At 37.8% G+C, this 227,091-nt stretch overlaps 5 protein-coding genes and 2 long non-coding RNA genes across 18 annotated transcripts; 4 read left to right on the forward strand and 3 right to left on the reverse strand.

The window, feature by feature from the left end:
- The first annotated feature begins 3,113 nt into the window (after positions 1-3,113).
- On the forward strand, positions 3,114-53,022 carry CDKL1 (cyclin dependent kinase like 1). 4 transcript variants are annotated; one of them, XM_074327496.1, is made up of 10 exons: positions 3,114-3,455; positions 4,054-4,354; positions 27,159-27,280; positions 39,249-39,321; positions 41,987-42,077; positions 42,658-42,858; positions 44,938-45,020; positions 47,800-47,856; positions 49,003-49,158; positions 50,862-53,022. In XM_074327496.1, the coding sequence occupies exons 2-10, from the start codon at positions 4,187-4,189 to the stop codon at positions 50,964-50,966; spliced, it is 1,056 nt and encodes a 351-aa protein (XP_074183597.1). In that variant the 5' UTR covers positions 3,114-3,455; positions 4,054-4,186; the 3' UTR covers positions 50,967-53,022. The 4 variants fall into 4 exon arrangements, with proteins under 4 accessions (XP_074183597.1, XP_019581217.2, XP_019581218.2 ...); XM_019725658.2 differs by having other exon boundaries at positions 3,156-3,302; XM_019725659.2 differs by lacking the exon at positions 3,114-3,455 and adding an exon at positions 3,645-3,889.
- LOC141570558 (uncharacterized) lies at positions 43,017-46,555 on the reverse strand. Its single transcript, XR_012494681.1, has 2 exons — positions 46,139-46,555; positions 43,017-43,389 (listed from the first exon to the last, which is right to left on the reverse strand). It is a non-coding gene; the product is annotated as an uncharacterized LOC141570558 (long non-coding RNA).
- On the reverse strand, positions 53,023-63,887 carry DMAC2L (distal membrane arm assembly component 2 like). 3 transcript variants are annotated; one of them, XM_019725656.2, is made up of 6 exons: positions 63,787-63,858; positions 57,723-57,780; positions 57,491-57,602; positions 56,355-56,563; positions 55,591-55,762; positions 53,353-54,405 (listed from the first exon to the last, which is right to left on the reverse strand). In XM_019725656.2, the coding sequence occupies exons 3-6, from the start codon at positions 57,592-57,594 to the stop codon at positions 54,291-54,293; spliced, it is 600 nt and encodes a 199-aa protein (XP_019581215.1). In that variant the 5' UTR covers positions 57,595-57,602; positions 57,723-57,780; positions 63,787-63,858; the 3' UTR covers positions 53,353-54,290. The 3 variants fall into 3 exon arrangements, with proteins under 3 accessions (XP_019581214.1, XP_019581215.1, XP_074183598.1); XM_019725655.2 differs by lacking the exon at positions 57,723-57,780 and having other exon boundaries at positions 53,023-54,405; positions 63,787-63,868; XM_074327497.1 differs by lacking the exon at positions 57,491-57,602 and having other exon boundaries at positions 57,673-57,780; positions 63,787-63,887.
- Positions 63,888-63,919: 32 nt separating this feature from the next.
- On the forward strand, positions 63,920-102,372 carry L2HGDH (L-2-hydroxyglutarate dehydrogenase). 7 transcript variants are annotated; one of them, XM_074327491.1, is made up of 11 exons: positions 63,920-64,149; positions 66,945-67,060; positions 67,732-67,883; positions 73,680-73,811; positions 81,929-82,091; positions 84,140-84,174; positions 90,163-90,330; positions 91,263-91,420; positions 92,548-92,679; positions 100,305-100,410; positions 101,309-102,372. In XM_074327491.1, the coding sequence occupies exons 1-11, from the start codon at positions 64,010-64,012 to the stop codon at positions 101,345-101,347; spliced, it is 1,341 nt and encodes a 446-aa protein (XP_074183592.1). In that variant the 5' UTR covers positions 63,920-64,009; the 3' UTR covers positions 101,348-102,372. The 7 variants fall into 7 exon arrangements, with proteins under 7 accessions (XP_074183592.1, XP_074183591.1, XP_019581213.1 ...); XM_074327490.1 differs by having other exon boundaries at positions 63,921-64,149; positions 100,305-100,517; XM_019725654.2 differs by having other exon boundaries at positions 63,921-64,149; positions 100,305-100,517; positions 101,806-102,372.
- Positions 102,373-107,484: 5,112 nt separating this feature from the next.
- On the forward strand, positions 107,485-188,856 carry SOS2 (SOS Ras/Rho guanine nucleotide exchange factor 2). Its single transcript, XM_019725650.2, has 23 exons — positions 107,485-107,753; positions 125,200-125,325; positions 127,802-127,933; positions 128,818-128,982; positions 136,645-136,848; positions 139,479-139,622; positions 142,275-142,385; positions 146,971-147,069; positions 155,727-155,854; positions 156,412-157,067; positions 157,449-157,530; positions 159,101-159,223; positions 164,700-164,803; positions 166,446-166,668; positions 169,467-169,586; positions 169,749-169,911; positions 174,298-174,415; positions 175,423-175,595; positions 178,065-178,181; positions 179,843-180,104; positions 180,749-180,790; positions 186,833-186,942; positions 187,789-188,856. The coding sequence occupies exons 1-23, from the start codon at positions 107,667-107,669 to the stop codon at positions 188,296-188,298; spliced, it is 3,999 nt and encodes a 1,332-aa protein (XP_019581209.1). The 5' UTR covers positions 107,485-107,666; the 3' UTR covers positions 188,299-188,856.
- Positions 188,857-190,034: 1,178 nt separating this feature from the next.
- VCPKMT (valosin containing protein lysine methyltransferase) lies at positions 190,035-196,548 on the forward strand. The gene is made up of 6 exons (XM_019725651.2): positions 190,035-190,428; positions 190,516-190,626; positions 190,798-190,870; positions 191,599-191,718; positions 192,913-193,017; positions 195,565-196,548. The coding sequence occupies exons 1-6, from the start codon at positions 190,163-190,165 to the stop codon at positions 195,577-195,579; spliced, it is 690 nt and encodes a 229-aa protein (XP_019581210.2). The 5' UTR covers positions 190,035-190,162; the 3' UTR covers positions 195,580-196,548.
- Positions 196,549-197,836: 1,288 nt separating this feature from the next.
- LOC141570559 (uncharacterized) lies at positions 197,837-209,412 on the reverse strand. The gene is made up of 3 exons (XR_012494682.1): positions 209,277-209,412; positions 208,173-208,268; positions 197,837-197,942 (listed from the first exon to the last, which is right to left on the reverse strand). It is a non-coding gene; the product is annotated as an uncharacterized LOC141570559 (long non-coding RNA).
- Positions 209,413-227,091: the final 17,679 nt, after the last annotated feature.

The raw sequence follows: 227,091 nt of genomic DNA on the forward strand, positions 1-227,091 counted from the left end.
TTCCATCTTTAAAAAACAAGAAAAAGCAGCTAAAAACAAGGAAGCAGAAGGAAGAAAATAATAAAGAAATAAAATCAATGAAAGTGAAAGACAGAAAAACCAGAGGAAATCAACAAATCAAAAGCTGTTTCTTTTAAAAGATCAATAAAATTGATAAGCCTTAGTCAAACTGATCAACAAAAAGAAAGGAAAAAAATCACTAATATCAAGAATGACATAGAGAACACTACTACATATCCTACAGACATTAAAAGGATAATAATAAGGTAGTATTATTATATACGAACAACTTTATGCCCATAAATTCAAATATGTAGATAACAGACAAATTCCTTGAAAGACACAAACTACCAAAGCTCACGAGAAAAGAAACAGGCTGAATAGGCCTATATTTTATTAAAGAAACAGAATTGGTAAATCAAAAGATTTCAACAATGAAAACTTCAGACTCAGTTTGCTTTACTTGCAAATTCTACCAAACATTTAAGGAATAAGTAATACCAATTTAATGTAAACTCCAGACAATATAAAAGAAGGAAACACTTCCCAACTTATTTTATGAGATCAGCATTATCCTGATACCAAAATTAGACAAAGACATCACATGAAAATAAAAAAAAAACTATAGATCAATATATCTCAGTAACATTAATGTAAAAATCCCCAATAAAGTATTTTTGAGTATCCTCTACTCCAGCAATATATCAAAATGATAGAACATCATAACCAAGTTGGTTTTATCCCAGAAATGCAAAGTTGGTTCAACATTTTAAAATCAATGTAATTCACTATATCAACCGACTAAAGAAAAATCATATGATCATCTCAGTAGATGTCGAAAAGCGTTTGACAAAATTCAACATCAATTCATTATTTAAAAAAAAAAAAGCACCTCTCAGCCAATTGGAATTAAAAAGAACTTTCTCAACCTAATAAAGGGCTGCTGTATTAATTCTATTTGCTGCATAACAAATAACCCCAAAATATAAATATCAAACATTTATTACCTCACAGTTTCTGGAGGTTAGGGATCCAGGTATCACTTAGCTAAGTGCTTCTGGATCAAAGTCTGTGACAAGATTGAACATGTGTTTGTCAGCTGGGGCTACAGTCTCTTCTGAAGGCTCTTTGGGGTGGTGGTGCTGGGGGGTGGGGGCTGAGGGAAGATCTCCTTCCAAGCCCAATCATGGTTGTTGGCACAGAACGTTGGACTAAGTGCCTAAGTTCTTCTTGGCTGTTGGCTTCCTCAGTTCCTTGACATAGGGCAGCTCACAACATGGCCTCTCTATTCCCTCAGAGCAAGTAAGCGAGAGAGCACAAGAGAGGACCCGAGGTGGCAATCAGTCTCTCTGCAACCTATTCTTGCAGATGATATTACATTATTTTTGCCACATTCCATCCCTGAGAAGCAAGTCACTAAATGAAGCTTTCACTGAAGGGAAAAGGAGCACCAGGGCATGAATATCAGGAGGCAGGGATCATCTAGGGCCATTTTAGACACTGCCCTCTACAGCATCTACTGGGAAATCTAGCCAGCATCATACCTAGTGATGCAAGACTGATGCTTACCTCCTATGATCAGTCATAAGGATATCTGCTCTCACCACTCTTAGATCACACTGGAGGATCTACCAAGTGCAATAAAGCAAGAAAAAAACAAGACAAATGCAAAACTGTTCCTATTTACAGATGACATGATTGTCTACCTATTATAGAAAATCCCAAGGAATTTACAAAAGCTTTCTAGAACTTGTGAGAAAACACCCAGATGTCAAATAAGCATATGAAAAACTGTTCAACTAGTCATTTGGGAAATGCAAATTAAAGCCACAAGATACTAAGTGCTGACAAAGATGCAGAGTAATTGGAACATTGCTGGTAGGAATGTAAAATGGTAGTCTCTTTGGAAAACATTTTGGTATTTTGGTAGTTACTTACAATAACATATACTTACCATGTGACACAGCAGTAGTCCTCCTAAGTATTATTTTCCAAAGAGAAATGAAAACACATGGTCACACAAATGACCATGCATGAATGTTTATAGTGATGATTTATTTATTTATTTATTTATTTATTTATTTATTTATTTATTTATATTTTTATAATCTCCTGAACTGGAAACAGCTCAAATGTTCTTCAACTTGGAATGGATAAACAAGCTATGGTACCTCCATACAATGGACTACTCAGTAATAAAAAGGAATAAACTACTGATAAATGCAATAAGATAGATGAATATCAAATGCATTGTGTTAAGTGAAAGAAGCCTAGATTAAAAGGCTACAGAATGTATAATTCCCTTTATATGACCTTCTGGAAAAGCAAAACTATAGAGACAGAAAACACATCAAGTAGTTGCCCTTTGCAATTTCTGGGAGGTTCATAGACGACTTCTAGTCCACCGCTGGAGCCTGTCTATATGCTTCTCTGTTCTCAAAGAAGCTACCAGTCCCTCTCCTCCCAGCTCCAGCTCCCACCTGAACCCTATCCAGGTTTCCGTTTTGGGGCATGCTGCTTGGCATGGGATTGGTTGCTGTGTCAAAGACAGCACGTTCATTTTCTCTCCTCGGGTATTGCTTCCAGGGCAAACACCCACCTCAATGCTGGGAGGATGGAATGGGGTGGATGATAAAGTACTGAGGCAGTCTGCCCAGTGGCAAATTACCTTATTTCATGATTTCCACACGTTAATTAACTTCCCACCATTGTGCTCAGACCTGAGCGAATGAGAAGCCAGTTAGGGGAAGGAAGGGAATAAGGAACGTAAAACAAGGTAGGCTCAATAAGCCTCCATCTCCCACATCAGGCAGCCCCTTTGTAAAGGAAGTCAGTGGTCAAGAAGCACCCTCCCCCTCCAAGCCAGTGGAGGAAAGTGCTGACTTTAACCAATTTCATTAATACTTTCCTCTTCCTCTGTCTCTCATTCATTCATTCATTCATTCATTCATTCATTCATTCACTGGATGTTACTCAATGATCAGGACAGACACAGAAGCTGCCCTCAAGGCGTTTACAGTCTAGCAGAGGATACCGGGAGAAATCACAGGTGTTACATGGTGCGGGATCAGCTTTGCCTGTGAAATACAGACTGCATGGGCGTGGGGGGACTCCTAGCGCAGGCGTCTTCCCGGCAGGCTCTGCTACGGCTGCGTTTTCCCTGACCCACTGGAGTTTGCAATCTTGCAGACCTCCTCCACCGCAGACGGACGTGCGGGGCTCCAGGCCCATTGTCAGAACAGACCCTTCAGCGGCCAGGGACACCCACCAGGGCCCTTCCCCGCAGCCAGGCCCGCGGCCAGGTGCGGGAGGGAAGCCGGGGCGCCGCGGCCCCGCCCAGGCCGGCCCGCGGCGGGGGCCGGTTCCCATAGGGATCGCGGGCCCCGCCGGCTGCCAGCGGAGCCCGCAGGAGTTGGCGCGGCGGGAGCAAGGCCAGGCTGGGCAGCCGTGGCGCCGTGAGTCCCGGGCGGGGAAGGAGGCGCGGGCCGGGCTGGGCGGCCGGGGCCTCCACGTGGCGCCGCTCGAGGCTGCGCGCCGTGGGCCGAGCGCGGGTGGGAGGCCAGGGCCGCGCTGGCGGCGTTTTCCGGGGCCGCGAGTGAGCAGCCGGGCGGGAAGGGTGGGTCGGTGCGGCCGGCTCCCCGCCTGCGCCTCTGAGCCGGCGGCGGAGGCGCGGGGCGTGGGGGCGGCCGCCTCTCGGGGTCGGGTCTCGGCTCCGCCCCAGTCTTGCCGCCGCCCGCGCGAGGAGCCCGGAGGTGTCTTCTTGCTCCAAGGAAATCAGACCCGAAATTAGAACCGGGGAATCCCTTAGCCTTCGCCGTCCTCCAGCCAGCTCATATGTCTTAGATCGGATGAACTGTAACATTGAAAAGACAGGTTATCTTACAACTCGGTTGGTTTTAGGATGACAGGTTACATTTTAACTTGCAGGGTGTATAACCTTGGGTTACCGAAGGCAGCGAACTACTAGGCTGTCATCCTCGGTCGCGTTGCCATTGCTCAGGGGCTTTAAAGGCGGGGGTCGATTCCTAATTCTTAACAAGTGCTGTTGTTCAGTTCTAGGTCCTTCCTTGACAAAGACCCATCGTCGAGTGCAGCTCTAGTGCAGTTTGTCGTTCATGCCAGTATTTTATAAGCGACATTTTCAAGCTATGTGAAGATCCTTTTTAAGAAGATTTATTCCTCTGTGATGGAGAAGTATGAAAAAATTGGGAAAATTGGTGAAGGATCCTATGGAGTTGTTTTCAAATGCAGAAACCGGGACACGGGTCAGATTGTGGCCATCAAGAGGTTTCTGGAATCAGAAGATGACCCCGTCATAAAGAAAATCGCCCTCCGAGAAATCCGCATGCTCAAGGTAATGGATTCTTTCATGTGAATTTTCAGGGACTAAAACATTGAAGTGAATGGTATTATGTTAAATAAGTGCCTTGAGATATGGTTGCGTGTCCTTCCTCCATAGACGTTTGTCTTGTGGTACAAATGGGACATCTCTGAACAAGTCACCAATTATATAATGAGCTAGAAAGCAGAGATGTAAACGAGGGCAAGGTGGTTTTCACTTTCAGAGATGCTGTGGGATATTTTATTTTCCTTCCCAGTAGCTTCTCTTTCATGCCACCTGTAGATCTGGTTCTTCAGGAGCCATCAACTTTGATAGTCTAAGAACTTACCACAACTCAAGTTTGCTAGCACTCTTGATTTTTAAACTTTAAGGCTATCTTCTGTTGATGTTCTCAGTCCATTAAGAGAATTAATCATTCACCTGTTTTCAAACTGCTAGGATCCTGACAGGTTTTCATTACACCTCACATTTGTCTACCAGTGAGTATCATAATGTCCTGTCTTGAAAAGAAGGATTCTTCTCAAAGAAGTGAGATGATCACTTTTAAAATGTTTATTGTTTAACCCTAGAAGACCATAATAGCATAGCAGGGAAGGGAGGGTGGGAAGGGGGTGTTTATTACAGGCTATTTTTTGCCTCTTTTGGAAAGAGACTTCTTTTCTGAATTTCCGTGGAGATGAAACCCAAATTGCAAGGTACAATGTGACATATAATGAATGCAGTGGCGGCTAACTTAGTTTCAAATAGTTAGGGCCTCTGTTCTGACATGTGTAACTAACTATATGACAAGGAGAGAGCAACCTCGTGGGAGGTGAGTGGAATACTCAGGGGATTTTCTCTTATCCCTGCTTCTCCATTTTCTCTAGCCTTCTCTAAAAGTCTTCTTTCCTCCCATGAGTTGAGTAGGTGGGGTTACCTCTGGATAAGGATCCTGAATGGGAAGTAGCAGGCTTTGGATGAATTACAATGGATGGGTAATAAGAACACTTTCTCTATTTGGGTTTAGAATGTTCTTTACCTGCAGTTGTGATCTGTTCTGAGAAGACACTTCCAAACTATCACTTCCCCCTTCCCAAAGTGCTCCCCTAGGAAGGAGTAAGACCAGTAGTGTTTGGCCATCCTACTGCCCCTCCCCAGGGAGAGGTTCTCACCATTTCCCTTGGGCTGATGGACAGTTTTTCACTTTCTCAGGCTATTCCTAGAGGAGAAGGTGATCATTGTATTTCAAGGGTTCCTTTATTTTTTAAAAAAGAAAATCTGTTTCTGTTTCTTTCTGATTCTGAAGGTCACCGGTGAATGCCTGTCTGAAACCTCTCACTGCTCTTTAGCAATATGTGTTTACAGGTATAGCTCCCAGAATTAATTGAGTTCCTGCAGGATGGGAACCTCGCCTTTGTATCTCTGTATCAACTCTTGGCACATAGTAGGCTTCCAATAAATGTTATTGTTGGATAGGAAAGAATTGTTTAAAAAAATAAGCTCTTAGGAAGGGTAGGTGTTGCCAATAAATTAGGGAGTCATATGTGTTCTCTTGAATAACTGAATATTGATATGCTTTAAAGGATAGAGTTGTATGCACAGGAACCTGATTTCAAGGCACCCAGCACCCCACGCTCCACTTCAAGTGCACAGATGTAGATTGCCCTGATCTACGTGACATGATGGGACTAGATTTTGGTAGAATCTGTTGCTTTAAGCCCTAACTTTTCAGAATTCTGTGATATTCTTAACACATAAAGGATACTTATTTGCTGAATAAGTGAAATGAAGGTATATTAAATAAAGTCAGATTTTCTCCACTTACTTACTCAATAAATGCTTATTGAGCCCCATTGTGCCTAAAACAATGTTTGTATGAAGTTGTACAACCCTGTCTTTCAGATGCTTATCTCGTGGAAGGGAAGTAAGATGAATTTCCCCTCAGCTCTCGCTCCTGGTAGACTGGGTTCCTATTGGGCAGGTCCGGTGTCATTCACCTTATGTCCCCATGCCTGGCGAGAACCCTCTAAATGCTTGTTGAGAAATGAAAACGAAGTGTTTGTAGGCACATTTGAATTAGATTTTGAGATGTTAGGGAGGCATGAAATGAGAGAGAAGGAATTCAGGGCAAATAGTCTATCCTAGGAAAAGGTGCGTAAGTGGAAAGCAGTAAATATATTGAAGGAACACAGGTAATAACCCCAAAATCTTGGCCAAGATGCCTGATGGGTACTGACAGGCCAGAGAGAGAAGGGAAGGAAAGGAAGCCATGGTTCAGTGGGAGGAGGTGTGAGCAATTTCCTGGAATACAAGCCTGGCTCTGGGATGTGATGCACCCAGGTGGCTTTTGGGGTTTGGAGCCTGGCTCCATGAGACCCTTAGCCCCTGAGAACAGGAAGTCGGTGAGGTATAGGCAAGTGTTTTAGGGCCCCGTCTGACGGGGATTAAAGGTAGAGCTTCAGTGCCCATGGCAAGGAGGAATACCAAGCGTGAGCAAAGCATAGTTCTGTGGGCACAGGGGAAGGTTGCAGCTCAGTGACTCGGGGAATTTGAGTTCCTAGGGTTTTCCCTGCACATCCCTCACTGAACTGTGTGGCTTTTAATGACCCCTGCTAAGGTCAGGATCTAGGAGCCAGAAGGACTGAGGCTGAAAGTACCGCAATGACCTTAGCCAAAGCAGGTGAGGACAGGCAGGGGCTGACCCCCTGACTGGTCCCATTACAATAAGGAAAACTAGGAGACCAGATGTAGAAGGCATTGGATGCCAGGGTAAGGAGTTTGACTTTTTCCTGAAAAGAAGGGAAGCTAGCTAAGATTTTTTTTTTAATTAGAAAGTTATCATTTGCAGATTTTTGGATTTCATGGATTAATAAAATTTCAAAAAACTTTTTTTTTTATAGATTGGGATAGGGTTGTCAGCATTTTAAAAAACCACCTACTACTGTTACCATCAGTTCATAAAAAAGGGACATAATATTTTAAAAAAAACAACAACTAGGAAAGACACAATTTTAGGAAAGATCACAGTCTTCCCAAGAAAGAAAAGCTGACAACTATAAATAGCACCTACATACATATATTTCTCTGGTGTGTGTGAGAGTATGTATATAATTGTGTGTATGTATCATTGCCCTATCTCATTTCACTATCCATTGATGAAAAGAGTGACATCGTTTGTTTTGTGTAGTCTAAATCTCGTGCAAGTAAGCGCTCTGTCTAGGAACAAAAGGATTCCCCAGATCAGGTAGTGTCCTGCTTCGAAGGGTCTGTATCTGACACAACAGCATACTCGGATTACAAAAGAATGGCATGGTCCCTTCAATTATATAATAGAATTTAGCCTGTATCCATCCACAGAGAAGTCCTTGGATATGTTTTGTTAATCTGTTTATTTAACGATTTAAAGAAACTCCCAAATGTTGCTATGGACTCCTTTAAAAATTACATTTGTTTCCTCTTAAGCGGATATGATCATGGGAGTGAATTGTCCAGCAGTCAATTGTGTAATAAAGGCAGCACCTCTACAATGCTTTCCATTCTTGGTGTGACAGTATGTATGAAGATGCAGCCATCCGTTAGTAAATGCTTTGGAAGATGATAACTATTATCAAGACACCTATTTTGCTAATATTTTTAAAAGACATTTTTTTCTGAAAGTTGGAAACACTTTTAAAATAGCATTATTTCATGCCATTTGGGGGGGGGGAGCAAAAGCATGACATTTTAATGAGAAAAACTCAGCGTTTATACTAATGAATTACTCCCTAAATTAAATATAATTCACCCTTCACCAAGAAGTCCTCCTGTAGTTAGCCCTTTAATTTTTAATCTTGAGTCATAGTTTTTCTAGGTTACATAATTAGGCTTTTAAAAAAATAAACAACTGCTCCAGTTAAAATCAGCCAGATCTTACTCTACTTTAAGAACAAATTAAGTTCCATTCTAATGACAGTAATAAAATTTTACTGCAATAACTGAGCTAAAGCAACTATCCTACCCTTTCTCAAATTCGTTTTCCATTGTGGAAAAAAAGGGAACAATTCATTATTTTCAGTCAGTGTTTTGATAAGATACCTGTGCATAATATAGTTGGCATGTGTTCATTTGGCAAGTTTTTACAGAACTCCTGCCATGTGCCAGGAACTGTTCTGGGCTCCTGCCCTCACAGGTGAGGAGAGACTGAGAGTAAACAAACAATGATATGTCAAGTGGTGAGAAATAAAACAGGATAAGGAGCGAAAGAGTGGAGGGGCTTGCTTTTTTTATATAGGGTGGTTAGGAAAAGCCTTTCTGATGAATGACATTTGAGGAGAGACTAGAAGGAAATGTCTGAGCGATGACTCAGGCAGCTATCCAGGGCCAAGCATTGTAGGCAGAGGGAATAGTAAGTACAGAGGTCCCGAGGCAGGATCAAGTGATGTTCTCATGTGTTTTAGGAGGAGCGAGTAGATCAGTGTGTCTGCAGCACAGTAAGTAAGGGTGAGGGTCGTAAGAGATAAAGTGAGAGGTAAGAGGGTCAGACACGAGGGCCTTGGGGGCCACAGTAGGGACTGTGGGTTTTACTTTGAATGAGATGGGAGCCCTCAGAGGGTTTTGAGCAGAGGGATGCCTTGGCATGACTGATACCCTAGAAGGATTCCTCCAGCTGCTGGTTGCTTCAGCTCCACAAGCAGAAAGATCAGGTGAAGGACTGACTATTGGAGTAATCCAGGATGAAGGGATGGGGTTTGGGTCAGAGTAGTAGCAGTGGAGGTAATCAGATTCTAGATTTATTCTGAGAGAAGAGCACATAGGAATCTGATGGTTGGAAGAGAAATCAAGAATGACTCGAAAGTTCTTGATGTGAATAACTGGAAGAATGAAGAGATCATTGACCATGATAGGCAGACCCACGTGCACATTTGGGGAAAGGAAATCAAGAGTTTCATTTTAGGTATTTTGTTTGAGATGCAAATCCAAGGAGGCTGTAAAGGGGCAATTAAATATACAAGTCCGGCATTCAGGGAAAGGCCCAGGCTGCAGATGTAAAGTTGGGAGACGTCATCATAGCAATGGTGTTTAAAGGCATGAGACTGGGTTGCCATACGGAATGGAGAGACCAGCACCAAAGCCTGAATCTCGGCGCTCCAGCACCTGGAGGTCAGGAAGATGGGGAGGAATCAACAAGAGAGGCAAGACGCAGCATTTGACAAGGAACATCCCGAGAGCGGTGTTCTTCAAAGCTTAGTGAAGAAACTGTTTCAAGAATGAGGGGATGGTCCATGGTGTCGAAGGTCACCATTAGTACAGACTTAGAATTATCCATTGGCTTTGAAAATAGGAGGCTCATCTGAGATCTGGACAAGGGTTTTTGGGGTGAAGTAGTAGGAAGTAGTAGGAATCAGAGAGGGGTCAAGAGAATGAGAGGAGCAAAATGAAGATAGTGATACAGACAATTCTTTTTGAGGAATTCTGTTATAAAAGAAACCTGAGTCATGGGGCAGCAGGCACTTGGAAGGATGTGGGGGGGTCAAGAGAGTGTTTGTTGTTTTTAATATGGTATAAATAAGTATATCTGTATTAATCCACTAAAGGGGGAATGATGTTGGAAGGAAAGAATTGCTAAAGCCATGACCTTGAGTTACTAACTGGACTGTGACCAAAAATAGCCCTAACAGCATAATAAAAGACCAATTCATGGACCAGCTAGGAGATTAGGCGACCTCTTATGTTATTTGGAATGTTGTTAGGTTCTTTACAGACACTGTCCTTCATCTTTATGTAACAGGAACCACAGCTGTCTCCAAAGTGTGGGTGTAGCACTTCTTCCACCAGGATGTCTGAAATCTTCTGATTTGCATATGACCCATGAATGCTACTGGAAAGAATTCAACCCCTTTTCATAACTAGGGCTCAAGTATATAAAGATATTTTGAATGGGAGGTGGGGTGGTCGTGTCAGAAACCAGATTACAGAGAGAGACAAAGTCCCTGAAAGAAAATCTCCTTAAATCAAGAAGTCTAGCACAACAGGCTCAAGTTATCACAGGCCCTGTGAAGGGACGTGGACACTATTTCTGCATGAAGCAGGGACTGTACTTGAACCCAGCCTAGCCCCCTGGGGAATAACAACGTGTCCAACAAAAAAAGGCCTATGTGGTTCAAAACAGAGGCAAACCAACCAACCCAGAATAATTGTGTTACTGTTTCCAAGCCTCTGTGACATGGAACCTTCTCTCTGTGGAATGAAAATGGTAGAACAATTGGAAGAGGAAGCAAAGAATTCCAGTCGACAGTGGTGGAAAGAGTAGGTGATCCCAGAGGAGTTGAGGTGAAGGACAGGACTGTCCCTCTGAGGTACCTGGGCAGACCTTCTGCAGTGTGGCAGCTGGGGCAGGGACCTTCTGGTAGATCAGACTGATGTCAATCAAGGGCTGAAAGCGGTAGCTAAGTCATTGTCTATGACAACCCACCCTCCAGAGGACAAGAAAAATGAGAGGCAGCAGGAGAAGGAATCACACCCTGCCATTTGGTCACCCAGTAGACTTGGGCAGGTACCTTGTATTGTTACCCAGGATGCACAGATTACACTTATACAGCCTTAGAAGGTGCGGGATCGATTTGAGATGGTTAATGATTTGCCATGGCCTTGTGGTTAGTAAGCTGAAATGGAGACACAGTTCTGTTTGTCTCCAAGTCCATGCCCTGTGCTCCCACCCATCAGAACCATCACATTACACCGCACACCACACTCTGAAGTCTCCCAATGACGTTAACTGGTCCTCAGGGTTTATCCTGCCCTTGCTCCCGCGCCCTGCTTAGCTGTGGCACTCATGGCTTCCATGAAAGTCTGGGTGCAGATTCTTACTGAAATAACAGTTCTTACCAATTCTCATTCCACAACCCTGTAGATTATTTTAAAAGGCAAAAAATTACGGTTTGCCACCAACAAAGATGAGAATAAGCATGGGGGAAAATGCCCATTTAAAACTTTACTGTAAACATAACAGTAAAGCACAAGCATTCTAATAGAGAACAGTATTACTTAAGATATGCAGATGACACCCTCTTACTGGCAGAAAGTAGCAATGATTTGAACCGACTTCTGATGGAAGTGAAAGAAGAAAGTGGCAAAGCAGGACTGCATTTGCACATCAGGAAGACAAAAGTTGTGACTACAGAAGCAATTTACAATGAAGACATTAAAATTGTTAAAGGTTTTGGGTACCCTGGTTTGGTCAGCAATTCAAATGGAGACTGCAGCCAAGAAATCAAGAGAAGGCTGAAACTCAGAAGGGCAGCAAGGTGAGAATTAGGAGAGATCAGCAAGAACAAAGACGTGTCATTAGAGACCATGGCAGAGATCATCCACGCCCTCATATTCCCACTTACTATGTATGGATGTGAAAGTTGGACAGTGAAGAAGGCTGCTAGGAAAAAATGTGCTTCATTTGACATAATGTTAGAGGGTTCTGCGGTAGCTTGTACTGCCAGAAAAGATGAACAAGTGGGTCCTAGAGCAAATTAAGCCTGAAACATTGTTGGAGGAAAAAAATGACAAAACTGAAGCTGTCCGACTTCGGGCACATCATGAGAAGGCAGGGTTCTTTGGAAAAGACAATAATGGGAGAAACAGAAGGCAGCAGGGAAAGAGGAAGACCAAATATGAGATGGATTGACTCCGTAAAAGAAGCGCTAGGCATGAGTCCACAGGAGCAGAGCAGGGCTGTTGACAGGACATTGTGGACGTGACGCATTCACAGGGTCACCTGGACTCAGAGCTGACTCAAGGGCACGTAACACATGCATAAAGATGAAAATTGGTTCTTGGGTGTGAAGCAGAAAGTCTAACTTTTTTAGTGTCTAAAGCATAGATATACAAACAGTACATATAGAGATAGGCAGTTTATTTGTGGTATTAAAATTTAATTGGGAGGTGATTAGGAAAATAATGTGTAAAAAGACTCCTTTGGGGGACAAATATGACAAAAAGGCCCATATGGGAAGGTGAGAGTATGTATTCTCATCTTTGTTGGTGGCAAAGCATACATTTTTGCCTTCTGAAATAAACTATAGGGTTGTGGCATGAGAATTGGCAAAGAACTGTTATTCCAGTGAGACTGTTGAGTGTGTGCTTTGTGCCAGGAACGGGCTTTTATTTGACTTTAATTAGTCGTGAATAGGAACAACGCACCGAGTGTTCAGAGCGCCCCTTTTTCCTGCTGTCTCCTCACTTTCAGTAACCTTCCAGTGAGGCTTTGGGCTGTGTGACTGCACGGGGACGGGAGCCAGTTAGGAATTACTGTTTCTGATGTGGTTCATAGCGACTGGGTGACCTTGGGCAAGCTCCTGCTGGCACCTGAGCCATCTTATCACTATGATTTATGTCTCTGTTTGGCGTTGCTTTGCTGACTCTGCTGAAGGCAGCAGAGTGCTCTTAGGCCAAACATCCAATAGCTGTCAAACCACCTGAAGGATGCAAGGGCAGGAAAATAGAGGGTCAAAAAGAGCAGTAACGTAGGCAAGAGAAGCACACAGGTAGGAAGGCAAAAATGTGGGATTTAAACATGGTGCTAGGACCAGAGGGACGCTGACGGTGTCCCCAAGACTTCACCCGTCTCCCCAAGAAGTTCACTACTTTAGAATATCAGACCAGAAATACTACAAATTACCATCCTGGTGACGGTAATGAGCAATGGGAAGTATGACCGGCAGGGTTCCCTGTTATCTAAAAGCATTTATTAAGTGCTTAATTCCGTGTGCTCTTAGGGTCTCAGGGCCCCGTTCCACTAAACTAACAGAGTACCACGTAAATGCTCCCTTGCATTGAAATCTAAGTAGAGCTTTTATAATTTTAAACACTTCTGCTTTCCCCAATATTAGCTGAAGGAATATTTCCCCCATGTTAATCGAATAATATTCCCCAACTCAATAAAAGTCTCAATGGGAAATCTGATGACGTCTTTAAGGATTTAGTCCTGCTGTTGCTAATTGGTACTCATTTCTAGGTCCTGTCTCTTCAAATTGTTTAGTTGGCTTGTTGAAATGGATTGGTAACATGCTTCTATAAACTATTTTAGCCATGATCAGAATTCTGTGTTATGGTTTACGTGAGATTATAAATTCAAATGTCGGTGGGGAATCACACTGATACCATAAATGAGTAAATTTATGTGAGACATAAATATGAGACAAGGTGAAGAGGTGGAGCCTAGGGCGACTGGAGTCTCATGTAAAGTGGGGGGGGCCACTGCTCAGCTCCGCAGACTGCAAGCCCCGCATGCTGATTTTCAGCCTCTTTCTTTGAAAAGCCAGAAATCAGAATTGTAGGTAAAATCTCCTGGGTTCCCTCCACTACACACAAGTTTTTGTTTTGAAAAAAGTTTCAAAATATATAGACGTGGATATAGAATAATACAACGAATACCTGCATGTTCTTAACTAGGCTCATTAATCAGTTTTTGAAAGTCTTCATTTCCTTTCTGTCTCTGCCTCTGTTTCACACACACACACACACACACACACACACACACAACACAGACACACACTTTTTTGGCTGAAACACTAATGACCATACATTGCATTTAGTTGTTCTGTTTCTTTAGGACTCCTCTAATCTAAAACAGTTCCCCAACTTTGTAGTTCTTTTTCTTGGTCTTTGATGATACTGACATTTATGAAGTGTCTAGGCCACGTCTTTTGCAGAATGTGCCTCCACATACTGTAGGTTGTTTGGTTGTTTCCACATGATTTGATACAGGGTAAATTTTTCAGCAGGAACACTACATGAGTGAGGATATGTCCATCAGACTAGCTCTCATCAGGAAGTACATGATGTCTGTCTGTCCCGTAATTGGTGCTTTCAGTTTTACTCTCATGGTTAAGATGGGTTTGCCATATTTCTCAACTGTAAAGAAACACTTTCCCTTTTATAATTAATAAGTAATCTGTGGGGTTATAATTTGACACTTTGTGACTACCTTGTTCCCCAACAACTTTTACCCAATGATCCTTGCCTCAATCGATTATAATAAGAGTCATTGTAAAATGGTGATTTTCAACATCAATTATAACTTTTTCTGTAAAAAAAGTGCTCTCTTTCACCACCCCCCCCATACATATACTTTTTAGTATCACTGTGAATTCGTGGATCTTCTTCTTTCATTCAACATGTTATAGACCATCACTGTCATTCTTCTTCTTGATTCTCAAATTGCACACCTTTGGCCACTTGCGGCTCCTTGAATCTAGCACCTTTGTCATGACAGATGCCCGTCATTCCTTGAGTACTTCTTTACAATGTGCACAACAAAATGTCTCAGGCTCATCCTGCCTCATCGCTGGAATCAGCCATTTCTGCAACGAGCCCCAGTTCCCTTTTAGTGAGAATGAAATCTGACTTTAAAGCATTGATAAGTAATTTAAAAATTTTTAAACACCATTCACGCCAAACAAAACATATGTGTAGACCGTGTTTGGGCTGCAGGCTCCATTTTGGGCCCTTGGATTATACAGCTTTTCATTATGTGTAGATGTTCTCAGTGGACTGGCAGAGCTGGCCCCTCGCTGCCCATTACTAATATGCAGATAGATGTTGGGAGTTTATGGAAACTGGTCGTCAACAGCGTAGAAGACAAAGCAGAGCATTCCCTTGCCCACGGTGAGAGAAACCAAACAATCCCCTTATCATCATCTCTCGTTATTTGTTCAACAAGTGGAGACCTGTTTAATTTATTTTTACAAGATAACATACTAACTGCAAATAGTAACAGACTTTTTTGTTTGTTTATTGGAAGATTTTTTGCCTTAGCTCATAAGGTGTGTATCTAGAAAGATTGTATTCCTGCTGTGTAGTGAACACCTAAATAATAAAGCTGCTATGCAAATACTTCAAGAACAAAAGAAGCAGAAATCAACAAGCTGGTTCATTACCTTCTTAAAGACACCCAGTTTGTAAGAAGATTAAGCACATACCACTATTCAGTGCCCTAAATGCCCCTACACACGTCCTGACTCCTCTTAGACTCCAGAAGATAAAATATAGAGCAGGAGGAGGCAGAAAAAATGATTTTATAATGCACAGGAATAAAAAATAAATTTTGCTGTTGTTTTTTTTTCTTACTACTTAAATTATTTTTATTTCTAGCAAATAAAATGTATAGGTAGACAGCCTGTGTTGCATATAGTTATTATAGAACAGTCAAACCACACTAGAAAGTAGTACTTTTTATATGGAATGGAAATTTTAAAAAACGAGCCAGGCTTGAGTCTTTCACTTTAAATTTTTTTTTAGTGTTTTAATTTACCTTTTTATTTGGCAGGATTTATGTTTCAGGCCACAAATTTACTTTCAACAGGCATATTTTCTTGCTAATTATTAACATTCTTTATTATTTATTAACTTTAAAAGCACTATCATAAAAATGCTGTGGATAAAATTGCCAGGTTGAAAATCTTTGAACTTTATTCTTCTTTTTGTTAAAATAATGAAAGGTGAGTTTCTAAATCAACTGATGCTATCACCATACATAGAAACCAAACAGTTTTTTTTTTGAAGGGGAACAGGACTTTATTGGGGAACAGTGTGTACTTCCAAGACTTTTTTCCAAGTCAAGTTGTTGTCTTTTCAATCTTAGTTGTAGAGGGTGCTGTTCAGCTTCAAGTTGTTGCCCTTTCAGTCTTAGTTGTGGAGGGCATAGCTCAGCTCCAGGTCCAGTTGCCTGTTGTTAGTTGCAGGGGGCACAGCCCATCATCCCTTGCGGGACTCGAGGAGTTGAACCGACGACCTTGTGGTTGAGAGCCCACTGGCTCATGTGGGAATCAAACTGGCAGCCTTTGGAGTCAGAAGCACGGAGCTCAACCACCTGAGCCACCAGGCCGGCCCAGACAGTTTGTTTTGTAACTAACAGTACATTGCTGCGTTAATTTTTGGCTGTGTCATTGTTCATTTTCATTTTGATCACTTTTGTACGATTGCTTCTTTCCTGGTACTTTTCATATACTTTATTAATCACAATAAAACAGATCAAGCATCCACTGTGCACATCCTTAGCCTGTGCTGGGTTTAGAGAAGAATCTAGAAGAGATGACAGCCCAGGTCTCTGGCCAGAGAATAAAAAATAAATTCCTGTTCTGTCCATGCTATCTACAGCAAACCTAAAATAAATAAACTTCAGTAGCACCCAAAATTTCCACCCATAATTCCAGTTTTTTCAGTATTCCTCCACTCCATATGTCACACTCCTTCCTTCTCTACCTGTCCCTGAAACAAAACATTAGCCAGGGTACCTACCATTGGGGTTCTTAGCATTGGGAGGAAATACAGAATTGAGGCAGCTTTCCTTTACCAAAGCGAGTGTTAAAGAATGATTCCTCAGCTACCCCGTGATGGATGCAGACTATTCCCCTCTAGGCTGGAGACGGTGGTAATAATTAAACAGCTTTTTTAAATACTGAAAATAGCTGCCCCCAAGGCTGATGTATTAACTAGCTCTCTGACACTAACTTCAAAATATCTATCTTGGTTTTACAATATAGTGAAGAGACCATTTTAAAACCATGTAAAACCATTTGTATTTCTCCACTGCCGTGGTCCAGCACCTTCAAGATTCCAGCTGGTACATATGAAGCATGTCTTGTAATTCTTTGAGTACAGTTATTTCCTCCTGGAGCATGAACCATATTGCCTCAGGCACTGCTACAACCTCTGTGGGCCCTGGGAGGAGGTAAGGATAGAATCAGGAGGCACGTGCCTCAGTGAGGTATTTTCAGGTCTCCTGTGAGAGCAAGCATTTCATTTGGCAAACGGGCAGAGAGGCTGCTTCTCCCATCCTGGAGAGGTGAGGGAAATCTGAGGGTTTATGGTTCTCAGGCTCATCCCCATAAATGTCCCTATCCCAGACCTCTGGGTTCTTCTCTTTCCCATCGGAGCCCTGACTTGGACATAAGAGACCTGTTGTGGCTGTACATTGTTGTTGTTGTTTTAATCTCTGCCACTCTTAAAATTAAGTCCTGAGCCTGATTTTAGCACTCTGTCCAATGACTGCAGAAGATAAATGTCTCTGTAATTACTGCCATCAAGGCCTTCTGACTCCCACGGTTGACGGGTGAGTGGCTAACTCGAACCTATCATTACCTCTTTTCCTTTTTCAGTGAACTGGAGGTATTAAGTAAAGCCAGCTCATGCACTAATCCCCATAATTGCCATTGCCCCATGCTATTCGTGTGCCACTGCTATTGCATAGGCCAACCTGCACCTCATTCAAAACCGCCACGGATGAAAGTCTTGGTAATTGTGTTGCTGTGGCTCCGCGATGCTGCCTCTTGCCCACTTACCACCAGCAGTAGGGGCTTTGTTGCCATCTGCCTGGTGGTTGGTCCAGTTCCAGAATCCCATTCTGAAGATGTGCTAGTTAGGACCACTTCCGGTACCATCTGTCTTAGCCTGTGCACCACCAGAAAGTGAAGTCTGAGATAAGGGACTCTCTTAGTAGCTTATTTTGGGAAGTGAGACTAGGGAGCAGGAGTAGGGGACAAGAGAGAGGGAAGTAGGGAAGGAGGAAAAGCCACTGCCAGGGGAAACAGAGACTAATCCTGCCAGGTCTCTCCCGGGAACCTGCAGACCAGAGGAGGGGAGCATTTACCCACCACTCCCTGTCCCCCACTGGTCAAGGGTTCCCTGCATGGAGTGTGACCTCCTGCAGGTTAAAATCATCCCACCAGCATCCCACACCTCATCACCCCTGAAGCCCCAAAGATACAGTGTGCAGCTGAGATGAGGGGCTGCAGGTTACGCCTACACAAAGCTGGTTGCTGCAGCAATGGTTAAATTAAAAAAGATGTACTGAAAGTATGCAAAGCAAGACACAAGAAGTGGCTAAAACCCCAGCTTCCTTGCTGTTCTCAAACGTTCCAGTCAGGTCCTACACAAGAGCCTCGGGAATGGTAGTTCCCGAGTTCTACCTGGAACATTTTTCTGGAGAGCCTCATGACCCTCTCCTCTCCTTCTCCAGATCTTTTTTCATTTGTCACCTTTTCAATGAGGCTTTCTCTGATCATCCTGTTTGAAATTGCACTCTCCCACTATGCTATGCCCCCACCTACTTTCTTTCTTTCCCTAAGACTTATCACCATCTAGCGTGCTCAAATATGACCTCCCTGAGAGCAGAGATTTTTGTCAGCTTTGTTAAATATTGTAATCCAAAGCTTAGAATAATGTCCGGCACCGAGTAGGGATCAGCATATGTTTTAAATAATAATATACAATAAATGAATATGTGAAAATAGAATAATTTTGCATATATTCAATATACTTTCCATTTTCATATATTTTTATAAAATTACTCAGTAACTTGCTTTCTTCGCTCAACAATACGTCCTCTTCATTAGGTCAATAGACCTCTATTAATTTCATTATTTTTAATAGCTGCATATTATTTAATATTTCATGGTTTGACTGTATCACAATTTATTTAACCCATCCTCTTCTATCAAAGGACATTTGTTTGTGTTGTTTCCATTTTTTTTGCCTCCACAAACAATGCTGCAATAACTATCCTTGTACATATAATTTTATGCAAAAGTGCTTTTATTTATATAAGGTATATTCCCAAAAGTGATGTGCTGGATAAAGGGTGTATGTGTGTGTGTTTCAATAGATTTTATTTATAGAAAGGTTTAAATTTTAGAAAAATTGAGATGCTCATATAGAGTATTCACATACACCCTGTACCCAGTTTCACCTATTATTAGGTTGGTGCAAAAGTGCTTGCTGCTTTTGCAATTGTTTTTAACCTTCTAAACTGCAATTACTTTTGCACCAACCTAATAGCATCTTACATTAGTATGGCACATTAGTTATAATTAATGAACCAATATTGATACACTATATTAACTGAAGTTCAGACCTTATTCATATTTTCTTAATTTTTATCTAATGTCCTTTTTCTGTTCCAGAATCCCATCTAGGATACCAAATTGCATTTACTTGCCATATGTCCCTAGTCTTCTCTTGGCTATGACAGTTTTCGACTTTCCGTGTTTTTGATGGTCATGACAGCTTTGAGGAGTACTGGTCAGGTGTAGAATGCCCTTCTGTTGGAATTTGTCTGGTGTTTTTCTCCTGGTTAGACTGGGATGATGGGTTTGGGGAAAGAAGGCATCACCTGGCTGAGATAGTTTGTCAGGTTTTTCCACTATAAAGTTACTCTTTTTCTGTCTCTCCATGCTGTACTTTTTTGGAAGGAAGTCACTATGTGTAGCCCACACTGAAGCAGTGGGCAGTTAGGCTCTCCTCCTTGAAGGCAGATTAGCTATACAAAATTATTTAGAATTCTTCTACATAGGAGATTTATTTATTTTCCCTAATTAATTAATTAATTCAGTCAGTCATTCATATCGGTATGGATTCATGGATATTTGTGTCCCTTTGACATACCCCCATCAAAAACAATTGTTTTTGTTTTAGCACTTTGTTTTAGCATCTTGACACTACAAGATGCTCCAGGCTTATATTGTACTTTTCCTGCCCTCCCTAGAATTATCCATTTTCTCCAAGGAGCACTGGTTCCCTTTATTGGAGAATGATGTTAGAAACCAAGATCTGAGCACTAGGTGTACTTGTTGCTACTGCAGTGTGGTTGCTTCTAGGCCCTGACAGAGCAAGGTAATATACGTGTTTCCCCGAAAATAAGACGGCATCTTATATTAAGTTTTGCTCCAAAACACGCATTAGGGCTTACGTTCAGGGGATGTCATCCTGAAAAATCATGCTAGGACTTATTTTCCAGTTAGGTCTTATTTTTGGGGAAACATGGTTTATGTATATACCAACACATGTATAGAAACGTAGCTACAGTTATTTTATATGTAGTTGCCTGTACCTATATTAAGCTAAACATGAGTTCATACTGATGTCTCCAACTCAAACCAATGGGTTGATTAGATCATGGATTATACTAGTTTCCTCTCCTTGCTTATCTGTATACTCAGGGAGAACCCTGGCTCCCATTATCCGGCACTCATTTACTTCATTGTTGTTGCAGTGTACATATATAGCAGTATCAGAATTGTTCATCTATACCCCCATGGGAAACAAACTTATCAGTAAGAGTACAGGGCTTATGTGTAGTACCTTTAGTCTTACAGACTCTACCTATTTACAGAGTTACTTAGGTCAGCACATTTTCCCCTCTCCCCCTTTAGTGAGGTTGTTTCACACATTGTGATAGGTTCTTTTGTCAGAGTCTTGCATTCTATCCTATGATTCCCCAACCTCCTTAATGATTTTTTAAATTTGCGTATATTAAGATTCACTCTCTGTGCTTAAGGTTTTGATAAATTCATAATGTCACAAATCCATATCATAGAAAATAGTTTCACTGTCCTAAAAAACCCTGTGTTTCATCCATTCTATCCTCCCACATATCCTCTGAACCCCTGGCAACCACTGATCTTTTATTATCTCCATAGTTTTGCCTTTTCCAGAATGTTGTATAATTGGAATTATATAGTATGTAGCCGTTTGAGACTGGCATCTTTCACTTAACAATATGCATTTAAGTTTCATACATGTCTTTTTGTGGCTCAATAGCTCATTTCTTTTTATTACTGCATAATATTCCATTCCTTGGATGTATCACAATTTGTTTATCCATTTATTTATAGGAAGACAACTTGGTTGCTTCCAATTTTTAATGATTATAAATAAAGCTGTTATAATCACTTGTGTGCAGGTTTTTGTATGGACATAAATTTTCAAATCATTTGAGTAAACACTTAGGAGTGTGATTACTGGATAATATGGAACAACTATGTGTAGTTTTATAAGAAATTTCCAAACTGTCTTCCAAAGTGACTCTCCCATTTTGCATTCCCGCCAGCAATGAATGAGAGTTCCTGTAGCTCAGTATCATCACAAGCATTTGGTGTTGTCAGCTTTTTATGAATTTAAGCCATTCTAATACATGTGTAATAGTATCCCATTGAGATTATCTTTTCATATGTTTCTTGATTATTTGTATTTCCTCTTCTGTGTGTTACCTATTTATGTCTTTTGCCCATTTTCCCACAGGTTTGTCTTTTTCTTCATAACATATAAAGCTTCTTTTGATATTAGGGCTATAATCCTGTATTTGTCATAATTCTGACAAATATTTCCCAGCTATTTATTTATCTTTTGATATTGCTTGTAGTGCTTTTTTAAAAAAAACCAAACCAACATTATTTTATTTATTCTTTATTACACTAAAATATATATAAAATTGATCATTTTAACAATTTTATGTGTACAGTTCAGTGGCATTAAGTAACTCACATTGTTGTTAAAGCATCACCATCATTCATCTCCAGAACTTTTGTCATCTTCCTAACATTATTTTATTTTTTATGTAGCCAAACATACATGTCTCTTTTCTTTTTATTTTTTTAAAGAATTTATTTTTTTAATTTTATTGGAGAATATTGGGGAACCGTGTGTTTCTCCAGGGCCCATCAGCTCCAAGTTGTTGTCCTTCAATCTAGTTGTAGAGGGTGCAGCTCAGCTCCAAGAACCAGCAACCTTGTTGTTGAGAGCTCGCGCTCAACTGAGCCATCCGGCCGCCTCTCCGCAGCTCAGCGGCAGCTCATTGTCTTCAATCTAGTTGTGCAGTGCGCAGCTCACTGGCCCATGTGGGAATCGAACTGGCAACCCTGTTGTTCAGAGCTCGCGCTTTTTTTTTTCTTTTTTTTTTAAGATTTTATTGGGGGAAGGGGAACAGGACTTTATTGGGGAACAATGGTCAAATTGTTGTCCTTTCAGTCTTAGTTGTGGAGGGTTCTGTTCAGCTTCAAGTTGTTGTTCTTTCAGTCTTAGTTGTGGAGGGCGCAGCTCAGCCCCAGGTCCAGTCGCCGCTGCTAGTTACAGGGGGCACAGCCCACCATCCCTTGCGGGAGTCGAACAGGCAACCTTGTGGTTGAGAGGACACACTCCAACCAACTGAGCCATCCGGGAGCTCAGCGGCAGCTCAGCTCAAGGTACCGTGTTCAATTTTTAGTTGCAGGGGGCACTGCCCACCATCCCTTGCGGGAGTCGAGGAATTGAACTGGCAACCTTGTGGTTGAGAGCCCGCGCTCCAACCAACAACTGAGCCATCCGGGAGGCAGCTCAGCTCAAGGTGCCGTGTTCAATCTTAGTTGCAGGGGGCAGAGCCCACCATCCCTTGCGGGATTCGAGGAATTGAACTGGCAACCTTGTGGTTGAGAGCCCACTGGCCCATGTGGGAATCGAACCGGCAGCCTTCGGAGTTAGGAGCACGGAGCTCTAACCACCTGAGCAACCGGGCCGGCCCCAGAGCTCGCGCTTTAACTGAGCCATCCGGCCGTCCCTCTGTCTCTTTTCTTCTGGATTTCCGGTATTGTTTTTTAGGATGTTCTCTCCCATCCTAAGGTCATACAAAGGTTCTCCTACCCAGTATTTATATTATTTTATATTAGACATTTTAATATATCTGAAATTTATTTTTGTATATGGAAGGGTGTGATATGGTTCTAATTTTCCTAATGGAGAGCCTGTTTCCCAGAATTATTATTAAAGAAAGCACATACTTTTCAACTATATTGAAGTACCATCTTTGTCATATGTTAATTTTCCTTAAATACTTGAATCTGATTCTAGGTTCCATACTACTTCTGTTTGTTTATTTCTATGCCAATGGCCTGTTGGCCTTCCGATGAAGAGGATGAAGCTGAGGAGAAGGAGGATTACAGGCACTTTATTGAAAATTTTATCAACTGGTCAAGCAAGTTGCCCCCACTAGTTTTTTCAAACTTGGCGATTTTTAGACAGTTATAGTTCTGTATGAACCTGAAAGTCAGTTTATCTAATTCTAAGAAAGATCCCATGTGGATTCTGATTGGAATTTCATTACATCTACATATTATTTTTATAAGAATTGACCTTTTTGTGATATGAATTCTTCAGTGGTATCATTTTGTCGTGACCATACTTATACTTCCAAAGTCTTTAAATGGGGTAAAGGTGAACTTTAGAGCTTTCATTGTGAATCAAAAGCAAAATTTGGTACCGTTACTATTAACTCTTACAATGAGTTGCATGATTTAGTCGAGAACATTCATCCTGGTGAGAAAGAAGAATGAAAGGAAATATGAAGAACCTTGATTCTTTCTCTGCTTCTTAGTTTGAAGAAGGTCTCAACCTTGCTCAGTCTCAAGACCTTGAGAGTATTATAATATGCTGGTGTAGGAATATTTGGGAAGTACCCAGGATTAATTGTTATTATAAAGCAGGGAGGGGGGTACATTACTTTTCTCTATTCTGGGTGAATGTTAATTGACAAAAGACTCCTGCAAATATGTCTATGTAACTAAGACCTAGTTTCTTAGTTGATTTTTGAAATCAATTTGATTTTTGAAATCAATTTCAAAAATTATTTAAAAAAAATTAAAAACATTTTACTAAGATAGCTCCCATTTTCTAATTTAATCTCTGTTCTTTTCTTATTCAACCCAGTTGTGGGAGAAGGAGAATGATTTTGAAAGAAAACAGGATATGACCATTGAGAAAATGATCTGCTGTTTTTTGTCTAAAGCATAGATAGGATAAATATCCCCCATTCTCCCTACAAATAGACCAGAGAATCCTTGACTCTTGAATGATAGGAGAGACCACAGATGTAATGGTCTCTACGCTGGTCAATCTGGAAACATGTGACCACTGAAGACCCCCTTGAGTAGAGGTTACAGACCCAATACAGGGGCCAGGCAGGTGTGGGACAAATGATTCACTTCCACAAATGAATACACCTTTTCTCCCTAACTTTTTTGAAATATAACTGGCACATAACATTATGTAAGTTTATTGTGTGAAACGTGTTGACACCTTTATAAATTACTAAATGGTTACCACCATGGTATTGGCTACCACCTCCATCCTGTCACATAATTACCTTTTTTTGTGTGTGTGGTAAGAATATCTAAGATCTACTCTCTTAGCAACATTCAAATATATGATATAATATTAGTTATAATCATTAAGCTGTAATTAGATCCCCAAATTGTTAAACTTTTAACTGGGAATTTGTACCCTTTGAGCAGTATCTGCTCAGTTTCTTCACATACCTCAACCCCTGGTAACCACCATTCTACTGTTTTTTGTGTTTTTTTTCCAGTTTGTTCTTTTTAGGTTCTACCTATAAGTGATACGCAGTATTTGCTTTTTTCTGTCTGCTTATTTCACTTATCATAATGCTCTCAAGGTCCATCCAAGCTGTTACAAATGGCAGCATTTCCTTCTTTCTCGTGACTGAATTAATATTCCATTGATAATATACTTTCTCTTATTTGTCTTGAAATATGCAGTCATTTCTATTGCTTGTATGTTTTCGTACTTTTGATAGAAACATGGGTACATTGACTATCTCGCTTTTTACTCTAATATAAGAAAATTAATAATGCAAGAGTGATGATAAAGGGCAGCTGTCACTGGGCCTTCGTGTCCAGCAGTGGTAGGGACTGTGGTGAACTAAAGCATACAGGCTTTATCTAAAGTGAACAGCTGCTTCTCAGCCCCAGCTTGCTGATGCCACAGAGACTGCAGGCCTGGTAGTGCTAGATTTCTAGCATTTTCAAGAGAATCTTGATAACCAGGTTCTTAAAGTAACATTTTCTGGTCTGAAATGTTGCCAACTAGTACAAAAAATGCTGTGGGCTACACAGGCCAAACATTTAACCTTAAAAAGTGTAGGTAGGAGCCTGAGCTCATCACCATGGATGGGTGGGCAGGGAAGACATAGGGCTGATGTCTAGATGAAGGACGCTGTCCAAGAACACAGCATTCTCAGCTCTGCAGGGGAACCAAGTAGGGCTCAAGTTAAATTCAACTGGTAAAAAGGGAGTCCTTTTCTTAATATAGGACAAAATGCTTCACTTCACAGCATAACAGGAAATACCAGTATTTAAAACAGAGTAAAACTAAAAGGGAGACCAAAGTAAAACAGCAGCCGCAAAGGCGGAAACTTTATACATGAGAAACTACATCTGAGTTGAGCGGCCCCGGCTTCCAGATACAGCATAACTGAAGGATGTCGTGACTGGCCTGGTAACCACGGAGATGCTCCAGATTGGGCCAGCCCAATTCAGAATGCTGAGGAGTAGCAACAGGCCTGAGGCTTTGGCTTCACGTACTCATAAAGAGGAAGGCGGTATACTCCAATGAGCCCTGAACTGCATCTTTGTCGTATACATGGTAATTTAGTCTGTTCTATTAAGATTACCTGTATGCATAATAAACATATTGAGTAAGCTTGTGAACATCCGTCCTTCATGTTGCTTGGTTCTTCTAGTCTAATTCCTCTGTAGATCCCTAAAGAAGCCCATTCAGTATTGAAGTAGAAACCGCCAAACCCTCGTGAATGCAAACATTCACTATGTTGAAACTATGATTGAAACCTCCAGGCTGCTGATTGCAAACTGGTTTTAAGACCAGAGGTGTCCCTCTGAGTTCTGCCCCTGATGCCAGAGGAGTCAACAGAGAGAGAGACAGATAATGTGGTTTGAGATGCTGAATGCACAGGACCTCACCTCTTCCAGGGAGGTCACACACCCCTGCGTGGGGAAGCCCGCGACGCAGCTCTTGGCAGCATCCGCCCCTCTGACCACTTCCTTCTTCCATGATATGCCCATGGCCTCATGGCATCATGCTCTGTTGTCTTCTCTCTTATCTTGGGGGACCTTCTTCCTTTTCTCCTCATGCAATACACCTCTGGGTGCTGGGTTCCTTGGCCCTCTTCCCTTACTCACTCTTCTGGGCAGTCGCATGCATCTATCACTGCGCTTACACTCATGCTGACTCCCGGCTTTTACCTTCAGCTCACACTGCAGCCAACCTGACTACCCCCTTGGCTATCCGAGTGCTCACCAACCCAGTGTGCCAAAAGCAGTAGTTTCTTCCCCCTCAAACCTGCTCCTCGTCTCATTGATGGCCCCACCATCTGCCCCCTTATACAAACCTTTGGGCATTCCTGGCCCCTCCCTCTCCTTCACCCTTCACCTCCAGTCTGTCACTGCATCCCGACTACGCTAATAACAAAGTACATGTCCCAGCAGGACCTTTCTCACCACTCCCTCACCTTCACCAGGGCCCATGTTCCAGATACACACCTTCAGGCACAGCAGATTGGAGAGTCTTCCTCCTTTTTCTGCTTTAAAGTGTTTTATCCACGTAGGAAACATGATTTGCTCACTCATTCATAACTAATTATCAAATGCCTATGACGTATGAGGCCCCACGCTGGGGTCCAACACCATCATTCCGAGTGAACAAGAGAGCACAGACCCGGATGACATGGGTCTTACTTCTATTGAAAGTATCTATTATGTCTGTTGACAGTAGAGGACATTAAACAAGCAACTGAACAGCAATTACTAAGTGATCCTTCCTTTGTAATTCCAAAGGATCCTGAAGGACATACCCTTCGGGGAGGGGGGTTATGAGACATACAGGGGCACTGAACTAGTCTAGGGACATCAGGGAAGACCTCCATCAGAAGGGACATTTCCTCTGAGCCTTAAAGGATCAGTTTCTATTAACTAAAAATCCACCTCCCCCGCCCCCGCGCTTATTCTCCTTTCTTTCCCAGCCTTCTCATATCTCTCTTTGCCCTCACCAACCACCTGGGTTATAATCACTTCTCACTTACAAGCCACGAACAGCTCCTAGAAGTAAGACAATACTGTTTACAGCCTCCTTCAGACCGAGACAAGAAACTTCCTAAAGGACAAACAGCTTGCTTCCTATTGGATCAAAACTAGAGGAAACTGTCTTTCCCGACTCATATTTAGCATCTTCCTTTTCCTGTTTTCAGCAACTCAAGCATCCCAACCTCATCAACCTCATTGAGGTCTTCCGGAGGAAGCGGAAGCTTCACCTGGTGTTTGAGTACTGCGACCACACGGTTCTCCATGAGTTGGACAGATACCAAAGGGGGTGAGTGACCCATCCCTGACAGACAAAACACAACGAAACACACTGGGAAAATGGTAAGGGAAAATTAGCAATGACTCTTTCTCAGATTAGGTGAGAATAGCCAGTGTTTAGACAGCACACTCTGCTGCTGGGGTTGACAGAGAAGAAAGTACCAAAAATGTTGGGAAAGAGATCATAAGTAATCATTTTCATGAAGCAAGCAGCAGCAGCATTATTAGGTCGAACTTGATGTCTTTGGTACATTATCTCTGCATAGATGCTGACTCTCAAAGAAAGAAAAGGAAAGATACTAGTTATCTGTGCCTGACTAGGAAAGTGTAAGGACAGGAGGTTGAAAGGAAGAGTCCAAAGACCATGGCTAATAGGAAGTTTACAGCTAAAACGAACACGTTGTTTCATCTGAAGCAATCGGATGTCTGGTCTGCTGTATTGGTCAGGACTCTTTTGGTTACAAGTGACAAAAACCCAGCGAAGCAAGTGTGGGTGAAAAAGGAATGTTGTGGCTGTAACTAGGAAGGACGGAGGGAGACATTAAAGGCTCCGCTGAGCTTATCACACATCCCTCTCTAGCACAGGCAACTCTTTTGTGCATTAGAAGAAGGCTTAGTGAGCAGACAGAGCCTTTGTTTGAAAAAAAGGGGGAGTCGCTTCCTCTGGTTAAGAGTAGCCTCTTTTTGTAGCCAGAGTGAGCAGAATATAGGCTGGATTTTGGCTCCCACCCATGCTCAGGTGGTTGTCTTAGGTAGAGCACCATAGGTGGTGGCTGTTCTCTGTCTCTGTCTCTCTGTCTCTGTCTCTCTCTCGACTCTTCTTTGTGTTGGCTTCATTCTGCCTTGCAAATGAGTCTCTCTTATAAGGTAGATTTTGGAGGTGTGTGTGTGTGTGTGTGTGTGTGTGTGTGTGTGTGTGGTGTAGGATGGAAGGAGTTAGGAGAGGAAAAATATGATAGAAAGCATGGCTACAGGCTTTTATCAACCTACGTAGCCATTCTAGAAGAAAGGAAGTTCTAGAAGAAGGTAGCATCTACATATAAAGTCCAGTGCACACTCTGATTGGCTCAGCTCATATGATGCAACTATTCCTGGGACCAATCACTGTGATCAGAAGGAGAGGGTAGAATGATCAGCAGGCTCTGGGAGATATAATTCGAAGCAGGTCAATCAAGGAAGACTTCGTGGAGGAGGTGGCCTTTGAGTTGGGAGGTGAGGAGGTTTAAGAGAAGTTGATCAGGGTAGGATATCCCATCCTCTCCTTTTGCTCTGCTCCTGGGAACCCAACTTGGCTGGGGACAAAACGCTGAGTGCATTGTAGATCAGAATGGTAGAATGGCACCCCATCCTGGCTCACATTCACATTTAGTAGGTGGAGGCTGAGGCTCTTTCATCAGTGCTTGCAAGCCTGGGCTAAGAGCTTGCTCTGCCATGTAGTTATATATGATCTACTGTGACCTGCAGGCAAATGGGATTAAAGTGGCTCGAGGTTTGTTAGTGACCATGGCACAGGTTTTCATGTTAATTTACACAACCAGAGTCAAGAAACAGACACCTGCCTTCAGAAAGTTACTGATACAGAGAAATTATGTTTTCAAGAGAGAAATCTTTAGTATGTTGATATTTGCTATTTTGACAGCTTGCAAGTGACACTTCAATTAAACTTAATACTATAAGTTACTCATGGCTATGTGGTACAAGGGAGGTATTGCAGGGAGTTTGGTTAATCATGTTAGATTGAGTCATTTGGAAACACTGATAAGTTGGGGGTTGAAAGTAATTGGGAGTCAGTTCTTTTTTTAGCATGTAATTTGAACAGAAGAAAAAAGGGCAGGACGAGGAGTAGTTAGAGTTTTGAAAGCAGATTTTTTTTTAAACTCCACTGTCTAAAAATATGTTATCTATGTTCCAGGAAATAGACAATGCTTTAATATGGAGGTGGATTAAAGAAGGGAAAGATTAGAAGATATGTGTGGTTAAGCACAAGCAATTTTATTTCCAAATGACAACGTGCTGTGGTTTAAATATAAGATTGACTTAAGGAACACTAATAAATGAGCACGTTTGAAAAATAAGATTTATTCTAAGCCAGGTCATATCTGTTTGTTTTGAAGTCTAAGGATTTTGTTTGCTTGCTTGTTTTAAAGTAAAAGTTACTTTCCCTTATACTATTTGGCAATTCTTCAATCTATTTTAAATTCTATTTCAAATTTTTGCTTGTCATCATTGAAAAGTAAATGTCATTAAATTGTGTTAACCAAAGAAAACTTTTTTAAATTTTTATTTAGAGATCTCATACTATAAAACTTTGTAAGTACGCTGAAGGAAAAGTGGGTCATCATCATCTATATGAGCTTTGGCAAGTTGCCTACAGGTGTCCTCATCCGTAAAAATGAGAGTTTAGTACCAGATAAAGTGTAAGGGAACTTCCAACTCTATAATGCTATGAATTGATGATCTAATATCCTAGAAGTTAGAAGACTTTGGTTTTCCTTTAGTTTCATATTTGATCTGTTAGACAATATCAACAAAGGATAATGCTGTTGTTTTCCCTGCCTGGTGCTAGGGTGTGTCCTCCTTAGGTTTGCACACTTACTGTAAGAATGTCCTGTGATCACTCTATTACTAAGTACAAATTTCTAAAACTCAGACTGGATCATGCCACTTCCCTACATAAAATCCTTTACTAGCTCCCCAAAGCTTTACTAGTGTGATGAAAACCCTAGCATGGGATGCAACTTCTCACTCACTCTACAAGACACCCCTTTCCTACCTAAGTTTCCCACGCCATGGAATCATTTGCAGTCTAAAGCTTCAGTATTTGCTGTTTTCTCAGCCTGGGTTGCCCTACTTTGTCTACTCTGCCTAGCAAACTCCTGCTTCTCCTTCACATATAGCTCAAATATGACCTCTTGTGTGATAGTCAGGAGTTCCTTCCTCGAGTGTCTGTAACATCTTCTGGGATCATTTACATCACATACCCCATTTGTCCAGTAAACTATTAATATAAAATCTTCAGCAAGAGCTGTGCCTTCCTCACCTGTATATCCGCAGTATCTTCTAGCTTAATTCTTGACACTTGTTGTGGAATGACCGAGTTAGTAAACTAGTAAGTTGATACTTATAAAATGATTTTAAAGAAGAGGAATCATAACAAAGTTTTGATTATTTTTCATTTTAAGATAGTTACTTTAGTTTTTAAATGCTAAAACTTAAAATTGTCAAAGGATATTAATACAACTGCTGGAGCAACCTTTCCAGAGGGCAATTTGGCAACATGTATTAAAAACCTTAGAGACATAATCCACACCAAACAATTCTACTTCTAATAACTTAACAGAAGAAAATAATTGAGTATATATGTAAAGATTTTGTTATAGAAGTGCTTATTGTTAAAGTATTGTTTATGATGACAGAATTGTAAACAACAGAAATGTCCAATGATAGAGGATTGGTTAATTATGGCATATCTTTACAATGGAATACAGTGGAGCCATTAAAAATCCTGCTTATAGATAAAACATATATTGACATGGAAATATGTTCATGAGTGGTTGCAAAATGAAAAAATATTATGCTATAATAAAAACACATATTTCATTTTCACAGAACTTATATGTAGGTAGGAGAAAGAAAAATAAGTAATATACACATTTTTAAATGATTATCTCTGAGTTATGATTGTTATAGGTATTTTTCATTTTATTTGTTTTTTCCTATTTTCTCCATGTTCCATTTAGTATTATGGTAATATATTAATTATTTAAAAAAAAGTTCTTGCCAAATTGGGCTCAAAGACTTCTCTCTATTGTGAATCTGAAATGGACACTAATTCGTCTTCTTATTAACATGTTTGTAAGTTCTTGTACTCCTCTGGAAAGCTTTTGAAGAAGATTCAAATCCATGTTGATACTAACAAGCCAATTTATGCTACAAGATATGTATCCTGCTACAGTGATATAAACATGTCTGTCATGATTCCTGGTTCTGTGTTCATGTTCATATTTGCCCTCATACAAGCATATTACAATTCCTTATCTTCTGTAGGTGTTAATAAGCTTTGTAATTATTATTATATGAACTCTTTGTCTCTCCTCTCTCCAAGTTTTGTAAATGACTAGTTTTGGTGTTCTCTCCTCATTTTTCTGTCCCTCTATAAGTACAGCCAGACACAATACTTCACTGATTCTTTCCTGCACAGATACCATTACCACCAGTTCCTCCTCTGACTCTAATATAGTTTGTTCAAAGAACATTTGTTGGTTAAAGTTACTACAAGTTTTCAGTTTCTGACAGTGGAATTCCAGAACTTTTATAGAACCCTAAAAATCTTTTTCTTCAACTAAAAATGTTTTTTGTTGTTGTTGTTGTAAAACTGTTTCAGTCATCCCAGAAACATATAGAAAGAAATAAAATTAGCTTGAGAAATTGTTTTCTAAGTATTTTTCTATGCACATATATATGTTTACATAGATTGTACTCTATATACTGTTCTTTATTTTTAAAGAGTATTTGGGAGCGGTCTCCTTATTCATACATAGCTACTTCTATATTTTTAAAGTAGCTATATAGGTTTTCATTGTACAAACATGCCGTTGTTTCTTTATTCAATCCCCCATTGATAAATATTTAAATTGTTTCTAGTTTTCTACAGTGAACAAACATTTGCACAAATACGTAGTTCTATAGGATAAATTCCCAAGAACATATTATTTCTACAGGAGTTTGGCCAGTTCTCTCTTTTGTTGTAGCCTTTTATAGAAATCAAGCTTTGATGAATGTTGGTTGTTTGGCTTCTTGTAATGTCACAAATATTAGAAGAGCAGTAGTGGAAAGGACAGCTGCCGCATTGAGGATGCCGGAGAGATACATGTTCTTTCTTCATCATCACTCTTAAAATTTCTAAAATTTTAAAAAATCAGTTTGAGCTCTTCACTTTCACACAGCAGTTGTTTATGTTTCTCTCTGTTCATTTCAATTTTGTTATTAGGACATTAGGGTCACAGTCCATCCTGCCCCAGACACTTGGAGAAAGAGAACATTCCTTTCAGAGAGTTATGTTGTGAAACCAACACAATGCATCAGGGCAGAGATATGGAGAGCAAACTCACGGAGATAGAATGACTGCTGGGCTTGTTAGAGTTGACTGCATGTTTTATCTAATGACAAGACCCTCCTAATTTGGAAATGGGTGCAATTAAGCTATTACAGCCTAATGGCAAAAATCAGTCAAATTGCCTATTTTCCTTCATCTAGATTCTTTGCTTACCAAACACCATTCTGATTATAACTTGACTTTGTTTATGGAATTGCCTACAAAGAGAGCATGAGCTGGTACTCAGGATTTGAACATGGATGAATAAATTGGCATTCTGGTTTTATGTATCAGGCTAGAAAATGTATTTAATGTTCACCTGCCCCTTTGAAATGGGTACTGTCTTGATGTGCTGACAATATTAAGTGTCTGGGTCTGCAAGCTTGAAGACCATTGTAAAAGCAGCCAGCCTGCTGGCTGCTTGTCCAAGCAAAGCACCACTTTCTCCATGCTGCTGTGATGAGATGATCGTTTTCCCCTCAATTCTATTCTTCACTTAATAGTCTTTCATATGCATTTCTATGTATGTTGCAATATAATCTTTAGATCTATTATTAATAACTGTAAGATTATACATGTAGTTACATTACCATCTAACCATTTCTCCATTGTTGAATATTGAGGTTGGTTTTAGTGTTTGGTCTGATAAATGATTCTGCTATCAAACTCTCGCTACAATAGATTTCTTTTCTTTTGCGCTTTTCCCTTAGAAGTTCTCAGAATGGAATTATTGGGTTGTAGGGTTTGCCAAACTGAACCAATTTACCTTACCACCAATGTTGTGCATTTATATATTTTTTCCTGTTACTCATGTTGGTTTCTATTATTAAAATATTTGATTAATGAATTCCATCAAATATATAAGGAAGAAATAATAGCAATCCTATACAAACTCTTTCAGAAAATATAGGCAGAAGAAACATTTCCCAAATCATTTTATGAGGCTATTATACCCTGATACCAAAACCAGATGAGGACATTTCAAGAAAAGAAAATGACAGACAAATATGAACTTAGTTGCAAAAATCCTTAGCAAAATTATTAGCAAATCAAATCCAGCAAATATAATATAATATAATGTAATATAATTTAATGTAATATAATATAATATAATATAAAATATGTAATGTAATATAACATATCACATAATATAATGAGTGATGTACTGCTATTTCTTGATTTATCAATTTGGAGATGATCCATAGACTTCCTATTATGATAGATGAGAATTTTGCTTTCTTACACCATTATTCTACTCCCCTAAAATAGTTACATTAAAATTTTATTAATGCAATATTCATGGTTCCCATTATTATGCCTATGTAAACATTACTTATAGCTGAGTATTTTATTGTACTAGGGATTCCTTTTGTACTTTTTTACAAATTAATATTTGCCTTGCTTTCTAAATTTGCTTAATATTCTTTAATCCTATTGCTAACTTTTCTCACTTTTTTAATAGCATCTAAATATACTTTCCCACAGGATAATCACACCAGTTAATCCATTCATTGCTTCTTTTTTTCATTTTTTTTTTTTCACATCCTGCCTCCATCTGATGCCCCCCGTTCTCCATCTGATCTGATCTGCCTGGCTTGTTGGACTTGAAGCCCACTGTCCAGCTGTCTTCCTGCGACGTCCCTTTGCTGTCCTCCTTGGAATCCCCTCTGCATTGCTCTACAGTTGGATTTACTGCTTCCGGGATCTTCTGTCTTCCTCTTTCTAGGCTTACTTATTGTAGCCAAGTAGATACATCTCCAGTCATTCCCAAAGATGGTACAGTCACACAGAAATCTAGACTACAGACATTTCTAAAGACATCCCATCCCCCAATCCTCATCTCTCCTTGGAGTTAAACAGTTGGGAGCCCTTTATGTGCCTGGGGGTGAAACAAACTCCCAAAGTGCAGGAAGAATGCCGTGAGTTCACATTAGTGGAAGACTAAGGAGTGTTTTCCTCTTCCACCTCTTCCTACTAGTAGAAGAAGGGTTCCATTCCACCCTCCCTAGAAAGAGTGCCTCTGCTGAGCTGAGGGACAACACAGTGGGCTTCCGAGGAACAGTTGTAGCTCTCAATGAGGCAACTGAACTAACTGAAGACCCCAAAGCAGACTACCCAGGGAATGAAGACATACCTTGCTGAGCCCTTCCCTCCTTGGTTTGGGACAGAAAATAAAGCAAGTGTCCTTGCTCAATTTTCTCATACCCTGCCTAACCCACATTTCTAGGTCCAGAGAGCAGACATGTTTAGGAGTACAAATCCCACCAGACCTGCCCAGCTAGTTGGGAGTCCAAGAGGCCCAGGCTGGATTCTGTCTCACCCCTCTGGAGCATTATATGCTAGGAAAAGGAAATGGGGATGTGGTTTGTCCAAAGTTCAATAGCCTGATATCATCTGGAGGAGAACCAGGCCCAGGAGAAAAGCTCAAACACCACTTCCCTCACAGGTTAAGATTAAGTTTATACATGATTCTCTGAAGGAACAGCTTGTCTTTGAGCTAGAATCCCAATGGGGGCTCTTATAGGCAGTAAAGAATGGGAGAGAATTGGGTCCCTTCCCTTCCTCTCTGTTCCAGCCCTTCCCCACTCTGCCCCAGAGCTCAGCCATGACCATCGTTTGCCACCAGTTGGGAAACAAATACTATAAAGTAGAGTGAATTCCTTAGCCTTGCCAGCATACGAGTAAGTTGCAACTTTAAGAATGTCTGCTTTAGCCCAAAGGGTTTGGCCAGACACTCAGACTCTTTCAAAGCTTTTAAGTTTGTTTGTTAAATATTTTCATATTTATTTAAGATAGTATATAAGGCAGAGGCATGGTGATGACAACTGTCAACATGCCTGGCTCTGAGTCACACTGTTCCAATCTGGAAGGGTTGCTTTCTACGCCTGGAACGCAATTATCACCTTGTCATTTTCCTTCACCATCCTCCTAGGGGTTTCCATTGCTTCCCTCTGTGTCAGGTCTCCAGTTTTCTCTGTTTCATGTCATCTTCTTTGGAAGTTTACTCCTTTTTGGTAGAGTGCATCCTCCAGGGGTTACTGAGAAAAAGGGTATGAGAGGTTAAAAATATAGAGAGAAACAGGGAGGGAGAAAGAGAGAGATTGAGACCTTGCCCTTGCATGTTTATAATGTCTTCATTTTCTCTTCACATGTGATTTATAATTTTTGTTTGGGTATAGGTTTGTATGTTTGTTTTTGGTTGAAAATAATATTCCTTCAAAATTTTGAAGGCATCTTTTAAGTGCCTTCGATCTTCTAGTGCTCTTCAGAAGTCTGTTGTCACTCTATTTTCTGATCCTTTGTGAAGTCCTGTTTCTTTTTTGTTTCCAGAAGCTTGTAGAATCCTCTCTTTGCTCACAGCATTCTGAATTATGAAAATCATGAGACTTGCTTTTCATCCACTATGCTGGCATTTGGTGGACCCTTTCTGTCTGAGAAAAAAAATTTTGAATTGTTTTGTTACTGATTTCCTATCCTTTATTTTCTCTGCTTTTTCTTTTCCTGGACCTTCTATTATTTGGATTTTGGACTCTTTGGTCCTCTTGTCTTCTTATAGTGTCCTGTTCTTATTTCACAGATGCAGCATCTTTTTTGTTGCTATCTTGAGGATATTAATTTTTTTTTTTTAAATGTGCTCTTCACTTTCCATGGTTCCTGTATCTTTTAAGTTGTTTTCTGTATGTTTTGGTCTCTGACTTTCTTATTTGAGACTTTTCTTGGGCATCATATAATCTTGGCTATATGCCCATGGTTAAGAGTAGGGAACTATTGGAAGCTCTGAACTTCACTGTGGGGTTATCTAGCTGGGCCATTTGCTGGGGGAACCCCAATCTTCAGATCTTTCCTTCTGAGCTTTCTCCCAAAAAGTCTTCCAATATTTTGTATGGAGAGTTAAGTCTGGCTGTCAGCTTTCTTAGAACCTAGTGCGGGAGGAGGGCTGGGGCGTCTCAGTATTCAACACGTATGTACACAATCATTTAATCCCCTCTTTTGGAACAGTATGCACGTTCTGAACTGTACCAAATTTCTTCTGTTTTATCCTCCCCAGAAAACAGAACTCCAGCCTTCTGCTAGGTAGGGGAAGTGTTTCCTATTAGAAATGAACAGGAAGGGGATCTAAGGATTTAATTGTTTCCCAAACAGATTTTCCCCACTCTTCCTTCCCTCTCACCTACATAGCAATGTTGGCTGCTAGTTCTGAGCCTCCTGAGAATTCTTTGGGGTAAGCTGGTTGCTCTTCCACTGTTCCCTCTCCTGGCTTAGGTGTTAGCTTTCTAGGATCTGTCATTCATCCGACTGCTTTCCAAATTTCAAAATGTGTTGCTATTCTCTTCTCTCTGACCATGTGGGGTTTTGTCTTAAACAAACAAACAAACAAACAAAACCCCTCTTATTGTAGTTCCAGCAGGTTTGAGGAGAGAGTGAAATTAGATGGGTTTGTTCAATCCACCATCTTAATCAAGAAGCCCTTTGAAACATTTTCTTCAGTTGGCTTCAGTGGCATGTCCTCCTGAGTGTCGTCTTAGTTCATCCAATGCTCAGCCCCCTCCAATGCTGGGTCCCCCTCTTCTTTCTGACCTCTGCACGTTTCAGGGCCTCCGGGCTTCGAGTTCCTCTTCCTTTTCTGTATTCACTTAAGTGGCCTCCTCAAGTCCCAGGGCTCTACGCACCATTAATATGCTTTTGCTTCCCAGGTTTATGTTTCCAACTAGACCTTCCTGCTGAATTCAGAATTGCCTACTTAGAGTCTTCCCTTGGATGTCCAACGAGCATCTCGGTTTATCCACCCTCCCCTCCCCAAAACCAGCTCCTCCCCCTTCATTCTCCTCAGTAAAAGGTCCCACCGTGAACCAGCTACTTCTGGTAACCTTCGTGTCATTACTTGATTTCTCTCTTTTTCTAACATCGAATCGCTCAGAAACTCCTAAAGACTCTATTTTAAAAAATATAACCCACATCTTGCCACATCTCATCACTTAACCACTGTCTCAGATGTAGTTAAGCAGGGAAGCTTTCTGGAATATTCTATCTATATAAGATAGCATCCCTTCCAGCATAGCACCCTCTGTACGTATGTGTATATCCAGTTCCAGCCCAACACCACAGAACAGGCTCTATTTTTCTTTCTTACATATCTGTAACCCCCTTCTCCAAAAGTAAAAACGTGGCTCATCAGTTAATCATCAGTTAAAAAGGGTCTTAGAGCCTGAGGCTCTGGCATTTCAGAGAAGAAATAGAGTAATACCTACAGAAGTGAAGTGAGGGGCTAACCCAAGGTGACACTAGGAGATGTGTGCAGAGTTTTTACATTTGGGAATTGGGTAGTAATGTGCTCAGCCTTAGAGGAGTGTTAATGATATGCTATTATAATTTATTTTTAAATGCTCCTTTGAAATAATTTATTTTGGGAAATGTTCTTAGAGACGAAAGTTGCCTGGCACTGATAACCTTATATCAATACTTAATTTGTTAAATAATCAAAATATATTCCATTTTTTTTCTGGACAAAAAGTAAAGGCTGGGGTAAAGCATCTCCCCTGAGATGTTCCCTTCTTAGTTGTACTTTTTTAGACATGTGAGTTTTTCTAGCACCGTGCCTATATATGCCACTAGAATAAGGAAGAGAATTTTGGAGAGAAGGTACTTCAAGCCTAGGGACATAGTTCTGGTGCAGAAATGTCCCAGCTATTCTTCCTGAAAGTGGCCTCTTCATTTCTTGCACGTTGTCCCACTGTTTAAGCATCCTCTCATCTGTCTGAAAGGATTTCCTGAACATGTGGTCGGTGACCTTGGAGCCCCTCCTAGAGGCTTTTTTTGATCACCTTAACACAACTGTGCAAGAGTTTCCTCCCTGGTTTACTTTATTAGTTCTGGCTGAGGTCCACAACAACATTGTCAAATGTTTGATTCATAAAAACAGTAAGTCCAGCTGGTGTGTGGGTGGATGTCTCTGAAAATAAATGTACTTTTTCTGTAGTCCATTTCACTCATTGCCTAATTTACGTAGATAGATAGATAGATAGATAGATAAATAGATAGATAGATAGATAGATATAGATATACACTTAAAAATGCTCCCCAAGGAAGTGCCTTTTTCTGATATCCACAAAGGACCTGCTGGGGCTACTGGTTTCCTGGCCATGTAACCTTAGAGTCAGAGAAGTGCTGGGCACCGTGGCGTGCTGTTCAGATGCTATGATAAAGGACAGGCAGAAAGATGAGAGGGGGATGCCCCTAACTACCAGCAAGGAGCAGTGTGGGTGAAGAACCAGCATGCGATTGTGCGTTTTTATTTATTGTTAGTTTTTTGTTACATGGTGCATAATGTAAACCTCTTCCCTATCTTCAGTAAAATCTTCTTTGCCTTTAAAAAAAAAAAAAAATGTGGCCTAGGAAGCCTGGAGAAACCATGTGCCCACACATAGAAGATGAGTTCTGCTGCAAAGCCATTAGTTTGGAGCAACGTGAAAAAATAACCAGCATCTTTTATGCCACCTATTAACTAACTTTCCATCCACAAAAAGCTTCTTATAGGCACGGAGCTCAGGTCACCAGGCAGGTTCCCAATGGTGTCACAGGTGTTTGAGGTCGCTGGTCATCAATACTTGTTGAAATCCCTGTTGGGTCTTCATGGTCCCTCCCTGTAGAAGTAGCTAGTAGCACTGTTGTTAGCTTGCTGTTCCTACAGAGCAGCAGTGCGCGGATCCCGTGTCCTTTATACGTAGGGCCTTATGAAATGACATTTCCATGAGTTTGAGGACGCTATGTGCCACCCAGGAGTTTTCACTATTTAAGCCTGTCTTAATTTACTTTTGTCTTTTGTTAGCTGGATTCCATGGCTACACTAAAAAATGTGTTTGTGCTCCTTCTTTATTTTCATTAGGGTACCAGAACATCTCGTGAAGAGCATAACTTGGCAGACATTGCAAGCAGTTAATTTTTGCCATAAACACAATGTAAGTCCCATGATCTCCCTTGAAACATCAGAAGGCTGACCTTAAGCTGAGGTGGAGTTATATCATCTGCTCAAAGTTATATCATCCTTTTGTGGATGTAATTTTTCACCCAAATCTCCTTAAGCCTGGTTGGGGTAAATAGAGGCGAAAAATGCCAACCTAGCTATTCCTTCTTGTTCAGGTTACATAAAAGATGCATTTTTATGATTTTGAGCTAGTAGTTATAGACGCATACTGATCAGAAGCTGCTCAGATTTAAGGTAGCATCCCATTGACTTGGAGCCTGTAGGGGTCTGGTACTCTGAAAACGCTCGGAAATTGGGGAGACTCCCACACGACACATGCCTATTTGGTTGCTGTAGTTAGAGTCCCAGGCACGATACACAAGTGCTAGTGTCTGCTTTGGTGAGATATGAGTGCCAGGTCTGAAACAAAGCAGCCCAGTGGCAGCCTGTGACACTCAGGCCACAGCGAGGCCTGGCGGACGCACAGTGCTCCCACGTGGCGTGACTTCCCAGGTGCTGGGAAGCCTGCTGCCTCCCTGCACGCAGAAGCCACATCCCACTAGGAGAGCTTATTTTGGCCAAGGGCAGTTTGACTGCAATATGCCATCCTACCAAATGCCAGGGTCATTTTAGGTGGTGGGCCTGAATCCCCATCTCTGAGTTTTTCTAAATGATTTTTCCTGATGCCAACTTCCCAGGAGAAAATATGGGAGTAGCCAGCACTTCTCCCTACTGAGTCTCTGCCTTGCTGAAGGCTACGTTTGCATGTATAGCAAGGAGCATAGGCGCCTTATACCCAGTTTCCCCGAAAATAAGACCTAGCCGGACACTCAGCTCTAATGCGTCTTTTGGAGAAAAAATTAATGTAAAACTTGGTATTATATTATATATATATATATCATATCGTATCATATCATTATCATATCATATTAAAGACCCAGCCTTATATTATAGTAAAATAAGACCGGGTCTTATATTAATTTTTTCTCCAGAAGAAGCATTAGAGCTGATTGTCCGGCTAGGTCTTATTTTCGGGGAAACACAGTATTGCTGTTTACTGCAAGTGAAGGTCATTGCTTTCCTGGGAGCAGATTTTAGGATAGGGGCTCAAGACAGCTGGTATAAAGGCCCTGGTGGGGAAAATCAGAGACACTGAAGACAAATATAATTCATACTACAGTTCCCTGGAGAGCCCCTGACACTCTGTTTGGCCATATGTGTTGATGGGGGGAGGGTGTAGAAACTTGTAAAGAATTCCCAGCACAGAATAGGAGCACATTCTTGCTTACAAGTACTTCTGACCATCTGTCATCATGATATTCATGGGTGTACCCATAGTAATATATGAAGCCAGTGGTAAAAGACTGAAGATTTCGGGGCCATTAATTGCTGAGAACCACATAGATTGTAATAGAATAATTCAGAAATTGTCTCCCCAATTTTTTTTCCAGAGTAATTAGTACCCTTGGGGAAACACTGACACTGGTCTCTCACCCTGAAGGTCCTTTGAAATGAGTGCTAGGCCAGGCCCAAGAAGAACCTCTGTCCTCTCTCCAAATTCTAGAAGGTCAAGAATACCCCAGGGTTTCAGCTGCAAGCCAAAGAGGGTCTCTCATTGCAGAAGGATCCAACATTCTTCTCCAGAGAGGAAAATGCTTGGAAGAAGGGAAGATTATTAAGAACCCTGAAACAGTATTTGAACCCAACTTTTGTTTTTATGTAATTGTTAATTAGGTTGTTGATTTGTTCTTTTCCAAAAAATAATTTTAATAAGAAAATCATGTGAAGCTTTTTAAACATTCGTTTAACATCTCTCTGTTAAACAATGTCAGCTGTGGTTTGGAAACCACAGGTGATTTGAGTCTAAACCACGGAGTGGGGGCCTCATCCTGTGGGGTGGATGCAGCTCTCAGAATACTTGATGTGTGTGGAATGGAGCTGACATCTAGCGACTCTCTCCAGAGGGTGAACGCTGCCTACTCTTGTTTATCTTGTCAGGACAAATGTCAGAGCTTGAAGGGAAGTCTCTTGGCAAGCGCCTGGTTCCCACCCTTCTCTTCCCCAACTTATCTCAGCAGGCCCAGGGCTTGTCCTGTTTACCAGTCAGACTGTGTTCTTTTCTGTTAAACAACCGAATTATGAATTCTGCTTATGCACCAACTTGCACCAGTAGTCATGGTTCAGGCCTCGTCCAAGACCTTTTAACATTTTCCCTTTTACCTAGGGTTGCCAGATTAAATACAGGGTCCCCAGTTAATTTTGAATTTCAGATAAACATAACTTTTTGGTGTAAGTGTGCCCCAAATACTGCATGGGACATACTTATACTAAAAAATGTTATATAAAATTCAGATTTACCTGAGTGTCTTATATTTTTATTTGCTAAATCTGGCTACCCTTCTTTCATTTTTCCCTTCACCCTTGTTGGTGCTTTTGGGCCCTTCATGAATTTGGGATAATTCGGGCTATAATAGGTATGATACTAGATTTATTTTATGCTGCTATTTTGCAAACTGTGCTGCTATTTTCCGATTATCCAAAAGGCCAGTAAGAGGTTCAAACAATTTCTTAAATATTTGCTAAATATTCATGTGTTTTATTTATCCCATGTCTTATAGTTGCTCTTTAATAATCTGTTTTGGTTTGATTTTTGTGACTAGTGCATACATAGAGATGTGAAGCCAGAAAATATCCTCATCACAAAACACTCAGTGATTAAGCTTTGTGACTTTGGATTCGCTCGGCTTTTGAGTGAGTATTGAAGTTCTTCTGAAGTGTAAAGATGAAAGACTCTTTATATGATTCTGATCTAAATGCTATAGAAAGCTAGTTCTTGTAAATGTAGGGCATAGGCTTGATATAAATTACAATTCTGTAATTATTCAAAATATGTAGACACATTCAGTGGTTTAAATATGTATTCTATATATAAATTGTACCACAGTAAAGTGGTTACTAAACAGTATGTTACTCTCTCTCCTGGTTTCTACCATTTTTTTGCTAAAGTAGCACTTTTTCAGATTTACTATTTTAGAAGAGTGGTTTTCAACTTTGCAGATGAGAATCGCGTGGGGAACTATAAACTGTAACTATAAAAACTATACTGATCTCCCCCCAGGGATTGTGGTTTAATTGGATGGGGGTGGGGCCCAAGCATCAGTCATTTTAAAAATATCATATTCCAAGTGATTTTAATGTGCAGCCAGCATTAAGAACCACTGATTGAGAAAAGCTACAGATGGGGCCCAAGCTTGATGCCTTAGGTCCTCGCTGTCCTGGTTTTGATTCCATGCTTCCATCGCTTTGTTTTCCATGGCCCATCCCTGGTCAGCTGGACCAAGTGACTACTACACAGACTACGTGGCTACTAGGTGGTACCGCTCCCCAGAGCTGTTGGTGGGGGACACGCAGTACGGCCCCCCAGTAGATGTCTGGGCAATTGGCTGTGTCTTTGCTGAGCTGCTCTCAGGAGTGCCTCTGTGGCCAGGAAAATCAGATGTGGATCAGCTCTATCTGATCAGGAAAACCTTGGGTAAGTGATATCTGGTGTCTTCATCCCGCCTTTCGGGAAACTGGATAGATTTACCCTTGTCCATGTAGGGCACAGCCAAGTTCCTAGTCTCCTCTAATGCCCTTTACAGTTATGAAGGCAGGAAACTCTCAGCATCACATTTAAGTGACTCCATTAAAGGTGTCCGCATTTCTTCTAATAAAAAGAAAACACAATTTTGAGTATGTACTAATTGTCATAAAAGACACAAGATTCTCTCTTCGGCATAGTTTGGATCAAGTCAACTCTGAATAAGGATCGTAGCAACACTAAAAACATACATTTCTATAAGGGCTTCAAGTGTACAGAATGCTCATGCATTTTATTTCATTTCGGATGATGTGGTCATTCATTCTTTGGATGTCCTAGACTCCAGCCTGCCAGGCTAGTTTCAATTCTTTAGATGCTGTAGAGGAAGTTTCTGAACCTTCTAAGTGTCATGAAGAAAGTCTGGTTCTTCTGATGTCATTCTTCTTATCTTGCTTTCCCACCTCAAAGCCGTTTCTTTTCTTTCTACTCTTGAAGTGAAGGAGAGGAGGGGAGGAGAGAGGGGAGGAAAGAGACTGATGAAAAGACCTACAAGCAGTAATTGTCCTCTTCAAAAGTCAGGGAATTTAGCTACTACTCCCTGTGTATTCCAATTTAAAGTGAAATTTTCCTCCTCTGAACACTTGTAGCACCTGCTGTCACCATGCCTTCTCTTGTACTTTTATCTTCCCAAAGATACTGTAAGTTGCCTGAGGGTGAGATCATGTCTTATTTCTATCCTCCACCAACATCTGCACAAGCTAAGCAGTAAATATTTGCTGATGGCTTTTGTTGAGTGACATGTAAGCCACCGTGGAGCTCCTTCCAGGGACACTGAGCCTTCCTTTACTGTGTTTCCCCTTGTGATTTTAGGACACTCACTCTGTGTCCTCCCTCCCACCCACCCTTCAGCTCTCTGATGGAAGAAGGTTATTAAGGTACAAGCACTGCTCTCATGATATCTGGGGCAAGGCATTAGAGAGTATATTTTGGCTGTTCGTCCAAAATGGGGCAGGTCAGCAGCTTTTAGATTTGAGTGAGAGGTAAAGTTCCAAACCAAATCAGTAAAATTAGGGGTAGGAACTCCAGCCCAGTCCAACAGCAGCATTAGAGGTGTTTGTTGTTCACTCTGCTCTAGGAAATGGGAAGTGTGCCCCAGGGGCGCCCTTCGGAGTATCTCCCTATATTCTCTGAACAAAATTCCTCTTCAAGTGTAATATCCCTAGAAATGTACCCAAGGATGATTTTAGCTGATTTGGTTGAAACATGGGCAGAGTGAGCCTCACATAATCCCCAGAATATAGAAATGCTCTTTTTGTTTCATTGCTTCACATCATAAGTGCTTCTAAACAGTAGATAAAATTGGATTTTTAGGTGATCGCTACTTGGGGAATTAAGAAAAGATGGTTCCAATTTAGAAATGTAGTCTTTTTAGGTAGATCTTCCATGATTTCCCTCCTCCCCTTCTTCCCTCCCCCCTTCCTTCCTTCTTTCCTCTTCCCTTCCTCCTTTCCTTCCATCCATCTCCCTCCTGCTCTCCCCTCCTTCCTCAAATATTTATTGAGTGCTTGCTATGTGTCAGGCGCTGTTCTAAGTGTTAGGCCGATACACTTTTATCTTGACCAATCAGGATCCAGTTAACATGATTTTGATTTGTAGTTGTTGCACTTTTGCTATTTTTAAAAAGGGTGTTATCTGGTGTGTGTGTGTGTGTGTGTGTGTGTGTGTGTGTGTGTGCGCGCTTCTGAGTTGTTCGGTTTGGATTCCTTAAATACACTGTGAGCCTTGGGGGGCAAGAACCTGGTAGCTTTCCATTTCTGTGCGTGCCTCCTCTGTGCCTAACGTGGCACTTCACCCACTGTGGATCTGGTGCAGATTGTTGGGGGTTGTTAAATGCCTCTCCCTCAGACTGGAAGAGCAAACTGCAGCCTCTGTAGCTGAAGGCCAGATGGACGCAGCACCAAAGGAGGGACCCCACAGGTTAGTGCTTGCAAACCGATCTCATTTGACCTTCCTTTTTCTTCTTCTCTACAGGAAACCTCATTCCTAGGCACCAGCAAGTATTTAGCACAAATCAGTACTTCAGTGGGGTGAAAATTCCAGACCCTGAAGATAGGGTGAGTGACCCATTTTGGAAAGAATTCTGCATGTCAGGGCTAAGGTTACCAGAGTGTTTATGTGGTGATCGCTCTGTTTACCTGGGGAGTCGCGGGCTAAGTAGGTTTTGGTAGTTTCTCACCTATCTGAGCCCCATGGCCCACTCTGCACTGGAAGGTCAGTCTAAGGGTGAAAAAGAAAACCTGGGCAAGTCGGCTAGCAACACCCTGGCCTTCAGTGCTCACTTAGAGGTTGCTGATAGCAAAGGTTAGGGGCTCGCTGGACAGGAATGCAGAACGGCCTGCCATACCTCACCTGTTCTGCAGCACTTTCAGTAGTTGAAGCTAGGTAGCTCAGAGCCAGTCAACTTGCAGACAATGACTTGTCCAGGAAAATCCTGCATTGTCCCAATCTCCTAGTCTACTGTGCTCTCCCTCCCCAGACCATGGGGGCAAATGGTAATGAACTTGCATGGTCAGCCTCACTCTGGTGTGTGTCCTCTGTGGCCAATGCGGGGAACACACTCATTCTAAAAAAAACTGAAAAATTAAAAACCTGCATACCCTTAGCCCACTTTCAAGAATTTATTTCCAGGGAAATCATTAGACAAAGGCATAAAGATGTAGCATTCTTGAATAGAAATCATTTCCTTTAGTGTTCCATCAGTAGGGAAATAATTAAATAACTTAGGTATATCTTTATAATAGAAGCACATAGGCAGTAAATTCACCTGAAATTTACTTAGGCATGTATTCACCTGAAAAAAAGTCCATAATATATTGCTAAATGAAAAAAAAAGGTTATAGAACAGTATATATAATTTGACATAATTTTGATAAATATTTAATATACAATACATATATTTACATATATAAAGATAAAATAATACCACAACCCCTGGAATATCATGCAAAGGTTATCACATCTGTGAAGTAAATGGCTGCAAGGATATATACCAAAAGTGTTAACAGTGGATCTCTCTCTCTGGTGGGGTAATTTTTTTCTTTTTGTGTGGTTTTTAAATATTTTTTATGTCTCCTAAAGAGCTTTATTATAATCAGAAACATTTCAGAGCACAATTAAAGTTTGTGAAATCCTGAATTTCTACGAAGAAAGTCACTTTCAGATTGAAACTAACCTTCCTGTTGCTCAGTTTCCACCTGGAAGTTCTGTCAAGTTCCATTTGAGCTGTCTGTTCCCTCGGCTTCTGGCCTGTCCCACAGTGAAGGCTTCCGCTTCCACTTCCCCACTGGCCCCCTCTCCTGCAGCACTAGCAAGAGGAAAAGTAGGTCATGCTGGGAGCATGCTGGGCGGCAGAGGCAGGAATGACATCTGGCAGATGGGAGGTGACCTAACTGGCTCCCTTGTGACCTGGACATTCCCAGTACCACACTAAATATCCCTCAGCAATTTCCTGCTTGCTTCTCTACTGGGGAAGCCTCAGTAACAACCCAGGTTTCATAAATGTAAAAAGCTTCCCATGGTTTCCCAGAGGTTGTCCTGCAGGGGATTTCCTGTTGACAGAAACACAGGAAGAAACAGTGCGGGGGGGGGGGGGGGGGGGGGGGACCGGCTAAGCAGGCAAGATGGGCCCATCTTATCACAGCCAAGCAGGCCACCTCATCCCAGGCGTTGTTGCTGAGACAGCAGAGCGCAGTGACAGCAGTGTCATGTCAACCCCCAGCGGTGCTCACGTTCAACACACAGAAATAGCAAGAGAAATATTTAAGCTATGAGGGGGGAAAGGGCTACTTTCAAGGGCTAATACAAGTCTGCTTTAGGGTTGTTTTTTTTCCTGTTAGGGAACTCCAAAAGTGAAGCTCTTATCCTTACTCTTATCAGTGATTAATAAGTGCACACTCAGGAACTGGTTGTTGTTGGCTGGTTCCCTGTCCCAAATAACATTGTGCTCGCAGCACCAGGATTGTTGCATTCCGTGAGCCTGGCCAGCTGCTTCAGCCTCTAGCTCACACACTGCCATCTTTATACACTCAGTGCACTCTGGTCATTTCTTTTCCTCAGCTTGGCTGGCTCTTACTTTCTCAGCTCCCTTCTTTGATTAGCCTCTTTGTCAGTGGTGTATTTCTTTAACTGGCTTGCCTGTCTGACATTGGGCATTCCCCCCACTTTATCGTGTTTGTTATTCCTCACTGTCTCCAGCATGTGGCTGGGGCAAAATAGTCTTATATGGCCAAAGGGAGACTGAGGAATGTCTGCTTGGGTGACAGTAGGATTATCAGGGGAACAGCAGGCTCTTGTGGGTGAAGACAACAGTGTTTATTCCAGAAAACCAAGAAGTATCTGTTCACCTGGGTAGCAAAAAAAATATATATATATTTTGAAACTCCCTTTATGTTAATATCAATGAATGCAATAATTGGGGCCTCTTTATATAAATGCCAATGTAAGTGCCAAAAATTATTCTGAGGCCAGGCAAGTTATATAAATTGAGGCAGAAAAGAGGAAATAACAATTGCTTGATATGTTTTTTTTTTCTTTCATTAGTGTTCTTTCATAATTTGCTACCTATATCATTTCTTCAGGACATGAAAGGAGGGGTTAGGAAGAAAATTTGGAAAAGCGTTTTGGAGGTGGAGAGAGAAGAAGCTTGTGAAACAGGCGTAGAGAGGTTGTTTTAGGTGAGAGGTATGGTGGGCAGAGGGTAGAGGAGGAATGGAAGGTGCCATGAAGATACTCTCACTCAAAAGAAATGCAATCTGAGGTACCTTTTATTTGAATACATGGTGTCTGTAACCTCTTTCTTTTTCCTTTTCTTTCTTTTTTTTTTTTTTTAAACAGGAACCACTTGAATTAAAATTTCCAAACATCTCTTATCCTGCCCTGGGACTCTTAAAGGTAAAAATCATGATTTCCAGCCAATCAGAAAGTACGCAGGTGCTGTTATCATTGGGGAATCCATGGATTAAAGAGGGTTCCTTTCAGAATTCCTCTCCTCCTTTGAAAAGTATACATATTTTCAGTTTTTAAAATGGGTCACATTCTATTACAATGAAAACATCAGTGTTTTTTACTTTAAATAAACCTAACATTGTATTTGAAATCTAAATTTACACCAAATAGAAATTTCAGAGGAGTGGTGTTTGTTTTAAAAAAGGATCCTTTTCTTAAAAAAATGTTTAGCCATAGGATCCTTTTAAATAGCCAACTCCCTAGTATATTTGAAATAGGTTTTGATTTTAAAACTTGATTTATATATACATTTTCAGAAAGACATAGGTCTTATATAAATGAGGTACCAATTAAAATATTTGCAAGTTACTGTCAGTGTCCCACACATTTCAAAAAGTATTTAATATGTTTACTCATGCATTTATAATATATTAATAATAAAAAGAATGAGACAGTTCCTTGGGGTATATGGTCATGAGATTTAATCTATCCAAGTATGAGCCCTATGGCCCACTTACTGGAAAAGCAAATAGATGTAACATAAAGGGATGTATATTACATCTCTTCTCCCATTCAGACACATATATGCTTCTAATGCATAGTCTATTTCTGAAAGAATATACAAAAAAGCACTGATTTTAGAAAGGGGGAATGGAAGAACCATTCTAGACTGTGCTATATCTTGTATGTTTATTTTTACCATATGTAGGGATTATTTTTTAAATTAAAAAAACTAATTTTTATAAAGTATATGCAAGGGACCAACAGGCTAAGTGGATTATTCTAGTTGGACACAGAGGTGAACTCAAAAATTGTATCCTGCTCCCCTAGGCAGAGCACCAACTGCTTCAAGAACAGCATATGGTGGGGCAAATGATTTTTTGTTACTATTTCTAGAAACTATTTATTATGTGGCTATGGCTACCCATTTAGGAATGATAATAGAAGGAAATAAAATCATGATTGGGGTTTTTTTTTTCTGCTTTTCTCCTTCCTCTTGTTCCCAACTGAACAGTTTACTCTTACAAAGAAGAAAAAAATGACATTACTAAGTGAATACTATTTTAAAGATGGAATTTCCTGTTCTTTTAGGGCTGTCTTCACATGAATCCTGCTGAGAGACTGACATGTGAACAGCTGTTGAAGCACCCATATTTTGACAGCATCAGAGAAATAGGGGATTTGGCAAAAGATCATGGCAAGCCAACAAGGAAGACCCAAAGACAGAACCGAAAGCACCTGCCTGGGGTAAAACTGGGGCCCTGCTTTACAGAGGCATCCAAGATTGCAGCTTCAAGTGATTTCATACTTGCCATCTGGTGTAGAGTCTAAAGCTATAGTGAGATGGCAGGTGTGGCTTGCAGTTCGACCACCCTCATTCCAGCCCGAGAAGACAAGTCACATGATCTACTGACCAGGGCCCCTGAGACCACTGCCTCCTAAGGCCCCTTCTCCCTGAATCCTAAAGGTGTCCTTGCCTTGCAGTTCTCAGCTACCCCATAGGGATCAGGGCTTTGGGCGTTATGCATGAGCACAGGTCTCAGCCAGGTACACGGGGAGTCCAACTGAGCAAGCTACTTTTGCTTTGGAAAACGAAATCAGATGTATGCCAGGCAGCTCTCTGCCATCATGTTTACCTTCAGTATTAATTGACATTCCAGGTTTATCCTAGAAAGGAACTGTTTTCCTCCCTGATCCTTCCATCATCAGAGTTGGCTAGGGTCAATGCAATGATGCGTGCTTTCAGTGACAGCAGCGGAACAGTACATTTAACCAAAGAATAGCATCCCAACTGTACACTGGGAGCCTGGGAAGACCCATGATTGGTATAAAGTGGCAAAACAGCCTTACAGTTAGTGTCTTGTCATAAGCCAAAAGCTGTTATAATTTAGAACAGAACCACAAATGAGATGAGCAGGCTGCCCCTGCTCACTTCTGGATCTGCCTAGGTACCCCTTAGACCTAAGTGATCTTGCCTTAGTCATTCCCTTTGCAGCCTCCTCTGCACAGCATGCTACATGGTCTCTGGTGGTATGTGAGGTTTGGAGGAAGACAGTGGACAAGCCACTAGAACAGGTGCTGCATGAATCCCCGGGCCCTGAGATAGACCAGAGTTTAGAAATTAATGCTTTTATTTTATTATCTGTCATGTAAGACTCAGGTAACAAAACAGACCAGAAATAGACTTTCCCCCAGTTCCCCTTATCTTGCTGTTTCTTTGTATTTAAGAGTAAAAGATCTTGATGGAAATCTTTTTACTTGAATGAAAGAATAGGGGGACCTCACTTATGTGCGTATTGCTTGTATTAGGTTGGTGCAAAAGCAATTGCAGTTTTTGCAATTTTTAACCTGTTAAACCACAATTACTTTTGCACCAACCTAATAGGTACTGGAGGATTCAAGTATTTGATTTGAAAGTATTAAGAGGTACCCGCTTTTTGGATACCTAAGGCCATATAGTACGATACAAAAAATACGTGTTCTCTTTACTTTCATTTGACATTGACAAGAAATTTAAACATTTTCAGGCAGCATGAAGGGAGCAGTTTTGCCTGTTTAAGGCGTAAAGTGGGCAAACCGCCTAAGTGCTGCAGACAACAGCTGTTTTTGCTATAAAACAAGGCATTGGCTTAAATGATCCTACAGTCCCAGGAAGCTCTTAATGCTTGTGAATATATGCTTTTTTCCAATAATGTTAACATGTAGATTTTTCCTTTTTCATACTCTCTAAATGTTCTTTAATGTGCATATTTTGCATTGCTTTTTAATTTAAACCTTTAAAAGGAAAAGCAGAGACCAAATTTAAACGTTTTTCTTCTCTCAGGTTCTGGATTCTGTGCAGAAAAAGTATTTCTGTGCTGAAAAATTTACTTATTTATCTCTTTTTTGGTGTTATCAATAATGAAAAAAGTGCATGGCATTGAACCTCATTCTGTGTTTTGTATTTTCAGTTGCAGTACCTACCTCAGCTGACTAGCTGCAGTATCCTTCCAGCTTTGGATAATAAGTACTGCTATAATACCAAGAAACTTAACTACCGTTTTCCAAACATTTGAGGAGCTTGAGATTGATGATAAAAAGACTTGATCAATAATTCAAAGAAAATAAAATAATACATTTGATTGAAAACAATCACAGTTGTTGAGAGAACATAACTAACTGGAGGAGGCCACTTGGCAAGATCTGAAAGGAAATTCCAGAGGCTGTCTTCATGCTTGACGATGGTGTCCAGAACAGAAAGGAAACTCATTTGGATTTTCACTTTTGCTTTTGTTGTATCTAAGTGGCTGAGTTTATGGACAGATGTATAACCGGTATCGACTGCCCAGACTTTGGGCAAAATTAGAGATATAAAAAAGATTTATGCTTTAATTGTATCATACGCAACAAATGAAAAATAGATTACACAGTGCCCATATGTTTCCTTGGACTTCTGTTGCTTTCAGCGCTGTGTCCTGCCTTTTCAGTGTCTCAACATCATAAAGAGAGTGTTAGTACTTGACATCAAAATATTTAAAATTCCATTTCTTGCTTGCTCTATCTTGATTTTTATATTTTAAAACATTTTGTGGAATATTTAAGTTCAAAATATTTAATATCATATGGATTATCACAAAAAGACTAACTTATATGCTTATATATTTGTTTATAGATACTTCTTACATAAACTTTTGTCTTTACCTTTAGTAAAGGATGCATCTTAGTCCTTTTTTGCAGGCAAGATGGACTTACTATAGTCCATCTATATTTGTTCACCCAGTTCCCATTGCAAACACTCAATTCCCATTGCAAACATGAAGATTGGGAGCGGACCAAAGTGATCAAGGGGTAGAACAAGACCTAGAGGCTTGGCAGGAACTGAGCCTGCCATCCTGAAAATAATGAGTCCTTCAGTCTCTCCAGCTCTGCCTCAGACTTGGAGACCAATCTACAAGCAGGACTAGAGCAATCTGGGTTTTGGAAGAAACGGCTTGTGAGCTTTTCCTTGAGTCATGAAACACACTATGTTGTAAATTATTTCCCTGAAATATCTTTTTACACTATATGTATATATACAAGTATGTATATACATGTATATATGCATATAATACTATATATATATATATATATATATATATATATATATATATATAACTATGCTAACAACTAATAATAAAAACGTAGTCCAAAATGATATCGAGGATTCCTAGCTTTGCACAGTGATACTTAAAATGACATAAAATTAGCTTTGATTTGGCCTATTGCTCCTATTCAGAAAGCTTTTTCATCCTTGTCATGTGGACCCAAAGGCAATATAAAACTCCTATCAATTTCTTATAACTCAAAGCCATTTTTGGTTGATGTGCTTCTGTTGTTTTCTAGCAGGTCTCAGCTGCGGTTTTTGAAGTTATATTTTACTGTATCTTCACAACATTTCTTCTGCACTCTCAGTTTACTGCTATGTTAATTTTCTTCATGAGAACATTTGCCCGTATTCACTTACAGCTAAGTAATCCACCAAATTCTGGTAACTGTTTAATAATTTTGGCTATGCCAGCCAGATTAATGATATCCTAAGGCTTCCTGATGTATGTAGCTTCTTGCATACAGGAGATAGTGGGCTAAATACTAATCCCAGTATTATCTAATTCTTGTTATGCAGCCTTGATTCAAATGACAAGGAAGGACAACTAACTTCTGTAAGTAGTTTACATTTTGTGTTTTTTCATAACCCAAAACAATATATACTTGATGATGCAGATAACTATAACTGACTAATTCATCTAATAGTTTTATAGAAAACCATGCAGAATAGAAAATTAGCTCCAGACTAATTTGTGGTGAACCACTTGCCTCACCACATAGTAATCAGACAAACTCGAGACAGAAGTGCTTATTTTTTCCTAAGGAGTTCTATTATATGTATGCTTATGTTTAACTTACCCATATCTGCAATTCTTTCTTCAGCATGGAATCATCACTGTTTCTATATTCTTTGTTTTAAATTCAGTATTTTCTGATTTTTTAAGAATGACAGTGTCAATTATATTAGTAAATACTGTATCATTTATGGTCTGTGCTAGTTACATAAGCTGGGTTCTAAACATGATTAAAATTCATTTTTCTACCTAATGTTGCATCACAGAATGTATTTATTTTAAAATTATTTCTACTCAAGGTTATATTCAACAGCTTAATGTTCAAACTAAATATACAGAAATCCACAAACAAGTTGGCATGTAACTAATAATAATAGAATCAGGGCCATTTCAAGCAGATGAAAATAAAGATGTTTTTATCTGTTAACGATATTCTTTATCACTGCTTTCTAGATATAAATTGAATTTTATGCTTATACTTCTTTTTTATGTCCTTTGAGCTCACAGGAAGTAGCAGCCAACATATATAAGGGAATAAAACTTTGTTTCTAATTGACATGTTAAAATTTTCTGTTTAAAGCAATTTTTGTTAAAACTTTTTTATTGGGAATATTGGGGAAAAGTGTGTTTTTCCAGGACCCATCAGCTCCAAGTCGAGTCGTTGTTTTCAATCTAGCGGAAGGCGCAGCTCACTGGCCCATGTGGGAATCGAACCAGCAACCTTGGTGTTCTGAGCACTGCGCTCTAACCAACTAAGCCAATAGGCCGCCCCTAATGCAATTTTTCAATTTAAGCAAAAAGTAAGTACAACTCTACTGGTCTACGTGCCTGTTTCCTCTGTTCTATTGCAATCAGCAGAACTATTTGAAGTCAGCCAAGTATTTATGTCTACTTTTAATAAAATACCAGACTAAGCTTACTAAAAAGACACATTAGCCAGAAACTATTCATTTAGAGAAAGAGTGTATGTTATTAAAAACACAGGAATGCAGGATCATGAGAAAGGCATGCAAATCCTGGGAAGCAGTATGAATGCCTCAACAACTACTAACTACTTTCTATAATTGACTCCATCAATGAATCTGAAATTTGGCTTCCAATTTTTCATCATTGTACATTTATAGTAATATGCTTCAATAACTTTAAAGTAAAATGTAACATAAATTACTGTTAAAATACAGCAAAGAATATCTGTTGTACATTTAAATCACTTTAAAGACCTCTCAGTATCTACATCGAGGTATCTATATACATAGCTAGATAAAATGAGGAATATATTAGAATTAAAATGCTACCTGGTTTGCATTTTTCTTAAAATGATTTAATGTACATAAAACCCTCACTTCCAGTTTAGTAACTTTAGTGAGTCATATCTGAATATTTATTTTCTACATGATGGACTCTGCTTCTAAAATGTCATGATATCCCTATAGTTCTATTGTTGATTATATTTGTTGCTATTTAGGATCAACAATTTTAAATGATATTTTATATTGAATAAGGCACTTATTGATTATTATTTTACTTCAAGTCTAATTTTAGTTCCAGAGAAGGTAGTGCTGTCTTAAAGGCTTGGACAAGGTTCTCTTTATCTCTTATTCCAGGAAGATCACTTAACAACAGATACTTGAGTTTTCTGTAAAAAGAGAAAAAAAAAATTACTTCAATTTGGCCTTTACCCTTAGAACACTAAAAATAAACTCAATATATTGACTTTTAGAAAAAAATTACACAGAATGTGTATATGTCACCCTATACTTTCAAAATGACTTTTAGAACAGTAGTCTTGGAATACGACTTCAAATGAAATTCATGCTAGGAACTGGGCCAGACTTGGGAAAGTTTAGTTATTCTGAATTACATCAATAATTCTAGCTGAATCTTTCCAACTACTATATGTATATTATGGCACAGAACTACTTTGCATGTGAGATATAAAATATGAATCTTAACCTAGAAAGGGAAAACAGATAGGGAAGTTTTAAAGGAACTCAAGTGGCTATTAAAAGATGAAGCCTCAAAGCCTCAACTAATCTAAGAGACAAACAGTCTAGTACTTTTGGTTATAATGTTTAAAATTCCTCAAACTTCCTGTGATAGGTTATTGGCAGAATGTGGGGGAAATTGCTTTAAAAGATGGAGAGGAAGCAGACTAGCGAATGCTTATTGAGAGCTTACGATAGCAGGCACCACGCTAGCTGCTTTATGTAGATTAAATTTTTTAAAAAGATGTCCCCTAAAACACGCAATAGAATCTTGACATATTACAGTTGATAATTATAACTGTTCTAAAGTATTATAGATGAAAGTTAAGACATTTTCTTCAATTATATTTTTCAGAACTAAAATAAAATACCACCCCTCGACTGTTTTAAATTGTGATTATTCACAATACTGTGTGATCTCACTTATATGTAGAATCTAAAGAACAAAATAAGTGAACAAACAAAACAGAAACAGACTCATAGATACAGAGAACAAACTGATGGTTGCCAGATGAGGGCAGGAAGGTGGAGGGTAGGGGGACTGGGTGAAAGAAAGGGTTAAGGGATTAAGTACAAATTGGCAGTTACAACATAGTCACAGGGATGTAAAGTGCAGCATAGGGAACATAGTCAAATATTGTAGTAACTATGCATAGAGCCCCGTGGGTACTAGACTAATTGGGGGATCACTTGGTGAATTACATAAATGTCTAATCACTATGCTGTATACCTGAAATTAATATAAAAGTACTGAATGTCAACTGTAATTGAAAAAAAATTCTGATTATTCATCTTAACATCATTACTAAGTTTCCATTTTGGCAATGACTACCTACCTTAAATGATGTAAAGCAATGATGCCTCTGTCTGTGACGTTCCCACATGAAATTATTTCCATTTCCAACATGCTTTTTTGTAAATTTTCAAGTTGACCAAGTCTCTCCAAACAGTCATCCTCGATATAATGACACTTGCATAGCCTTATTTTTTCAACATGCTGTAGGCCCTCTGGGGGTAAAAATGTACAGTTTAAGAATCTGCTTTACCATTAAGATGACCAATTGTCCTATTTTGCCCGGGACTGTTCTGGTTTTAGGATTGAAAGTCCTATGTCCTGGGAAAGCTCTCAGGCCCAGGAAGGAAAACTTTAATGGTTAGTCACCTTACTGACTCTACAAGGTATTCATTAGACAGGTTGTACTGATGGACAGAACCATTTTGCAGTCAGACACCATGCATTGGAGGAAAGAAATGCCCACACAGGTAGAAGCTGTGTGGATACAATTATTCCTACATTACTGAGGATTTCTCAATGACACAACTTTGACAAAGACTATCTGACAAACAAGGCCTTGCATTTTAAATCAATAAACCACAGAAAAGTCATGTAGAGACAAGCTTAGTAAGGGGAGAAAGGACAGGAAGGTGTTGTAATCTCCAATTTAAAGATAAATATCCCACATAGGAAAAAACAAACTGGATTATACTGAAAAAACAAATGGGATTATACTGAAAAAGCAAAAAGGACACGCCTATGACTATAATATTCAATAGCAACAAAATGTCACTGTAAATCATAAGCAAATCATAGGGTAGTTACCCATGTGATCAAATCCAATGCTCATGATACAAGAGTCTGTGGCATCGATCGCCTGGATCTTGTATTTATTCAGAGGGCCTGTTGGGAGGTTGTTGTAGTCGTTCTGCCACCTCTCCTGGCCATGGTAGCGCACCATAGCCCCACAGCGCAGCAGCCACTCAGAGGCTGCCCTGTCGGGGCCGACATCCCTGATGCGGTCATAATCTACTCTGTTGGAAAGAGAACAAAAGCGGTTAGCTTTTACTACAATCACTAGATTCTTAACTATATTCACCAACATAAATACAGAATAGCAACAACTTTCATTTCAAATGACTGAGGAGGGAGATAAGTATATTAGTGAGATCCATGTAAAACACATACAATGGCTCTCTCCCTGTTACCTTTCCTGCTTTTATTTTTTCCAAGGGAACTCTGTCAAGGCATATTATTTTTATATGAGTTTATCAGGCAGACATGAGTCTTCATTGATTTGTTTGTAGCACAGTACTTGACACCAGGAGGTACTCAATAATTATGTATTGAATGAATGACACACTTGGTTATTGCTTTTATTGTTTTATTAATGATAAATGAGGGAATAATTTTGAACCTATGTTCAAATTAAATCTCATTAAGTGATACTTATTAATGTCTACATATGCTTTTTTCTCTAGTTAGTGGTGTTAATGCTATGTTAAGCAACAAGGGGATTAGTTTCATCAGTTTCAAAGTATTTCTAAGCACGCCACCCACTTTTTAAAAACTTGAGTTCCCTTGATAGTATTCAAAAGGATAACTACATCCCTTAAGAAGCCATAGAATAAAATATTCTAAAATTACATTTACTGAGCTTTTCTGATTATAAAAGTAATAAATATTCATTTTAGAAAGCTTGAAAGGCATGGAAAGGCCAAATAAGAAAAAAATCACTGAAATCCTGAAACCCAGGCACATTAATATTTTGTAATCTATTTTTATAGTCTTCATTCAATGCTTATGTATATGTTTGTTTTGAAACAAAATGAGGATCATACTGCACACACTGTACAAAAAAAAACAACATCTGAAATACAAGAGATAGTCAAATAGCTACTGGAAACTCATCTATCTTTAACAATTCCCCAAGTTTCTTCACTTTAATTAGAGTAACTTACTTATTAAATACTGCATTCAACCAGCCCCAGAAGTATCTGGAGTCATATGACCATGGGAGTTTCTTTAAGCCACACAACTGCCGGGAAATTTTTCCAAACAGCATGATTTGATCTAGACACACAAAACAGTATTCATATTAGGTCATCAGCCGGCAATCAGTCACACACATATAGTCACTTACTTCACAACTTCAAAGTCAGTGCTCTTGTGCCAATAAAGCTGATGACTCACTTGTCTCTCAATAGTTATTGGGCAAGTCACTCCAATCTCAGTTTCCTGGTTTCTTTTGCTGCAAAAAAACAGGCTCTTTGGTTTCTTCCAGCCTGGACTTAAGTCCCATCGTTCTAGCCTGCAGGTTGCCACCTGGTGTTCATTTAGGCAGTGCACCTACAAATTTATTGCCACCAGCTCCACTCCCAGTGTACATTTCCAGTATCAAAATGGCAAGCTAAAATCACCCAGGGAGCAATGTGTCGAAGTCAAGACACTTACATCCAGGAGGAAAGAGAAGACTTGGAAACATCTCGCTATGTTAAGGCTGCAAGTAGTGTCACCATGACAGTGCAAGAACGGTGGTAGAAGGGCAGCTGGAAAAGACTGGGCAAGTACGTAACTTCACTGCTCTGACCCTTGGTTTTCTCATTTATAAAATGAGATGATGTGCTCAGATGATTTCCAGCTGTAAAAATCTATCACCATGAGTTGAGAAAGTGATTTCTGAATTGGTTCTCAATCCAATTTATCTCAATTCAAGTTTCTCTAGTAGTGTGCCAGTTTAGGGGGGAGGAGGTCTGGGGGACAACGATACATGAAACTCAGTCTCTGCCTTTGGGGAGCTGACAACTTCAGGCAGGGTGGAGTGAGTTAAAACAAGCTACCAAGCAGTTAAAGCACAGAACCTGATAAATACCTCAAGAGTTAAAATAAGAACAGACCAGGATTTCAATAAAGATACCAGGGAAAGGCCTGTGAGTTGATTAGCTGAGGCAGGAACACTTAAGGCATGTCGTAGTTCAGTTTGGTTAGCACACTGGGGTAATAAGAAGAGGAGACAATGTACAGTCACAGCAGGAAGGGTGTGGCATGCTCAGCCAGGGAATGGACTGTCTTACGCAGGTAGTTGGGAGTCACTGAGGTTTGTGCACAGATGGATTGTGTCGATCTTAGTTTCCTGGTTGTGAGGTTGTACTATAGTTTTGCAAGATGTTCTCATTGGGGGAGACTGAATGCACAGAACACTGGCATTGTTAGAGGTGTGCTTCAGACAGCAGCATCAAGATTGAGTACAACAGAACAGGTCAGAGAGACAGCTAACAAGGGCTTCACCCACATGTGGCCATGGGAAAGGACCAAGTGGGGGAAGAAGGGGAATGACGTTGCAGAGTGGATTCCACCTGATTGAGTAAGTGAGATGTAGAGGCAGGGCTAGAGAAGTTGAAGAGGACACTAAGTTTTGGTCCTGAGTCACCGGTAAGATGATGATGCCATTATCAGAAATCAGTGTCAGGAGGACAGGGTTGTGGGTTCAGGTTTTTCCTCTCGATTTTTCATATTCTAAATATAAAGCGTTGGCAGAACTTCTAAGTGGAGAAGACCAACAAATCATTAGAATCGGAGTCACAAAATGGTAGAGCTGGAAGGAACTCAGATCATCTAGACTAAACCTCTAATTCAGAAATGAGGAAACCAAAGCCCTCATATTAAGTAACTTGTCGACACCCTAAATCCCTTCTGGAACAAGGCGGGGTTTTAATGCATGTGTTTAAAAGAACTTGCCCAATGTTTCATGGCTAATTGGTGGCAGTGCTTAAACTTGAACCTAGTGCTACCACCAGTCCAAGGCTCTTTCCTTAGCTATTGGATGGTTCTACAACTGGGGGGAGGAAGGGGAAGAGGGGAAAGAGGGGCGGCCAGATGGCTCAGTTGGTTAGAGCGTGAGCTCTCAACAAGGTTGCCGGTTCAATTCCCGCATGGCATAGTGGGATGTGGGATGTGCCCCCTGCAACTAAGATTGAAAACGGCGACTGGACTTAGAGCTGAGCTGCGCCCTCCACAACTAGATTGAAGGACAATGACTTGGAGCTGATGGGCCCTGGAGAAACACACTGCTCCCCAATATTCCCCAATAAAATTTAAAAACAAAACAACAGAGGACTAGAAGGAGGCCTGAGTGGCAGCCACCTTAGAACTGAGGAAGTGACTAAGGATACTGAGTTTGTGGAACAGTGAGAGGTCTGAGGACAGAACCTGGAATCACCACTTCCTCCCTTTTCCACCATCACTCTGCCTTCATTACTGCGAACCTTACTCCCTGCCATCATCACATCCTCAGCCCTCTTCAGCTTTTGGTTAAAGCTCTCCCCACCTGTGCCCCCTTCTGATTACTCCATTGACTGCCAGCTGCATCTGGGCTTTCCAGATTCTTCTACTCAGACTGTTCCCTCTATGTACCGTCCCTCCCCACCCACCCAATCTTGTCTGTGGAAATCGTACCCAACCTCAAGACCTTACTCAAAGGCCATCTTCATCCATCCATCTATTCGTTCACTCAATAAATATTTCTTGCATGCCTGCTCTACCTAGTGCAAGAGATACAACAGGAAGATCGAAAAATCAAACAAAACAAAGGCGAGACAGAAAGACCGGTTCCTATCCTCATAGAATGTATAGTCTAATGAAGGCAGAGGACATAAACATAAACAAATAACATGCAACATGGTGTCTTAGTAGAGGTATAAACACGTTCTGTCAGAGCCTGGAGGAATAAGGGGAAGGCTTCACACTAGAGTTTTCTTTTGAGATGGGTCTTAAAGGATGATGAAGAGTTTCTAGTTAGGCAGAAAAAAAAAGTATGCAGAGAAAAAGGAAAAGCAAGGTCACATCTTATTCATTTCCATTGTTCTTAATTTTGAACCTATATTCAAATTAAATCTTTGCACCTAGCACAGTACAGTGTTATAACCCTAATGGAAGTTCAATAAATATTTGCTAATTAAGTCTTCAATGGTTGATATATTTCCATGGATAAAGATAAAACCAGAGAAAGTGTTATTAGGCAGATAAGGTGGAGTGGTCTGTGAAAATTTAAGTACTTTCACTTGATTCATTTTGGCCTACCTTATAATTCAGCTTAAAGGCCAAATTTACTTCAGCTATGATCTCTAAAAATATTAGACATATTAAAGTAATTTAAACATGCAAACAAATTTTTATTTGGCAATAAAGGTAAAAAATAAATTGGTAGGTTTTTACATTCTCAACTACAACTTTGCTAATTGATTTTAGGAATTTCGGATGAATTCAAGCCGCTACCTCAGGGAATGCTTTCTATAGGGAAAGAGGAGACCTCTAGTGGTGAGTTGGTTAATTTAACTCTAATGAAAGAAACCAGTTAAAAGCAAGTTAAAAAATAACCATTACTAAATTACTGCTGCAATAAATCAGAAATCCAAATCATGAAAAAACAAACAAAACAAGTTCTTGCTATCATAACATGGCTTGAGCCTTAAGTTTTAGCAGATGTTTCTAAAAGTTGCGATACTGTTTGTGACTTAGAGAAAGCCAGACTTCCAATGTGACTCAAAATAGGATATATATAAAGTTTTTCTGAAAAAGTTTGATTGAGAGTCTTTGCATAAAATTTTTTTTTAAGTGGAAGTTCTGTTTTTACATATTAAATGCAATTACTTCAGTGGGCTATTTAAAGTGATGGCTAACTTAGCGGTCAAAAAGACTGAACAAGCCAATTAGTTCTTAAGGGTGGTAAAAATGTGGACAGAGGGTGGGGTGGTATCAGAATTGGAGAATTACAACCCCACCTTCTTGCAAATAACCTATTATTGATGCCAATTCTTATTCCAAAGATATGAAGAGTCTAGTGAAATATAACAGCAATTCATTAGGAATTGGAAGCAAAGTTCCCAAAAGCCATTTCTAGGCCAACAACATCACATGACATGCACTGAACTAACGTCTTACAGCTTCTGACATAAATGAAGACGAACATGAATTCTCAGCTGAGGAGGGTGGTGTCATCAGTATAAATGTCTCTAGCCAAAGACATTACAGGATGTATAACTGTATGGTGAGCTCTTGATTTGAAATTACTAATTGAAACAAATTCTAATGTACAGTCAAAAGGTTGAGAAGGTAAGCAAGAAAAAAAATTATAGAAAGAGCACATGTATTGTGAGTTCTTTCACCTTGCGAAGAAGCACATGCTCAAAATCATAGTAGGCCCATGAAAGTCTGGCCACAGACCAATTATACACTTATAGAAGTGTATAATTCTGTATTCAACCTAGTAACAAATCAACTACATCCTGTGCAAACTGAAAAATAACCATTTCCACAACATAGCTATCAGAATGGTTCAATTTTTTTAAAAAAGTGACACCACCAAACGCTGGTAATAATGGGAGAAACTGAATCACTTGAATATTGCTGGTGGGAATGTAAAAACTTACAGCCACTTCGGAAAAAGTCTGGCAGTTTCTTACAAAACTAAATGGATGCTAATCATATGACCCAGAAATTGGACTCTTGGGCATTTATCCCAGAGAAACAAAAGCAAATTTACACAAAAAAGCTGTACAATTATATTCAAAATAGCTAAAAACTGGAAACAACTCAGATGTCCTTCAATGCATGGTTAAACATACTGAGAAGCCATGAAATACTACTCGGCAATAAGAAGGAATGAATCATCGATATACACACCAATTTGGATGGATCTCAAGGGATTATGCTGAGTGAAAAAGGCCAACTCCAAAAAGATACATACTGTATAATTGTGTTTATATAAATTCTTGAAATGACAACATTTTAGAAAGGGAGAATAGACTGAGGAAGGGGTGCCCTGCAGGAGGGAAGTGTAGTTATAGAAGGGCAACCAGAGGGATTCTTGTGGTAAAGGAACTGCTATACTTGTAAGCTTGAATGTGATGGTGGACACAAGAACCTACACACGTGATAAAAATGATATAGAACTATATACATGCGTACATGTAAAACTGCGGAAATCTGAATAAGATCAATGGATTGTATGGATCTGTTTCCTGGTTGTGATGTTGTACTATAGTTTTGCAAGATGTTCTCATTGGGGGAGACTGAGTGAAGGGAACACAGGATCTCTACTGTTTCTCACAACTGCTTGGGAATCTATCATTATCTCAACATTTAAAAATTGAATTGAAAAAATAACCATCTCTTTTTCTTTTTAATTTGTGGAACAAGTACCGGTAGGTAACATTCTACATTGTTTTCACAAATAAAGCAAAATGCGTACAACTGTCCAAGAGGTAAAATCATTTGAGCATAAGAAAAGCAGCCATTTATCAAGTAATTCATTGTGCTAAAGACCTGATTAGCCTTATCTCATGTAATGCAAACAGCCCTATGAAGGAGACTGTCAGGCCTAGTTCACAGAAGAGGGTCTGAGGCATAGAGGTGAAATGACTTCCCCAAGTCACCTGACTAACGACTGGAACCAAATTCAAACAGGCAAGCAAAGTTCCTCCAGGAATCAAGTTGTATTCTATTTTTCTGGTCAGCTGTTCTGACCTTAAAAATTAAAAACTGCCATCAAGCTCAGAGAACGGGTGTTATACTGGCACAGTGACAGAATCACGTAATTTTACAGTTAAAAGGTCTTTTAGAGATTACACAGCCCACTTCCCTCATTTTACAGATAAGGGAACAAGTGAGATGTGACCTGTACAGGTGAGTCGCTGTTCCCAGGCCCGCACTGCATATTTAAACACTGTATCTCGGTCCAGTATTTAAGGAACGATGGCTAGGTGACGGCAGAGACCGAGCCGTCTGGTTCATCTAGGCGCTCAACATTTACAGGACCACCAGTGACCGAAAGAATGACACTGCCAGGAGCCCCACAAAAAGTCGGGAAAACTGCAGGCTATCAGGCGTTGACGTGACAGGGCGTTTCGGTCGCGAGCGAGGGCTGGACGGAGAGCGCCCCTTCAGCGGGCACTCCGCTAGGTGGGGGCCGGGTTGGAGACAGCAGGTGCCCAGCCATCCGCCTCGAGCCGACCCGGGACAAGGCCCGGACCGGCCCGAGCGGGAGACAGGCAGGCCGCTGGGCCCACCCAAACGAGTTTTCGCCGTAATCACGCCCCGACTTTCTCCCGCGGCCCGGAGACCGCTCGGCAGTGAAGCTGAAAAACGCGTGACTCGGCGGGACAAGTTTTCCGCAAGCCCAGCGAAGAACGGAGAGCAAGGGCAGAGCATAACCACCACCCTAGTCCCGCCCAACTCGGGGCCTAGCTCCTCTACTCACAGCGTGGACCGGAGGGAGCAAGTCAGCACCCCCGACGTCTGCGGCAGCGCCAGGCCTGCCCTTCGCCCTCCGCCGCGCGCGTCCATTGGTCACTTGCGTTGGGCGAAGGCGCACGCCTCATTGGTCGCTGCGCGGGAGGCGGGGCTAGAGAGTGCTGCCTGAGGCCCCTTCAGTGTCGGGCTCGTGGCCACCTCTGGCTGAGGCAGGTTAGGGGACGCAGGCAATGGTTCCCGCGCTGCGTTACCTGGGCAGTGCTTGCGGATGGGTCCGCGGGGGATTCCCCGGGGGCTTCTCCGCGGCGTGGGGCCCCGCGCCGGGGAGGCACAGGCCGCTGTGCCAGGGTGGCCGCAGAGCCAGCACTAGGTGAGTACAGCACAGTGGTCCCCGCTGCCTGCGTTGCATCGTGTCTCAGAGGTGCCTTGTGCTGGACCTATGCCCCTGCCCTACTTCCCTGTTCCAGGCTTGAGTGAAGGTCAGGATCTTGTGGAGTCCGGGCTCCTACCTTGGATCCTAGGAGCTACCTGCAGGATTTATTCGTTGTCTGTGAGCGGGAGGAAAAGAATAAGAGAGGAAGGTTGAGTAGAGGTCTAAAACAGTCTGTCTGAATACAACCCCTCCGCTTCCTATGTAACTCTGGGCGGGTTAACGTAAGCTCCTTAAAGGCTCAGTTGTGAATTGGAGCCTAGTCTCTCCCGCAGGTGGTCATTTTGAGCATGGAAAGACCTAACACACTGTAAGCAATTAAATACGCTGTTTATTAGCTGACCTCGCTGGTGTTACTTGGAAGATCTGAAACCAGTTTTAAGTCAGTTCCTGGCAGACACTGCATAGAGATACCTCTGTGAGAAGCAGCTCAGTTTCTTATCCAAGTCTGCAGAATTCAATGTCCTGTGATTTGAAGTTTGGAGGTCACAGTGGAAACCACTGTCTTTGCTTTCTGTAGAGGGGATGATTTACACGAAGGCTTTCAAGCTGAAAAGCCCTTGGCTGTTTCTAGAACTAGAAGGTAGGGAAGATGAGTGTGACTGGAGTTTGGCAGAACAGATGGTGTGGAATGACACTGGGAGAGGGGCTACATCACAGCAGGATTTTTATTTTATTTTAACTACACATTGAATTTTATTCTAAGCGCTGTGAGGCTTTTAAAGGGTTTTTAAGAAGAGGGAGTGATTAAATTGATATTTCAAAAGTTGACTCTGGCTGCTGTGTGTTAGTGGGTTGGAGGGGGATTACAGTAGAATAGGATTCATGATTCATCATGGGGTATGTAGGCAATTCTTTTGGGAAGCTCAACGGAAGAAAAGTAGAGTTAGTGAAGGTTTTGTTTATACTTTCTATTTTGAAATAATTACAGATTCATAAAAAGTTGCAACAAAACAGAGATCTCATGTACCCTTCATCCAATTTACCCCAATAATAACATCTTGCATAACTACAGTACAATATCAAAGCCAGGAAATTGACATTGACACAAAGCATAGACCTTGTTCAGATTTTATGTTTTACATGCACTCATTTGTGTGTGTGTGTGTGTGTTTCTGTGCAATTTAATCATCTGTGTTAATTTGTGTAACTACCACCACAAGAAACAGAAATGTTCCATCAACACAAAGATATCACTTGTGTCACCTGCTGTGTTATATTCACATCCCATCTCTACACCCTTCTTAACCTTTGGCAACTACTAATCTATTCCCCCAGCTCTACAATTTTGTCATTTCGAGAATGTTCTGTAAGTGGAATCACACAGTATGTAATCTGTTGAGATTGGCTTTTTTCACACAGCATGTCCTTGAGATCCATCCAAGGTGTTACCTATGTGGATAGTGGGTTCCTTTTAATTGTTGAGTAGCATTCCATGGCATGGACGTTTAACCACAAATGTTTAATCACAGTTTGTTTAACCATTCACCGGTTGAAGGATATCTGGGCTGTTTCCAGTTTGGGGCTATGAACGAAGCTGCTATAAACATTTATGTACAGGTCTTTGTATGAACATAACTTTCCATTTCTCTGGGATGAATGCAGTCACTAAGACATACAGTTAGTACATGTTTAGTTTTTTAAGAAACTGCCATGCTCTTTTTCCAGAGTGACTGTACTATTTTACATTCCTACCAGCAATATGTGAGTGATCCCAACGTGTTGGTTTTCTTCTCATGCTCTTAACAGGATCCTTTGCAGAGGAAAAGTTTTTAATTTTGATGAAGTCCAATTTATCAAATTTTTCTTTTATGGATCATGTTTTTGGTGTAAACTCTCTACCTAGCTCTACAGCCCAAGATTTTCTCTTGTGTTTTCCTTCTAAAAGATTTATAGTGAATATTTGATGATATAAAATATTTGTTGTTAATTTTATATAAGAATAATGATATTGTGTGTGTGTGTGTTTGAAGCAAGCTTTTAGAAATAACATACTGAAATAAAAATTTAAATAAAAGAAATAACATACAGAAATATTTACAGATGATGTTTTGGATTTACATCAGAATAATATAATGCAGGAGGGGGTGAAATAGGTGGGGTGCAGAAGAAGCAAGATTAGCCATGTTCCTATAAGACCGAGATTTGTTCACCGTAAGGTCAGTGCTAAAGGTAATCTTGTACTCTGCTCATTGCAGAGTTAGACTATACAAGCCCTTTCTAACTTTTGAAATGGTTTTGTAATCAGGGTTTGTCATGGCTAAAATTGTGGTTCTGAACCCATTTTGGACTCCTTATTTCTGTAAGGTTTGATGTTCTTACTGGCCGTTTCCTCCTCAACAGAAAAAAATGTACAAATTCTTGCACATTAAGACATTAAAGACTTAATGTGTTAGCTTATGCTCAGGAATACTGTACTTGAGTTTTAGAAGAATAGATGGTAGAGTGTGATGCTTAACACAGGATAATCACTGATGTAGCCAGCCCAGGCAGAGTACTGTGGAGGAGAGCAGCTTGAGCAACTAGCTACCATGCCTGCTCAATGTAGCTGACTATGTACTGACCAGCAATGCACGAAACTTTTAAAGGTTTTCTTCATGAGTATGAAGCCAAATAGCATAAAGCCAAATGAATATTTGCTTTTAATTATTACAAATTAATAGTTTAACTATCCCTGGTGATCAAAATTATGTGAAGCTTGATGAGGTCTACTGTAACCATGCATTACTTTAAAGCTCATTTGATGTAGTCATTATCGGTGGCGGAATTGTGGGGCTTGCCTCTGCCAGAGCACTCATCCTTCGACATCCAGCACTTTCCATTGGTGTTCTGGAAAAGGAGAAAGATTTAGGTATGTATGTTATCAGTGTTGCTCTTCTGGCTTAACCTGAACACCTGCTCATTTTGTCAGTTCTGCATCTGTCATGCTGAATGTCAATCAATGTTAGTACCCTGATTTGATTTCTCCATAAAGCAGAGCCTGGGACTAGGACTTGGGTGTAGATTATTTATTTGAGAGGTTACCTATGAGACAGGAGTAAGGGGGTGGGGAGAGTAAACAGGGAAGGTGGAAAAGCCACATGAGGTTACATTATCAAAGTTGCTCCTGTGAGCTTGATTCCACTGGGACCTCTGGGGAGCTACATAAACATTTGCCAGGATCGTGCTCATTTATCCATCAGCTCCTGCCCCTATTGGTTGAGGATTGCCCCTAGGGATATTGAGTCCTCCTCCCCATATTAAAAAAGGTCCTGGGGCAGAATGCAGAGAGTTATAGTGGGCCCTTAAAGTGGTTTGCTGGTAGTGATAGGTGAGTTTGTGCACCAAAGTTGTAACTGAAATCCGAGTTGAGCTGGAGGGAAGTGACACAGACACCAGGCACGTCTGCTAGTGGAAGTTACCAGTGCTCTAACTGTAAGATTCTTTAAATAATGTGGTCTCTGATAGCTTCAACTGTGTTTGTCCCCCTACTTCTTAGGTTTTATGTGAGTCATTACTTTCTCTTTTTCTTTTGTTTGGTAGCTATTCATCAGACTGGACATAACAGTGGTGTCATACATAGTGGAATTTATTATAAACCTGACTCTCTGAAAGCTAAATTATGTGTACAAGGCGCAGCCCTCCTCTATGAATATTGTAACCAAAAGGGAATTTCCTACAAGCAATGTGGCAAGGTATAGTATTTTATTAGGGCCTTATTTATAGCTAGCATTTTCTTATTGATGTTTAATGTTGAGTTAAAAAAAAACACCTGGCTTTTCTTTCTTTATATCAATGTAATTTGCAAAATCTTATACTAGGAAATAACTTTAAAAAAAGATGGTGTGACTAACTCCATGTAATTTCTAAAGTAATAGCTTTATTTGCATATAATTTATGTACCATACGATTCACCATTTTAAAGTGTATAATTTAGTTTTTATTGTATTCCCAGAATTGTGTGGCCAGCACTACTGTCTAATTTTAGAAACCTTATACCCATTAACAGTCATTACCCATGTCCCCCTATTTTCTACTCTCCTTCTCCCTAGCCCCTGGCAACCACTAATATACTTTATGCCTCTGTGGATTTGCTTATTCTGGGCATTTCACGTAAATGGAAGCATACAGTATGTTGTCTTTTAAGACTGGCTTCTTTCACTTAGCATAACGTCTTCAAGGTTCATTCATCTTGTCGCATGAATCAGTGTTTCATTCCTTTTTGTATTTTACTCACATATTGTATAGATATACCACATTTTGTTTATCCATTTATCAGTTGATAGACATTTGGGTTGTTTCCACTTTGGGGCTATTAGGAATAATGCTGCAATGGACATTCATGTATATGTTTTTGTATGGACCTATGTGTTCATTTTTCTTGGGTATATACTTAGGAGTAGAATTCCTGGGTCATATGGTAACTCCATGTTTAACATTTGAGGAACTGCCAAACTATTTACCAAAGTGCTGCACTATTTTACATTCCCATTGACAATTACTGAGGATTCTAACATCTCTGCATCCTTGCCAACACCTGTTGTTGCATGTCTCTTTTATTTCAGCCATCCTAGTGGATATGAAGAGGTATATCATTGTAGTTTCGATTTGCATTTCCCTAGTTATTATGATGTTGAGCATCTTTTCATTTATTCATTGAAGAAATGTCTATTCAAATCTTTTACCCATTTTAAAAATTGACTTGTCTTTTTATTGTTGAGTTGTATGTGTTCTTTATGTATTCTCGGTACAGTCCCTAATTAGTTATGACATATTAAAATATTTTTTTTATTTTAAAAATAATAGTAATAGGGGGCCTGCCCAGTGGCTCAGGCGGTTAGAGCTCTATGCTCCTATCTCTGAAGGCTGCTGGTTCGATTCCCATGTGGGTCAGTGGGCTCTCAACTGCAAGGTTGCTGGTTCGATTCCTCGAGTCCGGCAAGAGATGGTGGGCAACACCCCCTGCAACTAAGATTAAACATAGCACCTTGAGCTGAGCTGCCGGCTGAGCTCCTGGATGGCTTAGTTGGCTGGAGCGCGTCCTTTCAACCACAAGGTTCGACTCCCACAAGGGATGGTGGGCTGTGCCCCTTTCAACCACAAGGTTCGACTCCCGCAAGGGATGGTGGGCTGTGCCCCCCGCAATTAGCAATGACAACTGGACCTGGAGCTGAGCTGCACCCTCCACAACTAAGACTGAAAGGACAACAACTTGAAGCTGAATGGCACCCTCCACAACTAAGATTAAAAGGACAACTTGACTTGGAGAAAGTCCTGGAAGTACACACTGTTCCCCAATAAAGTCCTGTTAAAAAAATAAATAAATAACAGTAATAGTAATGGTAATAGTAATTTTTAAAATATTACTAAAAATTTCTCCCATTCTGTAGATATTCGTTTTTACTTTGTTGATGGTGTCCTTTGAAGCACAGAATTTTTAATTTTTATGAAGTCCAGTTTATCTCTTTTTCTTTTCTTGCTTATGTTTTTAGTGTCATATCTAAGAAATCATTGCCTAACCTTAGATCATGAAAAATTATTCATGTTTTCTTCGAAGAATTTTGTTATAGCCTTAGCTATGACATTTAGATTTTTCATCACTTTTTTTTCCTCCAAATAAGCTGGTTTAATTCCAGGTGATATAGAATCGGGATAGAACAAAGACTGAAGAACAGACTTCGGCAGGATTCTGGGCTGGGTTCTCCCTGACCTCACAGCTAAGGAAGAAATGGCTGAGTGAGAAGAACTAAAGGGAAAGTGAGCCACAGTATGATTTTTTTTTAAGTTTATTCTTAACTGTACAACAGGCTCTAAGACAACACTTCATTCTAGCTATAGGTGCCAACAGATGGTATGGCAAAGAATCCAGATATTTAAACAGGAATGGAATTAAGGATCACCATTGTCTCAGGCACAAGCTTATTTTTTGCCAGATTTCTGAATTCCAAATGTGGAATTTCCTTCCCTACAGCCTTCGCTTTTAGCTCCTTTATTTGTTCCTCTTTTTGTTTCTGCTCGAATGCCTTATGTTCCTGGTCCATTTCCTTGGCCTGCTTGTTGAGCTCCTTCAGGGCATCTTACCACCTTTGCAGCCAGCCTACCTTCCCCAGACCCTGCTGTCAGAAGCAGAGCTCCCTACCCCTTGCACCTGCACCTCCAGTGTATACTCACTTTTTAATTAATTTTGGTATATGGTGTGAGGAAGAAGGGGTCCAACTTCATTCTTTTGCATGTAAATATCCAGTTGTCTCAGACCATTTGTTGAAAAGACTACTCTTTCTACATTGTTTTGGCACCTTTATCAAAAATCAATTGAGCATAAATATAATAGGGTATATTTAGAATTCTCAATTCTGTTCAATTTATATACAAAGGTCAGATAATTTAGTTCGCGAACTCATCCTAGAAAAAGTGCTACATACCTCATTGCTGAATATCACTATGGTCACCTTCAAAGTACTCCCCTTGGGGGGCTATGCACCGACACCAGCGCCTAGTCTACCCTTCAAAGCAATTTGGGAACTCTTTTTCTGGAATGGCCATCAGAACTGTCATCGTATTACCCTTGATGTCCTGAATGTCATCAACATGTCTTCCTTTCAATATTTCCTTTAACTTCGGGTAAAGAAAGAAGTCAATGGGGGCCAGATCAGGTGAGTAGGGAGGGTGTTCCAATACAGTTATTTGTTTACTGGCTAAAAACTCCCTCAGACAGTGTCGTGGGAGCAGGTGCATTGTTGTGATGTAAGAGCCATGAATTGTTGGTGAAAAGTTCAGATCATTTTTCTCTAACTTTTTCACGCAGCTTTTTCAGCACTTCCAAATAGTCAACTTGGTTAACTGTTTGTCCAGTCGGTACAAATTCATAATGAATAATCCCTCTGATATCAAAAAAGGTTAGTAACATAGGTTCAACAAGTTCGTGAACTTAATTGTCAGACCGCGTATGTCTGCTCTTACGCCAGCACCACACTATCTTGATTACTGTAACTCTTTGTTGTATTTTGAAATTAGGAAGTATGAGTCCTCCAGCTTTGTTCTCTTTTTTTCAAGATTTGTTTTGGTTATTCTGGGAGCCTTGCATTTCCATGTGAGTTTTAGGGTCAGTTTCTCCAAAAAGACAGCTGGGATTTTGATGGAGATAGTGTTGAATCTATGGATCAATCTGGGGAGTATTCCCATCTTAACAATATTAAATCTTGCAAGCCATGAACATGGGATATCTTTCAATTTATTTAGATCTTCTTTAATTTCTTTCAACAATGTTTCATATTTTTCAGTGTGTAAGTATTGCATTTCTTTATATTCTGTTTGAAGCTTTTGTGAGGGTAATTGTTTTTTAATTTCATTTTGGATTATTCATTGTTAATGTATAGAATATGATTGATTTTTATATTGATCTTTTATCCTGCAACCTTGCTGAACTCATTTATTAGTCTAACAGTTTGGTTCTTTTTTTTGTTTGTTTTTGTTTTGCCATGTGGATTCCTTAGGATTTTATATGTGCAGGATCACGTCATCTGTAAATAAGATAGTTTTATTTCTTTTTCTATCTGGATGCTCTTTTTGTATTTTTTTCCTGCCTAATTTCCCTGGATAGAATCTCTAATACAGTGTTGAATAGAAGTGGTGAAAGTGGACATCCTTGTGTTTTTCCTGATCTTCCCTAAGGAGGAAGCATTAAAACTTTCACTTTTACTAAGTATGATACTAGTTGTGAGTTTTTTGTAGATAAGCTTTATCAGATTGAGGAAATTCCTTTCTATTCCTAGTTTGTTGAGTTTTTTTTTTTTTTTTAATCATGAAAGGATGTTGGATTGTCTCAAATGCCTTTTCTGCTTCTATTGAGGCAATCATGTAGTTTTTGTTCTTTATTCTAGTAATATGATATATTGCACTAGCTGACTTTTGGACATTAACTTAATCTTTCATTCCTGCAATAAATATACACTTGGTCATGGTATAGAATTCTTTTTTATGTTGCTGCATTCGATTTACTAATATTCAGGATTTTTTTGCATTAATATTCATAAGGGATATTGGTCTATAGTTTTATTTTCTTTTGATGTCACTGTCTGACTAATACTGGCCTCATTGAATTAGTTAGGAAGTATTGCCTCTGGTGTTTTTTGGAAGAGTTTATGAAGAATTGCTATTCTTCTTTAATCATGGTAGCATTCATGAGTAAAGTCCTTAGTTGTAAGATTTTCTTTGTGGGAAATTTTAAAGTTACTAATTCAATCTCTATTTGTTATAGGTCTATTCAGACTTTGTTTTTCTTCTTGAGTCACTTTCAGAAGTTTGTGTCTTTCTATGAGTTTGTCCATTTCAAATAGATTATTTAATTTGTTGGCATACGGTTATTCATAAAATCCCTTTATAAGTCTTCTCCATGTAATTTTTAAGAATAAAAATTCATTGTCGCCATCAAAGGTGCTATGAAGATTTTTTTTTTTTTAATAATGTGGGGAAATTGTCCTGACATGCTGTTAAGCGATAAAAAGCAAGATGTAAAACTGTATTTGCAGTTTTTATGATTGAGTTATAGGAGTTCTTTATATATTCTGTTTAGCTAGTATCTATGTGATTTGCAAATATTTTCTCCCATTCAGTGGCTTGTCTTTTTACTTTCTTGATAGTGTCTTTTAATTCCACTTCTATTTTTAAGGTTAATTATTTGTTAATTTAAATAACCTTTACACCTTGATTTAAAGTATCTTGCGAAATTCTGTTGACTCCTTGCTATGAAATAGTGATTTGTGAATTCTAATTTACCTGTGAATATACATCTGTGCTTTCCTTTGCTGGGAGCTTGTTAAAGTAAGGAAGAAACTACCTCAAACAGATATTTGCCCAGAAATAAATAGGAAAAGATTCTTCAGTAAAGTTAATAAACTTACCTCTTTTTTCTTTGCAACAGAATGCATTACTGAATACTTTGTAATGTACTTTATTCCCGGAAATAAAATGGATAGTTACGTGTTAGTGATATTCCATTATACTGAATACTGGCTGTCTTTCTAATGTGCTGGTGTTTTACATTCTCTTATAGAAGTAAGAAGGCCATTCTGTTTTTTGTTGTTCTGTTTTTTTTGTTTTCTTTTGTTTTGTTTTGTTTTTAATATAAAGACTAAACTACCTGTGCTTCTCTCCCTTCTGGAATTGAGGGAGTGGTAGTGATTAACAGTAGCTTATGACCAAGATGCATGTAGCAACTGATAATGGAAGAGGAAATTGAGGCTATATCTCACCTTTGGGGAAATTTTGTTTTAATGCAGTTTTCTTATGAGAACTTTTTTCAGAGAGGAAAATAAGGTCATGAAGAAAGGGAGAAGTCAATATATGAAGAAAAGAAACAACTTTAAAAAAAAAAAATCAACCCAATTTGAGTCATGCAATAATTTGCGATTTTCTATGGACTTTATCTTTCATTTTTGATGGCATATTTAACTCTATCCATATTCTTTATCTTTTTTTTTTTTTTTTTTAAGCTTATAGTAGCTGTTGAACAAGAAGAAGTTCCCAGACTTCAGGCCTTATATGAGAGAGGCCTGCAGAATGGTGTCCAGGGCCTGAGACTCATCCAGCAGGAGGATATAAAAAAGAAGGAGCCGTATTGTAGGGTGAGTGGTTCAGTGACGCCACACACATGCATGGGAGCATTTTCATTTAGGGCTCAGTGTTGTGCCACGGAAGCTGAGGGTGAATTTATAGGAGGCAGGAATCCTACTAGAAACAGATAATCCTGTCATAAAAGCAGTGAGGTGCCAAACACAAGAGGGCATTGCCACAAACTGGACACCTGTTTTCTCCTTTCCCTATGGAAAAACACCAGGTCTGAAGAACATAAGCAAAGGCAAGAGGAGGTCTGAGACCATATGACAGCTTGGAAAGCGTTCAGTGGTGAGGTGTGGTAGGATCATAGAGCGTGTAGAGAGAGATAAAATGTGACACTAGAAAGGCAGGATTAGGCCCGCATAAAGGGCCTAATATTAATGCTAATAACTTTGAAATTTATCCAGTAAATACAGGAGCCACTGAAAATTTTTGAGGAGAGTGGCTACAATATTGGATCTGTATTTCAGGAAGATTAGGCTGGCATGAGTATGAATGGTGGGTTGTAGAGTATCTTGCTTAAAACGTGGGGAAAAAACATCTTTTTATTCATGAAAGAGACATGAATAATAATAGTTATTGTGCATATCAAATTTCTGTGATAGGCTTTCAGAAGCTATCAGTCCAACCGCCAGTTCCACTTACTGTTGCAGTGAATGGCTGTATTTCCTATTCCCCCTCCCCCACTGTTTTATCGACAGTATGCATTAGTTGGACTCCAGGTACCTGTCTTAGAGAGTGTGACTTTGAACTCACTGCTAAGCAACGCTTATCAGAAACTTGGTTTAAAGAAATGCTATTTATGGGAGTTAGCCTGGAGGATATGTAGACCATTCCTGTACATCGTTCTAGATCATCAAAGTGGCACACCTACACCGCAGTGTTTTGCCCTCTTCATCCTTCTCCTTGACCCCAAATCACTCCTTTGAATTGTTCTTTAGTTTCATGGCATCAGCCTATGGAGAAGGTCATTGCGTCCCTGCGTTGTCTACTGTAAGAATATGATCTAGGACATAGGCTGTTCACTGTTACACAATGTCTCTCTCTGAGAATCCACAGGAGAAATTCCTCTCAGACCTCAGTTCTAACAATGATTTTGTTTTCCCTGAGCACCATTGGTTTGTTTTCATCCTATGAACACCATGAATCATTTAATTATTGTCCTGTTTGCCCTGGCTGCAAGGAAGCTTAGAGACACATTTGTGCTCTACTCTTGGCAGATATCTAGGGCCTTAAGGATACATTTTTATGTTTATGTATTAACTTCCCTCTTCATTTCATCTTATCTTTCCATCCTCATTTTCTATATACCCTGATACTTTGGAACTTTTTATTGAATCATCACATATAACAGAAATCATAAATATACAGCTTGATGAATTTTCATAAAGTGTGACCAACACCCAGATAACATTACCAGCCTCCCAGGAATCCCCTCATCACCCCTCCTAGTCACTACCTGTCCCTTAAGGGTAACCACAGTTCTGACTTTTTACAGCACAGGTTTTTGAATTTTATGTAAGTAAAATCATATAGTATGTGCTCATTTGTATCTGGACTTATTTTATTCAGTATTGTTTATGAAATTCATCCACATTATTGTATATAGTTGTAGTTTGTTGTCATTGCTGTATAATACTCCATTGTGTGAAGGTAGGGGTCAAGGTATATATTTTTTTCCATATATCTCCAGTTGACCCAGGACCATTTATTAAAAACACCATTATGTCTTTTTTTTTTTAATTAAATTTATTGGGATGACAATGGATAGTAAAATTACACAGGTTTCAAGTGTGCGTTTCTATAATACGTCATCTATACGTCACATTGTGTGCTCACCATCCAGAATCAGTTCTCCTTTCATCTCTATATATTTGACCCCCTTTACCCTCTTCTTCCATCCCTCCTCCCTCCTTACCCTCTGATAACCGTTGTGTGTCTATGAGTTTTTGTTTAAAAAGACCATTATTTCCCACTGCATTGCAGTGTTTCCTTTGTGATACCAGGTGACTGTATATGGGCATAGCATGATTCTATTGTTGATGGATATTTGGATAGTTTCCAGTTTTGAGCTATTTCAGATAGTGCTACTGTGAACATTCTAGCACATGTATTTTGGTGTACACATTTCTGTTGGGTATATATCTCAGAGGGAAGTTGCTAGGTTGTAATTATACATGTTGAGCTTTGGCAGGTATTGCCAAAGAGTTTAACAAAGTTTTTGTCCCACTTTATACTGTCATCAACAGTTTATGAGAGTTCCAGTTGCTCTGTATCCTCATCAACACATGGTATTGTTTGTTTCCATTTTAGACATTCTGGTGGGTATGTAGTAGTATAATATTACAGTTTTAATTTACATTTCCCTGATGATTCATAAAATTGTACACCTTTTCATATGTCTACTGCCCATTTTTTCTATTGTGGTCTTTCTTATCAATTATTAATTCTTTTTAATTTTTAGGCAATGTCCTTTTTTAAATTGAAGTATAATTAATCTATAACATTATATTAGTTTCAGGTGTACTATATAATGATCTGATATTTGTATATATTGCAAAATGATCACTACAATAAGTCTAGTTAGCCTCCGTCACCATACAGTTGCAATTTTTTTTCTTGTGATGAGAACTTTTAATATCTACACTCTTAACAACTTTCAAATATGTAGTATTATTAACTATAGTCACATGCTGTACATTACATCCCCATGACTTATTAATTTAATAAATAAGTTCTTTCTGGCTTTGGGCAATGTTGCTACATGGTCAGCAAACTACGACCTGTGGGCCAAATCCAGCCTGCCATCTATTTTTTATGACCTGTGAGCTAAGAATAGTTCTTACATTTTTTAAATGGTTGAAAAACATTAAAAGAAGAAGAATATTTTGTGACACGTGAAAATTATAGGAATTTTAAGTTTCAGTGTTCATCAATAAAAGTTTTACTGGACTGCAACCACCTTTTTTCATGTATGTATTGTCTATGACTGCTTTTGTGCCAAACAGCCAAGTTGAGTAGTTTCAATAGAGATCATAAGCCCCACATAGACAAAAATATACTGTCTGGCCCTTTATAGAAAAATTTGCCAACCCCTAATCTAAACAGTAGGGAGCCACTAAAGGATTTGGACAGAAGAACGACAATGTAAAATGTGCTAATTCAGGAAAGGTAATCAAGTCCTGGTACATAGGATAGAATTTGGACTGGGCATGGGAGACAGGGGAGCCTTGGAGTGGGAAGCCAAAGCCATTTGTAGTTATTTTTGAAAGGTAGCTATGCTCACCACTGTACCACCACTGCTACTTAATAGTTATTTTTGGAATATCTGATGCATATCTGGTATCTCTTGTACATCATAGGTTAGTAATTCCCAGACTTCAGGAAATTTTGACATATTATCCTCTATTTTTATCTCACTATTCACTCTTTCCCCCCCCATAAACTGGAATCTAACATAAGGTGAGGAGCATAATGTGGTGGTTGAGAAGTCAGATAGACATAGGTTCTGAGAATTGAATGAAATATTAGGTTGGTGCAAAAGTAATTGCAGTTTTTAACCTTTTAAACCGTAATTGCTTTTGCACCAACCTAATAACATGCATAAGGCATCCAGTGTATGTTAATCCTTAAGAGGTAGTAGATACTATTACATGCTTATTTAAGGAATTCTCGTGAATTCCCATTCGTTTTGCTTGAAGATTTGGGGATTTTTTGGGATATCTGTTAAGATAAGTAGGTATACTTAGTTAGATATGTTTTTCCCCTTGGTTTATATTTGCCCCTTTCTTGATGTTTTGGGTATAACTCATTATTTTATTCTGTTTATTTCCTTTAAGCCATGTCAATAATTTTGGAAAGTAATATAGACTATTTAAAAACATTGTGGAGAAATCCTAGAATATTGTAAAACCAGTTGAATAGTTGCAACAGAAATCATAAGCCAAATAAGAACTTGTCTTAGTTCAGGCTGCTATAACAAAATACTGTAGACTAGGTAGTTTATAAATTACAAAAATGTATTTCTCACCGTTCTGGAAGCTGGAAGTCCAAAATCAAGGCTCTGGCAGATTTGGTATCTGGTAAGAATCCACTTCCTGGTTCATAGGCAGCCATCTTCTAGCCGTGTACTCACATGGGAGAAGCGGTGAGGGATCTCTCCAGGGTCTCTTTTATAAAGACACTAATCCAATTTATGAGAGCTCCACCCTCATGATCTAATCACCTCCCAAAGGCCCCACCTCCAAATACCATCCCATTGGGGATTAGTTTCAACATGTGAATTTTAGGGGCACACAGTCATTTGTCTACAGCAGAGCTGGTTGTTTAGACTGAGGCCATACTTGAAGGAAAAAAAATGCTAGTATTAAAATTAAGAGATTAGGAGGTTGTACATATGTAGGGACAGAAAGTCTATGGGAAATCTCTGTACCTTGTGCTCAGTTTTGCTGTGAACCTAAAACTGCTCTAAAAAATAAAGTCTAAAAAAAATTAAACTCACTTTCTGTCCCTTATCTATACAGTACTTTACAAAAATTATTGAGTGCTTTCTAAACGTGTGCTGTTCCTGCTGCTGCTTTGTAGGTAGCTTTATGTGATTTTGTTGGAATTTGGTTGTGAAACTAAGATGTCAGAATCTCACTATTCTGTTTCTATCAAGTACTACCTTGCCTTTGAGACTAAAACAATTTATAACCTCCTTCATAAAAGCATGCTAATTTTAACATGTTTCTATTTTTATTTGCTAACGAAATGCTTTTTCAAACTTTAAAATTGGTACCCCCCAAAAAGGACATCTGAGCCCCTGACCCACTGTAGAGTGGGTCATGATGTAAAACAATATCGATTGTAGATTTTGAAAAACAAGATTACTGGTTTTGTTGTAATACTGAAATTTAGAGGATTTTTGAAGATTTCAGCTAATTAGCTGGAACAACAGTCATTGTCTGTCATGTATCTTTGTGAAGGGCTTTAAAGAGAGAAAAAATAGGAGCAAAAACCCATGATTCTTTATATCATGCTTTCCTGTTAAAAAACAAACAAACAAACAAAAACAACCAACAATAACTCCTCACCCATCATATAGGCTAAGGATGAGTATACATATTGTTCTGTGACCCTGACCATGATCCTCTCAGGTCTTGGAATGAGGTAGAAGTGGTATGTGTGCATAGGAAATCAAATTACCTATCTACACATCTTTTTGTGTCTTATAAATGAAAAAAACTGGTGAAGTTACTTTCCAAGGTTACACAGCTCTTAAAGAGTCCCCTACCCCCAGATCTGACTCAGAGCTGGTATTTTTTTCTGTTTAGCTTGAGCAATATTTTCTTCTTTACTATGTGCTAAACACTATGTTAGACACAGCAGATAAGATGAGTATGACCTGATAGTCACTTAAAGGAAGTTATAGTGTAGCAGAAGATATCATTTTCATGCAGTGATAAGTATGCTGATAGAACTGATAGTCTGACTTGTAGCAGTGTAAGGGAGAGCTTTGAGCTTAGTCCGAGAGTTTAGGAAAGCCTTCTTGGAGGGGAACCCCCACTTGAAAGATGAATAAGTAATAATAAAAATAAGTAGTATCACTTATAAGAGGTATGTCCTGCTTTTCTCACTACAGAAGTGATCTACTTCGATAACACCACGTTGTAATTATCAATGCCTATTTAAGGGTGGCAATATGTAGTGGAAAAATATAGTCTGGTTATTTCATAAAGGTGTCTCGAGTGAATTTCTGCCTTCTCCCCCAACCTCACCACCACGACCAAGAATGGTAGGCAAAATTTCTGTAGTACAGCGTTACTTCTCTTTCTTTCAGGCTCTCCGAAAAGAAAAAGTTTATTAGGGCAGCTCTAAATGGCTTCTTGGACTAGATCCCTTTAAGAAAGAGAAGGAGGGGGGGGGGAAGGGGAGAGGAGGGGAGGGGGAGGAGGAGGAGGGTTAGATGAAATACTCCCAGGGGAGCATCTTGGAAATTTTTAAACTGCCTCTGTAAACTTTGACTTCAGAGAATGACTCTGGACAGCTGTCTTTCTGGGCAAATCCTGTGCTTATTTTCACCCTAGCTATGCGGATCTGTCTTCTTTTGCTTTAATTGTTCAACCACACATTCATCTGTTTTTCTATCTTCCTGACTGACTTCTGACGCCCAGCTTTACCTGTCCTGCTTGCCTGGTTCTTTTCCAGCCTCCTGCCTTGCTGTGGCCTCAGATTTCAAGCTCTGACCTGCTAACCTGGACAGGGTATGCCCAGCTCCTGGCTGACGGCCCCCTGTCCACCAGCCCCGTCCCCAGCCAGGGCATTCAGTTGCTTGGCAGCAGTGACTCTCTCCGCCTTCCCCCAACATACACATGTAGGTGGGACACACCAACATCTCATGAGGAGGAGCAAAGCCAAGACTAGAAAAGGAAAGAAAAGAAGGGGGACCTTTTTGGGAAGTTCTAGAAGGGGGTGGGGGAAATCTTGTATATTTAAAGACCGCCCTCAAAAGTTCATTCATTCAGTAAATAAGTGCCTTCTGTGTGTCAGGCATTGTGCTGGGCAATAGGCATATAAGATGAATAAGGAGGATATTTGGGATTCCAAAAAACTGTTGATATGAAGCACTTTTACAGCACATTTTTATCCCTCTGTTATCATACTTGTCACATAGTTTTATGCTAGGTAAAGAAGATTTTGTGACTAAACTCTCAGTATTATCTTAGATTCCAAGGTTATTGTAACCAAAATACTATTTATAGGTTGAAATTGAATTGTAACTATTGACCTGTGAATTTAGGGATTGTCAGGCAGTATAAGGTCTATATAAAATCTTATGTGTATCTACTATATCGAAACAGAAGGGATGATTTCCTATACTTGGGCAAATGCTCTCATACTATAGAAGCAAAACTGCCAGGAAAATGATGTTTTCCAAATGTTGCTTTCAGTTTGTGAAAAGAGACTATTGGGTGTTTTGTGAGCCTTTACCCTTACGTACCACTGGTCAGGAATGGATGGTAAAGTTAAAAGCTTTTTAGGGATAAGCAGGTAAATGTATTGGGGGTAGGGATGAGGCACTGAATACAAGAATGAGGTGTTTTAAAGTAATGTTTGACAATATATTATTTAAAACTGCAACAGTTACAGTGCTGTGCTGGCCAAACAAGAGGACGGCAGCATTTACCAGTCACACTCAGCTTCTGGGCCTTAGATGTCCTGGGAACCAGGCTACCTTCTTAGGGGGAATTGATTGGGAAAACTGATATACTCAAACAATAAGGCAATAGAAAATGGTGCTATTACCAAAGAGTCCCCCAAATGTATTCAATACTTAGTGTGTGAAATTCTACTCTTATTCTTTTGTTCAGAATTAGAAAAGGCCAATGTGTAGTCAACATTTATTCCAAAAAATTAATTAAGTTTGGTTGTAGATCACTCATCTATAGAGTTTGAACATGTCTTGGCAAAAACAAACACACAAGCAAACAAACAAAAAACAACCCAGGCTATTAATTTCTCATAGTAACTGAAAAGAAAGTTTGAATTAACCATGTACAATCTCCATTCAATATTGCAGTCTTGAAAATAGAGTCTATAGCCAACCAAATCAATGCTCTGCAAACATATGAACAATTATGAGTTCTCACTGAGTGTGTATGACATATGATTCACTGCTTGGAAGATCTCAGTGGAGTTTATTTAAAACACAATTGGTTAGTGACACAGAATTTGACTCAGAATCAGATATGATGAGGAATGAATAAAGCTGAAAAACTCAGTGTAGCAGCTGGAAGAGCCTGGCAATATTAACTCGTTTAAGAAAGAGAATTATTTTCTAATTGTAAAGATTTTCTTACTTAGTATTATTTCTTATATCTGATATACATATATATGTATGTATGTATGTATGTATGTATGTATGTACGTATGTATGTATGTATTCAAGATCAAATTTAGGCACTGAACAGAGCAAGCTTTTATTTTTCTTTAAAACTATCAGGTTTTGCCAGGAAAGGATAATGTATGTTAATCCATCAAAATAGATAGTAAAAAACTTCAGCACAAAATAAAATTTATTAAACAACCTGTCCTCAGTGATTTTTTATTGTGTTGTCTTGACTTTTTCATAATCCTGTCACAGGGTCTAATGGCTATTGATTGCCCATATACTGGCATTGTGGACTATCGTCAGGTGGCTTTGTCATTTGCCCAGGATTTCCAAGAAGCAGGTGGCTCTGTCTTGACCAATTTTGAAGTAAAAGATATCGAAATGGCTAGAGAAAGTCCTTCAAGAAGTAAAGATGGTAAGCCATCCTTGTCTTTTCTTATGAATACTTGTATTGACTTCTAAACAAACTTGGGGCCGTTTTTTGCCTGGGGTAGTCCTGGCGGGAGGTCTTCCAGGAGCTGGGCTATGGTAGGGCCCAGACCTAGAGGCAGGTACAGAAGGAACAAGGGTGAGACTGGACGTGGGAGAACTGGGACTCAGAACTAGGCACTGATCGGACACTGATCAATCGGACTGGTGCTAAAACCTGAACTGCCATGGCTGTTTATATAAAATTAGCCCCCAGACAGGTCCTTACCCTGTAGGTTACAGTCAGAATCCCTCGGGGATGCTTATTAAAAATGCAAACTTTAGCATCACCCAGTCTTGACCAGTCATACTGTCTGGGATAGGGTATGACTCAGCCATTCTGAACTACCCCAATACCTTTCACCCACTCCCACCTACCCCTGCCACTGTAGACTGCACTTTGTTTCTTTTATTTTGCTTTGGGGACAATTTTTTTAAAAAATGAATTGGTTTGTAAGTTTTTAATTTGCTGTTGGGAAATTTGAAGGAGAAAAAAAGTAGTACTGAATTCATTCTTCCTTGACAGGTTTTTAAGGCGATCTGGGTCATCTGAATCATTCTCACAGTATCCTTCTAAATTCTAAGATGATGAGAAAAATTGTTAAATAATTAAGATTATTATAACTAGGTAGCATAATCAATCAAATTTATGATACAATTATTCTTTACGTGCTGTGTGTGTGCTTTATAAGACTTTGAGATCCCATGTATCTTATCGGGAGCTAATTTTATACATAGTTTATTATTGGAAATTTTTGTGTTGGGATAACTCATGCTTCTCTCCACAACCTACAATCTGCAAGGACTCAGGTAACCAACACTTGGACGACAAGTGTCATAGAATTAGTCCTGTGGGAAAATACGTACTGGTTTATAATGATCCATTTTATAGCATGGTTCCTAGGATTGTAGTTCAGAGAAAAGCTGGGACTGCCTGTGTTGAAGCTAAGGTGGGAAAAGGTTTATAAGCATAGATTTAATGAATTCTTATAAAATAATCACAAAAACAGGCCATAGTTATATATATTGTTAAATATGAGCTAGTTTAATCTTGTTACTGGTAAAAAGCTTCAGAATGAAATGTGGGGAGCACCAGTTAGAAAGGCTATCATCAACAAGACAAATAGTAACAAGTGTTGGAGGGGCTGTGGAGAAAAAGGAACCTCATACACTGTTGGTGCGAATGCAGATTGGTGCAGCCGCTATGGAAAGCAGTGTGGAGGCTCCTCAAAAAATTAAGAACAGAATTCTCATATGACCCAGCAATCCCTCTCCTGAGTATCTACCAAAAAAAACCTGAAAACACTTATCCATAAAGACATATGTATCCGATGTTCATTGCAGCTTTATTTACAGTGGACAAGACATAGAAACAACCAACGTGTCTTCCATAGATGATTTGATAAAGAAGATGTGGTATACATACACAATGGAATACTATTCTGCCATCAGAAAAGATGAAATAGTGCCATTTGTGACAACATGGATGGATCTTAAGATTATTGTGCCACGTGACATAAGTCAGACAGAAAAAGTCGAGAACCATATGATTTCACTGATATGTGGGATATAAAACTGAAAACAACAAAGGAACGAGACAAACAAATAAAGAAACAAAAACTCATAGACACAGACAATAGTTTAGTGTTTATCAGAGGGTAAGGGGGGAATGGGATGGTAGATGAGGGTAAATGGGATCAAATGTATGGTGATGGAAAGCGAACTGACTCTGGGTGGTGAACACACAATGTGATATATAGATGATGTAATACAGAATTGTACACCTAAAATCTATGTAACTTTACTAACCATTGTCACCCCAATAACTTTAATTTAAAAAAAATGTGGGGAACAATCATGGTTGTGACAGAAGAAAATTATTTAAAATAATATAGGCCTTCTTTTACTAAATTTAAGTTAATAAATTTATTTATTTCAAATAATATAGGCCTTCTTTTACTAAAAATAAATGTTTCACTAATTCTTTTTTTTCAGGGATGAAATATCCAGTTGTTATAAGGAACACAAAGGTAAAGATTCTTAAGCAAAACTACTTCCATCTATTTTATCTATTTTTATTCCCTCTCCTTTATTAAAAAGTTGAATTAACCACCATGCTGTATTTTATGTCATTAAATGAAATTTGTCTAATGTAAAGTTATTCTGAGAGAAATTCTTTGAGAGCAGTGTAGCGGCTTTCATTCTAAGAAGCGTTTCAGCTTGGAAATGTATTCATATAGTGATTGTACACAGCAAAGAATATTATTATAAGCACTTGGAGTGTTTAATTTTAAGGCAAATATGATAGATATTTTATTGTTTTACCTACTTATCTACATTAACTTATTAACTCTCTGCTATTGAGAAGACTTTGGCGGGGGGTGGGCCGGGGGGGCAGGTTGTACAGAGGGAGATGGACTGCTTTCCTTCATCTTCACATCGTCTAAAACAAGAACTACTGAATGGCATAGCAGTGTTGCATTCACTGTGTGTTTACTGAGTGATCAGAATTCAGTCAGGAAAGCAGAATCATTAATGAATGTGATAGGATTTATTATAGGAAATTAGGCCTTACACAATTATGAAAGGATCTGGGGAAGCAAAGCTTTCAGAAGGGGAGTTGGAAGATCAGAGGCATATCTAACCAGTCTGAGAAGCCAAGTGTGTCCAGCTCCTGAAGTGGAACTGCAAATGGAAAGCTCATGAGGATATCTGGGGAAGCTCTTGCCTCCATGTCTACACCCAAGTAGTGGGTTAGTGCAGCGGTTGGTCAGTAGGATCAGTAGTTTGGAAGCAGAGCTGGATGTGGAGCTGTAATTCACTTGGCCTTGGGTGTTTGTCACCACCTTGGACTAGAATGACCTTCAGAGAATAATGGCTGCTGCCTTGCTTTCTGTCTGCCAAATCATATGCAGTTCCTGTTTTGGTCAACTTGAAGTTGGAACCATACAAGGAAGGGGATTCTGTCAAGCATAGTGCCCAGCTTAACTGAATTGACACAATATAAACCCTGGCAGTCCATTGCTTTTCAACGTGGCATCCATTCACACCCCTTTATAACCACACTTAACTATCAAATTAAAATAGTAGTAAAGTCATGCTTCCACCTACAAGGTGCAACTATCTTTCATACAACTGAAGACAGGCTTACTCTCCAAAAAAGATATGAAATCTACATTATCCATATTTGGATGATAGTCATTTCTAGGTGAGTCACACTCCCCCTTTGAGATCCTATAACTTAAATACTGAAATAAAAAATTCACCACTATGAACATCTTATACTAGATCAGTAGTTCTCAACTGGAGATGATTTTGCCCCTCCAGAAGACATTTGGCTGTGTCTGGGGATAATTTGGATTGTCACAGCTGGCGGAGTGGGGCAGTGCTACTGGCGTTTAGTGGGTAGAGGCCAGAGTTGCTGCTAAACATCCTACAACATGAGGGACAGGTCCCCACAACAAAGAGGTATCTGGCCCCAAATGTCAATAGTACTGAAGCTGAGAAACTCTGTGTTAGAGAGGAAATGGCAGAGATGGGTGTATTAATCTTCTTGGGCCACTATAACAGAATACCAGAGATTGGGTGGCTTGATTAACAGACATTTATTTTTTCAGTTTTCTGGAGGTTTGAAATCTAAGATCAAGGTGCCATCAGAATTTGTTTCTGGTGAGAGCATTCTTGGCTTGTAGATGGCTGCCTTCTCACTGTGTCCTCACATGGTCTCTTCTCTTTGCGTGCACCTGTGCAAAGAGAGAGAGCACGCAAGAAAGAGAGCCATCTTTGGTGTCTCTTTCTCTTATAAGAACATCAGTCCTATCAGATTAGGGCTACACTCTCGTGACCTCATTTAACCTTAATTACCTCCGTAAAGGCTCTGTCTCCAAATACAGTCACATTGGGAGTTAAGGCTTTAACATACAGATTATTTTTTTTTTGAGGGGGGACACAATTCAGTTTATAACAATGAGGGAAAAGTAGAATTGGATAATTATAGACAAATACATGTATTTCAAAGTAAGGAAGAAATATTCATAACTACTGCATTCATAACTACCACATTTATGTCACCAATCATGTGGTCATATCTGGTATTGATAAATTCATTCTTCCACTATCCATTCCATATTCCCTTTGCCCTTGGCAAGCCTCTCAGCTGGTGATGGTTTCTTGTTTGGTGGGGTAACTCAAACTTTCAGTCCTGAAGTGTCTCTGCCATTAACAGCCCTGTGTGTTTTGGATTGTAGTGGTTTCCATTAACTTTTATAACAATTTATGGGGATACTGAGAGATACCCCAGGAACTGTATATCCCAGACATACTCCTCTTTATCATCCCAAGTCATCTGTGTGGTAGCAACTCTGTTTCTCCTTGAGAGTCCAGATCAGTTACCCCATTCAGTACAGTAAACCTCTCTGCCTGTTGATTCACTGGCACAGGATCCCAAAAGGGCCAGGTGTGGCAGTATCAACTTGTAGCATAATGGAATCTTTGCACATTTTCTAATGGAAGCATTTATCCCTTGGGAACTAAGACTTCCAAGATATTGGAGTCCAAAGTTGTGGGGATAGGAAGCAGAAATTTAGATTAGGAGCAGAAACTAGTGGATTATTGTTAAGGAGCTACTATGCTCCTGTTTCTACCTCTTGATTTCCAGACTTGTGAATCCTGGCTATGGAAGAAACAATACCATATATTAGTCTCTGATTTAGAGCGTCCTGGAAGACATTGCCCCAGCCCTACAAGGTGTTGCCAGCCAGCTAGTGCTGTTACTGAATCTTCAAAAGACATTCCATTTTGTCACCCAGCAGCTTCAGGATGATGGGGAAAATGATAAAATCAGTGAATTCCCCAAGTATGAGTCTATTGTTCTATTTACTGTAAAATAAGCTCACTGATCAGAAGTAATGCTTGTGGGTAAAATACCATAATGTTGAATAAGGCATCCTGTAAGTTCACAGATGGTAATTTCTGCAGAAGCATTGTAGGCAGAGAAGACACATGTTTATCCAGGGCAAGTGTCTATTCCAGTCAGGACTAAGTGCTGCCTCTTTTTTTTTTTTTTTTTGATTGAAGTGGTTCAGGGCTCATATCAGTGGCTCTGTGGCTCTCTGCTGTTGGCAGATTGAGCATTCAGCAGTGGCTGTAGACACATCAGCTTTGGTGGGTAAGTCCGTGTTGCTGAGGCCACACATCACCTCCATCCTTACTGCCATAAGCATTTAGTTTCTGAAGCCATTCGGTAAGAACAGGGGTGACTGGGAAAGAGGCTAAGACATCCACAGAGCAGGTCATCTTGTCCATTGATGATTAAATCTTCCTCTTCCACGGTTACTCTTCAGTGAGCATTGATGTGCAACTTAAATATCTTTACCTTCTGAACCTGTTTGGAGAGATCCATTCACATACCTTTTCTCCAGAGCTCCTTTTCCTGACCATCCAGCCAAACCATTAGTTATTGCACATGAAACAATGTAGGTCCATCCTTCTAGCCATCTCTCCTACTAGTATGATAAACAACCAGGTATAGTGTTCAAAGTTGTGCCCACTGGGAGGATTTCTCTTCACCACAGTCTTTCAGGGCTACTCCTAAGTGGGGCTCTGGTGCTGTCGCTGTTCACTTTCAAGTGGTGCCAGAATGTTGTGCAGAACGATTTGTAAACCAGGCCTCTCTTTCTCTTCCTTGGTCAGCTGATCATAGAGAACTTCCTAAGGGGTCCCAGTTGAGAAGGAGGAGGTAGTTTAGCAGGAATAGGGGTCGTGGAAATTTGAGCCACTTGCCTCTGCAACTTATTTGTGCCTACAGGACCTATATGATCGTATGTATTCTACTTCCTCTTGATGACAGACTGCTGCTGTACACACCTAATTTTGTGGCTCGGTGAGTCAGACAATACCCTGTTAATAATGGGTAGTTCACATGGTAACTTGGTGACCTGTGGTCAAGTGTTGAGTCAAAGCCAGAAGCAGTTTCCCAAAAGGAGGATAGTTATCTGCAGAGGATGGTATAACTTTCCATCAAAATCCTAAAGTTCTGTGCTCTGATTCACCTACAGGACCCTACAGTCTCCATACACCATCACACTCTGCCACAGACACTTTGATTACCATCAAATTTGCCAGGTCATGTGGCCCAAGTGGCAAAGCAACCCGAATCTCCATTCAAAGAAGAATTAAAAGTCTGCTTTTACCCCTGACCTAACGGACATTTTTCAACAGTGTGGCGTCATGTGATGGAGGATATGTAGGGGCCTATGGGAACCAGTGAATATCTATTTCACCCACAGTTATTATAGTAGTTGCCTGTTATTTTGGCATTTTTCTTTAGTATAGTTAAATAATATAATTAAAAATTTTGAGTCAGCTTATCAGATTGAACATCTGTGCTTCTATAAGTTTATTAAAAAAAGGATTTTAAAAAGAAACTTCTCGGGAGAGGATTTGCAAACTAAAGATTTATAGACTGCATATAGGGAAAAAGACTCACTTGTGAAATAGCAATAGAGATGCAATGTTTTTAAAGAAATGTATGTTTGAACTAATGTATCATTCAATGCTTACCTAAATTTCCATTTTGGATGTGAAATTAGTGTGTTACTGAATTTAACTATTGTTTCATATATACCATAAAAAGATTTCAGAGACCTATGACAGTTGTTAATCATTTTTCTTTGGAACTGTTTCATGAGTTTTTTAAAGAGAACATCTAGATTATTTGCATGCTGATACTATTCTACACATTCTCTTATCTTTACATTTGTCATATGGCTTATCTCCGTTTTATGTTCTAAGAACAAAAGAACTGCTGACTTTTCAGAGTAGGAACTAGTAGATTTATACCACATAAAAATATTTCTTGTACTTCTGGTATATAACTATAGATGAACAGGAAAGATATGTTAACCTATTTAGAAGAAGGCATTTTTGTTTTTGTTTCCATAGCCATTTAATTTCAAGGGTCTTAAAATTATCATGGTTTAGTCTAACTCACTTGAATTCACAACAAAGAGGTTTCATCCGATTTTTGTCAGAAGTGTAACTTATATATCTCTTGAAAGAGGCTTATCTTTGTAGGTAAGCAAAAATAGCGTGCATGCACAGCTAGAATAAAGATGAATCAGTGAAGGTTGCAAAGAAAGAGAATGTTGAGATAGGTGAGAACTTGGAGGCTTCAGAAACAGGTCATTTGGGGAGGAAAATCTAAGAACAAGAAATTACCTCGAGTAAGGAGGTGCTAGTTGTTTAAGAGATGGGTATTAGAGTGTGGTGATGAATTGTGGTTTAATGAAATCATTTAGGAAATAAGGTGGCACATTGACTAACCCCAGCAGGGTAAATCTGAAAATAGGCAGATGATAATTACAAAATAAAATTTATGAGAAAATACAACAGCCTAAGATTAGCAGTCTTTTAGCTGTTACAGCAAACCTTAACTGTAATGTGTTCTCAGTGAATGTGGATTGAATGAATGAGATTTTGAAAGTAGTCTCAGTTTACAAAGTAAATATTGATCAGGAAGGAGAATTGGTTGGTAATGGGTTACGGTTGGAGTGTGAAGCAACCTGAGAGAAACAGGATAATTACTCATAGATAAGGCAGGAGAAGCTGTCTGAAATACGGAAGAGGCCAAATTGGTGGGACCATCTAAATGAAGTTTGCTTCTTCATGTAACAAATAGTTAAGAAGTTCCATGCTAGATCTTAGTAAAATAAGTGTGTGTGTGTGTTGTTACGTGTCTTCACTAGGTCAACCATTATATCCCTAATTCAATTTAAAGTACAAAATTTAAGATGACAACCTCTTGTATGCTACTACTCTAAGGTTCTAGCTGCCACCTAAATGCTGAAGAATTTATTTTGCTGATACTTGTATTTAATGTCCTGTTTTAATAAGAATAAAAAGAAAAAAAAATCCATTCCTGTACCCTTAGTATCTTTTCTATAATCTGTGTTTCTGCCCTTGACATATTCTTCTCCTCTCAGTGTCCCACAAATCACTGTTCTTTTCTTTTGCACTAGGGAGAGGAAGTTCAATGTCAGTATGTTGTGACCTGTGCAGGACTTTACTCAGACCGTATTTCTGAGTTGAGTGGCTGCAATCCCGATCCTCAAATTGTACCATTCCGGGGAGATTACCTGCTCTTGAAGCCAGAAAAATGCTATCTTGTAAAAGGAAATATTTATCCGGTAGGTAATGATGCTTCTGCCTTCTCACCCTTTTCGAGATGACTGTGGGCAAAAAGGCAAAGAAACGAAAACTTTTATCTGGGTCAGAAGTAAGAGATATTTTGAAGGACTTTTTTTTGCAAGCATTCCACCTGTTTCTCTTATGTTAAATCCCTAAGTCTTTAATCTGATATCATAGTCATTAAACTATACTTAATTGCCCACAAGTACATGTCTGCGGAAAGCAGGAGTGCACCATGAGAAGGGCTAGCAAGAAAGGACCTGATTCTTCTTCCTCTCTGCTGGAAGGAGCACTCATAAGAGAACTTTCCCTTTTTTTGTGCCCAGATACCCAACCCTCTTTCTCAGTTCACTACCTATAGGTGCAGAAAAGGGGATGTGACCTCTGTGGTTTCATGGTGTAGAAGACAGAGCCCTTAAATAAAGAGTTCATTCTTCCATCTGGAACTACTAGGTTGAACCAGCTGAAATTACCAATATTCAGCTACTTAATATTTTTGACCTTGCCAAAACGTCCATTTCATCTGCCTCAACCTGATACATTCCAGCTTTATAAAAACCTGTGCTATGAATGTGTGTGTTTTTCTGGCAGCTCTGATTTTACTTGCCAGCCATATATATCCCTAGTTGGGAGGTGGAGGAGGCAGGGGGAGGGCAGGGAATAACCTGAAATAGAACAGTTATTTTTTCTTTACCCAGAAAGAGAAATAGATGGGACAGTGTGTATTAGTCTCAATAGCATCAATGATTCCTGGGTGGCATTTCTAGGCAGAAGCATGTAAGTAGAAAGGTATATCTGAGTAAAGAAGAAAGTAATGTGAGTTAAATGGATGGGAAGCAAGTTATTTATATTACCAGTTGAATGTTTGCATGCATACCAAAATGCAATATGAAGTAGGGCTAACAGTATCTTTGCTATGTTAAATCGGTAGGTCCCAGATAGCCGGTTTCCTTTCCTAGGAGTTCACTTCACACCAAGGATGGATGGCAGTATTTGGCTAGGGCCTAATGCAGTTCTTGCCTTTAAACGAGAGGGTTACAAACCCTTTGACTTCAGTGCCAGAGATAGTATGGATATAATTACCAAGAGGTAACATTATTTACTTAACAAATGATTTTATGTGCTTATATTTGTAATGTGAGACATTTTGTCTTTCTTGATATTCTGTTTATTGGATAAATCCTCATATTTGTGATTGGTGTATTGATTCTTTTTATTAATCCAAATTAAGAGTTTTGTGGAATAAGCATAATATTTTAACTACTTCAAGAAAATGCTGACGATTCAGGGTGTTGTTGTCTTGGTTAAAAAGAGCAAGACCAGGAGCCCGTCACACATCTGACAATCCACATCTTGTTTTGCTAACCTTCTAGTTGAGTTTGCAAAAAAAAAAAAAAAAAGAAAGAAATTTCTCTCAAAATCAGTAGATGGCTTACTTTGATGAGATCATTTCAAGCCAGTCACCATCATTTTGAAAACCACTGGAGAAATTACTGATAATTAAAGTTTTTTCCTTTTGTAGAAAACTAACAATACTATTATGTTGACCTGGGATGCAGATTCTTTACTCTTGTAAGAACTCAGTGAGGTATTTTTGGGTGTCCTTTTAGCAGTGTTTCTCTCCAGTGGGTTTCACATCAAAATTACTAGAAAGCTTTTTAAGATGTACTTGAGTTTCACCTCCCACAGATTCTGAAACAGAAGGTTTAGGATGGGGTTTCCCCAGTATGTGTGCTAGTAAACACACACACACACACACATACACACTCAGACTCATCAGAGCCTCACGTGACAATCACTAGTAGAGTATCTTACCTCCAGTTGACTAAAGAAAAGTAGGGTAAATGTCTCACTTCTTTAATGCCCAGGTTTAAATATCTGTTAATGCCTTTTAGGTGTGTTTTGAAAGCATGTAACGTTTGTATTAGAAAACCTTGCTGTGTTGGCAGGCTTTATAAAATCCTATTTGAAACCAGCATTCCCCGGGAATTTGAGTTTGAAAGGTGTTTACCTTTGGAGTTTGGAAGGTAGTCCTTTGATGAAATTTCCTTCTTATATTGGCCAAAAGTTGATTTTCTTTTGATTTGTGGTTTTCCTGACTTTGCCTAGATTTCTGTAATGCCCCCCTCCCCACCCAACTCTAATAGTTGTAAAGGTGTTTTACAGTAATAAAGAATTTCGTTTTCTCATAGAGATTTTATTTTCTTTGTTTTCAGTGGTTTGACTAAACTGGTGTTCCAGAATTTGTCCTATGGAGTCAATGAAATGTATAAAGCCTGTTTTCTCAGTGTAACAGTGAAGTACCTTCAAAAGTTTATCCCTGAAATTACCATCAGTGATATAATGAGGTAAGGAAAAGCCATAGGATTGTCCATATAGTCATGACCTAGGTGAACTTGCAAGGTGGGTCTGACTTGGTGATTCTTCAGCACATTTTCAGTCAGTGTGTCCACTGAATCTTTGTGTGCTCTCTTTCCAACAAGTTGATACGTTCCCTTTGCAGTGCATGTATTGGGCCTTGACGCATCATGGCTCTTAGTGCTTGAATTAGGTCCATTTCTAATTATCTAGACTACCTTACAAACTACCTTGCTGAAATCTCCATCGTAGCCCTATTGTGATGCCTCCTTTGCTTTTGTGTCTAGCTATCACTCATGATAAATACAACTTGCTCGACATTTTAAAAATCTCCCTGGCCTCTGCCCCCTGTGATTCCAAAACCTTTTGACTTTAATTCTATATAAGATCAGTGATCACCTTGTCAACTAATTAGGTAATAAACACATTAAAACATTCTATTTTGGTTGATTCTTAAAACCATTTAGAAACACACATCCTATACCTGACATCTTCACTTGCTTCTTCTCTACCACTCTTGTTCTTTCTTGGGTCTTACTCCACTCAGGGACTTCACTTGCAAGACAGAAGTGGCAAGTAGTGTGGTAACCATCAGTCTGAGTCCTTATTACTGGAATAACAAGGAAGTGGGGCAAAGGAAGTATTACTTAAAACAATTCTTTTTCTTATTAAAAGGCTTTCTAGACTTGATCTAAGTACTACCCAAGCCTATTTCCTTTTCTCCTTGGTGATATTTTTAGGGTGTTCACCTTTTTCCCTGAACAAGCTATGATATTTGTTAGACCTAATCAGCAGTGTACTTTGAGGTATTCCCCCTCCATGAATCCGTCTCATGAATCTCTAGAGAACTAAGCATTGCCTCAGTAATAGCTGCTGAACTTGCTTTGTGTAAAATGTCAGCAGTTTGACTCTGCATCTGGGAAGAGAGCAATAATCATGTCAGCTGTCTTCCTTGGGGGCACATCCTGGTCTAAATCTGACTCTAATGTATCATTCTTAGACCAGCTTTTTTGAATCCTTAGAAGAACTATTAAAACCCAGCTAATGTCTTTACTCTGATCTCTCTCATTCGTCTACTTACCTTCTGAAGTGGAAGGGATAAAAATATCTAGGCTTTATTTTTTTTCACTCAATCAATCAATAAAGGCTTTTAGGTTTCCAGTGGTCTGCTCTAGCAGACTAGTTATGTTTTCTGTCTGAAAATAGGTTGGTCAAATCTGGTGTCTGTTACTGCTATTAGTATTCCTTGGAAAACACAATAGGTAGGGATAGTGAATTCTGTGTATAAATAGTTGCAGTGAATTCACTACCCATATTCAATTACCACCCATTCTAGGAGCCTGAGGAACACTGTAGACCAGTGGATTTCATATGGTAGAACTGGACTTGGGGCTTGTGAGTTTTGGTGAACACTTCCTATGTCTCTCAGTGTAAGGGTGTGCATTTCAGTTACCAGTTTCATTAGCGTGTAGTAGAGAAAGGTACACAGCACTGTAGGCAGGTGCATTTGGGGACAAATTAAATCCAATTACAAATGAGTTCCGCTTTGGAGACAGAGAAGCTGAACACATTTAGCAATTCTATTTACTCCTTCCCTTTTACACCATTCCTGCAGCTATTATATGCAGGAAATTATCACTAATAGAAAAGAGGTTATAGAAGATATGTTTGATACGATTTATATAAGTTTAAACAATACCATATATTATTTATGGATTGCATATGTAATGTGAAAATTAAAACAAGTATAGTAATAAACACCTAATTCAGGAGAGTATTTACCTCTGGGGAGAGAAGGGAATGGGATTCAGAGTTCCACAGGGGGCTATTATCATATCTATAATGCTTTATTTCTTAAGCTGTTTGGTAAGAAAATAGGTGTTCATTATGTTGTTCTCTGTACTTTATTATATGCCTGAAATATTACATAATAATAATAATAATGAAAAGATCAATAGACTTTCCCACATTTTGAAGTCCAAGACTTGGTGATCTTGCAACCCACTATAGTAAAAGCATAAATACTCTATCATTAATATTGAGGCAGAAGCTCATTAAGCAGTTCTAGATAGTAAAAGAGAATCAAACCATAACTTTTAGTGGGATATTTAACTCAGGATGGTGTCCTTGAATCGCAGTAACCACAAAGCGCATCCAGCTTGACTTTTCATTGCCTAGCCAGGGCGTCTTGGGCAATAACTTCCTGGTGAACATTAGATTGGAATGTAAAGTTATAATTGTCAAATATATGCATTAGGTGTACAAACTTCCCATTGTTAAATCATGATCTCGAAGGTTCTTAATTTTAGCTCTAAAGTCCTTCAGTTCTGTGATTAATTTTGGCATGGTAATCTAACAGCAGTTTCTTTCTGTTAACATTGTAAAGATATAAAAGATGAAGACATATGTGCCAAGATCCCCCCTTTTCCCACTCTTCACTTTGAAAATTTCTTATTTGGGGAATTCTAGGGTAAATTTTTAGGCAAGATGTTTTCATCATGAGTGATAGCTAAAGACTATTCTCTGTCATTGTGAAATGCAAAGGTGAAAGCCAAATATTCCTACAGTCAAGGTGACCTAGATCACAGTTTTTCAGTCTTCGTACTGTTGACATTTGGGGCCAAATAATTCATTGTTGTGGGAGACTGTCCAGTTCATTGTAGTATACCTAGCAGCATCCCTGGCCTCTACTGACTAGGTGCCAGCAGTACTTCCCTAGTTATGACAAACACAAGTGTCCAGACATTGCCACATGTCCTCTAGGGGGCAAAATCTCCCTTGGTCAAGAACCACTGGTCCAGAGAATTTAGTAACCCTCACACTACGAAATACTGAGAGAGCCTGGAGAAGAGATAATAAAAATCCCTTGAAATGCATATAGCTGAGAGTGCAGGAAAGTAAGGGGCATCCCAGGAGCAAAAAAACGAGGAGGAAATTGAAAAGCTAGGTACTAAGAGGAATTGATGCTAATGCTGTCCTGGGGGGATAGGAAAGATTTGTTGGTTTTGATGTAAATGTAACTGAGTTCTATTTTTAAGTGATAAGTGATTTATGCGCAATTAAACAATGCAAATTAAGTACTACCCACCACACAAAACAAGATATAAAAGGGTCTTTTATTTTGGTTTTCACTCAAGTGCTGGAAAGGAGGCCTTAGGTCTGCACAAGGTAAAAAGTTGGAACTGAGACCCCTGTGTAAAGCCAGGGATTCTTGATGGGCTATACTCTCAGTGAAAAGGGAGTCTTGGGGAAAAAATTCCCCTTGGCACCAGGAAATGTTAAGGAATTTTGTTTGTCCTGGTCCTGAGGGAAGGGGGATGGAAGCTCCTAAAAATCTAGAACCCTGGGCCTGTTCTCACAAGTGCTTCAAGTGTGAATTTATACCACCAGCTTGATCTAGGAACCTTAAGCTAAGAAATTAATTTAAAAAGTAGTTCCAGACTTGTTACTATCTTGCTTCAAACTAACCACTTCTCCCTCACTCACTTTAAACAGATTAGAGAAAGAGAAAGTGAAAATCAGAGTAATTTGACCACAGACTGAATATTATTGATATTAAGCAATTATTGGTTTTGTATTATTAGTATTTTGAAGAATCTTTTTTAAAGAAGTATACATTGAAGTGAAATGATATGCCATCTGGGATTTGCTCTAAAATAATCCAGTGGAGAGAGGTGGACAGTGAGTGGGTATTTAGATGAAACAAGATTGGATGTGTGTTGCTTATTATTGAAGCTTGGTAATACATACATGGGAGTTTGTTATACTATTCGTTTTATTTTTGTACATGTTAAAAAATTCCATTAAAAAAAAAAGTATTCCCAAAATGGTAATACCCCTGGAGCACCTGATAGAAGCAAATGTAAAACCTCTGTGTGGAGGAACAAAACCTCAACCCAATCCTTGCAGTATTCCCTGCTGAACAGAAACTCACCATCAAAAGTTGCAGAGCAGCGTAAGTGAGAGTAAGCAGATAAAATAAATACCAGAATTAGACCCCTCACAATTTTGGGTAAGAGTAATTTTAGAAACCGTAAAGTAAATATACTCTAGTGAATTGAAAACAAACAGGAGTGGAAAACATGAAAAAGAATAAGGCAAAGAAAAAAACAACCCTAGGCAAATTTGGAAACACACTAATTAGAATTTCTAAAAATGAATAACATAGTTCTTAAATTTTAAAACTCAAATGACTAAGTTAGCTGCTTAGACCTTAAGAGAAAATCAGTAAATTGAAAGTTAAATCTGAAGAATTTAGAGAACAATGTCATAAGATAAAGATGCATTATGTGGAAATTAAAAGACATGGACTAAAAAATTAGAAGATTCCAGCCTACATCTCATGGAAGTTTCAGAGGAAAAAAGACATAAAATTCAGGATGAGTCCCATCTGAATAAATAAAACTAAATACAAGAATGGAAGCATTGTATAACTTCTAAATCAGGTAAAGGAGGAAAGAAGAATATATTAATAGAAAAGACAGTAAGTCAGGAAAGGAGGTGGGAAAACCCCCCAAAAATCAAGTTAAATAGCATACAATGACATGGTAGAAGTCAAACATATCAATAATTACAATAAATGTAAATGTACTTAATGGTTAAGATGGAGATTGTCAGATTAAATTTAAAAAATCCATTTATGTGCTAGGCAGATGCTTATTAAAAGAAAGATGAGAACTGGATTCATTTCAGATAAAATACACCCTAAGGGAAAAATTATTATTAGAAATAAAGAGGGTCACCATAAACTTGTTGCATATAATACGAAATACAGAGAACAAAAACTGATATAACTGCTAGCAGAAATCAATAAATCCATAATTGTGGTGGGTGATTTTAAGACATGACTATTGATAGAAGAGATCAAGCAGACAAAATATCTAACATTTGAATAGCACTTGATTTATTGGATTTATAGAACTTCTCCACCCCATTACAGGATACTTGTGTTATTCAAGCCCTTAGAAAACATTTACAAAAGCTGACAATGTCCTAAACCCTAAACCAAATTCTCAACAAAATTCAAAAATTGAATATAGAAAAATCTTGTCAAAATCCAATTAAGTTGAAGATTAGTAGCCAAAATACCCTTCCTTATTGTTTGGATATAAGATGATTTGTTTACTTTCCCCTTCCACCATTCCCAATTTAAATATGCTCATGTGAACTTCTACTTTTAGATTAACAGTAGATCCCATGGTGAGTTTTATAAAATACCAAATTGACCTGTTTGGACCTGGCCAAAGGTGTCAGGTATAGCGGGTCATAGCTGTTTCCCAGCCCACAGGATAATGCCTGCCGCAGAACAGTAAAATAATAAATAAAAATGCTTCTCAAATGAATTAATGCCATTAGTTAGATATTCAGCTGTTGTTTCTGGACATACTTAAGGGTCTAGGATGTACATTCCCATTAAATTTAGCTACAAATATAGTAAAATACATTGGCTACAAATAACACTAAACAATTAAATGTAGCTGACTTATAAATATCAAATTTGCTGAATCATTTGTTCTTTTGACTATTAAAATGGAATTTTTAAAAATTAAAAGTTAAAAAATTAAAAGTATCTGTCCTTACTATGTACAAGGCACAAATCTAGACATGGAGGTGAAGGAGGGGTGTTGTACAAGATGCTGTCCTGGCCCGCAAGACATTTATGGTTAATCTTACCTGAAATTTCAAATGATAATACTCATCTCAAACTGAGGTATTCTGAGGGGGGATGCCTATATGTAAAAATGCAAAGAAAAACCCTGAATTTGCATTAAGTGCTGAGTAGGGAATATGAAGAGTTTGATAGTTTAAACATTTCATATTAAATAGTTACTTTAGTTTGAACTAAAGTGAGATCCTTAGAAAAAATTAACATTGTATATTGTTATTTTACAATTTGGATTATAGGTCTGGAGCACTTTGGCAGGAATATAGGGAAATTGAGAACATAATTGGTGTTTGTAAGCAAAATAAATAGACACATTTTAACTGTAGTTAATCAGTATTAGCTTCTATTTGTTTTAGGAGTAAGGGGAATGTGCTAACTAAACCTCTGTAGAAAGAGTAGTTTTACTTTGAACACTCAATGTCAGTGGATGGTCAAGCCACTGTGTGTCCTCTATATGTTGGCCTTCAGCCAGATAAGAGAGGGATAAGAAACCCATAGAGATGCTCTCAACAGAAGCAGCGCATTGTACAAGAAAAAGGGAGAAATGCTGTTTTGATGAATTGAGATAAGCTACAAATACAGAATGTACAAAATGGACCACACACTGACTGATACACTGTTAATGTATCCTTACTCTAAGAAAGTTCAGCTTCCGTCCCATTCTATCTTGTGTTCTAAGTGTTATATCTGATCTTACTCAGAAATCCTTACAGCCCAAAAATCTCTTGTCCAAATTCCCTGCATGAGTCTGTAGAGCAGATTACTCAGCTTTCTCATAGAACCTTTCACCCTTCTTGTAATCCTTATTTACCTTTCTACAAATGAAGAGTATTGCTGTGTAACTTCAGGCAAGTTACTTAATCACTCTGTGTTTCTTTGCTGTTAATTATAAACTGTATCAGCCACTTAGAGTTGTGAGGATTAAATGAGAGAATGCCTAGCACAGAATAAGCAGTTGGCAAATAATACCTATTATATCATTATCTCTTCTCAGCCAGACTGAAGTCTTAGAGGGCCGTGCTCTCATATTGTTCTTTGTATCTTCCTCAAGTGTGTATCTGCACTGGCCCAGAATCAATAAAAATATTTAATATTGTTGCCTGATTTCTTGAGTGCCAGTGGTGTGTATAAGGCAGCTATTTTCAAATTGGGTTTTCTTGAACAGTTTCAATGAAGGTGCTTTTGGAAACCAAAAATATTTTATTCAAATTTCATCTGTAAAATTTTAAACTATTTAAAAAATTTTTTTAAATCTCATTTGTACACTCAAGTGTTATAAAACATAACTTTTAATAGTAAAGGCTCTTACGTATTAACATGCTGCCAAGTTAATTCATTTTTATGCTTTTCCTGTCATCTCTTTAGTTAATTGAAAGTTATCCTGATATTCAAGGCTAAACTATTAAAAATAAAAACAAACTACAAAACATGAACTTGCTGCCATTTGAAAATATTTTTCTCCATAAATTTTATTAGTGTGTTATCAAAACAAAACACACACACACATACACACACACAAATACAATTCTGTAACATGAAAATCCTGCTTTCATTGCTTTGTATTAACCAGAAGAGCTTTATTATTCCCATTGATTTTATAATAAATTCATTTTATAAATTTAAATAAAAAATACATCTATTCTAATTAAATACAAATTTATCTGTTACTTTGGGAAAGAGCAGATATTTACACCTAGCTTACCCATTTGTGTATTCATTTGATAAGCATTTATTGGCACTGCTATGTGGCAGGTATTACACTCTAGGTTGAGGATATAAGTTTTACTGGCTACAACTGACAGCCTTTGGCTAAACACAAACCTGTTGGATTTCCACATGACTGGGCATTCAGAAGAATAAAGACTTTATTGCTTTAAGAATACTTTGAGACTACTGACTTGTAAAGTGTCCTATCTTCCAGTCAGTTGACTGCCACTCTTGGTTTTGCAGAGGTCCAGCTGGAGTAAGAGCCCAAGCCCTGGATAGAGATGGAAATCTGGTGGAAGATTTTGTATTTGATGGAGGAGTTGGAGTAATTGGAAATCGCATTCTTCATGTGAGAAATGCACCTTCCCCTGCTGCTACGTCTTCCCTTGCAATTTCGGGAATGATTGCAGATGAAGTGCAACAAAGATTTAAATTGTAAATAGTGAAAGGAGCTAGGTATGCATTTTAATCTCCACATTCAGCAACATGAAGCATTCTTTAATTTTAAGAAAAATAGGCTTGAAAATATCATTTTTAGAGATCTCATTTAGATAACCACTGAATTGTTAAAATGGTGCAACATAGAAATAATAATATTTTTAAAGTCCATGTTCTTATACTTTGTGAATAAAGGGGAAAGGTACAGTTGTATCTGTCCTGAATCCCTGACTTTGTTAATGACCTGGTCTCACCAGCCATGGTCTAGAGATTTGACTCTTTTACAGTTTGGGGGAATGATGGCATAAAAAATTGCTTATTCCCTTAACTTTTTGGCTTTATAATATCTAAGCTTTTTTGTCTCTCGTAGACAAGAAAATATACTGTAAATTGCAAACCTTTTAGTTTCGAAGAATCATAGAAAAGCTCACATTATTTAGAGCAACAGTATTTGTATTTGGGAATTTAAAATTCTTCATTAAAAAATACTTGAAGTTTCACATTTTTAAGTAGTTTGAATAAAATTCTATCTTAGCTATAATATTTTTAAGAATTAACTTTGCAGAGAAACTCAAAGCCTTTTTTATTCACAATCTCTTTATATACAGACTTGGTGTGGTATTGTCGCTAAATCTAAACAGCAGTACACTATGAATGGTTGTTGCCAACTCGTCAGTTTTCTGTGGTTAAGAAAATAAAAGAACTTAGAATTGACAGGTTTTTATGAGAGCAATTTTAGAATCCTGGTACTGATATACAGAACTCTATAATTTAAAAAATTATTTACCTCTTATGTCTCTGTTCTTTAGTTACACCAAGTTTCTCAAATGTTGGCCAAGATTACTTAATGATTCATGCCTACGTGGTTTTTCAGGGATCCTACAAACTGTTATGAGGATATTTCTTCACTTTTGGAAAATACCTAACTTTGAGGCGTTCACTGTAACCGCAAAAGTGCCTTACATTCATGTGTACTTCATGAGTATTTGAAATTGCTGGCCAGTGCCATACTGTATATAAGTGTATGGTATCTGTTGAAAATATTCTTGCGATTCAGAAAGTTGGAAAATAGAAATATAAATGAAAATATGGCAGCCTACTGATAGGGGAAACTTTTATTACAGAACCACTATTTAGATGAGACATTTTCATCCATTCCCTCATGTATACTCTGTCAGAATTAATCTTCCACTCTTCATTTTTTCTTTCCTCTTATCACTCCAAGGCTGTGTGATGGATGAGTTAGAAGGATATGCATTTTGGTTGATAGGAAACATTTTTCTGTTTTCTTCCTTTTCACTTCAAGCCTCGGTGATTACATTGAGTGAGCTACCTCATCCACTAATTGGAAAGGCAACACATCATCAGCTCATGTTCAAGAAGTAACATATCCCAAGTAAATAGACTAGGCAATTATTCAAAACTTGGGTGAGCATTCTGAAAGCCTTCAGAAACCATTCACAGAAGAAACAAGCCCTAATGGTTCTTCATAACAGCTGATTCCTCCAAGAAATGTGACACAGGATATTTTTCTGTTCCATTACAAGATTACTAAGAGACGGAAAATATTACAATTCTCTATTTCGTCAACAGTAAGATTGTATATACACTAAGCTGTGAAAGACTGAAATTACAAAAATAATTGTCTTAATTAAAGCAACCCTCATTCTATGTGGGTCTGTACTATACCCCCAAAACATACAAGTGAAAAAATTATTGAAAGTGTTTTGAATGTGTAGGTTACTCTGTTTGTGTAAAACATTTTGTATTTATGTCAGTAGGGTTTTGTTGTGTGATACTGATACAATTTTTTAAAGTTTTGTGTATTTCTGAGAGAAGAAAATGTATATTACTATTAAAAATATTTTGATGAGCCTTGGTGTTGTGAACATAATTTTTAGTTTCATAAAAACTGATTCAAATAAAGTTTTGGGATGTAAAACTTGAACTATCAAGGCTTTAGATAGCAGCCAATCTTTAAAAAAAATCTGTATTTGTGTATAAAAATGACATAGAATAATTTGAGATTTTGGGTGAAAAATGGAGCTCTTCCCCACTTACAAAAATGGCTTTCCATCTGGTAGTGGTGGCAATATCTGGCTGACCTCAGTGTTGTCATCATACCCCAGAGCACCAAGGAACATTATTTCTGTTCTGTAGCATAAGGTATATACCATATAAACACACTGCTTTTCAGGGTGAGAGGAGTCTAATAAATAAATCTTTTGGAATTTCTTTAAAAATTACAGTTCTAGGGAAAACATTTTTGGTATGCTATCTTTTACAGGGGGTCTGTCATCTGGGCATGAGCCTCCTATTACAGGGCAAATTATCTGAGTACCTGCCCCAACTTCTTTCTGGTAGGTGGACTATAAGAAGCAAAGTTAGCTACATCAACGAACCATGAAAGTGAGTGACAACAACATTTATTGTTTCCTGTGGTGTTGCTTTGGTTTGCTACTGACTGGCAGCACTTGTAGCTTTAAATAAATTGAGGAAGTAGAGAGTAAATGGGAGAAATGTTGAGTAAGTCCTTCTCCAGAATGTTTTCAGTGGGAGAATAGCGGTAAAATTTCAACTGCCTTTTAAAATTTGAGATGTGTTTGGGTCATTCAAGTTATCTCCCAAAAGACATTCTAAATTCTAAAAAGACAAAATTACTATCAAAGTATTACTATGATAGTGTGGGGACAGAGCCCCAGGAGTAGTTTACAGGCTCTCAGCCTCACGTGAAGGGGTGCTGGCTCGGGTGGTGAATGGCCTTCGGCTGTGGCTGATTGGCCGTCGGCTGTGGCCGGTTAGCCAATTGGCCACTGGTATAACTGCTGCGACTGCCGAGGATTGCCCAGGAGCCGAGCAGAGCCGGAGAGAGCGGAAGAGGAGAGCCAAGAGAGAGGAACAGAGGAGAGAGTGGAGAAGAGTTGTTGGTCGGTCGGTTGGCGGAAAAGCGGACGGCAGGTCGACGTCCGCTGGGCCCAGCCTCCAGTGAGACCGTGGTGGTATGACTCCCCTACCTATGGCTCCGTGGGTGTTCCTTGTTGGCCTCACCGTATCCTGCATTCTTATGTGGGGAGCGGGACCAGAGACCCCGCAGGCCGCCCCGCATGACAAATGGCGCAGCGAGCAGGGTCTCCCGCACAACAGATAGCATATTAATTTTAACTCAAATTTGATTGAGCCTTTTGTTATATAGCATAGGCCCTTCCTCTTACAGTATCATTGTGTTTAATATTTCCATTTTTAACACTTGAAGCAGGTGCTTATAATGAGGTTAGAAATTTTTCATTTAAAAAATGACTTTTAATGTTCAGAATAAGTACAACATTCATATGGTTTAAAATTTAAATGTCACAAAAAGGTACAACCAACCATCCCTGAGGCAACAAGAATTGTCACTACCTTCTGCAGCTTTGCAGAGATACTATATTTATATGTAACAAAATACTGCCTTCCTTTTTTTTTTTTTTTACACAAGTGGTAGAATACTCTAAATAGTATATTATACATCCTGCTCTTTTCACTTTGTAGTGTATCTTTGAGAATGTTCAAGTTCAAGAGACCTGAACACAACATGGTGGCCTGGTTCTCTTTAAGTGACTTTATAGGTCCATTCTATGGATTTACTATTATTTGTTGAGCCAGTCCCTTATTCCTACTGATGATTATTTAAGTTGTTTATTTCTAGGGTATTTTTGTTTTGTTTTTGCTATAACAAACTACTGCAATAAATAACCTTGTGCTAAGTCATTTCACATTTGAGCAAGTATACCTAGGACATATTCCTAGAATTTACTGGATCAAAGGGAATGTGCCTTTACAACTTTCATATATATTGTCAAGTTGTTCTTGATAGAGGTTGAACCAATTTACGCTCTCACCAATAATATATTGGAGTACCTGTTTCTCTATACTCTCACCAACATAGTGTATAATCCAACTTTTTGATGTGTATGATTCAAATAGTTGAAAATGATAACAGTATAATTTAAATTTGCATTTTGCATAACACGAGTGAAGTTGAGCATATTTAATGTGTTTAAGAGAGATTTCCTTTTTCTGTGACTGTCTTTTCATATCCTTTATCCTTTTTTTGTGAGTCTTACTCTTATTAATTTGTAGGAACTCTTAAGATATTAGGGATATTAACTCTTTAGGAGATGAGTGGCAAATAATTTTTTTCCAGTTGTCATTTGCCTTTGGCTTAGCTTGTGATGTTTTTTGTTTTTGCCATATTTTTTTTATTAAAGATTTTATTGGGTAGGGGGAACCAGACTTTATGGAGAAACAGTGTGTACTTCCAGGACTTTTTCCCAAATCAAGTTGTTGTCCTTTCAGTCTTAGTTGTGGAGGGCGCAGCTCAGCTCCAGGTCCAGTTGCCATTGCTAGTTGCAGGGGGCGCAGCCCACCATCCCTTGCAGGAGTTGAACCTGCAACCTTGTGGTTGAGAGTACTTGCTCCAATCAACTGAGCCATCTGGGAGCTCAGGGGCAGCTCAGCTCAAGGTGCTATGTTCAATCTTAGGTGCAGGGGGCAGAGCGCACCATCCCTTGCAGGACTCGAGGAGTTGAACTGGCAGCCTTGTGGTTGAGAGCCCACTGGCCCATGTGGGAATTGAACCGGCAGCCTTTGGAGTTAGGAGCACAGAGCTCCAACCGCCTGAGCCACCGGGCCGGCCCTTGCCATATATTTTTAAAAATAGAATGTATCAATCTTCTAGATTTTATATCCTAGTAGAAAGGTATTTTGTACTCAAGTTATAAACAAATTATTCTATAGTTTTTTTTTAACATTTAAATCTTTGACATCTGGAATTTATCCTAATGTAGTGTGTGGAAGGTATGGATCCAACAGTTTTTTCTAGATGACCCATTTGTCTGTTTGGAAACTTTTTACTGGTGTCATTCTTGGATTATCCTCCACAAGCATGTGGATCACATTTCTGTTTGCCTAGCCCAGAGATCACAACTCAGATGCCTGTAGAGACTAGGCAGGTTACATAAAAGGGTGAAGAGTGCCAGGTGGGGAATATAGCCAACTGGAAATGGGATGGCATACTTTTCTAAAGAGGGCAGCCTCTACCCACCGCCTGCTGATTATTCCCTTGTAGGAATGCAGCAGGGCCCAGTGTTGCCAGATCTTTGTCAAGAGAAGCTGGAAATACAGATATGTGAAATCTCTTGATTTTAAAATGTTAACAATTTAAAAAGTTTAAATACAGCCTTGGCTAAACAAAATGTGTCTTCAAGCCAGAGTTGGCCTAGAAAAGGCTTCCAATATCTTTGGCCAAGAATGAAACTTCCCACCAACAATTTTATTCTCCTATAAGAAAATACAATCACAGTCTAGTAGTTGGACACCTTAGTAGTTTATGGTTGGAGTTCAGAAACAGGAGAGAAAAGTAAAGATTATCTAAACCAAAGTCGTTGCCCTCACTTATTGAAAGATTAATTGGAGAAATACAAGCATTTCACTATCCTACTTTTTATCCCTAGTGTATGGGAATGTGGATGTTGCCATTAGGAGACATTCTTGATTCACTAGACACTTGGATTAGAAAAATGATCTCTTAAATTTTCCAACTCTAACTCTGTCATTCTGATCTTGTCCAAATGACAAAATGGTGCTTGTTATAGGGGAGGGAATTGCTCAGCTACTGATCCTGGAACTGAAGTGAGGCACATTTTTTTGCACTGTATTCTCCCTTTCCTTTCCTCACTGCTGGTAGCCTCACGCTATTGTAATTTATGTGCTCAGCATCTTTGGTGGGATAAAATTTATGCTAATGATAAAGTTTTCAGAGTCTATGTCTTCAACTCAGAAAAGCTTCCAGCCTGGAGATCTTTTTTCGGTGGCTGTTGAATATGGCTGGGCCCCAAGTGTGGATTCAGGCTTTTGGGGACCTGACGCCTACACAATTTGAAGGACAGCATTAAGAAAACAATTCAAAAATACCTTTCGAAAGACTTACAAAAACGATGTGATTTTGTAAACACATAGGGGACCGTGCAAGTGAAGGACCTTTAAATTCAAGCTTTATTAACGTGATTGTCACCTTCCTTTTCTGACCCTACTGTGTGGTAAGGGCTTTCCACTCCTCACCTCCTTCTGTCCACACACCACTCTATGAAATAGTTACTATCTCCTATTTATAGTATAGCCACGTAGAACACAAACACGTTAAATATCGTGTCAAGCCCGAATGCCCCTTTCTCGCCACATCCCTATACAGCTTCCCACGACTTAAGTCCTGGCGCTCGAGGAGTGGCACCGAGTCAGGATTGTCTTGGGAAGATGGAGAGAAGGGAGAGTCTGTGTAAAACGCAGTAAATTAGGTAGTCTGTCTGGAACGAGCTCCCAGCAAGCGCCCGGGAGAGAGACTCCCACGGCTGGGCCCCCGCGTCTCCGCGCCCCCGCGCCGGGCCGGCGCCTGTGCCGGCTTCGCAGCACGCATGCTCGGTGTTGGGCTTCTCCCGCGACCCGGGATAATGAGCGCTGGGCCGAGAGGGCGGGCCGAGCCGCGACTGTTGGGACCCAGAGCTCGGCGGCGGCCCTGGGGAGCTGTGAGCGGTTGCTGAAGGGGCGGCGACGGTCGCCAGCACTGTGTGCGCCAGAGTGTGGCTTGCTCGCCCAACGCACACGCCCGGTCGGTCCCCAGGGTCCTCTGGAGGTGACTCGGGCAGGCCGGGCCGGGCGGCGTTGCTGTTGGGAGGGCGGGGATGAGGCGATGAGGAGAAGAGCCGCCGCCGCCGCTCTCCGCCCGCCGCCGCCGTAGCGGGAGTCAGGGCGAGGGCGAGGCCAGCCGTACCCGCGAGGGGCTGCGAACCCAGACAAAGGAGGAGGAGCCGCCTGAGAAGCAGGCAACGCCGCCGGGAAAGGAGGCCGCCGCCTCGGTAGCAGCTGGGAGGTGTCTCCCGGACTCAGGGGCCGCCGCGCTTCCTCTGCGGACGCTGCGCGAGGCAAGGCCACCCGGGCCGAGGAAGCCGCCCCCGGAGCCCCCTCCCGCCCGCCGGCGCCGCCTCCGAGCCGCCTCGGCCGTAGCTGCGGCCCAGGCGGGAGGCGGCGGCGGCTGGCGAGGCAAGCCGGCCCTCGCCCTGCCTGTCAGGCCACCCGAGCGGCCCGGCTCGGCCCGCGGACAGCCCCCGATGCGGAGGAGCTGCCGCCGGGGCCATGCAGCAGGCGCCGCAGCCGTACGAGTTCTTCAGCGAAGAGAACAGTCCGAAATGGCGGGGACTGTTGGTCTCGGCCCTGAGGAAGGTCAGTGCTGATGCCTGGGCGGCCGTGGGGGCCGAGGGAGGTGCAGGAGCGGCCAGGAGGCAGGCGGGCGGGGTACCCGGCCCGCGGCCCCTCCGAGATTCTAACGGGGAGCTGCATGTCCTCCCCGGTCTCGGGTCCTTCGAGCCGAGGGCCGAGCTGTTTCTCCCTGGTTGGTGACGGGGCGGGGTGGGGTGGGGGGCTCATAATTGCCTGTTGCATCCAAAAGGACTTTTTCTCAAGTTTTTTTTTTGGCCTGGCCCCGGAAGGAAGGTTTTGTTATGATCATAAAACTGGATTTCATGTTGCAGTCATTTCGTCAGGCAACTTCCGCCGTTGACCAATTTGTTGTCCTCAGGCTGGATTGGGGCAAGAGAAAGTCCCCTGGTATTTAGACAGTTTCTAAAACAAAAGCGCATTTCCAGGCCGGGTAATTATTTCTAATTAAGTTCTTTGGGGGTTTTTCCTTAGGCAATTTGCTTGTGCAGGGTGGCCACTCAAGAGGTAGTGCTTTTTTGTAACATGAGTGTTTTACATGTGTGAAATGTCAGTGAGCCATACGGTTCCATATACAATTTTTGAGGTAACATTAAAGTGCTTCCTCACTTCCTGCAAAAGGTGTTCTACCTGTTTACAAGAGATTTCCCCTATAAAATTTGGCCAGTTTCTTCACTGAGTGCAATTCAGAACTTGGAATCATTTTAAGAGGACAAAACATGTGTAGCTCATTAAAAAAAAAAATCAATCTTTTTTTTAAGTTTGGGTTCATCGCTAGGGTGTATCTCTCCTGTAGATGATGTGACTCTTCATCTGTGAATTTAGGTAATAATCATATTATCGTTTTTATAATAAACCCTTTTGTAAGGTCAAGATAAATTTAACGACTGTAAGTGAGTGCAAGGTTCAGATACGCCTGCTGAACTTTGGCTTTCCTTGCAGTTGACACAAACTTAGTCTCTCCTGCCTTTTGTGCAAAATAACCAAGAATAAATTTTTAAAATAATAAAGAAAAAATAAACATTGATTTAAAAGATTGCACTGGAAATTAAATCTACACACATTAAATTTCTGTAAATGAAAGGAAGTAGTATATTTTGAAGGTAAAAACATTTACTCATGCATTCATAATTTTCAGATATTCTATTATTTTCATAATTCTTACAAGGAGATATTGCCTCCTTGGGCCAAGTTGTATCTTTTTAAAGAACTTGATATAATTGAATAGGGCAGCTAGACAGTTACCATTTCACTGGTATAATACCAGGTTTCCCTGAAAATAAGACCGGGTCTTATATTAAGTTTTGCTCCAAAGGACGCATTAGGGCTTATGTTCAGGGGATGCCATCCTGAAAAATCACGCTAGGGCATATTTTCCGGTTAGGTCTTATTTTCGGGGAAACATGGTAGGTGTTAAAGTATTAAATTGACCTTCCTTGCGTGAGCAGCTGGATTCTATTATAAGGAGAGGGAAAGAAATGGAAAGTGTGCTGAGTGGTGATAATGAACTCTGGCCAGAGTTAAAAGCAAAGGAAGAAATGCTTAGATAGTAATTGACCCTTCTACCACACAGAAGTAGGAGTGCAGTTGTCAGGTAGGCCTGTATTGTTGGCAGTGTGATGTAGGTATCTACCTATTAGTACTTTCTGATAGCAAATAGCATTTGAGTATATGTTGCATAACTTATTCAATAGGTAGCTTTGACCCTAATATTCCTTCATGCACAGATACAGATTTATTTCTTCAGGTTAGGCTGGTAACAACGCCAGAACTAGCATCCAATCCTAGTCAATTGCTTTGAGACTTAATTTTGCTGTTACATGTTGTGCTCATTTTCCTAGCACTCAGGTGCTTTGTAGGTCTGCATTGTCTTATTCTACAGTTCTTGTATATCTTTTGCTTATGGAATAAATACATCTAAGAAAGTTTGGTCTTTTGAGGTGAATTCAGAAACCAATTTCTATTTAACTTATTAGTTTACTATTATACAATTGAGGTATATTCCCACAGAAGACCCATTTTTAAAATATTTTTGGGAAATTTTTGGTGTTAGTAATTTGGATTATGTCTATTTTTATGGTATTTGGGTATTTTTGGTATTGCAACATGTAGGTTTGTAGTGCCTGCTACGAGTTGTAGCTCTTGAGCTCAAGGTTCACTCTTCACAGGATGTGTTAAATTCTGCTATGTACTCATGTCTTTGCAGAATGAGAATTCCCTGCCATTTCTGGGGAGGCTCTGTCTTCACGTTCAAAGCATCTAGAATTTGGCTTCCTTCCTCCAGCAGACCAGATAGTTACAAAGATTACTACCATTAGTAGTAGAAGGAGCAATAGAGATTAATAGGATTTTTCTCTTCCAGTTGGTGTTGCTATTGAACATGTGGTATACTCTAGCTTCATTTAACGTTTGTTGAACACATTTTAGGTACTTGGCACCATACTGGATCCTAAGAATACAAAGATGAGTAAAAGCAAAGGCCCTGCTTGAAAGGAGTTTATCATCTAGACCGAAATTCTGAACTTTGAGGTTTTGGTTTATATAAGCGAGAGCAATTATGAACTCAGAGTTCTGGAAGGAATATCTTTGTGTGTGTGTGTGTGTGTGTGTGTGTGTGTGTGTAAGAAGCAATGTAGTCTAGTTGGCTCTGTCAGGGTAGTCCACCTGGGCATCTTGGTGGAACCTCCAAAACCGAAAATATAATTTTCAGAAAGGTGAAATCATGACACTGACCAAATATAAATGAACATGTGTCGATGATTTTGATTCAACTCATTACAGAATGAGGGAATTCAAAACATGTTAAAGCCATTTCATATGAAACTTTGAAGAGGTCAGTATTTGTAGGCAATTTAATAAAGAACTATTAAGGTAAGATTGTCAGGTTAGATACAAAATTAGTTAATATCCTACAGGAACGTAAACAGTAAGTTTTGGGTTATCTTTTTCACTGATTAGAATTTGCGTCTGTACCAGACAAAAATCTCAAATTAATCTTATAAATTTGTAAAATAGTCTAGTCAGTAGAGAGCAATCAAAGGTTCCAGCACAGCACTGCACTCATGAACACCTAGTAAACTCTCTTGCTTATTTTCCAGTTTTGGCTAATTTTTATGAAAACCAAATTGTGTGTGTGTGTGTGTGTGTGTGTTTGGCAAAGTCATCATTGTTGACTTTGAAAATGCAAGAGGTTTTTTTAAACCAACATTAAATATTCATTTCACTACGTACAAACATGAACATTGAAAAATAGATTTATGGAAAAATAATTTTGGAAGTGGAAATATGTTCTTTAACTTTCTGTTTTTTTTTTTTTTTTTTAACTTTGAAAACAAAACTTCACCTTGGGCATTTAAATACATACAGAATTACAAAGGGTAAAGCACCACAAAATGATACTAACTACTAATGGATAATACATGCATTGTTAACATTATTACTAAATTATGTATCTTACCTAAAAGAGCCAGAATCATAAATGCCTTCACCACTATTCCCCAAGAATGTTGAAGCAACAGTATTGCTTGGGAGAAACAAGAGCATGGGATATATTTATAAATGCAGCTTATTACCTGTGTTTTTGAAATGCCTTTGGTACTTTGTGCATGTGCTATTTGTATGCTGAGAAAAGTCAGTGTAAGCATTCTGCATATGGGAAACATGCCTTAATATCATTTTAGGAGGTTTTTTTAGTCCCTGATGTCTGTCTGTAAGGTGTTCTTCACTAGGCTAGTCATGGAAAAGAAAATACCTGTTATCTTATTATCTATAGTTACAAATGTCGTTGAGAGCTCAAAAGAATTGATTGAATTGACTTGTTCCTCAATCTAATTTGATTCAGGTTAAATATCTACTCCCCACCCCAACCATTACAATTTGTTCTTAGATATCGCTCTAAAATTCAAGAGGTGTGAGAGAATGTCTGAGTTAATTAATAGCAGGCAAGGAAAGAGGATGGTGGTAGTGGTGGGGTTGTTTCAGAAATGCTTCTGTGAAATCTGAAAGATTCTAGTGTTTCTGCCTTTGTACTGATGTCGCTTGGAACTATTTTTAGAAGTTTGCACTTTATCTTTCCTGGGGCCTAGGAGAAAAATGTAGGGTGCTTTGAGAAAATAAAATTGATGTCAATGACCTGAGAATGTCAAGGAAGTAACGTTGTGCTGAGTTCTGGAGGACGTATTCAAATATTTATTGGGTACCTCTTATGTGCCAGGCACTACTCTTTTTTTTTTTTTTTTTAGCTTTTATTTATTTTAAGTGTGTTTTTCCATCAGCTCCAAGTCAAGCAGTTGTTTCAATCTAGTTGTGGAGGGCGCAGCTCACAGTGGCCCATGTGGGGCTCAAACCGGCAACCTTGCTGTTAAGAGTATTGCACTCTAACCAACTGAGCTAACTGGCTGCCCCAAACAGGCACTATTCTTGATTCTGAGGTTATAGCAAGACCCCTGCTCTCATAAAGCTTCCTTTATGATGGCTGAGGGAGAGACGCTTGGGAGAGACAGAAAATAAATAGTTATTTGAAAGGTCAATAGGAATTAACAAAACAAAGGCAGAGTGAGAAAGGATTTGTGGCCAAGAGAAAGGCAGAAACATGACTTGCTTTAAAGAACGAAGACTAAGTCAAAAGAAGGAGATGAGTAGTTGGGAGACAAGGGTAGACCAGGTTAAGAAAGTCCTATGCGGTTATTTATGTAACAAACAAAAGATCACTTTGAAAAGATCACTCCAACTGAAAGCTAGAAACCAGTAGGAGATCCTATGATTTTTTTGTGAGATAAGGCCTCTTCTGGATTTCCTGAAGCCACTGAATATAACAGAACTCCAGGGAATCATTTGGAATTACTCCAAACTAATAATGACCCCAGCTGACCCAAGGGGTTCAGCCAGAACTGGATGAGCATTAAGAATGTATTTTAACTTGCTGCATTTAGCTCCCTGTCAGCCATGATTTAGTTGTCGTCTTCAATTTTCAGTTTAATTTTGGTGTGGTATATTTGGAGCAATACTATTCCATTAAAGTATTTTATGCTGAGTATGCAGAGCATTACCTGTGTTACCACTTGACATAAATCAAGTATATGTCTTTTATATTAACCATGGCCTCTCTTTCAAGGGAACAGTAGTTTGATTATATCCTCTGTTAGCCTGCATATTTGAATCAGGAAGGAATTTTAATGGAACTAATGGATTTAGCATTATCTCATGTAGTCACATTAAAAATTAACAACCTAAAATTCTTTTTTTACATAGGAACATATGATAGTTAAGTAGAAAGCTTTTGAAATGTATAAAGTGTTCTACACTTTACATTTAATGTGTAGAGACAACGCAACACAAAATAACATCAAGATCTGCATGTGAGCACTAATACGTATTATCTTCCAAATAAAGTTTTCAGTACCCCAATTTTCTTGTTAAATCAATTTATTAAATTCAAATACTACCTCTTACTTTCATATCACTTCGTAATTCTTTCTTACCTGACCCATTATCAGTATTTGACAATTGTTCTCTTCTTCCTTGAAATCCTTCCCTCGTTTGGTTTCCAGGACACCAAACTGCTGTCTTTCTCCCTCTCTGGCTAGTCCTTCCAGGTCTTCTCCTTTGTTGATTCCTCCTCATTTCCCCGACATCATCCTGACCTCCCAGAACTTAATTTTTGGACTTCTATTTCTATTTACAGTCTATTTCTTGGAGCTCCCACTCAGTCTCATTGCTTCATATATCATCCGTATCTGATGATTTCCAGTTTATGTTCTGGCTCAGACGTCTTCTGAACTTGGGTATTCAACTTCTTTCTTGATATGTCCACATCGATGTATGATAGGTATCTCAACCGATACTGAACTCCTTCTCTTCCCCCCCAAACTTGCTCCTTTTGTAATGTTTCCCCTATCAGTAAATGGCTGCTCCATCGTCCTACTAGTTGCTCAAGATAAAAATCTTGAGTTATTCTTGAATCCTGTCTTTCATAACCTCTACCCAAGCTATCAGCAAATCCTTTTAACTCTGCATCACACTATAGGTATATTCAGTTACCATTTCTTCACTTTTCTCCTTCTACCTAGGACCAAGTCACCATTACCAATCTCCTGAAGTGTTAAGATAGCTTTTTAACTGATTCCCTTGCTTCTACCTTTGCCCCATTCAATCTTTTCTCTACACAACAGAGATAAGTGAGATCCTATAATTCCTTTGTTCAAAACTTTCTCCCTCCTTCTCAGAATAAAAGTTAGGGTCCTCTCAGTGGCCTGCTAGGCCCTCTGTAGTATGCCTCCGTCCCCCTTTTATCTCACTGACCTCATTTATTACTGTCCTTTTTTTCCCTCTACTCCTGCCCCACACTAGCTTCTTTGTACCTACAACACAGATATGTTCTAGTCTAAGGACTTTTGTATTTGCTGTTTCTCTTGCCTAGAACCACCATCCTGCGGATAAAAACATGAGTGGCCCTTTTACCTCCCCTAAGTCTTCAGGCAAGCATCATCTTCTTGAAGAGGCCTTCCCTTGCAATCTAAAACTGCTACATCCCCTACTTCCTGGGCATTCCTATGTAGATGTTCACAGCATAACCCCCCAATGCAGGCTTATATCATCTTCCATAAACTACATCTCCAGTATTACGTGACATGCTCAGTTCTCTAGTCAGAAATCTTGTCTCATCCTTCTCTTCCCTCTTATACCAGGCTCACAACTAGTCAACACTGAGTCTTGATTCTTTCTCCGAAAAGGAGTTTTTCTAACTTTTTTGCTTTTTTTTTTTTTAAATTTTAAATTAAAGTTTCTATTGGGGTGACAATTGTTAGTAAAGTTACATAGATTTCAGGTGTACAATTCTGTAATACATCATCTGTATATCATATTGTGTGTTCACCACCCAGAGTCAGTTCTCTTTCCGTGCTATTTATCCCCAAAATAATTTTGAAAAATTCACACATTTTGTGTTGACATCTAAAAATTTTCATCTTTGAGTTCAAATAATTGCAGAGGGAATAATTTTTTATGAATTCTAAATATTGATGTTTTAAAATAAAACGGTTCCATCAGTCTGTATCTAATGAAATCTTAAGACCATAACAATTTGGTACTCACCATTCACCCTTTTAAAATATAGGTATGTGAAAAAGTGATTTTTTTTAACAGTTGGAAATTTTGCATTACAATGTTTATACTTGTCTCTTTGTTTAGTGCCCTAGAATTTATTATTTTATTGTACACCGGGGCAACACACCATAGTGAGATTCAGGATAAGTAAGAGATCTGCTTTTCTTCAGTAAAGTGGGAGGAGGGCAGTTGTGAAAGAGAGGTGGGAAAGGGGAATCTGCATTATACTCCTTGAGTGCAGACAGCTTGTCAGGCAAATCTTTAAGAAAGAGTACACGTGATAGTTTGGTAGTATGCTAAAGGATTTGGGTGTTTGGCCCAAGGAGTCTTAAACTTTGATTGAATAAAATGTATTTAGTAACAGTGATCTGTTTCCAGTTCACAGGAAAAGAGGCCAACATTAATTTTTTTTTTCAATTTTTTTTTTTTTCTTTCATAAGCTTTTCTTAAGTCGGTGTTGCCTGCTGCAGTTTACCTACCATACTAGTGAGTAGTGGAACATTGTAAAATACATGAATAAGAGATACAGAGGTTTTACAGGGAAAACAGCTTATGGCATTTTTTTGTTTTCTCTTACCAATATGTGCCTATCGTTTTAAATTTTATAGTAATTTATACTAACATTATCCCTGCTTACTCTGATAAAATACAAGTATCTTAATATTTCATGTTCTGCTGAGAGTACTGTGACTTCCAAATGCTCTGCCACTGGAACTTAGGAACCATTGATCTAGCCTGTTCTATCTTGGCTTCACAGGCTAATGGCCTGCCTGCCTATATGGGAAGGTGCTTACAGATCATATACCATTTGATGGCAGTCAAGGAAAATTTTAATGACAAAAAATGTTAGCTTCAGTTAACAGTGTTTTCTACATGTTTTGATTATTTTATGGTAAGCCCTCACCTAATATTAAGCTAAACAGAATGAGATTCCTGACCTGTAGTTATCTGCATTTTAAATAAACTTACATTGAAAACCTGTCAAGAAAGTACCTAAATCAGAGCACTGAATCTAAGTGAGAAGTGAATTTCTTTTTGACCAGAAGTCCCTTTTTATTTTTCAATTACAGTTGACATACAATATTATGTTAGTTTCAGGTGTACAATGTAGTGATTAGACATTTATATAACTTACGAAGTGATCATCACAATAAGTCTAGTACCCATGTGACACCATACATAGTTACTGCAATATTATTGACTATATTCCTTATGCTGTACTTCACATCCCTGTGACTGTTTTTGTGACTGGCAATTTGTACATCTTAATCCTTTCACCTTTTTACACATGCCCCCCAAGCCTTCTCCCATCTGGCAACCACCAAAATGCTCTCTGGAGAAGTGAGTATTAATAGACAGTGGGAACAGAGGAATGTTGAGTGGGAATCTCCTCATGTACAATGTTATATGGTATAACTAATTCTCCAGCTACATATCCAGTGAAATAAAAACAAATGTTATGGCATTCTCAGTTTTTCTTAGTCTCCAGATTTCAGCATGCCAAGAAATCTGTTTGCTACCAGGAATTTTATTAGCTTGGTACAAAAGTAATTGTGTTTTTTGCAATTATTTTTAACCTTTTAAACCGCAGTTACTTTTGCACCAACCTAATATTTATTTATCGACTGTTCATTTATCCATTTACCTGTTGATGTACTTTTGATTTTCAGATCTTGGCTGTTACAGATAAAGCTGCTGTAAACATTTGTGTGCAAGTGTTTGGTGGCCACATATTTCCTTTTCTCTTGGATAATTACCACAGAGTAGCTGGCTCAGATAGTTGGTGTATGTTTAACTTTTTAAGTAACTATCAAACTATTTTCCATTCAAACTGTTGTACGGTTTTATATTCTCACCAGCAATATATGAGAATTCTAGTTCTACCAACACTTGGTATTTAATTTAATTTTAGCCATTCTAATAGGTGTGGACTGGTATCTTGTGGTTTTGATTTGCATTTCCCTGATTAATGATGTTTAGCATCTTTCATGTTCGTATTTGCCATCCATATATTGTCTTTGGTGAAGTGTTCAGATCTTTTGCCTATTTTTGTTGAGTTGTTTGTTTTCTTAGTTGAGTTTTGAGAGTTTTTTATATGTCCGACTACAAATCCTTTATCAGATATATACAAGGATTTTCTTATAGTCTATAGCTCGTCTTTTTATTCTCTTAACATTATTATTATTTTTTTTTAATTAAAGTTTATTGCGGTGACATTAGTAAAGTTACATAGATTTCAGGTGTACAATTCTGTAATACATCATCCATATATATGTCACATTGTGTGTTCACCACCCAGAGTCAGTTCTCTTTCCATCAACGTATATTTGATAATATTTTTTGAAGAGCAAAAGCTTTAAATTTTTATGAAGTCCAGTTTATCCATTTGCTTTTGTAGAGACTGTGCCTTTAGTGTAACATCTAAGAAATCTTTAGTTAACCCTGGGTTACAAAATTTTTCTTCTGTTTTTTTCTTCTAGAAGTTTTGTAGTTCTAGGTTTTACATGTAGATCTATCATCTATTTGAGGTAATTTTTATATTTGATGAGAATTTTGTATATGTTATGTTTGTTTGTTTTTGCCTATGGATATCTGGTTGTTCTGCCACCACTTATTAAAGAAGCTGTCCTTTATCCTTTCCTAAAGGCCTTTGTGCTTTTATCAAAAATCATTTGTATATATGTGTATGGTTTTATTTCTGGATTCTCTGTTCCATTGATCTTTCTGCCTATCGTTTTACATCAGTACCACCCTGTTTCGATTATTGTAGCTTTATAAAAATTCTTCAGATCAGGCAGTTTGAGCTCTTCAACTTTGTTCTTTTTCAGATTTGTTTTGGTCATTCTATGACTTTTTTATTTCCATAAGAATTTTGAAATCTGCATAGCAATTTCCAAAAAATACCTGCTGGAATTTTGATTGGGATTGTGTGGAATTTATAGATCATTTGAGAGGAATTGACATCTTAACCATATTGAGTCTTGCAACCCATAATGTAAATCTTTACATTTATGTAGGTCTTTTAAAATTTCTATCAGCAATGTTTTGTATTTGTTAGCATATCTCTTTAGAATGGCATTTGTTGTTTTTTTTGAATTTTTTTTCTTTCTCAAGATTGCTTTGGCTAATCTAGGTTCTTTATATTTCTCTACAAATTTTAGAATCAGCTTGTCAATTTCTATTAATAGAACCCCTTGTTTTTCTTTTCAAAATGAATTTTAAGTAATAACAAACAAAACTTCCAGTATTCTTAATATTTGCATCCTTGGCAATGGAATGAAGAAATTGTGGCAATGGAATAAAGAATTTGGTATAAATAAATGTCAGTCAGGCTGTATAGCCAAAGGAATTTATTTCTACATTGTACCAGAAACTCAAATGTTAGTTGATTGAAGAAATACACTAGCAGGAATTTTTATTTGATTATGAATATGGAGAACTGAAAAATATAAATTAGGAAATAACATTCTGAAACTTGTGAAATCTAGTGTTTATCAGTGTAAAAAATAAAGTTTAATGCTTTTATATATGTCTATGCCTGGATATATAGTATGACTATTCTGTTTACAGTGTATGTATAAGGAAATACCTTCTGGCAATTTGAAAATATGATGTAACTAAAATACAGGTCTGACTTGTTAGTCTACTGTTGAAGACTGAAAATTATTTTAATTGCTCTTTTTCTGACTAGTCTTTCAGAAAAATATGCTGGTGACTTTGTTCTGATGTGGTAATTTTACATTTATTGTCTCTTAGGGTGCTGAGATAGTAAATACTGTCGAAGTGCAAAGAATTGTTATTTTTCATTGTCATCTTGATGTCCTATTAGTATTTATGTGTGGGATTTTAACATTATATGTTTGTTTTTATGATTTTGAAGTTTGCAATTACTTCAAGAAGTTTGGCATAAGAAATTTTGATGCTCAATGTTGAAGTTGCTTGGCAGGTTATTTACTAAAATTATAATCATAGGAAGAAAAAACTTTATCCAAATTAGACATAATCTTAATTTTGATGCACATTTTCATAGAGTAGGGTCTTTGGCTTTTATGCAAGAATGTTATAGAAAACAGCCTTATGAACTCCATTGCTGAACTTCCAATATAAATGTTTGTTTTATATAAAAAAAGAAAGTCTTTTTTTATTATATTAATCTAATGAAAACATAGTAAAATGTAAAGTTTCCTCTTGTCATATTAAAGTGCAAGATATAAAAGGAAATACTTATTTCTCCCAAATCTATTTTGAATTTATAAAAATGATAAAGCCTGGCTTTTTGGATGTTGGTCCTATATGAATTTTCAACTGCCTTACTTAAACTCTTCTTACCCAAACTTCTTCAAAAAATTGTCTTTACTTATTGTCTCCAGTTTCATGTGTCCTTCCTCCTTTCCCACTTCAGATTATGTTTCTTTATAAATTAATTTGTATTGTGTCAAAATTATTCATGCAAACAAAACAATAACTAGTTCTGTAAGACTTGTTATGGAAAAATAGCAGTACCTTGTCTCTATTTACAAAAGTTTCTGCTTCGTAGGGACAATCACTTTTATTTTTCAAAGTGATTCATTTCAGTATTCCATATCTCTAAGAAAAAAAGGGCTTATATTGCTACTTCTTGATTTTTCTCTTTTGGATATTATCTGTTGACTTCCCAGCATGGATGGTAAGGATTTACTATTCTTTAATACACATATACATTTCTTCTTACAACCATATATACCTTACCACACAAACATACTTCTTGCCTTCCCACCAACCCCATGGTTATATCTTAATTTTGGTTGGATCAGTATTAAAAGTTTACGTTATGACTTTAGATGCTATTTGATAGTTAAACCACTTTTTCTTTTCTACATAACCGTTTACTTTTATTGGAATTAATGTTTTCTTGTTTATGTAGTTTTCTGTGTAATTAATTCAAGCTCAAAATATCTAGCAGTTGTTTAAATATCCTTTCAAGATTTTAGATCCATTAAATAACTCTATCAATTTCATCTTCTTGGCATTTTCTCCCAGAGCTTCTGATTGGCTCCAGTTTGGATTGGTGACTTATATGCCTGTTGTACAGCTCTCATCTTATAATTTGTCTTCATTTCATCCTGGGCGTTCCTTTGGTCTTCTGTATTGGTTCTTTCATTTCCCTTAACCTATATTTTTCTCTGGATTTATATTCTTGTTTTGGTGTGGTACAAAATGTAGAAGCTTAATGAGAAAGGGTATGTGGGGGATAAAATGTTTGACCTTGTTTTGCCTGAGCATGTCTTCATTTTACTGTGACATTTGATCGATTGTTTGTTTGTTAGGATCTTATTCTAGGTTGGAAATCATTGCCTTCTAGCTTCTAGTATTACTGTTGACGTCTGGAGCTAGTCTAATGTCTACTTGTTTGTATGTAACATGTAGGATATTCTCTTTGTCTCCAGTGTTCTGACATTTTACATTTTATTTGCATTCATTGAGGTGGGGACTAGGAGAGCCCTTTTGACTTATTAATAATATCTCCCCTCGATTTTCTGTTTGCTAGAGGATTCTCTAACTTTTAAAAACCGTATCTATGGTGAAGGGTATAACACACAACTAGAAAATGAATAAAACATGAATATACAATTTAATCATCACCCAGGTTAGAAACAGCTCATTGTTAGCACTTTTCTCAATAGAGGTCTCTGAAAGATAACCACTTCTATGGCAATAACTACCTTGCTTTTCTTTGTCGTATTACCATTTAAACATGTGTTCCTAAACACTACAGTTTAATTTTCTTCTCATCTTGAACTCGTGAATGGAATCCCATTGTATCTATTCTTTATATCTGGCTTTCTGTCAACATTATTTTGAAGGTATATCCACATTTTATATAGCTATAGCTATTCTCTGTGTGTGTATGTGTGTGTGTGTACACGCAAACTGTATCTATATTCCATTGTATGAATATGCCATAATTTATCTCTTCGACTCTAGATAGATATTTGAGTTTCTTTCTAGTTTGAGGGTATTACTAATGTTACTTATGAGCCTTCTTACACAGGTCTTCTGGTAAACGTGTATGCTTATTTACGCAGTGCTGTTTAACAGAAATATAATGTAAGCCACACATGTAATTTAAATTTTTCCTCATAGCCACATTTAAAAAGGAAGAAGAAACAGATGAGACTGATTTTAGTATATTTTATTTAACCAAATAAATTTAATCATTTCAGCATGTAATCAGTTTAAAAATTATTGAGATACTTGATATTCTTTTTTTTTATACTAAATCTTTAACATCTGATATGTATTGTGCTATTATAGCCCATCTTAGTTCAGTGGAGCTGCATTTCAGGTTCTCAATAGCCACGTGTGATTAGTGTCTATTATATTGGACTGTGTAACTCTAAAGGATATATACAGGGGATGCCAAAAAAATGTATACACATTTTAAGAAAGGAAAACTGTATTAAAATTGTAATAATATATGACAATAACAAAAGATGAATATAAGTCATGTTTAACTTCTGCATTTACAAGAGGTTCTCAAAGTGGTTGTTACCATCAGCTTCCAGACACTTCTGATTACGGCAAACTACTGCTTGAGCAATGCTGACCAAAGTCTCCACTTGTATACATTTTTTCTGGCACCCCTGGTATATATATATCCAGTAGTGGAATTGCTGGGTATTAGAGTATGCATATATTGAACTTTAGTAGATTGTGGCAAAGTTTTCTAAAGCCATAAACTTTGCTGTAAACTGATGGAGCCATTTTGTACTCCAGTGGCAGTGTGTGAGAGTTCCCATTGTTCCACATAATCACCGGTATTTGGTATTATCAGACTCACTAATTTAGTCGTCTGGTGAGTGGATAAGATTCATTGTGGCTTAACTTGCATTTCCCTGATTACTAAAGAGCTAGAACACCTTTTTACGGTTTTGGCCATTTGAATTTCTTTTGTGAATTGCTAGTTTATAAGTGTTTTTGCCCATTTTTTTAAATTGGGATTTTTATCATTTTTTTCCTTTTGAATATTTAGGAGTTCTTTATATATTCTAGATATGAGCCCTTTTGTTTTATGTGGTAACATAGATCTATTCCCAACTCTGTAACTTGCCTTTTTAATTCCTTAAAGGTATCTTTTGATGAATATGATTTTAAAATTTTAATGCAGTTAAGTTTATCTATCTACTTAAGGGTAGTAATTTTTGTGTCCTCTTTAAGAAATCCTTTCTTGTGAAGTCATGAAGATACCTTGTTTTACATGCTTAGAACTCAATTTAATAGGTCTAAAAATCCAACTAGAATCGATTTTTGTGTAAAGTATAAATAGTTGTTTTATTCTTCTCCATATGGGTATTCAGTTGTTCACTATTAATTTATTTCCCCTGCCTTCCCACAACACTTCCCCCCAACCATGCTCTATAGTATCACCTTTGTTGTAAAATCTGTGGAGTTGTTTCTGTATTCTCTTCTGTTCCATTCTATCATTATACCAATATCACATTCTTATTAGTGTAACTTTGTAATAAATCCCAATAACAATTGGAGAAAGTATATATACTTGTTTAAGAGTATGCGACTGATTTTCTTAGCTTTTTGCATTGCTACATAAGTTTTGAAATTATCTTGTCAATTTCAGCATAACAACCTGTTTGGTTTTGACTGTGGTTTTATTAACTCCCTGGATCAGTTTGAGGAGAATTTACATATTTACAATATTAAGTCTGATAATTCATGAAAATGGTAGTATAATTCATTTATTTGCATCTCTAATTTTTCCACAGTTTATAGTTTTCTCCTTTGAGATCTTATGCTTTTGTAAGATTTATTCCAAGGTATATGATATGGTTTTTATTCTGTTGTAGATGATATTTTTAAATTTTGTTTTCTAACTTTGATGCTGTTACATAGAATAAAATTGTATTTTTTATGAATTCAAATAATTTGTACAATATTTTGATTTTCCTTCATGGATGTATTAGTCTGGGGTCTCCAGAGAAACACACACACACACACTCATACTCAGAAACACTCTCACACACACACATTCACACTCACACTCATGTAAGCCCAGAAATCCCAGATCTGCAGTCAATAAGCGGAAGACCCAGGAGAGCTGCAGGTATAGTTCTAGTCCAAGTCCTAGTCCAAAGGCAGGAGAAGACTGAAGTCCCAGGTCAAAGACCTGGACAAAGAGAAAAAATTCTTAGCTGTTATTTTGTTTAGCTCTTCAATAGATTGCATGAAGTCCACCCACATTGGGGAGGGCAATCTGCTTTATTCAGTCTACTGATTCAAATGTTAATCTCATCCGGAAACACCCTCCCGACACACTCAGAAAAACTGTCTAACCAGCTATCTGGGTACCCTGTGGCCCAGAAGTTGACACATAAAATTAACTATTATAATGGGCAATCAAATCATCTACAAATTTGTTTCTTCCTTTCTAATTCTTATAATTTTATTTGTTTTTCTTGCTGTAGTGCAGTAGCTAGGACGTCCAGTACAATGTGGAATAGAAATGATAAAATTATCCTTGCCTTTTTCCTGATCTCAAAAGGAAAGCTTTCGGTGTTTAACCATTAACTATGATATTTATTGTAGCTTTTTTAAATAGATATACTTTATCAAATTGAGGAAGTTCATTAAGAGATTTCACTATGAATGAATGTTGAATATTTTTCGATACTTTTTCTACATCTGTTGAGATGATCGTATTGTTTTTCCCTTTTAATCTGTTAACATGGTGAATTACTTTACTTGGTATTCCAACATTAAACCAACTTTGCATTCCTGGGATAAACTCAGCTTAGTTATGTTGTATAATTTGCATCTTTCTTTTTGAGTTTTTATATCAAGTCTACTCTCAAAATAAGTTGGGAAGTCTCTCTTGTTCTTTTTCTGGGAAAGTTTGCTTAAGATTGTTGCATTTCTTCCTTAAATGTTGGAGAGTTTGTCAGTGAAGCCATCTAGACCCAACAAATTTCAGAAAATTGAAATCATAGAAAGTTTGTTTTCTGACCACAATGTGTGATTATACATGAAAAACAATAACTTTAAGAAATTCCCTATGTTTAGAAATTGAGAAACATATTTCTAAGTTCTAAAGATCAAAGAAGATACATAGTGGAAATTAGAAGCAATTTTGAAATGGGTGACTACAAAAATATTTCATATCAGAATCTGTGGGATTTTTACAAAAGTAGTTCTTAGAGAAAATATACATATTACAAAAGAATAGAGATTGAAAAATAATGACCAAGTATACATCTCAAGAAGTTAGAAAAAAGAACTAAAAAAAAAGCAGAAGAAAAAATGAAGATGAAACTGATATAAATGAAACATACAACAAACATAAAACAGGATTAACAAAGCCAAAAGTTGGTTCTTGAAAAGATTAATAAAATTGATAAACCTCTGAGAGACTTCTCAAGAAAAATAATAAACACACAAATAATTAATATTGTAAATGAAAGAAGGGATGTCACCCAAAGACTTTATGGACTTAAAAGTTGCAGGAGGCTATAATGACAATTTTATGCTAAATTTTGAGACGTTAGATGAAGTGGTCAACTTCACCCTGTTTTCTTTGCGGGAAGGTTTTTAATTACTGAATCAATTTTTCAAAATAACTGATTATTTAAAATTTCCATTTTTTTATGTCAATGGTGCTTACATGCTCCTAATACCATGGCATAAAGTTACAATAGTAGAAATCATTCTTTCAACAAATATTTACATGATACCTGCTATATGGTAGGTACTATCTTTTACCTTATTATTACTCTTATTCAGTTTGACTAGATAATTTTTTAGGACAGATGACTAGGTTCTGACTTTAAGAAATTTAACAACAAAAATGGCTCAGTACAGCTATGTGGCGATAATTAGGAGCCTGTACCACTGTAAAAGAAAGCTGACTGGCATCTACTTCTTCATAGAGCAGGCCTATAATTTGTGAAGTAGAATGGTTATTCAGATGCCTCTGTTGCTGGGATTCATGACCTAGTGTTCATAGATTTTTAGTAGATATATTAGTTAATTTCAGGTCATATATATATGTATGAATATATATATATATATGATTTCTCTGAAATTATATAGAACATTTTCTGTGTATATGCTTTTTGAGTGGTAAGGAGGAAAGGGGCCAAAAGATTTTCATAGGATCCAAAGAAGTTTAAGAACCACTGCACTGTGGGTTATAAAAGTTTACAGAGACCAATAAATACAGGTGCTTTTTTTATTTATGTTTTATGTCTGTATTTGAATAACCATTTTAGTAAAATATTAATTATATATAAGATTCTCTGACATTTGTTCAATAAATACTATTTGGCCTGTATGTTAATTGAGAACTTTATTTTTAAAGGTTCAGGAGCAAGTACACCCCAATCTCTCAGCTACTGAAGAGTCTCTCTATTATATTGAAGAGTTGATTTTTCAGCTGCTTAATAAATTATGCATGGCACAACCAAGGACTGTTCAAGATGTGGAGGTAAAAACTATTTTGTTATTTCAAAAAGTCACTGAACCACTGTACAAATTAATTTTTGAACCTAAATATATATTATTCTACATTATTCTGGAATCTAAAACCATTGAAATCATATGGGATATATACATGTAGTCAGTTCATTTTCGATAAGGATATCAAGGCAATTCAGTGGGGAAAGGAAAGTTTTTCAGCAAAAAAAAATGCTAGAACAACTGGATAAATTTATGGGGCAGAAAACCCTTAAACCTGTTTCACACAAAAATTAATTCAAGATGGATCATGGTCTTAAGCATAAAAGCTGAAACTATAAAATTTTTGGAAGAAAATGCAGAAGAATATATTCATAACCTGGGGTTAAGCAAATTTTTTTTACTGAGGACTCAAATGCAGTAAATATTAACGAATAAAATTAATGAGAAAAAAAGGTATAAGTTATAGACTAGGAGAGAATGTTTGCAATATGTTTTCCTTACAAAGGTCTTATATCCAGAATATGTTAAAAACTCCTACAAATTGGTAATAAAAAAAACAACAACACCCTGCTCAGCCAAATGGGCACATCATAAGGGAAGATCTGCTGATGGCCAATAAATACATGAAAAGGTGCTCAAGTTCATAAGTCATCAGAGAAATAGCATTAAAACCACAATGAGATACCATTTCACATTCACCCAATGGAATAAAATTAAAGACTGATAACACCAATTGCTGATGAGATAAGAGCACCTAGAGCTCTTTACTAGAGGAAGTGTAAAATTGTATAACCATTTTGGAAAATTGTTTGCCAGTTTCTTATAAAGTTAAATATATATCTAGCCTATGTCCCAGCAGTTTTACTCCTAGGTATTATTTAACCGTAGAAAAATAAAAATATATGTTCAGAAAAAGACTTATCCAAACAGTTTTATTCATAATAGCCAAAAATTGGAAACAACTCAAATTTAAGTCAACAAGAAAATGGGTAAACAAATTTTAGTTGATTCATAAGATGGACTACTACCCAGCAATAATATAAAAGAACAAACTATTAATACATGTAGTAACATAGCGACAATACACAGACAATATATAGAGCAAAAAAAGCCAGACCCCAGAGAGTATGTATTGTGTGTTACCACTTAGATGAAATTCAGAAACAGCTAAAATTAATGGTGATAGACGTCAGGATGGTGGGTGGCTGCCTGTAGGGGGTGGAGATTGAGATGATAGAAGTATCCTATATCTTGATTAGGGTGATGGTTACACACATGTAAGCATTTTTCTCAAACTCATTGAATTGTACACTTCAGATATATGCATTTTACTGCATGTGAATATTACCTCGATAAAGGATTAGTATAAATCTTAAGGATATTGATTGATTGATTACTACACACACACACACACACACACACACAAATAAATACATACACACCCCTCTAAAAGATCATGTTTTGGCTTGCTTACATGAGAGTATCTTTAGATTTTTAGAAATATCTGTCAGTATAGCTTTCATAAATTTTGCGCTATACGTTTACATCACGTTACTGTTTACATCACATTTCTTTTGAAAATTGTTTCTATAATAAGGCAACAACTTTCAGTATGAAAGAAAATCTTAATTTGGAATAATTGAGCAGTTAAGCTTTTAGTAATTCTGGGAATTAAAACATATTTCCCTCTTTTCTGCTGTAAGAATTAGGCATTAAGTAAATATAATAAAAGCACACTTCTCAGTAGATAAGTGTGCTTAAAGCTGAGAATATAATTTTAAAAATAGGAAATTCTAAATTGGTGTTTGATTCCATTGTTATTACTTCTCATTATTCATGCCAGTCACTAAGATTAGATGAACCACAATAGTAACCTCAAAGGCCTGGATTTTTTTGTTTTTGCCAAGAGGTGTATTTCCTTAAGCCATTCTGAACTCTGCCTCCCACTTGATCCTCTAAGAGGTACATAACATCTCTTCTTTGTAAAACTCTCCTCTATATTTGAAGCTCTAAGATTAGCAGAAGGAAAGTGACTGAATAATAATTACTAATAATGAATTGACAACTTCTGCTAGGTAAACAATTTTAACCCTAGAAACCTTACTGTAAGATCACTGAGTTATTTGATGCTAGCTTTAATCTCTCCTAATATTATTGTTAGGTTGGTACAAAAGTAATTGTGGTTTAAAAGGTTAAAAATTGTAAAAACTGCAATTACTTTTGCATTAACCTAATACTTTTTCTTTCTCTCAGTTCCATTTTAGTTATGCTTATACTTAAAGTTTTCTGTTTAAAATTTCACCTTTTTCTTTACCCAGGGGAATTATGTGGAAAAATCTTGATAGTCCTGCTGATCTATTTGTTTTAATTTTACTTACTACAGGAATCAAATGTTATGTTACTATTATCTGCTAGCATTAAGGATGGTGACAAAGTTTAATTTTGTATGAATCTTCTATTTATGAGCACTTCTGTTAACTATAGTACTGCTATGATCTGAACAGGAACGAGTTCAAAAGACTTTTCCTCATCCAATTGATAAATGGGCTATTGCTGATGCACAGTCTGCCATAGAGAAACGAAAACGAAGAAATCCTCTCTTACTGCCTGTGGACAAAATCCATCCTTCACTGAAGGTAAAAAAAAAAAAAAAAATTTAGGGAAGTTCTTAATAACAAATCATACTTTATATAGTATTGGTGCGTATAGTATTTATATAGCATGGTCTGTGTTATTGTACATGTGCACTTGCATGTGTGTATACTTACACAAACATATGTATTTGTTAATATGTGTACAAAATAAAAATAAATGTACTTTGATTAAATCAGATTGCCTTTCAAATAATATTAAGTTAATGATAAACACTAATGCATCTTTGTGACATCTTCTGATGTCTACTACACCAACTGATTTTCAGCCTTTTCTTGATTAAGAAAATATATAATGTCAAAAGCTACTGTGAGTTCAGAACTATTTTTAAATTAATCTGTATTTATCACAGGTATTTTTATATACATTGGAAAATAGACTACAGAATATTATTTAGCCTATAGAAAATACTTGGTGTACATGGATTTGAATATCCTTTGGTAGCAATTTCAAGACCCCCCACCCCACCCTGATCACATATCCTCTCAATAGAAACCATTGTAATTTGAGGGTATTGGTTAAAGCAAGGTCCTTGAAGATGGTGATACTTGTCAAATGGGTTTGGATAATGTATTGATTACGAGGCTTTAATTGAAGTCCAGACCAAGATTTCTACTCGTATATTAGAATTAACTATCTCTTCTTATTTGATACTAAAGGCAGATTTGTTAGGTTAGATACCTCTTTTAAAAAAGCCCCTGATACTGGGACCAACAACTCATTTTATATCCTGTGATACCAGTAAATTTAGACACTTGGTTTATAGAAAATTCTTTACAAGTAAGAATGTTAAATGAAATTTTTAAGTGTTTAATTGGTACTTATAGAGCCATTTTTTAGAATTAAATTGTTTATTTTTTTCCCACAGGAAGTTTTAGGGTACAAAGTGGACTACCATGTGTCCTTATATATTGTGGCTGTCCTAGAGTATATCTCAGCTGATATTTTGAAATTGGCTGGTAATTATGTTTTCAATATTCGACATTATGAAATATCTCAACAGGACATTAAAGTGTCAATGTGTGCAGATAAGGTAAGTGTTAAAAGGTATTTAAACTTAACTTGAATAGTAGTGACTGTATGCGTATGTGTCTTCTACCTCCCTCTTTTTAAATACATCATTATATTAGTAACTTATAATTCCTGGATTTGAAAGACAGAAAAATGCTGGCTTTACAGACGGTGATATTTCCAGATTTTTTCAGCATGTGATAGGATGGGAATCTCTTTTCTCCATCAAGAATCTTTTACATCCAAAGCCTTCAACCAGTTTAAGAAAAGCACTTTGAGTTTTATATTTTTAGAAAGAAACTGTATACAGAATATTTAGATGCTTTCAAGTATTTGTAGTAATTTTGAAAAACATACTTTGGTTTCATAGAGTAGTTTAATGGGACACAGGTAGAGAGAAAAAGACATTGCAATGCCAAAGTTACTTTATCCTGATAATTTTTTTGGCCTACTTCTTCCTTTCTGGCTATAAGCTACTGAGGAAAGAAATTGAGTACTTTTTTTCTCTCCTCCTTTTCTTCCCTTTCTACGTCTGTTCCTTTTTAAATCAGTATTTTTGAGTACCTTTTATGGGCCAGTCAGTAATCCCTGTTAGAAAGAATTTATTTTAGTGGGAAATAAAAATATTGTAAACAAATAAGTAGCACAATGCAATTAAAACTATTAAACAAGTCAGCACTACGGTGGAGAAAGTGATCAACTCTGGTGTAGGGGATACGAGGAGTATTTCAGAAAGAAGATGCCTCAACTAGATCTCTAAGGGTGAAGGACCCCCAGGACCTGGCATGTGCCAGTGGTTCTCTACTTTGACTGCATGCCAGGAAGCTTTGAAAGAACACTAACACCTGCGTTTCACCCCCAGAGATTCTCATTTACTTGGCCTGGGTGGGGCGTCCACGCCTCAGTCTTTTCAAATTTCAGGTGATTCTGATGAGCAGTTATGATTGATAGCCACTGTGGTATGCTATAGTCTCAAAAATGGTTTTTCATTTAAAATTCATAGTAACAGAATTCCTTCTTGTTTCTATTTTGACTTCTAAAGTTACGATTACATGGTTTTTTTTCATAGTTTGTGTTTATCTCAGACTTCTAGTAAAATTGCCTGTTCTCAGACCACTTGAGAGTAAGTTGCCAACATAGTTTAATGTCCTACAAATGAAAACATTCTCCCTACATAACCACAGTATGACAATCAAAAATCCAGGAAATTTACGTTGATATATTATACCATCTAATCCTACACCCCATTCAAATTTTGCCAGTTGTCCCAATGATGTCCTTTATAACAAAATGATCCAGTCCAGAACCATGTATTGCATTTAGTAGTCATGAATCTTTTTCTTCAGACTAAAACAGTTCCTCACTTTCCTTAACTTTTATGACCTTGACACTTTTAAGTATTACACCAATTATTGTTTAAAATGCCCTTTACTTTAGGTTTTTTCTGGTGTTTTCTCTTGATTAGATTCAGGGTATGGATCTGGCAAGAATATCACAGAAGTGATGCTGTGTTCTTCTCATTGCATTTTCTCACATAGCACACAATTTCGATGTGTCCCATTACTGGTGATATTTACTTTGATCACTTAATTAAGGGGTTGCCTGACAGGTTTCCTACTTTGAAGTACTCTTTCCCCATTTGTAATTACAAATATTTTGTGGAATACTTTGAGACTGTGTAAATATTTCATTTCTTATCACACTTTAAATTTATTCATTTGTTTATTTTAATATAGGCTCTTGGTCTTATTTTATTCAATGGGTCATAATCCATTACTTTGTTATTTACTGTGATACTCAAATTGCACCAGTTTTGGAGGGTGAGAGCCCCTTTAAGTTGGCTTCTCTGTCCCTGTCATTCTTTGAACACTTTCTTTTAACACAAGATATTCTAGGTTCAACTTGTTTTTACCTGCTACTCAAGCCTGGACTTAGTTGTTTTCTTAAAAATCCTGGTTGCTTTTAGTGGAGAATGGTATTTAGAAACCAAGATCTGAGTGCTAGGTGAGCTTATTGCTATTTGAGTGTCACTGGTCTGGTCTTTTAGATGCTAAAGTTAGGGGATATAGATATAGATACATGTATTGATATAGATATTTGTGAGTGTGTGTGTATCATATATATATATATATGATACACATACACACACACACATTCATCTAAATTTAATTCTTATTTTTATGAGATCTCACAGAATCTCTCCAAACCAAATCCATTATCACAGGTTCATTTAACTCCCCCTTTTCATATTTGTATCCCTTCTCTGATAGTAAGAAACTTGGCTCCCATTTTTCTTAATATATTTTCTTACTTGATCAGTTCTCCTATGTATCTAATCTCCCAGCAGACCTCTCTTCCCCTACTGGTGTAGGGACCCTCCTTAACTCTATTTTAGCTTAGAAACCACTCCTCCCCTTTGTATGCACTCTGTTCTCCAGCTCAAGATCTGACAATCCCATGTTGGCCTGCTGCTGTTGACCACCTCCGCCACCCTTCACTGAGAGCTGCCCTGTCATATGTATAGTCTCTTACCCCAGTTGATCTCTAATCTAACATCCTGTGTCAGGTTGTGTCCCTCACTACAAATACCCTCCTTACTGTCTTCAGAATCTGTCACCCTGAGATGGGCCACCCAGTTTTTCCCCACCCTCACCCTGCAGGGATTCCTACCTTATTTGCTGCCCCTGCTTCTCCCATCCATTAGCCTTGGACATAATTTTTGAGTAACTGTGGAGAGGAGAGACTTCGTACCATATTTGAGGTGCACTTTTTCCGTGATTCTTTTTAAAGGCAAAAGCAATTCTAAACAATTATACAGTTTCAAAATTACAAGAGACCAAATCATCACAACCAATTGACAAAGCATCACATAGCGTGTTTGGGCTAAGGAACTCGTTTCTTACAAAAATGTTCATCCATTTTTATAAAATTCTAATTAGGTGAAATGTGTTTCTCATACAAAATTAAAGTTGACTTCTCTATTAATTTTCATTCATTAATTCTAATTCTGTCTTCTGAATTACATTAAATAAGATCAAACTGCTTTTCAGAATAAGTTATTCAGTTATTTGAAGCAGTTTTTATGCACTAAATCTACCTTTTGAGACTTTAAGAAACAGTTTTCATGTAATATGATTTTCTGATCTCCCTGTTGTATTGCTCTTAGCCTTTGATTTCTGAAACTAAGACAATCTAGATTTGGTCTGACTAACACAGATTACAGTGAAATGCCTTCCTTCTTTATGTTATTCTTTTATAATTTCAGCATTAATGTTTTTGACACCTATTTCACTCTGCTTACTTATTGAGTTTGCAGAGGTATAAACTCCCTAGGACTTTTCACATGAGGTACTATTATGTTATGTCTTTGATTTCTTACAACTTGTGGTCTTTGACTTCTTACAACTCGCTGTTGATTTTTTTATGTAAGTTTCAAGTCAAATTTGTCCCCAGAACATTTCATACTGTTACTGAGACTATGCTCCAGCATACCAAGATATTATAAAAATCTAATTTTGTCATTCAGCATTTTCGATATCCTACCCAGCTTTTTGAAACGTATGCAAATCTGAGAAACTTAGTTTTAGTTGGAATTATTTATTAAAAATATTGGAAAAAACAGTATATAAGAAATGAGATTTCTCACGTTATTAGAGGCATCCTTCTAGAAATAAATTACCACTTTTTTTTTTCCATTATGATCTTCTAGTCAGCTACTGTTTCACCTCTTGTCTAAGTTACCAGTCAACAATCTTTATCTATAAAGGACCAGAGGGCAAATATTTTAGGCTTTATGGGCCATACAGTCTCTCTTGCAACTACTCATCTTTGTTTTTATAACAGGAAGGAGGCCATAAACGAATGAGTGTGGGCTGTGTTCTAGTAAAACTGTTGCAGTGAGCATGATATAGCCCATGGGCTATAGTTTGCCTGTCCTTTTCTACCTTGATTCCAAGTTTGTCTCAAGAGACTGTCATATGCTTAGCTTAAAATTAGGATTGTTTGTGGGTCTAGTCGTGTGAGTGGAATAATGAGAATAGTGTGCCAGGGTGTGATCTTAGTAAATTTAAACTTTCTAGTGATCTCCATTTGAAGAGCTCACGAACCATCTGTTTAATAAACTATTTGACTAAATGATTTCTAGGGATCTATATAATTTGCTAGTAAAGGTCATTTAATTTGCCAGCTAGGGAACTTTGGAATCAACCTTTTTTCTTTACATTTAAAAATAAAAGCAACATTTGACTATGTGAGGTATTCTGTCACATCAAAGATTGCTGAGAATACTTAAGACGATCACAGGAAAGAATTGTGTAGCTCAACCCTTACTATACTTGTCACTATTAAGGAAAATTGTATTCAGAGTGGAAAAATAGAACATATGTGCTTAAGAGGAAAATTAATGTATAAGAAAGGCAATAGAATAAGAGCACAGAGCTGCTCTGAAGTTTACTTCTCTAAGCCTAGATGTAATAAGAGTTGAGTTCTGTGTTTTTTAACGCGTGGTAATATTACTCCATGTGTTCCAATAACTGGCTGTACTTCTTTATTGTCCGTCTTATGAACATGACCAAAAATGCTTTTTATTGTCCTAACATTTTTTTTCTGATCCTTAATTCATTTGGGCCATAGCTTTTTTTACACAAGTCTAATAGTTTACAAACATATGTAATACATGTGGGGGTTTTTCCCCAGCAATTTATCTTTTGTGCATTTACTGTGTGTCAGATGCTGTGGATTTTAAGATGAGATCATGGTTTTAATCCTTAGAAATTTCAATACAAGTTAAGCACTTATATAGAAAAGAGAGAAGATTGCTAATAGAGGACTGAAGCCAGTGGGAAAGACTGAGAGGAGAGTCAGGGAGAGTGAGAAAAGCTATACAAAGAAAATGACATTTGAGCTAAGTGATGAAAATGGTAGGTGTCTGTCATATAAATAAATGTGCTATTAAAGGAAAACATTCTAGGTAGAGACGAATACAAGGAACTGACCAGATTTAAGAGATATTTCTGAATTAAAGTTAATAGGATTTGGGGATTGATTTGATGTAAAAGGAGAAGTGGTAAGTCTAGAGTAATGACAGGTTTTCTAGTTATGATGACCAAGTAGGTGATGTTATTATTAGTGATTCTGAGGTGGAGTATACATGTATAGGTTTGGTCAGACAGGAAGATAACTAGCAAGCCTTTCATAACACTTGTCAAGAGTTAAGAGAGATGCTGAGTCTAGACGTAAACATTTAAGGAGTCATTATCATCTACTTAGTAATTGGAAAGCATCTAAGAAGATGAGCTCACTTAGGAGAAAGTACAGCAGATGTGTCAGACTGGTGGCCTGCTAGTGAACAGGGTTCCAGGTTTGTTTCTTAAAATTTTGAGGGGCGGCTGGATGGCTCAGTTGGTTAGAACGCCACAAGCTCTTACCAGCAAGTTTGCTGGTTCAATTCCTACATGGGATGATGGGCTGTGCCCCCTGCTGCTAAGAGAGCTGTGCCCTCCACAACTAGACTGAAAGACAACGACTTGACTTGGAGCTGATGTGCCCTAGAAAAAACACACTGTTCCCCAATATTCCCCAATAAAAAGTTAAAAAAAAAAATAAAAACAATGTAATTCTATTTAAAAAATTTTTTTCTTAGTTATTTGCCATCTATATTTACAAACCTGAAAATTTTATATAAAAATCTAAATCTCATGCTTTTTTGAAAAAAAAAGAAAACAAAAAACCTGACCAAATAGCTGGCATTTAACAGTGCCCTTCCTATACAGATGCACGCACCTTCCATTTTGCCACACCCCCTCACTACTTCTTATTTATTACGATGTTACTACCTGCCTGACCCTTGTAGCATTTACATTCAGGACTTTGGTGTTGCGGGACCAACAGGTCCAAAAACGGAACCCTGCAGCTGTGGTGCAGAAGCTGGGGTGGTTGAAAAGGAGGCCCCACTGACAAGGATATATCAGAAGCCAGAGGAAAAAAGTTTTGTTGTCAGCTGTGTCAGTAACTACAGAAAACAAGTCAGAAGATGCCAGGAAATCATTAGCGAACAGTTTGAATAGAGTAATGGGCTTGAGAAGTGAATGAGAGTAAGTTCAAGAAAGCAAGTATGGACTACTTTAAAACTGTCTGATAGGAAAGATAGATCTAGTCTATGTCATGTCTTTCATTCTTTTGCATGTATGGTTAAAATCAGATTTCATCAGCTAATTCCCTGTGCAGCCCCAGAGGTTTGTTTAGAGATCTGAATTGCTAAGAACTGGGGCTGACGATGTTCAGTGGCAAGAAAGTGAGTTGTATGGAGGGGCAGTGAGGAGGAGGGTGATTTCAGAGTGTCACAGGTGAGGCTAGGGACATGGATTAGCATTAGATTGTGAACGGCCTTTATCCTTACAAAGTTAGCATTTTATGCTAAAGGCAAGGAAATCCAGTATCATTTTTATGTATGGTATGACACACATTTGGTTTTAGGAACAAATTTTTGGAAATGGGACTCGGAAGACCAGTGGCAGTGAGATTATATTGCAGAACTTGAGTATCCTTTTAAGAGATGGTGATTGCTTAATAGTCTAATCTAAAGCATGAAATGGGATGGAAAAAAACTGACCACATTTAAGAAATAGTTCTGAGTTAGATTCAACAGGATCAGGAGGGTAGGGTCCCTGTTTATTTGGTTCATTGCTATATTTTACCAATATCTGGCACAGTTTCTGGTGATCAGTAGATCAGAACAATTTCAGAATGAATGAATAAATTAATATCTCTGTATGTTGTCAGAATTTCCTCTCATCCCTTTGAAGTTGTTTTACTTTTTGGAGCTTCCTTTTTGGGATTATGCCTTTTTTCCTGAACTCTAAGAAAGTAGTTTTCAGTCAGTCTTGAATATATAATTAAGTAGGTCCAATTTTTCTTTATTAACTATTTTTAATTCTAAAAAGTATGGTCACCTATTTCTTATGGCTTTTGATTGACAGCTAGTTCTTGTGGGTTGGTTGACATAAATCCACAGTAGCAATCTTTACTATTCTCCGAAAGGGGAAATTGTTGCTTTAGCAATTTAAGCATCTGTGGGATGCTTGGTTTTAACAAATGAATTTAATAACAGTAGTTGATATAGTAAATATGAATCAAACTATCACACTTTTAATCTATTGTGTGCCACTACCACAGTACCATTTCATTTTTCCTCTTTTGAACTCTACCCAAGTACATACAACCATCCTTATAGTATATAGGAAAAGCAACTACCATTTAGAGTGCCTTCTATTTGCCAGACATAGTAGTATGCATTTTATATACATTACCTCATTTAATTCTTTCATCTTTTGTATATAAGGAATCTGACTTTTAAAAGAAACGTCTGTAATCACAGATGAGTAAGTGGCTGTACTAGTATTTTGGCTCGGATTGTTCTCCAAAGTTATGCTCTTTTTTGCTATTAAATATGTATGTGTATGTATCACACACACGTATATATTTCACTATTAGGTTTATCTTATTTCCAGAAATATTTGGATTTCCCCTTCAACTTTTCAATTTCTCTTATTTTGAATTTTTTCATGTATGTATTAGCCTATAATACACACAACTCTCATTATTTAGTGTTTTAATTGCAAGTACTTTGAAGTGGTTTTATAAAAGTAAGGAAAATAAGTTTATGCATTATTGATTTATTTCTCAGGTTTTGATGGACATGTTTGATCAGGATGACATAGGTTTGATTTCTCTCTGTGAAGATGAACCTAGTTCTTCAGGTGAATTAAACTATTATGACCTTGTCAGAACTGAAATTGCAGAAGAAAGACAGTATCTGCGGGAACTAAATATGATTATAAAAGTGTTTCGAGAAGCCTTTCTTTCTGACAAAAAGCTGTTTAAACCTTCCGTAAGTACCTATTTGAGTTTGAAATTCTGTCTGTCCCAAAAGTCAAACAGCAGCTTAAAACCATAAATAGTAACTATATGCAAAACAAAAATATTCTTTTATGTATTATTTGTGGGTTTTTAAAATATGTGAATGTTTATACTAATGTAAAAGTATGGTGACAATGAAAATTAGACACAAAATGAGAAACGGGCATTATACTGGAATGAAATCTTTTTGTGCTATGCAGTATTTAAGATTTGTAATCATTCATTTGAAGACGGTGAAAAAGATGTATGGTCTAGAAAAAAACATGCTTTCCCTGTCTTTTTGTAGGTACCTTAAGACAATAGTTTAAAATTTTAACAGTGGGTGGAACTTTTTAAGAATGAAAGTTTATGCAGAATGTCACGTAAACAAAGGCAGAGCTTCTCTATTGGAAAGACTGGGTGGGAGTGGGGTGAGTAGGATGGGGATCCAGAGAACTTTGTCCATCTTTTTCTTTCGTGGCTTCTAAAATCAACTCTAAAGAATCCGATAGACAAATACTCTTTTTTAAAAAAAGATTTTTCTCTGTATACTAACAATGAAATATCAGAATAAGAAATGAAGGAAACAATTCCATTTGCAATTGCAGCAAAAAGGATAAAATACCTAGGAATAAACTTAAAGGAAAGAAGGCCAAAACTACACCAAAAACTACAATACCTTGTTGAAAGAAATTGAAGACAACACAAAGAAATGGAGAGAGATTCCATGTTCATGGATTGGAAGAATCAGCGTAAATTTACCTAAAGCAATATATATATTTAGTGCAATCCCCATCAAAATCCCAGTGGCATTTTTCAAAGAAATGGAAAACCATCAAATTTGTATGGAACCATGAAAGACCCTGAATAACCAAAGCAATCTTGAGGGGAAAAAAAAAAGCCACTCCCTGACTTCAAATTATACTACAAAGCTCACTCAGACCAATGGAAGAATTGAGAGCCCAGAAATAAACCCACAGTTAAACGGGTAACTAATTTTTAGTATATGTGCTGCCGAAGTGAGCACGGGTAACTAATTTTTGACAAAGGAGCCAAAAACACAATGCAGAAAGGAAAGCCTCTTCATAAATGGTGTTGGGAAAATTGGAAAGCCACATGCAAAAGAATGAAGCTAGACTGCTGTTTTGACACCATACACGAAAATTAACTCAAAATTGATTAAAGTCTTAAACATAAGACGTGAAACAAAATACATAGAAGAAAACATAGGTACTAAACTTACAGACCTTGGTCTCAGAGGGGCTTTTGTGAACTTGACCCCAAAGGTAAAAATAAATGAATGGGACTACATCAAACTAAAAAATTTCTGCACAACAAAAGAAATCATAAAACAAAAAGGAAACACATCAAATGGGAGAAGATAATTGCAAATGATACCTCCGATAAGGGGCCAATAACCAAAATATATAAAAGAATTCATATAACTCAACAAGAACAAAAACACAGTCCAATTTAAAAATGGGCAGAGGACCTGAATAGACACTTTTCCCAAGAAGACATACAAACGGCCAACAGATATTTGAAAAAATGCTCAACTTCACTAGCTATTAATACAAGGGAAATGCAAATCAAAACCACAATGAGATACTACCTCACACCTGTTAGAATGGCTATTGTCAATAAGACAAGAAATAACAAGTGTTGGAAAGGATGTAGAGAAAAAGGAACCCTCATACACTGCTGGTGGGAATAAAAATTCATACAGCCACTATAGAAAACGGTATGGAGTTTCCTCAAAAAATTAATAGAGCCACCATACGACCCAGCAATGCTGCTTCTGGATATCTACCTGAAAAAGAAACATTTATTTGTAAAGATATATGTACCCTTATGTTCACTGGAACCTTCTTCATGGTAGCCAAGACATGGAAACAATCTTAAGTATCCTTCAATGGTTGCTTGAATAAAGATGATGTGGTACATATATACAATGAAATATTCCTCAACCATGAAAAAGAATGAAATCTTACTATTTGTAACAATATGGATGAACCTAGAGGGTAATAGCTAAGTGAAATAAGTCAGACAGAGAAAGACAAATATCATATGATTTTGCATGTATGTGGAATCCAAAAGACAAATAAAACAGAAACTCATAGATGCAAAGAACAAATTGATGGTTGCCAAATGGGAGGGGAGTGGGGAATGGGTGAAAAATGTGAAAGGGATTAAGAAGTACAAATTGCCAGTTATAAAAATAGTCATGGGGATGTAAAATACAGCTTAGGAAATAGTCAATAATATTGTAATAACTGTATGGTGTCAGATGGGTACTAGAATTATTAGGATGTGCACTTTGTAAGGTATGTAAATGTCTAATTGCTGTGTTGTGCACCTGAAACTAATAATAATGTATGTCAACAGTAATTGAAAAATAAATTTAAAATATCTAGAATCTATGTTTTCCAGTAAATGTACTGTGTATTATCCAACAGGTTTATTCCTCTTCCTTATTTGTGATTGACTTTTGCTATGTTTTGGAATATATGTTTTGGAATATAGTAGTATGTGATTGGGTGAAACACATTATTTATATATATTTAGTAACTTTTAAACAAAATTCTCAACCTCACGTCTTAACCTTTCTTTTTCTTTTTTCAGGACATAGAAAAGATTTTCAGTAACATTTCAGATATACATGAGTTGACTGTAAAACTTTTAGGTTTGATTGAAGACACAGTTGAAATGACTGATGAAAGTAGTCCTCATCCCTTAGCTGGCAGCTGTTTTGAAGACTTGGCAGAAGTAAGTTTACAAAACTACTTTACATTCTCATTTAAATATTAAATGAGGTAGTAAGAAATTTAGTAATATATTCTTTGTGAAAATTAGAAGACACCGCTGGCTAGTATAAAAAAATACTTAAGATTCAACCAATAGCCAACTAAAATTACATTGTATTTATAAATAATGACACTTGATAGTGTATTTATAATAATATTTAAGTGAAAGTTGATAAAATAGTACATTTTAAGATATTTTTTTAAATGGCGAGTGCATTTAAGGTGAAAGAAATGTTATCGATCATGTTGTTTAGCTTTTGTGGATTTTAATCTTAATTTCCAAAAATTGAAAAGGAACTTTATATTTTAATTTTGTTTCCATAGTGAAAATCATTTTGTTGTCTTAAATGATTATAAAAGTAATACAGCTCGTTGTAAAAGTATTCACAAAGAGAGGCAAATATAAATGAAAAGAAAATCACTCATTTTCCAATACCCAGAGATGTTATCCTTATAATATTTACTTATTGTTAGTTATTTTCTACACATACATGCAAAACCCTATGTGTACTTATAAAAATAAGATCTTACTCTTTTATTATCTGCTTTTTCTCAGTAAGTATATAACGAACATTTTCCATGTTAATAAATATACTTCAATACAATTTTTAAAGTCTGAATAGTACCATATTATGGAAACACTGTAACATATTTTAACTGTCTACTGTTGCTAAGCATGTAGGTTGTTTCCCTTTTGGTTGTTGTAAATAATATTGCAACAAACATATTCATACTATGCCTTCATAGCCTAGTAATTATTTTAGGATATATTCCTAGAGAGGAATTATAGTACTAAAGACTAGGTAGGTTTTTAGAGCTTTGAAACATTTTGCCAAATTTACTTTCAAATAACTTCTATATGCTGGCCTTCTTTTTTTGCAACACCTTCACTAACTCTGGGTATTATCCCATTAATTTTTGCCAGTCTACTAGGAAAAAAAAACCCCAGTATTTCTTTGTTCTTTAATTTTCCTTTTTTAAAATTAAACAAATGATGTTGAACATCTTTTCACTCATTGGCCATTTTTATTTATTTGGAAAACAGGGCTTTAAAAGTGCTTTCTTTAGATGTCATGTAAATTTCCTGATTTTATAATCTCTCTATATATTTTTCTGAAACTATGCATCACTTTTATTACATCTATTTTGTAGACAATGAAACTGATAGTATAGATATATTCAGTTACTGATGCCTAACCAAAATATTCAGCTTTGATTCTTATTAGAAAATTTTTATATTGTGATATCTTGGCATGTTAATTTGTAGTTTGGTTGCCTGCTGTACTCTTAAAGATATCACGGTTCAGAAGCAATGTATTTTCTAATTTTTGTTTTTTGTTGTGGTAAAATATATATAACAAAATTGCCATTTTAAATATTTTTAAGTATACATTTCAGTGGCATTAATTAAATCCACAATATTATACAATCATTACCACTATCTATTTCCAAAACTTTTCCATCACCCCAAACAGAAACTTTACTGATTAAGAAACAGCTCACTACTGTTCCCTCCCTCCAACCCCGATAACCTCTAATCTACTTTGTCTCTATGAATTTGCGATACTAGATATTTGATGTAAGTAGAATCAAACAATATTTATTCTTTTGTGACTGCTTATTTTACTTAGCATGGTTTTAAGGTCTGTCCATGTCCTAGCGCGTGTCAGAACTCCATCCCTTCTATGGTTGAGAATAGTTCATTGTATGTATATATCGCTTTTAGTTTATCCAGTTATTTGTTGATAGACACTAGTGTTTTTTCCACCTTTTGGCTGTTGTGAATAATGCTGCAGGAACATTGGCATACACGTATCTGTTTGAGTCCATTTTCAGTTATTTTGGGTACATACCTAAGGAGTGAAATTGCTGGTTCATATGGTAATTCTTTGTTTAGCTTTTTGAAGAACTGTCAAACTGTTTTCCACAGAGGCTATACCGTTTTACACTACCACTTGCAGTGGACAAGGGTTTCAATTTCTCTGCATCCTCGCCAATATTTGTTATTTCTGAAAAACATACTATATTTTTAAAATACAAAAATGAAACAAATTTCTGGGTTCTAACTAATCATTGGGGATATTGATTATTTCCAAATAATAGGAATTTAAATATAAACATTGGACAAAAATTGGGCAGTTTCTGCTTTGAGTACATTAGTCTTTGCTTTTCCTAATTTTGAAAAGTGTCAAGTGGATAAAACAGTGGTATCACTTTTTGCCTCCTTAGAAAGTATCCTAAGTGTAAACTTAATTTCAACCTAGATAAGCCTAATTGAAATTTGAAAACCCAACTTTCTCTTACTAATGAATACACTTTTCCTTTATTGGGGATAAATGTACATAAGCATTTTAATAGTCTGATACTTGTTACCACAAAATCAGTTTTAAGACCAGTAGCTTCTTGTCATCTATAGTTCAAGGTCATTACTTACATTTAAAAATTTTTCCAGTTACAGCCATCGTTATTGTTTGTCCCTGAAAAGTAGAGAGCAGAAAGTTCTGAAACCTAGTTTAGGACTTGAATAAAAAATTGCCATTAAGTAATCTGTTCCATTATTAGTAGAAAAGATATACTTTTAAACCTAACACATTTTCTTGTTTTACAAAAATAGGAGCAAGCGTTTGATCCTTATGAAACCTTATCGCAGGACATTCTTTCACCAAAATTTAATGACCATTTCAATAAGTTGATGGCCAGACCTGCCGTGGCTCTACACTTTCAGGTAAACTTAAATTGAATGTTGTTATTATTTTTTTATATATAAAGCAACTAAAGAAATATTTCACCATCTTATCCTCCAAATATTTATAATTCTAGAATCCTTTCAGAAAGTAACTGAGGAAATATTTCACCAGTCATTCGAAATCTGTTATAAGCCTATTTTAGATTGAAAAAACTAATCTGTTCTCAATGTAGAAATCTTTTATAGAATACCATCACAAATACTGATTGACCAGAAAAATCTGTCACATTTTACATCTGGGATATAGAGATGAATATGGAGAGCTATTTTAGGTTCTTATTCCCAACAAGATAGAACTGAAATCATAAAGAGTGGAAACTATCCTTCTGTATACTCATACTGATTTCTCTGTCAGGCCTATATTTTAAAGGAGATAAATATATTAATAGGAAGTATGCAAGTTAAGTGTTCAGTAATGCAGTAAGATAAAATGGAATTGGAGAGAGACAGATGAAATTTATATTTTTACTTTTTCAACACTAAACAAGGGTTACATTGGTATCGATGATTCTTGACTACATACTTATTGCTGTAGAAATTTCCTAAATCTAGACCAGCTCTTCTCCCTTAGCATATGAATATGGTCAAGTCTTTATTGTCTTAAAACAAGCAAATAAAGCTTTCATCACGTCCCTTTTTTCCCCCATTTGTAGTCTTCATATTACTTTTTACAATTCTTCATTATACTGCTAACATCTGTGTCCTAATCAGGATATAACACTAAAAATTGCCCTGATAATGAACTTAACCACCAAATCCAGTGGACATTTTTGATTCCTTATTTATGTCTGTAGTATTAATTTGTTAGTCTCCCTGTCCTTTTGGCTCCCATGATGCTTTAATTTTTATCTTCTCTCATTTCTTCTTCTCAGTCTCTTTAATTGCAGGTATCATTCAATTTCTACTATTAGCCCCTGATTCTCTGTCCCTCTAATGCTCTTCTTGAGTGACTTTTGCTTTAGTTGCTGCCTATATGCTGATGACTTCCTATTTGTATTTTCAAGCCCTAACTCTCTTTTGAGCACTGTGTGTGTGTGTGTGTGTGTGTGTGTGTGTGTGTACACTTTCATATAACTACCTGCCTTTTGAAGTAACTAACTTCTTAGATATCCCACAGGCGTTTGAAATATGTATGTTCAAAACTGAGCTTACCATCTTTTCCGTGCCTTCTTTACTGTGTTCCCATTATTATCTTCTTCTATTCCTACTCAGAAACTTGCCAATTTGGAATAAAAATTACACTTAACTTCTCAAGATTTACTTCAACAAAGGAGTACTTTTTTTTTCTTTTTTAATTGGGGAACAGTGTGTTTCTCCAGGGCCCATCAGCTCCAAGTCATTGTCCTTCAATCTAGTTATGGAGGGCACAGCTCAGCTCCAAGTCCAGTCGCTGTTTTCAATCTTTAGTTGCAGGGGGTGCAGCCCACCATCCCATGCAGGAATTGAACCAACAACCTTGTTTTTGAGAGCTCAGGCTCTAACCAACTGAGCCATCCGCCACCTCTCCAGAAGCTCAGTGGCAGCTTGTTGTCTTCAGTGTAGTTGCAGGGAGCGCAGCTCACTGGCACATGTGGGAATCGAACCGGCAACCCTATTGTTCAGAGCTCGCACTCTAACCAACTAAGCCATCCAGCCTACCCGAAGGAGTACTTTTTTAAGTTAAATCTTGTATATAGACATACACCATACAGTAAACAATGTTAAATTGGACAACCTGCCTATAATATCTTTGCATACTCATTAAAAGCACTCACAACGTTTCTTGTTTCATTTCTATTTTATTAGTAATTCTGACTGTGGGATTTGAATGTTTAGGGTTCAATTATGTAAGCTATTGAAAGTTAGATAAAGCCCCTTTTCATAGGCCAAACACACTTGTATTAACTTGAAAAAGCTGAAGTAATGGTTCATTTAGAAAAGTAATAAAACTTCTTAAGTTGTGTATAGCACATTTTAAGAATATGAGCTCTGGCCCAATTAATAGTTGTTGAATCTATTGAACAAATTATAATTTAACTTCAATTAACAATATATAAGAATTATGGGAATATTTTACCTATGAGGATATATTTTAAAAGCAGCATATTAGATTATTTCTTCATATTATATATTGCTGTTGTTATTAATCTGATAAGAAATAACAATTTAAATAAGTCAACCTTAATTACATTTAAAATCATGAGTGACTTTTAACTCTCTTGCAAATTTTAGAAAAGCATCTATTCTACAGACTATTAGTTTTCAAAACTGGGACATATGTAACCTTAGCTGTACACTTTCAGGTAATATAAAGGTACAGATAACTTTAAGGGAATCAGTTTCTAGTCTGCCAGCTACCTTGTTTGTGTTTTTGCATTCTCTTTTCCAATTTCTCTCACATATTATCTATCGCCATGTGGAATTTCCCATTATGCATTGATCCAAAGTGTAAAAACTTCCAGGGCACCAGTCAGGGGAAAAAAAATATATTGCTCCCGAAATAGAGTTGTGAATGGGTTTCCTGGACCCAATTCCAACATAGGGAGGGAGTTCTTCTTACCCCGCAACAAATTCTGAGACACCAGCAAGAATTCAACTCAATTCTGACATTGTGTACCCAGAGATAGAATCAGATTCTACAGGTTAAGGGTTCAGTCCTACCATACTGTGCTCCCTGCTGGGGGGCCACCACGTCTTGCACACATGCACCCGTGCGTCCTCTCTCTCTCTCTCTCTCTCTCTCTCTCTCTCTCTCTCCCCCCCTCCCCCTCTCCCTCCCTCCCTCCCTCCCTCCCTCCCTCTCTCTCACTCTCTTACTCTCTTACTCTCTTACTTCAGAGGCCAACCACAAGCCCAGGCTCTTATCTGGCCAACTAGGTATAGATTGGAGGTTCCAATGACTCTCTGCTTGGGTTCATTTTGCTAAAAAGGCTCACAGAACTCAGAGAAACATTTTACTTACTAGATTACTGATTTATTATAAAAGTAGACAGAGGAGGGTGCCAAAAACATGTATACACATTTTAAGAAAGAAACACTGTATTAAAATTGTAATACTCAATGTATACCGATAACAAAAGATGAATACAAATCACGTTTGACTTCTGCAATTACAAGAGGTGCTCAAAGTGGTTACCATCAGCGTCCAGACACTTCTGATTATGGCAAACTACTGCTTGAGCAACAGTTGACCAAAGTGTCTACCTGTATATACTTTTTTGGCATTCTGGTATTAAAGGAAAAGGATATTAAAGGATATGAATCAACAGCCAGATGAAGAGTCACATAGAGTGAAATCTCAAACAAAAGAGCTTATGTCTTCATGGAGCTTGGGGCCCCAGCTTGGTGGCACATGGAAGCATTCTGGTTCTCCAACTTGGAAGCTCTCCGAAAAGGCAAAGGGCTGTCTTTCTGGGTATTTATGGGGGTTTCATTATATAATCATGGTTGACTAAGTCGTTGGCCACTGACAATTGAGCTCGGTCTCCAACCCCTCTCACGTCCCCAGAAGTCAGGCAGTGGGACTGAAAATTCCAAACTTCTAATCACAGGGGTTGATTCTCCTGGAAACTAGCCCCCATCCGTGGGTGGGGTAAAAAAGTAATCTCATTAACATAACAAAAGACACTTTACCACTCTCAAAACTTAGGAAATTCCAAGAGTTTGTGGGAGCTGTGAGTCACAACTGTGATAAAGATCAAATAGCTTACAAATCACAATATAGCAAGTTCATTGACTGCAAAGCAAAAGTATTCCAAGAGAACTCTTGATTGTTAAAAACTCTTGGTAGCTGAAATGGCAGGTGCTCTCTACCTGTGTCTTATCATATCTAAGAATTAAGATGTGAGATGGTTGTAACAAAGGTAAATACTAATTTTTTAGAAAAGTACTGTATTATTCATTGGACATTGGGATAAAGGTGAGGGAGACTTGAAAAATAAAGTTCTCATACCTGGGTGTATTATTTTAGGTTCTTACGAATGCTTTCTATATTTAAGATTGTGACATCAACATGTATATTTGAATTTAAGAATGAAATCAGATTTTTTGCAGAAATTAAGTCTGATCTGTTTATTTTGACAATGAAGATTGGCTTTGTCAATGTCTGTATGACAGACATTTTTCATACGTGAGCTAAATCTGAAACTTATTTAATCATTGTTTGGTTAAATATATTTAAATCATATCCACAGTATACATACAGCATCCCCCAAAATACATTCTTTGCAACTACTTAAAATTAAAACATTCCAAGTGGTGGCATAAAAATGTGCAAGAAGGTACATAGCTTTTCAAAATTCCTTTAAAGTATGTAGAACCTAAAACTTGAAGAAAAGCTGAGGGGACTATTGTAAAAGTTATTTTAGCCATATAAGAGATGAAGAAATGTATGTAGTTATCTAATAACTTAAAGGAATAAAAGGAGAAAAAATACTTGATAGCACTTCCATTTTAATATAGAATGTTTTCCATTATAGTTTTGATAAGTCCGTATCTTGTATTTTTAAAAGCTATTTCTGTTAGACACTGCTGTTATATATCCTTGATATCAGAGATACAATATTACATCTTTTTTGCTTTGCAGTCCATTGCTGATGGTTTTAAAGAGGCAGTTCGTTATGTCCTTCCACGCCTTATGCTGGTGCCAGTGTATCATTGTTGGCACTATTTTGAATTATTAAAGGTAAGGTGAACCAAAAAGCTTTTTGAACCAAAAGTACTTGGCATTTATCAGGCTTAAAAACTTGTGTTTGATATGATCATATTATTTTTTAATATTTTATTCGTAAAAATAAAATAAATGTCTACCTTCTTTCCACGGACCATGGAGAAAAGCCTACCTTTTTTACTTAACTTCATATTATTTCCAAGTGGTAGATAGAGACAGGAAAATGTATCTTTATCTGTCATTTCATAATATATAATCTCAAAGTACTAACATTATGAAAAGTTAAATTTTTAAAATTCGTGTTTGGAGACACACAGAAACAGTGTTTTAACTCTTATTTTAAATGAGTGATCAATAACTTTTATGTATAAATTTCCATCTTGTTTTAACTTATTAAGAAAAGCACTTTTAAAATTGACGTGTTTTTCCATGCAGTATAGTATTGTTCCTCTCTTAGTTAGGACCCAAGCAACATATTTTTTTAAAATTATGATAAAACTTGAACTCTTTTCAAAGATCAGTAAACATAAAAATATATGCCTAAAGGTTCTAATATATAGTATAAACTTTATTATGATATATTACATACTTAGAGAAATGTATGTAATAGACCATAATAGAAACATAAATGTGTTATATAATAAATAAATATAATGTGTAAACACACCAGAGGTAGTAAACCACTACCCTGACATTAATGGCGGTTACTTCCTTGCTTTTTTTTCTAGTTTAACCACCTAGGTATATCATTAAACTACATATATAGCCCATTTCTGAGCTTTATATAAATGAGATCAAATTGTATATATTTTGTGTCTTGTATCTTCTGTTAATGTTATATTTGTAAGATTCATTGATGATGTTGTATGTTCCAGTTTAATTTTCTTCCTGTTTGAATAAACCATGATTTATTTATTCTTTCTGGTCGAACAGTGTTGTGCTATTACTAATAACACTTGGTGTGGACATTCTTGTACATATCTCTTGGTACACACGTGCATACATTTTATTTCTCTAGAGTATATACTCAGGGATGGAACTGCTTGGTCATAAGATGCGCATATTTTCAAATTTAATAGACAATGCCAAGCAGTTTTCCAAAGTGGGTTGTACAGTTTACATTCCTACCAGAATGGATGAGATGTCACTCTTTATGTATATTTTCATATTTTTAAATTTAAATTTCTGTCATCTGGTGTATTTGTAATCGTCTCTGGTGGTTTTAATCTGTATTTCCTTGATTATTAATGATCATGGGTATATGTTCGTTGGCTTTTGGGATAACCTTTTGTGGAGTTACTTAAGTCTTTTGCCATTTTAAATATCATCTGTGGTTTGTCTTTGCATTCCATATTTCTGTTCTTGTTGCTGTGCATTAATTAAACCTGAGTATATTGCATATTTACTCTAAGGATTATAGTTGCACTGATGAGATATAGGTTATTTCTCTTTATTATTAATTCTTTGAAGCCTTAAAGCACTACTACCTAGTTACAAAAGAGTATCTGCTGCCTTTGGACAGGTATCAGAATTCGTTGAGTATTTCTTTTTCTACTTGAGGTTCCATATGCACTTTCCTTTGATCTTTAAGATACCAAATGGGCATATGGAGAGATGGAGATTTTCTGGGGACCATCCGTTCTCATTTCTCTACATCATAGCTACTGATCTTCATTGACTCCAGCTAACATCTGAGGACTTTTGCCTAATTTCAGATTATTCCCCTTTTCTATTGTTATTTCAACATACCTTGCTCAGTACAATTTTCTTTCCCAACTTTTTTATTGCTTTTTGTAAGCAAGGCCTTTCTGCTTGAATATTTTGTACCTCTCCTTTAGGATACCAGGTTGTTGATTTAGACAACCTGTTCAGACTTTATCTAACTCATTAATAATAATAATGAAATAAAAGCCAGAATAACTCCGTATTTTGTAGGCATCTAGGCAAGGTATTTATTTGATGATTTCTAATAAATACCTACCTCAAGAATTCTTTTTGTGGAGTCATATTACACATAGTGTGTGATGCTGGAGCTCACTAGCTTTTGTGCACAAATAGATGAGCAACTTGATTTTGTGTATCTCCATAGAGACTTAATGGATCGATAAAGAATTTATAAGGAGGATTGTAGACTTCATATGAATAATCCATTGGCAGCCCCTTGAATATTTGGATTCCTAAATTTTTTTAGATAATGTTCATGTCTAATTGGAAGTCCTGTCATTAATCTTATAGTTGTCTTCGAATGTTTGCCAACATTTAAAAATCCCAGTTTGACTATAATTGAAGATTATGTTTACCTCTGTCTGGATGATTGGTTTTTTAAATCCCCAAGGTCTGCGTTTCAGATCAGGACATTAACTATGATGGCTTGACTTATCCTGAGGCCAGAGTTCCTTTTGCCACCAGTTAATCACTGTACTCTAAGTGCTTTTAGCCATTGTGATTGGGATTAGTAGTTGTTCAATTAATTAAAATGAAGCAAAGAATCATAAAAAGAAATCTTACATTTCATTTTAATAAGCATACACACAAAACCTCTACAAATGAACACTTACATGTATTTATATTCTAATCTGTTGATTTAGGGTAAAACCTTTTCTTTAAATATGAATCTTTCTGGCTTAAGTCACAAAAATTATCTTCTATGATTTATATTTTCCATTTCTTTCAGGTGGTATATGAACTTGAAGGTGTTTGTAAAACAATCTGAGGCAGAAACCTAGGTTTTTACAATTTTTCCAAATCTTTTACAGTGATCTTCCCTATACCTTTTTAAAGGGACTTGCCTTTAAAATTATTAGATTGAGTTTTCATATTAATATCTTTTTTATACTTTTATTTCTTTAATTTATGTGTAATTTACATAATTACAGCATAAGCACAACTGGCATAAACTACTGATTCTTGGTAAACATATGATTCAATTAGTGGGATTCGAAGGGCCTAGATATTCTAGAAAGGGCCCACTTTATTTATAGCATTTATTTTCCTATGGGAATCACCCTGTGTGTTATATAGTGGGAATGATCCATAGTAAGAAATACATTTAGCATCATGACTGTACACACACACACACACACACACACACACACACACACACACACAGTTCCATGAAATGTTGCTTCTTAGCATTTCATGCAGTACACTGTTATATTCCATTTCTTTTTTTAAAAAAAGATTGTGATCTAATGGACATGTAGTTTGAAAACACTAATAAGTGTTAATTCGAAATACATGGCTTAGCACATGGGCAGATGAAAAATGACTTTATGTCTGTTCTGATTGTGATACTGTTGGTTTTTAAAAGCATTTTATTTATTTTTAGTTGTGGTAAAAATATATAATATGAAATTTGCCTTCTTAACCATTTTAAGTGTACAGTTCAGTTGTGTTAAGTACTCGTATATTGTTATGTAACCAGTGTCATTGGACACTTGGGTTGCTTCTACTTTTTTGCTATTATAAATAATGCTGCTATGAATGTGGGTGTGCAAATATCTCCTTGACACTCTATTGTCAGTTCATTTGAATATATACCCAGAAATGAAATTACTGGATCATATGGTAATTCTACTGTTAATTTTTTGAGGAGACACTACTGTGTTTCATAGCAGCCACACCATTTTCATCCCCACCAACAGTGTACAACGGTGCCAGTTTCTCCATATCATTGCCAACACTCGTTATTTCTGTTTTTGATAGTAGCTATCTAATGGATGTGAGGTGGTATCTCATTGTGGTTTGGATTTTCATTTCCCTAATAATTAGTGATGGTGAACATCTTTTCATGTTCTTGTTGTTATTTGTATATCTTCTTTGGAGAAATGTCTATTCAAGTCTTTTGTCCATTTTATATTTGGGTTGTTTGTATTTTTGTTATTAATACCTTATCAAATATATCATTTGCAAGTATTTCTCCCATTCTGTAGATTGCCTTTTTGGGCACTTAATTGATGATACTGTTTGCTTTCAAGTACTCATCCAAAAGAAATTTCATGTTATGCTCACTTTGGGGTGAGAACCATAAGAGAGAAGGCTAGACCAGTGTCACTTAAGGCTGTCACATTCCTTTGGAAATAGAAAACAAAATTCTGGAGCAGTTTTAATTTTATTGAAGTATCTGCTTCAACTATATACCAAAGGGAGATTTATTTGTGGACATAGCATTTATGATATTATTTGAGTTTCACTTCCCAGAATCAGAATTTATGATAAACAGATAGAGAAACAACTATGTTAGGAAATGATAGGCTATCATATATAGTTTACTTGAAATTATTTTACAGTACCTTGTTGGATTATTCTTATTCATAGCAGGACTGTAAAGTCCATTTTATAGGTAATATGTTTCTTTTTTCTTTTCAAATTTAAATCCTTTGGGGGTTAATCACTAACTGCTTTCATTTTCTGTTTTTTTCCTCATAAATTTTAGATTTCTTTCGTAACATATATTTCAGTCCTTATGTAAGGGGAGAAGGAAAAAAATCATTTCATTATTTATAATAACTTTATAATGTACTTCTTCTAGTCTAAGAAGAAAAATGTATGTTTATCCTTCTGTTATTAAGAGCATACCTAGTCTTTCACTTCAGAATTGTTTTATTTAAAGCCAAGTAACGTTCTTTTACTCTCTAACTCTCTGGTCATTCCCTGTAAATTTAGTAATGGAAAGAATAAAAATTCTCCTCTCAAGAGAACTTTATCTTAAATTACGTTAAATCTTAATAGGAAGTGGTAGGTTTTAATGAGTTGAATTTCCCACCATATTACAAAAATTCTATTTTTATGAAACTAGAGAGTTTATTGTTACCAAAATGGAATTGATGATATACATTATTTCACATCTAAACTGAACTCCCAGTATAATGAATTGTAGACAAGTTCATAATTTATTAAAATTTCCCTTGCTTTAGGCACATGTAGTGTAGATAATAGCATTTTATAGGAATTCAAGAGAAGCATGGCAAGTATTTCAGTGAAGGCTTATAGAGTTAAGACAAAACTTACATGAAGTGTAAAATCTTGGACAAGGGCACACTTACAGACAGTTAATGAGAATAATGATTATCAGGTAAGTAAAGAATATATTCTTTAGTCAATTTCGTAAGATATTACACATTAATGAGAGATCACTACCACTTTATTACTTAGTTTGCATATTGCAAGCGTATTTATTCTCTTTTACCTCTTTTCTAAAGCACACTTCTTTATATTTCTTAAACTGTAATTATCCAGTTTATTTTTAACATGGGATCCCTTTCAACTCATGGTCACCAGACTTAGACATAAACCAGTACTTTGCATAATTGTACCTGGTGTCATTGTAGACAGGCAGTGTAGTAGTGTGGGAAAAAGTATGGACCCTGGAGTCAGAGTTCCAGGTTTGAATACAAACTTTCCCACTCATCTTGGGTGGATTACTCAATCTCTCTGTGCCTCAGTTTCTTTGTCTGTAATGTGTGTAATTATAGTACCTATCTTACAGAGTTGTAACAAAGATTAAGCGAATGCATAAAGAATAAGAGTTCAGAATAAGAATAAGATGCACAGAATAAGAGTTCAATAAATGTTTGTTATTTGTCTAAACAATTAACAAAATTGTAAGTATTTGTATAGTAGCCACTCATCTAATTACCTTATTGTGAGCCTACCATTTGCAGGTGCTATACTAAAAATGAATAAAACATATCCCCGTATTTAAAGAGTTCATGGTTTAGTGAAGAGGTTGAACAGCAAATAATTGCAATGTAAGTGCCTAGTATAAGTAGTAATATGGGATCACTGAAGCAGGAGTAACTAACTCTGTCTAGGGAAGTTAGAAAAATTCATATGGGCGTTAGCTAGATAGGGGTTTATCCTACTATTCTGGTGTATGTGTGTGTTATTTATTATGAAAGACAAATGGTGAGGAACTATTCAGATTCAAAGAGACAATAGAAACATGTCCCCTAAGTGCAACATTGGATACTGTATTGGAAGGGAAATTGCCCTAAAGGACATGATTAGGATATTGACAAAATTGGATATGCACTGTAAATTAGGTCATAGAACTTTACCAATGTTAAATATCCAGAAGTTGATCACTATAGTGTGAAAGAATATCTTTGTTCTAAGACTTACTGCTGAAATATTAAAGGAGTAAATGGGAATGATACTGTTTGAGAGTAATTGATGATACATTTGAGTTTTCCTCATATTCCAAAAACAATCTCAGAACCATTTAGCAATGGTTTCTCTTCCTCAGCAAGGAACTGAAAGGATAGTATTACAAACTACTCTTAGATAGTTCAGGGGGGAAAATGGTGCACATACACTTACACACAAAATGATGCAATGTTAAAAATTGGTGACTCAGAGTATCAGGAATTATTTGTATTATTTTTACAGCTTTTCTATAAATTTGATACTATTTCAAAAGGAAAATTTAAGAGGTCGGGGAAAGGGAAGAGCTTCATAGGGAGGCGGCATTTCAACTGTATCACAGGGGCTAAATTCACCAGGTGGATAAGAAGCGGTAGAAAGCCATAGGGGTGTGAAAGAGCATGAGTAATTTGCAAGTAGTTCAGTGTGGTAATTTCTGTCAGTGTAAATGCTTAGAATATATTCTTTCTAAATGTCTGTAGGGAATTAGCTTGGATATTCATTAATCTGATGTTTATTCTTCTGAAAATTCAACAAATATTTAGCAAATTATTGGACTAAGGTTATACCAAACAGAGCCATTGTTTTATATACTGATATCACCAGAAAATCTTACGCTTTAAATAGCTTGAAGTTTTATTTCTTTGATGGCCTGTAATTATTACATGGATATTTAAAAATGACATGGCCATTTATATGGAGGAGTTTGAGCATCCTGAAGACCGACTAGATAGAATTTAGTATCCTCATACACCTAAGTTGAAAAATAGTTCTGATTTTGGTAGAATATCATTATTAGTGATAATTTGGAAATTTGAATCAATAAAAGCAGTAAGAACAAAAAACCTGTAATTAAGTATTTTATATCAAGAATACCCATATTTACTAAGGAAATTGAGTGGAGCTGAGAAGAATCTTTGTATAAGAAACCTTTAAAATTGCATAAGTGATTTGGTAGTGATTTTCACCTTTAGAAGTCAGAATGAATGATCAACTACTGATCCTTTTTTAAACTTCCAGTATTTTGTATTTTTTTCCTTCATCCTTTCAATTTTTCATTTCTTAACCTTGAGATTAAGGTTTTCTAATGATAGTCACTTAAATTATTTATATTGCAAATCTTTTGATTTGATTGAAAGTATCTTGGAAAATATCAGATGGCTCTGTGCTCCATATAGAGAATAATTTCTAGAATATAGAAATGAGAGGTAATGGACCTAGTATTCAAACAATATCCATTCAGTTTCTTGAGGAGGAAGGGGAGCCATTGCTGAATGGTTTTCCAGTTGTTCTTGGAATAGAAAGAGAATTTGTCACAAAATTTCTTGTAAGGTACCGTGTTTCCCCAAAAATAAGACCTAGCTGGACAATCAGCTCTAATGCGTCTTTTGGAGCAAAAATTAATATAAGACCCGGTCTTATTTTACTGTAAGACCCAGTCATATATACTATACTATGTTATAATAAATACCGGGTCTTATATAAGACCGGCTCTTATATTAATTTTTGCTCCAAAAGACGCATTAGAGCTGATTGTCTGGCTAGGTCTTATTTTCAGGGAAACACAGTAGTTTAAGATCATGAAATATATTTAAATTTTTAAAATTTGTTTGAAAGAAGTGATTATAATTTTTCTATATTCTTGCATAAATATATCCCTGTAATCTCTCTCTCTATATATATATAATGCTCCATTTTGAATTCTTCTGTCAAACAAATTAAAACATTGGAGCATCATCCAATCTGAATTATATATTATAATGTAAACTTTCTTCCCTTTTGAGAGTGAGATATAAGAGAGATTTTTGGATAAATAAAGCCAAAGTTAAGATTAATAATGCAGTATATAAATCTTATTTCTAAGGATTAATAAAGTACAATATTAACTTTCATGGTTTCTTGATATTTGCTAGACTGGTTGAATTTTACGTTGTGAAAAATATCAGTTGAATCCTTTGTGAGGTGCTGTTTTCAGAAAAGTTTTGATGGATTGACGTGCTAAAGTTAACAACTTGATTATATTGTATAACAGATATTCAAGCTTTTAGAAATCTCTAAAACAAGAATTTAATTATTAGAGAATATGAAATAATTTGCATGTTTATCTTATTTTTCTATTCATAATTAATAAATAAAAGTCACTTTTAAGCTTCATGTTTTGAAGTGTTTTTATATATCTGGAAAATGTCCAAATGGTTATCACACTTGCTTCTTTTCTGATTGCTATGGGAATAGGATTTTATATCTGTACTGTATTTATAGGTTGGTGCAAAAGTAATTGCGGTTTAAAGGGTTGAAAATAATTGCAAAAACTGCAATTACTTTTGCACCAACCTAATACTTATGTAGAAAGAGGTTTGGTTTAAGGGCTCAGGAAGTATGCATAACTATATGAAATTATAGGTGTTTTTATTAAGTATATTTAAAATTCAGCTAGAATTTGTAATATTTATTTATGTTCCTCTAATTACGAGAAAGGGAAAGAATTGAACAATGCAGGTTTAATTTTTCTTTTTGGTTTTTCTTAGCAATTGAAAGCATGTAGTGAAGAAGAAGAAGACAAAGAATGTTTGAACCAAGCTATTACAGCTCTCATGAATCTCCAAGGTAGTATGGACCGAATTTACAAGCAGTATTCACCTCGACGCCGACCTGGGTAATTCCAAACCGTTGAAAATATGAATGCTTCTGCATAGTATTTTATTTACATCTGATACCTGGTTTTCTCAAGAAGTGTTACTTACAATGATAGTGCATTTTTAACACTTTGCGTGCGGATCACGAGAATCTTCACGAGGGATTTAAACCCCGCCGTACGCAACGTGTTAAAAGTTACACTTTTGTTTTACTTTTTTGTGTGTCTTTTAGTCTTTTAAAGTTGGCATTTTCATATTAAGATATATGTAATAAAATTTAAAAAGATATATTTAATATTTTGTATAATTTATATAAAAATATAGGATTATTTATAATTTTAATTTTTGTGGTAAAAGGAATGAAATATAGAGTCTCTAGTGCTTCTCTTTCACAATAATGAAATTGAAGCATGTGTCATTTAGTGGTAAAGTTATTAGAAGAAAGTAAATGCTGTGTGCAAAATCTAGTGTTTGGTCATTTAATATTTTTGTCACTTGATTTGAGGTAGTTTACACTTAAAGCAATTAGGGTTACCTAGCCATTGAAAAGCTAAAATTGTCTTGGTATTTTTTTCAGGGATTCTGTTTGCCCTTTTTATAATCGCCAATTAAGAAGCAAGCACCTGGCTATTAAAAAAATGAATGAAATTCAGAAAAACATAGATGGATGGGAAGGCAAAGATATTGGACAATGTTGTAATGAATTTATTATGGAAGGTCCTTTGACGAGAATTGGTGCTAAACATGAACGGCATATTTTTCTCTTTGATGGTTTAATGATTAGCTGCAAACCCAACCATAGCCAGTCTCGCCTTCCAGGTTACAGTAGTGCCGAATACAGATTAAAAGAAAAATTTGTCATGAGAAAAATACAAATATTTGATAAAGAAGATACTTGTGAGTACAAACATGCTTTTGAATTAGTATCCAAAGATGAAAACAGCATAATATTTGCTGCTAAGTCTGCTGAAGAGAAAAATAATTGGATGGCAGCACTTATTTCTCTTCATTATCGTAGTACTCTAGATCGAATGCTAGATTCAGTATTATTGAAAGAAGAAAATGAGCAACCACTGAGATTACCAAGTCCTGAAGTATATCGTTTTGTGGTAAAAGACTCTGAGGAAAACATTGTTTTTGAAGACAACTTGCAAAGTAGAAGTGGAATCCCCATCATTAAAGGAGGAACTGTGGTGAAATTAATTGAAAGGTTAACATATCATATGTATGCAGGTATGTGAAACTTGTTACAAGTGATTATCTAGGGCCAAGGATCTAAAAGCTTTTCAAGAATGTTCAAAAATGCTTGAGGCCTGGATATAATGGATTGTTTCTAAAATATAAAAAGAATACTGCAAAATCGAAAGGAATAAATAACTAATTAAACATCTCTAAAATACAATATTGTTAACTTCATTAATTACTAAATATTCGTAAAAATTGTATATTCATGAGTCTTGAATTTGAAAACAATCCTCATTTCTCAAGAAATACCATGGTTGGCAGGAAGAGCCACAGTGGGAAGAGCCAGAATAAAGCGAAAAAGGAAGTAAGGCCTCCAAAATATGCTGAATAAATTGAACATGCAACCTGTTTTATGCTCTACCTTTTCAGATCCCAATTTTGTTCGTACTTTTCTTACTACATATCGTTCATTTTGTAAACCACAGGAATTGCTAAGCTTACTGATTGAACGGTAAGAAAAATATTTATTTCACTTAACACTTTGTAAAAAGTTACCTATTTTTAACTTGTAGAGTACTAGGTACCTAGTATGTATTCAAGTAGTTTTTGAACATAATTTATTTGGCATTAAATTAGCAGTATTTCTGTTCTCTTTAAACAACGTGCTTAATGAAATCCCTGTTTATAACAGAGGTGTTTTCAGGTCTTAGCAATATTTATAGTAGTAATCAGGAAGACCCAATTTTAGAGGATTAAAAAGCTATGTATCTTAATGAAATATTTTCTGTACAATAAAGCAATGCTTCCTTAAAAGAGGCTGTTTTACTTTTCACTTTTAAAACAAACTTTTTATTATGGAAAATTTCAAAACACGTATAAGAGTAAATAGAAAAATATAATAACCCCATTTATCATTCATTCAAATTCAGTAATTATCAACACGTGTCATCTGTTTCCCTACCAACTTCCAAATCCTAACCCCAGGATTACATTGGCCTTCTTTATCCGAGGATTCCTTATCCTTATTTGTAGCCATATGCAAGGATGTGGAGATCTGACTAAGGGACTCCAGCATTGGTGGATTTTGGTATCCATTGGGGTCCTGGAACCAATCCCCTATGGATACCAAGGGACAACTGTATTTTGAAGTAAATCCTAGACAGTGTATTTGACCTATAAATATTTTCGTTTGTGTTTCTAAAAGATAAGTACTTACTCTTCTTACAATCACATTATTATTAGATCTAAAAAAGGAACAGTTTCTTTATTATCATTAATTTTAAAAAGTAAGTTTTAGATTGAATTTTTCTCTTTTACTGAGTATATTAGTGGCACTTTTGTGCTTTATATAGGTTAAAATATAGTCTCTGGATGGACTCCAAAATAATTTTCGTTTCACATTTTAAAACTTAATACCAGAATTTTATCTTGACCCCTATCAGTATGTTGTTGTATGAAACTAAGTTTAGCAGACTGAGTCAGTGTAATGAGCTGTGAAGATTTGCTCAGTTGTATTTCCATGTCCAAAATAAGAAAAGCACATGTTAGACTTATATTTTAGCTATATTTCCTATGGTTGGGCAAAGTTTTGTGTGTTTTTTTAACTTTATTTTTCTGTTATCCACTTAAGTATGTTTTAAAATGTTGTTTAAAGTTGAGTTTGGGCTTTCTCTTTGCATTTATATTCATTTATTTAAGGAAGTTTATGTCTAGATTTATTTATTTTTTAATATTAAGGATAGATTATTAGATAAGCCATCTCTGTTATGTTCTTTAAAGAGGTTAAATTCCTTAAAGAATGTTTTCTTGGATCTTTTCCATTGACCTTTTTTATGTCGATAAGTGCTGGTTATTAAACTTTTTTGATAAAAGTTAATATATAAAACCTTAGTGCTGTATATCCAAAGGGCATGTTTTTATAGTACATAATGCTGTAAGGGAAGTTTATCAGTAATTGTAATTTCATGTAACTAGTAGGAAAGAAGGTTGCTTAGTTAAAATATTTTTCCTGCTGTATTTGAAATCTTTTTTGCTTATGTGTGAACAATGAAAATTTTCTCTTATTTTGCTTTTCTTCTTAGATTTGAAATTCCAGAGCCAGAACCTACTGAAGCTGATAAATTGGCAGTAGAGAAAGGCGAGCAGCCAATTAGTACAGACCTTAAAAGGTTTCGCAAGGAATATGTCCAACCAGTGCAACTTAGGTTTGACTTGAATATTATATTTTTTTATGTGCCATTCAATTTTCAATATTTAGTTAGCACAAAAGTTCTTACCTCTTAATTTAGGTATAGGTATTATTGTTAACCTCATAGCAGTTAAGTTAAACTTCCAAAGTTCTTTATGTGAAGCTACTTTTGAATACCCTGAAGTATTTTAATTATTAAAATATAATGTGTTATTTGCATGACATATCTCTTATCATGTGATATATTATGCTTACAATCCAGGATACCTATTAAGTAAAAATTATAAAAGTGCATATGAGTTTGTCTAATGTCAACTCCCCCCCCCCTTTTTCCTTCATGTCTCTTTGTGATCACCTAGTAATTTGGGGCTTTTTTACAGCTTATAATATTTACAAAGTATGATAGAAAAATAAGGTGAATGTTTAAATAAAAAGATTTATTACAGTAAAAGACACATTGCCATTAATCCCCCTCAAAATACTCCCCCTTGCTTCGAATACACTTATCCCATCATTCTTGCCACTTTCTGAAGCAGTTCTGTAAATCCTCTTTCATGAGTGTCTTTAGTAGCGCTGTCATGGCTGCCTCAATGTCCTGAATTGAATTAAAACATTTACCTTTCATGGGCATTTTGACTTTGGGAAAGAGCTAGAAGTTGTAGGGTGCCAGATCAGGTGAATAAGATGGATGAGGACACACCGTAATGTTTTTATTTGACAGAAATTGCCGTACCAGAAATGATGTGTGACACCGAGCCTTTCTGTTGTGATCACAAAATACGGTGAATGCTGCTGCTGAGTGCCATCCAATGGAAAGGCAGGGATCTTCAATACGGGAACCCTATTGGTGCGTCGAACCTTAGTAACAGTATGTGACAAGTTTCAACTTGTTTGGTGTAGTCAGTTGCATGTGAGCTGTGATTGAGAGAAGGTGTGTTTTAAAGTGTGCCGTAAATCGTCCTCCATCATGCCAACCCTCTGTGTCACACATCACTTCTGGTACGGCAATTTCTGTCAAATAAAAACATTACAGTGTGTCGTCGTCCACCTTATTCACCAGATCTGGCACCGTGGGACTTCTGCCTCTTCCCCAAAGTCAAAATGATTCAGGACATCGAGGCAGCCATGACAGCGCAACTGAAAACACTCATGAAAGAGGACTTCCAGAACTGCTTCAGAAAGTGGCAAGAACAATGACATAAGTGTGTTTGAAGCGAGGGGGAGTATTTTGAGGGGGATTAATGGCAATGTGTCTTTTGCTGTAATAAATTTTTTCTATTTAACCATTCACCGTATTGTTTGATCACACCTTGTATGGAAGTTGAAGCTCTTCTCCCACAGAATGAATCAGCATTCGTTACTTTATCTAAAAAAATAATTTCAGTAATTTCTAAAAATGTATTTGATAATAGCAGCTGCCAGTTGTTAGGTACTTACTGTGTGCCTAAATGCTTTATTTTTTTAATCTCATCCTCACAACACAATTATTATTTCTACTTTATGTAAGAAGAAAATGAAACTTAGCAGGGTAAAGTAGCTTGAGATAGGTCATATAAAGTGGCAGGACAGGATTCAAACTCATATCTGTCTGACTTCCTAAATCTGTGTTGTTTTTTTACCACTGAACATTAAAAATTGAAAGCTTCTTTGATTAGCCTTCTTTATAGTCCAAGTGAAAACCAAAGTATTACTATCCCTTTCCATGGGAAAACTGGCATACCTTATTAATTGAATATGATGTAAAAAGTTTTTTCTCTGTAAATGTTACGGTTCCTTGATTACTGTTGACCAATAAATTGCAACTTTGGAACTGAGTATATTATTTTCCAGAATAATTGCCACAAATAAATGCATTTTATATGTCTCTCAGCCAAAACTTTTAATGTGTTATTAGTTATATAAGAAAATAAGATTACCTATCAGCAATAAAGAAACAGTTAATTTTTTTCTACTAGCTATGATGCAATTGTACTAATAATGCACGCTCAAATTAAGCCCCTTGACATAAGGTACAACATGAGATTGCTATATAGAGGCAGAATATAATCTTAGATGCTCAGTCATATGTAGTCTTTTTTTTTTTTTAGTCATCATAACCGCATTTATTTTTATAATTTTTAAAATTTTTCAATTGCAGTTAACATACAATATTATACTAGTTTCAGGTATACAACATAATGATTAGCCATGTATGTTCTTTAAGTGTTTATTTCTAAGCATTTTCTGTTCTCAGCCCTGTGCTTATAACTATGATGAGTAGAGAAATAACATAGAATATCGTCTTTGCCACCACGATATTATGATTTTGTTGGGGGAAAAGGATACATGAAATAGTTCTGCATTATTCTACTTGTGTTTAAGTGGTTTAGAAAAATACATCCCTATGAAATTTCAGGAATAGCTAAGATAATGGTGGAGTAATTAGGGAAGGCATCTTGAAAGAGATAAAATCTGAGATTATCTCTAAATGATGTAGGACTTAGATAGGCAGAATGGTGATTATAGGTATTCAAGGTTATGGGAAATAGTATGAACAAAGGCAAGAAGGCAGAAATGAGAATGGTACCCAGAGGAAATCGGTAAGACAATCGACTTAACAAGGAATGAAGACATTGTAATGCAAGGCATTGTAGATGAGATTAACTATATGGAAAGAGGTGGTAAGGTGGTCTTGAAATCTAAACCAAGTTGTTAACCTTGTCCTGTAAGCACTGAAGGATTTTTAGCAATGATGCAGTAGTCTACCCTTATTCATGGTTTCACACTCAGTGGTTTCAGTTACCTGTAGTCAACCATGGTCTGAAATTATTAAGTGGAAAATTCCAGAAATGAACAATTCATAAGTTTTAAATTGCAAACTATTCTGAGTAACGTGATGAAATCTCACGCTGTCCTGCTCCATCCCACCTGGAACGTGAATCATCACTTTATCCAGTATATCCACACTGTATACTGTATCTGCCTATTAGTCACTTATTAGCTGTCTCAATTATCAATTCGAGTGTCTAATATTGTAGTGCTTGTGTTCAAGTACCCCTTATTTTACTTAATAAAGCACAAGAGTAGTGATGCTGGCAGTTTGGATACGCCAAAGAGAAAATGTAAAGTGCTTCCTTTAAGTGAAAAGGTAAAAGTTCTTGACTTAATAAGAAAAGAAAAAATATTGTATGCTGAGTTTGCTAACTATGGTTAAGGACAAATCTTCCGTCTGTGAAATTGCCTAATTTATAAATTAAACTTTATCAGGTATATATAGGAAAAAACATAGTGTATGTAGGCTTTGGTTCTATCCAGAGTTTTAGGCATCCTTTGGGGGTTCTTGGATTGTTTCCTCTGTGTATAAGGGGGGACTACTATGAATTTTATAATGATAGTAACTTTTTTCAACATTGTATTACAAAATTTTAATGTAAAGCAAAGTTGAAAGAATTTTATAATGAACACTCGTAAATTCACCACCTGGATCTACTGCTAACATTTTGCTAGACTTACTTTGTCACATTATTCATTTATCATTCTTCTATTGGTCCATTAATCATCTAATTTGAGGGATGTATTTCAAAGTACACTTCTCCTTAAGTATTCAATTTGTATATCATTAACAGTATTTGTGTATTGTTCTTTTGTTGTAAAATGTGTGTACTTTGGGTAAATTTTAACATACATCTCTGTGATCCAAACTTCTTTCAAGATATAAAATGTTATTGTTGAGAAGGTTCCCTCATTCCCATTCTAATCATTTTTTATCTCATTGTCTAAAGCAGTATTCATCTTCCTACATAGGTTAATTTTACCTGTTTTAGAATTTCATACAAATGGATTCTTACATACTCTTTTGTGACTGACTTCTTTCACTGAACATGCTTTTAAGCATGTTGTTGCTTGTATCAGTAATTGGTTCTATTTTTATTACTGAGATAGTATTCAGGTATATGAATATACTGCAGTTTGTTTATTAATTTTTCCACTGAAGGACACCTGGGTTCTTTTCAGTTTCTGATTCTTATGAATAAAGCTGCTACGAACTTTATTTTACGAGATTTTTGTGAATATATTTTTTCATGTAGTACCTTGGGTAAGTAACTCAAAGTGGAATGTCAGGGTCGTAAGGTAGGTGTATGTTTAATTTTAAAAGAAACTGCCAAATCTTTTCCCAAAGTAATTGTACTGTAATACACTCTCACCAGCAATGTATGTGAGTTCCAGTTGCTCCATATCCTCATCATCATGTAACGATGTCAGCCTTTATACCTTAGCCACACTGGTGGGGGGTATATTGGTACCTTTTTGTGGTTTCAATTTGTATTTTTCTGATTATTAATGATGTTGGGAACTATTTTCTGAGTTGTTTATCTTTTTATTATTGAGTTGTATTTAGCAGGATTGGATGTCTCTCTTTTGTCAGACAAATGTTTTGCAAATGTCTTCTCCCAATCTGTGGCCTATTACTTTTCTTAATAATGTTTTTTGATGAGCAGAAGTTTTTAATTTTGATAAAATCTAATTATGAGATTTTTTTTCTCTTACATGATAATTTTTAGATTACGTTGTATGCTGTAGAAACTAGGAAGGAGGGGAAACGGAAGCAGTTATTTGGATTTACCTTGTGTAAACTAGAAGCTAACAGTTTTGTGATCTCTTGAAATATTTTCTAAGCCACTGAGCTAACCAGGCACATGTGACTTAGGTGGTTTTAATACAGATAGCATTATAGAGATTTAAAGAATTTTCTTAGTCTGGGAGAAAAACTATTGTCTGTCAAGTAGGGGGAATGAAAGCTAACCTAGAAGGAGTCACTCTTTGAAATAATGAAAGAAAAAAATGCTAATCTATTTAATTCACAGTATAAGAGTGGGGAATGGAATGTTATATTTGTATAGATTGATTAAATCTGTACCTGCATGGTTATAAGTAATATTTTTGTGGTACTGCAAAACAGAATACCTGTCTGTCAGAAATATTTGTGTCTTTTGAACTAAAATAAGAATATGGACATACCTGTAAATTACATAAAAATTTGATGGTAGCACTTGGATTTAGAATCAAATACACCAAATCTTAGTTGGTTTTCCATCTTATGTGAAAAATATATAAAAATTTAGATCTTAAAAGAAATCTTTTTTAATATAAGCTCGTAAAAATAGCTTTTATACAGTATAGAATATGAATTTTGATATATATGAATAAAGGAAAGGTACTTTCCTGAACATAAATGAGTAATTAAGTGTAGGAACCACAATTTTTATGCTTATAAATATTTTTTTAAAGTATAATTTTTAAATAAGCAATCTGAAGATATACTGTCTTAAATAATTTGTATTTAAATAATATCGTAATTTATATTTACGATATTAATTAAATGCAAATTATAGTCTCTTTGCATATTACAATGGCCTTTACATATAAAGCTATCACCATAGCATTAGAGAAGTAACAGAAGTGTAATTGAATGCTTGAATTTCACTAAAATGTGTTTTTTTTCCATTTTATAGAATCCTAAATGTGTTTCGGCACTGGGTTGAACACCATTTTTATGACTTTGAAAGAGATTTGGAGTTGCTTGAAAGACTAGAATCCTTCATTTCAAGTGTAAGAGGTATATTATTTAAAGGTTTGATTGAACTTTATGTCGCACATGAGTTTATTTTTAAATTTGTGTGACTTTTAATTTAAGAAGCTAAACTATTTTTCATTTTTAAAAAGCTTGAACAACATTTGGAATGATTTTTTTAGACTCTAAGGAGCTCACATATATTTAGAGCCACCTGAAGTCCTAGAAACTTGCCTTTTCAAGTTTTTTAAGGAAAATCTTTCTTATAAACAAGTCAAAAGTTCTCTTTAGTAAATTGAAGTCATTTAATTTTGTCTCATGTCAAGGTTGCCATTCCTTTAACTAATTAAACATTTATATAATTTTACCTGTTTTCTTTTTCTCCTTAATCTTATTCTTTAGTTTTGAATGACTAACCACTTTTTAAATAATGTTTACTTCCCCTGGAAAAGTTTTTGGTGTATTTTTGGCACCTAAAAGATAGGAGTTCCCTACCTGAAGTTTCAGAACACAACCCATGAAATGAAACTCTAGGCCATGAATATTTAAACAAATGTTTATGTTATCAAATGTATATTAATGAATCAAGAACATTTGTGTTTTATCTACTGTTATAAGGCATTAATTAAGAATACCATAACTAAACCTAGCGTATTTCAGCTCCAATTTTTTCTTTAAGGAGAATTTTACTTAAAATAGAGAATGTGATTCATTTGTTTCAATTTTGAGATGTTTAAGGTACTTTTTTTTCATGTGTGCCTTAAAATTGTTTATAGTACCAATTTTTAAATAATGTTTTTATTAAGGACATTAGATTATATGTGATCTAAGAAACTTCTAAAATACATAGACATATTCTAATAAAGCAAGTAAATCATCATGTTAATGTCTAAAGGCCTTTCTAATACACATTATACCTCAGGATAACCAAATAATTGATGTGTGAACGTTTGTTGGTATAGAAGTATTCAACTAAGTGAAGAAAGAGTGATATAATATTACAATTTCTCAACTAGTAACATCAGAAAAAGAGAAGTAACTGGCTATTATATGCCTCCTGTTGGAAATATTCTTGCAAGTATTCATGTCAAAAAGTTGATCCTGAATCAAATCAAGGCTCTGTGTCTGATTTACAGAAGATACAGGAACAGCGAAACATAGCAATGTCACCACAGGGATGCAGTTGGCAAGATTCAGACTTGGGTAACACCATAGAGCAAATGATTCAGTTTCAAAAAATACATTGCAAGCAAAATGAGAGATAAAGCAGGAGACCCGTAGTTTGAGGGAGACTTGAGACATATTGACTGAGCACAATATGTAGATCTTATTCAAATCCTATTTCAAACTATAAGAAAACATTTATGAGACAATCAGGGAGATTCAGCACTAACTACATATTTGATGGTATTAAGAGGTTATTGTCATTTTTTTATGTGTGATAATGATTATTGTTATTTTTTAAAGTCTTTAACTTTTAGATACATACTTAAATGTGAACAAAACGATATGTTTTAGATGTTTTGAAAAAACAAAGGGATTGAAGGGAGGGCATAAGTGGGGTTAGATGAAACAAAAAAGATGCTGTTGAGTTGATCGTTGTTGAAGCTGGTTGATGGTTAAAGATTGTATGAAGTTTTGCAGTTATGTCTTTCAAATACAAGGCATTTTTGTTTGTTTTTTCTAGGAAAAGCCATGAAGAAATGGGTAGAGTCAATTGCTAAGATCATTAAGAGGAAGAAACAAGCTCAGGCAAATGGAATAAGCCATAATATTACCTTTGAAAGTCCACCTCCGCCAATTGAATGGCATATCAGCAGACCAGGACAATTTGAAACATTTGATCTCATGACACTTCATCCAATAGAAATTGCACGTCAGCTGACACTTTTGGAATCTGATCTCTACAGGTAGAAATTAACTTTAATTTGATGCTCTGTTTTCAAGAACCTTGAATATAACCTCTCTTTTCAGAACATTTAGCAAATTATTCATGCGTACTTAAAAATAGCTCATCTATTCTGTGGGACGTGTTGGAAAGTTCATAGCACACTTTTAAACTGCAGTCTGTTCTGCAGGTAAAAGTCTTAAAACATACTGCTATTTAGGCATAAATTTGGTACTAGTAATCCTTTATAAAAGCAGTGGCAGAGAGAAGACTAAATGGAGCAACCACTTTCAATGCAGTCACCGAGTTCTTACTCCTAATACTTTTCTCAGATTTCTTTATTGAGTTCTTTCAGCTAAGTCAGTCAGTATGGATGCTAGGCTCGTGGCAGCCAAGTAAATAGAATATTGAATGAAACAAGCTTTCTTCTTCTTTTTTTTTTTTTTTAAGATTCTTCATGATCAAAATTTTATTTGGGGGCTTTACTGGGTTAGGTTAGGTTAGGTTAGGTTAGGTAAATGAATAACAAAGTTCTTAGAGGAATAAAGATTTCTTAACTTCTTTTAAGAAGCCTCAAATACTTCAGCTCTTTGAAGTCAACATTAACTTTAAAGGAAAGTTATTTCTGAAGTAATGTGATGATGAACCATGCTTAAAACTTCTGAATCTTTTTTTTTTCATTTATAAGGTCTTATATTTATAAGGATCACTAGACATGTGCTTGGCTATTTATTTTAATCAGTATGCCATCATCTGTCTTTATATGTAAAACATTCCTGCCATCACCTTATATCCACACAGATCACCCATTCACAGCCTAACATTTTAGTTTCATGGTTTCATCACTTCCAGTGTCATAGTCTACTGCAAATCAGACCTCCAAATCAGGTCATATTCTGAGTCTTGTCATCACCCCAAATCATTCTAATTCCAAAATTACTAACTCAGGCATCTCATTCCTTCCTAACCAATCTTCTCTCCTTTCAGCTTACTTTGTCAACTTCTTTCTCTATCATTTTTTTTTAAACCACTATTTGTTGCCAGTGCATTAGCCCCTTTTGGTCCTTTCCTCCCTTCTAATTTAAGCTTTTGTTTTTCATTTAAAACCCAGGGTCCTGTGAAGGACATAAGCCTTGCTGATAATGCTACCCCCCCAAACCCACCCCCATCAAAAAATAACCACCCACCACTGTCATTCCATCAAAATCTTTTCTGTACTGAGGAACCCCTTTTAAAATACAAATACCTTTAAGTAGTTATCCTGGTTAGCAGACTTTTTTCTTTTTTTTAACAGAGATTACACAGAGAAAAGTAAGACTATATAAAGTTTAGCATTAATGGAGAATGTAGAAAGACACTAGAGATAAAACTTTGCCTTCTTTAGAATTGGGCCTCTGGTTTGTCCTGGCTGTGCTTTTCAGAATTTATCACACATGTTGGAGGTTGTCAACATCTGACTCAGAATGTCATTGTATATTTTAAGTAATTTGGAATTCAGGTGGTTTTTGTTTATGTTGTGGGATTTGTGATATGTAGGAATGAAAGGACTTGTTACTTGAGATAACAAAGCAAATAATGCTGAATCAAGTTTTTCTTTATAGAGTGACTGTTATATGAATCGACATCAGAAAAAAAAAAGGACTTAGCTTTATGTGGATCTGCTTTCAGAACATAGAATAAGTGATATATATATATGGAAGACGGGTAACATACATAAAACATTGGCACTGCAAACTTTTGGTGAAATAATAGGACCAATTTAAGAAAACTAATTTCAAAAACTGTTTTGAACTCAAGTTCACTGATTAAAAACATTTTTTAAAAAAATTAATAGCCAAGTATGTAGGATGGCAATGCCCCGGTCAATCTTTTAAATCATCTAATCCTGACTCACTGTATACAATGATTTAATTGGCTCTTTTTTTACTTTTTTATTAAATATTTCAAGTATTTCAAAAAATTTGGAAAATAATATAATGAGGGCTCATGAACAACAAAAGTATTACAAATAAAATTGAAATCCTTTGCATATATTTCCCCAATCCTATTTCTTTTTTTCTCCCAAGGAATAACCACTACCCTGTATTTGGTGTTTACTATTCCTATGTATATCTTTATAATTTATACACATGTAAACATTCGTAAACAATATATAGCATTGTTTTGTACATTTTAAAACTGGTTATACTTATGTATCATTCTGCAATTTGTTTTTTACTTAAATTGTTTCTGGCATTTGTTCAAGTTGATGAGTATGGCTCTAGTTTGCTTATTTTAATTGCTGTATAGTATTGAATTGTATGAGTACTCCATAATTTATCCAGTTTCTTGACGATAAGTCTCAAGGTTGTGTGAGATGCTTCATTGAACATTCCTATAATTGTTTTCTTATAACCTGTTAATATTTAGAGCATATATCTAGGAATAGAATTGCTGGGTGATCTACTATGTGTATCTTCGGTATTGTGAGATTTTGACAGATTGCTTTACAAAGTGGTTGTATCAATTTTTACTTGCACATCAGTGTTGGAGATTTATTGTTTTTTCACATTTTTACCCATTTAGTATCAGACTCTTGTTAAGCTGATAGGCATAAACTGGGATTTCATTGTATTTTAATATTCTTTTCTGTTAGTAAAAGATAAAGTATTTTTTAATATTTGTAGCTAGTTTGGTCTGTTGCTTTGTGAATTGCCTCTTATGTTTGTCCATTTATCTTTTGGGTTAATTGTCTTTATTTGTAAGTTTTAGGAGATCTTTAAATAATTTCGATACTAATCCTTTAAAGGTTAAGTTGCATTGATATTTTTGGTTCCACAGGAAAGTTCAACCTTCTGAACTTGTAGGGAGTGTATGGACGAAAGAAGATAAAGAAATAAATTCTCCCAATTTATTAAAAATGATTCGCCACACCACAAATCTTACGCTCTGGTTTGAAAAGTAAGTTTTTACTTACTCTGTCTTATTCTTAATAATCATAATATTAAGTTATATATATAAGGTAAAATCCTGGCTGAATATGTTTTTGTTTTTTTTATACATGAGGTGAGGAAATTGCTTTCTAAGCCATGAATTTCTTTTTCTTTTTTCTTTTTTTGGTAGGTGCATTGTGGAAGCAGAAAATTTTGACGAACGGGTGGCAGTACTAAGTAGAATTATAGAAATTCTGCAAGTTTTTCAAGATTTAAATAATTTCAATGGTGTCCTGGAGATAGTCAGTGCAGTAAATTCAGTGTCAGTATACAGACTAGACCACACCTTTGAGGTAAGTTTTAGGCTTAAATATTTCATCATTTTGTGGGGGGGATAACATTAATGTAAAAAGATTCCTTCTACCACCAATCTTTCTGAGTGAATCCATCTTATTTCCTTAAATGCAGTGATATCAAGATATTAGAGAATATCTCAGTATACACTAGTAAGCCTAGGCTTCATAAAAGAATATGGGACTTGTGACTTTGTTTAATATACTTACCTAAAATATAATGAAGTTCCAGGTGGATTTTTTCAATGGCACACTGATTGACAGTTTCAAATAAATGACAAAGGATTTTAAATATAAGTATAAAAATTACTTTAATTACCTTTAGTATATAGTCAAAGAAAGAGTAACAAGGAGAGAACCCTTTCTAAAAATTAAATTTTTTAAAATTATAACATAGTATATGTTTAGTGTTTATTATAGAAAGTTCAGAAGATACAGAAAGTGTAGAAGGATAATCCATATATATATTTTTAATAATAAAATTGAGATCACATTGTACATAGGTTTTTTTTTGGCCTGTACCTTTTTAATCATAAACATTGTTTTACTAGTTTATTTTCAAAAATAAATTTTTAATGGCTGTGTGGTTTTCTATCCCATGTACAAACCATAATTTATGTCACACTCTATTGTGGGACAATTCAAGTTATTTCTGATTTTTTCTGTGATGAATAATTTAACATGGAACATCTATACACAGAAATCTTTGTAAGAATTTGATTATTTTCCTAGAATAAATTTCTAGAGTGGAATACCAGGGTCAGAGTATTTGTACATTTCAAGATTTTTTGATACTATTGCCAAGGTGCTTTCTAGCAGGATATGATAAATCCCCCTGGGTATTACCTTATTAAAAATGTATTTATAGATTTGATGAGCCAGAGAAAACTTTCTCATTTTTAAAATTTGTATTTTTAAAAATAACTAAAGAAGTTGAATATTTTTAAGTGTATTTATTGGCCATTTTAATTTCTTTATAATTTATTCACATCCTCTTTTTCTATTTCGGTGTTTGTATTTTATTGATTTTTGAACTTTTTATATATTAAAGATATTCTTAGTCAGATATTGCCCATATATTCTCTAGTTTCTACTTTATCTGGTTTTTTAACTTAAAAATTTTATATAATGTTTTTATATATGGAAGTTTTATCATTTTTATTTAGTTAAACCAATCTCTTCATTTATGAATTCTTCCTTTGCTTTTTACCTAAAAAATCATTTTTTAATGCCTAAATGAAAGATAAAAAGTTAAGAGATGCAGCCATACAAATATATTGCCTTTGGCAATGTGGATTACAATCTCTCTGGAAAATTATCTAGCAATATATGTTAAAATTAAAATACACATACTGTTTGTTGAATCCAGAAATAAAGGTGCCAGACTATAAAGTTAATATACAAAGATGTAATTTTGGCAGCATTAATTGTAGTAGCAGAAAACTAGAAACAACCAGTATGTTCATCAATAGGGGAATGATTGAATACATTATCCTGTGCCTATAGTGTAGAATATTGTTCAGCTATAGAAAAAAAGTGAATAAGGATCTATGTGTATTGCCTTGGAAGAATATTTGTGATACTTTATGGGGAAAGTCATTTAAAAAAAACACGTCAGAATAAGGAGTATACTATTTCATTTTGATACAACAAAACAGAACAAATACTAAACATGTAATTGAAGTTGCATGAGCATTGAGAAGAGTGTTGGAGGATGCATACTCTTTTCTTAACTTTGGTTCTCTCAGTGGGTTGTGATCGAGGGGAGTGGAGGGTAAACTGCTTTCATATATGTCTTTTTCTATTTGGATGTTTGCATTTTATTGGTTTAATAATAAATGAACTTTTTATGTATTAAAGATACTAACAGTCAAATATTGCCAAATATTAATCAATTTAATAATTTCAGTTCTGATTTTGAAAAACTGAAGTAGTGTCTTCATTTTGAGAGGTTAAGCTTTTGTCTCTTAAAATATTGGGTACAGAACAATATTAATTAAAATATGTATAAGATATAAAGAATAAAATACAAAGACTACCTTTATACCTGGCATCCAGTTAAGGAACTTCTCCCAATTCTATCTCCTTCCTTGCCAACTACCATTCTGAATTCTATTGTTTTACTATTTGTATCTCAAAACAGTGTATTGTTTCACTTTGCACATTTCTTAATTATATATCAATATAATTATTTAAAGACTTTTTTCTCTCAATATTATATTCCTAAAATTCATCCGTATTGTTTCTTGTAGCTATAGTTTATTCTTTTTCATAGCTGTATCATAGTATAGGAATAAATTTACCAAAATTTATTTATTCATTAGTTAACGGTCATTTGGATTGATTTCATGTGTGGTTATTATCTAATATTGCCATGAACATTTCTTACATATATCCTAGTACACACATGCACAAATTTCTCTAAGTTACATATGTAGAAATATAATTACTGATGATAGGATATGGATATCTTATCTTTAGCTTTGCTAAATAATGCCAAATTGTTTTCCCAAGTAACTGCACCAGTTTATACTCCTACCAGAAATGTATGAATTCTAGCTATTCCACATTCTCACCAATATTTCATATGTCAGTTTTTTTCAATTTTCCAGTCTTGTGGTTTTGGTTCTAATTCCCTGATTTTTAGTGAGTTTGAACCTATTTTTAAATGTTTATTTTTTCTTTGTGTTTCTTGTGGAAATGTTTTTTACTTGTTTTGGTTGAGTTTTTCTTACAAATTTGTATGAGTTCTGTGATATACTGGATATTAATCCTTTGTCAGTTATGTGTGTTGTAGATGTCTTTTTCCAGATTGAAGCTTCCCCTTCACCATTATTTATGATATTTTTCAGTGAACAAAAGTTCTTAATGTAGTCAGATTTACTTCTCTTTTCCTTTGTAATTTGTGCCTGTTGGTGTCTCCTTTAACAGTTCCTCCTCTATTATCTTAATGTTTTGTCTTTCTCATTAAGTCCTCAATCCACCTGGAAATCAGTTTTGACTATGGGGTGGGGCTGGAGTCTGATTTCATTTTTTGTTTCATATGGCTAGCCAGTTTGCTCCCACACATTTATTGAAAGTCCATCCTTTTCCCATTGATCTATAGTGCCAGCCAACTGTGTCATAAATTGAGTCTCCATAAAATGAGGGCCTGTTTCTGGTCTCTCTGATCTGTTCTTTTGGTGTATGTGATTATTCCTGTGCCAGTGTCACATGTCTGTATTACCATAACTTTATACTAGTTCTTGATAAAGTATAGTAGGGCAAGTCCCCAGCAATCTTGTCCTTTTTCAAAAGTGATTACTCTTGACCCTTTGCTCTTCTATATAAATTTTAGAATCGGTTTAAATTTCTTTTTTTTAAAAGTAGGGATTTTGATAGGAATTGCATTGGCTGTATAAATCGATTAGTAAAGAACTGACATTTTTACAATGAGTCTTCCTAACCAGATATACATGAACATGGTATATCTTTCTATTTATTTATTCATTTAGTAAAGTTCTATGGTTTCCTTGATGGAAATCTCACACGTCTTTGGTTAGATTTATATTAGAATATTTTTTAGTCTTCTTTATTAATGATATCTAGAAATGCAGTTGGTTTTGCCTATTCACAGCATTGCTAAATTCTTTCATTCACACTCTGTATGTAGATTTAATGAGTTTCTTCACAATCATATCCTCTGTGAATACTGACAGTTTTTTTCAGTCCCTAGACCTATATTTATTTTTTTTGTCCATGCTAGTTAGAGCTTTTGTATAGCACTGAATAAAAATTAAGTGATACAATCACCTTTGCTTTTTCCGTAAGTTAAAAGAAATGCATCGAATGGTTCTCCATTATGTAAAATGTTTGCTCTGTGTGTGTGTGTGTGTGTGTGTGTGTGTGTGTGTGTGTGTGTGTACTTATCAGGTTAAAATAATGTAATTAATTTATAATAATGAAATATAAGAGAATTGACTGCATACTTTCTAAATTTTGGTTAAGTTCTTTTCTCCCTCTCATAGCCTTCTCCTTACTAAAACATTACCTTAGTCCCAAAAGTTCTTTCAGTGGAAAAATATTTGAACGCTAAGGGATTATATTTCTCTCCTAAAGCTATAACTTGAAACTCTGGGTTAATCAAAATTATCCCTAATAAGGTTCTGAGGAAGAATTTCTTTACTGTATAATTCTCTATATTAGAAAAAATAAGTTTTTAAGTTTTATATTTATAGATATGAAAAGAGAAATCATTTCAGGCAAGCACAGAAAGGAATACTATGTCTTAATTTTAAAAATTGTTTTTTCAAATATTTGTACACTATATAAAATTCAAAGTTCTGCATCCATAAAATATGATTGAATTGTAGAAAACAAATTATATTCAATTTATATATTTGAAAGGCATTACAGGAAAGAAAAAGGAGAATTTTGGATGAAGCTGTGGAATTAAGTCAAGATCACTTTAAAAAATACCTAGTAAAGCTTAAGTCAATCAATCCACCTTGTGTGCCTTTTTTTGGTAAGTAACTAAATAGGATTTATATTTTGGGGGAGAGTGTGTTGTAGCCAAAAGAGACCATTCTTTAGAGGCAGCTGGTCCTGATTTTATATCTGAGGTGTCTACTTTTATTAGCTGTCTATATTGATAAATAAAACTTAAACTCTCTATTTCCTTATCTATAAAATGAAGATTATGATAATTACTTCATAGAGTTGTAAGGAGCTCTGTGGGGGGGGGTCTTCTGTAAGAGCACATATCTCATTCATGAGTGCTCCATCCTCATGACTTAGGCGCCACCCAATACGATCACATTGGGCATTAGGATTTCCACATAGGAATTTTAAACATTCAGACCATAGCATGCCTGTGTGCACCCACCCTACACATGCACACACACGTAGTTGTGATAAACAAAAATGTCTCTGAACATTTTCACATATCCCCTGGGGGACAAAATTGCCCCCAGTTGAGTGCTACTGATTTAAATGAATCAGTAATTATGCATGAAAAAGAAACTAAAAACTTTATTACTGTCCTCATGTGAGGAATAATTCTTTTTCTATCTAAATTATGGGCTTTGGAAAAACAGAATTAGTTTATAAATCTGTAGTCTAAATAACCAGAATTGGCTTAAAATTAATTTATTGACTAGTAAGTAATCATTTAAGATCATTGGCATTATATATTTATAACCAAATATTAAAATGGTTAGAGTAGATTTAACACTTACAATTTAGACTTTGTGGATGAATCCTTCCCTTTACGTTAGGCTATTAGTCTAAGAAATGACCAATTAAGCTTTTTCAAAACCCTAATATTCTTTTTTATTTCAAATTGTTTCCGTGTTAAAAAAGAATTCTTTATGTAGAAGTACTTAATAAGCCTATCACAGACTTACCAACATTTCAGGAGTAGAATTGCTGGATTATAGGATGTCTTTTAACTTTACTAGATTAATTATTTTCCCAAATGGTTAAGTAACCAATTTTTTATAACAACTTTTCTTCAAATATTTTTTTTACTAGGGATATATTTAACAAATATTCTGAAGACCGAAGAAGGGAATAATGATTTTTTAAAAAAGAAAGGGAAAGATTTAATCAATTTCAGTAAGAGGAGGAAAGTGGCGGAAATTACTGGAGAAATTCAGCAGTATCAGAATCAACCTTATTGTTTACGGATAGAACCAGAAATGAGGGTAAATATTTTCTTTCCTTATTTTTAAAAGAGAACATGTTAAATTCTTTGCATCTGTAAGAAATATCATAACCACACATTATACTATTTATTTTTTATGAAAATAACATAATCAATAGAAGTGATAAATAGATATTCTGCACTAACAATCAGAAGTTATTAATATTACTGGGTACTTTCTCTTGAAGTATTGCTTCTTTGTATAACTGATTCAAGTGACACTGTAAAAAACTGAATGATGAAATGGAGAAGCTTTCTGATGTCCATGCATTAAAAAGAAAATCCTCTGCTAGTACTATCATTGGTTGATAGCCATTTTAGATATTTTACATGTGCCAATATAACATTAAGTAATTAATCCCTTTATAGGAACACTGGGGAAGAGACTTGTAGAATGGTATGTATGGATGCATAGCAAAAATTGTTTTTTTAACATTCTATTAATTGATGTCCTGTTTTGAGCAATAATTCATAATATTGATTTGGTGGTGCTATAAAATGTTGAATACCTTCTAAATTAAATCATGATTTTATGTTTGGTAAATGAATTATATTATGCTTATTTGAAATTCAGAGCATAAAATAACTATTAATCAGAATAAGTTCAAGTGTCACATTAAAATTGTGCTAAACTTTTGGATATAGTCTGCAAATTGCGTATATTAAATGAAAATGTCCACATCACTCCTACCCTCCTAAATTTTATATATGCTTCTAAACCACTTCAAAATAACTGTTCTTTGTCCCTAGTTCAAAACAAAATACTCTACAGTCCTAAGAAAGAATGACCTAAGTACACCATTGTGAAAATGTAGACAGATACCTGCTCTAAAGACAATGGTGATAAGCTACTATTTCATCCCATTCCCTCACCATTGGGCCAACCCTCTGTGATGTGGAGCTTCATAGGACTAAGGAAATATGTTCTTGTGGCCCAGATTAGAGTTCACAGTATATTTCCCCACAGAAATAATGTTATATTGTGCTTGTTTATACTTGAAATAGTACTTTTAGCATTCATATCTCAGTAACTCCTAATAGGTCTTTGTGATTCAGTCTAGGCCTCCTACCATCTTTTAAAGCATTATTTTAGGGGCGGGGGTGTAGGGATGGGAGAGGGTGCAGAGAATTCTTTCTTTATGATTGAGTCAACGTTAAGTTTTAAATGTAGACAAAGTAGCGATTCACTTTTCAAACCATAGTTAACCAAGTTAAATTGTATTAAAAAGCAGTGCAAAAGATGAGAAAATCTAGAAACTGCTGTTATAACTTTATAAAAGTCTTTAAATTACTGTTGTTTCATATGATTTAACATAGTTAACCTAAATTATTTCAATATTGTTAAAGGAATAATATAATTTTCTTCAACTTGATAAAATGCCTGAAAAATGGAAGAATTTTATGCTAGAAATTCTATAGCTCATTTTGCCTACTGCTAAAGCTAAAACCCAGTACTTGTTTTTATATATGCTTCTAAACCACTTCAAAATCAAATAAAGCTAAATCTAGTAATTTGCTTGTAAGAAATGTTTCTAAGGAAATCATCAGAAATGTACAGAAGTTTATGTACAAGGAATTAATAATAATAATAATCATTATAGCAAAGAATTAGAAAGCACCTATATGGATAACTATGTATGGATAACTATATGGAGATTGGTGAAATAAATTTTGGAATATCCATCTGATGAAATACTGTAGAGTTAAAATTTGTATTTTATAAAGTAAGTAAACCACATGGAAAAAATAATTGAAAATAAACTTTAAAAAGGTTAGAAATAAATATGGCGTGATCCCAATTTTGCAGAAAAAAATACAGTATATGTAAACGTGTATATTCACACATGCAGTTGAGACATTGGAAGGATATTCTAATAGTGAAATGTTAACAGTGAGATCTCTGGTTTATGAGATTACTGTTTATTTTTCTTTTTGCACTTTACTAGTTCATCTAAATTTTCTACCTAAAAACTTAAATTTAAGCTTAGAAAATATTTTTTGATAAAGACAAAGAGTTTATTTTATTATGGGCTAGCAGAGATAACTTTAAGTTTGTAATTGTTCTTGAAATTATTTTTGAATAGACTGTTTCTTTTTTTTTTTTTTTTTACTGTCAAAGTTTTCTTGTGGATTATAACTATAATTCTATTGTAAACATTTTGATAGCTTACCGGTAATTATCATTTTGTTGTTATAATGAGTAGAAATAATATTAACTGAGGGATATTGAGCCACTAATATGGTAATAAATGAAAATCTGTTCATCTTCTTAATAGAAGTTTCAGACTTGAATGTATAACTTCCATATAAATTATACAATTTTATTCAAAAGTAGGAAGATTGGAATCAACAATGCCGTGGACTTTCCAGACATGATCTCTTAAATTGTTGGTCTTTTTTTTTGTATTAAACTGATGAAATAAATGTTTTAATGAGATCTAAAATATGTACTATGGATATTTAATTCCAGCGGTTCTTTGAAAACCTTAACCCCATGGGAAGTGCTTCTGAAAAAGAGTTTACAGATTATTTGTTCAACAAGTCGCTAGAAATTGAACCCCGAAACTGTAAACAGCCACCTCGATTTGTAAGTTCATTACAATTTTGGAAAAATTGTTTTTTAAAACAATATTATCGTCAATGTTTAACAACCTATTTCCATTAAAATTGTGATTTACTCAAATAGTTGTTTTTAAGTGTTTTGTATTTAAGTACTATGCTGTTTCTAAAAGTGTATATATTGTGGAGGGAAATGTTAGTCTTTTGATAAAATCTGGTTTATCCTTTATCTTAGTACCATTTACTTATCTGTTCACTTTTGACCCTTCCTAGTAAAGGGAGAAAGCTGTGAGAAAATGGGAACCTAAAATGATAGGTAGGTGGATGGAATAGGAAACAAAAAGACCTGATGAGGAGTACACAGATGTATCATGGTTCTTCTGGCTAGACCATGACTCCTGCCATTAGAGCACTGTGGTCTGTGGTTGCCACTGGAATTCACCTCTCTGGCTAAAATTTGCTGTTATGGCTCCTGGTTATTCCTGGGGTACACAGTGGCAACAGAAGTAGCGGAAGACCAATTCTGAGTAGCTAAAAGTGAAGCAAGATGTGAAAGGAAGTAAAAATACACCGAGTTGGGGCCAAGCAGTATGCTTATAGTTTCATATTATCCCATCTCCACAATAATTTTACTTTTACAAACATAAAAACTGGTGGTTGAAGAAGTTAAATAACTTTTTCAAGGCTACATAGCTAGATATTGACACAATTGAGATTTTAACTCGTTATCTGAATCTGAGTTCCATATTTTTTCATTAGGTTACTACTATGAGAATTTTTAAAAGGGGGTGGAGGTTTAGGTGGGGGCAATGATAGCAATTTCTCCGAAGACTTTAAAGTGCCATGGTAGAGGTTGGTCGTTTACGATTAGGAAGAAAAGAGCAAGGTCTTTGTTTGTTTTCTGAAGCACCTAGCATGTTACGTATATTATGGCCACAGTAAATATTTGTGAAATTGATATTGGTGACTTGAAGAAGTTTAGGTTCAAGTTTTGAGAGCAAAAAGTTGTTCACACAGATTTTCAAGAATTTCCCCCCCAGCTTTCTTCTGCCCTCCCCCCCACCTCTGGTTCAAGTCTTATTTCTCAGTCTAGTTGTGTAGGACACAGCTCCCTGGCCCATGCTGGTATTATGAGGCTTGCACTCTCCCCTGGCTGAGGCAGCCGGTCGTCAGTCATCGGTCGGCCACTCACAGCAGCTCTTGTGGGCTGCCGGCCATTCACGCTGGCTGCCGGCCACTCATGGCAGCACACAGTAGACCACGATGGTTGCCGGCCACTCACGCTGGCTGCCGGCCACTCACACTGGCCACTGTCCGCTCATGGCAGCACACAGCAGCCCAGCTCCAGGGAGAGCTGTTGTTCGCAATCTTAGCTGTAGAGGGCGCAGTTCACTGGCCCACGTGGGAATCAAACCTGCGATCTCGGTTTAGGAGCACGACGCTCCAACCCGATTTTTAAGAATTTTATTTCTGCAGTATGAAAAGAGGTTTACTTATATTCAAGTTTATCTTAATATTGAGCCAGATCAAATCCCAAAGTGTTCTACTAGAATGTTACAGGCTGTTTTTGCAGATTGAGATTTTGTTGTACTCTCTTAACTATATGCTAAGAATTAATAAAGTAGCACTAAGCCATACAAAAAAAAGTACATACAAGTTAGTAATGGTAATTGTGTTTGCTTTTCATAGCCTAGGAAATCAACTTTCTCTTTAAAATCTCCTGGAATAAGGCCTAATGCAGGCCGACATGGCTCTACCTCAGGCACTTTACGAGGTCATCCAACACCATTAGAAAGAGAACCATGTAAAATAAGCTTTAGTCGGATTGCTGAAACTGAGATTGAATCAACAGCATCAGCACCAACCTCTCCAAATACACCATCTACTCCACCAGTATCTGCTTCTTCAGACCTTAGTGTGTTTTTAGATGTGGATCTCAACAGTTCCTGTGGTATGTATTTGATGTGAACCATTTGGTGAAAAAGAAATCCTTTCTTTTTTTTTTTTAATTAGTTTCAGGTGTACAAAACAATGTAATAGTTAGACATTTGTACCCCTCACAAAGTGATAACCCCCCTCCTGAAAAAGGAATCTTGTGTTTAAGATCATTTTCATCATTTTAATTAGGGAACTGTAGAATCCTTTTCAAACTATATTAGCATGAAAAGTGACAGTGAAATGTGAAAATAGTGATTAACACAGGGGAGTAAAGCATCGTTCATGCATTGCTTATGCATATTATTTTCTAATTTATTAATTTAAAAAAGATTTATTTAGTACTCTTTGGGCACCACTACTACTATAAAGAGAGCAATACATAATGAATAAGAAAACAAGCAGATATGTTCTGTGAAGGAAATTTAAAAAGAGACAGTGATAGAGAGGAAACTACTTATGCTGAGAAAGGAAAAACATTGGCAGGTACAAAGAGTAATGGATTCATTTCTTTAAAAACTACATGACAAAAGATGTGATGATAAAATTCTGTACTCTGTGTGTGTGTTATTACATATGTTACTTTATGCAAACACATTTTAAAAAGAAAAATCATACATAGTATCTTCCTTTTCAACTTAATTTTTTTCACTCCAATAGGCAGCAATAGCATCTTTGCTCCAGTTCTCTTGCCACATTCAAGTAAGTAAGAATTTGAGTTGATTCTAACGAAATGACTATAAAGATAATTGAGTTGATTAAATTTGTATATGAGTATTTTGGGTTTTAGTAACATTTTTAAAATTTAATAAATGAATGAAGTTCTTATAATACATTGAATTATTTGCTTACAACTGGGTAGTATTTAAACTACTATAGTTTGTTTTCATCATTTTACAACCTATCTATGTTCTAGGGGCTTTGTGACCATTGAACAAATTACATAGCATCTTCCAAGCTTGTTAAGGATCAAATGAGATAACTGTGTAGAGCACCTAGCACATTACTTGGCACAGAATGATCAGTGACTTCATATCAGTTGCCTCTTTTCTCCCCCAACCCTTCCAGTTCATTTCCCATAAGAGTAATATACCAAATTTTTATCAGGTTCTCAGGCTAGCCCTAGATCACTTATTTCTTCACATTATCTTATTAAATCAGTATTATAAGTAAAATACTGTTCTGCCATTCATACTTATTTCATAATTCATGACATGAGTGCTGTCACCTTTCTTTCTATGATCATTTGTTTAAAATAAAATAAAAAGGGCACAGCAGCTTCAAGAATAATTGTCCCAATCTGGAGGACTTCTGCATCTATCATAGTAAAATGTTTATCATTAGATAGTAGCAAGAGAGTCCCTGTCTTATGAGAAAAGTAAGTTTATTATTTAAAATTTTTTATTTCAAACTTTAATTTTTAAATTTTTACCAAAGTGATACATGATAGAGTTTCAAAGCAAATAGTGCTAAAACACTGAAAATGAAATTAACAGCAGCTTCCTATCACATGTCTCCCTACCCCTTTTCTTGTTTTCCAGTGACACTTCTACATTTTCAAATGATGTTTTTGTATTTTTCTCTTTTCTGAATCATTAATTTTATGTAGTGTTTATTGATTTCCTGTTATGGTTGATGATTTAACCCTTTACTTTGCCTAATATACTTAGCACATTTAGGGAAAATATTTCACTGATAAGTTAAGTAGTGTATACTACAATTATGCTTCATTTCTTGTACAGCTCTGTTTCCTGAAGTTAATAATAGCCTCATTAATGCTTGGGCTTTTGTTTATTTTTTTTAAACATCTATTGCTCAGTCTTCCCACACCCTTGCACAGCACGATTTTCCGTAAGGTCAGACCACTCAGGAAAGCTATCAGTATTTTTTTTTTGCTTTTTAACTTGGAAACTTCCTTCCTGGTGCCCTTTTGTCCTCATGCTCCAGTTTGAACTGGTTGCTGTCTAACCTCTGATCCAGCTGGCATCCCAGAATCTTCTTTTGTTGTCATACTAAAAATTCCCTTGTCTCCTGCATTGGATCCTAGTTTTTAGGATTCCTTGTCACCTTTCTTGATATGCCTCCTTATTTTGGTAGGGATACATCCTCCAGTAGTTGATTGAGAAATGATACACAGGATATAAAGTATTTAAGTTCTTGCATTTCTGATAATTTATTTATACATTTTATTAACAGTTTGGCTGGGTATAGAATTTTAAGTCGTTTTACTAAGAATCTTGAAGGTTTTCTCATTTTTTCTAGCTTTTATACTTGCTGTTTAGAAGGCCAATATCATTCACTCATAAATTATTCATAAATAATTTTTAAATGGCCTGGTAAGTGCAGGCCCCTATTTTAGGCACAAGATTTATGGCTCTGAACAAAACAGACCAAAAAAATCCTTCTGTCAGTAACCCTGCATTCTCAATCCATTTTTTTTTAACTAAAGTATACTTACAAAGGAACCCAAAAATACAGTGCTTTAAATAAAGTAGGAATTTATCTCTCACAATAACCAGAACAATTAGACAACTCTGCTCCACAGCTAGCAGGGTACTTCAGGATTCTCAAAATGTGGCTTCCATCTCTGAGTCTTGATCAACTGCTTCAGTTGTTACCATTTTTCTGCCAACAGGAACATGGAGGGCAAAGAGCTTTGTTATAAAAACATTATCTAGAAGTTGCACACATCAGTTGTATTCTCATTTCATTGGCCAAAACTTAGTCACATGGACATACCTACAAACTGAGTGTCTTAAACGAGCACAGTTCTGGAGGCTAGAAGTTCAAAAACCAAGTTGACGGGGTAATGCTCCTTCTGAAACTTGTAAGGGAGAGTTTTTCCTGGCCTCTTCTAGCTTCTGGCATTTGCTAGCAATCCTTGGCATCTTTTGGTTTGTAGATGTGTCACTTCAACCTGTGCCTCTGTTGTCACATGACCATCTTTTCCGCCTGTGTCTCTTTGTCACTTCTCTTATAAAAGACACTAGTCATATTGGATTAGAGCCCACTTTCATCCTAACTTGGTTATATATGTAAAGATCCTGTTTTCAAATAAGATCACATTTATAGGTTAAGGTTTAACATTTTTTGTAGGGGGGGAAGGGATGGACACAACTCAACCCATAACATTATGTCATTTTAGACCCAGGAGTTCTAGATATTATTTTAGATAATAGTAAAATACTGTTTCCGTATGATAAAGAAAATTGTTTGAAATTTAATAGGGAATACTGAAAATGCATAAAATTCTGAATATCCTAAAATAAATCATGAAAGAAAGAAAATACTTATAGTAAGTATGAAAAATGCTCATTTACAATGAGAAAAACAGTAAGACTTCATTAACAATGGACATGAATAAATAGTTCACATCAAAGTATAAGCAAGCCTATGTTAAAAGATTCTTTCATACATTACTTACTCCTTGTAAATCGGTACATTAACCCTTTTGGAAAGAAATCTGAAAACAACATGTCAAACCATAAAACTGTTCATACCTTTGGTTTTATTCAACAGAAAATTGAGTTACTTACTTTGTACCAGTGCTCTGCTAGGGATTCAGTAGCAAACGAGAAAGACAAAGACTGCCTTCATTTATATAAAATACCAAAAAACTTTGGGGAAGAAGTCATATACATGGAAATCACATTATTCATACACTCTCTTGGTTTTTCTAGTTTACTTTTAGTTCTTTAGCCTCTTGTACTGGTTTCTCTTCATTTTCCTAACTTACTAATAACATTGGAGGGTCCTGAGACTCAGTTCCTGGACCTCTTCTTTTCTCACTCTCTTGATTCTCATTCAGTCTTATATCATCTATGTAATGATAATTCCCCAGTTTTTTTCCTCTACCCAGAATCTCTCTCTTGACCTTTAGACTCATACATTCAGTGACCTATTTGGCATCTCCATTTGGATATCTAATAGGAATCTCAAAGTCAACCTCTCCAAAGTTGAGCTTGTTTCCATCCCTTCTAAAGTTGTTCTTCCCACTGCCTCATCATCTCAGTTCTAATTGCATTTGTCTAGTTGCTTAGGTCAAAAATATTAGAATTATCTTCTACATCTTTTTCTTATACCCTAAATGTGATCCATCCACAAATCTTTGCGCTCAAAGTATATTCAGAACCTAACCATTTCTCACCATCTCTATTGCTGCCACCCTGGTCTAAGCCACCATAAGCTCTTACCTGGTTTATAATAGTAGCATCCTAACTTCCCATCCTCCACATTTTAGTCTGTTTTCAATACAGCAGTCAGGTCCTTTTAGAATGTAGGTTAGACTTGTCTCACGTATGCTTAAAGCCCTCCAGTGGCTTTCCATCTCAGAGTAAAAGTCAAAGTCCTTTCAAAGGGCTCATAAAGCCCAATGCAATTTGGCCTCCTTTGCTCTGTCAGAGTTCATAATCTACTATTTCTTCCCATCACTCACTCTGCTCCAGCTACTCTACCTCCTGAACACAATAGACACATTCCCACATCAGGATTTTTGCTCTTGCCATTCCCTCTGTTTAAAATGCTCTTCACCCATTTGACCTCATGGCATAATGCTCCTTTGCCTCCTTCAGGTTTTTACTCAGTGTTACCTGAGTCAGGCCTTCTCTAATCACCCTATTTAAAATTGCTCCCCACCTATCTCTTTATTCCCCCTTCCGTACCTAATATTTCTTCTGATTTATAGCCATTGCACTTTTACTTACTAATCATGTCTGTTCTCTCTCCCCAACTTAGAATGTAAGCTCCGTAAGGACATGAAATTGGCTTGTTGTTGTGCACTGCCTGTCACTAGTGCTGAGAACAATGCCTGGCACTGTGGCAGGTGCCCAATAGATACTGGATGGGTGGATGGTGGTTTGGAGGAAGGGAGGGAGAGAGGGACAGATGGACAGGCGGATGGCAAGAAATTGGAAGTAACTTATATAGCTAACCAACATTATAGAAATCATTTAGTAAATTATTCTACATTCATTAGTTTGGAATACTAAGTTATTTAAAATGCTCACAAAAACTGTAATCTTATAGGGTAATACTCTTGACAGAAAATAAAATCGTATCCATACTTCAGCAAGGGTTATTGAGAGCCTGCTATGGAGAAGCATAGCGTAGTGGTTAAGTGGTCTAACTATAGAGTCAGACCCAGATCACAAACGTGTACAGCTGGCTCACCATCATTCGGATATTTTCTGCTTCCATGAGTGTGTATGTTTTTGTGAGGAAGAGAAGACCCAAGACCAGGTTTCTTTTTGACTCTTCATTGTTTTGTCCAGGTTATCAGCTTTATCTAAGGCTGTGTTCCCTCAAGGTCATTAGAGTGGTAGCAGGAGCAATAAAGGTTATGTGCTTCTTTGTTTGCTCAAGTAAGGAGGAAACAGAGGTACCGACTGACAGAGTGCTTTTCCAGAAGAGCAAGGAACTTCCTTTTCAGGAGGCCCTAGCAAATGTCCTTTCAGATTTCACTAGTCTGAATTAAGTCATGTGCCTACAGCTAAACCAACAACACTCTGGCTGAAGGAATGGGATTACCCTGATTTGATCTAATCAGGGCCCATCTCTGGAGCTAAGGGGTAGATCAGCTTTCACTGAAGCACATGGCTGCATGAATGAAAGAAAGGTAGATAAAAATCTGATCATGTTAAGAAAGTCCCATGCCCACTTTTTGAATAGAATTGGGGTGTACTGGGCAGAATTGGCATGACTAAACCACATGGGATGGGTTCAGCACCACCAAGAGGAGTTCTGGTCCCAGCACACAGGGCAAAGGACGCTGGGCCGGCAAAAGGAACACGTCCACAGCAGAGAGTGCTCTGCCTAACCTCCCACACCATATGCCAACCTATAGGCATTCTTTTTGTTTGTACTATTGGCACCCTGAGCCAACAAGGCCCCCTGAGGTGACTGCAGTCACATGATCAGAAGAGCAGTTTTAGACATGGAATAATGAGTTTGACATCTTTGCTTGGATATCCCATAAGCAGTTCACATTCAGTGTGTTTAAAATTAAAATTCATCAACTTCTTTCCCAACTAGCTCCTGTGAACCCAATCTCAGTATAATGATAAACAAGACATGGTCACTGCCTTTATAATTGTGTGTGGAGAGAGATATCAAATAGGGAGTTGGTCCATAATTACAGGTATTTTTTAATCATATGAAAAAGATAAATAAATGGAAATCGTGCTTATTCTGTTTGGCATGCTTACTGGTAATTTTTCCCCTAATATTTTATTTTGTAAATTTCCTTTAATGTGTTTATATAACGTGTCCATTATCAATGAGGGATTTGCAAAGAGAAAGAGCTATGTGATACAACTCTACCTTATGGTCTCTTATATGGAGGCTTTATTACCTGTGTAGAAATGTATCCAATTCTAGCGACTTCAAAAATGCACAGTCTCTGTTTATGGATGATCTTTTCTTTGGAAATTACAACAGTTTATACAAATATATTTGTTTTGTCTGTTTCCGATTTTTAAAAATGCTTTTCAAGAGCAGAATGTCATTATTAACCTTAATTAAATAGTATGTCTTTATTTAGCTAGAGTACCAGCTATGTGCCAGGCACTACACTGTGCTAAGTACTAGGGATACAAAAATAAATACGCACTGCCCTCAGAAAGGTAACAATTTAATGGAAAGGATAAATGAACAGATGCCATAGCAGAGGGGATCACAAATTGAAATTTAAGTTAGCCTAATAATTGCACTATGAATTGTAGTTAAACTAATCTTTTTTACCCCTAGAGTCTTTCTTCAGTTCGTGTGGTAGTTTACATAAACTAAGTGAAGAGCCACTGATTCCTCCTCCTCTTCCTCCTCGAAAAAAGTTTGATCATGATGCTTCAAATTCCAAGGTAGTCAACAGGACTTAGGTTTGCATCGAGTTATTCAAAGTTGTAAATCTTTAAAATAGTGCTTGTTCTTATAAAGAGTCTGGTAATTATAATTTGACTACCCTTTATGGTTTTTTAAACATTTGGGTTGTTTTATTTGAAAAATACTTTTGTTTAATCCTAATACTTTTTCTAAAAAAGAGGCTGGGCAGGTTCACAGACAGAAGTACATTTTCTTTGCAATATAGATGGAAAGAGCTTCAGTATTCAAAGCAGTCTTCAAACTTTCAGCTACTGCCTTTCAAACTTTAGGCTGCATCAGTCACCTGGGAGGCTTGTTAAGGCAGACTGCCAGAGTTTCTGGTTCAGTTAGTCTGGAGTGGGGCCCACGAATTTGCATGTCTAACGAATTTGCATTAGCTCCTTAATTTGCCATGGGGGGCTAATGCGGCTGGTGCCTGGATCACACTTTGCAAACCAGAACTCTAAGCCTCACTGGGGAAAGGGGAATAGGTGGCCAGAAAGCAGTAGCTGGATATCAAGTCCTCTTCACATCATGTCCTTTCATGTCAACAAAACGATATTTTCTTTTCATTTACTTGCCTATTATAATTCAAACGCATAAATTTATGAAATATATATACAAAGCAAGATAACCTGAGGCATTATGTTCTAAGATTTCAATTAAAACATCTCATGTATAAAAATATTAAACAGAATAATTCACTCATAAATGTGATCATTAATCTATTTTGAGCTTCTGAATTTACCTGGACACACAAGAATTTTTCAGTCTTTTAAAAACATATTCTTACAGATTTTTCAGGAGAACAGAGGTATAATTTAATTACTTTGGTTTTTTTTAAGGGAACTACGAAGTTTGATGATGATCCCCCTGCTATTCCACCCAGACAACCTCCTCCTCCAAAGGTAAAACCCAGAGTTCCTGCTCCTACTGGTGCATTTGATGGGCCTCTGCACAGTCCGCCTCCGCCACCGCCGAGAGATCCTCTTCCTGACACCCCTCCACCGGTTCCCTTTCGGCCTCCAGAACACTTTATAAACTGTCCATTTAATCTTCAGCCACCTCCGCTGGGACACCTGCACAGAGATCCAGACTGGTTCAGAGACGTTAGTACGTGTCCAAATTCGCCAAACACTCCTCCTAGCACACCCTCTCCAAGGGTGCCGCGTCGATGCCATGTGCTCAGTTCTAGTCACAATAATCTTGCTCATCCTCAAGCTCCCCCTGTTCCTCCAAGGCAGAATTCAAGCCCTCACCTACCAAAACTGCCACCAAAGACTTACAAACGAGAGCTTTCACACCCCCCATTGTATAGACTGCCTTTGCTAGAAAATGCAGAAACTCCTCAGTGACCTTAGTCATATGTAGTCATTGACACTGGAATGGTATTTGTAAAGGTGTTGTTTTTTTATTTATTAAAAAGAAAGGCATAGTATTTTAGTACTTTTTACAAATAATGCTCTTAAAATGCTACTGATCAAATAAGCTTTTAAAAATTGGAAAAATAAAAATACAAAATTCCTTTACCATTATCCTCAGGTGATCAGTAGCATTGCCTTGTCTTGGATCCTCAGTGCTGCCAAAAGGCCAGTATAAAGAATTTATATTTGCACTGTAGACTCTGCTAAAATATGATTTAAAGTAATATTGATTGCACTGAAAGGGGATAGTGCATTTATGGAATTTTTCAAATTTGAGTAATAGCTGCCTTTTTAAGGCAATAAATTTACACAAATATAGGGGGTGTGTGGTGTTACTGATTTTTAAACCTCTTTGGCCATCTTCTAGTTTTTACTTCTAGTTTTTACATTTAGGAGAATTGTGAATAACACCCACTGTTCTTAAACTCTTTAATGCCATGTCTTAAATGCTAGAATTTGCTGCTCAAGACAAAAATGAAAAATAGAATGCACTGTGTTTATTATTTTGTCAAAAATGTAAGCAAAGACTACCTAACCCAATCATAGAGGAGAAAAGGGCATGTATCATATTCAGATGTGCCTTTTGTTTTTGCAGACTATGGTATCTGTAGCTAATGAATTGCCTATTGTTTTGGAAAACAGTTAATATGCCATGTATGTACAGTTTTGTTTATATTGTATATTTAAAGATAATGCTAATAACCTATATAAATTTAAGTGACTCGAGGCCTATACTACAATCTGCTACTTTACTAATTCATAAATTCAGAGGAAAAGTTTATGGCATCGGAACCAACTGCCTTGTCGTCAAAACCTAGTAACTTTCTCTATAAATCTTGTATGAACTAAAATTTTTTAAAAATATTTTTTTAGATTGGTAATATTTAAAATAGCAAATATTTAAAGCTTTATTAAACTTTTTAATCAGAGAAGGGAGTAAAACTTTTATTTGCCATTTGGACTTCTTCATTTAAAGTGATGAAAAAGTGTGTTTTGCTGATTGTGCCGGTAGCAGCAGTTGTAAAGTAGCCAAAAGCCACGTTATTTACTGGTCTGAGGCCTTTTACTGTGCTTTGTATCAGAGTTCTTAACAAGATTAATAAATCACCCCAGTCTTAATTTTTAAAAGACTTTCAACATATGTGTTTTCAGTATAAGAAACAAATGGGGAGGTTATTGAGTTCTGTAGAAATATTTATACACACATTATTTTAAATATTTTTGTACGACTTCAATTACATAATCCCAAAGCATTTGAGTGATGCAAATTTTAGAGGGATAACTTTGTCTTCACTGCTAAACATAATCAGCAAGCTTCTAGTAACCATTTTTATGCATTCAAATGAAAAATTAGGAGCATGCTAGGAAACTCTTGATAAACAGGATTACAGCGTCCTGGGTTTAAGATCTTGGAAACTGGCTGGTTTCAAGGCCAGTAACTACCGTGTGACTCAGTCTCCAACCAGGTAAAAACATTCTGAGGTTGGCTTTGTTTTTTTAAACAGCAGATTATAATACTAGCTTTGTCTGGAAAAGTGATTTAAACTGCCTATTGGTGAAACCGGACTTGTAATTTAGGGGAGAGTGAAGCAGTCCCGCGTGTAGGGGAAGCAGGTGGCCCAGCACTCGGCCACGCCCAGGTAATGCTGCCTTCCGGGCTTTGTGCCTTCACGCACGTGTCGAGGCGCTAACTCCGCCACTAGGAGGCGCCCAGCCACGCGCAAGGTGGGGCCGCGGGGGTGGTGCGCCTGGATATGACGTCACGTCGCGCGCCGCAGCCTGTTGCTGAGCAGCTATGGCAGCTCCTCTGGGGTCCTCCGTGGAGGACCCATTGCGGAACTTTGTGCGAGTTTTGGAGAAGAGGGATGGCACGGTGTTACGACTGCAGCAGTATGGCTCCGGCGGTGTGGGTTGCGTAGTTTGGGACGCTGCCATTGTCCTTTCTAAATATCTGGAAACGCCAGGGTTTTCCGGCGATGGGGGCCATGTGCTGAGCCAGCGGTCAGTGCTGGAGCTGGGCTCCGGCACCGGGGCTGTGGGGCTCATGGCGGCTACCCTCGGGTAAGAGCTGGGGGGAGGGGCCGCCGCTTTGTTGACTGGCTTCCCACCCTTATGCCTGCGCCTCCCTCAATCGACGTTATTTTATAGGGCAGATGTTATAGTCACCGATCTTGATGAATTGCAAGACTTGCTGAAGATGAATATTAATATGAACAAGCACCTTGTCACTGGTTCTGTTCAAGCCAAGGTACTGAAATGGTTTGTATGGCCTTTTCAGCTTGTTTTAAGATAACGATTTGTAGTTTGCTTTAAATTGCATTTCACTAAAAGCTTGGTTAATACGAAGGAGACCTTCCGGGTTTTGTTTTTAAAACAAGAATATTTTAAATTATTAAAGCCAAGTTAAAATATTTGGTTGACATTTTTAAGGGGGGAAGAAATAGAAGACTTTTCTTCTCCGCCAGACTACATACTGATGGCCGACTGCATATACTACGAAGAGGTAAGTGTTCAATGAGTGAAGTCCCCTCCTTTAGAAGATATACCGTATTTCCTGGATTCTAGAGCACATATTTCTTCACCTTTAAGATATGTGAATGAAGGATATTTGTCCTATAGTTGATAAGATAGTAAAGAGAAAGGTCTCCAGGGACTACGTATATACACTCAGGATTTACATACAGGCCTGTGAATCATGTTGAGAAAAGTGCTATGTGCATTTTACTAGAGGCTTCAGTAAAATTTTTAAAGGATTTTGCCATTTAGATCTGTTATGACAAGCTACATTTTAAGTTGCATTGTAAATCATTGTTTTGTGGCAAAATTTATTAGACTCAATGATTTTTTTAAATTATCAGTTTGTATAACGTGGGCATCATTAATTTTTTAAATACTGAACATTGAGCTAACTTATGTTCAAGTTAGGTCATACTTGCTTTGGTAGGTAAATTTTTAGTTGTTTAAATCCCAAATTAAATATTTAAGCGTGAAGTCAGTTCCATGGGAACTGCAAAATACAGTCACTTGAATCCTTTCTTTGGAAACAAGTCAGTACAATGGTTGATTAGTTACAGAGCTAATCATTAGTTACAGAGCTTTAAGTACATGTACTTTGTTGGATTGATTCAAAGATGGATAAATTGTAGAGGAGTTACGATTACCCCTGCCCCTTTTTGTAGTAAAAAGTATAAATTTTTTAAAGTCATAAAAGTTATATTCTTTTTTGAACAGTCTTTGGAGCCGTTGTTGAAAACCCTAAAAGATCTTTGTGGATCTGAGACTTGTATTATATGTTGTTATGAACAAAGAACAATGGGAAAAAATCCAGAAATCGAGAAAAAATATTTTGAGGTGGGTACTCGACTAGATCTATCTTTGTAGTAATTAGCCTTCAGAGAGGCTATATGTGACTGTGTATTCAGTATATTGTGGTAATTTTTTTTAAATTTTTTTTAAATTGGGGAATATTGGGGAACAGTGTGTTTTTCCAGGACCCATCAGTTGTTGTCCTTCAATCTAGTTGTGGAGAGTGCAGCTCACTGGCCAATGTGGGACTCGAACCAGCAACCCTGTTTAAGAGCTCACACTCTAACCGCCCCCTATTATGGTAATTTCACTCAAAATATTATGGTAATTTCATACAATCCTGCTTGTATGAAACCAAAGAGTATTCTTTACAGCCCACCCACCATTCTACTAGCCCCCTCCCTTTTTTCATCTTTTCTGATCCTTTATTTCTTTTTCTCTTCAAGTTAGTTGATCTAGTATCTACAGAACAATGTGAAATAATGGTATGCCCTTGTCTTTTCTGAGAAAGTTTGCAATGTTTTGTTTATTAAACATGCTTGCTTTGGGGAACATCTTAATGATGTATATAATACTTTTGGAGAATACATCATAGAAACATGGTATGTGATGTATTTTTACTTCTGTGTTTTCCTATACATTTTTGTGAAAGCTTCAACCAAGATATCCTATCTATTTTCAGGGTTTTGTTTTGTTTTTTAAAATAAAAACTCACAGGAATTTGCAACAGTAGTACATAGAGTCTCATGTGTTTTTCACCCATCTTCCCCTGTTGGTTACCCAAACCCTTTTTATGGGCAAAAATCAGTCATATTACAAGTGACTCCTCTTGAGGTACATATATATAGCCCTTGCAGTTTTTTCCACTGAAAGGACTACTTTGGTTAAATGAGAAAGCAAATATATGACTCTGCTTCAGATATATGCTAAATTTTTTTCATGTTTGTTTTGAATGTTAATGAACTTTATAAATGAAAATTCCTATTGTCCAAGTTTCAATTGAGTTCAAACATGTAAAATGCACATATGTCAAGTGTTCAGCTCAATTTTTCGTGTGTATAAACTCAAGGAAAACCATTACCCAACGTAAGAATGTAGAACATTTTCACAACGTCAAAAGGCTCCCATGTGCCCCTACCTAGTCAGTACTCCTCCAAAGGAAACCACCATTCTGACTTCTCTCACCACAGGTTTACTTCATGTTATTGAATTTGAAGTATATCTCTTTTAAATTTATAGCTCCTTCAACTAGACTTTGACTTTGAAAAAATTCCTTTGGAAAAACATGATGAAGAATATCGAAGTGAAGATATTCATATTTTATACATCAGAAAGAAAAAATCGGTAAATACATTCCTGGCTCTTTATTCTCTGAGGAGGTTTCATTAGCTGGACGCTGTCTCTGAGCTTATGTGTGGTGTAGATGTTGATTTTGATATGGGGAAACAGCTATGATTATTCATTGGACTCAGGCACTAACTCTCAATGTTAAGATTACTTTATCTGGCCTTAGGTTCTTCCTCTAAAATAAGGTAAGCTTCTTTTGTAAAGGTCCTTTCCAGCTGTAAATTATATAGCTTTATACTTGGGCATTACCTCAGACAAGTAACTTAGCTATTTATAAGTTTCTGCTATCTCTTAGAGATTTTTAAATGTCAGCTCTGACCTTAGAACTTTTTCCAACCATTCAAATTTTTTTAATAGTCAAAGTAAAATACAACAACCCTTCGTCCCTGGTGGTCTGGTGGCTAGGATTTGGAGCTTTAACCACTGCAACCCAGGTTCAATTCCTGGTCAGGGAAGTTAGTATGTTGAATCACTATGTTGTATACCTGAAACTAATACAATATTGTATGTCATCTATACTTTAATGAATAAAATTTTAAAAATAAAATATAGCAAGACAGATCTGTCCAATAATGAAAAATTCACTCAGTTAAATAGAATATATGTAGATTCCTTTTCTGTTGCTGTCTTGTTATGACAATTACATCTTATGCTAGTTGCCCCTGTGATGCACGAGTGTGAGCCTATAAAAAGGAAGAATTGTATCCATTTTTTTTATCCCTACCACCTTTTGTATATGTGACTGGTATAAGGCAGGGACATGATCAATTTTATGAATTAAAGATGTTAAATTTAATAACTCACACTTTTTTCTATTATCTTTGCTTTGATTGAGTTTTGATTATGTGAATTCTACCCAAAAGCAAATAACTTGTCATTTGGGGGATCAAGACCAGATGTTAGGACTATAAGGCAAGAGGTGTGGTGGGATTAGTAATTCAGATCAATCAGCTTTTACATGGCATGAGGCTGGAGATACAAAGATAAATAAAAAATGGTTTATGCCTTAAGGGATCCAGTTTTAGCTGAAGTTGTGTAGTTTAAAAGTAGATTTTTTTGAGGCATGAAGATTTTGATTCCTAAATATAAAGGCTTTTTTTTGGGCAAAGAATCACTTGCAAAAAATTGATATAATTCACGTACCATAAAATTCCCCCTTTTAAAGCATACAATTCAGTGGTTTTTAGTATATTCACAGAGTTGCATAACTACCACCACTTTCTAATTTTAAACATTTTCACCGTCCCCAAAATGAAACCCCATACCTGTTAGTGGTCACTTCCTCTTCCTGCCTCCCCCTCAGCACCTGGCAACCACCAATCTACTCTCTGTATGGATTTGCCTATTCTGAACAATTCTTATACAGATGTCCCTGGCTTTCCAAAAGTTCATGTTATACCACCTTGCTTTTACAAAAGACCTACATTATTAGTACCTGTTTTCACTAACTTTTAAAAGAAATCCCAGGAGAATTTTCGCTTTTACAAAAGAAGCCATTACCATGCTAACGTAGGTCTTTCATAAAAGCAAAGTGGCATAACTCGAAGAAAGGGATACTCTTCACTTTATACCATTTCAGCTTATGGAATATGCAGGGGAAACTTGTAATCACACACTATGTGGCTTCCTGTGTCTGGCCTCTCATTCAGTACAGTGTTTTCAGGGTTCAGCCATGTTGTAGCACACGTCAGCACTTAACTCCTTTTTATAGTTGAATAATATTCCTTTGTATAGATATACCAAACCTTATCCATCTGTTCATCAGTCAGTGGGCATTTTAGTTTTTTCTACTTTTTGGCTCTAATGAATACTATTGCTTTGAATATTCACATAAAAATTTTTGTGTAACATGTTTTCAAATCTCTTGGGTATTTTTCTAGACTAGAATTGCTAGGTCATATGGGAATTCATGTTTAACTTTTTGAGGAATTGCCAAACTGTTTCCAAAGCTACTGTACCATTTTACATTTCCACCAGCAATTCTGAGGGTTCCAGTTCATCCAAATCCTCACTACTTGTCATTGTCCATCTTTTTTTATTATAGCCATCTTAGTAAGTAAGAAGTGATATTTCATTGTGGTTTTTATTTTCATTTCTTTAATGACTAATGATGTTGAGTGTCTTTCCATGTACCTATTGGCCATTTGTATATTTTTACAGAACCACTTTGCCTATTTTTAAATTGGGTTGTCTTTTCATTCTTGAGTTGTAAGAGTTATTTTATATTCTGGATACTAGAGCCTTATCAGACACATAACTTCCAAATATTTTCTCCCATTCTGTAAGTTGTCTTTTAGTTTTCTTGATAGTATGCCCTTTGAAGCAGAAAGGTTTTTAATTTTGATGATGTTCAATGTATTTTTTTTCCTTGGTTACTCGTGCTTTAGGTATCAACAAAGAATCATTTCTAAACATTATGCATGGTTGTTCATTTGAATTGCATTTAGCCATTTCTAGGCATATTACCTAGTATTAACTACCCAGTAAATACTGAATTTGTAATAAGAAATCAATCTGTATAAAGTTTCCTTTTTTTTCTTACAGAAATTCCCATCGTGAAATCTTTAGTCATCTTACCCAAGCCTCTAACAACTTGGGTAAGGTAAAGATGTGAATGGAGCATGTGAATATATCATGGGAAGATTGTGCTCACAGATTTTTCCAGCATGTCCTTACAGATCTGATATAGATGACAACCATCATGGGCTTCCTGCAATACGAGAAATAACTGACTGCCTGCCTGCCAGTGGGCCTGAAATCCAGCTTAGTTTACTTTTAGCTCAACATCAAGTTTTGCTTTAAAAAACATTGTATTTGTCACTCCTCAAATAAAAATAGGTATTGAGATTAGCCTAAAGACTGCCAAAAATAATTCAAACCAGTAAATTTTAGTTTGTTCAAGAAAGGTAAATTTAAAAGGTTTTCATTTTAACATAATTATGCAGTGGTTTTTATCATATGTAGCTTCATTGATAGCTTTAATACTTAATGTTCTTATATGTTTAAAAAAAAGTTACATTGGCCAAAGTTTTATTCTTTTCCCCCCACCATACGTGTCTATGTGAGTTAGATAGTAAATCATACTGTAGTGAGTTGGTAAGAATGAAAGTTAAGAAATCAGGAGATTGGGGGGTGGGGGGGAAGCTATCTTTACAAAAATCTTCATTGGATAATGAAGTGAGACTTAAAAGCCCATTTTCAGGCTCATGCACTTATGTGGCTGATGCACTTTTCCTCATTTCTATCTTCCAGGAAAATGTGGCTGAAATCACTGGTGTTAACTTGTTTGCATGAAACAGAAAGGTTTTTAAATAACTACAAATGTAGTTCCATATACATTTAGCAAATGATTTTAATTCTGTGTAGTCTCTGTTTTGTTATGATAATCATCTGATCACAGACTGATCTGTCAAGAGCTTAAGTCTCACCAGTTCCAAACAGTAATAGTAGCTGATAGAATTGTGGTACTTACAGGCATTGGTGCTAGGTGGCACATTTTATGTGTTAAAATAAACATTGTTTTTGAGATCCTGTGACTTTGTGAATGTTTCAGAAACAGTTTTGAAGAAAATGATCGTCTAAACCAGGTAACTGCTTTCCAGAAAGAGCAAAAGCAGCCCTATTTAGAGAAATTAAGGATTAAAGTCAAGAGTTAATAGTATTCAGGCTTACTTCAATCTTTAAAGTTTGTTTTGCTGTTCTTTTTTCAAGTACTTTGTTCATACTGCCCTTAGCATTTCATTAGCAGATTACTAAAGCGAAACCTAAGCATGTACTTTGCTAGTTACAAATAATACCAGCTTTTATTGGGACAAATGACCGACCATTTTTTAGCTTGTTCATAACATTATGGAACTTGTAAAAATAAGTTTGATATTGACCATATTCCGCAGATCTTTTTTCACCCTCCTCCCCTTTTCACTATCCTCCTAATATACACTATCTGTGGGTCTTCGGCCTGAAGTGCCCCTCGACATGCCTGTATGAAAGCCAAGCTCCCTTACCTGGAACAGGTGCACCTTACACTCCACACTTCCAGGAGGAGTCAGGCTGAGATCCACTTCCAAGCTACGTCACCAGAATCACACCCTTGCTTGTGTGTGCTACCTCCTCTTGTTCTGTTCCCACTCCCTTACTTGACTAAACATTTTAATAAGTTACTTAGATACATTCTTCGCTGTCTATTTCTGGGCAACTGATGTAAGTTGCTGACGTAGAGTTAAGTAATTGCTAACAAAATCAAGTGGGATTTATTCCTATTCTGGAAAAGGCCAAAGTGGAGTTTAAAAGGTACCAAGTCCCCACATTCTAAGATCAGAGAACTGCTGGTAGTTAGGACCAGTTAGCATTGTAGAGCTTACCTAGTGGTGCCAGTTCGTATAACATATCCTGTCGCTAACCACCCTGCCACAAAGGATCAGGGGACGCCTGGGAGAGGTCTCCTTTTGGAGGAGTGCAGTATAGAGGAATGGGATTTAGTCCTTTGGACTCTGTCTTGAGGGAGGAAACAGTGCATCTGCATTCCGAAACCACAGGAGGGGGCCTGAGGGAGTAATTCAAGATTCAGGTTGCCTCCAGCAAGGGCAGACCACCATTTTCCCCACCTAGTTGGATTTGTCTTTACCCAGATTAGCATATTGTTTTATTCCAGCGCATAGGAATGGAATTGGAAAGGTAATGTGGGGGACTGTCAGTAGTGAGGTATTGAAAATGGATCCTGCCAGCCTGAGAGTTGATAAGTGAATTGGGGGCTAGAAAACGAGCAACATGAGGTTAAAAGGCAGGTGTGACAGATGGGTGATGTGTGATGCCACTTACCTGGGGGTCAGCCGGAGTACAGACAACTCATCTCTTAGGACAGCCAGTGCTGAATGGAGCTGCTCAGGAATGAGCCTCTGGACCTCCACCTAGTGGGGGTTGCACTGTACACAAGGAAACCATAGGCCACTTGTTAGAATGCAATTACAGCCAATTAGGGAGCCCCCACAGTAAGGCAGTGTTTCTCAAACTAGGCTGTACATTGGATCACCCGGAAAATTAAAAGCAAACAAAGGCCATGTTCAGGCTTCATCCCAGTCCAGTTGTCAGAGGCATTATATTTTTGTTAAAGGGCTCCAGATGATTTTAATGTTTAGCCTAAATTGAGAGCTGTTAGGAAACCTACCACCTATTTTGCAAGGAAATGAGCAAAAGGAGGAGAAATAGAAAAAACTATCCGTGATTAGAGTGGGCCTATACTGTGTAGGTAGGGAAAGCTTTGAATCCAATGTGGAATCTTCTAGGAAATAGGTTTTAAAATAAACAGGATTGAGCTTTAGAAACTGACTCAATATCTGAAAATTGTGAGAATCTGGCCAAGAAGGTAAAGATGATGCTACTTAGGATAGGAGAATTCAATAGCTGGAAAAAGGAAATTGTTAACAGGTGTAGTTACCAATGATTTGGGTCTTCTCTATGTGCCGGTCATAACTTGAGAGATCTTTGAGGCTGCGTAGCTTTGAATCTTAAACTGCAGCAGCTGGTTATGGACCAAAGGTCCATAGATCGTGTTTGGTAAACTTGAGAGTGAAGTTAGGTTATTTTTAATTCTTTTAAGAAGTATTAATCTACAATGATTGGTAGTAGGATTTTTTACACAGCATACCTTTTTTCTTGCCCCTTTCCTTGAAAGTTTTCTTGTTAAACTGATGCCAAATACAATGTTACACTCAGACTACAGATGCGGTATTCATTTAAAGAAGAATGAGGGTCATAGAAATATGACTGTTGTTCTGAAGGTTCCCTGTAGATGGCATTGCTTGACTTGTGTCTTTAAATGGTTTATAGAAAGGAAGTTGTTAAAATAGAATATTTTGAAATGGAATCATATTTGCATTTTAAAGGTGAAGTAGATTTTAAAGAATAAACCTACCTACATATTATGAGTTGCTTTCAGAATTGTGTGTTTGGGTTGCTCTAATTACCACAGATTGGATGGCTTATAAATAACAAATTTATTTCTCACAATTCTGAAAGCTGGGAAGCCCTAGATCAAGGTACCCACTTCCTCACAGGCAGCTACCCTCACTACAACTTCATATGGCAGAAGGGCCAAGTGATCTTCCTGAGGTCCCTTTTATAGGGCCCTGTGGGGACAGAGTCCCAGAGAGCAGTTTCCAGGCTCTCGGCCTCACATGGGGGGGCTGACTCGGGTAGTGGATGGCCGTCAGCTGTGGCTGGTTGACCATCAGCTGTAACCAGTTAGCCAATTTGCCACTGATATAACTGCCACAGCTGCGTTGGTTGGTCAGTTGGTTGGTTGGCAGGCAGAGAAGCGGACAGCAGGTTGCAGGTCATGTGGCTCCAGCCTCCAGTGAGACTATAGTGGTATGACTCCTCTACCTATGGCTCCGTGGGTATTCCTTTTTGGCCTAGACATATCCTGCGTTCTTATGTGGGGAGCGGGAGCAAAGACCCCACAGGCCACCTCGCACGACGGATGGCGCAGCGAGCAGGGTCTCCTGCACGATAGGCCCTAATCCCATTATGAGAGCTTCATCCTCATGACCTGCTCACCTTCCAAATGAATGCCTCACCTCCAAATACCATCACATTTGAATAGGTTTCAACATACGAATTTAGGGGGAACATGAACATTCAAACCATAACAGTGAAAGTGAAATTGGATTTTTTTCCTTATGAAATTATGTTTGATTTATCTCTTTGTCCATTGCATTCTGATAATGCCTTTTGAATGTTTTAATGTCATTCATAAAGCTACATAAATTGCAACTAAAACTATTTCTCTGCAATAGGTATCTTCTGTGAGAAACAGGCATTTAAGAGGCTAAATTCAAGTTCTAAAAATTAAATTCACCTTGAAAGTATCTTTTATATAATGCATGATTTTAAATCTGAGGTACTTGAACCTTCTAATTAGTTTTAATTAGTTTTTCAAACCATTGTATCTTCCTCACTAGAATAGTAAGTAGCTTTTACGTCGAAAGACTGAAGCTCCATCTTTGGCTATCCCATAATCCTATAAGCTTTGGCCAGCTATTTGACTTTCAGTTTTTCTTTTTCTTGAAGGAATGTCAGGGTTTGAAAGAGTTTTTGATTCATTGATAATAAACATTGTAAAAGTAGAATATTCATTCAGTTTTCATACCATAGAGACCATCAAGCTAATATGAACATAGAAAAAATTAGTGGCAACAAAATTTTACTGAAAATTAAGTAATGGAAAAGTAAAGTTTTCACTTTACATAATTTTGGGTAGGAAAGCAGTACATTCTCAAATTATTTTCACCAGTTAGGTTAAAACTGTTAGGTATTTTGGATCGTTTAAGGCATTGTCTTAGGTCTTACGTGTTGGTGAAGTTCTGTGAAGATCTAGTGAGTCCATCAATTGTGAGACATATTTTATGTAATTATTAATAACAAGATAGTTTTCAAAATAATAGACTTAAGAAGTGTTAGAGCAAATTATGATAATGTTTTTCCCATGTGCATTCTGAAAACAGTGTGTCAGAACACAGGCCCTGAGACCAGAGTATCCCAGTTTGAATCCCAGTTCCATTTCTAGCTGTGAGACCTTGAAGAAGTTACCTAAACTCTGTGTGCCTCAGTTTCCTTCTATATAAGGTGAGGATCATAACATTATCTACCTCGTAGTTTGCCATGGGGATTAAATCGGTTTAATACATACAATGCAGTTAGGTACCTAGCACATAGTAAGCAATAAATGTGATTATAGTAGGGGTGGAATTATTTTACATGTGGGGACTGGGATCGTGTGTTAATGCAAGTTAATTTTTATGTGTTGCAGTGCAAACTTTGGGCATCTTTTTGAGAGTGTAGGCCCCATGTAAACCACTCGCTCATCACGGTGGGAATGGCACCTGGGGTGGGAGGATGTGGAGAACACTGTTCCCTAGTACTGTTATTTGAACAAGTAAACAACTTTAGAAAGAAGGAAGAAATCACAGTGGAAGAAAAAACTTTGCTATTCATTGTCATGGTTCTAAAGCAAGTTCCATGGGCATTCAAAGGCCAGTGGAAGCAGAGGAAATCCTCATTTCTAGATACAGGAGCCTGGGCTTGATGGCTGGAGCTCTGAAGTTAAAATTCCACTGCCCTGGACCCTTAGCCAGTTCTTCCTTCATGGTTCTTATCTCTGTCAAACTGAGACCAGTTAAATAGCAGGTAATTAAAGTACAGCAACAGGTCATTTTCTGAAGTCTGGGAACTGATGTATCTGCATAACTACTTTCAGACTTTAGATGCCTTAACTCTAAAAGAGCAAGGTGACTCTAAAATACGTAGCAGTTGCCTCCTGCATAAACAATCCTTTACCGTGTAATAAGTATACGTGGCGGGATGCAGGAGCTTAGCTTAATTAATCCCACAGGCCATCTGACAAGAATGAGAGGCAGAACCTTGAGTTATATCTGCTTCTCCATCAGCTAGTGTAAAGTGACTTTGGCACATGTGCTTTAACTGCATTGTATTAAATTTTCAAGACCTTTTTGTTTTCAATTAATGGAAGAGATCATCATGAACACTAAATAGCTGGTCTTAATTTTTAGAAACGTGTGTTCCCTATAACACACTAACTTATTTTGATGAATAAGTTCAAACTTTAATATTCACAAGGTTAAAAACAATGGTATTTCTTCCTTGCAAAACAAAATGAAGGCTTTTGAAAAAAAGCTATTTCTAGATGTAGTTCTTACAGGCCTCAATGCTTGAGTAGTTAGCACATTTCTTTCATGTTATTAACTCTAATGAAGCACTACTGGCCGTCTGTTAAACCCTTGATGGGTCAGTGCTTTTCAACTCCTGGGTGTAAATTTTTTAAAGTTTAACTTACTCCGATTTGTTAATCTACTGAAGTCCAGGCATTAACAGTCTGAGTTCCAGGTCTGCATGTTAGCTCGTCATTGCTTTGATAAATCATTGTCAGAGTTATGCGTATAAAGTACAAACAAAGTCATGTATCTACACTCAGTACCTGACCTTGTTCTTCTAAGAATGTGTCCTGAAAACTTGCTTGTATGGTGTGCACAGTGTAGCTGCATATTGGGGTGTTTCAAATATAAACAGCATATTTTATCCAAAACTTAGATGAGAAGCTTTACAATTACATTTATAGTGAGTATAAAGAATAATCTCGTGGCATATAATTCTCAGCGAACATAGGCCTGGTTTCTTGAAAGTTAAAAGCAGGAAAAACAAGTTACACACTCCCACAAATAATAAATGTTTAGCCAGAGAATGACTTTGGATTTCAGTGACATTTATGAATGTAGGAACACAATGTGCTTTTAAAATAGCTGTCTTCTTTCTGAATCTTGTTACGAGATTAAAAAAAAAAATTCCGTTGTTCTTCATTCTCAAGCATGTATTTGATATGCACATTCAGTCTATGATTCTGTCTGAAGTAAGTGTCTGGTTGTTAGCCTGAGATTCCAAGGAAGAGGAAAGAACAGCAGAGGCTTAGTGTGGCTGGTGAACAGAATTCCCAATGAGCTCTGGAAGCCCCAGTTCAATTCTAAATCCTATCATCTTCCCTTTATGCCCCATCTTCCCTTTATTCTGTTTTTCTCTTAAGTGAGAAACGTTCACCTGATCATCACCTAATCTAGCTGCATGTCCTTGGGCAATTAAACTCTGAAGGTTAGTGTCCCGTTGTGTAAAATGAGAGCGCCATAGGGCTGTGGTAATGGTTAAACTAGATAATATACAGGGATGAGGGTAGGGAATAAGGCATTTCCCAGCAAAAGCCACAACTGTTCACTATGAGAATTCAAACTGGTAAACTCTTGCAAAGTAGAGAGGAGCAAAGTCTTCCTAATGTGGTCCAAGAAAAGCAAACAAAAGCCTACTTTTCAAAAAGGAGGGATTCCAAGTTTAGCAGCATGCCTGTCATTTACTTTTATGTCCCACTGTGACTTCTTCACCTCCTCTTTAGATTCTACCTTCATCACAGGAAGGGAGTAAGAAGTCACAAGGGGGAAGACTCAAGAGATTGCTTTTACCAAAAAGGTCCTGTAAAACATTAATAGGATACAAGGCAGTCTTGACTTGGTACTTTCCAACAGAATGTAATACCAAAATAAAACAGAGAAATAGCCCCCTTAGAAACTACAAAAGTCCCAAGGCAGCAGACTAGAAGAGGTTGTAGACAGCAGGAGCAGAAGTCAGCAGAGAAATTCTTAGAGACTCCTTAAAATACTGTAGAGGGGAAGCAAATTGCTATTAAAGTGTTTCCACATTTAACCTGAAGCTGAGGTCCCATATGTAAAGCGTCTATCTAGAACAATGCTCAGTGTAAAATATCCTAAATATATTTATATTCTCTTCCCTGCTTCCATTATCAAATCCACCTTCCGTGATGTCTCTGAAACATTTGACTAAGCATTTGAATAAATATTTACTCTTTCAATTCAGTCAACAAATAGGTATGCTAAGTGTCTGGGATACACATCGGTACTCTGTTAGGTACTATGGGCAAATAAATCAATAAAATGCAATCCATACACTTAAGCTGCTCACTTATCCATAATATGATAGGCATACGCAAAAATAATTGCAACTCAGAGAAGTGCAATAAGGTATAAATTAGCCACAGCAGCAGTACGAAGGGGGGTATGGTTAACTGCCTGCGTTGATCAGGGAAGATATCACCAAGGGACCATTGAGCTGATTTTTAAAGGATGATTGGAATGCACTGGACAACCTGTCAGGTGATTGGGATGCCCTGGACGACCTGTCAGGTTGTTTGGGATGCACTGGGCGACCTGTCAGGTGTTTGGGATGCCCTGGACGGCCTGTCAGGTGATTGGGATGCACTGGACGACCTGTCAGGTGATTGGAATGCACTGGACGACCTGTCAGGTGATTGGGATGCACTGGACGACCTGTCAGGTGTTTGGGATGCACTGGACGGCCTGTCAGGTGATTGGGATGCACTGGACGACCTGACAGGTGATTGGAATGCACTGGACGACCTGTCAGGTGATTGGGATGCACTGGACGGCTTGTCAGGTGATTGGGATGCACTGGACGACCTGTCAGGTGATTGGAATGCACTGGACGACCTGTCAGGTGTTTGGGATGCACTGGACGACCTGTCAGGTGTTTGGGATGCACTGGACGACCTGTCAGGTGTTTGGGATGCACTGGACGACCTGTCAGGTGTTCTAGACAAACATCTGCAACTGCATCGCATGTGGTGTTTGTTGGAACATAGGGTATGTGTAGCAAATGACTGATTGGCAGGCAGGGAGGCAGGGGGAAGACATGGAAAGTCTGGAGGATGGACTGGAGGGGGGCAAAACATGAGGCAGATAGATCAGGAAGGCAGCATTAACTGGTCCAGGTAGGAGACAGTGGGGTGGGAGGGTCTGAACTCACACAGCAGCAGTGAGAATAGAAAGGGAGGGAGGGATTTGAGAGCCACTGTGGACCTACACTGAACAGGAAATCGTGGTGTAGGTGCCCATGGAGCATCCCGATGGAGTCAAGACCTCCACAGCCCATATTGTGATGTGCCCTTGTGTGCATATCAGAAGGTTCCTTCAAAATACTTCCTGTTGGAAAAGTTGTAATATACTAGTTTTATTAGAACCAGATATTTTATTGCCATCGGCTAGAAAATTGTCACGTGTGCATGTTGTACAACTTTGGAATCAACAGTTATAATTTTAATTTTTGCTTTAACTTCAAAACAATAATTACAATGTGAATCATGTCCCCTTTTAGTGGTACTCTGCAGTACACAGCCTGAGCATATTGCAACCTGGGTTAGATATAAAGGGATAGGCGGCTACATGTATAGGTTTTGGGGCAGAGGAGAGGGTGGATAGTGAAAGATGAGGTCTTATAGATCACCCTGAATGTATAGATTGAAAAAAAAAAAATACAATATGAGACCCTGGGAAATAACAAAATTCAAGGAATAGTTGGAAAAAGGCAACACTAAAGTGAAACTTAAAAACAAAAAAAAAAAGATGTATTGGGGAATATTGTGCTTTTCCAGGGCCAGCAGCTCCAAATTGTCCTTCAATCTGGTTATGGAGGGCGCAGCCCAGCTCCAATTCCAGTTGCTGTTTTCAATCTTAGTTGCAGGGGTTGCAGCCCACCATCCTATGTGGGAATTGAACCAGCAACCTTGTGGTTGAGAGCTCACGCTCTAACCGACTGAGCCATCGGCCAACCCTCCAGAAGCTCAGCGGCAGCTCGTCTTCAATCTAGTTGTGGAGGGTGCAGCTCACTGGCCCATGTGGAAATCGAACTGGCAACCCTGTTGTTCAAAGCTCATGCTCTAACCAACTGAGCCATCTGGCCGCCCTAAAAGTGAAATCTTGAAAATGTCTTCTCCCTGGGCTTCAGCCACAGGCAGTTCTCAAATATGTTGATGGTCGTAAAACTCCCGTTTGCGTACTTCATGCACTGAGTCCTCCAACCTACCTTTCGTGTGCCAAGTTCAGATTTTGTATGTCTGTCCCCAAATCAACATAGTGATACTGCCTGCCAGTCAACAGTTTAGTTGCCTGCAGGACAGTGGTGCTTGGACAATTCTTTTAATACTTTGTCTTTATTCTAGAAAAAAGAGGTTACCCCCAAAAAGACTATGTCATTACTAATGATAAGAAGCTCAGGTCTCAAATTAATACCACTTAAACCATAGTAGAAATAACTGGTGCTCAGAAAGCTGTAAATCTTTAGCTTTGATGGCTGCTCACTGGATGTAGTTTGATTGTGAGTTCACTTGTGAAAAGAAGCAGAATATGAAATGAAGAATACAGAACCATCACTGGAAATTAATGAACATGGAGGTCTAATTCATCTTCCCTTTGGGAATGGAATACCCCTCCTGTTAGACTTAAGGAGGTTCAACTTGCTTCCTCTGCCCAGTGTCTGGTTGCTCAGTTCCTTTTCCTTGTCTGTTGCCTACCTCACGATTCCCCAGAGTTCTGTCCTTGGAAAGCTCACCTCTCTGTACTCTCCTTCCTAGATCCTGCAACTCTCATTCTCAATTCTCCAACTACAAGATTACTGGAGAAGTCCCCTCTTGAGACCTCTGGCTCTGATCCCTCACCTAAGCTCTGGCCTCACCTCTTCACCTGCCTGCCTTGTATCTTCCTCTACTTGCCCAACTAGCAGTATGTCCATTTCTGAGTAAAATCTCTACCATCTGCCTCAACATAAAATCAGCGTACCATGCAGTCTTCCAACGAATGGACTCGCAGTCTTCCTCCCCTTTCTGATTTTACTGCCATTTCCTCAGGTCGAATCTCATTGCCTCTAATTTGTGTTCCTGTGATAGTCTCCCGCTTTCAGTGTCTCTCACACACCTGTGCTAACAGCGGTGGCAGTGCACTCTCCTAACATGGAGTTCCAAACTGTTTTTCATCCTGCTCCCCAAAGCCTGTCAGGTGAAGTAGAAACTCCCACCCTGGTATTCAATACCCTCTTCAGTGGATCTCCTTTTGCTTCCCTCTTGCTGTCTCACCAAAGTGGACTTGTGCATACACACTGTGCTTTGCTGCTCTGTCTTTGCTCGTGATCTTTTCATGTAGTGGGCAACTGTGGCTGTGACTTCCGTCCTCTCTCAGACCTCCCAACCATCTGATAGAGACCAAATTTCTGTCTTGAGAACCCACCACACTGACCCCTCTGCCTGCCCCATGACCAAGCCCTGCCAAACAGTCTCATGTCCCCAGCCACAGTTTAGGGGTGGGTGTCACATGATCCAAGCTACCCTCACAGAACCCTCCTGGATAAGAGGCACTTCCTCTTTTCTGGGGTAGCTAATGATAAAGATAAAACAAGCCTCGAGCTGCCCAAGAATAAAAAGTCAACACAGAGGAAAGCAGAGTCTAGAAGCAAAGAGAGAAATTGGGACACTGTAATGATGATTCAGTTTGAGCCTCTGAAACCAGCCATGCCTAAAGCCAGCTGCCCCTCCTGAACTCGCCGGTTACATAACCTAGTTACCTTTGTTCTACTGGTTTGGGGTTGGATTTCTCTTCCCGGCAGTGGAGCAGGTCCTAACTGGTAGAGCCTTCAAACCTTTCTGCCCTTCAAACCCTATTCTTAATCCTAAGATCCTGTCAACCACTACCTTTTCCAGGAAATAGTCTGCTTTTTGAAGTCTTCACTTTATCCACAATACCAGCCAAATCATCTTGGCAAGTTGATTTACAGGCTTTGTAGAATAGTGTTGGTTGCTGATGATACTGTGGAAATCTTAACCTATCAAACTACAGAAGTAAACATAGAACTAGACAGAAAGCAAAAGCAAAGAAAAACCCATAGTGGGAGTGACTTAACTGTGTTAACAGAAGAGCAAATCTAGCACCTTTGCCACCCAGAAGGTGTTCACTCCTCTACCTCTCCATCCCCATGTTGGGATCATTATTTAAAGGGAATAACTCAAGAGTTCAGAAAATGAATTGCTTGGGAGAGTGAGTGGGTTCTGGCTTGAGACGAACCCCTACGGTTATAACGAGAGGTTACGTTTTGTGAGAATTAACATCTATTAGGAGAGGTTCTTGGGCAGTGAGGTCTGTGATCCGGAGAGGAAAATTAGGAACAGAAGGTGTCATCTAAGAAAGGTTCAACTTTCGTGCTGCTTTTCTCTTGGGTGAGGGGGAAAGTACACATTTAGTGTCGTTTTATTTTTTAACCTCTTTTATTGTAATTTCCTTTAGTTATGCAGCTTTCAGGAAAATTTGACACCTGGGTATAGCCTACATATGGTGACAGAAAGTGAAGAGGCCAATATAAGAAACATACTTGCCCCACATCCACCCTCTGGGGGTGCCCACAGGAGGGGAGCAACGTCCTCTGCATGGGGACAGGTCTGGAAGGACCAGACCCAGCTTAACAGATGGACAGTGCAGAGCTAGAAGGGCCAGGGAGAGCACCCACACTGTGTGGGCCACTCAGAGATGCAAGAGAAAACTGCCCCTTTCCTAGTATGTACCAGAGGAGGGCCCTGGAACGGAGGCAGAGCTGACCCTGGGGTACAGATGTTCTAGACACAATACACAGTTTACCGGACTTTAGACGCAATAGTCCAGGGCAATCAAGGTATTTGAAAGATTGAAGTCAGACTAACTATTTTATATCACCAGATTTGAAACTCTGCAATTTATACTCACATCATCTTATTCCAAATAAGTTGGTAAGGTAGTTCAGAAAATTGTGATTTCTTGTATGGGATGCCTGAGGTCCTTGTGTTGTGTCTATATGGCATCCTGAAACCAAATTGAAAAACAAAAACAACTGAAACAAGACCGTGAATTTCAAAAGTTTTCCAGAATGATCCCTGACTCTCACAAGGACTAATTTATAAAAAGCATAAACTAACTATTCACTTATTTTTCCAACAAGAGTCCTGGGTTGATTTTAAAGGCAGCTTTTGATGATTGACAGAACGATTGGCTACAGTTATAGGAGAATTAAATGACCAATCAATAGGAAACTGTATTAAATGTTTGGGTTGCATATGGATGGGCTTGGGACTGTCAGAATTGATATAAGTGCTACCGTATGTGATTTTGCCTAATGTAATCCAGGCTAACATAAGACCCAAGCTAATACTGCCACTGAGCAATTCAGAGCTTTGCATTTAGATGAAGATCTCTGCCCAGACCTGTGAAATGTGAGCAGAGAGTATGGTGTGTGTGTGTGTGTGTGTGTGTGTGTGTGTGTGTGTGTGTGTGTGTGTGTGTATGTAAGGAAGGGTGAAGGCTGTCAGTGATTAATTGATAAAAGGCTGGAGGAATTCTTCGGCTTCATTTTTCTTACCAATGTCTTAAAGCACAGACATAACTTGCCAGATGTCCTTGAAAAATGTGACCATTATTCTGCAGCAAAAAGAATGGCATTGTTTGCTGTCCTTCAGTGAGGACCCTGGCAAGGAGAGTGGGATTCTGTAAAGAGAGAGCCCAGGATGCGGGCCTGCTCAGCCTCCCCAGGTCAGGAAGAGGAAGAAATCACACCAGCTTGTGAATCTCTCCAGAAACACTTTCCCCACCGCAGGAGAGGACCCATGACTAACTCATCCATAAATTCCCAGGGTATTTTGCTACCATCTTTCCAAACACAATCAATGCCAAGTATTGACCATGATTAGAAGAATGACCACATAAAACCCCCTCGGGTCACCCTGTCCCTCTCTTGATTAAAGATTTGCCCCAGCACCACTTGGTGAAAACTTCCTGGACTATATAGAAGCCAGAGGGTGAAGGCTAAATTCCTACCTCTGTTGCTGACTCGTCGTGAGTCCTTGGGCAGACCCCTTGGTCTGAGTTTGTTTCTTCATCCACAAGGTGGGGATGACGGTGGTGGTGGTGGTGACATTTGTTCTGCCTCCCCACAGAATTTTGAAGATGCTCAGGTAAGAAATGGATGTGAGAGCCAAATACCAACTTGGAAGCTGGATGGACATAGGAGTTACTGTTTGTTGCAGACGGTTGACAAAAGTCTTGATTCCTTCCCCCTCCTCAGCCAGGACTGCTCCGTTCAGGAAGGAACAGTCAGTTCTCCAGGAGTGCTGGTCGTGCTCTCAGGTCACGGCAGCTTCTGTGGATCTGCTTCTTCTCTGAGCCAGCAGGGATTCTCAGCTGAAGGCTCCCAGAAGGGAGGAGACTGTGGATCAGGCTTCTGCCTTTCAGACTTTGGTTCATTTGGGGCCAAGTCTTATCAGTCTTTCCTCTCACTCTTTCACAGAACATATCCAGAGACCTCTAGAGTCATTGTCTCTCCTCATTTGTGTTCAGTGGGCCAGGCCCTGTGGTAGGTGCTGGGGACACCAGCAGGTTGTTTGGTGTCATATAAAGGAGCCATTTCCTAAAAGGAGCGAGTACTATAGGACATAGCCCAGGACATGCTAAGCATTTGATAATTGTAATTTATTATTATTATTATTATTATTATTATTATTATTGGAGCATAGAGGAGTGGCCTGGTTTTGCAAATGTGTTTACTTTGGCTCCTCAAAACTATCAAAGGAAGGGACTCCTCAGCTCAACACTGTCTATTTCATTGTTCCAGAAAGAATTTGGGGTTGCAGATCTTCCCAGTCAGGCTGTAAATGCTGCTTTGCTTTGTGGGAGCTCCAGGGTCTGGTTTAAAGCAGCTCAGCCCATGGAAAGCCCTGCTGTGTAGACTGAGGTGGACAGTGGACACTGGGCTTCCAGGGGGGCCAAGGCCCCTGGGGGTTCTTCCCAGGGCTGAACCTCAGGGGAAGGCTTTGCTGCAGTGGTGTTTCCTCTCAGCTGCCAGCTTTGCTCAGAGACAGGAAGTTCTGTGGCTGCCTAAAGGGCTGCTTAAAGGACCCTGTGCCCAGCGTCCTGAAGGTGGTGGAGGACCCTGCAGAGAGTGCGGAAAACCACCCTGAGATTGCTGCGCACACTCCATGTCTTCAGAGCACCACTCTCCCTTTATAGTGGAGGAAACTGCGGGCGCAAGCCAGGGAAACCCAGGACCTGGTTCCGACTTTGGTCCTCCAGACCCTGGGACATCCCACGCACCCCACACCGATGGACAATCTGCGTGGTCCATTTGCAGAGTCCATTTGTCCACTGACGCCTTTCTCCTTTCAAGAACACCATCTTTTCCAACGAAAGAGGTCCCAGAGTACTTATTACATGCATTCATTTTGTGTAAACCCCAAGTGGTGGCACAGTGGTTGGGTTCCCCTTTGGTCCTTGCACCTCACTATGGCTTTATTGATTGGCACTCAAGTAGTCACTGGGTGGAAACAGGAAGGTGTTCATCTAGCTCACAGGCCTCTCCAAAAACTCCCATTTGTCCTGTTTGTCCAGTATGGCTCTGGTAACATTTTTCACATTTCTCCCTTGGGAGCTCCATGGCCCCTCTTTAAAAATAAGCCCCCTGTCTTGTTTGCATCCTGTGCGATCCTTGCACTTATTGCTCGAGGAATATCCTGCATTATCCAGTCCAATAATTCATCCAGCCATCTTTTCTTGAGCACCTACGATGTGTGGGGTAGGTCCTGTAGGGAATACAAAAAATGAATGGATGTGAATGAAAAGCGAGGCACTAGAGGGGAGAAAGTGAGCTAGTAGTAGCCTATTTCATACAGGTTGGTGGGAATGAGGAGAGTCGGGGTTAGAGAAGCCTTGTAGGAAAGAATGAAAGGGGAGAGAATGTGGCTGAAGAAAAAGGAGAGGGGGTTATTGGGGGGACGATTAGATAATTGATGGAGTGGAGTGTGGGGGAGCCCAGAGAGAAGGAATGAGATCCAGAGCACAGGCAGACAAATTGATTCTGGAACAAAGGAAGGTCACCTCTTCAATAGGACTAATACAGGTAGGAGAGAGGAACGGAGGGTCGGAGGGAGGAAAGGAGGTAAGGAAGGCGATGTAGCTAAATTTGGACAAGAATGTGGAAGAGAAAGGAGTTCACTACTAATGTTTCTCGGTTTTCACTGCTGAACGAGGAGGGGACTTGGGCCTCAACATTAAAAAACTTACGCTACTAAGGAGCCATTGCTGGTGTGACTTGGAAGAGGAATTTGTGACACAAAAATGGCCATGTGGCCTGATTGGGGTGATTCCGGACAGGGGGGCAAGAAATGCAAAGTTGGGAAACTGGTGTTATCTCTAGGGTTATCTTTCCTTCCCTCCCCCATTCTCACTCCATTTTTCAGGATCTGAGTCTCCCAGGGGAGCACTCCACCCACTGGCCTTCCCCAGGTTTGGAAGTCACCCCCCTCCTTTCTTCCCTTAGATGCCGTTTATGTTCCCTATCAGCTCATTGCTGCTATTGTTTCCGTAGGTGCTCATGGTTTGGGGTGCTTTTCTCTCTCAGGTAACTGTGTGATATTCCTGGTGGGGTGGAGAGGTGCCATTAGTTTTTGGTCACACAGGGTGTACATCTGCTCTGGATCAATATGCACAATTGGTATTCTGAGGGAGACAATTCAACAAAGTATCAATTTACCATATGACCAACTTGTCAAATTTACCAAAATAACCAGTTTACCGAAAGCTTGTTTCAAGGAGTACTCATATTCATGGATATGTTTTCTCAAACATAGTCAATGAATATAAATATATCCTTTATGCACAGTCAATGATTCTCTGGGGGTTCCAAATGAGCCACCCAAAGATGTGCCTCAGTTGTACGCGTATGCAGGTTATTTTAAGGTAAAGGCAATTTTTGCTTTGGGCTCAAGAGAAGCTTCTGCCCCTTCCTTGATGGGAAGGAAGAATGTGAATTAGAAGCCTTGCCCATAATAAGCAAGTATCAGAGATAACCTCTTGTGACCTATTTATATGGCAGGACAAACTTCTATTTACTAAGCATCTGTTCTTCTATCATCCTGCAACAACGCTTTGAAGCCCCCAACGCACCTTACCTCATCCCTAGCCCAGGATGTCTTATGGGCCCAAGTTTCCTTTCTATCTCTGAACCACTCATGCATGTGAGGTCTCTGACCCTCCCATGTATGTGGGGTTCCCATACATATGTATGTGTTAAATTTGGTTATTTTTCTCTTGCTCATCTGTCTCATGTCTATTTGATTATTAGATCAGCCAGAAGAACCTTGAGGGTACAGGAAAGTTTGTCTCTCTCCACAATTGTGAAGCTGTCCAATTAATAGGAATATGTTTTTACTGCGAATATAGTTAATAAATATATTTGTTATAGGCTGAACTATGTCCCTCCAAAATTCATATCTTGAAGTCCTAACCCCCAGTATCTCAGAATGTAACTATGTTTGGAAATGGGGTCTTTAAAGAGGCAGTTAAGGTAAAATGAGGTCATTAGAGTAGCCCCTAAGCCCCGTATAACTGGTATTTTTATGAGTTGATTCGGACACTGACAGGCACAGAGGGAAAGAGATATGAAAACACAGGGAGAAGGCAGCCATCTACAAGCCCAAGAAAGAGGCCTCAGAAGAAACCAATCCTGCCAACACGTTCATTTCAGACTTCCAGCATCCCTGTGAGAAAATAAATTGCTGTTGTTTAAGCCACGTAGTCTGTAGTATTTTGTTATGGCAGTCCTAGCAGACTAACATAATAATCTTACAGCTATATTTTAAAATATGAGATGTACTTGTATTTCATCCATTTTAGGAATGTGTGATTTGTCAAAAGGTTTGCATTACAGAGTAGTTTAGATTTCTCATAAGTATATTTAAGAAGATGTTCATTTAACATATTAAAAGTCTTAACATAAAAATTTTCAAATTCATTGACTTTTCAGGAAAAACGTTTCTTAAAACAAGATTTCAATAAACATGGCAGATTGGTCATTAATTTCCAGCAAATTTTGCTGCTTTCCCTGTGCAGCCAGTGTGATTAGACTGTCCCCCTGTGCAAAGGGACTGGCAGTGCAGAAGTTAGAGGTCTGTAGTAGAAATTCTTGTTGCACTCTTTGAGTGCACACCAGGCTAGGTGCCTCTCCAAATGTGATTTTCTGAATTCTTACAACAGGCTTAGGAGATAAACAGGTATCCCATGGTACATACAAGAATATCAAAACTTAAAGCAGTTAAAAAAGCCCCACGGGCACAGAACTAATCAATAGAAAGAATATACCCTAGTTCTGAAGAGACCCAAGTATAAGTCCCAGCTCTGCTGCGTCCCAGCTGTGTGATCCAAGGCAAGTGGTTTCACTTCTCTATACCTCAGTTTCTTCCTCTGTAAAATGGGGACAGCATTACTATTCACCACATGGGATTGTTAGATGGATTAATGAAATAATATGTGTGCTTGGCACAGAGCCTGGCACATACAAAGTCCTCAAGCTTTAGGCTGAGAGAAGTTGAGGGACTCAGGTGCCCTCCCTCCACCCCAGAGAAACATTCACAATAATGTTTGACCAAATATCTGGGCACCATGGCCCAGCCGACTTAACACATAAAATTAACCGAGAAAGTGTCTTTGCCCAGCGTCATCCAGAATTTTCTGAGAGAGCGTATGCGTGGCTCTGACCCTAACCGCTACTCCCCAAATGCCCTGGAAAGGTAAAAACGGGCTGTGGTATAAGGTTGAGCTTTGAGCCCAACTCGCCCATCCTTTCTCCTTCAGAAGAAAAAGCTGTAATGAAACAATCTACTTTGTTTCATTCGCAGTCTATTCACTTGTATCCAGCTGGTAGAGTTGTAGGTGAACCGTGTTTTTGTATTTTTTTGTTTTTTTTGTTTTGTTTTGTTTTTCATTTCTTTTAGTATGGTTGTAATGTTTTAATTATAAATTAACTATAAGATAGCATGCAACTTGAATCAGGGAAAAATGTTGTATAATCTCTTTAATTATGGTACTTATTTAAGATTTGCTTAAACATTGCTCATTTTAAAAAATCAATTTTATTGAGGTAGAACTGCTGACTTCAAAAATAGATTTGAAAAACATTCTATAACTATGTAGAAATGGTATAAAACTAAAAGTTAAATTATGCATAAACTGAAATATCACCACCTTGAATGTCAGAGAAAGGACGCACCTTGGAAACTGGTCTAAACTGCAGGGGCAAAAATCAGCCTCTGAAAGTATTACAATTATAAAACAGACATCATAAGGCAACAGCTTTGTGGGCAGTACTATTACTGTAATTATTATGTATGTTTGCTAAGGTCAGTAGGTAGAAATTCTCACCTCGTAAACAATACAAATAATAATACTATAGGAATACTCAGCTGGAAAGATATCTGAAGCGTGTCTGGAAGGAAGGACTCTAATAAAAACTAAACACCTTGTAAGTTATATGGCACTCCAAGATTTTAAAGATCTTTTATTTACATTAATCTTATGTGATTTGATCTTTACCAACCACCCCGTGCTGCAAGGAGGCGATATCCTTCTCATTGAGATTCAGAAGAGTTCTAGGTGGCGTGGCTGTGAAGTGGCAGGGAGCAGTCCAGACCCAGACTGTCTTTCTTCTGCGTTGTAATCAGTCCAGTGTCGTCGTCGGATGCCAGGACTCACAGCCAGGCGACAAGGGAGGGTGGAAGGAAAGGACAGACAGAAGCAAGGGATGGCCACCTCAAAGAAAAGGAGTTCAAAATGGCATTGTCTGTTTTGAATTAGAGACTTCGCATCATATAAATGTGCAGCCGGCCCGGAACTGGCAAAGGTGGAAGAAAAACAGAGAGGGGGTGAGCCCTTCAGCACAATTGACAGATTACGGCCTTTCTTGCCAACAAAATAAATCTCCCAAACCTTGAGGAATGGAAGTGGAGGAGGGTGAGGGAAAGAGTGACACTGCTGACAGGTTTTCTCCCCCTGAAAGGAGGGAGTCACACCATCACAGCTGTGAAAAATGAATCATATCTTTTCTATCAAGTCTTCACACAGATTTTCTGGGAAACTTGTCATTGAGGCTACAATAGAGATGACTATTCTTTTTGGTAGCTTAGCATTTTCTGGAGGGACAAGTGTAAATCGATTTGGAGATTAAATCGCAAATTAAAATGAAAATTAAAGGTGTGTCATGTCACTTTTGTGGGCTATATTCACCTTTTCAAGAGGTCAGCGCAGCCCGCCTAATTGGAAGAGAAAATGTCAGATTGGTTGCAAAAGTGTAAAGGGGGACAATTTTAGTCCCGCCTTTCATGCTTGGAGTGGCTCTTCTCCAAATTAGCAATAAAGAGCATCCACATGGCACCGCTCAGTTTACAAGCCACTCCCATGTGCACCATTGTATTTAAACTTCACTAAAGCAGACCCTTGGTCCCTGTTTCCTAGGTGAGATAGCTCAAGGCCACAGACGCTAGGGGCACACACTGGTGGGCTTCTGGCTCGAAGCCCACACTCTTCCCACTTCGTGAGGTGGACCCACGCAGTCTGTTGATAGAGGCAGAGTGGCTGATGTGATTTCTTATTGTCTCCTTGGTAAGCAGGTAACCAACCATCTCGTTTTTGCCTGGGCCAGGAGGGTTTGCCAGGACATGGGAGAGTCCTGGGCAAATTGAGACGATTGGTCACCCTACTTATTATGTTTCCAGAAGTCCTCATAGGACGTTATTTAAGAGCCACATTGAGGGCCAAAGTTTTTTAGGAGGACACAGCTACTATATATGCATGGGATTTGCAAATAATTTCCTTCTACTCAACAATGTTTGCAGACATTTTAAATTTTAATGTTTTGCTGTTCTCCTAAGATTGTCATTTTGATTCTTTTTTTCTTCCCTATTTCTTCTGACTTCCTCATTGTTGTCTCAAATCCCCAGGGGGTGATGGTGAGATGAAAATAGGGGAAAAAAATAAGTAAAGAATGATGTTGGCTCCCATTTTTAAAATGTGACTTCGGTTGCAGTGTGTTGAGGACTGATCCGTAGTAATAATTCTCAAACTTGAATATTGTGGTAGGGAGCCTGTAAGACGGCCCCCAATGATTCCTGCCTCTTGGTGTTCACGATCTTATGTAATTCTCTTCCTCTGAGTGGAGTCTGGATTTGGATTTGTCTTGGGACATCTCCCTCCCCACCCTCCATGCCCCCATCCCTAGCTCGGGGGGGAAAAAGGCAGCAGCCGTGTGGTGAGGACCTGATGTTTCCAGCTCGTAGCCAGTAAGGACCTGAAGCTCAAGGCCGTGTGAGGGAACTTGGGAGCTGACAGTCCAGCACCAGTGGAGTCGTGAGGTGACTGCTGCCTGAACCCACACCTGGATTGCAGCATCATGAGACACTCTGAGCGAGCATCACAAAGCCAAGTCTATCCCAAGCTCCTGGCCCATATAAACGGTGAGATAACAAATGTTGGTTGTGTTCAGTCTCTGTGTTTTAGGGTAATTTGTTCAGAAGCAATAGATAACTAATACAAATATGCATCAGCATCCCCTGGATTAACAGGTTAGTAAATATGTACTTCTGGGTCCCCCCCCCTAGACATCTTCTGCACTAGATGTGGCCTGAAGACTTTACCTTTTTCACCAGGAATCCCAGGAGAATCAGAACTGTACAAGTTTCTGCTTGAGAGCACCTAGTGAGAATAAACACTCCCTCAGAAGGCCTACTTTTATCTGGATATAGTACCCAGATAAAATACAGGACAACTTGTTATATTCGAATTTCAGATAGTAAATAACAACAACAAAAACGTTTTAGTGTAAGTATGCCCCATGCAGAATTTGGGACATATTTATACTGAAACATTAAATTCTAATTTAACGGGGTGTTCTATATTTCTATCGGCTAAACACCATCCAGAGGGAAGGCCCCACTGGAATTGAAGTGGTGCCATCCTCTCCAGATGGCAGGATTTTCGTTCACAAGGGGCTGCCCCGGGCGCTGCCCCTCTCCCATCCCACAGGCAGGGCTGCAGACTGAGGGCTCTTGGACTGTTTTCTTGGTAGATTTTGGGGGGACTGCTCAGGGAGTCCTCCCACAGCCTCGCCTGTGTAGATGCTGCTACCTGCTGGGCACCACCCATGGCACTGGGACTGTTGGCATCAGCCTTTTCCAGAGCAGGGACTGAATGCCAGCCTTCTCCCACATCTCTCCAGAAACTCAGACGAATGCAGCTGCTCTTAATAAATGTGTGCATTTCTTATTCTGAATCTGTCTCTGATGAGTTCCATTTATTGCAACTCTCAGCCCTGTGAAGAGGAAGATGGTTCCAAAGACATTCCTGAATGGCTGAGGTTTCGGGAACTCAGGCTGTCACTTCTTTGGTCTATGCTTTCTTGTTGCAGAGAACAGTCTTAATTTTGATGTGTTAATTTTCAACTGTGAATTATCTTCAAAAGGATAGAGAATGAATGAGAACATGAGAGTGTGTGTGTGTGTGTGTGTGAGAGAGGGAGGGGGAGAGAGAGAGAGAGAGAGAGGGAGGGAGGGAGGGGGAGAGAGAGAGATTGGCTGGGTAGACTGGAATGGTAAAGGAAGGGAGGGATGATAAAGGCGCAAAATGTGTAGTTGTGGTAGAATTGGAGACTTAAATATGTGTTTGGAAACCAGACACCGAAAATGAGGTCATATCATTCTGTGCTCTGGTTCAGCCTCGCCCTGTGGCCTGACGCAAGCTGAAAACCCACAGGAGGGGAACTTAGCTGAATTTCTCTCCTGAGTGAAACTGTGGAGAGGTCTGAGTGTTTGAGAGGAAGGGTGGAGGTTTGGAATCAAATGCACTGAATCTCCGTCTGCCCCGGAAGCTTTCAAGGACTCTAGGAGAACTTCTTGGGTGCTGTTTTATAAAACCAGCATGACTGAAACAAAACAAATTTGGAAAGTAGAAATCCAAGGATGATGGTGCCATTTCACACCTTGTACATCAGGAAGAGTCCCATAGGAATTGCCCAGGTCCAAGCCCCTTCCCCAAGCGTGGCTGACTTGGAAAGCTTGAGAATACAATGGATCTAGATTTATAGAATGTTACAGAGCAGGAAGGGGCCTTAGTAATCCAGTCCAGTTTTCTCTTTTACAGAGAAAAATCCCTTTGGCCTTCATTTTGGTCTCTCTGGGTATCTGAAAAATTAATAGCTACCTCAAAGTTTTATTGTGAACACTGAGTGCAGTGAAGTATATGAGGCGTTTGGCACTTAGCACGCAGTAAATGGGAACTGTTATTATTTCACCATGTCTATGTGTTTAGCTCTGTGTGGCAGTGTTAGGGTTAGAGTGGAGTGTTTCCGTGTAGTAAAAAGGAAAAAAAAAAAGCCCAGCTTCCTGAGATAGGGTTCATATTTACTTAGTCTTTTGGACTGAAAAAAACCACTAGACCATTTAATTCAATACCTTTGTTTTAGAGATGATGAAACTCAGGTCCAGACAGGTAAGGGCTTGCTCTGGATCCCACAGCTACCTCCTTCTGTGCAATCCCATATCCTGCTTACACGGTAGGGAAACTGCTATGCTGTTAGCCTAGAAACTCCGCTGAGATGGTGTCTCATTTCTGCAGCAGCAGTAATGGGAGTTTCTAACACACCAACCCAAGTGTGTTGGATCCTTTCAGACACCACCACTACCACGGTGGGCACCTAAACTTTAGGTAAATGAATGAAAACACTGCATTCTCATCTCCTGAGAGGACTGATAATTACGTACAAAGGCAAGTCTGGGTTTGAAATTAATGGCTGTTTGAATGAGATTAAATGATTTTGAGATAAAATGAATAGTTTACATTAATTTACATTGCAGTAGATAACATTGCTTAGGAAAAACTGCTCTGTTGAACTCAGGAGACAAAAATCATGTCTGTTATTTAATTCATGGCCTCAGGGAGCTTGAAGAGAAATGGTGCAATGAGGGGGTGTTGAACCTTTTAATGCTTACTGTGCAGAAATATGACTGGTTTTCAGAAATAGACTCGCCGTTAAGGATGTAATAGCATTGGTTAAGTACTTGGAATGTATTTTACCTATATTTACTTGTTTAATCTTCATGACAACCTTAAGCGATAGGTTCTAGAATTATCCCCGTTTTACAAATGAGAAAGCTAAGATGAGAGAGTAACTTATTCAAGGTCAAATAACTGATAAGTGGCACCACCAGGACCAAATCTTAGAATCTGCAGAGCCTAGCTCTTACCCACTATGCGCTACCATCTTGAGAGTCAAGGTACCAAACCTAAGAGACTAGGAACTATTTAGACATTCCTCATGAACACCCACTTTTCATCGCAGTACTATTCCAAGGTGAAGTCTCTGGAGCTGAATCTCCTGGTCCGTAGTGCCTGAGTCCAGCAGCCCCTACCATACTGTTGGCCTGGAAATTCCCTAGAAACACAGGTGGGCTCTTTCATAATCTCCAGTATTCACCCCTTACTTTATGGGGCTGGATGAAACTCAGGACCCAGCTCTGCTCTCAGTCTACAAATGGCATGAGGAGACAGCACCACGATCAGTATTATAGATTTTTTTTTAAAGGATACTTACATGAATCAACCCCAAACCCCACCAATACCAGCTTAAAGGGAGCAGGATATTTCAGTGAGGAGGAAAAAAAAAGGTATGCAATGGCAGCCTATCTGTTCCATTTTTTCCTGAGGTTATAATGGGGGACCTAGTTTCTGAATCTCCTTTCTACTCATTTTGATTCAGAGATAATGGCACCACTGCTTCTTAGAACAAGTTAAATTATATAATGAGGCTTCAGAAATCTACAATAAACTCAATAGCAAGTAAATACGTGGAGAAGAGGCACTTACTGGTAATTTAGTTTGAATAAATGAATGAATGCTTCAATACTCTTTTCATACACAAGGAAGCATACTACATACCACACACGCTACACACCCTACACCCACTCCTCTCGCCTTTGGTTTTTCACTTAACATATCCTGTACCGCCTTCCATAGTCAATATCATCACAAAGATTTACCTCATTCTTTCTCATGACTTCATATGTTGCCATTGTCTGGATGTGTCAGAATTTGACCATCATCTATTAAAGAACATTTTAAGTGTGTCTAGTCTTGTGTTCATACAAATAATGCTGAAATAAGTATTTACACACACGTATGTGTGTTTTTGTTTTGGCTTGTCATTATCCATGGGGAAAAAATCCGAGAAGTGGAACTTTTAGGTCAAAGGATATTTGTATTTTAAATTTTAATCAATATTTCCAAATTATCCTATGAAGAGGTTGCACCAAGTTGCTCTAAGTAAGAAGGAATTTTAAGTGCTGAGTCTGGTGCCCTTGTTATCTGACTAGATTTTCATACAAAATACAGCTTTGCTGTGTGGCATAACAGGTAAGTCAGTTATGAATAGTTTACATTAATTTGTAAGTGTGCTATCATTTATTCAAACTAACTGATGATGAATATATGAAATGGAATGGGCGTATTTTTCAAAATATTTTGAATTGCTTAGTGGGAGGGAGGGTGGAAGCCTGATGGACTCCTGGCAGTGACACTGTCGTGACAAAGGAGAAGAATCAGGTGTTAGTTTCTTGTCTGGGAACTGGCAAATGGTCCCTCGGGGAGGTGTTTACCATACTTCACTGGGACCTCCTAACACCATAGTCCTCTTATCTACACCCAAGTTGGTAAAGGGCGTATCTGTGCTTCAAACATGCACACTTTCCTGATTACATCAGATAAGCACATACCGTAGAGTTCATCCCTATAAAATCCACCTTTCACTCCAAAATGTACATCTTAAGGCTTGCATTCCTGGGTCCGGTTAAGCAAAAGTTACTTGACTTTCTTCATTCATCCAAGTCACCTGAGAATCCAGAAATTCCGTTTTCTTGTGGCTTCTCCAAACTCCCATCTAGGCTGGAGAGTTTGATGTGTAGGAAATGGGACTTTCTGTCTTCACCCAAAGTTGTACAGTGGTAGAGAAACAAGACTGACTACAGACTTGCCAGGAAAAGATTAAAGCTATGGGCAATGGGAAGCATTGTAAGTTCCATCTTCTTCCTTCATCACTAAGAAGGGGTTGACAAGTCAACCGCATGACTAACCTAGTCTGTATCTGGTATGATTTTACTACATCCTCTTAAGGTGCAAGCAGGTGACACCTAGCCTGATCAAAAATCACATCTCGATGATAGAAAATAAATTTCCCATATCATTCTGTTAGCAAAATGTGCTGAGTACCCCACGTCTAGTCCTTGGCTAGGCATTACAGAAGACCTGAAAGAACTATACAGCAGTCCAACAGAGGCAAATTGGAGCAAAAAAGGAGTAGCTACAGAGAAAAACTGGGAAGCTGTTACAGCAATTCAGGAAGGAGATTATGACGTGCTAGCAAAGCCAGAAGAGAAGCCGTGCATTTGGGAGTCACCAAATGAAGAATGAATCCGGCTGAACACAACGCAGTGTGAAGAGCACAGGCTGGATTCTGATCTCTACCTGACAGCTGCGTGGCCTCAGGGCCCTGAATTATTCTGAGCTTCTGTTTGTCACCTGTAAAATCAGGACCGTGATACTGTCCCTACCTCCCTGGGTTACTGAGAAGCTCAGTGAGTTAGCATGCAGCACGGCTCATCAGCGTGAGTGTTCAAAAATGTCTGTTCCCTTCCTCATCTACTCATCTCTGTACGTCCCCTCCTGTCCTGTGGTAAGAGATTGCCTGTAGAGGAAAGAGGGGAGGACAGGGCCATGCAATGACATCTGTTTTCTAGATGGCGCCATTACGCAGACGGAAAATGTTAGTAAGGAGAACTAGTCAGAAGGCGAAGATAGGGTTGATTTTTGAACTTTGGAGTTTGAAGTGATGGTGGGCTTGTCGTGCTGGTGGCTGGAAGCCCAAGGGCTGAGAGATGTCAACGGGACAGGGAGGCAGAGTCCTGAGCACGATCACTGGCCTTGTTCAAGCTGCATGTGTCCCAAGTTCCTAGAAGAGGCCGCAGCAGCCAGTGGCTGAGGGGAACAAGCAAACCTGAGGTCTTCCATCTCAGTCAGGAAGACTCTGAAGATGAAGCTGACATCACATCACAGACTAGAACCCAAGGGACCCATGGAACACTAGGCACCCACCTGAAGATAACAGCATCAACACCAGTCTGCTGGCTGCTTCAGTTGCCTGTTTTCAGCCATTTTTGAGTTTGATAAAGAGCAAGGAGACTGGTGTCAGAAACCCCTGCTTCTGCTTTCACTGTTCGTCTAAGTGTGTCTGTGGGGTCTCTGAATAGTTAAGTCATGGAAATAGATGTATTTTATTCAACCGTGTATTATCAAGTTGGCTTCCTGCTGAGCTAGAGCCAGAAACAAACAAGCAAAAATCATTCTATTCACAGAGGCCAAGTTGCCTGGAATGTACAAGTTTCTCTGTGTTTGTAGCACTGGAGTTGAAGGATGTCACAGGAAACTGAGCGAGAGAAAGAAGTGACCAGGCCATTCCCACGAACCACTGGTGACGCTGGATCTTGATTAGACCGCTAGCTTCAGGTAAGGGTCTCCCACCCCCCACTTTCTTGAAGTCAGAAGGGTTAATAAGTCACTGACAGTAGCTAATCCCAGCAGAATGGCAGCACATTGAGAGTGGGGGAGGGCTACCCCTTGCTAGTTCTGTGAGCTTGGGCAAGTCACTTAGCCGCCTCCTTTATGCAACAGCACAGAACTGTCACAGCCTGGTGGCCAAGTGTAGGTGCGCACACACATGAAAGCACTTTGTACAATGTGGAACTCTGAAGACAGTGATCGGTGCTGTATTCCAGGCCCATCGTATTTGCCCTGAGGGAAACGGAGTTAGGTCAGGTAATTCCTCTGCTCAGAATCAGCCTTGGGGAGGGCAGCTGTAAGAAAGTGAAAGTTGTTTCCCATCTGTAGTGGGTTGAATGACGGCCCCCAAAAGATAGCCCAAGTCCTAATCCTCAGTACCTGGGGATGGGACCTTTGGAAACAGAATCTTTGCAGATGTAATTAAGTGAAGGATCTTGAGATGAGATCATCCTGGATTTAGGGTAGGCTCCAAATCCAATGAATGATGTACTCCTAAGAGAAAGGAGAGGGAAATCTGAGACACAGAAGAGAGAGCCATGTGAAGACAGAGGCAGAGATTAGAGCAATGTGTCTGTCTACAAGCCAAGGGACTCCAAGGGTTGCCAGCAGCGGTAGAAGCCCGGACAGAGGCAGGGAACAGATTCTCCCTCAGATCTTCCAGAAGGAACCAACCCTACTATAAACATTGATTTCAGACTTCTGTCCTCCAGAACGGTGAAAGAGTAGCTTTCTGTTGTGTTAAGTGATTAAGTTTGTAATAATTTGTTACGGCAGCCCAAGGAAATTAACACACCATTCATGTTGGCAAGAGGGGTTGCCACTCTGCTGGGTCACCTCGGCTGTTCATCCTGGCCCATCTGTCCTCGAGGACCAGATTCTCCCTTCGCTGTCAATACTCCATTTGGCAGCGTTTGGTGCACAGTTGCTAAGTAGCAGCATCGTATTCTGACAATGGTGCTAGCACCCCCTTCTCAGAAGCTAGTTCTGGACGGCACTACACGTGAAAACAAGAGCTGAGAGCAGTGGTTCTCAGACGTTGCTGCCCATTAAGATTACCTGGGAGCTTCTAAAAAACCCCATGGCCAAGCTGCAGCCCATACTTATTAAACCAGACTCTCCTGGGATTTGACCTCAGCGGCAGTATTTTTTGAAACTCCTCTGGTGATTTTAATATGCAATCAAATTGAAAGCCAATGGCTTAGAGGTACTTCCTCCCTCATCAGCAGCCAGACGGGGAGAAGCTGGGAGGCTAGGAGATGCCTGGCTAGGCTTGGGGTCCGTCCTTTGCAGCCAGGTCTGGTGCCCCCCTGGCAGTGGGTGAAGGAAACACAGGAACCGGGACCCTAAGGAGGCATGATCTCCCTGCGGCCATGGCCTAAGGGCTCCACCAGCAAGAGAGGGAAGCTAGAGCTGGGACCCCAAAGGCATGCAGGTGCGAAGCGCTATTTCCGGTACTTTACTTGCTTAATGAATTTAATCAAGGTGCCTAACTTCTCTTTGCTCTCCATTCCATATTTATAAAGTGGGGCTAATAAAAATACCTACCTCAAGGCACAGCTGTGGCAGATTAAAGGAGAAAATGTATGTGGCGAGCCTGGCTCAGGTGTAGTGAATGGCAGACGCCCAGTAAATGCTCCTCGTCCTTCTGTGCCTCCCCAGCCGTCTGCTTCCTCCTCACCCCCGAGTCTGACCTGGAGGAAGACACCACAAGGCAGGTGCACTGGTCCCTTTCTGGTTTCGCCACCACAGTTCGGGACTTGATCACATGATTTTTACTATTTAAAGAGATCTTTAGCACTACCTTTTCTTGTTTGTTTATTCTTCTGAGATTTCTTTTAAATATACATATCTAACGCTCTTTCTAAATATTAGCATATTTTGTACCTTTTTTTCCACTTGGCTTTTTCCACTTAACTATACATCTTGCTGATGGCCCAGCAGTACACAGAAATACTCTTTTTATCCCTCTATGGAGCTGCAGGACATTCCACTGTGTGTGTGGATGTGCCACAGTTTATGCAACCAGGTCCCTATTGGCCAACATTAGGGTTGTTACTAGTCCTTTGCTATAATGAACTTTTTCATATCCTGCCAGCATGTCTTCGGGAAAGAGTCCTCGGGCACCCCCTGCTGCTGCCTGCCACCTGACCCCTTTGACCGCTGTGCAAGCCCCTCAGCCTCGTTTGGAGACACTAGAATGCAGCCTCCATGCCTCCTTCCCAGCCTCTGCTTCGTTTTTGTCCTCCAATCTCATATCAGTGCATTGCATTGGGGAACTGAATTCGTAACCAGAACTCCAGCTGTAAAGGAATCTGAGAATATAGTTTCCAACTTTCTTGTCTCTGCCACACAGGAAAACGTGCAGAAGCAAGTTGGAGTGCCAATCACCGCATCCAGAGTAGGACTTAATTCTTTTGTTTTACACATGAGGGAACTGAGGCTTGGGAGAGGTATGTTGTTTGCTGACGGTCACATAACTGGTCTGTGGCTGACAGTCCCAGGTTTGCCCCCTTACTGCTCATGCACTTTGTCAATAGGACTCCTTGTGAGCTGGAGTTTCACTGAGTCAAACTCCTTAGAAAGGTAGAAGACACTCCATACACCATGAACTTTTAACTTTCTCTATAAAACAAAACCCTCCAAGGCCTCCTTTGGGATGTATTATAATCATTTCGTAACTGTCATGGGCTGAACTGTGTCCTCCTCCCTGCACCCCAATTCATATGCTGAAGTCTTAACTCCCAGTACCGTAGGTCACCGATTTGGAGGTAACGTCTTTCAAGAGGTAATTAAGTTAAAATGTGGCCACTAGGGTGGGCCCTAATCCAATACAACTGGTGTCCTTTTAAGAGGAAATTTGGACACATCTAGGCACAGAGGGAAGATGATGTGGAAACACAGGAAGAAGGCGGCCATCTACAAGCCAAAGAGAGAGGCCTCAGAAGAAACCAACCATGTGGCACCTTGATCTCAGACATCCAGCCTCCAGAATTGTGGGACATTTCTGTTGTGTCAGCCTCCCAGTCTCTGCTATTTTGTTATGGCAGCCCTAGCCAACCAATACAATAACAAAGGACTGGTAAGAAAAAGAAACATGCATTGGTTGAAAACTATTTGTTCTCTGGTTAGTTGCCTTCCTCGGTGTTTCTGCATAGACATTTCTCCAGTTGCCTTACTTCCTGATGCTACTGCCAAGCCAGACTCTTTCTGGCATCTTTCTCCATGAGGGAATCTCTCTCAGAAAAATGCTCATGCATTTTGCACCTGGTGGAAGTCTCTGGAGTGGTGAATTGGCTGGCGGTTCAGATGGTGACAGAAAAGCAATGGGAGCACCGGAGAGCTTTTGCCTCATTGGGCACTCAGTGAGGATTGTCACTTACTTTTCTAATCTGCCCACTTGGGGAACTAAGGCAATCTTGCCCTAAATGTATCCCCTCTCCCCATTTTCATGGGAGGTAAATGTGGCATGCAAAATGCATTTTTAATGACTGAGATCTGCATGTAAGCGTATTTTCCATCTTTGCTGGGTCATTAAGTCTTTAAATTCTTCAATATTTTAATGATTTTTATAGTCCAGTGATGTGTAGGTTTGTTCAAGTTTTCATTCTCTCCATGCTCCTTTGCCCTTGAGACGCTCCAGCAAGCGCTCATCACAGGGTAATGTAACACACGGCACTGCTTTGAATGGGTCCTTTCCTGGCAGCCCGCCTCCTGACCAGCCTATTTATCTCCCAGTTTTGGAGCAGAGTAGTGTCTCTTCAGTGGAGCCCCAGGTGAAGCACTGGCCTATATCTAGGAGCTGTGCTAGAACTACATAAAGCCGTGTTAGTTGTTACACAATGAGGAGGCAGAAACCAAGACCTGTGGGGAACAGCAGGTTCATATCCCTTCATTGAGTGGAACAGCAGGCAGAACTGCTGACACTATTTAAATAGCTGTTCACCAAATATTTCCTGTTTTCATTCTACTGAGCACACAGTAGGGTCATATTTTCCTGACCTACTGAAGTTAAGCATGGTCATGTGACTTGCTTTGCCAATGAAATGTGAACAGCATGTGTTTTACTTCCAGGCCAAAGCTTTAAGAACAACCGCACGGCTCCTGCACGGCTCTTTCCCTCTGCCATGGAATCAGCAATACTCCAGATGGTGAAAGCTTGCTAGCCTGGGTCTCCCTGAGGACAAAGTGGAGTAGAGACCCTACTGAT

Source organism: Rhinolophus sinicus, linkage group LG03, assembly GCF_036562045.2.
Source record: "Rhinolophus sinicus isolate RSC01 linkage group LG03, ASM3656204v1, whole genome shotgun sequence".
NCBI classification, from domain to species: domain Eukaryota; kingdom Metazoa; phylum Chordata; class Mammalia; order Chiroptera; family Rhinolophidae; genus Rhinolophus; species Rhinolophus sinicus.

Excerpts from the sequence above, each read along its gene's own strand:
- VCPKMT (XM_019725651.2), top strand. The coding sequence starts at position 190,163 with ATGGCAGCTCCTCTGGGGTCCTCCGTGGAGGACCCATTGCGGAACTTT. Across the intron at positions 190,627-190,797 it reads CAAGCCAAGGTACTGAAATG|GGGGGAAGAAATAGAAGACT; the intron begins GTTTGTATGGCC and ends GACATTTTTAAG. Across the intron at positions 190,871-191,598 it reads ACTGCATATACTACGAAGAG|TCTTTGGAGCCGTTGTTGAA; the intron begins GTAAGTGTTCAA and ends TTTTTTGAACAG.
- CDKL1 (XM_074327496.1), top strand. The coding sequence starts at position 4,187 with ATGGAGAAGTATGAAAAAATTGGGAAAATTGGTGAAGGATCCTATGGA. Across the intron at positions 27,281-39,248 it reads TTGGACAGATACCAAAGGGG|GGTACCAGAACATCTCGTGA; the intron begins GTGAGTGACCCA and ends TATTTTCATTAG. Across the intron at positions 45,021-47,799 it reads TTCCAGACCCTGAAGATAGG|GAACCACTTGAATTAAAATT; the intron begins GTGAGTGACCCA and ends TTTTTTAAACAG.
- SOS2 (XM_019725650.2), top strand. The coding sequence starts at position 107,667 with ATGCAGCAGGCGCCGCAGCCGTACGAGTTCTTCAGCGAAGAGAACAGT. Across the intron at positions 157,068-157,448 it reads AACATATCATATGTATGCAG|ATCCCAATTTTGTTCGTACT; the intron begins GTATGTGAAACT and ends CTACCTTTTCAG. Across the intron at positions 166,669-169,466 it reads TTGGAATCTGATCTCTACAG|GAAAGTTCAACCTTCTGAAC; the intron begins GTAGAAATTAAC and ends TTGGTTCCACAG.
- DMAC2L (XM_074327497.1), bottom strand. The coding sequence starts at position 63,872 with ATGGACGCGCGCGGCGGAGGGCGAAGGGCAGGCCTGGCGCTGCCGCAG. Across the intron at positions 56,564-57,672 it reads ACTGACTTTGAAGTTGTGAA|AGTAGATTATGACCGCATCA; the intron begins GTAAGTGACTAT and ends TCTTTCCAACAG. Across the intron at positions 54,406-55,590 it reads ATTGCTTTACATCATTTAAG|AAAACTCAAGTATCTGTTGT; the intron begins GTAGGTAGTCAT and ends CTCTTTTTACAG.
- L2HGDH (XM_019725653.2), top strand. The coding sequence starts at position 64,010 with ATGGTTCCCGCGCTGCGTTACCTGGGCAGTGCTTGCGGATGGGTCCGC. Across the intron at positions 64,150-66,944 it reads GGCCGCAGAGCCAGCACTAG|CTCATTTGATGTAGTCATTA; the intron begins GTGAGTACAGCA and ends ATTACTTTAAAG. Across the intron at positions 67,884-73,679 it reads CCTACAAGCAATGTGGCAAG|CTTATAGTAGCTGTTGAACA; the intron begins GTATAGTATTTT and ends TTTTTTTTTAAG.